Genomic DNA, 288,358 nt, shown 5'->3' with positions numbered 1-288,358 from the left:
AGGGAGGGAGACCACACAGTAATCTGGATGACAGACAATGGAGGCTTGCATCAGGCTGGTGACCATGGAGATGACCAGGCTGTATTTTGAAGGTAACTCAAACTAGATATCCTGTAATACTGGGTACAGGGTATGAGCGAAATAGAAGGGGTTTGTTGTTGTTGTTCTGAGCAATGGGAAAGATGGAGCTTCCAGAACTGAGATTGGGAGTCCATCACAGGAGTGGGTTTAATGGGTAAGATAAGGAGTTTAATTTTGAAAGTAAGTCTGAGACATCCAAGGAGATATATCAAGTACCTGGTTGTATATACCAATCTGAAGTTCAGAGAAATGATCCAGAATGGAAGGAAAAAGAGCTGTTGGTGTGCGGATGATATCTGAAGCAATGAGAAAGCATGAGATAACACAGGGAGTGAATGTAGACAGAAAACAGAGGCAGTCCAAGGACCGAGTTCTGAGAAACTCCAATATCAAGACACCAGGTTGATAAGCAGAAGTCAGCTGAGAGTAAGAAAGAGAGGCAGTGAGGCATCAGCAGAACCAGGAGAGTGTGTACGTCTTGGAAGCCAAGGGAAAAAAGTGTTTCAAGGAGGGGGTGATGAAGTGTATTATATGCTGCTAATAGGTGATGGACCTCAAAATGAGGGCTGATAATTGACTACTTGGTATAGCCCTGTGGATGTCAATGATAACCTTGATAAGAACAACTTTGAGGGAGATGTGAAGGTGAATGCTTGATTAGAGGTGATGGAGGAAAATGGGTGGAGAGCCTATTCACCAGGTGTCAGGAGTTGTGCAAGTTACAGAGCTTCAAATTTTATTCCCTCCATTTTCTTTCCTTCCTCCCTACTTTACTGCTTCCCTCTCTCCCTCCTTTCTGCCCTTCCTTCCTCTTTCCTTGATCTGTAAAGTGGGATAATAATATCTATTTCACAAGAATTTTACAATGTCTTGTGTGGAAAGCATGGTAGTATGTGGCATGTCCTTCGTAAAAGGTAGTTCCTTCCTGCCCTTTTAGGATTCTACGTCTTGTGCCCTCAGTGACTGGGATAAGATCTGCCCAAATAGGTGCCCATTAAATGCTCTCTGATGGAGATGAATTACGTCTACCGTTCTCCATCTGGTCCAGGTACCTGGTTATTTGTTTGGATCAAACAGGAATGCATTCTTGTTAAATGTAAGAATGGAATGCTGGAGGCCACTACTGGCTTTTCAGGAAAGAAGGCTTTTGGCTCGGAACGCCATGGAGCTTCTGACTGTAAATAAGAATTGCAATTCTGCTTGGAAATGGGGATAGAAGGTCTCAGAATAAGTGCACTCTGTCCAGGGCAGCCTCCTGAGGAAATGATTTCCGGAGCGGAGTGCCAAAGTGCTTTCGTAAATGACTCTGGCTCACCCCTTTCCCTATCTCCTGCCCTTGTATATGCAACATTTATACAAATAAACATTTGCAGGAGGCATTTGGGAGGAGGCCAAGGTGGAGCACCCAGCAAAAGAAACAGTAACACCAGAGAACTCAGAACTCCCAAGAAGAATATTCTTTTTCAGAGGAAGGAATTGAAGGACAAGGAAGGGTGGTGGGAGGAGAGGAATGTGCGAGCTTCAGAGCTCCAACTCTTCTCTTGGCTTCTCCTCTCATTCACCACCATGTACCTCACCCTCTTTTCCACTAGAATGCATGATCTTGAGGGAAAGGACCACTGTTTACTCATTGCTGGATTTGGCTTAGTTATCCAGAACGGCATGTTTAGCAAGCAACCACTTTGTGCCAGGAACTCTGCTCCTACAGCCACATCTATCGTGCGTTAGGTATCGCATAACTAAACAAGCATCCCTTCATCCTTAGACGTTAGTACTGCATTTGCTCCACTCAGGTTACCAAAAATGTCACCTCCTCATAGAAGTCCCTTCTTCCTCTTGCATGCTTCTCATCTCTTTGGATACCCCTCACTTGTAACTCTGTAATAGAAGCTCCCTGAACACAGAACCTCACTGCCTAGAACAGGGCCTGGCATATAGTAGATATTCAATTAATATGAATATATGATTAGTACTCATTTCATGGTCATCTTAGTCAAGTACTTCTGTCTGTCTCCTTTGCTAGACTGAATTTTTTGATGGAAGCGATGGTGTCATTTTCTTCTTGGTTTCTCCATTTTCTGGCACTTAGAAGGTACTCAGTAAATGTTAATGGGATAAACATACAACCAAAAGTCCCTCATTTTTTATGACTCTCTTTTAAATTATTCTCTACTTTATTAAATAAAATATGTAATTTTATTAAATAAATGTGTATTACATAAAATATGTAATAAAGCTGAAAACAGATGAAAAGAGACATATAAAACAAGGGAGGTATAACCATCATGTTCATTATTAGCAACAAATGCTTGCTGCTACATTCACCAATTCCAATGTGTTTATTAAGCACCTACTACGTGTTGACACCATGCAAGGCACGTAGAAAAGATGGAGATCAAAGCATATAGTCTTTACACTCAAAGTCAAAGGCTAGTGCCCAGATAAGGGTACCAGTGGGGATCATGGAAGAGTATAGTCCAAGTCAGACTGATGTCATCAGAGAAAAACTCCCAGAGGAAGGACCAGGAAAGCTAAAGAATAAGTTAAAATGCGCCATGTATTCAAGTGATAAGTGGCCTGGGATTGGGCAAGGGATAGAGAGTGAGGTGAGTAGGGTAGGGAGAAGTTTGCCAGGCAGAGGGAACAGTATTTATCACAGCCTATAAGGAACAGAGTGAAAGGACATTCAGGAAAGTGACAGAAGTTCAAAATGGCCAAAAAAGTAAATGGCCAGTGGCCAGGAGCGGCAGGAGGAGAGAGAGTGAGCACAAGGTTGAGGAAGGCATGTCAAGGAGGGTCGTGTATTTATGAACAGTTCAGACTTTCTTTTCTGAAACTGAATCCTATATTTTCTCACCTTTGATTTTCATAAACACACAGAGGCATGCAGAAGATAAGTAATCCACTGGAAAGCCTAGTGAACCGATGTCCAAAGAGCCTGTCAGATGAAAATCTCTGGTTGCCTGAAGACCTGGACCTAAATCCCAAATCTGCACACTCTTAAATCCAAATCACTGCACTGGCAATGGATATTAGGTAACCTCTCTCCTACCAATTACAATGAACTGGTAATGGATGTCTGGAGTCAGTGTTTATAGAAGGATTCTGTGGTTCCACCTGCCTCTATAGGAAAGACAGCTAGGCTAGATTCAAGCTGTCTGCCTTGGGGGGGTGAGGGGAGAATTCAATCCCACCTGTCACATATCTGGCATTTCCTGTAACCACATTGTGCAACTCCTCACTTACACCACGGAGACCTCTATTTCTTGGTGAATTCTTTCTAAATGATTATGATTCTTCATTTACCCCTTTTCCTTGTTTGAACATTTCCTTACCATGACACACATCAGAGGTTTTTCCTAGAAATCCAGAAAACTGCTAGCACGGGACAGTCTGACTGATGATTGTGAAATTCTCCAAATTCAAAAATGGTTCACTTGAGTCAGGCAAACCAGAAGGAACTCTTACTACTGCCTTCCTCCCATCCCCAGATTTGTGAACTGAAGGGAATTAAGATGATCCAAACACAAATGTCTTAACAGTGATTACCACCTCCAGATGTGTGTTTGTTCACTGCCATAGGAAGCATTTTAATTAAACAAGCCTTAAATTTTGCAAAATGTATGGAAGCTAAGATGGCAACCCTCCCACAGGGTTGGGATTTCCATGTAAGGTACTTCTCATATATTTCCTTATTTATCATTTTGATAGCACATTTCATTTAGTAAGTATTTATTAAATAAATGAAGGGATGAATTCATTGATGAAATAGATAAATAAATGATGGCAGAAATTAATGACTTTTATCTAGTTCTAATTAAGCTTCTTGAGGAAAGGACCCAAGAATTTTTCATCTTCATCCTTCCATGGAGCTTATCATAGTATCTGACACACAATGGTTTCTCAGTAAATGCAGATACTATGGACTATATTCCATAAGTACAGAATACATATATACGTGTGTATGCACACACACACTTTATAGAGCCCACCACAGCACATTCCTCAGTAAGAATGATCGAACAATGCATGTTCAGTGCATATTTTATACCATTTTCAGGATTCAGGTTTCTCCACAAGTGGTTCATGAACGATTTGTATCAGAATATAAAAATTAAGTAGGAATAATTCTTGGTCCCCATTCCAAGATCAGTCACGGGCATTTTTAACAAGTTCTTAAGAGGTTCTGGATGTACAACCATTAGAGAATCACTTTCTAAACCAAGAGCTACTTGAGAGCAGGACCTGGGTTTATGCATCTTTGATGCTCTCAAGCACAATGCAACTTAAGGCCCAGCACACAGTGGGCTTTACTTATTGAATGAAAGAGATTTCAGGGCAAGTTCTTACCAGATGTGATGACTGTCAAACTGGTGACATTTCAAATCAAGCTAATTGAAAAACAGATGATCCCACAAGGGTCAAATTGTGTACCACAGTTGTTTTCTCCAACATGCTTCTGGAAGTTAAGAGGAGTGCCTCAAGCTTTGTGGAACCGTGGGTTCCAACACGCCCTACTATCTGAGACTGGATTTAAGGCATGTGCTACTGGCGTTGTTAGTGCAAATGTCTGAACTCAGCAGTACTACCTAATAAACTGACTCTGATCAGACTCTTTGGAAACAGACTCTGGCAGAGATTTGCATGTCCACATGTTTATTAGAAAGTGCTTTGGGGAGATATACCTGTGGAGAGTGAAGGTGCTGGAACTGAGCAGAGAGAGGAATTGGGCTGCGAGGTAGTCACAACAGAGGCCTCAGCCGATCCCACTGGGGAGCTCTGGAGCTAGGATGACCCCTCAGAGTTGCTCCACATGAGGCAAGCGGGCCAGACCTTTGAACCCCACATGGAAGAAGCATTGTATGTGGGCTGACCCTGCAACCTTCCATGGAGGATGACTGGTAGCTGGAGAGCTGACAGTGACCGGCAATCTCAACGTCTGGGCACACGAGTCCTTTAGTACTAATGGAGGATATCTGTCTGGTACACTACCACATCCAACACACCAATTATCTATGACTAGCATCTCTAGAGAATACATAGTTTGAAGATGGTGTAGTGTGTTGCTAGCTAACTATAGGCTTTGGGGTCAGGAATAACAAATCTGATGTCTCTTCCTTTTACTAGCTGTATGACCTGCATAAGAAACTTTTTTTTTAATCTCAACATTATTCATTAAACAGTTTCTTTCTCATTAACTGGTGGTGCTCATTTTGTCATACACTGAATTTAGATTCCCTTTCTATATAAATTCATAAAGTCCTATGCCCATTTCTATCCATTTCTTTTTTTTTGAATTTTATTTTATTTTTTTAAATACAGCATTTTCTTATTAGTTAACTATTTTATACCTATCAGTGTATATGTATATACAATCTCCCAGTTCATCCCACCACCACCCCAACCCCCGCGGCTTTCCCCCTTCGGTGTCCATACGTTTGTTCTCTACATCTGTGTCTCTATTTCTGCCTTGCAAACCAGTTCATCTGTACCATTTTTTCAAACTTCAGGTTTTCCCTTGCAAAATGGTACATGACAATGCCTGGCTCCCGGGACGTAATATGTACAAAGCACCTCTGCCTCCTCACTCTTTCTCCTTAAAGGTTATTTAACATCAGTTTAACATTTATTCATTCGTCAAACATGTTGGTTGGTTGGACTCATTATGTACCTGTAAAATGAAAATGACTTGGGGGCAGGTATAGTTGCATCCCCTGAGCCTGTTCTCAAATTCAGTGACTTTAAAAAAAATACAATTTAAAAGCACAATAAAAACTAATTTACAGTCATAATGAAAACATAATGGTTTCACAAACATAATGAAAAGTAACTAAAGGAAACAATATAAAATAAACATGGATGGAGCTAGAGATCGTCATACTGAGTGAAGTAAGTTAGACAGAAAGTGACATATTGTACGATATTGTTTACATGTGGAATCTAAAGAAAAAAATGATACAGATGAACTTATTTACAAAACAGAAACAGACTCACAGACTTAGAGAACAAGCTTATGGTTACCAGAGGGAAGGGTCAGGGGGAGGGATAGTTAGGAAATAAAAATAAATAAATACATAAACAATTATTTCTTTGACAAATATTTGAGCGCCTACAGCCCGTGCCAAGCCTATCCTGTGTGCTTGGGATTCACTGGTGAACAAAGTAGATGAAGCTCTTCTCTCCTTCAGAGTACATCTTCTAAAAGGCATTTGTGTGTGCATTTATTTATTTGCTTAAATATTTATTTATTTTAAGCAAATAAATACATGCACATTCCTTTTATTTATTTATTTACACAGAGATAAACAGATAAACAGATAGGTAGACAGATAGATAGATAGATATACAGACAGATATGTTAGAAAGTTATAAGTGCTATGGGGAAAAACAAGGAAATTTTGAGGAAAGATGCATTTTAAAATAAGATGGTCAGGGTGAGCTTCACTGAGTAAATGAAAATGACCTTTCAATGAGAGCTGAGGACGGTGTGGGAGCCACTTAGTGGAAAATTATTTCAAAGAGAAATAATAACCAGTGCAAAGGCCCCGAGGCAGAAGCATGCTGGTCGTATCTGAGGAGCAACAAGGAGTCAGAATGTATGACACGTAGAAAAATAATCGAGGTGTGTCACCTTGACTGTCCCAGCCTTTGTACTGACCCACAGTGCAGGGCTTCCCCTGCCCAGCCAACCACTGAGCCTCTGCTCAGATGGAGAAGCCCTGTGCTATTTTATGTCCCTCTTCATTTTCCAACCCCCCACACAGAATGGCAAACTACACATACCATGGCATTTTATTCCAGCTATCCTCTTTCTCTATAGAAACCACAATAGTGAATTCAGTCTGGAAAAAATCACCGGCATAGAATAAGAAACATACACGCACACACACAAAATCTAGGTTACAAACAAACCTGGAACAGACATCCCAAACAAGCTTCCATGAGAAAGCTCAGGGCTAGGTCTTCTTATTTCAGCCTAGCAATGGCAGTCACCAAGAGAAACTGATCTCTTGTATTTCCACAACTTGAATGCTTCATCCTGGACTCGAATTTACAAAATAGGAAGAAAAAATAATAATCCGTGGTATAAATAATGCTGCCTCTCAGACTTCTTCCCCAATGATCTGGATTCTATTTGGACTGAAAATTTGGGTAGATATACTCACATAGAGCGGTTCCTGCTGTTTGAATTCACACATAAAGTTCAGCTTTAACATTTCGAACAGATTTAGTGATGGATCTAAGAATCTTGTATAGAGAAAACTGCACAAGATTAACATCTTAACGCTCATACCTTCTGAGACCTCATTTCTGAGTATTTATGAGGAAGGGAAATTCTGGATCCTCTCCCCATGTCCAGGAAGAGCTACATGATATCAGTCCTTCAGCCAGAGTTTCATCATTTAGATCTTTGCTGATCACTGTTTGGTGCATGTAACAGCATTCAATTCTCCTGAAAGGCTGGAATGGTGTTATCATATTTCTGATGAACCACTCAAAGCACATTTTTTTGCACTGATTTTTACCCAGTGTCTCTGACAATAGCTTTGAATCTGTCACCAAAGGACTGTGATTTTGGCCAAGGCACTTAAAATCTCTCGAATGCTTTTCTTATTGGCAATAAAAGAGGCCTGTACCTAGAACACAAAGACAAAGATGTGGTTCCTGGCTCTGCTACTTATTAATTCTGTGGCTTAAGGCAAGACATTTAAACTTTCTGTGCTGAAAGCTCCTCAGCTGAGTGAGCTACCTCACAAAGTATCATGGCACTAGATGAGCTCTGCAAAATAACTATGAAGTGATACTGAAATCAAAGAGGCATTAATATGTGTTGCCGGGGATCACTGAGGTCTGCTCTCTGCTGCAAAGTTCTACGACATCTAGAGAGGTCACTTACATCTTCCTAACCCATTAAAAAAAAGAAATTTGAAGGCACTCACATACACGTTTTCTTATTCTACTAATAGGATAGGTGTTTCCTCTTATAGGATTAACCCCTCTGAGGCCCAAATTTATGGTCTCATGGTGCTTGAATCATCATCCTGTTCTTCACTAAGACTATCAGTTTATGTTAATAATTAAGAATTCAGCCTCCAGGCCAGAAAGTTTCCAGACTTTTTCACTCACTAGCTGCAACCTTGGGCAAATTCCCTTCTTTCTCTAAGCCCAGATTCTGCAAAGTAGGAATAATAATAGTACTTTTTAATAGAATGTTGGTTAGATTTAATGAAATAATATATATGATTGTTTTAGCATGTTATCTGGCACATAGAAAGCGCTTAACATTGATTATTACTAATACTGCTGTTGTTAATTTTACAATATAACTATACACACACCCAACTGTATTTTTTAAGTTAGGTGCTGGAATCAGCCTGTCAAGGAAAATGGTTCTGTGGGTCATTAAGGTTGTAATTTCAACATGATTATGACATTGTTCATATATTTTGCTTGCAGATCACCTTTTTTTCTTTTTTTTTTAAAGAAAGTCATTTCAATGCATTATTCTGATCTGTATGTTAAAAAGAGGATTGGGGGTAGAGGATGACAGAGAACTGAACCAACAGGCTTAACTGAGAATCCACTGTAATTAAAGTGCTGGGCTAAGAATAGAATGGAGGTATTTGGACTCTAATCAATACATACTTAAAAGAAAGAGGATGTTCAAGTGGATGCTAAAAGAATTCTCTGCCAGCAACAATTCTACTACCATGCACATTACTCCCTCCAATCCTGCTAACAAAACACATAGAAACAACCAGAAACTTCTAGATCCAGCTTGCTTTTACTTGCTACTCCCAGTTCGCCATGCCCCCATTACTGCCTGATGACTTTTCCCCCAAAGTTTAAGAAAAAAAAAAGCTTGAGATTTACACAGGTACTTGGTGGTGACGCAGAACCTCATGGAATTTATAGGCTTACAGACTTCTGTTTGAATCTCAGCTCTGCCATTTACATTAGCTGTGTGACCTTGAGAAGATTCTTAACGTCTCTTAACATTTTTTCCTCTAATCTGCCATGATGATTAAAGGAGACAATTGGAATTATTGTCCTTTGATTCCCTACCAGACACCAGATGAGGTGAGAGATACAGGCATTTATACATGGAATCTAAATTTAGGAGCTACTGTGGGGTAAGATCTATCTCCACGAATCAACAGCAACACAAGGAATACAAGCATTAAATGGTTAGATTCAGAGCAGGATAGACGATCAGACACCAAATGAAAGTCTGGCCTCAGCCACTGAAAGTTCCGTTATCATTTTTCCTCCGTCTGTTTCAGTCCATATCCATAAAAGGAGGGGGCAATTAGAACCTATCCACAGGACAGGTGTGTGGAATAAATGAGAAATGGATGTAAATCACACTGCATTGTCTTGAGCATAATCAGTAATTAATAAATGACAGTTTAAAAATTATTGTTATTATAGCATCAGTAGTAGCAGTAGTATGATCATGGTTATCTGTTACTGAAGAGAGTGGGGCAGGAAAAGGTGCGCAAGTTTTCTAGATAATGAGAGCAACCTGAGCAAGTGTGTTTGGGCTGGAACCCAAGAGGTAATGTGGTGGGTGGGCACTGAATACACAGGTGAAGTGACAGCACTTTATAAAAGGGAGAATCAGAAAGTAAATCATGGGACTGGAGCCCACCTCTGGGGCCCACCCACTACCCCCTCCCCTACACCAATAAAGACAAACCAAAGATAGGAGAAGATTCTGATTCACCTCATGTAAGCCCTTTTCCCTCCATCCCTACAGATAAGACTTCAAGCTAATCGTCTCTCTGGAGTAGAAGTTCCAGTAACCAGAAAAGGATGGGGCGGGGAGGGTTCAAAGAAAGCATCCCTGAATACCCCTAGGAAGTTTCTACAGGTTTCTTTCTCCCTTGGTATGGGAACTGATGGTGTATAGGGTACAGCCTTCCTGTAAAACAACAGGGCAGAGTGGAATAGGATGCCAGAACATCAAAACAGAGCTCAGTAAGCTTGCTTGCTTGCTTGCTTCTTTATTTTAATTTACATTTTGGGAAACTGAGGCTCAGGAAGGGGGTAACTTGGGTGACATCTTACAGCCAGAAGGCAGTAAAGACTGTAGAGATGAGAACCCAGGGTGAGTGGCTCCAACCTGAAAGCTGTGTTCCCACATCACACAGCTGTTCCCTTCCACAGAGCATAATAATGCAGGCTTACGAAAGAATTAAGTGATGCCTTAGAAACTCAAGCCTCCTCAATTTAGAGACAGGGATTCTGAGCCCCATAGAGAAAAACTGACTTATCTCAGGTAGTCATGGATGGATGGCTGAATTAGAATTAGAAGTCAAGTCCCTGTACTCAGACAGTGTACTTTCTAGTGCCCACTCCCACACTTCTGCAGAAAGCCCATGGGCTGGAGTATCTTGGAAGAGGTCTCCTTCCTCAAGGTTTTCTGTGTATAGACCAGGAGTCAGCCCATGAAGGTTTTAAGCCCCCTGTCTATGGCTGGCCAGGCCCCAGGTTGGCTCCGTGTAGCTCTCAAGTAGCAATTCCCATGAAATATCTCACAAAAACGTAGTGGAAAGGAATGAGGTCTCTTATTAAATCTGTTTTAGGCTTGTTGCCTGCTGTCCTATCTTGGCCAGTTCAACATCTTCCTCAGTCTCTTGGCTCTAACACATAAGGTACAGGTGCTGAGCCTGGGGATCCAGAGGGCTCCAGAACACTGACCCCAGGGTGAACAATCACCCACGTGCTTTTTCCACCTAGAGCACACATCAGCTGAGTGTTCCTGGCCAGAGCTGCTGAGAGAGACGAGCCATTCAGCTCCTTGGCCAGGTAGTACTGAAAGAACCACAACAAACAGCAGCATCTGGAAACGTGTAATCAGAATTGGCACAATTGCAGGGGAAATGCAGTGTAGTATATTAAATTATTTCTGCAACTGTGGCTCTGTCTTTAAAAGGGAAAAAAATAATCACACACAATGTTTCATATTTCAATTTTAAAAGAGGGAGGCTCGGTTTTTAAAGTCAAATACATACTTCAGAGCAAGGCATGCATTTGGGTTTGTAATTCATTTTCATGTGCTTATTTATTTATTTATTTATGGTTAGCTGAGTTCCAAAAAGGATTTGAAGCAAAAGATTTGTAATTCTTTTCTTCTCCAAGTTTGGTCAGGCCAAAAGTTTTCTTTGAGAGGCTTATTGTTGTGCTGGAAATTGGGAGAACAGATAAAAGAAAAAGTGTGATCCTTGGCCTCAAGGTCTCAATCACATGAAATGAAGATGGAGTAATAATAAAAATAAAAATAATAATAATATAAAATCTTATGGTTTATCAAAATATTATCACATGCTGTAACTTAATTAAGTCTTTTCAAATGAAACTGTGAGCAAACAGAATTTTTTCTAGCTTATTCATGATTAAACTGATAGTAAGAGAGGAAAGATGGTCAAATCAGGTTCACCTGGCTGGTAGCCGGTAGAACCAAACCTGGAACCTCAGGACATCTGAATCTGAAATCAAGTCTTGATTGACCAGTATGGGCACTAAGAAAGAAGAGAGGAAGAAAGGCTGAACTAGTTTGGGAAGGCTTTATGAAAGAGATAACATATGCACTGGGTATGAAAGATGAGTAAGAAGAGTTTGGGATGGCCAAAAAGCACATGAAAAGATGCTCAACATCACTAATTATTAGAGAAATGCAAATCAAAACTACAATGAGGTATCCTCACACTGGTCAGAATGGCCATCATCAAAAAGTCAACAAACAATAAATGCTGGAGAGGGTGTGTAGAAAAGGGAACCCTCCTATACTGTTGGTGGGAATGTAAACTAGTACAGCCACCATACAGAACAGTATGGAGGTTCCTTAAGAAACTAAAAATAGAGCTACCATATGATCGAGCAAACCCACTCCTGGGCATATATCCAGAGAAAACCATAATTCGAAAGGATACGTGTACCCCAATGTTCGTTGCAGCACTGTTTACAATAGCCAGGACATGGAAGCAACCTAAATGTCCATCAACAGAAGAATGGATAAAGAAGATATGGTATGTATACACAATGGAATATTACTCAGCCATAAAAAAGAATGAAATAATGCCATTTGCAGCAACGTGGATGGACCTAGAGATTGTCAGAGTGAAGTCAGACAAAGACAAATATCACGTGATATAGCTTATATGTGGAATCTAAAAAAAAAGGGTACAAATGAACTTATATACAAAACAGAAATAGAGTTACAGATGCAGAAAACAAACTTATGGTTTCCAAGAATTAAGGGGGGAGGGATAAGTTGGGAGACTGTGATTGACATACACACACTACTACCTATAAAACAGATAACTAACAAGGACCTACTGTACAGCACAGGAAACTCTACTCAATACTCTGTAATGGCCTATATGCGAAAAGAATCTAAAACAGAATGGATATATGTATATGTGTAACTGATTCACTTTGCTGTACACCTGAAACTAACACAACATTTTAAATTAACTATAGTCCAATAAAATTTTTTTTAAAAAAGAGTTTGGGGGATTCCCTGGTGGCACAGTGGTTGAGAATCTGCCTGCCGATGCAGGAGACACGGGTTCGTGCCCCGGTCTGGGAAGATCCCACATGCCGCAGAGCGGCTAGGCCCGCGAGCCATGGCCGCTGAGCCTGTGCGTCCGGAGCCTGCGCTCCGCAGTGGGAGAGGCCACAACAGTGGCCCGTGTACCAAAAAAAAAAGAAAAAAAAAACAAGAGTTTGGTTTTAGTAGAATTGAGAAATACAAAGCAACGTAACGGAGGACTTCCTATCCCTTCACAAAACGTACTAACCCAGTTTATGCATATTCCATACCTACTGACACATGGGGAAGAATACCTCCTGAAACTCAGCCACTTGCCTTGCTTACTAGTCACAGAGGTCCTGCCGATGGCTCATAACATCCTTATGGTTACAGAGTCCAGCTATGACCTCTCCCCAGCTGAGAGCTTGGCTTTGGTCATAACCTCCATTGGGTCTGCCATAGTTAAGAGCCACAGGAGCTTAAGCTATGATAGGATCCACAAAGCCTTTGGCTCCATAGACAGGCTGGGTGGTCCAACCCAGAGGTAATGCCCACAGGAAAGGAATGCCCACTTTTATCAACGGAAGACAGAAGGTTGCAAGGCTGCCAGTAGATAAATGCTTTTTTTCCATTCTACCTTTGACAGGCTATTCTGAGATGCACTGGTTCCACGTGGAACCTCTCTGGAGAGGTCCTAAGTGACAAAGCAATGAGCTGCACTTTCATGAGAAGCTGTGACCAACCTGTTAACACACTACCCTGGAATAACTTGCCCTTGAAATACCTGCTTTGCTTGTTTCTAGAATATCAAACTCTCCTTGACCTTTCTTGTCCTTTTGATTCACATCTTCTCAGTCTGCTTTGCTAGGTTCTCCTCATTAGAACTTCTGAACATCGAAATGCCCAGGTTTCAGCCTTGGAGACTTTTCTCATCCAGACTCAATTATTTTTTTGGTGGCTGGGGGGGCTATTCCTATTGCTAATGAATCTCAAACATACTTCTCCAGTCCAGACCTGCTTTGTAGACTCCAGACTTGTGTATTCAGCCAACTGCCTGATCAGTATCTCCACATGGACATCCAATCAGCATCACAAACTTAACATGTCGAAAACCAAATTATCTGTCTTCTCCACATACACTCCACAAGCAAACACATCTCTCCTGCACTTTCCCCATCTCAGAAAATAACTTTTCCAACCTGCTGATACTGGAGTCATTTTTGACACTTTTCCCCCTCACCTTTTCTCCGCACCTCCATCCCCATTTCTAATCCATCAGCTAATACAGAATGAATTCACTTCTTTTACTTCTTCAGCTTTCATTCTGCAGAACAGTCCAAGGTGCCATTTTCTCTCGCTGAATTATTACAGTAGCTTCCTAGCTAGTCTCTTTGCTGCCACCCTGTCCCCCTATTTTCAACTCAGCAGACTGAGTGGTTCTTTTGGAACATAAATCATATGACATCTCTCCTTAGCTTAAAAAACATCTTAAATTTTCCATCCTACACAGAGCAGAAGCCAGTCCTCAAAATGACCTACAAAGCTCTCTTTGATCAGCCTCCCCAAGACTTCAATATCTTTTTCTTTTCTCTCTCCACAACAGTTCCTTTGGTCTCCTTGACTGTCCTCAAACATGGCCCCCTTGCTTTCATCTCAGGGCCTTTGCACTTGCCATTCCTCAGCTAGAGGAAATGTACCCTAGATATATGCCTGGCTCACTTTCCCACCTCCTCAGGGCTCTGCTCAAAGACCTCTTCTCAACAAGGCCCATCGTGACCACCCCACTTAACATTGCCATAGAATCCTTTTCCCCTTTCCCAGCTTTGTTTTTCTGTACAACGCTTCTCCGAACCGACATGCTACATATTTTACTTATTTCTGTGGTTTACTGTCTATATCCAACCCCTAATAGTAAGCATCACGAGTCTGGGGTCCCCCCTCCCTCTTATATTCCCAGCCCCGTAACAGGAAGGTGCTTGATAGACATTTGTGGAATAAGTGAGCACCTATTTACCCTGCATCCTCTGTGATTTTCTTCCCTTTGGGATCAGTTTCCCACCTGCTGAGGTCATGAGAAGCGTGTAGAAAAAGGCTTTGTGGTCATCACTTGCGGCTTAAAACCCAGGCAGAAGATGCATCTCTCATGTGTAGGAAAATACAGCACATCCTCTGCAACAACAACCATGACTCTCACCAAGGAGGGGAAAAGAGCATTAACATGGGCACAGCTTGCAGACTCACAGGGTATGCAAGGCCTCCCCAAGTAGCCACTATAGTGTGCTGGTTGCCATGAATCACAGAGTGCCATTTGTGCATGCAAAAGGAAAGGAGCAGTAGTTGGGAAAGGCTTTAATTCTTCATTTGAGCCAAGTCTTAATGTGGTATTTCAATAAGCAAAAATGAGATGGAAAGGGGGGCATTCCATGTGAGAAAAATAAATAAAAGGATTATTGCCCTGGGAAGAGGGGACCTGGCAGGGATGGATCTGGGAAGCCATGGTTGAGCAGCGGGCTTTTATTCAGGTTCTAAGGGCAGCGCTATGTGTGGGCCCCAGGATGAACAAAGGCCTCATAGAGCTGAGTACTGGGCAACAGGCTGTGGGAAGATCACAATCCAAAATTAAGCATCTATTGCCCCTGTCAGCATTCCAGAAGTCTCTTCACTCTGAGGAAAAAATAAATATAGGAAAAATATGTGTTTGAGGGAAGTGAACATTATGGCTATGTACCTGTGCTGGTTAGGGAAGACGGAAAAAAAAAAGCAAGCTTTATTATTATCATTATTATTATTATTACTAATATTTAAATGGCAATTCCTGGCTGTGTTGAGCAAAGGATTTTTGCATGAATGCCCTTCGATAATTATAGATACACATCTGGGCTTTCCTGCCTCACATTAGTTTATAGAGAATTGCACTTATAATTTACTGATCATTGCTCCCATCCCCTCACCCTTTAAAGTTTGGGAAAGTTAATGCAGTTTCCATAGGACAAACAATTAACCAAAAAATACACTGTGTGGCTCTGTTAGTGAATTGATGCACTAGCGGAAGCAGAGTACACACAGTTCATCAAAACACAACCTCTGCCCTCAACAGACAAAAGGATCTAGAACTAGAAGATCTGAATTTTGAACCTCAGCCCTGTTGATTTTTAGCTGTGTGAACATAGGCACCCTTCCTAATCTCAATTTGCCCTTCTGTAAAAATGCGGATCACACTAAGACAATTACTAGGAAGACTCAAAGATGAAAAAGTGCTTTGCAAATTGCTTATCTCAGTTTGTGTTCTTGTTGAGGTACTCCTTATGCTTCAGTTTTTCTGTCTCCTCCCAACTGTTCCCATTGAGAGAGACTGGATTAAATGGAGGCTCTGGTTTGAGTTCCCTCTGTCTTCCTCCCAAAAGCTACAGCAACCTGCAGTCCTCAAAGAAAGAAGAGGAGAAGATGAGGGAGGTGCCTAGAACCACATCTCCAGCTCTTCCTTCAGTGAAGACAGTGGATGTTTGCAGGCACATCCATTTGTGGAGATTGCAGGGATAAGACCTACATAATCCACATGCTATTTATACCTCCCCATCCTCTTCTTCAAGGACCAAACATAGTAACAACCTAATACGCCTTTGGGGGAAAATAAATATTTTCACGGGCTTGATACAGCTGTCTTTAAAAAAAATATTTAATTATAAAAATTCATAGATAAACAGATAAAAGATTGACGTCCATAACGTACAAAGAACAAGAAAAATTAATAAAAATAAGTCAATTAAAATGGGCAAAGGTTGCGAATAGCTAATTCACAAAAGAGAAAATCTTAACAGCCAATAACGGCCTAAAATTTAGGGAAATATACTCTACCTCACCAGTAATAAGGGAAAAGTAAAACAAAAACAGAAACAAACATCTATAACAACATCAAAACAGAACACTTTACGTTCATCAGCTCATCAAAAATCAAAACGTCTGACATATTCTTTTGATAATTCAATAGAGTCTAATCATCCTGAGTCCTATGTATTTTAGTCACTTAAAAAAAAAAACCTCGGAATCTTTTGTGGTAAAAGAGGTCAGGGGGCACTATGATTTTGTTTACATAAAGTTTTTCATTTACTTGCAAAGTCTTGCCCTTTACTTTGTAAATTATTCACTCCACAGCCAGCTCTGAGCACAGTCAAATTAAAAACTTTGCTGATCCCATGTTTGCTTACCAAAGGTTTCTTCCTTCCCCACCCTCAACCTCATCGATCACTCTGGATATCTGTAGGTTAGGAAAACCTAACCGGGGTGTTACCAGTTGCTATGGACTCTGAGGTTTGCCTATTCCATGCATTGAGACAAAAATGAAACTTTTCATTAATAATAATGGATTTTGTTCACATCACTTCAATTTTCCATGTTTTAAGGTACTTTTTAAAAGGACCACTTTCCCTGCATTAAGAGACACTGGGCTCGGTGACCTCTTAGATTTCTTGCAACTTTATGAGCCTATGACTCCATAACTTTCCAAATGCTCTTTTATTATTTTAAACATAGTATTTAATGAGAAGTTAGAGGACTTGGGGGGAGGATTGGCAGAGAGGGAGATAAGGGTGGAGAAGGTCAAGTGGTCCCAGTTGTGTGCTGGAATCCTGTAAAAGCAGCCTTGGGTCCCAGATGAAACCTATAGAGGGTTTAAATAGTAGCATGTGCTCTGCCAGAACACATATCTCAGTCTCCACATCAGGCCTGCAGCCTTGGGAGGTGGGGCCGTTGTCAAAACCCTAGATGCACATGTAGACGTTCTTCCAGAGTCCCCTGGGAATCTGTGCTACAGGATCAACCATCCTGTCCCAACATGGGACATCCCCTCAAAGTCCTGTCTCCCCAGTGTTAGAATGGGTACCACCTGCACAGCCATGCCGTGATACCATTCCCTGCTGCTTAGAAGAGGCTGCTGGGACACACATTTTGCTCCGTGCACATCTGGGGGTTGTGTCAGAGCCTTGGGAGGAAAGATCAAGCTCTTTGAAAACGGGATTATATTTGTGTCTGTTTCCCCAGCTTCCCAGAGAGTGGGGTAGGATGGAAACGGGGAGAGGGAGGACATGGCCAAAGCCAGAATTACTGGATGGGAGTCAGAAGAATTCCTTATTTCAGTGAAAAAAATGGGAATAACAAAAGGCTCATCACAATTCCTGGTACATAGTAATAGCTCAATAAATAGTAGTTGTTTAAAAATACCAAGTGGGGGCTTCCCTGGTGGCACAGTGGTTGAGAGTCCGCCTGCCGATGCAGGGGACACGGGTTCGTGCCCCGGTCCGGGAAGATCCCACATGCCGTGGAGCGGCTGGGCCCGTGGGCCATGGCCACTGAGCCTGCGCGTCCGGAGCCTGTGCTCCGCAGCGGGAGAGGCCGCAACAGTGAGAGGCCCGCGTCCCCAGGAAAAAAAAAAAAAAAAAAAAAACCAAGTGGTAGGTAACTCCATGAGGGCACGGCTGTACCTTACACATTATCCTTCCCACTGTTACAGGCACTTAATAACTATTTATTGAACAGCTAAATGAATAAACAAAAGAGTATGAATTCTGGACTTCTCTCTACCAATTAAGTCAACGTGAGACTTGGAGAAAGTAACTTTCTCTTCCTGGGACTCAGCTTCCTCCTCTGTATACTAAAGGAGGACATTATTGATCTCATGGCTCCAGACCACAGTCCCATCAAAATGCTCCCTGCCACACTAGTCCAAACAATTCAGTCCTGATTTCTTAGTCTCACTGACTTCTACATGTCCCTCTGTTATATTTTCCATTTTATTTCTCACTAGCCTCCTACAAGGCCAATCGATCTAATCACAACCTTCTAAATTTCCTATGCATTTCTTGCCCCTAGATCTTTGGCTCGCAGTATTTACCCTAAGGGCTTTCTTCTCTTTTCTTCACACAGCTGACTCTTTCTCATTATTCAAGTTCAGCATCAATCACTTTCTTCAGGGAATACCATTCACCACCCTCTCCCATCCTGCATACCTAGGGTGGGATAGAGACCCCTCTATATTGTGCTGGCAAAGATCCTGGAGCTCACCCCTACTTTGGCATGGTCCACTTTAATTGTGATTCTCTTTTTGTGTATTTCTTCCTTTTGAGACCAGTGACTATTTTATCCTCCTCTGTGTCCCCAAAGACTTCCCAGTGCCTTTATCATAACAGATGCTCAATAAAGTTTTCCTGAACTGAATTGTTATCTTCTACATGCCACTGGGAAGAAATTTCCAGTCATTATTTTAGAATGAGTTCACATGAATCTCCACAAGAATGAGTTATTTTTACAAAGTCTTGGAAGACAGTTATAAAATATAAAAGACTTCACACATTGTCCAGATAAAGAAACACATAGGGAATGTTTCAAAGTCTGGATGTTAAAAATAATCTATCATTCCATGGTAAGCCGAAATGATATTACAAAGAAATGTCAATGCATTAAAGTGGAAAGTCAATTATACTTGACATAAATGTGTCTTAAACACAAGCTCTGCCACTTAATTTAGGTCCCTGACTTCTCTTGGAGGCAGTACTATCCGGTAGAAATAATACTGATTTCGGCATGATGCAAATCTGGTTTCACTTCCTACATGCATCTTCGTGTAACTCTGTGAACACGTGAAATGTATTTATATTCTTTAAGCTCAGTTATCTCATCTATATCATGGCCTAATTAAATGTAACACATGGGGTGTTCTAATATTTTATGAAATCCTGTACAGAATTTAGCATAGTATACCTCATATGAAATTCATTTTGCTCCCCCCCCATTTTTTAAATTGATTTGTTTGTTTGCTTATTTATTTTTGGCTGCACTGAGTCTTCGTTGCTGCATGCAGACTTTCTCTAGTTGCGGCAAGCATGGGCTACTCCTTGTTGTGGTGCTCAGGCTTCTCATTGCGGTGGCTTCTGTTGTTGCGGTGCACAGGCTCTAGGTGCGTGGGCTTCAGTAGTTGTGGCACGTGGGCTCAGTAGTTGTGGCTTGCGGGCTCTAGAGCACAGGCTCAGTAGTTGTGGTTCACGGGCTTAGTTGCTCCGCAGCATGCGGGATTCCCCCCGGACCAGGGCTCAAACCCGGGTCCCCTGCACTGGCAGGTGGATTCTTAACCACTGCGCCACCAGAGAAGTCACCCGCTCTACCACCCGCCCCCCATTTATAAAATGAAGATCTTGGGGCAGAATGCATCTACGGCTTTAGCCATGTCTATGAAGATGGTATGCCCAATTACTGGCAATAGATGACATTCAATATACACCTGTTAATGAAAATGGTGGCACTGGTGGTGGTTGCAGAGGAGGAGGAGGGAGAGAACAATTAAATTGTTATAGAAAGATGAAAAAATGTAAGGATTTTTTTAAGGAACATAAAATGTGATATCCATGTTGCTGAGACAAAGCAAGTGCTATCACTGGGAAATATTTCTTAGTGTTTACAGCCCAGAGCAGCCCTAGTGGAGTTTGTCCGTACCAAAGGATACCATAAGAGGAAGCGGGATGAGGTTGCTTTCATCATGATTTACAAAGGTGGGTCAACATCTCTTAGCATGAAGTGCTCTATACTTCTGAATTTCTTGGAATTCCAAGGTGGTCATGGCTTTTCTTTCTGTGACCCAAGGCAGCATAATTGCAAGGGTCTCAACTAGATTTCCTGATTTAGGTTCAAAAGTCTGATTTTTTAAAAATAGCTCATGAAAGTTAAAAAGAGCCAAGACTTGACTTCAGGGAATTGTCCTTTAAAAAGTATTATTTCTGGGCTTCCCTGGTGGCGCAGTGGTTGAGAGTCCACCTGCCAATGCAGGGGACGCGGGTTCGTGCCCCGGTCCGGGAAGATCCCACATGCCGCGGAGCAGCTGGGCCCGTGAGCCATGGCCGCTGAGCCTGCGCGTCCGCAGCCTGTGCTCCGCAACGGGAGAGGCCACAGCAGTGAGAGGCCCGCATACCGCAAAAAAAAAAAAAAAGTATTATTTCTTTAGAAAGTGCCACATGTCTTGGTTTTCTCCATGTCATCACTGGCATGACCATTTTTGAAGGCTTAGTAATAAAACTCCTTTTAAACTTTAGTCTCAGTGATGAGGCTCCTTTAGGAGAGAACAGAAGGCTCCTTATTTAATTCTTAAACTGAAGAGCATGGGGAAGAAGTTTTGCTTGATATATGCTACAGAATCAGCTAATGGTGCAGCAAAAACTAGCCTTCAGAGGCAGTCAAGTCTGCTTGTGCACTGGTTTTTAGAATTGGGGAATATGTATGTCAACAATTTAGGACTTTGCTTTGCCTTGACTATTTGGTTTAATAATTTCATCAGCCATTTTCTTTGTCTGTTTGATCTCTTCTAATTCATTTTGTGTTTCTTTCACATGTTATGACATTAAAAACCAACATGTCAAAATGGACTATAGATGCCTTAGGCACAAATTTTTCTTTTTCAGTTTTTTTTCTTGTTTCTGATTATGTAAGGAACAAAGGCTTAATGGAGAAAATGTGAAAAATAAAGGGAAATTTAAGATAAATATAAAACATCCATATATCACCAACCACAAGCATGTGTACACACATGTACACACCCACCCCTGCTACACACCCACAATATTATAAGTATATGGGTCTATTTCTTCCTAGTTTTTATCCTGTGTTTTTTCCCTCTTTGCATACTGCTTGTATAATTTTATATTCAGATTTGTCTGCTTGCATTGTATTGGGGTTTTTTTCTAACCTCAGATGACGCATATAATTGAGTCAATATTACTCTTTATTTCATGGTAATTATCATTGATTCTTTCAAGGCTTCATACTTGTTTTATTTTACTTTATATTTTATGTTCCATTCATTTCCTCTCCTTCCTCCTATTCCCTTTCTTCCCCAAGGCATGCAGACTATTGTATTTGATGTTTCCTTAGATATAGAGTCAATCTTGAAAAATATTTTGTGTATACATTTTTCATTTACATAAATAAAATTATGAATTTCCTGTTTATTTTATTTTATTGTATTTCTTAATTTATTCAATGAATACTATGTTTTCAATAGCTAAAATCATTCCTCTAAGGGCATCTAATTTATTTCTTCTGACTGTAACTACTCCATCATGAGTACCCTCTCCTTTTTAATTTATCCAGTCTGCTGGTCTCTACTTGCCCACAACCACAGATATTTTATGAATAAGTTTGTCGTGTATGTGCCTTGACTGACCTGTGTATTGAGTAGCACTTTTGACCTCTTACATGTTAATTTTTGAGACTGTTCCCTGTGAAAAAATTCATATTCTTACTTGGATATAGGTTCTGCATATATCTTTTAGTTTACACATACTAAGTATATTTTTAATAACTTAAAAATATTTTTTCTTATTTTAAAAATCTACTTGATCTATTAGAGGAATATGTTAAAATCTCAGTCTACAAAGTATTCCCACATTTATTTCTCCATATAGTTCTGCTAGTGCTACTTTATTAATTTTGAGTCAATCTTAGGTGCACTTATGTTTAAAAATATTGTACCTGTTTGAAATGTTCTTTTAAGTAGCCTTTTCTTGAACTCTTATGTCCACTTTTATCTCAAATTATATTTATCTGTTATAAAACTGCTATCTCATCCTCCTGTGGTACCCATCTTCCTCATATGCATGTTTCTGTACCTTTGTGCACACTCTTTATATCCCTTTGTTTAAAAATTTTCCCTGAAAGATAACCAATTGGTGGATCTTGGCATAAGAAATATAATCAGAAAATCTCTGGATTTTAAGCAGTGAATTTAAACCACATACATTTAATCTATCATCATTATATTGATACACTGCCACTTACTTTTGCAACTTTATTTTGTACTTTTTATTTGCCATGTTTTCTTCTCCTTTCCATTTCCCCTTTCAAACTGTCCAATGCTGGATTTTGAAAGTTTTTTTTTTCCTTGTGGTTTTGAAAGTTACACATTTTGCTGTTTTTGAAAGTTACACATTCTATTGAAATTTTTCAGATAGTTAGAAGCAGTTTATTAAAATTTGTAATTATTTTGTTTTCATTTTCTCGTTCATTCTTAAGAATTTCAATGTGCATATCTTCCTTTGATCAAGACAAACACTTTTAGCCCATTCTCTTCTTCCTTGAGCTTGCCCTCTCCCTCACCAAATCATATTGAGTTTTAGTCTGAATTCCTATATATTTCCCTTTTTCTTCTATTTTTATATGTGAGAGATTTTTCACTAGAACTTTTTCTAAGGTAATTAATATTGTTCCCCAGTTATTCCTCAGATAAGTAATTATCTACTTGTTGTAATACTGCCTATAAAAGTGTCTTCCAAAAAAAAAGAAGTGTCCTCACAAAAAAGTGTCCTCAAAGATAGTATTTTTGCATTAAAATTCTGATCCTTCGTATGCCTAAGATTAAGTGTATTTTATTTCTGCATTTGAATTCGATATACAGATGCTTTTTTTAAAAAACACTTTGAAAATATTTCTCCACTCTCCTCTTGAATCTAGTAATACACACAGAATGTTGATTTCAACCTGATTTCCTATTCCCTTGTAAGTCATGTATTTTTATTCTAGAATTGGATAAAATTCTCTCTTCTTCTGAAGTTTTTATTTGTATTGTACTATAATTAGTTATTTCTTTGTTTCTCCTTTGTATTGATTTCTTTACCCACCTTATTTAGTACTCAGAATTTTCTATTTGAAACACTTCTTTAAAAAGTTGGATTTTTTTTCACAGAACTAGAACAAATAATCCTAAAATTTATATGGGACCACAGAAGACCCAGAGTTGCCAAAGCAATCCTGAGGAAAAAGAACAAAGCATGAGGCATAACGCTCCCAGACTTCCGACAATACTGTTAAGCTACAGTAATCAAAACAGCACGGTATTGGCACAAAAACAAACATGGATCAATGGAACAATATAGAAAGCCCAGAAATAAACCCACACACCTACAGTCAATTAATCTTCGACAAAAGAGGCAAGAACATACAACGCGGAGAAAAAAACACCTCTTCAGCAAGTGGTGTTGGGAAAGCTGGACAGCTGCGTGTAAATCACTGAAGTTAGAAAACACCCTCATACCATACACAAAAATAAACTCAAGATGGCTTAAAAGACTTAACTGTAAGACTTGACACCATAAAACTCCTAGAAGAGAACATAGGCAGGCCACTCTTTGATATAAATCACAGCAATATTTTTTTGGATCCAGCTCCTACCATAATGGAAATAAAAATAAACAATGTAACTTAATTAAACTTATAAGCTTCTGCATATTAAAGGAAACCATAAACAAAATGAAAAGACAACCTACAGAATGGGAGAAAATATTTGCAAATGATGTGACCATAAAGGGATTAATTTCCAAAATATACAAACAGCTCATACAGCTCAATATCAAAAACACAAACCACCCAAGCAAAAAATGGGTAGAAGACCTAAATAGAAATTTCTCCAAAGAAGGCATACAGATGGCCAACAGGCACATGAAAAGATGCTCAACATCACTAATTATTAGAGACATGAAAATCAAAACAATAATGAGGTATCACCTCACACCGGTCAGAATGGCCATCATCAACTCTACAAATAATAAATGCTGGAGACAGTGTGGAGAAAAGGGAACTCTCCTACACTGTTAGTGAGAATATAAATTGGTGCAGCCAATGTGGAAAACTGTATGAAGGTTCCTTAAAAAACTAAAGATAGAACTACCATATGATCCAGCAATCATACTACTGGGCATATATCTGGAAAAACTCTAACTGAAAAAGATACATGCACCCCAATGTTCATAGCAGCTCTATTTACAATAGCCAACACACACACACGCACACACACGCACAGGAATATTACTCAGCCATAAAAAAGAATGAAATAGGGCTTCACTGGTAGCACAGAGGTTAGGAATCCACCTGCCAATGCAGGGGACACGGGTTCAAGCCCTGGTCCAGGAAGATCCTACATGCCGCAGAGCACCTCAGCCCGAGCACCACAACTACTGAGCCTATGCTCTACAGCCCGCGAGCCACAACTACGGAGCCCACATGCCACAACTACTGAAGCCCGTATGCCTAGAACACGTGCTCCACAACAAGAGAAGCCACTGCAATGAGTAGCCTGTGCACCGCAACCAAGAGTAGCCCCCGCTCGCCATAACTAGAGAAGCCTGCGCGCGGCAACAAAGACCCAACGCAGCCAGAAATAAATAAATAAATGTTTTTTTAATGAAATAATGCCAATTTCTATGAACCTAGAAATTATCATACTAAGTGAGGTAAGACAAAGATAAATATCATATGATATCGCTTGTATGTGGGATCTAAAAAATGATACAAATGAACTTATTTACAAAACAGAAACATACTCATACACATAGAAAACAAACTCATGGCTACAAAAGGGGAAAGGTGGGGGAGAAATAAATTAGGTGTTTGGAATTAGCAGATATACACTACTGTATATAAAATAAACAGCAAGGTTCTACAGTATAGCACAAGGAACTATATTCAGTATCTTGCTGTAGACTATAATGGAAAAGAATCTGAATCACTTTGCTGCACACCAGAAACTAATACAACATTGTAAACAAACTGTACTTCGATAGAAAAAAAAAACGGGAGACATTCTCAATTGTTATTTCTTCAAATATGACATCCTCTCCATTTTCCTTCCTTCCTGGTACTCCTATTATGTGAAGATTAATACTCCTTTTTTTTCCTTCACATTTCTTCACTTAAAATAATATTTTTTCTCTTTTATAATTTCCTATGCCTTCTAGGAATTGTCTTTGATCTGATTTTCCATGAACTACTTTACTCTTCACTGCAACCATTCTGTCATTCACTCATTATGAGAATTCTATTTCAATTATTTTATTCTGCCCACCTGATATCTCAGTTTTTAAAAAGAATTTATTTTCTTGCTTTTGTTCCTAATAGACTTTCTTTTTACTCTGGGTATGGTATTTTACGCTCATGTCTATATTTCCAAGCAGCTCCAAGCCTCATGAAGGTAGAGGCCATGTCTTATTCACCCACTTCTATATCTCAGTGCCTGATAAACACAAGAAATTCAAACAATATATCCTAAATTAGCTAAATTTCTGACTGAAAGATAAATTGTATTCATTATGTAGCTTTTCAAATGTTTTGATGAATCTTTAGCATTTTCAAATCACATTTATTAATTAGTGGCAGTGTTCTAAAATTTATTCTACTAAAATTTTATCTGTTGATGAGTCTGTTGTACCTAGAATAGTGCCTGACATATAGTAGTGGCTCAAAAGATATTTTCTCAGTGATATATGAATGAACAAAAAATAATTCCATGAAATTGTTCCATGGTATACTAGGCTGAATGGTGGCCCTGAAAAGGATATGCCTACTTCCTCACCCCTGGAACCTGTGAATGTTACCTTATAAGGTTAAAAAAAAAAAAAAATGAATTCTAACTTATATCACAAAAGATGTAACTAAGTTAAGAACTGGGGAAGGAGGAGCTTGTCCTGGATTATCTTGGTGGGCCCTAAATCCAGTGACAAATATACGAGCGAGTCAGAGGGACATTCAACAGACACACACGCAGGAGGTGGCAACGGGACCAGGAAAAGCAGGATTGGAGTGATGCAGCCACACACCAAGGAATACAAACAGCCACCAGAAGCTGGAAGAATCTGGTAAAGAACAGATTCTCCCCTACAGGTTCCATAGGAAAGCTGGCTCTGCCGATACACTGATTTGGGACTTTTAGATACCAGAATTGTGTGAGAATCATTTTCTATTGTTATAAGCCACTAAGCCTGTGGCGATGTGCTGCAGCCACAGGACGCTAACAAGCATGCTGAAACGTTCGGGGAGTCCTTTATACAATGGTCCCTCTCCGCATCATTGTGAAATTTATAATACACGTTAACATACTTAAATATCTCTAAAGTCCTCTGAGTTTAAGTCAATGATTCCAAAACTTTTAAAAACCTGCAGTGCTTTCCTTCCCTCTTTCCTTATAACATTTACAGCCTGTGTGACGATGGTTTTGCAGAATTCACTCTGAAGAATACTGAATTAAATATTCTCTGCCCTAAGAATAGGTCAAAAATAGTTGCAAAGAAATGACATATTTTTTCTTATTCTTAAAACAACTGGTACACTGTTAGTGATAATCATTACTGTGGAATTCATGTTTTCAACAGCAAAATGGACTTTGTAAGGTAACATACATAAATTGGGACAAAATGAATTAATAATCTGAAAATTTTAGGTGAATTCCATTACTGCTACCTGAAATTTCACAAACATTAATAACATTCTCTATAGCATATAGGTCTGTACATTTCTTATACACTGCTCCAACCAACAAATACTTTTATTACTGCCATTTACCTAAAGACATCAGACTGTTACTCCAAAAAGCAGCTAACTGAAGAGTGCACTTAATCTACATATCCATTACAGTTCACAATAAATTAAGCAGGGATAAGTACTTAAGTAAGGACAAAAACTTCTAATCCCTATTCATTGCATTTTGGGAAGAAGGCATATTTTAAAGCCAGAAATGTAAAGGATGAAATGCAGCAGAGTGCTGTCAAGCATCTCTTAAATCAAAACAACCGCTTATTCATTCATTTAATATTTTTTGGACAAATCTTTGTTGAGATGCCCTTCTATACGACAGGCATTGTGCAAGGGCCTGGCTTCATAAACAAATAGTGGAAAATAATCTAAGAAAACATTGTCTACTTAATACCAAACATTAATGTTTGGGAAAACTGAGGTTTAGACATACAGAGAAACTTGCCAACAGTCACACAGTGAGTTAACAGAGTAACAGGCTTGAATTGTAATAATATCAATTTATTAATCCTACTGACATAACGCAGATATAATCAGTTTATGTTAAGGCTAAGAACAGATCTAAATGCTACCCTTGGTTTTTACCCAGTCATTTAAAATGTATTGATGCTTTTTTATTGTCCAGTAAATGGCTTATCTTGGTGAACGTCTATGTACACATGAAAAGAATGTGTTTTCTGCTGTTGTTGGGTGGAGTGCTCTGTAAACGCCAATTAGAATGATTGTTAATAGTGTTGTTTGAGTCAAAATCTCCGCATGGATTTGTATGTTTCTCTCTTCATTCCTATCAGTTGATCCCGTGCATATTAAAACTGTTATTTCGAGAATGCACATTTAGGATTGTTAAGTCTTCTAGGTGAACTGACTTGACTGCCTTTATTATGATGAAGTGCCCCTCTTTATCTTTAGAAATTTCCATTTTTCTACAGTCTATTTTGACCGATATTAGCATAGCCACCCCAGTTTTCTTTTAGTAAATGTTTGCTTTGTATATATTTTTATACTTTAACTTTTATAAATTTTACTTATACTTTTATGTTTTATACTTTTAGTTTTTAGCCTATATATATTTTTAAACTTAAAGTGGGTTACTTGTTAAATAAACTCACAGGACTGGTAGTCAGCAATTGGTTGGATCTTACTTGTTCTAATATGATGATCTCCAATTTTTTATTGGAGTGTTTTTATCTGTAGATCATTCATGTTTAATGTAACTATTGATATGTTTCGGTTTAAGTCTACCATGTTGGAATGTGTCTGATTTGTTCTTCACTCCTTTTTTTTTTTTTTCCTTTTCTGCCTTATCTTGGAGTAAATGAGTACTTTTTAGGATTACTTTTTGTCTCCAGTACTGGCTACATCATATCACTCATTTTATTTTCTCTAGTCCTCGCTCTAAGGTTTACTGTATGCCTCTACCTTATTACAGTCACCATCAAATAGTTATTATACCAAGGCACAGTCTCTAGTATCCTTTTCCCTTCTTTACCTGGCTAATTCCTAGCTTCCCTTAAAAACTCAGTTCAGGTATCACTTACTCCTTTCTCCTAAATATACTCATTTCTCCTCCTCTGTTTACCCAAATCTTCTTGTACTTGTACTCATAATTCTAGTTCCTTTGTTTACTGGACATAACCTTGGGTAAATACTCAATCTCTGCATAGTTGGTTCCTTTCACATCTTTAAAACAAGAACACACCCACCTTTTGGGGTCATTACATGTATTGAGGTCAATACAAGATATTCCACTTTAAATGTGTTAGCTATTATTATTATTATCCTATGTTGTTATAGACTCTGTTGCATGTATTGTAATTCTATTTACTGCTCTGTTTTCTACTTGATCTGGACTGCAGTTCTGTGACTTAATTTTGTTGTATCCTAGTACCAAAATGGGATGGGGTTCAGTAAATCTCACTTCGTAACTCAAGGAAAAGGTCTTCATTAGGAATCAAGAGATCCAGCCTTGTAACTGACCTGCCATGGGACCTTAGTCAAATCACTTCCCTTTCTAGGAATGTTTGGATTGGAAGATGGTTAAGGTCCCTTCTAATTATATGACACTATTAAATACATCAAACTATACAGGATGAGATGCTTTGGTGATTTCATATTTTTTTCAAAGCATTTATTCCAACTCCAGGGTCTGATGTCACCCAAGTACAGGCTTTCAGAAGTTTCCTGGTAAATCTGGGAACCCCACATGCTGAGTGGAGTGAACGTTACTTAAGCTAATAACTCTTAACAGTCTCAGTCCTAACTACTTACCAGTTCAAAACTTGGAAGTACCTTGTTCCTGCTGTTTCAGCAAAACCTGAGAGGACTGTTTATGATACAGGGTTTCAAAGTCACAGATAGAGAAACTGTCATCTGTATTTTTTACATGTAAAAGTGACCACAAATTGAGCTGACAGAATGAATAAAGCTCCACTTCTCAGTTATTTTGTGTCCCATCTCCAGCAACCTGACTTTGTTTGTTTGTTTAATTAAGAACTTCCCTGAACTAAAACTGTTGAGACATTGACAACTGCCGGCAGAAGGAGTATTTTCCAGTGACAGTGGAGCAAAAGATGCAGTTGCCCCTTGTGGAAAATTCCAAGAACTTGTGCCTGATATTTTGAATCAAGCAGACCTGACCAAGTTCTGCATGACTGAGATCTGTCACTCAGTGGTTGGGAAATTCATGATCATCTCTATGCCTCGGTTACCAGGTCTGTAAAGTGGAGATAATATCTACCTTGTATGATTGCTGGAAGAATTAAATAAAATATATTCAAAAGCTCTCGTCCAATTGTAAATTCCCGACAAACATAAATCACAGTTAACTGAGAGCGTCAAACTTCGATTTGCATATTTAGCATCTTTACAAACCACACAATTCCAGTTTTTACTCACGGGATATAGATTATATTGAAATAATGTAAATTTTGTTTAAACATTTTAGAGCTGACAGGGCTTTGGGAACATTTTTGTGAATGGAAATTTTCACTGTCCTGGAATGAAGACAAGCAGAGGGAATTAGGTTTATTCTAATTTTTTGCTCCACTGTGTTTTCTAGAACTTGAGGTGGGGAGGAGAGCTGTGTTGATTAAACACACACACACACACACACACAATTCCATCCTTCAATTTTATACAGTTGTCCTATTTCTCCTAAACATGAAGGGAAGAAAATCAAAGAAAGCTCTATGCCTTGGTTGTAAAGCAGAGACAGTCATCTCAATCCCATGTGGTGGTTGTGAGGAATAAATGAGCTGGGTTCATGGGACTAGAGCTCTGTCAACAATCACATTATGCACAACAGTGCATATGCTGTGGAGGCAGATATAGGGCGTGAAGACTCATCAAGGCTCGGAGGTAAAAACCCCGAGTTCACATCAGCCTCTGCTTCTCTGCCTGATCCTTCCTGCATGATCCAGGACCCACCTCTTACAGTCTCACAGTCTCAGTCCCTGTGGCTATAAACTGTGATATTCCCCCTTGCCTTGCAGGGAGTCATGAGGAGGAAGCAAAAAGATGAATATAACCTTGCTCTGCAACTGGCAGGATGTCCTGTAAACGTACGGTAAAGAGTGGGCTCTATGCTAATTACAAGAAAAGCAGAAGGCCCCCTGAAATTAGTTGGGGAATTATTCTCCCCTTTACTGAAGCCTTGAAGAGCCAACGGCAGGGCTCTGCCACCAAAGACACAGAGGCGGAGCCCATCACTAAGCAGCGGTTTTCACATCCTGTCTCCAGAGCACAGCGTTTCTCAGCCTGACGATCTCACAAGTGCAATCAGCCACGAAGAAGAAATAAGCATTGCTGCAAAGATGAGTTCCTCTGCAAGAAGAATCCAGCACTGTTGGTCCATCCTAGACTGAGGGCAAGCGCCATTCCCTCCCTGAGTCTCAGCCGTGTCAATTCACACAAAAGAAAGGGATAAATGAAACAAAATTTCTGCTCTGAGTCCTCAGCCATCCCTGACTTAAAAAGAGGAAAGGAGGCAAACAAAAGGAAGGATGTAACTAGCCTCTCCGCTGGGAATGCAGCGCTCTTTAATATTCATATGGGTGACATTCATTGGCAATAAATGCAGACACTCATTTTAATGAAATATTAGGAACAGAATAAGAACACCCAGAAACTTGACAATACAAATGATGTGCTAAGAACTCTGTGTCTGTTATATGGGCTATTTTCTGTCCCATCCACAGAAAATGACTTTAAACCTCTTGCCTTTTGTTTCTGTTTTCTGTGTTTATAGACACATGATACCTTTGTTTTGTACAATGAGCTCTTCAAAGACACAGCCCAGGTCTTCTTGACCTCCTTATTGCCCTGCTTAGCACAGGAAAGGCTACGAAGAACTTGCATGGGGGCTGCTATGGGGGGCCATACAGTTCTGGCCGCCACTCTTCAGAAAGGACACTGGGACACTGGAGTTAGATGGATTTGTGCCTGAAAACCATGTCATGTGAGCAACTAGTGAAAGAATGGAAAAGGCTCTAAACTAGGAGAAAGGAAGGTGGGGTAGGGATGACAGGCAGCATGAGAACTGGTCAGCAAAACTCCTTGTGGCTGGAGAGACCTAACCTAGAGGACAGGCAGAGGAAGGAAGGATTCTGCACCCATACCTTGTAAATGGACAACTGAAGTTAGCACCGTCTCCGAGCTTGGTGGGTTTTCGTACTATGGGATTTTTACATTTTGGATCAGAAAATCTGATCCGCTGTTGAACATCACTCTAAGAAATGCGGGGTCCCAAGTGAGGTCCTCTGGCTTATATGAGCATTAAAATATACAACAGCAACGAAGCTTCATCTGGGCACAGGATATGTTTTTTTTCACTTTTCCTCCTGAGAATCACTGAATTTTCCTCTGATGGAAGATAATTTTTCTAAAACAGCATGATGGCATTTCTTTCTCCCTCAAGTCCCAACCTCAGAGCTTTCCAAAGAATACACATTCCAGATCCAGTCGTCAGGGACCCCTCATTGGACAGCCAATGTTTTGGTACAAAGGAACCCAAACAGAAGCAATGGGGGAGAAGTTGCAATTGCTAACAAGTCTCATGAGGGGAGGGTGTTAGATATCTAGAACTATAGGATGTTAGGCTTTGAGTGCATTTTAGACACAGGGATCTGAGACCTAAAGAAAAATGACTTTCCCAAGGTGCCTCAGAGAGTGAGGGGATGAGGGGGCATTCCCCATGTAATATAACAGTAGTGATGTCACAAGTCCCATCCAGGGGAATGGGCTGTGCCACTGGACTTCAGAAGCCACTTGGCTTCTCCAAGAATCAGAAACAAAGCTGGACCCTGAATTCTGGGGAGGAACCAAAGACGGGGGAAGGAGGAAGGAACTTCAAACATCCCTGTTCAAACCCCACAGTTTCCCTAAGTCAGTGAGTGAGGTAACAGTAAATCCATGAAAGCTGAGCATCTACTCAGCACCAAGCTAACGGCCGGGCTCCCAGCAGAGGCACAGCCCAGCCTCCGGACCTGGTAGGGTCTCAATAACCACGTGTTAACTGAATAAATGGGAGATCAAGAGAAAAGTAATTTTTGCCCATTAACTCCAGAAATCTAGTCTGAAGATGAAAAAACTATAAAGAGGAAGGAACCTAACATGTATTAGGAATCATAAATCAATACTCTATAAACTGATTCCAGGATCTTGTATGTGGCAAGTAAAGTAGGTACAAAATCCCTGCCCTTGAGGCATTTACATTCTAATTTCTTTTACCCACTTGAATCAAGGAAATTATTCTTTAGAAAATCACATTGATATATTTCATACTTTGCTAAATTGAAGGGATATATTTCATTATCTGGGTACCTAACAATGGGTCATGCATTTTCCTGCCTGATTAGCACTTGAGAGACTTACATTCTACACTGTAACTCCCCAGGCAGGTTACACCTTGTCTCTGAGCCTCAGTGTGACCATCTGTAGAATGAGCAGATGGGGATATACGTCCTCTTAATTCCCAGGTGTGGAGTGACAGAGCCTCACCTGGGAGCGCGAAGGAGGTTTGCGGTATTTCACTTTAATCTGCAATGCCACCTTGTGGTTATCAACAAGGACGGCACTAGGGACAGGCAAGAGGCTGTGTGTCAGAAGATGACCAAGGGCAGGGAGCACTTACCCTTCCCTCCCCGTGAGACTGGATCCAATGAATGGGATACAGGAGTTTTCTTTCAAGTCCAAGTCCCAGAGCCCTTGGAAGCCTCGTCCAGCTTAGAAATACTAAGAGTGTCTTCTCATTACAGTTTGGGGCTGCCTAGAGGCTTGGAAAACATGTCTGCCCCCATCACTCCACACTTACATGTCCTTCCTTATGTCTGCAGGACAATGACAGATGGAATGAGGCCGGGGCAAGACACTGGAGACAAAGACGGAAAGGAGATGAGCCAGTTTTCCAGGCCAAACTCCTCTCACTCAGGCTATGGGGAAAGTATGTCATTGTTGTTTTCAGGGTCCAGGAGGTCTGAACATTTTCAAGCTTCTGATTCCATTTATTTCTTCTTATAACCACTTTTTTTTTTTCTCATGGATACATTATAAAATGGAATTGTTATATCCCAGGAAGGCCACATACCAAGTCCCTGGCCTCAGTCACATACCAGTCAACCCTAAATCTGTGATACCCTAGTTCCAAACACCATACTGCAGATTAGAATGTACTACATGTGAAACTCTCAGTCGAGTGAACTCAAGTACATCTGCATGTGGATAGCAAAGAGACTAGGCTTGGAGGAGGAGAGAGAGCCAGTTTGAAACTATCTGGTCCCTAAAAAAAACAAGATCTCTGAACGTTCATACTTCAGGATGGGAAGTGATATTGCACAACAAAACAACAACGATGATAACAAAAAAACAGTGAAGGAATCCTCACTCTGTGCTTGGCACCGAGCTAAGCGTTTAACATGCATTCTTTTACTTAATCCCCATATTACCATTATGAGGTAACTAGTTTTATTATTCTAATTTTTATAGCGGAAAAAAAAAAACAAGGTTTAGTAAGGAGAAAGTAACTTACAGTCTCCCAGCTTGGAAGTGGTGTCACCAGGATTTCAACCGCTGTCTCTTCTAACTCCAGCTCTTAAGCTCTGACAATACCCAGAAGAGCGTGAGGCAGGGAATACAAAGACTCCTGCTCTGGTTCTCACTCTATCACCTTGAGAGCTGGGACAATTACTCAACATCTCCAGCCTCTGGTTTCCTTAGATCTAGAAAAGAGATGACGCAACAGTAACAGATTAAAGGCAAGACTCTGGATCAGATCATGCTATCAAGTTCTTCCTAAAATCTAGCATCCAACGTGATACATTGGTGGGGATTGAGTAAACCAGCACCCTATGAGGGAATTCAGGTTACCAATTTGTTCTGTTTGTTCTGAAATCTGTTAAATATTTGAATTCGAAAAATTGACCCTCCATTTCATCCTGGCTCCCATCTCCCTGTACTGTCTTGTGCCAGGTCAGTTGCCTACCTGAACTTGGTGGACACGTGAGCCTGTGACGCCTGGTTTACGCCAAATTCAAGGTTTCATATGTTGGTCATCAGAGGGCAGGCCATCGTAGAGGATAACCTCACTGCCAAGCTGCCTCTAGTACTGTTTATTATTATTATTATTAATTATTATTAAGGGCATGTCTCAAACTCTGTTTTCTGCTCTGGGTAGCTTATGAGCAACTCAGGCTGAGTTTACAGTACTGCAGAAAATATTCTGACCTAGATTTCAGAAGACCTGAAATCTACTCGAAACTGTGTGATTCTGGGCAAACCTAGGAATCTCCCTGAGCTTCAACTTCCCCATTCATGGGAGGTGTAGAGTAAATCTTGCAATTTTCTCTGGCCCTGAAAAACTGATCCTTTCATTCTGATTGGTTAGGCACTAGCTGTCTACTCTCACTCTACATTTGGGTTGTATTTTTTAAATAACTAGGTCCCACATTTAGGCATTTAATTGACTCATGCATCTGTATTTTTTTTAAAGCTCCCCAGTAGATTCTGATGTGTAGCCAAGATTGAGAACCACAGCACTAAAGGGTGCATTTTCAAACAGTTTACCTTTCTCATACAGGACATAGAAAGGTTACAAATAAAACTGCCCAAAGTTAAAAAAAATTAAGTGATACGTTCAAAATCAAACCTAGGGCTGTCTAACTCCAAACCAAGGTTCTTTTCCATTATACCCACCATGGTATAGTACTTAAAGCACCCAATTTTTCCTTCGAACAAACACTTAAAATACTTTTAAAAATACTCAACTGTATAAACAATTTGAAGCTTGTAAAAATAGTTATGCTGTGGCTTTTCTTATTTTTCTAGCTCCCAGCAGAAATATAGATGATATTCTCTCAGTCAGTCTTTCTAATCCCTTAGGTTTCAGGACTTTATATCCATTTGCTAGACAGTCCTCAAAGTAAAGAGAGAGGCTACAACTAGGTGGATAGAGTGAAGGAAAGGCCTGCTGACTTCCAACAGTTAGCTGATTCTTACACACACACTGAAAACACAAGAGCACCTTTTAGATTTTCTAATCAATTAAAAAGTCCAGATTATCACCATCCAAGGAAAGAGGAATGGCTAAGAAGTCAGCTTCTGCCAACATCTGCAGCTCTCAGCCACTCTATTCCCAGCTCTGGGCTCCAAATCCATCCGTCAAGTCACACCAGCCCATTTGCAAGTGCTACCTGGCTTCACAAGAACACTTTTCTTCATCACATTTACTAAGTAATAGAAAATGAGTTATAGTCATTAGAGAATATAAAAATTATTTTCACTCAGGTGTCCAAATGAGCCTCTTTGGCTAGAACATGAAAAAGGAACCCTGGCTGACTTCTCTGTGTGCCCGACCACTGTGCCAGAAGCTAGGGCGTGCTGGGCAGTCCTTTCTAGAAGATTAGCTCAGCACTTAAGATAATTAAGCTTTACTCCTTAAGATTTCTTTGTTGAGCGTCAAATATATGTCTTGCCCTGTTCGAGAGAACGGTGTGACTTTGGACCAGGTACCTAATGTGTGTGCCTCTTTTTCCTCATCTTTGAGATGGGTATAATAATGTCTATCTCACAATGACGTGAGTGACAAATATTAAAGCTTTGTCAAATGTAAAACAACTTTTGCAAAGTATCTTTCACTTATTATACCTTTTCTGTCCCTAGAACTGTATTTTAGATGGAGTCATTTTTATGCAATGAACAATTGTGTATCTGATGCAATTCAAAGTTCCTAACTCACAAGGGGGCCTTAAATTTCCCCCTTGCCATTATGATCGATGTTTTGTTCTATATGGCCCTGATATAGGCATTAAACTTCTATTTTTTGATCTAATCCCTCAGAATCTTGGGCTCCTTTCTTCATCTCCTCATGTTAATTCTCAGTGCAACATTAATGAACCTTAGAGATATAAATCTTTCCAAGGAAGTGGTTTGTATTCACATGGAATTACAGATCTTAGACTTGGGTGACGCTTCAGAGTAACCTGGTCTAATTTTCCACCTACTCTGGAAGAAACTTGGATTATTTAGCTGGAGAGATAGTCCATTGGAACTATTTGCATATACTTCAAATTTTGATGTAGAAGAGACATCACACCCATTGTCTGAGATGAATGGATTAAAGACTAAGTGACAGACTGTAATCATTAGAACTCTGATATGTTGGCATGGGCTGTTTGGGAATTCATTGGGTCCTCTGTCTCTGCAAATACTTAAGTGAAAGTTATATTATTAAATTATGTTGGGCATGTTATATGCTGGGCTGAATTGATTCAGTTGTAACTCACAGCTTTCAATATACGTATCTTTGATTTTTCCTTCCAGATACACTTTCTGCTCTTCTCCACCCTTATGTGTACCCCGAGTGTCTTCTCTCTCTGGGACTCCTTTCCTTGTCTTCTAGCTTTAGGGTAGATTCATCCAGATTAGAGGGAGAAAGAAGCATGAAATCAGGGAATTGATTCCTCCCTGCTTACAGGCATGGGCTGGCTGTGTTCTCTGGATGACGGCCACAGCTCCTTTCTGACAGCCTTGCCCCTCTGTGTGGGCGTCTGAGTCTCAAGGACACCCGAAGTACTCTGTCCTCCCACCCCTTCAGTCTAGGTGTCATGCAGGCACCCTGCTGGCACTAGACCCAGAGGGCTGCACTAAAGCTTGGGATTTCCCTATACCCCATCCTCACCTCTGTCAAAAGTTTTTTTTTATCATATTCTCCTCAAATTACCCATCCTTCTTTCTACCGGGACTCTGATAAAGTACAATAAAAATAAAAGGGGAGAACATAGAATCTAAGACATAAGAAGACCTCAAAAGTTTTCCCTTTTCCTTTTAGCATTTTCTCTAAGCCCCATAGGTTACAAGTGAGACCCAGAGAAGAAAAGTGACACAGGAAATCCACGGCAGGGCCAGGATTAAGAATTTGTATTTCCTGACCTGAGATCAGATACGTCAAACCTCTCCCCCATGCCTCTCTGAATACTAAAGAAGAATCTGTTGAAAAGTAATCCATTTCTAACCTGGTAAATGCTACGTAGGCCGGGTCATCAAGGTTAACACCCTCTGTGATAAATCATGTTGATGGCATGCACCCTTTACATGACGTGATGAGAACAGCACTTCATCTCTGAGGTCTTCCTCTCCAAAGACCCAAACCCCAGTTTAACCATGAAAAAAATATGAGACAAATCCACATTGATGGACATTCTACAAAAGGCCTGACTAGTACGCCTCAAAACTGTCAAGGTCATCGAAAGCAAGGGAAGTCTGAGAAATTGTCACAGGACAGTCATCTAAAGAGACTTGCCAACTAAATGTGATGTGGTATCCTGAATGGAATTCTCAAACAGGAAAAGGATATTAAGGAAAACTGATGAACTCTACATATAGGGTGGCATTTAATTAATAATAATGTACCAATATTAGTTTCTTATTTGTGACAAATGAATCCTAGTACCAGAAGATGTTAATAACAGGAGAAAATGGGCAAATGACATGCAGGAGCTGTCTGTACCATCTTTGAAATTTTTATGTAAATCTAAAACTATTCTTTAAAAAAGTAAGTTACCACTGTTCTCTGAAATAGGACCTTGATGTCAAGTGCCTGAACACCTCCCCTCCCCATAAAAGACTATGCAGGAAAAAAGTCAATTCAAGGTTTAAGTAGGAAAAAATATTTTAGAGTACAAATTCTGAAAAAAATTCTATTTCAGAAGATATTATGAGACACAAAAGAATATAAAAACTCTTTCTAAAGCACAGATCTTCACAAACCATGGATCTAAAATAATGTCACAATTCGTTTTCACTGTTTGGTACTAGTATTATTTTTTTGTAAACTGAAGATAGAGAATTGGGGGGATGGCAGAGAAATAAAACATCTCCAAACCCAGATAACATATATGTCTGTACCTCAGCCTACGAAGGTCAAATATATTTTTATCCATATTTTGAATTCTCAGAATTTGGGGTTTGTATTCTTTAAGCCAAAACCTATCAACGCTAACCTTCTGGTGCTTGAAAGGAAAGACAAAAAAATTTTAATGTATATTTTTAAAAGAAAATATCAAATATCCTACAGAAAAATCACATTTTGTGAATTAAATCTAGGGATTCAGTTTTCCTTAAATTGCACCTGGGATTTAAAAAATCCAGGGAGAGTGTTTGGCCAAATGCATTTGGGATTATATAGAATCTGAAATGAAACCAACCCCAAATTCTTCAAGATGTAGATACACTTCTGAAACTAGTCTGAATTTCCTTATTTGCCTCTGGCATGAGAAGGTCTAAGAATCCTACAGTTCACCTGCTTGTCTGAGCAAGGAGCGGGGTTTCTATAAATCCAAAAGCATGGAAGAATGTTGGGAGGAGAAAAGACAAAGGATGGAGGGAGGAACTGTGAAGGAGAGGAGCAAAGAGGAGAGGAGAGAGACACAATAAAACTCTAATGCCTGGCTTGGCAATATGTTATTCAGGTATTTGATGAGTCCCTGATATGCCTCTAGGGTTCTGATAAAGGCTAGAGGCATGTTAAGGAGGGTGGCTATATAATCTATCTCTAAAGGAGGAGGCTTTTGAGAGTGAAAGAGAAAGCTACTCATAATTGCACTATGACAAAGATGTAAACCAAAACCTTCTGGAGAAAAGCAAGACATACAGACCCTCTAGGTGTAAGAAACAATATATTAGTATTTCTCAAAATGTGAAATAAAAGAGTGCCATTAAGTTTCAAAACACCACTTGGTCGTACTCATCACAGCACTAGCCTAGTGGTTATCAGAAAACCTTCTTCTTTTCCCTTTGATGAAATGCTTTTGACAGCTCATCCACGTTCCTCACGTAAACTTTGATGGTTTGTGCCATAATGTGTACGTCTCATATATGGTGCAGCATCTGGGCAAGCCACTTGCCTTGATGAGCTTCAGTTTCCTCTTCTATAAAATGGAACAATAAATGTCTCCTTCTCAGGGTGGCTCTGAGGACCAGTAGTAGTGTCTGTAAAGTTTTCGGCATATTAGGAGGCATGTCATAATTGAGAGTTCCCAAGGTTTTTGACAAAGTTGCCACCAAAATCAGTCTGTTCTTTTCATTCATTGATTCATTCATTCCTTCACTTATCCATTCATTCAATGAATATTTACTGGATACATTCTGTGTTTCAGGGACTACGGTAGATAATGGTGACAAAATGGTGAGTGGCACCATCACAGTTCGCCTGCTGGAGCTCATGCTGTAGACTTGCAAGTTAGTCACTCACTTCATAGGGCTATGAAAGAAAATTAGAGAGCTATGGGACTTTGTGTCAGAGGAGCCTGCCTTAGGCTATGAGAGAACTCTTCCTGGAGGTAAAGAAGACTAAACTAAGATCTGGAAGATAAGAAGGACTTATCTGGGTGAAGTGGGTACAAGGAGAGAGGGATTTCCCTGTCTATAGAACCACTTGGACAAAAGCATGGTAAGAGAGCTTTGTGTCCTCCACCACATTCAATCCTCTGCCTCTCTGAACCAGCTAACTGGTTATCCAGCAAATCTACCTTAGTAAAAGAGGATTAAGTCACAAAACTGTAGAATTCTAGAAATGAGAAATTCTGTGTTTCAGAAAGGGTATTATACTAAATGGCTATTTAAGTTCCTTGTAATCTTGGAAGGAATTAAAAGAAAAATGCAGTAGGTGAGAAAATTACATGATGGCCATGACGTTTTGAGGATTTCAGTCTAACAGTAAAGATGTTACTTCTGAGATGAAGGTAAGGGAGCGACTGCAGGTAGAGAGAATGACTTGGAAGCCACTGTGATACTGTGAGCATGAAAAGACAAAGGTTTCATCTAGTTCTATGACATTGGAAAGGAGAAGGGAACCACAATTAAAAATATCAAATATGGGGGGCTTCCCTGGTGGCACAGTGGTTGAGAATCTGCCTGCCAATGCAGGGGACACAGGTTCGAGTCCTGGTCTGGGAGGATCCCACATGCCACAGAGCAACTAGGCCCGTGAGCCACAACTACTGAGCCTGCATGTGCGGAGCCTGTGCTCCGCAACAAGAGAGTCCGCGACAGTGAGAGGCCCGCGCACCGCGATGAAGAGTGGTCCCCGCTCGCCACAACTAGAGAAAGCCCTCGCACAGAAACGAAGACCCAACACAGCGAAAAAAATAAATTAATTAATTAAAAAAAATCAAATATGAAGACAATACCATGCTATATACTGTCTAATAACCTTGAGTAGTAACTCTTTATCCTCACTGTAAAATGGAGATATTACTTATCTTGTATTTTTTTAAACATTTAACAAGATAACACAACATAATATGATTTAAAATAACCCCTGGCACATAGAAGTTACCTAAACATACTAGCAATTGCAATTTAATATTTTACATAGGACTTTACAGTTTTCAACATATTTACTCCATATAATGCAGCCCTTAATCGTCACTACCAAAACAGTATTAGGCCATTTTACAGGTGGGAAATATGAGACCCAGGTAATCAATAACTTACTTGTGCAGCCTTTAAATGTTATGACTAAGACCTATACGGTAGCCCCCCCTTATCCTCAGGAGCTTTATTTCAAGACCCCAGTGGATGCCTGAAACCATGAACAGTATCCTGTATATACTGTTATTACTGTTATATTACTGTTATCCTGTATATACTGTTATTTCCTATACACAAAACAAAGTTTAATTTATGAATTAGGAACAGAAATTAACAACCAGAACTAATAAAGACATAAAACAATTATAACGATATACTATGATAAAAGTTGTGTGAAGGTGGTCTCTCTCTCTCTCTCTCAAAATGTCTTACTGTGTTATATTAGTACTGACCCTGATGATGATGATGATGATGATGATGATGATGATGATGATGATGGTGGTGGTGATGGTGACGGTGATGGTGATAATGATGTGAGATGCCACATAATGTAAGAGTTCACCTGTCCTTTCACGTCTCAGGCTCTGGTGCCTCCTTTGCAGTTTTATGAATGAAGGTTCTGATTTCATCACAGCTGAAGACTTGGTTTGGATGGTATCCTCTCTCCTTAATTAACTTCAACATGGTGGCAGCAGCTTCTTCCTAGACACACATAGCTTCTCCAGTAATTTTTTAGGTTTCCAGTCTAAACCTATTTCTGAATCTATGTAACCATCCTTAAACGTCTGGTGCCACTTGTTTCAGGCACAACATGTTGCTGTCAATTGGGACTTGTTTTCCCTTTATGTTTTCCATCCACAAAATTGCACTCCTTTCCCATCTTAACTAAGCACTTATCATGCATTGTGGCCGTAACTTTTGTAGTTTGAGGTATGACAGCCAAACGATCACAAATTTATTTTTCCTTCTTCACACTTTCATTGATAGAAGATTCATTCTTACTGTAGGTCTTAGCAACCTCAGCATACGATTTTTTTCTTTCCTTATTAAGTCGAGAATTTTAATCCTTTCACTTAATGAAAGCACTTTACAACCTGTCTTTGGCATATTCAAATTGCCAGCATCATTACCCACGTGCTTCAGGGCCATTATTAAATGAAATAAGTGTTACTTGAGCACAAGCACTGCGCTACCTCACAGTTGATCTGATAACCTAGATGGCTACTAAGTGACTAATGGACAGGATACTCTGGATAAAGGGATACTCCGGATGGAGCAGGATGGCCCGATATTTCACCACACTACTCAGAACGGTGCAAAATTTAAAACTTATGAATTGTTTATTTCTGGAATTTTTCATGTAATGTTGTCAAATCACGGTTGATCATGGGTAACTGAAACCTCAGAAAGCAAAACCTCAGATTAGGGAGGACTACTGCAATTCCAAATCTTTTTTCCACTATGCCATTCTGCCTCCCCCAGCTCAGAGACGTGGGAGCTGAGAATTCTCAAGAATGCCACCACATTATTACATGTTCTCTGGGAACTACATTGAGTAGTTTTACAACTGAATGTATATCGAATTTAATTAATCTCATAATCTGCATTACAGTCAAATTTGATTCACATTCAATTCAAGGTTAGTTGAATTCTTGGATGAGCAACCTAGGAATACGATACAAAGGGCTGACCACTATCCAGATTTAGAACATTTCAATCACTCCAAAAATATCCCTTGTGTCTCTCTCTGTAGGCTTAACTTTTCTGGACATTTCATATAAATTGAACATACTATAGGTGGTCTTTTATGTCCAGCTGTTTTCACATAGCATATTTTTTTTTTTTTATAGTTTGACACTTTATGAAGTTAAATATACAACTGCCATATGACCCTCCAGTTCCACTCCTGGGCACTTACCCTAGAGAAATAAAAATTTTAAGTTCATACAAAAACCTGTGACATGAATAGTTACGGCAGCTCTATACAGTGAATGGATAAACAAATTGCTGCACATTCATACAGTGAAATACTACTCAGCAATAAAAGGAATGAACTTCATACATGCATCAACTTGGATGAATCTCCAAGGCATTACGCCAAGTGAAAACAAGCCAGTCTCCAACGTTAAACACTGTGGGACTCCTTCGCTGGTGGCACTCGCACTAAGACAAAACTCTGCTGACAGATCAGTGGTGGCCGGGCTAGAGGAGGGGGTGTGACTGTGAAGGGAGAGCCCAAGGGAGATATTCTGGGGTGATGAAGCTCTTCCCTATCCTGACTGTGATGGTGGTTACACAGATCTGTCTCTATGTGTATCAACGTCATTGAACTGCACATTAATAAAGGTCAATTTTACTGCATGTTAGATTGAAAATGCAATAAAAACAACGATGTCATCACACACTCACTAGAATGGCTAAAATTTAAAAACCTGTTTGGAGTCAGGTATTTGGATAACGTCCTTCAACTTAGGTTTGTGTAATGTTTTTCTCATACTCAGACTGAGATTACAGGTTTGGGGGAAGAACGTCCAGAGGTGAAGTGCACATTTCATCACATCTTATCAGGGAGTACATCAGGTCAACATGATCTGTCACTAGTAATGTTAACCTTGATCACCTGGCCAAGGGACTGTTGGCTTTTCCTGGGGAGGGCTCGGAACCTCTATCCCAGCTGGCTGGCGGGCAACAGAAGAGGTCCCCAGGGGGCTTCCCTGGTGGCGCGGTAGTTGAGAGTTCGCCTGCTGATGCAGGGGACACGGGTTCGTGCCCCGGTCCGGGAAGATCCCACATGCCGCGGAGCGTCTGGGCCTGTGAGCCATGGCCGCTGAGGCTGCGCGTCCAGAGCCTGTTGCTCTGACACAGCCAGAAAGCAGACAGACCAGAGCCAGTCAGGCCTCATCTCAGAGAATACTCCTGCGAAGCTCAGAAGTGGGGGCCCTTGCTGACACCTGCTCTGCTCACCCCTGCGCCCAGCTTCTGCTTTTGGGGGGGGGTTGAGGTTCCTGGCAAATCAAGGGCCTGCTGCCCCCCACTCTCCATCCTGCTCCGGGCAGCCAGAGCTGCTCCACAATCTAAATCACATCACCTCTCTCTCAGAATGACATCCTCCAACAGGTTCCCATGGCTCTTAGGATGAAATCCAAAGATGTGCAAGCCCTGCCTGGTCCGCTGCTGCCCCCCTCACGCCCTCCCTCACGCCTCCCCGACTCCAGCCACAGTGCTCTCCCTCCTGCTGCTGGAACACACAAGCCTCTCTGCCAGCTCAGGGCCTCTGCACTTGCTGCTCCCCAGCCTGCAGCTCTTTCATTTCCCGCAGATCTCCTCATGGCTAACTCATCCTGCAAATCTCAGCTCCAGCGGCCCCTCTGCAGAGAGCTTTCTCTTTTCCCACTTCTCCTAGGTGCCCCTCCTTCCTTCTAGTTATTCCCTTCATAGTCATTGGTCCACTCTGAAGTCACCTAGTTTATCTGGCTGTTGATCCTCCATCTCCCCTGTGAACTATGAGCTCCAGGAGAGCCACAGCCTTGTCTGCCTTGGTCACCACTTGTTCCCTGGGGGCTGAACACAGGGCCCAGCACACAGTAAGTTGCTAAATTAAAATATGTTCAGTGAATTAATCAATCCTGCCTTCGGCATGCCTGGAACCAATCAGAGGTTCAATCAGGAATATAGTATACTTGCAGCATAATGTTTCTGAAGTTATCTACTTGGTGGTATATATATCAATGGTGTGCTCCTTTTTATTGCTGAATAATATTCCATTATATAGATACATCACATTTTGTTTACTCATTCACCAGTTTATAGACATTTCCATTGTTTCCATGTCTGGGCTGTTATTAACAATGCTATTATGGGGCTTCCCTGGTGGCGCAGTGGTTAAGAATCCGCCTGCCAATACAGGGGACACGGGTTCAAGCCCTGGCCTGGGAAGATCCCACATGCCGCAGAGCAACTAAGCCCGTGCACCACAACTACTGAGCCTGAGCTCTAGAGCCCGCAAGCCACAACTACTGAGCCCACGTGCCACAACTACTGAAGCCTGCGCACCTAGAGCCCATGCTCCGCAACAAGAGAAGCCACGGCAATGAGAAGCCCGTGCACCGCAATGAAGAGTAGCCCCGGCTCACCGCAACTAGAGAAAGCCTATGCACAGCAACGAAGACCCAATGCAGTCAAAAGTAAATAAATAAAATAAATAAATTTATTAAAAAAAATAATGCTATTATGAATGTTCACATGCAAGTTTGTGTGACAGATGTTTATATTTCTTTTGGGTATTTGACCCAGAGTAGAATTGCTGGGTTGTCAGAGTAGAATCGCTGGGTCACACAGTAAGCTTATGTATAACTTCAGAAACTGCCATACTGGTTTACAAAGTGACTCTGCACCACTCGACATTACCAGCAATATAGGGAGATTTCCATTTTTCCACATCCTCACTGACATCTATTATTGTCTGTCTTTTTGATTACAGACATTGTAGTGGATATATAGTGGTATCTCATTATGATTTCCATTTATGTTTCCCTAATGACTAACAATGTTAAGCATATTTTCCTGTGCTTATTGGCCACTTGTTTATTTTATTTGATAAAACGTCTATTCAAATATTTTGCCCATTTTAATTGGATTGTTTGTCATCTTATTATTCAGTTCCATAAGTTCTTTATATATTCTGGAAAAAAGTCCTTTATCAGATATCAGATTGCAAATATTTTCCCCAAGTCCATAACTTGCATTTTCATTTTCATAATCTTTTCTTGCTGTAAAAATATTTTAATTTTCATGAAGTCTAATTTATTAATTTTATTTTATTTTATGGATCATGCTTTTGATGTCATATCTATGAACTTTTTACTCAATCCAAGGTCATGAAAATTTCTTCCTAGGTTTTCTTCTAGAACTTTTATAGTTTTAGCTCTTATATTTGTCTATCTATTTCAAGTTGTTTCTTGTGTGTGATATAAGAAAAGAGTTGAAATTTGTCATTTAGTGGTTAAAGTTATATACGTTTTTTTTCCCTCTTTTCTTGAGTCAGCTTAGTTTCATTGTGTTAGTCCTTTCAAGAATACAATTACATCGTTTCTTTGTTTTCATTTTCCTTATGTTTTGCTTTTATTTTCTTCTACACTTTTTCTTTTTCTCATTTTTTAAATTCATTGCTGTCTCATTTATTGTTTTCAGTTTTACTGAGGTATAATTAACAAAAACTGTATATATTTAAGGTATACAACTTGATGTTGTAATAGATGTATATACATCGTGAAATAATCACCACGATCATGCTAATTAACATATCCATCACCATACCTAATTACCACTTTCTTTCCTTTCCTTCCTTCCTTCCCTCCCTCCCTCCCTCCTTTCTTTCTTTTTTGTGGGAACAATTAATAACCACCCTCTAAGCAAATACAACATTGTATTGTTAACCATAGTTATCGTGGTATACATTAGCTCCACAGAACTTATTTGTAACTGAAAGTTTATATCTTCTGACCAACATCTCTCTTTCTCCCAACCCCTAGTCCCTGGGCAACCACCATTCTATTCTCTGCTTCTATTTTGACCATTTTAAATTCCATGTATAAGTGAGATCATGCAGTGTTTGTCTTTCTGTATCTGGCTCATTTCACTGTGCATGATGTCCTCTAGGGTCTTCCATGTTGTCATAAATGGCAGGAGTTCCTTCTATTGCATTTATTTATAATCTTCTTTTCTTAATGATGACTATAAAATTTCCCCTAATCACTGCTTTAGCCATATCACACAAGATTGAATAATGCATGTTACCATTGCGGTTTAGTTCTCAGTGTCCTGGTTTCCATTATGCTTTCTTAATTGATAATTAATTTTAGTTTCCTAAATGTATAAGAAGGACTTTGATTACCTTTTTGTTACTGATTTCTATTTTGCTTGCAGTGTGGTCACATAATATGATATCAGGTCTTTGGACTTGCTTAGAACTCTTGTGTGCACTAGTTTATGAAACATTCTTTAAGGACATGTCATATGCTTATTTATTCTTTTTATTTTCTTTGCTTGCCAGTTTCTGAGAGAAGTAAATTAAAATCTCCCACTATAATTATGAATGTATCATACTGTCATTATTATGTTAATTATTACTTTCTATATTTTAAAGTTCTGATGTTAAGGACATACATGTTCAAGAGTGTTATTCTGGGGGATTATCACTTTATTATTAACTAATGCACTTTTTAATCCCTAAAAAGCCTTTTTGCCTTAAAGCTCTTTCTGTGTAAAACTAATTTCCTTATTCCAGCTTTCTTTTGGCTCTATGTGCCTGTGTATCTCATTCTATCTTTTTATTACTGACATTTCTCTATTTTTTTGTATTTTACTTGAATTTCTTATATACAACATGTAGCTGTCATTTTTAAAAATCCAATCTGAGAATTTCTGTCCTTAATCGGGTAAAATAAATATTGTCACGTAAATGGTGATTACTGACTTTCTGAGTTCACGTCTGTTATTCTACTATGTGTTCTGTATGTAATATGTGTTTCCTTTGTTTTTCTTTTCTTGCTTCCTGCCTTCATTTGGGTTGATGAAATTTTGTTTATTCTCTTATTTCCTCTAATAGTTTTGAAGGTACGTGTGTGAAGGTACATATTCACTATATGTATACATAAACACTATCTATATGGCATTTCTATTTTTTGGCATTTACTTTTAAAATTTAAAATGCATATATAACAACAGTCTAAGGTTTATCAATGTCTTTAAACTGCCACTAAATGATTCAAAGAGCCTAGAATATTTCATCTTGTTCATATTATTACCCCAATCTTTCATGCTATTGTTTTGGAATAGTTTGTTTTCACCTTATTTCTAATTACCTCAATTAAGTTAATATTGTTTCTGTTTCTTTTTATTTAGATTTACTTACATATCAAGTAACTTCTTTATTCATTATTATTTTTTGCCATCTCTAATTCCTTCTCTATACAACTTGCAACTTTCTGAAATACAACCTTTAGCAACACTTGTTTGTGATGATTTGTAAGTCTTCAGTCTTTGCTGAAAATATATTCAATTTATTATCGATCTTGAGTAACTTTGAGGTCTTACAGAATCATTGTCTTAAAATTACTATCCTTTGGCATGTCGAATATATTATTTCATTCTAGTCTCTACTGTTGCTGCTAAGTCTACTGAACATCTAGTTTCTGTTTTTGAGATTATTTTTTTCGTTTGTTTGCTTTGTAAGACTTCTACTGTGCCTATGGTTTTTAAGTGTATGTTTATTTCAGCTTTTCCTCTTTAGGACTCACTGTATTTAACTTACATCTTATACCTCGCTCTGATTCTGAAAAATTTAGAGCTATTATCTCTTTACTTTTCACTTTTTTTCTTGCCATGGATTATCCGTCTTCTTTTTCTGGGATTTCTATTCGTTCATTCATCCTTTCAGCAAATATTTCTAGAGTACCTTCTATGTGCCACATATTATTTTAGGCTGTTAATAATATATTCCTAATATAAAATACTGAAACTTGTAATTTTCTGATCAATAACTCTTAACCTCTTTTTTCTTTACTTACATCTGCTTGTATCTGTGCTTCCATCTAGGTAACTTGGCCTTTTTTATCTTCCAGGTCTTTACTTCTTTCACTATGACTAATCTGTTTAACCCAGACATTGACTTTTTTAAAAATTTAAGATTATATAATTTTGTTTTATAATATCTATTTTTTAATTCTAATTATTCATTTTTGATAAGTTCTTGTTCTATTTTAATTTGCTTCCTTCTATGTTCTCTTTAATCATTTAAAATGTGTTTATTTGATAGCCTCTTTCTTATGTTCTGTAATTTCAGTGTCTTGGGGTATTAATTTTATGCTTTGTTGTTTCTGTTGATCTCCCATGTGGTAGATCATTTCCTCAAGTAATTTGTATTTTTGGATTATGTGTTTATTTTTCGTGGTGGTCTTTCCCCCACACTCTATCCCCTCTTTCAATGAGAGACACATGTCCTCTGGGTCCTGGAAGTGTCTTCACAGTGTGGTTTCTTTTATTTGTTTCTGCCAAAACCATGGGGTTTATGGTCTTAGAGTGTTTTTTGCATTATTTCCCTCCTTGTGATCCCTACTCCATGTGAATAACGTATATTCTGACCCAAAATCCATGCATGGCACATGCTAGATTTTTCAATTTCTCAATGTAGATGCATTTTTTTCCTCCATATGCACAGGCAGAAGATGAGTTCTCTTGCTACTTTATTGGACTTGTAGGAAGATTTTTGTCCCCTTATTACATGGATTCTACAATCTTTCAGAGCCCTGGCTTTATTTACAGCACATAAAGTTCCCAGTTTCCTGTAGTCATAACTCCATACTTCCTGTTTCTACAGAGAGTTCAATTCCTATCTTGTCTGTTACCTTTTTAAGCCACCATTGCATTAACTTGAAAGCATATGCATTTGGCTTAGATCTACCTCTTAATTCTTATACTTCAGAATTTACTTCTTTTGATCTTAGTTATTGATTAGCATATTACTGCTGTTGTTATAATTAATGCAGCATCTCTATGTGTGCAGAGTAACTGTGGGTCCCTGAAGGCTGAGCCCATGATATTGCAAGAGGGGGGAAGTCAGGCCAGAAGGGAAAAACAAAAACACACTAAAATTTTAGCACTCTCCTCACAGAGCCAGCTCTCCTGGCTCTTGGCTCAGTGTTGGTAATTCTACCATAGAATGAATGAATACCCACATGCCTTACTTACTTTATACTTCCTTCCCCGACAATTTACATTTACTGATGCTTTACATTTCTGCCTTTGTCACCACATTCCTTCCAATTATTTTTTTCAAATGAATGTTTCTTAAGCCGATGCTTTATAAAATTGCAGTGCATAATATTTCATCTTTAAAGCAGTGGTCACAGCTCTGCAGGGTGCTGTGTAATAATGTAATAGTCAGTAATATATACAGTACAATAAGAAATCCCCCAGCTCAGTTCCGGGATGGCATTTGAAAATCTAGGAGAATAAATTTCCAGAAGGCATAGACTATTTGATATGTAATCTTACAAAAAGAGAACTACACTGTCCAATGTAGTAGCCATTATTTGAACATTTAAAGCTACTAAGACTGAGGAACTCATTTTAAAATGGTAATTAATTTTAATTAATTTAAATAAGTTAACAATGGATGTTCAATTCAATTACTGAAAATGTTCAATAATGTTTCAAAGACAAAGTATTTTAAAAAGAATGCAAAATATGTGACATACTATTTTAGATATGAGTTAATAATATGTGTTATTAAAATAATTTTGTTTACTCATTACTTATTTTGCTTGTTTCTTTTTGCTTTTTTTTAATGTGGATACTAGAAAATGTAAAATGATATATGTAGTGTGCATTACACTTCTAATGGACAGAGTTGATGTAGAACACAGGCCACTTAGAGTTATTTTTATCTATCTATCTAAGTATCATCTATCTATCTATCCAACTATCAATCCACCTATTTCCTTGAGCACTCAAAGTTTAATACCAGGACTTGTAAAATCCTTGAATAAATCATACAATTTTTAATTGGTTTTATATTCCCAGTGTCTAACAATTATAATTGTTCATAATTGTCACCTTTTGAGCAGTTGCTATATTTTAGCCACTTTGCTTTACTATTTTCCCTAATTGTATGTATTCAAGTAGCATTGAACCTTTAAGATAGCCCACTGATATAGGAAACTTTAGTATATCTCAATTTTACATACAAGAAAATTAAGGCACATATGGAAAAAAATGCTTCGGTCATCATTTTTCTAGTCAGTGATAGAGCTCAGGTCTCCAACCCTGAATGATAATTTTCACCCAGGTGACAGATGCTCTTTAACACAGGTGTGGTCATCTGGGCTCTGCATGGGCATTTATGGGATGGGAGTTTATAATAACACACAGGGGCAGAAGTGAGAACAAGGAACAATGGGTCATCTGGACAAGTGTTTTCAATCAATAAGTGCCAACTGGGCTTCCCTGGTGGCGCAGTGGTTGAGAGTCCGCCTGCCGATGCAGGAGACACGGGTTCGTGCCCCGGTCTGGGAAGATCCCACATGCTGCAGAGCGGCTGGGCCCGTGAGCCATGGCCGCTGAGCCTGCTGCTCCGCAACGGGAGAGGCCACAACAGTGAGAGGCCCGCGTACCGCAAAAAAATAAAAATAAAAAAAAATAAGTGCCAATAAGTTAAACACTCAATATTGTTTTCTTTTTACTTTGAATCTTACATTTAGTGTTTGTGGCGACCTAGCTTGTGTCTAGAGAAGATGCTGGTCTTTCTAATAGATTGCTGCATCTTGGGGTTTGCTGTGATCAAGGAAAACAAAACAAAACAAAACAAAACAGCGACTTCCCTGGTGGTCCAGTGGTAAAGAATCCGCCTTCCAATGCTGGGGACGTGGGTTCAATCCCTGGTCGGGGAACTAAGATCCCACATGCCGCAGGGCAACTAAGCCCTTGCGCCACAACTACTGGGCCCATGCACCTCAACAAGGGAGCCCGCGTGCTGCAAACTACATAGTCCATGCGCTCTGGAGCCCACGTGCCACAACTAGAGAGAGAAAACCTGCACACCACAACGAAAGATCCCACATGCCTTAACAAAAGATCCCACATGCCGCAACTAAGACCCGACACAGCCCCCAAAAAAGAAGTTAATATGTTCCTGATACATAATATGCTAAAAATCTATGCTAAGTGCTGAGCATGCGTTATTTCATCTCATCTTGACCTAAGACTTGTGGTATTATTATCATCAGCTCCCTTTTATACACAAGAATATCGAAGCCCAGAGAAGTTCAGCAACATATTGAAGACTGTATTATTCCAGGTAGAAGCAGGGTATTAATCTAGTTTCATCTCCTTCCAGAACAGAAATTTTTCTGCTCTCTGATATAGTGAAGATGTACCAGATGCTCTCAAAATTCTGGGTGCAATGCATCTGAAACTTGTTTAACAGAGCGTACCCCAATGTTGAGTTAATAAATTGCATCTCCTAGAGGGGGATGCTGCTGATAAGTTGAGGTTCACCCTGTATTAATTTCCTACTAATGCTGTTATAAATTATTACAAACTTGGTAGCTTAAAACAACACACATTTAGTCTTTTACAGTTCTAGGATTCAGAAGTCTGAAATCAGTTTCACTGGGTCAAAACCAAGGTGACAGCATGGTTTTGCCACCTTGGGAAGTTCTCTGGGGAGAATCCATTTCCTTGGTTACTCCAACCTGTAAAGCTGCATTTCTGGGTTCATGACCCATTCCTCCAGCTTCAAAGCCAGCAGCATAGCATCTTTACATCTCTATTTCATCATCACATCACTTTCTCCTCTTCTGTCTCTGAGGTCAAATCTCCTTCTGCCTCCTTCTTATAGAACCACTGTGATTACCTTTAGAGCACACCTGGCTAATGTGGGATACTCTCTCCATCTCAAGATCCTGAACCACATGGATCAAATCCCTGTTACCATATGAAGTAACGTTCGTAGGTTTTGGGGGATAGGACATGGACATCTGGGGGAGCTGTTATCTAGCCTACTACATACACCTAAAAATAGTACCTATCTGTGCAAGCCCATGATTTCCAAAATAGTCATAAAAGTGAGCATAGAAGGATCTTTTAGACAAGGCTGGATTCTAAGTAGCTGTGCAGAAGTCCATCTATTACATGTCCAAAATATTGCTAAACATCTATGTAAAGTGAAGTTTCACAGGAGAACCAGAGATGTTGACAGCATTAAATCTGAATCTTATTGTTTCCTGTCAACTCTTAAAATATATATCCAAAGATGTTTCCATTTTGGCTGTCTTCATCATAAAACGTAAAAGTGTGCTACATCAGAGTGCACATGACATAAACCAATTAAAAAGAGAATGGATGAGACTAAAACCAATTAAAAAGTGTATGGATGATTTCATGTGACTATTTCATCTGCTTGGATATAGTCAGTGTAACTTTTGTTCTGGTGAGCAGCTTTTTAAGAAAAAAAACTATGAACCTATATAATGTGAAATTTCTTTAGAAGAGGAACTTCTGTACTTTTAACAGTAAACTTGTAGTAAGACGCTTACTGAAAAGATGTAGACTGATTTATAACACTTAAGATCTTGTCAGGCAAATAAGACATTATGCTAATTCAATCTTGCTTAAAGCATCTTGCTTCCATATAGGACTTCTACATGTTTCATGGTACAGTTATGCTATACCCAAATGATCCTCATAAATAACTTTGGTACAGGTAGAACAAATATTAGCCCAGTTTTGGGGAAAAAAAAAAAAAAGGCTACTGAGAGACAGAAAAATTCAGGTTAGTTTTCACCCAAGGTTTCTAGGCTAGTTACACCCAGAGCGAGAACAGAACACAGATCTTGCAGGTTCTAGTTCCTAGTTCTGTATGTGCTTTTTTACACTTTCCTCCTACTTAAGCCTTACTGATGTAACTTAATTTATCACATTTATCATTTTATCAAATTTTTATCAGAAAATTTATCATTTTCTCTAGTGTAATTTAAACATTCTGTTTACTTGTCTTAAAGGAATGGGAAGTTCTATTATTAAGGAGAAACAGAGACTCACAGAATTCAATGTATTCAACACAGATATTCACTTGGTCTTTTAATCAATAATATCTTCATATGTTCAGGGGATTCAACTCATTTAAGTCTTGGCTCAAATAGAACCTTCTCAGGAAATCTTATTCAATTTCTTTTCCATCAAACTTATAGTACTATACGCTATGTGGTTTTTGTGTGTGTGCATAAATAGGTTATATATGTATATATACATATACAGATACGTATAATTTATCTGTTGTCTGTGCCCCTATGCTAGAATGTAATCTCCATGAAGGCAGTGGTTTTTGTATCTTTAGTTTAATAATTTATTCCACTGTCTAGAATTGAACTTGATCCATAATAGGTACTCAATATAAATTTGTTTAAAAAATGAATTAACAAATTCAATTTCTTCTACAGATTCAATGCAATCCCTATCAAATTACCAATGGCATTTTTCACTGAACTAGAACAAAAAATCTTCAAATTTGTATGGAGACACAAAAGACCTCGAAAAGCCAAAACGTTCTTGAGAAAAAAAAATGGAGCTAGAGCAATCAGGCACCCAGACTTCAGGCTACGGTACAAAGCTACAGCCATCAAAACAGTATGGTACTGTCGCAAAAACAGAAATATAGATCACTGCAACAGGACAGAAAACCCAGAAATATACCCACTCACCTATGGTCAATTAATCTATGACAAAGGAGGCAAGACTATACAATGGAGAAAAGACAGTCTCTTCAGTAGTGGTGCTGGGAAAACTGGACAGCTACATGTAAAAAACTGAAATTAGAACATTCTTTTACATACACAAAAATACGCTCAAAATGGATTAAAGACCTAAAATTAAGACCAGATACTATAAAACTCTTAGAGCAAAGCATAGGCAGGACACTCTTTGACATAAATCGCAGCAATATCTTATTCAATCCACCTCTTACAGTAATGGAAACTTTTAAAAAATAAACAAATTGGGAGGGACCTAATTAAACTCAAAAGCTTTTGCACAGCAAAGGAAACCATAAACAAAATGATAAAACAACCCACAGAATGGGAGAAAATATTTGCATACAATGTGACTGACAAGGGATTAATTGCCAAAACTTACAAACAGCTCATGCAGCTCAATATCAAAACAACCCAAAAATCCCAATCAAAAAATGGGCAGAAGCCTAAATAGACGTTTCTCCAAAGAAGACATACAGATGGCCAAGAGGCACGTGAAAAGATGCTCAACATCGCTAATTATTAGAGAAATGCAGAAAAGCAAATCAAAACTACAATGAGCTATCACCTCACAGCAGTCCCAACAGCGATAATCAAAAAGTCAACAAGTAATAAATGCTGGAGAGGGTGTGGAGAAAAGAGAACCTTTCTACACTGTTGGTGGGAATGTAAATTGGTGCAGTCACTATGGAAAACAGTATGGAGGTTCCTTAAGAAACTAAAAATAGAGCTACCATATGATCCAGCAATCCTACCGCTGGGCATATACCCAGAGAAAAACATGGTTTGAAAAAAAAAATCTACAGTTAATGTGGATGAGAACTAACTGCTGATTGTTGAATAAAGTTATAGAATTGCAAAACACAAACAACAAAAAAAAGATACATGCACCCCAATGTTCATTGCAGCGCTGTTTACAATAGCCAAGATGTGGAAGCAACCTAAATGTCCATCAACAGAGGAATGGATAAAGAAAATGTGGTACGTATCTACAAAGGAACATTACTCAGCCATTAAAAAGAATGAAATAATGCCATTCCATGTTGCAGCAACATGGAACATGGATGGAGCTGGAGATTATCATACTAAGTGAAGTAAATCAGACAGTGAAACACAAACATCATATGTTATCACTTATATGTGGAATCTAAAAAAAATTATACAAATGAACTTATTTACAAAACAGAAACAGACTCTGATTTAGAGAATGAACTTATGGTTATCAGAGGGAAAGGTGGGGAGGGAAGGACAGATCGGGAGTCTGGGATTGATATGTACACACTGCTATATTTAAAATAGATAAACAACAAGGACCTACTGTATAGCACAGAGAATTCTGCTCAATACTCTCTAATAACCTAAATGGGAAAAGAATTTGAAAAGTAGAAACATGTACATGTATAACTGAATCACATTGCTGTACACCTGAAACTAACCCAACATTGTTAATCAACTACACTCCAATATAAAATAAAAACTTTTTTAAATAAAATAAATTCAAATTCTTATCCAAATAAATGAGTGTGCCTTTGATAGAAATAATAGTTATGCAAATTGTCTCTTAAATTTTAGAGTATTTTACCCTTAAATGACAATTTTCATATAATTTATTCCCACTATACAAATAAGAAAACTTTTGCTCATAGAAATGAAATGATGACTTCAGCATGGTCACTCGGTTACTCAATAGTTTGGATATTATGTATAATATTTATGATATATAATACATATGATATGGATATGGATATAATATACACAATAATACATTTAGATATGAATATAAATGGTCCCTCCTTCTCCAACTGTCCTTGATGAATGATTTAAAAAATTCACAGTTGTAGAAGGATCTTTTACCTCCTCTACATACAGGGCAGGATTCATTCTTTTATTGAAATTTAAGAGATAAAAGGTAATAGTAGTCTAGGGGGCTGGTTTGGATTGTATAAAATGGGTATTTCCATTAATATTTACCATGGAATAATAGGAACTTACAAACTGTCTTTGGATCCTTCTCACCTCCATCACCCCAGCTATGCTTCACTGTTTAGATTCTTTTGGGATAATTATTTGAAATAGAACAGAGATAATTCAGCCAATCCTCATCTTGACCCCACTCATACAGTTGAACTGAGACTCAACATCAGACACTAATTCTTATCTTCTCAGGAAGGACATCGTGAAATGCTCCATTTGCCAACAATGTCCACATTGATTAATCTCCACTCATGCTGTGGTTAGGTCTGGAGAAAAACATACAGCCATATTTGCATAATTGTTTGTAAACTGATCCTACTTCTCAGTGGGTGCATATTTACACCAAGGCTTCATTCAGCTGAGATTAATACTCCCCAGACTGACAGTAAAAGAACTGCAATTACCCATGTAGAGCAACCGTGTTCTTCAAGGGGCGACAAAAAGACCCAGCTCCTTCATTTGACTACATTTCAAGTAAAGGCCACTTTTGTGGAATCTTGTGGCTGATGAAGAGAAATGACAATTATTGAATTCCCAAGGATTCAATAAACTCATTTACATCCTTCAATAACCGAGCAAAAAAGCAAAGCAGGTGTTACGTGTCTTATTGTACTACCGAGGAAATTGCGGCTCAGAGAGGTCAAATAATTTGTCAACCTCACACAGCTACTATGTGTTGAACCAAGACTTGAGTGCAGATCAAACTCCAAAATATTTATACTACATCTCAATGCCAATCTGTTATTTTATTTTTTCCCTGCTAAATCCACGTATTCTTTTAAAGAAGGGAAGAGGGTCTGGAGGAATTAACATATGCAGTCTCTGCCTAAGAGTAAATATCCAGTAAACATAGCACTGAAAAGTTTTAAAAGAACTTCAGATTTTGGGGGTACATACAGTTATTAAGCATTCATGGTGCTTCTATGTATTTCCTACATCTCTCAATGCTGTTGGGAGTACTTGGGTTCCTCGGGATTAGAATACAAATAAACAAACTAAACAAAAACAAAGCACCAAAAAGGTGTTATTTTATCCAAGATATGCTATGCAAGGGAGAACGTAATTGACTGGAACTCGGCTACTGGTGTTCATGTTAATGTTCTAGAAATCTGCTAAGAATATTCTTCCTTTTGAGAGAATTCTGTGCTCAGATCATACTAAAGCCTGTAAATGAGAGAGAGAAATCTGTAAAGTTCTCATTCTCAAATCAAGCCTGGGAAATGGCTTCACCCAGTGAGCAGAAGCCAGTGAATATGATCGTGATGGAATCAGAGATGAAGAGAGGACCCACATGGATCCCTCTGACTGGATCATGAGTTACTGAATTCAACCATGAGAAGGAGTGATGAAAACCCAGACCACAGAAAAACTGTTATTGAATAGCTACTCTCTGTACCACCAATACCACTGGCGTCACCTGTAAACCACATCAACACCCTTCACTGCAACATTCACATCAAAAACCACGTAAACACAAGAAAGTAAGGCACATAAATGAGGTGAGTGAAAACTGCTGTAAAGAATATATAATAAGGTGATGTGGTAGTAATTTGGGGTGAGGTAAACATTACTTTAGCTAGGTTGGTCTTGGGCAAAGCTCTCTCAATAGGTGATACCTGGACTTGAATGATTATAAGGGGCTATCCAGGAAATTTTCTGGGAGAATTTTCTAATAGGGGGCTCGGCATGTACAAACTCCCTGAGTTCGGTATAAGCATAATGTATACGAGAAACAGAAATAAGGCCATTGTAACAAAGGGAGAGGATGAGAGTAGGCGAGTACTGAGACGGGTCATGGGAGACCTGGTAAGTCAAGGTGATGACTCATGTTTTATTCCAATTCCATTGGACTTCGTTGGAGGCATTTAAACACAGAAGATAGGACATGATTTACACTTTTTAAAAAGGTTTTCTGTTGAACAGAAACTGCAGTAAATTATTGCAAAGGGGTAAGGGAAGTCCCCATGACCAAGAGAAAAAAAATTATTTAGGAGACTTGATCTATCCTGGTGTGCCTGGCACATTTCCTCAACATTTCCATGGCTTTGCGCATTCCTTTTCACTGCTATATAATATTCTATTTTATAAGTATAACACGTTTTAGGGTTGATGGACACTTGGGATACTCCCAGTTTTATTATTACAAGTCATACTGATATGAACATCGCTGTGCGTATCTTTTGGTGCACATGTGCACTTGTGTCTGTTGGTACACACTTAGCAGTACAATTGCTGAATCATAGGGTATACGTATAATCAGCTGTAGGAGATACTGCCAAAGGATGTTCCAAAGTGATGTACAAAATCCCTTCATTTTTACAGATGACACAAGTGAGGTCCTTTGAGAGGAAGGACTTAGCAAACAAGAGTGAGCTGGGCCCCGGCTGCCAGCCTTCCAAAACTTAGTTCTGTTTCCAGCACAATGGCTCACTCCCCTTCCCTGTTCTGAACCATTCCAATAAAAACTTGCTCATTCATGTCTATCATTGGTCTTCTGCCTAAATGTTTTCCTTTCTCTTCTCTAAAAATTCAGGATAAAATTCTCTAAGTAATTAATTTAAAAACAACAAAACAAAACGAAAACAGTATAGCCATTTGTGGAAAGGCTCGCTAATGGAAAACCCAGACACTTATTGCCATAGGTCTTCAATGTACCTTTGAGTCAGCTGGGATTCCTTAGCAAGTTTTGTTATAAAGATGACTCATTGGCTTTTGACCACACTTGTCAATAATTATCATTGTATTAAAGAAGGAGTAGCGTCATGGTCCCCAAATCCTATTTCCCCGCCAGTCTCTTTTTTCTGGACACCATGATTTCTGTATTCACCTCAATGTGAGAGAAGCAGCCAATTCCACTCATTGCCATAGCAAGCCAAAACTTTTATCTCAGCACATTACAGTATAATAAACATATATAGTTCAAAGCCCTACAAAAAGGGACCAAACACAGTGGATAATTTCATTTCCCACTGTTTTATTGATTACAGAGAAAACAATTCAATGTACAAGATCCTAAGTGTGGGTGTGCATGTGCTTTCATTTTAGAAACTGTTCTAAGGGTTATTAACTATTAAAAATCCATAAAAATCACATTGATTTTTATGGACAAGTAGGTAGAAACAAGTTTTATGGGATCCCCATCCCTGCTCAAATGTCTGACATTTTCATTTTCGTTCTACTGAAAAGTCTACGTACTATTCTGTTTTTATTATAATCAAATGAAATCCTTGTCCAGTTGTTCCCTCTCTCTCTGAATCTCTTGATGTTCCCTTTGATCAGTAATGTCCCTTTTATATCCAAGATCCTCTAGAAGAGTGATTGTTACTTGGAAAAGTGGGTCTAACACTTAGCACATTTATTCAGTTGTTTCAGTCTTTCGTTCAACAAATAACTGTGGAGCACTTTCTATGTGCCAAACCTCTAGATGCATCGTTAGGCTAGATTCACATTTGTATGTGTGTGTAAGTTTGCTCTGAAGGAGAACATTGCCTAATGGAGGTCCACCTTTCTTTGTGATAGCACAGTGAGTAGCTTTGGAAATGTCCTCCACATGTGTTCGCTGTTTAGAAGACTGTATTAAGAAAATATTTTAGGCAACTTTCCAAGTCAGTGAGAACAAGGGCCAGACTCAGTGATGAGCATTATCTGCTAAGAGAAGTGAGTGGATGGAAGTATGTATTTGCAGCACTGGGTAACTGAATTCTTGCAAAGAAGGATTCAAAAGATCACAGCAGATGAAGAGAGAAAAGCCATGTGTGGGTAGTTTAGCAACCAGGGATCAGACTGCATGTGTCCAAGAATCCAGAAAAATCCTCAGCATGTGAAGATATTGGGTGGGTCTTGGAGGGATTTGGGACATGCTCACCATCACTGTCATTCCACTCCCATCCTATAACTCTCAAGGAAAAACTATCAGCAAACACTTTACTGAGTACAGCACATTGCAAAGCAGAACTGTGTCAGATTAAAGAAAAAGAGATCTGGATGTCTGTCTGTGAGACCTTGGGGAGGTCACACCTCCCCTCCCTGAAACCAGTTTTCCTAAAAGAGGGATTGGAACTTGATGAGCTCTAAAGATTCTGGAAGAAAGCTGCCTGCTTCTTTAATACAGTCTGCTAAATAATTGGAATGACGGCTTAAGACACACCTTGAGAGCAAGCAAACTTTCCTCTTTCCAAGAGATGATCTGTAGAAGTTCTCATGGGCCCCTTTTCCGGGGAGCGGTAGGCCCTGCTCAGCAGATGGACCCAGATTGCAGTCGGGGGTTGGTGAGTCATTTGCAACACACTTTAGTCATTCAGGTGCATTTGCATTGGACTCCACAGCTGGGAACGGGCCCCAGACTCAGAGTTTGTTTATTTCCATCGACGATGGATGTCCCAGAGCTTGTTGTGAAATAAGAAATTTATAAATTGTTATGTTCTTCTGCTGACAGCCTTCTCCCTTCTCCTGATGATCAGCAGCCTTTCAGACAGTCCCTTGTTCCATTCTAGACGAAGAAAATTTGTTGGACTGAACACTGACCAGGTTGTCCTGTCCTAAACTGGAAGCTTAATATCAACTATCTCGTTTTACCTTCAAAACAGCCCTGTTAGAAAGACATAATTATCCTCATCTTAGAGATGTAAGAATAGAGGCCGAGAAAGTGTAACAGGCCCGGAAAAGTTCCAGAGTGAGGAAGTGTGGAACTAAGATTCAAATCCAGAACTGTCTTTGCCAAACCAACGTTCTTTATCCTAGATTATATAGCTTTTGCCCTGGAAAAGATCACACATTCACACGTTATTTCATGTTGGTTCATTCTGGTTCTCATAATTACCTTCTGAAATTTAGAGGCAATACGAACTTACAACTGAAGGCTGGAGAAATTGCAATGAAAGTTAATATTCGCATTTCCTTTTCATTCTGTTTCTTTCTGTGGAGAGAAACCACTACTATTTATGTTTGTAACTTAGGGTCAAAAATACAGTAGGGCTTCAAAAATGTTTGTGGAACCGAACTAAATTAAATTTGCATCCAATAAGACGATTATTTTAGAGTTTCTCTTGGTGTCCATTATTGGGGTAATTTGATTTATGGTAATATACAGAAGCAAGGACATGCTTAGGCGATAATTCAAGGAATGTAGAAATAAAAGAAATACAAAGTAGTCATATCACAGTAACATAAAATTTTTAAAAAATCAGCAATCTCATAGTCCCCATTTTTTACAGGAAATAATTACTGAAATCTTGAGCTACTATGTGAAAATTACGTTCAACAGAAGACTTGCTCTCCAGGATCCTGAGGCTCATGACGTCTAGAATCCTTATCGGCGCTAAGAAATGACAACTTGTTCAAGCAACTATCTGCACTTACTCCCAGATAGTTAGATCTATGTATATACCGACCTGTCTACCTACCCTCCATCTACCTACTGTGGAAGGTGTTGACAATATTTTTCAGTCAAGGTATCTACAATGTTTTTAGCAGAGTCCCATGAATGGAGACAAAGAAAGAAAGAAAAGGACAGTTTGAGGACAGGCAGTACTAGAACAAGATTATATGTATTTGGAAACATGGAGTGTAACTTTGTGACAGGAAACTGCTACTGATGAGGCCCCTGAAGGGAAACAGATGTCTTCATGTCTCTGGCTCACATGACCTCAGAAGAAGTGAGCTCTGAGGCAAAGCATCAGCAATATTTGCATTCTGAAAAAATGCCAGCTCAGAGCAGTCTTAACGTCAAGTAGTGTTTGTCTACCATACTTTTTTTTAAAAATTATTTTAGCTATTCTAGGTCTTTTGCTTTTTCATTTGAATTCCAGAAACAGTTTGTTAATTTCTACAAAAATCCATGCTAGTGTTTTGTATACTGCATTGAATCTATAGGTCAAGTTTGGAAGAATTAACGTCCTAACGATATTGAGCTAAAAAAAATTGAGGGACACCCTCTGCATACGTTTAGAGAACTCTCTATGCAGCTAATTCTCTGTTACTTTGTAAATTCTAGCCACCTTGGTCTTCTGGGATTCTGAGCTCCATCTCAACTCAGAGAGTCTCTCTGGCTCAGACTGTGTTCCATTTTCTTGCTGCTACGTCTGGAAACTCTCTCAAGGCAGCAAGCTGTGATCATTACAGGGCTCACATTATTCGTCTGCTGTCTCTGAAGGACCACTGCCCTTCATTGCCTGATGTCTTCAAAACCACTGGTTCACGTTTTCTGCTTGCGTTTAGTTTCAGTGGAGTAAGGTAAATATGTTACTCCTTCCTGGTGGGAAACCAAAGTCACCTAATTACATTTGAATTAAATTTAATAAAATTGGATACAAATATTTATTGTTACACATGTATTTACCACCTCCAATATTGTCTATTCCTTTGTATAGAGGCAAATTTCCCCTTGGCATTATTTTCTGCTCAAAGGATTTTTTAAAGACATTCCTTCTAGAGGTAGTTGGCTAGAGATGAGTACGTTCAGCTTTTTGTTTGTATAATACTTCATTTTGCTTTAAATTTTTTAATATTTTTTCTGGTTATAAAATTCCAGATTGAAGATTGGCTTTTTTTTTTCATTCAATACTTAATAATGTTGATTTGTTGTGTTCAGAGCTCCACTTTTCCTGAGGAGTTGTCAGAGTTATACTCGTCTTTGACACTCTGTTTATAATGTGTTTTCTTTTTTCCCTCTGTTGCTCTTCAGATTTTTTTTTTTTTTTTAACACTGATTTAAGAAATTTGATGGTGATATGCTTTGGTGTCGTTTTCTTCATATTTCTTCCGCTAAGGGTTTGTTATGCTTCTCAGATACGTGGGTTTATAGTTTTCATCAAATGTGGATAATTTTCAGTCATTTCTTCAAATACTTTTTTTGTTCTCTCTCCTTGCCTTTGGGAACTCCAATTATACATATATAGCTCACTAGTCACTTGATTATGGTGGTATCTGCCATGTTTATGCATGCAAAGTAACTCCATTTGCAATTAGTAAGTAACATGTGGGGAGACCCTTTAAAACTATTCAAATGTTCTGTTTCTCATCATCCCTAACTATATAGTATCCACAGATGCATACAATAATTATCACTATAGTCTTGCCAAATAGTAATTTTCTATTTACATCATTCCTTTTACATTTATTAAGTGTAATTGTATGTGAAACACAGAATAATAACTCCCTCCCCCAAAGACATTTACATACTAAACCCCTGTGAATTATAATGTTACATGGCAAGGAAGAAATAAGAGTGTAGATGGAATTATAGTTGCTAATAAGGAGATTATCCTGAATTATCTAGGTGGTCCAGTGTAATCACATAGGTCCTTTAAGTGAGGAAGGAGGAGGCAGAAGAGTTAGTGTCAGAATGATGTGATGTGAGAAGGATTCTACTGGCCATTCCTGACTTTAATGACATTGTGGGGGGGATTGGTACTCCCCGCTAAGGATGCTGGAAGTCTGTAGAACATGGAAAAGGCAGGAAAACAGACTGTCCCACACCACAGAGCCTCCAGGAAGGAATGCACTCTTGTCAACAACTTGACTTTAGCCCACTGAAACCCATTTCAGATTTCTGACCTCCAGAATTATAAACTTTTAAATTTTAAAACAAATTTGTGTTTTTTAACCTTTTAAATTTGTGGCAATTTGTTACAGTCACAGCCACTATGGAGAACAGTATGGAGGTTCCTTAAGAAACTAGAGATAGAGCTACCATGTGATCTAGCAATCCCACTCCTGGGCTTATATCCAGAGAAAAACATGGTTTGAAAGGATACATGCACCCCAATGTTCATTGCAGCACTGTTTACAATAGCCAAGACATGAAAGCAACCTAAATGTCCATCAACAGATGAATGGACAAAGAAGATGTGGTATATATATATACAATGGAATATTACGCAGCCATTAAAATACTGAAATAATGCCATTTGTAGCAACATGGATGGACCTGGAGATTATCATAAAGAGTAAATCAGACAGAGAAATACAAGTATCATATTATATCGCTTATACGTGGAATCTTAAAAAAAATGATAAAATGAACTTATGTCCAAAACAGAAACAGACTCACAGACTTAGAGAATGAATTTACGGTTACCAGGGGGAAGGGTGGGCGGGGGGAGGATAGATTAGGAGTCTGGGATTGACGTATACATACTGCTGTATTTAAAACAGGTAACCAACAAGGACCTACTGTATAGCACAGGGAACTCTGCTCAATATTCTGTAATAACCTAAATGAGAAAAGAATTTGAAAAAGAATAGATACAAGTATACATATAACCGAATCACTCTGCTGTACCCTGAAACTAACAAAACACTGTTAACCAACTATATTCCAATATTAAAAAAAAAAAAAAATCTGAAAAAAAATTAACACTCAGAGGCCAACATATCTGCATGCTCTATCTGGCCTAAGGGTCCCCAGAATGTGACCACTATGTTAGACTGACATGGTTTAAAAATATTCCCTCCCCTCTGGACTCTTTTTGTATCAGTAGCTTAGTTATGCCTTATAGTTGAAAAAAGAAAAAGACAAGAAACAAAGTTATGAGAACAGGAAAGCTGGAAATTGGGGAGACTCAATGTTTCTTAGGTGTCTCTTGGCCAGAGACAGTGAAATTGTGTGTCTGACATGGACAATTCCATCACAAGAGGGCTGGGCCTGACAGGAAAAGGGATTGGTATCTGTCATGTATGTATATGGTTTCTATCTCTGTATGGGTTTAGACATCAATAAAGCATTTATAAGGACAGAAAAAAAGAAAACTAATGCATTCCTTCACCATAAGGAAGAGTGACCCCTTTCCTCCATTTATGTCTGGACTCATTCATTCATTCACTTGTTCATTTACTGTATTAGCATTGACTTATGGACATTTATTTTCTTTCATGGCTTATAATTCAATAATCTCATCTTCTATTTTGTTGCCCAAGTCATCCCAGATTTGGCCACTGGGAACTTCTTTAAATTGACCCTATGTCCTTTCTACAGCGCCATCACTTGATGGAGGTATGTTCTTCCCCTCTAGTTTTGCACCTTTTTAAAAAAAATTATTTATTTTTGGCTGTGTTGGGTCTTCACTGATGCACGAGGGCTTTCTCTAGTTGCAGCGAGCAGGGGCTACTCTTTGTTACGGTGCACGGGCCTCTCATTGCAGTGGCTTCTCCTTGTTGCGGAGCACGGGCTCTAGGCGCGCAGGCTTCAGTAGTTGCGGCACGTGGGCTCAGCAGCTGTGGTTCACGGACTTAGTTGCTCTGCAGCACGTGGGATCTTCCTAGACCAGGGCTCGAACGCATGTCCCCTGCATTGGCAGGCAGATTCTTAACCACTGCACCACTAGGGAAGTCCCTAGTTTTGCACTTTTAACCCAATGTTATACTGACTTCTGTGAATAAGATTTTAGATATTTAGTTGCTTTTCAGGATTACTGGTAAAATTGATATTGCCAGAAAAACAGTGTAGTCCACAAAAAGGAAAGATATCAAAAGCCATATAAATTCTCACATCTTTAAAAGCATGATTAAAGCTGTTCACAGTCATTTATCTCTAATGTTTGGAATTGACATAAAAGGTAACCATGAGTTCTTGAAATGTCCTTACTTCACAATTGGAATTGACATCTTGCACCCATAATTTTGTCTCATGATGCCCTCATGTCAATTTACTTATGTCTTTATTTATCCCAAAAGGAAATCAAAATACTGTACTGAATACTGTACTGAAAGTGAAAAACAGAATGGTTGTATGAGTCCAGAATGGTGTACGGGTATCGGTTGGTTGCTCTCATGACCGTGTGCCTGATGGGGGGGCTGCGGCTGCTCTCACTGCCCAATATCACGAGAGAGCATATTCCTAGACCAGGAAAAGTTCAAAATTTAAAATTCAAAGTACAGTTTCTACTGAATACATACCGCTTTCGCACCATCCTAAAGTCAACAAATCATGAGTGAAACCATTGTTAAGTCAGGGACAACCTGTATGTATTGACAGTTTATTGATGAGTTGACAAGGAGCTGAGATATTAAAGGTGACTAAAAATATTTTTTAAATTCATACAGTTCATTTCTATAATTAAAATGTATGTAAATGAGCATATGATATTTGATTTACAAATGGCTTTGCAGAAATACAGGTGTTCTGCAGAACAAGATTTACTTGCAAATGAGAGGAAAATATATACTAATACCTCATACGTATGGTGAATTGTAACTTTCGTAGCCTGCCTTCATCAGTTTTTATGCATTTAAGTAATAATGTATAGGTTATTAGCTTACAATTCTTTGACTATTCCTTTGAAAAAATAAGAAGCCCTCCAGATTTTCCAAAATTTTAGCTCAAAAATTTCACTCAGTAGGGTTTAGGTATTTAAATAAGAGGTGACATCATTGACCTAAAGAGAAATGTCCCAAAACAAAGCACTGGTACTTTCTTGGATAAGAAAATGAAAGACAGAGAGCAGGTCCTTTAAGAAACTAGAAAGAGTCAAAGAAACAAGACAGTCTTAGCCACCCTCTGAGGACAGGACAGCTCCCGCAGGCAAGCCCAAATTGGATGATGGCAAATTCAGTGTTTTTTACTCCACTACAGCTGAAGGGAGAGGGAGGAAAATATCATAGGATCCATGAGGAGAGAGCATTCAAGGTGGGTCTAAAAGGATAGGGAGGGTTCTCTGTGGCGAAGAATGGCAGGAGCTCGGCATGCCACGGAGAAAGTCAATCTGGAGCAAAAGCACAGATGGAAACTTGGGGCAGTTAATTCAGTCTGGCAAGAGTAATGTAAGAATAAAAATGATGGAAACCTGGAATTGTGGATTGAAGCTAGACTGTGACAGGTCTTGCGTGACACCCTCAGGGGGTGGGGGGTAGCATCACTGTTTGCCTTTCTGGTATCTGTGGCACCCTCTATTGCATCCACATGGTTTATGTTGCTTGGCAAAAGGGGTTTGTACTGGTTCCCCTAAACTAACAGAATACAGTAACCCCACATGCCTTCCTACAGTGTTCGACTCAGAGATGCCCTTAATCTCAAATCTAAGGCAATGAGTTTATGACATCTCTTCAGAGTCAGTGATTGCTTCCCAGGTGGGGCCACAGCTTAAGATGGAGCAACTGGAAGAAATCCTTGACTTGTGTGTGTCTCGTTCTAGCTGGATAGTGTGATGTGGATTTAAGATACCTGTGACTGCTTTAAACATGTTGCCAGCATAGAAGAAGCCAGCTAGAGAATAAGGCTGACATTTGGACAGGAACCAAGAGAGTAACCGAGAAACAGAGCTAAAGTCCTGATCAAACTGTGCCCAAAGCTCAAATCACCTCTGCGTTTTCCAGGTAAGTGAAGCAGTATATTCTCATTACCTTTTAATTTGATAGGTTTGTTACTGTTCCTTGCAGTGCAAGGTGTCCTGATAGACTTACTATTCAGAAAACAGAACATCTTTGAAGGTTTTCAAACATGAATATATAGTGATCAGTGTGATATTACAGGAAGAACATTCTGATATTTCAGTTGAAGCTGAATTGGAACAGGCAAGTTTGGAAGGAGAGAAGGGGGGTGGGGGGAAGTGGGGGAGAGGAAGAGGGAGAGTGTCAGAGAGAAAGAGAAAGTGAAAGAAAGAGCACATCGGGGATGATATCACACTAGTTTGGATGAGAGATGAATCCTAACTTAAGATATGGCAGTATGAATATGGAAATGCAGAGAAATTGAGACACATTACCAAAGTGAAATGGAAACATCTCTTCAATGCTGACAGCTAAGTGAGAAATATTATTTTACCCATAATTTACGCTCTGCTCATTTTCCCTCGTAAGTGGCAGAGCATGCTAACGTGAATTTCCAACTGAACTATGCACAGAAATTGTTCTTAGCATGGTCCTGACACGAAGTTAATAATACACAGGACTCCATTATTTTATATCACCCATTGTCCAGTTCCTGGGGCCCAACCATGGTGGGGTGTCAACCACAGGAGTGAGAAGGTAAGGAAAAGGAAAAGAAAAAGAAAGATGGAGAGGGAAGAAGAGAAGACAGGGGATCCAGGGTTGGCTAGCTTCCAGAAACACGTTGATCCCAAATTACCTGACTTGAGGGGACAACAACAGTAACCAAAAAACAGTGGAAAAGATAACGAAGGCATAGTGAAGATAATAATACATGATAATGATGGTAATCACAACACAACCTATTATTTGTCAAGATGTTACCAGGTGTCAGCCGGTGTGTACACAATGTCCATGTTCTAACTTCTTCAACCTTTACATCCACCCTATGAACTAATAATGACTAATAATGACAGTCAGTCGTAGAGAGGTTAAGCAATTTGCTCAAGATCAAACAGCTCTGATGACTTGGAGCTGGTGTTGAGCACAAGTATGTCTGACCATATGGTTGTAGAAGCCAGATTTTTAAAAGATACCATCTAGGTCCTTACCTCCCTAGTTGAATATCTCACCAAATGTTATTCCAGCTCCAACCTGGGACATTTTTCCTCCCTGGTGCTAGTCTCCTCCATCCATTCCTCTCTTTCCTCAGCTTGAATATCACTTCTCCTGGCATAATTTCCATGACTTCCTGGAACAAGACAGCACCCCCTTTTGTAGAGTTTCCTCCCCCCCACCCCCATGATGGTGGTAACTGCTGCAATGTCTGCTTTCTACGTCAGACTGTGGTCTCTGTGAGGGCAGAGACTTGCCTGTTTTGCTCACTGCTTGGCACACCATGAATATTCAATAATTGTGTTGAATGAATGAATGAGGTCAGAAGGGGGTGAGTTGAGGACGGAATGCTATATGTAATAAGGAATGTGTGTGTATGTTTGTGTGGGAAGCTTGTTTTCAAAACTAAGATCTGAACAATAGCAAGGATGTGCTTGGGTTGTTTTTTTTTTTTTTCTTCCAGCATCCTGGAGCCTGGCTGGGAGAAGGGGATTTCTGCATTGTGTGGTAAGGTACGTTTATCTTTATGATTCCCACATCTCCTTTCAAAAGGCTAGATTGAGCATGAAGATTTCAACTTCAAATGGTCTCCAAAGACATTGTTCGTGATGAGAGCAAGAATTTTCTCCACGAAAAGGGAGTGAATGAAAGCAAGACAAGAAATGGTCAAAGAGAGAACGGGCCAGACAACTCAGGCTCCTTCCACAGGCACTCAAGTAATTAAAATAAAAACAATTACTCATATACACATAGAACAGGTCAGCACATTTTTTCACAGAACAAGGGAAAAGGCACAACTCCTAAGAGGCAATGATATAAATATTTCAGCTGATAGTACGTCCAGGACCAAGAAGGTAAAATAAACTAGATTTAAACAAACAATTTGACACAGAACTGCAAAAAGGCATTGTGAAATTCTGCAAAATTGCAGATCCGATTTCTCTGGAATATACTTTGGCCTAGCAAAACCTTGACAATTATTCATGTTGGAGGACTAGGCAGAAATGCAGACAATGGGAAAACAAACACTCAATCATCAGGTTTCAGAATGCTGCAGTGTCCAGAAAATGCCTATGTTTGCCTCTTTTTCTCTGAAGTCTAGAACTGGCCTCCTGATCCCTATATCTCCCTGTATATATCTTGCCACTAACAACAAATATGGGTTCATGGGAGTGAGGCCAGAAGGACTCACTGGTTGCAATAAGCCTTCTGCCCTCCTATTGGTGAGAATAGAGTCTACACACTCTTGAACCGTATACTGAGTTTGCATTCTGATTTTCCTTGTTGAGAAGTTGCTATGTGCCAGGCCCACAGCCACTCAAAGTTTTAAAACATTTTTAATGAGACCCTGAGTTATGCAGGTGTATTTCTCTCTATCTACTGGTCAAACATTCAGCTCATACGTTGAAATTGCACATCTGATTCACGCCACTGCTTGCCATCCTTCTCTGACCTCCCACTGTCTCCAGGAGAAAGCACAGACTTCTGAGCCTACACAAGAAATTCTCATGCCTCTATCCCTGCTTAAGTCTTTAAGCTCATTTCTCAGAACTGTGTGGAGATTCTCAGCTGGCTGGATTGCTGTACACCTGTAGCATTATTGTGACTAATTTCCCACCAATCACACCAGCTCTAATACCTGCCTACCCCATTACCCATGTCCATCTAGCCAGTTCTGTCTAACCCTTTAGTCTGAGCTCAAGAATTATCTTTTCTCTGAAACCTTTTTCTCACTCTACAGGCAGACCTTGGAAGTCTTCTGTATACACCCAACTTGAGGTTGTTCAGACCTCCACTGATGGCCTAGGATACCATATCGTTCCTTTCTACTTACAAGTCAATTTCTTTCCCAAGGCTGTGCCTCCCAGGCAAAGGCTGTATATTATTCTTTACTGTGGTCCCAGGGCTCAGCATCCTGCTTAATGCAAAATCAGTGCTCAGCAAACAGTTGTTGACTTCAGAGGCTGAAAGTCCTGCTTTACTTTCCTGATAATTGCAACTTTTGTTCAGTTTTCAGTCATTCATTGAATAAATGTTTATTGAGTTTCTACCATGCCAGGTACAGAGGACATAATGGTAAATAAAAATAGGCAAGGGTCCTGTTTTTATGAAGTACACTGCCTGGAGGGGAAGACAGAAATTATTCCGATGACGCCAGTGATGAACACACGGCTACAAACACAGCCCTAAAGGAAAGGGTTATTACAGCACTGTGATTGGTGGATCAGTATAGGCTCCATGGAGCAAGTAATGATTGCACTTGGACAGAAGCAATGATTAGACATTAATAATTTGGCACAGGGGTGGGGAGAGGGAGATTATTTCAGAGAAAGGAAGTGGTGATTTCAGAAGTCCTGTAATGAGAGGAAGCATGGTACATTTGAAGGAACAGGTACCTGGAAAAGAAAGGTCTAGACCGGTAGTTCTCAACCAGGGGAATTTCCCCCAACCCCAGGGACATTAGGCAAGCTGGAGAAATTTTTAGTTGTCATAACTGGGAGCGAGTACTATCTACTGGGTACAGACCAGGGATGCTCCTAAGTATCCTACGGCAGCCCCAAAGAATTATCCAGTCTGACAAGTCAATAGTACCAACGCTGAGACACTCTAATGTAGGGGAATCTGATAGCAAATGAGGCTGAGGAGACGGACATGGGCAGAACATGAAAGTCTCTGCAGCCCATGTGAAATAGTTCGGTCATGAAGAATCACAGGGAGCTATTAAAGTATTAAGGGTAGAGAGATGGCATCACCTGGTTTCCCTTTCATTCAAATTACCCAGGCTTCAGTACGGGGACATGACAGATGTCTGTATGATCTTGGATCGGAGAGAAACAAGAATAAATGGGAGACAACAGTTAAGAGACTTTTGAGTATTCAGGCAGGATAAAATGTTTTGGACTAGCTTTCTCTCCCCTACTCCTGTTACCATCCATTCCAGTGTTGATGTTAAGCATCTTCCACTGCTCCTATACCTCATTATATCTTTATTTTTATTTCTTCTTTTTCATTCTCATCTTATCCACAAGAGTGATGTCTGGTTTGAAAGGCCACCATGCCTAAATAGATATTATAGAATATCTATCTTATAGCTGGAAAAAGATCTTTGAAGTCATATAAATTTTAGTCTGATGCTTAAAAACCTTGAATACTGACCCCCATAGCGAGCTTAACATTCCCCAAAGCAGCTCTGTCGCTGTGCAACTTAACACCGCATTCTTGCCAGTCAGTGGCTTACAGGAAGCAGAGGGAATGTCTTCACATGGCATGTAAGTGGTTCGGGAGACATCACCCAGGTACCTCTCCATTCTTCAACAATTCTCTTTGTGTTTCAACTCTGAGCACAAGCACTGACTTGTAGCTCTCTTAATATATCCTCCTGCTACACTGCTCTGCAGTTTGCATATGCTTTTCCTCTGCCAGGAATGCCCTCATTCTGCTAACCATGTCTGCGTGGTAAACCACAAAACATCCTCCACAGTGATACTCAGGCATGGCCTACTCTGAAGAGCTTCACCAGAAATCTTTTGTTAATTAACCCATAACACTGTTCCTTGTACCTATGTAACAAAGCAGAATGTGATTTCTTGAAAGCAGGACTATTTTTTTCCTTATTTATCTCTGGTTCTCAGTGCTCTTCACGTAGGCTCAGTCATCTGAGAGCAACTTTCAGGGCTGGCATAGATTTAAGAAAGTCTCCTTCCTCCTGCGTGCCTTCAGCCTAAGAAATCTCCCCCAATTCTGCCTCTTGTTCTTTGCTCCTGACCACGAGGACTGACCTGTTATTGCTATTAGGGTGGCAGCTGCCTCTCTTTGTCCCATGGAACTTCATGCTCTGGATGGTCACTACTCTCTGGAGGAAATGCCATCCAGGACTCAGGCTTCAGTTTCCCTTTGGTTTATCACCTGCTCCTGAGACCCCCGTAGAGGCCGAGCATCAACTGTCATTTGCCAAGGAGGGAAAAGTAGAGAAGAAGCTAGCGTAATCCTTAGGACAAAGTAGGTTATCTATACGTATCTGTAGACCTAGGCTAAAATCCCACTTACACTTTTTGAAAATGCATAGAATCCTGTGTGTTTCTGTATCCGGACATGATCTTGAGAAACCAGAACATCAAGGGTCATGTGATCATTACAGTTTACATTGTGGAGTTCTTGGGCAACAGGCTAAACAAACTCTGTGAATTCTGGAGAGACCCTTACCTCTCCTGGTTTCCATTTTGCTACCTGCAAAATGGAAAAGAGGGGCGTGTGTTCCTGGATTGTTTCTCCATGAGGTCTACTGAAAGAGTTACTGGGTGAGAGCTTCTAAGGATGCTCAAGCCACTGTGATCTAGTGAATCAGAATCTTCACAGGTGGGACTTAATCATTTATATTTGGAGAAACATCTCCAAGTCATGCTGGTGGTCAGCCCTGGCAGAAAGCCAGTAAGCAAGAGTATCTCCAGGGTTTCTGTGATGGGCACCTAAGAACAAAGTCCAAACAGTTCTAGAGCTGACGCATGAATAGAGCACTGAAAACATTCATATTGCAGGGCCACTGCTGTAAAATTCCACATCCAAAGGATGTAGAAGTGAGACTAACGCCTCAAATTTCTGCATACAGCTTGGATGATCTGTTAAAATTCTATCTTAATTGATTATCATTTCTTATTTGCTTCTCAGTCACCTAAATATTGTGCTGTTTCCCATAAGTTTCTCCAATTAAATTTTTTTTCCAGGGAATGCAAACATGCTAAAGAAGTAAAATATAGCAAAGAAAATGGGCAAAATGCAGCTGAAAAATTATTGAACTCAAACTCAGTTCAAATTCTGGATCCTGTGGTTACATGCCAAGTGTTTTGTGGAAAATCAATTTACCTCTATGGGCTTCAATTTTTCATCCGTAAACTGGAAGGATTACCATAGCTCACAGGTTCCTAACTAATATATGGGTTTCAAAGTATCAATGAATGTAGTGAATTTTTTACATGATTTTATGAATAGTGACGTGTGTGCTTGTCTCACTTCAGTTCTATCTGCAGGAGAAGGTTCATAGGTAAAGTTAATTAAAATTAGGGTCTCAGTGAAGACAGGAGTTATAGTATTGCTTATTCTATTATATTCTATAGTTACATTAAACTATTGGGTGCTAATTCAGAAAGATCTTGTACTCTGGATTTGATACATATTGTAGTTATGCAATGCACAATGATGGGAAGATTTCAAAGTTGTACAAAGTCATTTTGGGATATTAAATTATACAATTCAAACTAAAAGTCATCTTTGGTGCCTAAAATATTCTATATTTTTGTTCCTATCACTTTATATCACACCAACTATATTTTTGTCGAGTCTGCATAGCATTTGCTACAGTGACGATAACAGATCAGCATTAGCTCAGTAAAAGAATGAATACATGAAAACAAAAACACTTCTTTTGACAATAATCCCACATAAGCTGGGAACATCCCCAATTCTTGGAACAGCCTTAAAGATGGAGTGAGTCATGCCTTGTTAGCTCCTTTTAGGATGAAAGAATCCAAGGGTATTGAGAAAGACGGGCTCCAAGTCACACAGAACAGCCACACTGGAGCAGTTAGTTTCTGACCCCACAGCACCGTTAAGGCCAACAGATCAATGCCATTCTCTGCATCCTTCTCCATCACGCCAGTAATATCTCTCAGAAAGGAAAAATGTAACATCTTTTCAGGATTCATTGTGTCATAGGCAGAAGAAAAAACTAATTCATGAAAACGCCCTCCCCGTCCTTTCTTCTAGTCAGACTCTCTGGGATAGTCTAGTTCTCACTTTCTAGGTGAGACCCATCCACTGAACCTCTTTCAAGTTCAGTTTTTCTTACTTATAAGTGGGGGATGGCTGTAGCTACCTCTTATGTTGTTGGAAAGTTCACTTAGGGCAATGTAAAGTCTTTCTACAGATTGACCTCCAGCAATGGGTAGGGCACCTTCCACATAACAAGTCTGAGTAATTCTCGTCTGACTACATCCTTGTCCATCCTCAACGACCAGTTGCCTGTAGGAGCCAGTATCAACTCCAGAATGTTATAGAGAGGATATGCGAGAGCATGCACTCGTGCAATCCTAAAATTCCACACCAAACTGCCTCTTCTTCCCAATTCCCTCAATTTTGTTACCCTCCTAGAGACCTGCTTATCCTCACAGCCACGTCAACCCTTCCTTCTAACCTTCTCTTAGTACTTTCAGCTGTTTTTCTTCATTTCCTATGTGGCTTCCACATTCTCCATTGCACCTGAAGAAGTCCCCAGTTCATTGGTCATAGAATTTCTCAGGTCATTAGTCCCAGTTTGTGAACGGTTTCCCACCTAATCTGGTTTTGAGAACCCACAGTTACCTTATAGGAGGATGAGACCAAGTAGCTCTCATTAGATTCAAAAAGCTAGTAGGGAATAGAGGGGAAACACCAGAATTTCTCAGCTCTTCCAGGCCTGACCCCAGTGACTATCCAATCAAAGTACTTTCTGGCTGCATAACTGGAAACACTGTGAGTCATTTCTCCCTAAGGATTAATAGATATATGCTTAGAGTTGATCAACAGTAAAACCATCAGACCATATTATATTTTTAATAGTGAAATTCATAATGGATGAGTAATAATGAGTAAAAGGTCTTCTGCACCTTTCCAAGAAGCTGAAAATATTACTCTGCTCAAAAATACCAGAACGCATGATTTTTTTTAATACCTTAGTTGAACCTGACCCAATTTCTCTATTTTGATTCATTCTTTTCATTTTTTTAATCATTGTTCATTTATGTTCTCATTAAAAAAAATTGGAGGAAGGGGAGACATCTATTTAAACAGACAGTGTTTACAAATAATAAGACATAGTTTTTCTCCAAGGAGGACAGAATTAGTAGGTGCACACAAATAAGTATCAACAGTGATATATGTATAGTAAGAGACTGTGCATGATACAAAAATGATATTAATGAGTAGGTGGCCATTTCTTATGGCAGACAGTAAGGAAGGAGCTCCTAATTAGGTGATTTGACTGGTTTTTTGAAAATACAATAATCAAATGATGGGGGAAATTATGCTGGAGAAGCCACCTGAGACATCATTGTGAAACAAGGTGCGTTATGGAGTTTAGACTTGATCTTCTAGGGGACGGGAAGCTATTGGAAAATATTAAACAGGAAAGAAGCCATTCAGAATGTTCACTCTAACAACGAGTGGGGGACACAGATTAGTGGGAAGGATCTAAGAGGCTCCAAAAATAGTGTAGGAGTGGTAGCAATAGCTCAGGTTAGGGATGATGGGAGTCAGAACCAGGGAAATGGCAGTAGGTATAAAGAGAAGCTGGTGAAATTTAGGGAGTGACATTGATAGGATGTACTGATCAACATATTTGAGAGGTGAGGCAAGGTAAACAGAGGATGGATCCCACCCTTATGACTGAAATGTGGTTCTTAGATACAAGCATGGCTCACGATGCCCCATTAAGCTGTTTTTAGTATCTGACAACATTCCCCAACAGACAAAACAGTATCTTTTCTGAGCTGTAACTCCTTATCTTGTCTTGCTTTGGTCATTGGTGATCTTCCCAAAATAAAATTTTTTAAAAATTAATCTGTCCAGTTTACTTCCATCTGTAAATCACTTCTTTGCCACTCCTTTGCCCTCAGAATTAAGTCCAAGATCCTTAACGTGGATTACACGTTGCATGATTTGGTCTCTGCCTGTCTTCCCAGCCTCATTTACCCAGTATTTCCCCATTCCCAATCCCATCTCCCTGTACACTATGATCCAACCACTTCTGTATCATTGAAAATGCAGTTTCCTTTACCAGGAACCAACACACACACACACACACACACACACACACACACACACACACACACACACACACACACACACACACACACACACACACACACACACACACACACACACACACTTGCCTGGCAAACTCCTACTAATGTTCAAAGCACATCTGAAATGTCATGTCCTCTGTGCACCCTCCCCATCACTCCCACCTCTCAGACACTGAATTTCTTCCACATCTTCTATCCCTAGACCTTTTGCATCTACTCAGTTACAACACATGCTACTCTTATATCTGTGAAAAATATTCATGTAGCCAAACACTATGCCAGTGGCTAGGGATATATTGATGAATAGCACCATCTAAGTTGCTATCATCATAGAACTTACTCCTGCTGGGGGTCAGGACATCCTACCCCAAGATATGCCACAGTGGCATACTGACACCAGTTACAGCTGGTGTGGGGTGAAATGCTATTAAAAACAGCAACAACAACAATGCTCTGAACCTCTTCTTTGCCCCTGAAAGCAGGAAATAAATCTCCCATCTGAAGGTACCCTCCCTACACCAGGAGGATAGAAAGCATCCTTATCACCAGAGTTAGGGAATTCAAGGCTAAGAAAACTGTATAAACAAACTTTGTTACTTCTTCATTAGTTTGCAACCCTAAGCACAAAGCCCTGTGTTTTGTTAAATCTTCACAAATAATTGTTAAAATAATTTATATAAATAGCCTATTTTGGTCACTTTGGAGGTCCTATTTCTCTGACACCTCCATACACACAAATTAAATTTGTATTTTTCACCTGTTAACCTGTCTTGTGTCAATTTAATTAATCCAGCCAAAGAACCAAGAAGGGTAGAGGAGAAATCTTCCCCTCCTGACACTCCCTAGCAGTAAAGACAAATATTAAACAATTACTAGGGCTTCCCTGGTGGCGCAGTGGTTGGGAGTCCGCCTGCCGATGCAGGGGACGCGGGTTCGTGCCCCGGTCCGGGAAGATCCCACATGCTGCGGAGCGGCTGGGCCCGTGAGCCATGGCCGCTGAGCCTGCGCATCCGGAGCCTGTGCTCCGCAGCGGGAGAGGCCGCAGCGGTGAGAGGCCCGTGTACCGCAAAAAAAAAAAAAAAACAACAAAAACAAACAATTACTAGTTGTGTGGGTTATTAAGAAAAATACTTTGCACTTTGAGAGTATAGATTTGAGCTTAAACAAGCCAATTGTCATTTTTACTGGATTATAACATAATATATAATTATAATCATGGAGGAGGGAGTTAGGGTAAACATTCTTCTTTTGACATAGATCAATTGAAGGCTAAGAAAATACTAGAACTCAGGAACTACACTGCCACCACCAAGGTCATGATCAAGACCCACTCATTTAAGGCAAGGGGCGAGAGCCCTGTGAGGCTGTGATATGTTGATTCATAACTATATATATATATATATATATATATATATATACATATATATATATATATATATTTGGTCTTAGACCCTCTTATTGGCATAGAGCTCCTAAAACCCTTGGACTTTCCTGTGATTAGAGCCATAAAGATCTATTTTGTTATGTTAATAGGGTGACTTTCCAAAATCCCTTAGGTAACCTAAGGAAGGGGGCTGGCTTCCAGGGCAACAAACCACAAGGTTAGAGGGTTGGAAGTTTCAGTACCTCCCACCCCTCAATCTCTAAGCAGGGGAGCGGGGCTGGAGGTTGAATCAATCATCAATGTCCAATGAGTTAATCAATCATGCCTATGTAAGGCACACTCCATAAAAAAAACCAAAATGACAAGGTTCAGAGAGCATGGGGGTTGCAGAACACATACACACTGAGAGAGTGATGCACCCCAACTCCACAGCAACAGAAGCTCCTGCACTGGGGACCCTCCCAGACCTCACCCTATATATGTCTTCATCTGGCTGTTCATCTGTATCCTTTGTGATATCCCGTATTAAACTGGAAAGCGTAAGTGTTTCCCTGAGTTCTGTGAGCTGCTCTAGCAAATTAATCAAATGGAAACTCCCACCTATAGCCAACTGGTCAGAAGCACAGGTGATAAACTGGGCTTACGACGGGTGTCTGAAGTGTATGGGTGTCAGGGAAGGCAGTCTTGTGGGACTGAGCCCTTAATCTGTGGGATCTGAAGCCATCTCCAGATAAACAACGTCAGAACTGAATTAAATGGCAGGACACCAAGCCAGTGTTGCAGAGAATTGCTTGGTGTGGGGAAAAGTCTCCACACATTTGGTGGTGAGAAGTGTCAGAAGTGAAGTGTGTTATGTGAGTAGCAGAGACTCACAGGGAGTTAACACACAGCAGTAAGGAACTGGGCTTTCCCTAAATAGGAAGGAAAAACCTGAGCCCTAAAACTAGGTTGAAGTTTCTGGGCTGATTAATGTCTGATGCGAAGAAACAGAATCTTGATCCAAGTTTGGCCTGACTGACATCTAGAAGCTACTAAAAATATTGTCCCTGTTTATGAACTAAGAAACCTGTAGCTACAGAATGGACTCTCCAGTGCATTCTCTAGGTGGAGATCTGGGAAAGACAAAGCCAGAGGAAATAATTCAAAGCTTGAGAAGGAGTCACGGGTGCATTGCTTATCTCTGTTTGTGGCTCTAGCAGAGACGAAACTTGCACGAAGATATTGTGTGTGTGTGTTAAATGAATGAGGAAATGAATTAAAAGATATGAACAAATACATGAACTGGAGAATCAAAGGATGAGAAAACTGTGAAAAACAATACAAGTGAAAACATAAATGATCAAGTGATTGAGAGTCATGAATTAGTTAATGACTGACTTGATAAAACATAAGTTGATACAGGAATATGTGAATGAATACAAATGAATGAATACATATGGGTGAGGAAGGAGAAGTGAATATGAAAGTAAATGAATATGTGATTGACTAAAGGAAGAAACGTATTACACAAGAAATGTATTAAAATCAATTTTTCCACAAGAAAAAAAAAATCCTGCATTTTGTAGGAATTAGTGCTCAGAGAAAGGGTTCGATTTATCGGTCTGTATCAAAGTCATAAATTCTGAACTGTATTCTCCCCCGAAGAAGAGTTTAGTTCGGTGAAGGTCTGAGGTTTGACTCTTCTATATCTCCTGAGCTTGGGACTTGCGGGCTTCAATAAGATGGCCTTGATTTACTAGCAGAACCTCTTTTCCTACCCAGTCCTGCTGAAATGAGAAAAATGGCAGGAACTGTGGGCTGGGCGTCACCAGGTGAGACCAGGTGGGCTGCCTCCCATGAGGTATTAGACTCACAGACATTAACTAGCAAATGTACACAGGTGTGTTGTTTTAAGCCAAGAAATCCTTTTTTTTTTCTCATTGTGAAGAGTAATGTCTTATTCAAATGAATGCACACTCTTTTTTCTCTTCTCAAATTTTGCCGGAGATTGAGATCTAAACCAAGCACCTCAGTAGTCATCTGTATTGAGAAATAGTACTGCTGGGGAACTTCAGTTTTCTCGTGCAGAATAGTGACTATCAAATGTGGTCTTCAAGTCTTCCACTCTATTATCTCTCGGGATTTGTGATAAAAACACCCCTACTGAGTCACTATGTTTGGAAGTATAATCTTGAGTCCTACATTTGCAACTACTAATGTAGGCTGATCTCTTTGGCAAGTTTTAACTGGAAGATTTATATTGTTTATATTCTTAAGAACTGGTCCTCAGCTATGAGAGCTTGGAAGCCCCACTGCACAGAATTCTTTCAAAGGGAGGTCTGTTGGTCAATATGCTATCCTCCTTGAATGGCTTTTGAATGGATAACTTCTCCTCAGCAGATTCCTGTTGATTACAAAGCATCCTTTTGCCTCCCTCATACTTGCTCTGGCCTGAGAATCTTACTCTCCTGTTTTGGTAGATTTTGTTTTTGGCTTGTTTGCTTTATTTTGGGGATTTAAACATATGTGCTCTAATTTAATCTCCTCTTTCCAGTGTTTTAGTGGTTTTGCTAATAATTACATACATAATTTACACTAAGTCCCCAGTTAACACATATTTTCGTTCCCATGCTGAATAACGCAATGGACTTTAAAATACTTTCTCTTCCCACGCCTTCCCGATACATGTGTTATTGTTGTCCAGTATTTAAGCTGCATCTTGGATGGTTTTTATTTTTTCACCTCAACTTAGACACTATTACTGTTTTTCAGATACTCAGTGATTCTTTGGGTATGACCAAATGTTTGCTGTTTCTTTGCATCATGGACCTCATTACTGGGAATATGTTTTTCCATATGTACATCCTTTCCAAGTTTCTTTTATGAGAATTTATTCATAATCTATTCATTGTTTACATAAAATGTCTTTATTTTAGCCTGATTCTTAAAGGATGGTTTTGCTGACAATACAATCTAGCCAACCATTTGTTTTCAGCACTTTGAAAATATTTTCCCATTTTCTTCAATTACTCTAGCCCTAGTTGATTTCTATTTCTTGTCATTATAATTTAAGTGCCAGCATCCATAGATTTATTGAATTCAAAAAAAATTTTTGATTGAAAGCGTCTACCACATTGGAAAAAACTTAGGATTCTGTTACATAAACTCTGATCTGGTTTGCTTTCTCTATAAACTAGAGTTATTAATATATTTTTGATAGAGTTGTGAGAGTTAAATTAGGTGAGTTACTGTAAGTATAATAGTTCCTCCACAAATTATATTTATTATTAACAGAGAACATTGCATATTTCATTGTAATTATTTCATAGTGTCTCTGCAAGAGTGAGTTCATACAAGGTGTTTAATAAGCACTCAACGATGTAATGTTCAAGGAATCCCAAATTAGTACAAAAATATAAGCAATTTCAACTCTGAAGTGGCTGGACATTCCAGATGCTCCGACAAAGGGTAAGAGGACAGGCAAGAAGGATACATGTAATGCTCATTGCACTGTAAAACCTGGCCTATTTGAGTAAAGACATCTGTCAGCTTTTGGCTAACCTTTAGCATGAAAAATTACCCAGGAGTCCTCTCAAAAACACTACACAAATACATTAGGTTGTATTGCAAAAATTAAGTAAAATAAACAAGCTGGTGTTTTTTTGAGAGCTTTGTGTTTGCATAAATCACAACATGCCTTTATTGTTTTTAAATTTAGCAAGTATAACTCCCCTTGGCTTTGGAGGATAATGATGCAATGGTAGTGATTAATACCATAATTATGGCTTAAGTTTCTACAATTTCTTATCCCCTAAAGGTTTCAAAAATCTTGGCTTGCTATCATCTACAGATATTCTGACTACCACATACTTCAAAGATCTATAAAGCTAAAGAACAGCTGCTAATAACTGTGCTTTAATGGAGGCCAGAAACAGAAGAGTCAACTTTACCCAAACACAACTGGAGGCCAGAATTTTGGAGCCAGTATATAATTACCTTTGGACTCCTGGCCCAAGGCTCAAGTTTCAGAAAGAATAATTCTCTTATAAAACACGGAACCATGTATATTTAAGGGCTGGAAATAATGCCATTCCAATCCCTCCTCTCACAAATGGTGACACTGAGACTTCGTGAAGAAAACGGGCTTATAATAAATTAGTGGCAAAGCTGGGAGGTGGAGTCTAGGTAGTCTTATTGTTTTCCTGTTTAATTCTTGATTACTCTGGACTCCACTGAGAGCACCCTTCTTATTGACCCCTGCTCTTTGAAGGTCGGTGCAAGGGATTAGATAAGCCATTTAGTCGGTTCACACTGACAGGTGCTCGCAATATGTATCAGAAACAATACACATACTGAGAATCAGAGATGAATTGAACAGAGGCTCTGCCTTCAAGGATTGGAATAATAATAGTTGAAATGTACTATTTCAACTATTATTTTGAAATAGCACATTTCAAAAGGGCTTATTATATGCTGAGCAGCACTCTAACTGTATTACTTACACACACACGTATATGTATGTATCCATTCAATGTTCACAATTACCCTAAAAGGGTGACGCACATACTGAGTACTCAATGCATATTTTCAGAATAATACTGTAGTGTTTCAATTACACTTTTTATTTTGAGAGAACTGTAGATTCACACACGCTTGTAAGAAATAATGCAGGGGCTTCCCTGGTGGCGCAGTGGTTGAGAGTCCGCCTGCCGATGCAGGGAACACGGGCTCGTGCCCCGGTCTGGGAAGATCCCACATGCCGCGGAGCGGCTGGACCCGTGAGCCATGGCCGCTGAGCCTGCACGTCCGGAGCCTGTGCTCCGCAACGGGAGAGGCCTCAACAGTGAGAGGCCCGCGTACCGCGAAATTAATTAATTAATTTAAAAAATAACTAAAAATAAAGAAATAATGCAGATTGATCCCGTGTATTATTTACCTAGTCTCCCTCAATGGTACCATCTTGCAATATCACAACCATGAAACTGCATTGATACAATCCATCTATATTATTCAGATGTCCAAAGATTTATATGTATTCATTTTGTCACCAGCAAAGGCCATTCAAAATTCCCAGGGAAACAAAAATAGAATCCAGGCAATAAAATAAAGTCTAACCTTTTTTTTGCTTGCTTGTTTTCCGTTGTGCTCCATCTAGTTTCACTTGCTCATAAGATGCTGCAGGCAGACGCCTCCACCCGGCACTTCAGACCAGAGTTCCAAACGCTACACGCTGCCGCCGGACGCTGCCGCTTGGGCTGCTCGCAGACGCTGCGCGCGCAGAAACGCTGTACGCGGCACTGCAATTCAAGATGGCGTCAGTGGGCCGTGTGCAGAGACGTTGCACCCGGCACTGTGGTCTGCGGCGTGCGCAGCTAAGCTGCGCGGGACTGCAAGGGGAGAACTCCACCCCCTCCCCCGCTGATGAGACCTCCTACAAAGCTGATGACTATAAAGCAGCCCCACCTGCGTGCGCCCTGGCAGGGAGAGCGTGGACTCTACAGGGGGAGCTGGTAACAGCCTTCTTCAATCAACGAATCAAGATTTCCTTTTCTTCTGAACCAAACTCCAGCTCGTTCCGTTGGTGCGAGCACCACCTGGCAGGAGGACGCTTGTTGCGGGCCGACTGGAAAGGGTCAGTAACAATTTGTGTGTATTTAGATGTATGTAATTTTATCACATACATAGGTTTGCATATATACCACCACAGTCAAACAGCAATTTGATACTATGTGTTCCTTACAGTGTTCTTTTTTTTCCCATTATATTGTCCTTTAATAAACACGTCTACTTGCCTCCTCTACCATCTCCATCCCTAGTCCCTGGAAACCAGTAATCAATTCTTCATTTCCTTAAGTTTACCATTTGAGAATATTATATAAATGGAATCATACGGTATATAGACTTTTGGGATTCGTTTTTTGTTGTTGTTGCTTGTTTGTTTTTTATTTTGAGATTCATCTGAGTTGTATCAACAGTTACTTTTTTAAATTGCTGAGTCATATTCCATGGTATGGAGATGTACCACAGCTGTTACAAATATCCGTGTACAGTTGTTTTTTTTTTTAATGTGAACATAAGTTTTCATTCTCAGGGATAAATGCCCAAAGCTACAATTGCTGGGTCATATGGTTATTGCATGTTTAGTTTAATAAGAAACGGCCAAACTTTTTTCAGAGTGGCTGTGTCATTTCAGATTTTCACCGGCAACATCTGAGTGATCAGTTTCTCCACACCCTCACCAGCATACATTTATTATACTGGTTTTGATCATGTAACTGAGACACAGGATGGTCAAGTAACCCCAGTTATTCACTCAATAAATATTTGTTGAGCCAAATACCACTCTATGTGCTAAGGATACAGCAGCAAATAAAACAAAAACCTCTGTCCTTGTGAAACAGATATTCCAGTGAGAAAGACAAGCAATGTATAAAAGAAAGGCAAATAGTAAAAACCACAGAATGTTACACAGCAGCCAGCTCTAAGGACATTAACCAAGTAGGGAAAGGGGAATGGGACATTTTGGGTAGCCTTTAAATTTTAAAAAGGGTTTGCTGTGAAGGTAACATTTTAGTAAAGATGAGAGGAAGTGGGACTTCCCTGGTGGCACAGTGGTTAAGAATCCGCCTGCCAATGCAGGGGACATGGGTTCGAGCCCTGACCCGGGAAGATCCCACATGCCGCGGAGCAACTAAGCCTGTGTGCCACAACTACTGAGCCTGCGCTCTAGAGCCCACGAGCCACAACTACTGAAGACCATGCTCCCAGAGCTGGTGGTCTGCAACAAGAGAAGCCACCACAGTGAGAAGCCCATGCACCGCAAGGTAGAGCAGCCCCTGCTCGCTGCGGCAATGAAGACACAACTCAGCCAAAAATAAATAAATTTAATTTTTTAAATGTTAAAAAAAAAAAAAAAAGGTGAGAGGAAGTAAGGGGACCAGCCTCCTGGATATCTGAAGGAAGCACAGGAGGCTGGAGGAATAGCAAGTATAGTAGCCACCCCCCTAACTGCAGGAGATATGGTTCAAGACCCCCAGTGGAGGCCTGAAACCTTGGCTAGTAGCAAACCCTAAATATACTCTGTTTTCTCCTATACATACATACCTATGATAAAGTTTAATTTATAAATTAGGCACAATAAAAGATTAACAACAACAATTATAAAATAGAACAATTGTAACAATACACTCTGATAAAAGTTATGTGAATGTCTTTTTTGAAAATACTGTACTCACACTTCTGGTGATGATGTAAGATGATAAAAAGCCTGTGTGATGAGGTGAAGTTAGGTGAAGGATGTAGGGCTGCTGCTGACCTTCTGATGATATGTCAGGAGAATCATCTGCTTCAGGTGATTTCTTTTTTCTTCTTCACAATTTCACAGGTGGAAGGTTTGCTGTAATGGTAGATCTTAGCAACCTCAGCATACGATGCTTTTCTTTCCTTATTAAGTCAAGAACTTTCATCTTTTCACCTAATAGAAGCACTTTATGGCTTCTCTTTGGCATATCTGAATTTTCAGCATCACTCCTCTTGCACTTTAGGTCATCATTAAGTAAAATAAAGGTTACTTAAACAGAAGCACTGTGATACCACGATAGTCGATCTGATAACCAAGAGGGCTACTAACTAAGGGGCAGGATATGTTGAACAAAGGGAGGAGCCACGTCCCTGGTAGAACCTCGCGAGATTTCATCATGCCCCTCAGAATGGTGCACGATTTAAAACTTAATGTATTTTTTATTTCTGGAATTTTCGATTTAATGTTTTCAGACCATGGTTGACCATGGGTAACTGAAACCAAGGAAAGTGAAACTGTGGCTGAGGGGGGCTGCTGGTGGGGGGCTACTGTACACAGCCCCAGTGCTGGAGCCACCTTGGTGAGTATAAGGGACCTTAAGGAGTCTCTGGAGGCTGGAGCGAGGTAATACAATATGGGAGGTAACGGGTGGACAGATCATGTAGGGCCATGTTGGTCTGGGGACTGACTTTGCATTTCATTCTGAATGAGACTGAGAGTCACCAGTGAGTTCTGAGCACAGGAATGACTTCAAATGACTGTGTTTTTACAGGATCATGGTGCCGTCTTTACCCAAGATTCTATAACTAAGGAGCAGAAGAGGCTGCAACGCCTCAGGTTTTAGTAGTGAAGAAAAAATAGCATTTTATGACAAGACCACTTTGTAGGGGACACTGTGGAGATCTTATGAACAAACTGAAGGAGAGACAAGGAAGGGACCATCTCTACTTGGGAGGAGAGGACGCTTCCTTTGCCTCCCATCTGCCTGCTCATCAACTTCCAAGTGAGGAGCAGAAGCAGTCAGTGATCATTCCTACTCCTCTCTCTCTGCCCTTTTTCTACATCCCACTTCTCTCTGCTTCTCTTCTCTGTCCTCTTCTCTTCTATCCTTCCTCCAAGTCTTTTCTTTAAGGAAACAGGGTTTAGGGCAATATTTAAATCTATACTCTAAAGGAACATCTCTTCTTGCTTTTCTCCTTCTGATAACTTTATCAGAGGGTTTTATGTATGAACAAGTGGCTTCTCCCGCTGTCAACACTAGAGGCTCAGAGGATACCTCTTTTTTATTATTTTTTATTTTTTTAATTATTATTATTTTTTACATCTTTATTGGAGTATAATTGCTTTACCATGGTGTGTTAGTTTCTGCTCTATAACAAAGTGAATCAGTTATACATATACATATGTCCCCATATCTCTTCCCTCTTGCGTCTCCCTCCCTCCCACCCTCCCTATCCCACCCCTCCAGGCGGTCACAAAGCACCCAGCTGATCTCCCTGTGCTATGCGGCTGCTTCCCACCAGCTATCTGCCTTACGTTTGGTAGTGTATATATGTCCATGCCTCTCTCTCGCTTTGTCACAGCTTACCCTTCCCCCTCCCCATATCCTCAAGCCCATTCTCTAGTAGGTCTGTGTCTTTATTCCCATCTTACCCCTAGGTTCTTCATGACATTTTTTTTTTCTTAAATTCCATATATATGTGTTAGCATACGGTATTTCCTCTTTGAGCTTCATTTTTCTCCATTACAAAGACCCTTTTGCAACCTACTCAGAGACTACTGGACTGTGAAATGAATCAATTAATAATTAATAATCACTACCTCTCTGGGGGTGTAGTGAAGATCAAAGGAGATAGCACCTGTGAAAATGTTGCTAGATGATTACATGTAAAATTATAGCTTATCACTATTTTAATAATAATTTACTGTGCAGTAATTTCAAACTTACAGAAAAGTTACAAGAACAATATGAAGAAATCAGTATCCTTTTCCCATGGTGTTGTTTTGCTAGGGATGCTGTAACAAAGTACCACAGACTGGATGGCTTAAACAACAGAAGCTTACTGTCTCAATTCTGGAGAGACAAAAATCAAGTCTAAAATCTGAAATCAAGGTGTAGGCAGGGTAGATTCCTTCTGAGGGCTTGTGAAAAAAAGGATCTGTTCCAGTTCTCTCCCCTTGGCTTGTACATGGTGGTCTCATTATGTCTCTTTACCTTTCTTCCTTCTATGTGTCTGCGTCCAGATTTTCTCTTCTTATAAAGAGATCACTCATAGTGAACTAAGGCCCACCTTAATGACCTCCCTTTAATTTAATTACCTCTTTCAAGACCCTGTCTTGAAATAAGGTTATGTTCTGAGGTTCTGGGGGATAGGACATGTGAATTTGGAAAGAGGGAACATCATTCAACCCGTGGATTCTCTGCCTTTACTCTGTCCTCTCTTCTCTCCCCACACCCATGATCATTAGTCTTTTTCTGAACCATTTGAGAGGAATAGCTGATTTAACCCCCCCCCACACACACCCATGACTCCTTAATTCTCCAGTGTGTATTTCTCCCAAGCAAAGACACTCTTGCCTCACCACCAAACAGCCCTCCAAGTCAGAAAATCCACCTTGATGCAGGACTACCATCCAATCTACATACCCCATGCAAATTTCACCACTGTCTCAACAGTGTCCTATTTGTTCTTCTGGCCAAGGAACCTCTGCAGGAATATGTTGTTTTAGTTGATAGATCTCACCACTCTCCTGCAGTCTGGAACAGTTGCTTGGCCTTTCTCTGTCCTTTCTCTAACAGTTTTTAAGAGCACGATCTGTTCATTTTGTAGAGCAAACGTCAACCAGAGTCTCCCTGCTATTTCCTCATGAGCTAACACAGGCCACGCTTGCTTGTTAGAAACTCCACAGAAATTACGCTGTGTTCTTCTCAGTGACTCACATCAAGAGACACATGATGTTGACTCGTCCACCAATGGTCATGACAACCTCAGTCACCTGGTCATAGTGCTAACTGCCAGATTTCCCTACGGTGAAGTCACCATTTTTCCTTTGTAGTTGATGAGTCCTTGGTGGGTAGATATTCAGAAATTATCCTGGCATCTTGTTTTTTCCCAGAACCCCACCCACTGCCTGAGCATCCATTGATGACTTCTGCCTAAATCAACGCTGACCAGTGATGATCGCCAAGTCATGATTTTTCTATTTCCAGCATTCCTTCCATGTTTATTAGTTGGCATCTCATTCAAGGAAGAAATATCCCCACACCCTGCTTATTTATATTTTTATTTGTATCCAGTGTGGACTCATGAATTCCAATTAATTCAATGGGTTGTTATATGTTACTGTCACTGTTTATTTTGGTGCTTAAAACTCTGCCATCTTTGGTCGTTGGGAGCACCTTCCGACTCCAGTGTCTTTTTGACATGCTTCATATTCCTTGAGCTTTTCCTTACTTTATGGCAAAACAAGATAACCCATGCTCATCTCTTTCCCTTTTTTAGCTCTGGAAACAACTGTTTCTCTAAGGACCCATCATTCCTTCTTGTGGAGGAAGATCTTTAGAAGCCAGGATCATCTGGGTATTCCGTGTGCTCATCACTATTTTTCTGTCATTGCTCTAGGAACTCTCAAGGGACAGAGGTAGGAAAATATATATGTATGTATGTATCCGTATGCATGTATGCATATACATGCACATATATGTATACACATGTATACATATATGTTTAAACATGTATATATACATGTACAAGTTCATGGCAGTCTCTCTGGCTGTTCTTGAACATCCACAAATGTGTTGTCACTCCTTCCACCAGAGGGTAAGTTGATGTCCCCTTCACTTGAACTGGGTTAACCTGTGACTCATGTGTAATAAGATGATTATGGCAGAAATGATGCTACGTGATTTCTGAGGCCAGGTCAGAAAACGCTATGCAGCTTCTGCCTTGTTCACCAGAATCCTTCCATGGAAGCCCTGCGCTAGCATGCAAGAAGTTCAGCTACCCTGGGGATTCCAGATGATTCCAGCCCCCAGGTCAGGTCACCCCCAGCTGAGGCCCCAGACACCAGGGAGCAGGGTCATTCTGTGCCCTCTTATGCTTGCCTGGATTTCTGACCCACAGGATATGCAAACAGAAAAAGTGATTGTTTTATGCAACTAAATTTCAGGAAGGTCTGTCATATAGCAACAAATAACTAGAACAGCTTCCAATTCTAATACCTCAGAATTCTATCTAGATTTCTCCCTTTTTATGTTTCCAAATCATTTTCCAACTTTGAGAAAACTGGCTGTCATTATTCTCAAAATATTCACTCATTTGCTCAGTCATTTGACTTATTTGTTTAACGTAAGCAATCAGCCCAGCATCCTGGTTTCATCTTCACCCCTCCCCTGGCCACCAGGCATAGGCTGCCTTCGTGCACTCCCCCACTGCACACACACATGAGCGCTTCTGGGCAGCCAGGTGTACTGGTGCTGCCATGACTCCATCCCATCCCAACTCTACTTCCTCAGCCGCAGGGCGTGCTTTTGCCTCTGTGAAGAAAATGGAAGAGAAGAGGGAAAGAGGGGAGAAGGGAGAGACATTCTGTTTGTTATTTTTATTTTATTATAGCTGTAAGGAATCTCATGGTCTAGACTTAGGCAACAGTTGGCAAGTTACAGCTACACAGACATTGGTAGAGCTGTGGTATAGTCCACTGTGCTCCAGTATGTAAAGGACATTTAACTGTAAAACTCATCCTGACTGAATTTCACCATATATTTCCCTATCAGTGTTCTCTTCTCTCTGACCTTTAGCTCCTTACTTATCCAGGGGTCTGCTTTTCATTTTAGTTGCATCCTCTCTCATTTGAGCTGCCTTTCATTCTCACTTTTCAGTTTGCTAGGCTAGTTTCAAACTGAGGGCAGAGAAGGCTGGTAAGGAGAACGTAGTATATTCTCCTTGGATCACCCTCAGAAGTACCTGGACGAGACTCTACGAGGGACTGGGGATTGCACAACAGTGGCTGGGAATGAGCGCCAAAGGAATTCTTTTTATTACGCACAAAATGACCCTGTGTTTACACCCTAAAGAGAAGCTCATTTAATACATACGCACTTTGAAAAGGAGAGTGTTGTTTATCAAGTGTGTAATCTTTCTCTTCAGTGTGATAGAACCGAATTGGAACCCTGGTTTGCTGTTGTAGTCTCTTCCTTCTCTTAGCCTCAGGTTCTTTTTTGACAAAATATACTACTTCTTACCTTATAGAATTAGTACCTAGAAAATTACAGAAGTGTTCTTAGACTTTCTAGTGAGTTTCTTTACAAAGAAAGGGTCACTTGATGAAGCCATTCAATCATTAAGTGGTCATTAAACCATTTTTTTGGTCACTTGATCCCTGTAAGCTCTGTATTGTATGGACTCTTAGTTTGTGCTCATGTGTATTTCCCACTGAACGTTGAGACTAGAGATAATAGGTTCTATCTCCGACTCTAGAAAAAAGCCGAGTTCTCAGTGTTTGTCTTTGTATAAGACCCTTCCCACTTGAGGCCCTGAGCTTCCCATATTTGTATTAAGAGACTATGCTATCTTAGGTTCCCAAATCTGAATTCCTATTAGAAACGTCTGGTGAAATTTAAAAAACTACAGATTCCCCTGATGTCACGTAGACTTAATGAATCAGAATATGCACAGTTGGGGCCTGCTTGTTTGTTTTATTCAAAAGAGCTCTGACGTGATTCATGATGTAGCCACCCAGCTAAGCCCCGCTAGATGATCCAGAGAATCGTCTTAGAGAGACAGCATGACATGGTAACTGAGACCTCTGTGCAGGGAACAGGTGGGCATAGGTTCAAATATCAGCTCCCCCTGCCCCAAATACTTAGCTGGGTGACCTTGGGCAAGTCATTTAAGCATCTTCCAACCTTGTTTGTGAAACAGAGGTAGTAATACTATGATCCATGCATAATCTCTGGGTTAGCTAAGAGTCCCCCAACAAACATACACGCATGTAATACTTGAAATTGACCAAATTGCTTCCAACTCCCAAACTGGCCTGTGGAAGTCCAAGTCCTGCTCAAGGTTTATACGAATCCCTAGAAGATATTTTAGTTTCCCTTGATATGATGCTCTACTTACCTCTCCTCACTGCATTGACTGAAGCATCATTTTCTCCTTCAGTTTGCATTAACTGTAGCAACACAGTCACTCACATTTGCGTGCGTAAGTTTGGGAGACTTTACTCGAGCATTTGGGGGGCTTCCCTGGAAGGCTGTGCACAGACCTCTGTCATGAGGCTCTCGGCTTCTCCGTTTCTCTCTTTCTTTTGTTCCCACTCATCCCCTTCATCCTGCAAGGCCTAAAAGCAGGGCATTGGCCGCTTTTCTCAGGTTTTAATACCAAACATACCTATCTAAAGCCATTAAGTTTGCAGAAGAACAAAGCTCTTTCTATCTGACAGGCTTCGTCCTCCTTTGAACGTACTTGTGGTTTGGGGATGGCAAGCAGACACTCTTGGTTTGCTGTCTCTGCCTTTGTTTTAGTTCTTGCTCCACATGTAAAGCACTTAGCACAGTTCTGGCATCTGTGGTTCTCTGATCATGTGTGACACAGCTACACAGATGCAGCCCAGCCACTCTTGCCTTCTGGGGATGTTACTTCCTCTACACCCGCACAGGCAAGCCACATTTCTTTTTATTGGAAACCAGCTGGTATCAACTGCTTTCCTCAAATCCAATTTAGTATATAAATACAGGCATAGTTGGAGAATGATATCTGAGTACGAGGGGTTGAGAAGTCTAAAATCAGACTCTAAAACAGTGATTGCTAACATTAATTGATTGCCAATCAAGCACTTCCTGTATAATTTCTTTCATCCTTTCAAGTATCTCTGCTTTTTTTTTTTTTTTTTCCATAGAAGGAAACAGCCTCAAGGAGATAAGATGGCTGAGTGAGAATTTGAATTCAGAGCATGTTGCTACAAAACCTTGGCTTGTCCTACTGCATCAGATTCTCTTCTCAATAATTAATATAGAGGTCTGATCTTTGTTACATTGCAGAGGGGTTAACTGATCCTAAAAGAAGGGTTATCTACACACATAGAGATCTAATAATGAAATCATTGTAATTTAATGCTAATAGTTTATTTGTTCAACAGTTAAAGTGAACTTTATCTGTAACTTCATAGTGCATGCCCTGTCCAAAACATAGGCAATTGAAAAAAGAAAATAAAAAATGATTCAGTGTTTCCCTGTATCTTAGTGACTTTATAATAGAACTGATCAACTCTGTGTCTGCTTCTCAGAAAAATGGCAGGAAAAATATAGTTGGTTCACATATTTGAGGCCTTGTGACTCAAGGAGGTAGATATAAATATTTGTGGCAATTCCTACCTTAACAATTCTTAATATAAACTCATGAAGACTAGCATTGTGCTTAAATTTCTCACTTGTGATTCAATTTGGAAAAATAACATGTAGAGAGGGGAATAAAATGGATAAAATACATAGAAAATATATATCAGAAAGATTTCGGTCATAGATACAGAAAATATATATCAGAAAGATTTCGGTCATAGATACAACAGACACTTACATATTACTTTACAGCCTATAAAATACACAGTTATTAACTCATTCCCTCCCTATAATGACAGAAGTCTTATTATCATCACAGAATGGATGAATGGATCAGAGAACTTAGGCTCAGAAAACTGTGCAGTGTTGCTCAAAATGACACAGTTAGTAAAGGACATATCCAGGAATTAACCACGGAGTCTTTTGTCACTAAACTTTATATTCTCGCCATCATGTCATTTTAGAGTGAAGCAGATAAGTAAACAAGGGTAAGGTTTGGCTATAATCTATACAATTTTTCATAGGCCAAACCTCAGGCTAATCAATAGCAAAAAAAAAACCAAAACAATAGTTCAATCATTCATTCAATTACTATGTATTTAGTTCTCACAATGTGCCAGGCAAGTGGCAGGCATATCCAGGAATGCACAAGACACAAGGTCCCAAGCTGCATGGAGCTTGCAGACAAAAAGGGAAGGGAACAGTAAGTAAGCATAGGATCTGCCCATTTGCAGATGCATTAGAAAGAGTAGACAATTAATGTTTAGATCTGTGTTGATACAAGTTTCCCACTGTTTTTATCAGCAAATTCTGGGGTAAGAGGCAAGACACCTGGGCGCCTGGTAACCCCAAGGTGCCCTGAGCAAGAGTCTGTAGCAGTAGAGCAGACATCAGTGAAATGCAGCATCCAGCCTCCCCTCTCGCAGCCCGTGGTCTCTGTCGTCTCATGTCTGACAATGCACCTTTTGTTCAAACATACCAAAGATTGATTTACCCATGGTTTACCAGAGACTTGTGTAACAAAAACACCTGACACTTCACTGTTTCATTTACTTAGTTTTTAGTCAAAGAAAAATAAACATATTGGAAACTCTGCAGCCAATAGTCTTTAGAGACTTAGGGAAATCTACGTTCCCATTTCTAAAAACTTCAACATTTAATACAGATGAGGTTTTTTAGTTTCAAGGTTTTTTGTTGATTTACAATAATTTTACATTAGTTTCAGATGTACAGCATGGTGATTCAGCATTTTTACAGATTATACTCCTTCAAAAGTTATTATAAGATAATGGCTATAATTCCTTGTGCTGTATAATATATCCTTGTTGCTTACCTATTTTATACAGAGTAGTTTGTATCTCTTAATTTACCCCTAACTTGCCCCTCCCCTCTTCCTGCTCCCCTTTGGTAACCACTAGATTGTTTTCTATATCTATGAGTCTGTTTCTGTTTTATTATATACATTCATTTGTATTATTTTTTAGATTCCACATTTAAGTGATATCATACAGTATTTGTCTTTGACTTATTTCACTAAGCATAATATTCTCTAGGTACATCCACATTGCTGCAAATAGCAGAGTTTCATTATTTTTTATGGCTGAGTAATATTCCATTATATATATGCTTTATCCATTCTTCTGTTTATGGACACCTGGGTTGCTTCCATGTGTAAATCATGCTGCTGTGAACATTGGGATGCATGTATCTTTTCAAATTAGTTTTCTTGTTTTTTCTTGATATATACCCAGGAGTGGAATTGCTGGATCATATGGTAGTTCTATTTTTAGTTTTTTGAGGAAGTTCCATACAGTTTTCCAAAGTGGCTGCACAAATTTATCAAGTTTTTCTTTTAGTATGTTTTCTTTAATAAATGATTATGCATTAAAATACCTTTTAGGTATTTGATACATACAGAATAATATATGTAAGCTTTACATATGCTATAACGCATGAAAATATAATCAACAGTTTTGAACTCAGCATCCAATTCAAAGACAAGAACATGACCTTTGATTTATATCGACCAGTGTGTTCCTCCCCATCCATCTCACTGCTTTGTTATTTGTATGGAAATAAATTTTAAAAGTCAAAGAGTATTATCCAACTTTTAGCAAAAAGTAGCAATCCTTTGCCCCTTTTCATCACCGAGTCTTAGTTCCCTGATATTCACAATTTCAACACTTTCAAAATATTTCTTTGGGTGTTTGCTTCCATTTTTCTAAATTATGCAATATATATTTTTAGTCTTAATTTTAGACATTATCCATTGACTTAACTATGATGATCTGGCTACCGTTTTACAATGTGCTCCATGGCCCATCCTTTGTACCAACACATAAGCACACATGTTTTCCTTCCCTTAACTTTTCAAGATAGCTCTGTCACACTTTTAATTAAATAAACATTTCAGTGTTTATATTATTAGACTGTGTAAATATTTTCAAAACTGAGCCATGAAATACAGCATAATTATTTCCTTTCTTTGTATAAATTTTCCTCCCCTTGGGTTAAAAATTATCTTAATAATCCATTTGTTCAGGAACTTTTTTAAGCCTCCAAATATCCACCAGGAACAGTAAAATTTTTATTATTTTTGTTAAAACTCTCTGTATCTATATATCAGTCATCTGTATGTGTTGGTGTGTGTCTGTATATGTATGTATGTACGTATATAATGTATCTATTTTTTCTCCTTAGAGATCTCCCTCCTGGAGCCCACCATCCTAATACTAATTGCTCTCCAGGCTTTTCAAACAGCTCTTACATTAACTGTTCCCTTTAACATCATCCTAGGGACGCCTTTTGTCTCATCTTCAGTATAAAAGCTACTATTTTCTGAATCCCAGCCTCATCTTGTTTCCATTTTGGTGCCTGATTTTAATGGGGCACACGAGCTTCCTGTGTAAAGTTAATTTTTGAGCCCTTGCACATTTCAACCTGTCCTTATTTTACTTTTACATTTGAATGAGTCTAGAAAATCAGATGTTAGAAATTCTTTACCATTTTAAACACCTTGCTCCATTTTGAGAACTGTGAGGACATTTTGATCCCCAGTACTTTGTTTATGAACTTGAACCTGAAAATTCTAATGGTCTTCCCAACGTCCTCAGTGTTCCTGATCTTCACCATGTTGTGCCTTGATTTGTATTTGTATAAGTATTTCACATACGTAGATACACACACTTATTTCCTCCCCTCCACTACCTCTGGTCCTTCTTTCTGGAACCTCTGCTACTTATTTCTTGGATTTTAGAGATGATTTTCTAATATTATAACATTTTCCTCTCCTATTTTCCATATATTTATCTATTATCTCTACTTTGTGGGGTGTTTTCTCTACATTATTTTTCAATTCAATTTGAAAATATTTTTGAGGGGCAATTGTGATTTTAATTTCTAATAACATTTTTTGCTCAGAGCATTTTTTTATAGCATCATATCCTTGTTTTCTGAATATAATAATTTCTTTTACAAATATTAAGCCTCTGATTATAGTTTCACATTTTGAGTTTTACCTTTCTTTAGAGTCTGCCTACTAATGTCTGACAATACTTGACTATCCATTTATATTTAGGGAGAAAGAATAAAAATGGGTGGGGTTTGTTGATTTATTGGGTTGCCCTCTTTGTATGATGACCTAAAAATGACCCAGTTGTTTCCGTGGGATCCTTAAAAGTCATTATCTTCTGTTTATTCCTATGGAACAGTCAGTACCCCCAGAGAAGAACTCCCTTCAATCTCCTGTCTGCCTTTTAGTTGGCCAAAGAGGGTAGGGAGGGTGCGGTCACCATCAAGAATATTCACTAAATTCTCTTATTTTCAAAGTGGCATATCACGTCTACCCTCTCCCTTACTGGCCTTCTCCCTTTAAATCATCCCTCATTCTGCATCCTCACATGACAAAATGCCTCCTCCTAGAATCATGAAGGAACAGTTGCCTGGCTGCACAGGACATGCAAGAGCATCGTGGGCTCTAACTCCTTGTATAGATTCTTCATTAGTCTGGGCTTTTCGCCCTATACCTTCCAAGCTACCTAACACCTTCCATTTGTGAGCTTTTCCGGGGTTCTGTGATGCAAATCAGCTTTTTTTTTTTTTTAATTAATAACTCTTTTGAAAGGCACTTGGGTTTCAGGATTTTCCAGTTTGTTATGTCAGTTACTACTTCTTCACTTACTTTTCATCTTCCAAGAACTTGTTAATGCCTTTTTTCCAGGTCATCTTGTTTCTGATTAATTTCATTACTATCATTTTCTTGGTGATTCAGAAGGAAACATAGAAAAAACACATATGCTAAGTTAGCGTTTTAACTGAAAGTCTTCTGCTTTATGTTCATGTGATTAATTTGTATGATGCAAATTACATAAATACAGGTTATTTGAATATTATGACTATTGACAAAGATAATATAAATGTATTCTTTCCAGAATTGCAGGATGCAGTAGAAATCCTGGAACCATTTCCTTTGCTACTATTTCTTAGAACTACTCTATATAGGGATTTTCAGGTCTCATGTACTTTTTTTTTAACATCTTTATTGGAGTATAACTGCTTTACAATAGTGAGTTTCTGCTTTATAACAAAGTGAATCAGCTATACATATACATATATCCCCATATTTCCTCCCTCTTTCGTCTCCCTCCCACCCTCCCTATCCCACCCCTCTAGGTGGTCAAAAAGCAACTAGCAGATCTCCCTGTGCCGTGTGCCTGCTTCCCACTAGCTATCTATTTTACATTTGGTAGTCTATATATGTCCATGCCACTCTCTCAATTCGTCTCAGCTAACACTTCCCACTCCCCATGTCCTCAAGTCCATTCTCTATGTCTGCATCTTTATTCCTGTCCTGCCTTTGGGTTCTTCAGAACCATTTTTTTTTAATTTTTTTTTATAGATTCCATATATATGTGTTAGCATACTGTATTTGTTTTTCTCTTTCTGACATACTTCACTCTGTATGACAGTCTCTAGATCCACCCACCTCACTACAAATAACTCAATTTTGTTTCTTTTTATGGCTGAGTAATATTCCATTGTATATATGTGCCATATCTTCTTTATCCATTCATCTGTCAGTGGACCCTTAGGTTGCTTCCATGTCCTGGCTATTGTAAATAGTGCTGCAATGAACATTGTGGTACATGACTCTTTTTGAATTAAGGTTTTCTCAAGGTATATGCCCAGTAGTGGGATTGCTGGGTCATATGGTAGTTGTATTTTTAGTTTTTAAGGAACCTCCATACTGTTCTCCATAGTGGCTGTATCAATTTACATTCCCACTAACACTGCAAGAGGGTTCCCTTTTCTCCACACCCCATTCTGCATTTATTATTTGTAGATTTTTTGATGATAGCCATTCTGACTGGTGTGAGGTGATACCTCATTGTAACTTTGATTTGCATTTCTCTAATGATTAGTGATGTTGAGCATCCTTTCATGTGTTTGTTGGCAATCTATATATCTTCTTTGGAGAAATGTCTATTTAGGTCTTCTGCCCATTTTTGGATTGGGTTGTTTATTTTTGATATTGAGCTGCATGAGCTGCTTGTAAATTTTGGGGATGAATCCTTTGTCAGTTACTTCATTTGCAAATAATTTCTCCCATTCTGAGGGTTGTCTTTTTGTCTTGTTTATGGTTTCCTTTGCTGTGCAAAAGCTTTTAAGTTTCATTAGGTCCCATTTGTTCATTTTGTTTTTATTTCCGTTTCTCTAGGAGGTGGGTCAGAAAGGATCTTGCTGTGGTTTATGTCATACAGTGTTCTGCCTATATTTTCCTCTAAGAGTTTTACAGTATCTGGCATTACATTTAGGTCTTTAATCCATTTTGACTTTATTTTTGTGTGAGGTATTAGGGAGTGTTCTAATTTCATTCTTTTATGAGAAGCTGTCCAGTTTTCCCAGCACTACTTATTGAAGAGGCTGTCTTTTCTCCATTGTATATTCTTGCCTCCTTTATCAAAAATAAGGTGACTATATGTGCATGGGTTTATCTCTGGGCTTTCTATCCTGTTCCATTGATCTATATTTCTGTTTTTGTGCCAGTACCATATGTCTTGATTACTGTAGCTTTCTAGTATAGTCTGAAATCTGGGCGCCTGATTCCTCCAGCTCCAGTTTTCGTTCTCAAGATTGCTTTGGCTATTCGGGGTCTTTTGTGTTTCCATACAAATTGTGAAATTTTTTGTTCTAGTTCTTTGAAAAATGCCATTGGTAGTTTGATAGGGATTGCATTGAATCTGTAGATTGCTTTGGGTAGTATAGTCATTTTCACAATGTTGATTCTTCCAATCCAGGAACATGGTATATCTCTCCATCTGTTTGTATCATCTTTAATTTCTTTCATCAGTGTCTTACAGTTTTCCACATACAGGTCTTTTGTATCCTTAGGTAGGTTTATTCCTAGGTATTTTCTTCTTTTTGTTGCAATGGTAAATGGGAGTGTTTCCTTAATTTCTCTTTCAGATTTTTCATCATTAGTGTATAGGAATGCAAGAGATTTCTGTGCATTAATTTTGTATCCTGCAACTTTACCAAATTCCTTTATTAGCTCTAGTAGTTCTCTGACAGCATGTTTAGGATTCTCTATGTATAGTATCATGTCATCTGCAAACAGTGACAGCTTTACTTCTTCTTTTCTGATTTGGATTCCTTTTATTTCTTTTTCTTCTCTGATTGTTGTGGCTAAAACTTCCAAAACTATGTTGAATAGTAGTGGTGAGAGTGGACAACCTTGTCTTGTTCCTGATCTTACAGGAAATGGTTTCGGGTTTTCACCATTGAGAATGATGTTGGCTGTGGGTTTGATGTGGCCTTTATTATGTTGAGGTAAGTTCCCTCTATGCCTACTTTCTGGAGGGTTTTATCATAAATGGGTGTTGAATTTTGTCAAAAGCTTTTTCTGTACCTATTGAGATGATCATATGGTTTTTCTCTTTCAGTTTATTAATATGGTTTATCACAATGATTGATCTGGATATACTGAAGAATCCTTGCATTCCTGGGATAAACCCCACTTGATCATGGTGTATGATCCTTATAATGTGCTGTTCGATTCTGTTTGCTAGTATTTTGTTGAGGATTTTTGCATCTGTGTTCATCAGTGATATCGGCCTATAGTTTTCTTCCTTTGTGACATTTTTGTCTGGTTTTGGTATCAGGGTGATGGTGGCCTTATAGAATGAGTTTGGGAGTGTTCCGCCCTCTGCTATATTTTGAAAGAATTTGAGAAGGGTAGGTGCTGGCTCTTCTCTAAATGTTTGACAGAATTCGCCTGTGAAGCCATCTGGTCCTGGGGTTTGTTTGTTGGAAGATTTTTAATCACAGTCTCAATTTCAGTGCTTGTCATTGGTCTGTTTATATTTTCTGTTTCTTCCTGGTTAAGTCTCGGAAGGTTGTGGTTTTCTAAGAATTTGTCGATTTCTTCCATGTTTTCCATTTGATTGGCGTATAGTTGCTTGTAATAATCTCTTATGATCCTTTGTATTTCTGCAGTGTCAGTTGTTACTTCTCCTTTTTCATTTCTAATTCTATTGATTTGAGTCTTTTCCCTTTTTTTCTTGTTGAGTCTGGCTAATGGTTTATCAATTTTTTTTTTAATCTTCTCAGACAACCAGCTTTTAGTTTTATTGATCTTTGCTATCATTTCCTTCATTTCTTTTTCATTTATTTCTGAACTGATCTTTTTGATTTCTTTCCTTCTGCTAACTTTGGGGTTTCTCTGTTTTTCTTTCTCTCATTGCTCTAGGTGTAAGGTTAGTTTATTTATTTGAGATGTTTCCTGTTTTTTGAGGTAGGATTTCATTGATGTAAACTTCCCTTCTAGAGATGCTTTTGCTGCATCCCATGTTTTGGGTCATCGTGTTTTCATAGTCATTTGTTTCTAGGTATTTTTTGATTTCCTCTTTGATTTCTTCAGTGATCTCTTGGTTATTTAGTAGTGTACTGTTTAGCCTCCATGTGTCTCTACTTTTTACACATTTTTTCCTGTAATTGATATCTAGTCTCATAGTGTTGTGGTCAGAAAAGATACTTGATATGATTTCAATTTTCTTAAATTTACTGAGGCTTGATTTGTGACCCAAGATATGATCTATCCTGGAGAATGTTCCATGAGCCCTTGAGAAGAAAGTGTATTCTGTTGTTTTTGGGTGGAATGTCCTATAAATATCAATTAAGTCCACCTTGTTTAATATATCATTTAAAGCTTGCATTTCCTTATTTATTTTCATTTTGGATGATCTATCCGTTGGTGAAGGTGGGGTGTTAAAGTCCCCTACTATGATTGTGTTACTGTCAATTTCCCCTTTATGGCTGTTAGCATTTGCCTTATGCATTGAGGTGCTCCTATGTTGGGTGCATAAATATTTACAATTGTTACATCTTCTTGGATTGATCCCTTGATCATTATTATGTAGTGTCCTTCTTTTTCTCTTGTAATAGTCTTTGTTTTAAAGTCTATCTTGTCTGATATGAGAATTGCTACTCCAGCTTTCTTTTGATTTCCACTTTCATGGAATACCTTTTTCCATCCCCTTACTTTCAGTCTGTATGTGTCCCTAGGTCTGAAGTGGGTCTCTTGTAGACAGCATATGTACGGGTCTTCTTTTTGTACCATTCAGCCAGTCTATGTCTTTTGGTTGGAGCATTTAATCTATTTACATTCAAGATAATTATCAGTATGTATGTTCCTATTACCATTTTCTTAATTGTTTTGGGTTTGTTATTGTAGGTCTTTCCATCTCTTTTGTTTCCTGCCTAGAGAAGTTCTTTTAGCATTTGTTGTGAAGCTGGTTTGGTGGTGCTGAATTCTCTTTTAACTTTTGCTTGTATATAAAGGTTTTAATTTCTCCGTCTAATCTGAAGGAGATCCTTGCTGGGTAGAGTAACCTTGGTTGTAGGTTTTTCCCTTTCGTCTCTTTAAATATGTCCTGCCACTCCCTTCTGGCTTGCAGAGTTTCTGCTGAAAGATCAGCTGTTAACCTTATGGGGATTCCCTTGGATGTCATTTGCTGTTTTTCCCTTGGTGCTTTTAATACTTTTTCTTTGTATTTAATTTTTGATAGTTTGATTAATATGTGTCTTGGCGTGTTTCCCCCTGGATTTATCCTGTATGGACTCTCTGTGCTTCCTAGACTTGAATGACTATTTCTTTTCCTGTATTAGGGAAGTTTTCAACTATAATCTCTGCAAATATTTTCTCAGTCTCTTTCTTTTTCTCTTCTTCTTCTGGGACCCCTATAATTCGAATGTTGGTGCGTTTAATGTTGTCCCAGAGGTCTCTGAGACGGTCCTCAAGTCTTTTTATTCTTTTTTCTTTATTCTGCTCTGCGGTAGTTATTTCCACTACTTTATCTTCCAGGTCACTTATCCGTTCTTCTGCCTCAGTTATTCTGCTATTGATTCCTTCTAGAGAATTTTTACTTTCATTTATTGTGTTGTTCATAATTTTTTGTTTGCTCTTTAGTTCTTCTAGTTACTTGTTAAACGTTTCTTGTATTTTCTCCATTGTGTTTCCAAGATTTTGGATCATCTTTACTATCATTACTCTGAATTCTTTTTCAGGTAGACTGCCTATTTCCTCTTTATTTGTTAGGTCTGGTGCATTTTTATCTTGCTCCTTCATCTGCTGTGTGTTTCTCTGTCTTCTCATTTTGCTTATCTTACTGTGTTTGGGGTCTCCTTTTTGCAGGCTGCAGGTTTGCAGTTCCTGTTGTTTTTGGTGTCTGCCCCCAGTGGCTAAGGTTGGTTCAGTGCCTTTTGTAGGCTTCCTGGTGGCTTACTGGTGCCTGTGTTCTGGTGGATGAGGCTGGATGTTGTCTTTCTGGTGTGCAGGACTGCATCCAGTGGTGTGTTTTGGGGTGCCTGTTGACCTTATTATGAATTTAGGCAGCCTCTCTGCTGATGGGTGGGGTTGTGTTCCTGTCTTGCTAGTTGTTTGGCATAGTGTGTCCAGCACTGTAAGTTGCTCGTCATTGAGTGGAGCTGGGTCTTAGCAGTGAGATGGAGATCTCTGGGAGAGCGTTTGCCGTTTGATACTACATGGAGCTGGGAGGTCTCTGGTGGACCAACGTCCTGAACTCAGCTCTCCCACCTCAGAGGCACAGGCCTGACACCCGGTTGGAGCACCAAGACCCTGTCAGTCACATGGCTGCTAGCATGAGGCCCAGGGGCCTAGAGTGTCCCGGGCAGAATGCCACAAACCACCTCTTGCTGCATTCTGTGCCGCAGGGACCACTGCCTGGCTGACCATTGGTGGAGCCGGACCTCTAACCACCTGCAAGGTCTCATGTACTTTTTCAAAAACACATAACTCAAGCATATTGAAGAAGGAGCACGTGATTTGACAAAAATGCTTGTGAATGTTATGCCAGTGAAAGTTCAGGGATATGGGAGAATAAGTGGAAAGGAGACCTTAGGAACTACAGGAGGAGAGGCCTTTCTGAGGAGACGAATATTCATTGAGACATGGAGGTTGAGTAAGGACTGGTCAGGATAGCAGGGTTGAGCATGTGTGCACATGTGCGTTTACTGAAGGTGTTAGAAAATACTGGGGAATTAAAGGGCTTCAGCCAAAGGCTGACATACTTAGAGTAAATTTGAGATGCTAAGTACGGATGAAGAGCGAAGGGTAACATTGGAGGATCTTTTTAAAAAGAAGCCTGAAAAAATCAGATTTTAATTTTAGAAATGATTCTCTAACCGATTCATGGTTGCTAAGGAGGGAGGGGGTGGGGGAGGGATGGAGTGGGAGTTTGGGACTAGCAGATGCAAACTATTATATACAGGGTGGATAAACAACAAGGTCCTACTGTATAGCACAGAGAACTATATTCAATATCCTGTGATAAACCATAATGGAAAGAAAAATGAAAAAGAATACATATTATATATATATGTAACTGAATCACTTTGCTGTAGAGCAGAAATTAAGACACATTGTAAATCAACTGTATGTCAATAAAATAAATTAAAAAACAAGCAATAAAGAAATCAATTTGAATAATAATGATAGAAAAAGGAATATATGTCTAGCTTTAGAGTACAGAATGAACTACAGAGGGGCAAGAGTAGAGGTTAGAAGTTCAGATAGAAGGCTGCTGTTGATATCCAAGAAGAAGAGGATTGGGTCACAGTATGCTTATGGTGGGTTGGAAAGAAATGGATGAATTTTAGAAGTATTAGGTAGATGAATCAAAGGGACTTGTTGATGGATTAGATTTGAGATAAGACAGAGAAAAACTGAGCGTTACTATCCATTCATTCATTCATTCATTTGGCTTAGAAGCCTGAGTGCAAGTTCCTTTTGAAAGGGAACAGGTATGGTAAAGCATATTGAGATGGTAGATTATCAATAATTTCAATTTAGACATACCTGCAGGTCATTCAAGTTGAAATTTCATGTAAGAAATTGGATGTGCTTTGGAGCCAGGAGTTCTTCTAGACTGCATGTGGCTCTGAAATAATCAGCATAACAGTGAAATTGGATCCACAAGAGTAGATGAGATCATTCAAGAAGGGCATGACTACTGAGAAGGAATATGAGCCTGGAATTCATCTCTGAGGAAAACCAGCATTTAGAGGACAGCTAGAGGAAGAGAAATCTCTAGGGCAGTTTGAGACAAAGTCACTAGAGAAGTGGAAGGAAACCAAGTCACGTGAGTTGTCAACGTAGGAAAGAGAATAGCATGTTTCAAGAAGAAAAGGATGGTCAATTAATAAACTATTGAAAGGTGCCCAAAGATTCGGCAGCAGAGAGGTCACTGATGATCTTGTTGAAAGCGTTTGAGTGAAGAGGTGGGAGAAGCCTAATTGGAGAGGTTTGAAACGTGGCTGGGAAATGGAGATACGTAAACAGCTAGTGTAGACAAGATTTTCAAGAAGCTTGGCTAAGGAGAGAGAAGAAAAAACCGGAAGATAGAAGGGGAGGCAAGAGGGAGGAGAATCTAGTTGTTCTAGATTGTTTATAGGGAGAGAATTGAACATGTGTAAAATGTTGGAAAAAGCCAGTGGGGAGGAGGAGGTAGAGAATGCAACAGGGATGTGCATAAAGGAAGGGATCTGAAAAGTCAAGAAAGGACTGGGGGCTTCCCTGGTGGCGCAGTGGCTGAGAGTCCGCCTGCCGGTGCAGGGGACACGGGTTCGTGCCCCGGTCCGGGAAGATCCCACATGCCGCGGAGCGGCTGGGCCCGTGAGCCATGGCCGCTGAGCCTGCGCGTCCGGAGCCTGTGCTCCTCAACGGGAGAGGCCTCAGCAGAGGGAGGCCCGCGTACCGGAAAAAAAAAAAGAAAGGATTGGGCATATGTATCGTGTAGCACAGATACAGAAACTTTCTTTTCCTTTCCTTTCTTTCTTTCTTTGTTTTTGAGATGAACAAGGGAAGATGGATACATACAAAGCTAGATGTACAGGTCAAGTTGTGAACAGTGGAGGACATCTATTTCCAATGCTTTTAGGTAGATGGCTAAACGGAACTGAAATAATCTTCTGCAAGTGGGGTGGCAGAGAGAGTGTAGAAATTTTGAAATAATTACTGTGGAGAAAAGGAAATGAAAACGTAACTGAAATTGCCTTGAAGAGTGAAGGGTTAAATGGAAACAGATGATCATAATTTCATAATGACATCACATGTCTGTGTTGTAGAAAAATGTTGGCTTTGTAGCCACAAAGAGCTGGATTTGAATTCTGCTCAACAGCATGACAGTAAATTAATTAAAATTTCCTGAGTCTTCATTTTGTCATCTGTACAATGGGGTAATTTTATCTACTTTGCAGAACTGGGCATTGACAGCCGTTGGCACAGAATAGCTATTATTTTTATTAATACATTTTTTCTTTTGATGAGTATCCAAGATGTATTTTGTTCCAAGTTTAAAAAAACATATTCTCCAAAAATTACTAAGGACATTTACTTCTTTCCATATGATTATAAAAAGTAGCTCTGTCAGTGTTTTCCAATGTATGTTCTTCAGAGATATTAATTCCTTATGATGTTACTATTTACTGAGACAGACCACTTTTAGTGATCAAATGTGTTTGGGAAATGTTTCTTTACATTTACGTTACAGTAAAGAAATTGGTTTCTTTAATATGACTTAGTGTCTTTAACATACCCATGTGCATTATGAATGCTCACAAGAAACATATAATGTGTGACAGTACCCAAGGTTTACGATCAATATTCTCCTCTTGGAGGGGCAACACAAGGGACCAATGTTCTGTAGAAGTCTTCAGTAAAGATTCCTTCTGGCCAGAGACCTCTTTTAAGTTGATAGAGAAGATTATTAAAACCTAATTAATGGTAGAAAAGAGATACCTACAGCATTATTCACAATAATCAAGATACAGAAACAACTGAATTGTCTGCTGATAAGTGAAGGGATAAAGTAAATGTGAGATGAATATATTATTCATCCATAAAAAAGGAAGTCCTGGGACTTCCCAGGTGGTCCAGTGGGTAAGACTCTGCACTCCCACTGCAGGGGGCCTGGGTTCAATCCCTGGTCAGGGAACTAAGATCCCATAAGCTGCATGGCTGCATGGCATGACCAAAAAAAAAAAAAGAATAAGTTCTGGGGATCTAATGTACAGCATGGTGACTATAATTAATAATACTGTATTGGGCTTCCCTGGTGGCGCAGTGGTTGAGAGTCCGCCTGCCGATGCAGGGGACACGGGTTCGTGCCCCAGTCCGGGAAGATCCCACATGCCGCGGAGTGGCTGGGCCCGTGAGCCATGGCCCCTGAGCCTGCGCGTCCGGAGCCTGTGCTCCGCAATGGGAGAGGCCAAAACAGTGAGAGGCCCGTGTACAGCAAAAAAAAAATAAATAAATAAAAATAAAAAATAATACTGTATTGTATACTTGAAATTTGCTAAGAAAGTACATCTTTAGTGTTCCCATACCAAAAAAAGATAACTCTGTGAGGTGATGGGTATGTTAATTAGGTTGTGATAATCATTTCATAATGTATAGGTGCATCAAAACATCATGTTGTGTACCTTAAATACACATAATTTTTATTTGTCAATTTTACCTCAGTAAAGCTGCAGGGAAAATAAGTGGTAGCATGCTCATTCTTACCACGGAGAATCCCTGATGGGAATCATTAATTTCTAAATTTGTTTGCTGACATGTTTATTCTTTCTCGTTTGTCTCTCATGCATGCACTCAGAGGAGTACTGAAGCTGGCTTGTATTGCCCCACAAGAGACTATTGTTAAATTTTCAGGAATTTTGTGAGTCAGCTGATGTCCTGTTGATAGCTTGAAAACAACCATGGTGGGAGTATTTACACCACAGAAATTGGCAAACACGACAGATCCGAGCTTCCTTTTCAGAAAGCCCATTGTTGAGCGTTTACCCGCACACCACTGAAACTGAGTTCAGACAGTACAATATTAAAGTGAATCTGCACTCAAGGGCCTTCCTTTCTGGTGAGGAAAAATAAGAGATGGACCCAAATAAATATAAAACATGATGGAAAGTGATTCTTAACGCTTAAAACAAATAACATTGATGGAAACCTTGCTATGTGTTTGGCATTGTTGGAAGTGCTGTTTATGTATTTTCTATCAAATTCTCAAAATTAACTTGGTGAAGTAGCTGATGTTACTATCCTTGTGTCGTTAAATAAAGAAGGAGGCATAGAGAGCATAAATAATTTTTTAGTAGTTAGTAGGTGGCAGGGTGTCAGAATCTGGCCCCAAGCCACGGACATTATGTTTGATCACATCTTCCATGCACTTAGAGGTGGTCAGCTAAAGTACTGTGGGTATTCTGACGTGGGGAGAAGGGAGGACAGAGAGCTCGGGAACATGGCAGCCTTTTGAACATCCTTCCTTTGTGCTTGTAACGCATAGACACAGCCCCTTTTCCCCACCTGCACTCCCTGCACGAGTACAAAGGAGTGAGCTGAGGTGAGCCCTGTCATTAGAGGCCTAAACTCCAATTGTCCTTCTCTCTGGCCTGGAGCCAGATCCCCTGCTCTAGTCCGTGTCGTTTTTCTCTGAGGTATGCACAAAGTAGAGGTTACTTGTGTCACATCTGTTCCTGCTTTGTGGGTCCATTCGGAAAAGAGAAAAAAAAAAAATCACTGACTTTATTTTCCAAGAGGGACCCTTTAAGAAAGGCCGGATGCAGGGTGGCCAGGAGGGAAACCTGTGGACGTCCTTAAACGCGATCTTTTCAGCTTTAGCATTCATAAAGCGTACCTTGGCACGTGTGTTCAGACTCTAATGACTCCTCCGGACCCCTGTTCAGGTTTAGAATTTCAGAAACGTCACAATGTTACATTCCTTCTCCGCAGAGGAAATCGGACCACTATGTCTATATTACACACCCAGATGCAAAATCTTCACAGATAGGATTGGCTTTTCTATGGTTTTTCACCAGAACAGCTTCCCACTTTAAAGCAGCCTTGTATTTTTGAGTCCTGGTGCTTTCACTAAAAGGCTTTCTCCTGCTAAGAGCCTTTGTCTGAAATGATAGTGTTTTTTAGGGAGCCTTATTTCTTTGATTCTTCCATATCATATATTCTGTGTTTTAAAATACTCAAGGTACACAGCTGGATATGGTTATAGGCAAATTCTATGTCTGCGTGGCAATTCATATTTGAAAGTAAACTGAAAAAAATGTGGATAATTTTCAGGGCAGTGTGCGCATGACTCCTTGAAATGGGGCATCCTGTCTGGCTATAGGGCTGATTTCAGAAAAACTGGGTGTTCTTTTCCTCTTCTCTTATGGTGGATTTGTAGTGATTCAGTTAGTAAGTAGACTGGTAAAAACCTCATGGCTGTGTAGAGCAAGCGCCTTTATCCTTGCGGGGAACTGCTAAGCAAGGAGAGTCACGGTAAGACCTCTATTTTCATGAGCCCCCCTCTGATAGCTCTGTGGCGTTGGTGGGGAGACCCTGAAAGGAGAGATCAGAGAGAAGAGGAGGAAACAGGACATGGCTCACATTCATCACCAAATTAATTAGGAGTGAGGACAGGTCTTCCTTCCCGTCACTCTTGACTGCCCTACTTGAAACAATCTCTTGACTCTGAACTTTTGTGAAGGGGATGGAACATTCCTGCCTCATTGCCCTGGGTAGCTAATTCTCTTTTTTATGCACTCATCTCTTGTCTTCCCAACTATGTACTGGAAGTTCTTTGTGGGCAGGAAATATGCTTTGCAATTATACGTGTCCTCCTGTTTAGGCCAGTGCTTCCTACTCAAGAAGTACTTCTAAAGTTTGTATATATTTATTTTTGACAGATAAAAATTGTGTCTATTTAAGGTATACAATGTGATGCTTTGATATATGTGTACATGGTGAAATGATTACCACAATCAAACGAATTAACATAGCCCTCACTTCCCATAGTCAACATTTTTGGGGGTGGGCGATGGGAAGAACATTTGTGATTTACTGTCTGAGCAAATTTCAAGTATACATGGTTATCAACTGTAGTCACCAGGTTGCGCATTAGATCTACAGAATTTATTGATCTTATAACTGAAAGTTTGTACTCTCTGATCAATAGTTCCTCTCTCCCCTCACCCTCTAGGCTCTGGTAGCTACCATTCTACTCTCTGTTGTTACGAGTTTGACTTTTTTTCTTTTTAGATTCTACATTTAAGTGAGATCAATATTATTTGGTTAAACGATTACTGGTAATTCTCTCTCTGTCTCTTTCCCTTCCCCCTTTCCCACCCTGTGAACAGTCTACACAGAACATCCTTGATGATTTGATATCGGGATACCTCTCAGGTCTCCATTTCCATTTATTTGTTCAGACAGATGTACATGTTGGAGAGGAAATGTCTGAGTTTCCACTTCCACCTTTGAAACCTCTCTCATAGGACTCATGGCAAATCATTAACCGATTTGTTCCTCAGTGTTCTTGTCTCTTAAAGATAATTATTAAACTAAATATATGCTAAGAGCTTGGAACAGTGCCTGGCATGTATTAGGCATTTAATACATATAATTTTGTTTCCTTTCCCAAGTTTTTCTGCAACCTTGTGGTCAGTCCCATGCCAGCTACCTAATCACCTTTTGTCTTTTGGTAGCTCTCATCCTTGCTTTCTTGTAAGGAAACAAAATAAATAAATACAAAGCAATTGTAATTTCATTTTTAAAAAGACATGTTTGGTTTGGAAAGAATGATGTTTTGTTGTATTGTACCACCTGATTTTGACAGTTGACTAAAATACAGTGCCACGTCTTCATTTATTGAACCAGTCACTTAGACATGTTTGTGTCCTGCAGCAATTCGAAAACAAATTGATCTTCGCTAAGTGGGGTATGGTTTACCAAAAGAAGAGGGCATTTGGAAAGAGAGTTATGGAGTGCCATTCATCATGTATCCCTCAGTCAGAATAACCCAGAGAATGCCTGTATGGGTTCATTTATTGAGTACCCATTTATCGAACACCTTCAAGGCTCTAGACCAGGCAGTAGGTGCCACAGGTGACCTTAAGGTAAAAGACAGCATCTTTAATCCAAAGGTATCCATCCAGTAAGGAAGATAGATGCGCAAAAGTAAAATGACAATGCAGTGGAAGGGTTTTCTGCTGTGAACACAGGATGCTTTGGGAACACAGGATAGAAAACAAGACACAGAGGAGGTTTCCTAATGGGTGTGATGAGAATATGAATGGAGGAAATAAAAGCTCATGCAATGTCAGCACTGGGAGGACCCTTAGAGGTCATGTGGCCCAAACTTTCCTGCTGGAAACCAGGTAACCGAAGGCTAGAGAAATACCCAAGCTCTCGTGACACATTCCAGGAAGCTGGAATGAGAATCTTCTCAATTTACACGTAAGTCTGTGGGATGTGGGCACATGTTGCAGGTTGGGTTCTCTGGGGGCAGACACTGAGATGCAGTTTAGTATGCAATATGCTTATTTGGGATCGATACCTGTGAAAGGCAGAGGGAGGTACGGGATTGACCGAGGGAGAAGTTTCACAGCCACGCAGGCCTGGCCAGAAAGGAATTTGTCGGAGTGTCTCACGTTAGGCCAATGTGGTGAGATGTAGTACTGGCCTGGCTCAGTCCTGGATGCAGACTCTCTCAGAGAGGGTGCAGCCTCTGCGAGGCAATTCTCTGCAGCCAGGTGGGTCCAGGGTTGCTGGCAGGCGGAGGCTGTCTGCTGACTGCATCCCCGGTCCCTGGGTAGCATGACCTTCCTTAAGAGGGGACCCAGGGCAGCACATCTCCGTGCCTATCAGAACAGAACTGGATTCAACTAATACTAATATTTACTGAAAACTTACTATGTGCCAGACACTGTGTCCAGCCATTTTGTATACGTTATCTCATTCGAGCCTCCCAGCCACCTTCTGGGGGAAGTGTTATGATGTCATCTGTAAGTTCACAAATGTATGGGCCAGCTTCTTCATAGCCATGAAAATAATAGCAAAACCGCCTTTCAAGTGAGCATCCCAAGGAGTTTGGGGCATTTACTAGCATCATCTGTTTCTGAAGTCAGCAACAGACGTTGAAACAATCATTTATCTCAGCAGAGAGCTGAGACTGAATCAGGCTATGGTTTTGTTTAAGACAGACTATCGAATCTGAGTCAAAAGGGCCAATGTCCACGTCAGTTCCGTTTCCTCACCTGAAGAGCTTACGGTGATCACTGAGGGAGCAGACCATTTTTATCATGCAAACATAAGCTCCAACTTTGGGAAGATACCCCTAAAACTGGCCACCCTAATCCCTCCATCCAAATCAGAAACCTTGTCTAGAATGTTCTAGACAAGTGGCCTGAATGTTTCTGATGGGCTGGGCGTGCACAGCCTCACAGTGTAGCCCCTCCTGATCGGGGTTCTGCTGCTCTCTGCAGTCCCACAGAATCAAAGCAACTTCTCTCCCCTTTGGCTGTCTTTTTAGATAAGTGAGAGCAGCTTTCATACAAACTTCTTTCCCCCAAATTGCTAACCCTGGCTCTGGCACTAACTCTGACCTTGGTTCACTCACTCAACCCCTCTCAGGTTTCCTTCCTCATTCCTATGGTGGATATAAGTATATCAACCTAATAGGATTGTGGGCTTAAATGAAACACTGCCTATACATGGCAAGCACTCAATAAACAGGGGTCGTTATCATCAATATTATTAGTCTTACATTTATACTCATGGCAATCCTGACGCTGAATGAATTAGAGAGCACGATACTTTAATTCATATGAACACAGTACTTCAGTTACAAAGATCATTAATGTACATACATTTATTTCATTCGTGGATTTTTTTCTTCCAAGTGGAATGTGTGGTGGATCTAGCTATGGTGTCGCAGTCTCTGTGTACATCAGGTTGTTTATGAGGTTACAGGAACCCTCTGCATGCTATGGCTTTCTATTTGGCTGTTTAAATACATTGGATCATTTGAATTCACGTCCCCGTACTGTGTGGAAGGAAAATGAGACTTGGAGTGATGACCTCCTCCAAAATCACACGCATGCATGGGTCAGGGCCAGTACTTGAATTTAGCAGTGCTCTTTCTTATACACCAGGGACACTTCATAATGTACGGGTTGTGGCCTTCTTGGAAAATCTCATGGACACCCTCCCTGGAGGGAGGGGAACTTGAAATACATACACACACATGTTCATTTTTGTTTAATTGCAGGAGGTATATACACCCTAAAATGAAAATTCCTCACTCAAAGACACTATGGTTAATAGTCTTAGTAATTCTGAAATCAAGCTGGTAGGGAATCATTTCTATGAGCTGGCTCCTAGGTAGAGAGAGGAGAATTGGCAAAAAATAAAACAAAAGAAGACTAAATGGGTAGTGGATCCATTGTAAGGGAGTCAGTGAAACTTGTATGAAAATTTCACATCTCTTCTATATTAGGCGAGGCTAATATTCTTGGAATAAAGAATGAACTCATGGGCACTCAGAACAGAGCTCCTAATTTTAAAGCTAATGCATGTCCTATTAGGTGCATATGTCAGAACAATTCCGATTCATAACTCCATGAGGCCCAGAGCTGTCTGTCCCAGGGGACAGCAGAAATAGAAAAGAGAAAAAAAGATGTTTTGTGATGTCTTTGGCCAGGCCTAGACACATGGAAATATTTGTTTGTTTCATGTGACTCGCAGTTATTTGAACCATCTTATTCTCTCCATACAAACCTACTAGTATTACCTAAATCCAAGGCATCCTTTTTTCCTTTCTTAATTCTCAATTCTTATACGTCCTCCATATAAATCTTGCCGGAACTCAGGCCCTCTGACAGAGTTTGCATCTGCAGAACTGGTTAAAAGCCACGCCATCAAAACCCAGATTAACATAAGGTTTGGCATTGAGCCTAGGCATCTGCATTTATAATTAGTTGATTCATTGTTTCTGCGTCTCAGTCATGTTTGGGAACGTTCTCTGAGGTATGCCAGTTGGCTTCGCACAGTTCTCTAACCTAGAATATACTGTGCTAGTTGTTCACAGTAGCTCTTTTTCACCGTGAAAGCCTCAACACCACTATCTAGCCTTTCATGAGCTTCCACAAGAAGTCCTACTACAGCCAACATTTTTCATTTGTTAAATATTTTACTGAAGATTTATGAGGTTCTGAGAAAGAGTAATGTAGTATGGCAACAGCGTTTTACTTGAAATAAACCCATTAGACACATCTCCTCTCCTAAGAGTCCCCTCACCTCCAGCCCCATCTAGGTCACTCCCATCTCTTGATGCTAACTCTTCCTCCAAGCAGTGCCAATCTTGTCTCTGGTCTTTCTCTCACCTTAATTACATAGAGTAGACTCTTTTTTCCTTATGCTACCTGTCCAGGAACCAGAGATGACTTCCACTATAAAGGGCATCTTTAAAAAAGAAGGATCTCTCCTTCCAAAGCAGTTCGTATATCAATGGCCAAGAGGATAATAATCTCTGCAATTCATTATAGGACTATTGCAGTTATATCCTTCACCTGCCTCACACCTTCCATGACGCCACCATAACCTGAATGATTGATTCTTACCTACACCTGCATGTTACATTTATCTGGGGAGTTTAAAAAATACTGATGCCTGGGCTCCAATATAGACCATTAACTAAATTTCTGAAGATGAGCCACCAGCATAGATAGGTTTTAACTGTTCTCCAGGTGATTTTGATGTACAGCCAGGGTTCACAGCTACTAATTTTAAAACATTCCTGACACCTGCACTGGCCCTGAGTTCCTTTCATGATTCAGCCTCAACATTCATTCTTAGTTTTATGTCCTTCTTGTTGTTTTATCACATTCTATGTATCAGTCATAACGCTGGTAGGTCTCCTACTAGAAACAAACAAACATTGATCTTTCGAGTGTCAATTAGAATGCTTCCATCAAGTCTCTCCCGATTCCCTCTATGAGAAAACAATCTCCTCTTCTGACCCCTCCACCCCTTTCATTTTATTTATGCCACACTCATCACAAGCCTGTTCTATCTCATGTGAAAGTTTTCATATTCACGTGTCTTCCTCTCCATTAGCACACCAGCATTCTTTATTATAAGGCATTAAAATTAGCATCTGTTCTATTTTAGTTGCCATTTTAATAAAACCTGAATTTGAAGAATAGTCTTCTTAGTGGGAAATTCACACATCCATCGCACTACATTTACAACACGTAGCTTCCTGTGCCTTACAGGAGACAGCAAAATCAGGTGTAGAAATGGTGAAACCCAAAACAGGTGATTTCAAAATCGATAGAGATCTTTAAACTTTAGAGCTGAGAGGACCTTAAAGATCACTTACTTGGCTCACCTTATATAGATCAACACAACAAAGACCAGTGAGGGAAAGGAATTTGCTAAGCTCATGCAGGCAGTTAGTAGAGAGCTAGGATGAGACTCCAGGTGACCCTGGTAAGCACTACGGTGCTCTCTCTACGTTATCAGGTCCAATAATTTTCATTAAAAACTAGAGAACGGACTTGAGGATATGGGGAGGGGGAAGGGTGAGCTGTGACAAAGCTAGAGAGAGGCATGGACATATATACACTACCAAACGTAAGGTAGATAGCTAGTGGGAAGCAGCCGCATAGCACAGGGAGATCAGCTGGGTGCTTTGTGACCGCCTGGAGGGATGGAACAGGGAGGGTGGGAGGGAGGGAGACGCAAGAGGGAAGAGATATGGGAACATATGTATATGTATAACTGATTCACTTTGTTATAGAGCAGAAACTAACACACCATGGTAAAGCAATTATACTCCAATACAGATGTAAAAACAAAAAAAAAAAAACTAGACATAGGTACTTCATAGCCCAAGAAATTTTACTCTGAAGGCAACTAGATGACATCATACTCTGCCAGAGGGGGCTGAAGGAAAGTCAGTTTTGATACAGGGAACAGCCACAGGTTCTTTGTCCCTGTTAGAACCATCACCCAGCACCCCGATGCACTTTGCATAAAATCTTACTCTTGGTACAGCATAATTCATCACAAATACATCTGAATGCCTCAAATAAACATGAGTCAAAATTCCAGTTTAACCTGATGCTTTGAAACCTTTCCTCAGAACTCAGATGGGTTTTGATGTGTTGTGATCTAGGTGCATGATTTAGCATAAAGAAAATAAGATTAATTAGAGCCTCTATGTCCCAAGCATGACGCTAGATGATCTAAGGAAAGCCAAGATGTCTGTGTCATGGGACGTGCCATCTTGAAACTTCTCATGTGGTTTGGGGACCAACACAAATATTTAATTGCTCTAAAACAAGGCCAACTGACAAGTATAGGAATAAATTATCTGTGAATGTGCGATGAAGAAAAATCTTAGCTACTTAAAACAAAAATTACCTTCTCAAGAGAGCAGAATCTGACAGATGAGGGATGGTTCAGTTGTTCTGAGCATCTTACTGGTATAATTATACTAAAAAGGCCTGGAGCTGAGTTCAGGGATAAGAACTATGAAGACCCCAATCACTCCATTTTCCTAGAGAGCAACATTCTTACCTAGAACTCTTTTTTAAAAAATAAATAAATAAATAAAATTATTTAAAAAAAGGATCCCTGTGCATCAGCCAGAACCTATCCCACGTTCAAACTTGGTCCAACGGCCTGGGTGGGGCCTCATTCTGACCAATAGGCCCATCCTGTGCCTATTTTCTTTTTTTTTTTTAACATCTGTATTGGAGTATAATTGCTTTACAGTGGTGTGTTAGTTTCTGCTGTATAACAAAGTGAATCAGTTATATGTATACATATATCCCCATATCCCCTCCCTCCCACCCTCCCTATCCCACCCCTCTAGGTGGTCACAAAGCACCGAGCTGATCTCCCTGTGCTATGCAGCTGCTTCCCACTAGCTATCTATTTTACGTTTGGCAGTGTATATATGTCCATGCCACTCTCTCACTTCGTCCCAGCTTACCCTTCCCCCTCCCCGTGTCCTCAAGTCCATTCTCTACGTCTTCACAATTTCCTTCTTTGGGGAGTCTTATGAGAAGTCATAGAACCTGCGTTATTTTCTCTTTAAGTGTTTAATTGTCATATGAACCCAGAGAAGCAAAGTGGAGACATTAGTTCAGACCTTAAATAAAACAATAACATTTGAGAAGAGATTACTCTATGTTATAAATTCAATGCACCAAATTATTGCTTGAATTACCCTTTACCTCAAGGAATTTTTTCAGATGTATTAACCAGGTCTTACCAGGGGAGGGTTTTCTTTCTTACGTGCCATTTGCCCTTCTTGCTGCTTGTTGAGTTTATGAGGCATTATCTGTTATGATCTCTCAGTAAAAGCCTCTGCCTCATACACTGGGCTTTAGTCATGGCTGAAAGCACTATGGAAATTGGTTTTTTTTTTTTTCCTACCATTATCATTTATCTTTTCCTTTACTGCCCTAAAGAGGTGCTAACATGACTCTTAGCAGTGAAGGGCAGTTTTTCTTATCTGGGCCTGGGTTTTAGCATGCTAATGTAAGATATTAGAGTGATGCTAAATTATCCCATTTCTTTAAAAACTGACACATAAAAGGTATTTCACATGGCAGCACCAACCAAATCATATCTGACCCACCCCCACCTCCCCAGTGATATTTATGGAGAAACAGGGTTATTGTTGGCTGGTTGCAGAGAGGAAAGTGTCTTTGTCGTATAACTGATATCCCAGATCCTATAAACATCATGCTCTCTAGAGAGCTATGTTATAGATTCGAGTGAGCTCATGCTTTGTTCACAAATTTTAGGGACTTTGCAAGAGGATTTGGAGTTCTGGATATAAGGCAGTCTTCTGAACACCAAAGATTCAGGACTGGATGTTTGATTTCCTTTGTCTTTATAAATGCAAGCTCAAATGCCAAGATTTGAATCAGATATCTCTGAAGCCTACTTTTGACTCCTCGAAATGATATAGAACAGTGAATTTTGCATTGAAAACATCCATAGCCCAAGAAAGTTTACTCGAAAAGCAACTTGATGGCATCATCCTCTGCCATAGGTGGCTGAGAAAAAGTCAGTTTCGATACATGAAACAGCTGCAAGTTCTTCGTCCCTGTCGTAACCATCACCAAGCATCCTAACGCACTTTGCATGAAATTGTGCCATTGATACAGCCTAATTCATCACAAACACATCTGAATGCATCGAGTAAACATGAGTCTAAGCTCCAACTTAAGTCTATTGTGCATAAGAATCACCCAAAGAACTTATTGAAGTGCAGATTCTTGGACCCCTAACCAAAAAGATTCTGATTCAGTTGGTCTGGGGTGGGACCCAAGAATTTGTCTTTCTTGGAAGCCTCTGGGTGATGCGAGTGTGCCCATCCACATATGCAAATCACAGCATAGATTATTTAAGTTTGGTGACAAAATATAATTTGACCCTTCTTTCAAATACACATTATTTATTTTCTTAATCTCCACCAGATCTAGAATCCTTTTGCAAGGGCTAACTTTTTTTAGTTGCTTAAGTTAGTCAAGTGTATGGAAGCCTCTTAGATTTTGTACCTGTTTTATCTGTCTGGAACCTATTTATTTATCTGTTGATGTGGCTCATTTTTCAAGCCTTAGTTTAAAGGACATTTCTTATGAGGAGCCTTTCCTCACTTCTTTGTCGTGCTGAGTTCCCTTTACTGTGTTCCTGTAGCATCCTGGATTTTATCTATTACTCACTACTCTGTCGTGTTGTTTATTTAATTGTATGTCTAACCACTTAGATTGAAATCTTCATGAACTTCTAGACTTTTTCTAGCAAGCTCACTATTATGTCTTCAAAACCAAGCAATGGGATTAACACATGGTAGTTGCACTATAATTATTTGTTAATTGCCTGAAAGATCTCAAAATTCCACTTAAGGGATAGGAGAATAATTGATGAAGTTCTGGAAAAGAAATAGAACAATGACAGAGCCATACAACCCTTCAGAGGTTATCTGGTTCAACTGATCAGTTGCATTGCTGGGAAACTGAGACCCAGAGGAAAAAAATAGGACTGGTCGAATATGTTTCAACTAGGGCTCACTTCTTTCTTATCTCTTCTCACTAGCCAGAACTTTATAAAATTTGTACCTCCTTAAAGAGAAGACAAGAATTCTGTGTCCACACAGAAACTAAATTAAATCCAGGTGACAGAGAGGCTAAACACCTGTATTCTCCAGACTTCTCCACCTCAAGAGAGTATGAAGTGAGAGCACGTTGCTATTATGACCTGAAACTACCTAGCTTATCACTCCTTTGGACATGCAAGACCTCAGTTACCTTCCTTCCCCCCAAATCCCCATGTTATTTCTGAGTGTCATAGGTTGAGTGCCCCAAAAAGCAGACTAGCACTGGAGGCATGCAGGTGGTTTCTTGAGGAGTGCTTCAGGAACACCAGTAAAGGAGTGAGGGGAGCAGAACTGGATAGAGAGAGAAGTCAACTGCACCTTGGTAACATATGAGGAAGAAATGGAGCTCAGTTCTCTGGAAGTGGTCAGATATAGAGAGACAATCACCTCCCTTGGTATCACCTTCTATTTTTACTTATTTAACCAAATGTTCACAAGATTGTCCCAAATGACACTGCTTTGAAATAGATTCTTATAAATTAGTGAGGTTCTGGGAACAAAGGTGCCAAGGCTAAAATACATTGAATACTGTGTTGTAGGTCATACATGCATTGTCATTTATTCATCACCATAGATGTGTGGGGTTGATTCCATAAGATAGATATTAAATACCTCTAATTAGGTAAAGAAAATATTGAGGTTAACAAAGCCCATGAATTTTTCTAGAATCTCATGCATCCACCAAGTGGAGTAACTAAAAATTTGAATCTAGATATGTCTAATAGTACAAAAACCCATGGTTTTAACTGGAATCAGGGGCCAAAATGGTGAGGAGACCTGAAACCATGCTGTATAAGAAACAGAAAAATAACCAAGGAGTGGTTAACAAGGAGAGGTTCAGGCTTCTAAGAGAAGAGGAGTCATGATCAGCATTTTGAAGTCTTCGCAAGGCTGTCATCTGTGTAGAGAGATCTGTATTGAGAAGGACCAGGCCTGCAGCAAGGCAATTGGAGCTAATATTAGGATTGGCATCCTAATGATTGGAATTGTTGAAAAATGTGTCCGGGATGCCTGTGGGAGGAACAGTTACGTAATTATTAAGCCCTTGTTTTCATCACGGGCAACCTGACGGGGAACATATTATGGTCATCTGCTCAGTGAACTTATGGTTTGATAAGGGCCTCATTGCTGTAGACACTCTAGCTGGACACTATGTGGTGGCCCTGCTGGTAGAAGAACTAAGTATCCAGAGAGAGTAGTCAGTGTCAGCACTACCAAACTGTATTCTGCAAAGTCCAAGTGTTTCCCAGTCTGTCAGTAGGTGGCCGGAAGGAAAATGGCTCTGCAGTCAAATGAGTTTGGGAAACATTTAATTAAAATCAAATGCATGTCTTTTTTGCTAGATGCCTCAGAGCTTTGAACATGGGCATCATGGATCGCTAATATAGAAAGCACTGATTCATAAACTTACTTGATCAGGAAACCCCTTTCCCATGGAAACCTACTAATATCCAGTTGGGGTAACGCTGGTGAAGCGATGATCTCCGAAGTTCTGTCTCATCGTGAAATTCTGTAATTCCTCAAGCACTAAGTGAGTCAAGGAACTTAGAACTTAGTACTAATCTTGAAAGAAGTCACTGTGTTTTCTTAAACAATTTCCTTCCCCTTTCTGAGCCTCAGTATAGTGCCCCTGGCTGAAAAGAATTATTGCTGAGACTTTTCACCTCCAATATTTTGTGGTTTTATGGAGGCTTCAGGGCATCAAAGAGGAGTTTCACCTCGTTTACAGTTCTCCAGAGCCTGCCTTCATCTGACACTAGTGAGTTTCCAACCTGGTGGCTTTGAGTGAGTGTATATTGTTTTTTGGTTCCTGTTCTGCAGGAGAGCAGCTTGAGGATGGGAAGCCAAAAGGACCTCCCATTCTGAAGGTTTCCAAATTCGTTTTGCAGACCTCAGCGATTCAGAGGGTTTGAAGACACGGCAGAGATGTGCAGTTCTGCGGTTGACCCCTCTCAAACAGTACATAATTCTGAAAAACTTGGAGCTCCTCCATAAAGCCGTATTTCAGTTGCACATTTTAGGCATGAGATTTCAGCCAAAAGCCATAATATAACACTGCCGAGGATCTTTTTTTTTTCTTGCAAAAATATGCATTTGGACAAAACTTAGGAACCTAAAATGACAGGAATCGAATGTACCTTCTGTGTTAACCAAAGTGCTGCAGATCAAATGTCAAATCATAGAAATGTAGAGATTTCCTAGTCCAAAGTCCTATCTAAGACTTGAATCTTCCCTATATCTCTGTGAGGTCATTGCTTAGCTTACTGATCACACTTATTACGAAAATGTGCAATTTCTGAGGCTGACCTAACAAAATCATACTTCTTACCATTAGGGCAGCCTCTCTTCTCTTAAAGTATGTCTTCTGTTATACCCATCTGTATTCCCTGCTCAGCATTCTGAGGATACAAGGGAAGAAAATCTGCTCTCTACTCTCTAAATTGACATTGAAGGTGAAAACATGATATACCATCTCTAAAAAGAGTTGCACTCTTTCAACATAAACATAACCTGTTCCTTCATTGGAAGTAATGTGAACAACCAAAATAAAGCACAGTCTTTGCATTCAGAAAGTCCTGCAGTTCTAAAACCTAGTCTTCTACCTGCACACTAATGACTTTGAACTCTCTAGTGTCCATGAGCTCCAGTTTCTTCACTTTTAAATAATAACTACATCACAGGATTGTCACGAGGAATAAATGAGGGGAAGCACAAGAAGCCTTCTCCATGGTGAGCAATCTTCTTCTTTTCCCCACTCTGTATTAGCTCTTCTTCTCTTTTTTGCAAACCTGACGTGATATGATTTGACTTCATACCCTTTTATCATGCAGGGCTTCTGGCTGTCTCCCAGAAAGCCCAGGGTCTGGAGGGAAACATAATTCTAGGTAAATTGCAGAGCTAAAGTCTTACCTCCACGATTTTGGCCATCGCACTTCTATTAAAGGAAACTACTCTGTAACATTAAAACATGTCATTTCTCTTCAGACACTGTAATGCAGACCAAAGAAAGAAGACCTTGAATATTTTTCAATCCAATATTAATATTGGTAAGAGCGCACTGGAGGAAGTCAAAGCAGCCAGTGTGCTTGGACAATAACTGATCTCCTTAAGGATTATTTTATTATTATGCACTCAGTGTTTTGAAATGCCAGTATCTGCAGATGCAGTATGATTACACTGCCTTTTTCGTTTCAATTATTCTTTAAGAAGGGTGATCATTTTTCATTATGAAGGAAAAACTTGTATGGTCTGGACAAAGATAACGGAACAAAACAACAAAACATCATCTCTCTGTGAGGTCTGACGTCAGATTTAATCGTGCTGGAGCAATGCAGGTTCACTGAACTGGGATGCAGGGGCCTGCGTCTGGCCCTCTCTCTGCCTTGAGTTGACATGTGGCTTTGGGAAACCAAAGTTTAGCCTTTTGTGATCCTCCGTGTCTCTCATCTGATCATTAAGGGGTCGGACTAGGTGATGTTTAAAGACAATTTTACCTCTTCATTTCCAGTGTTTATAATAGGAAAGAACTGAATCAGAGGAGCTACACTCAATGGCCAATCCAAGGAGCTTCCCATATAAGGGAGCAGAAAACACCCATTCGATCCTAGAGAAGCACTGAAACTGCAGGTGGGGGCTGGGTGCCAGGGAGGCAAAACTTACCTGTTTTCTGTTTTTTCTTTTTTTTTTAACATCTTTATTGGAGTATAATTGCTTTACAATGGTGTGTTAGTTTCTGCTTTATAACAAAGTGAATCAGTTATACATATACATATGTTCCCATATCTCTTCCCTCTTGCGTCTCCCTCCCTCCCACCCTCCCTATCCCAAAAGTTACCTGTTTTTAATCTGAGAGAGGAAAAAGCAAATTGCCCAAGATCTTTGCAAAACAAATTACCTGCCAATCAAAAACCAGAACGTCTGCTCTTGCCTCCCAGGACAGCTGTCTCTGTTCTACCCCTTTGCCCTTGGAAACCACTTAGACATGGGCTCCTGCATTTCTCTTGTCTCATCTGTCTACACTTCTGCATCAATACGGAGTAAAGATGTAGAAAATTCAGGCATGACATTCATAATATGTCATCTTAAGGTGTTATGCTGAAACAGGAAACAATGCTTTGAAATTTAGTTCTTACCTTCGATAACTTTTGTATTTGAAAATGTACCCCCTCTCTTAAAATTATTCTAGAACAATATGAAAATTCTCTCCCAGAACAAACTTTTTTGAACTGTGTGATATAAACTGCAGATCTATACTTTGAACTTCTCTTAAAAAACCTGTTTGATTAAAACTATGAAACAGTGTTGTGTAATGGAAGAAAACATAGGCGTAAAGGGGATTCAGGATTTGACTGTTGACTCTGAAGGATAGGAGTTCTGTGACCTTGAAGAAAAATTTCATCCAAATAAGCCTATTTCCTTATGTAGTAAGGATATAAAAAGCCTCAGTTTCCTTATGTAAAGAGATAAAATTCCCTTGTCACAGAGTTGTTTTAAGGCTTAAATTAGATGGGATATTAAAATTCCTTGCAGGGTGCCTGGCATACACAGAATCTCAATAAATGCACAATAGGTATTGTAAGTGAGATTTGAACCAAAGCAAAATTGCATAAAACACTACTTCCCATGCCCTTCAGTGAGGCTTATTTAAACCATCTTTAGGTGGAGTTCCTAATCCCAAAGATGTATGTGAAAAAATGTTTCAATTACTTGAATATCACCAGTCTACAAATCAGATTCATCTATTCTTCCTACTTTAAAATTCTTTCATATGGTACACTTCAACTGCGTTATCAATTTTGTATTTCCTCTTTTTTTCACCCATAAAAAGAAAATTGTAAAAACTTCACAGCTCAATGACATTAGATGAATTCTTTAAATTCACAAAATTGACATTCACGGAGAGTTGGTAAGGGGATGGTAAGATCCAATTCATATCGCTCAGTCCTTGGGCCAACAGGGAATAGGAAAGAGAAATATTCCTGGTACCCCTAAGTGTAAGTGAGTCAAAGCTATGTCAGTATTTAAGCAAAGATTGGAACATAAGCTTGCAACAGTGCAGTTGAACTGGTGGGTGGTGGCTTGCAACTTTCCGAGTCATCTGCCCAATGAGTGGGTTTTTCAAAGCAAAACATTCACTGTTTCTTTCCCCTTTAATGCCTGAAAGTTGCAAAAGGGTGAAAAAATAATAAAAATAGAGCTCCAGCTCTGTGTCAGGCTCCAAGCCAGGTTTTTTACAATCACCATCTCATTAAATCACCACAAGTAATCAGTCAGTTAGACATTTTGTTGCCCATTTTACAGATGAGAAAATGGGAGCTCAGCAAAAGGAAAGTCACTTTTTTCAGAATCTCATAGCTTGAAAATGTAAGTCTGCCTTAAGCTTAAAATGTTTCTAGTAAGATTTGAAATCATAATTCTCGGTTTTCTTGACTGGAATCCTGTTATTGAAGGTTTCGAGCCACGGAGGCCTGTAATTAGAGACTGATTTTACTGTCCATTTTGCTATTTTGTTGTCTCACGTGCCACCATTACCACGTCCCTGCTGTTGCTAACCCTTGAACCTTCTTCATGTCTTTGCTTAAATGTCACCTTCTCAACAAGGCCTACGTTGTCCACCACATGAAACCTGTAACAATTTTGCCAGCTTGCACAGCCCACATACCCTGGCTACATTGTCTTGGTTTCCCACAGGTCTTTTCAGTGTCTAACAAGAAATACATTTTATCTTTTATATTTATTGCTCCTTGTGTCTTCTAGAATACCAGCAACAGAAGAGCAGAGACCCATGTCTACTTCTGTTCACCAGTGTTTTCCACTCATTTACAACAGTGCTGAAAACATAGAAAGAGCTCAGTAATATTTGTTGTATGAATTCCTAATTAAGCATGTCGTTCTATCCATTCTTATCGTAGGTGGCTTCTGAATCCTGCTCAACACACCCTGAGGGTTAACCGCTACCATTGGATCTGAGTTGTAATTTTAGCTAAAATATAAATATTGTACCTTTGTTTCCTTTATGTAAAGTGAAAATGGAGGTGGTACCATTGACCACACGCTGTCAGGAGGACTGAGTTAATGTACGTGAAGTACCTAGCACACCGCATGGTCTGTAGTGCCTGGCACTCAATTCTTTCTCACTGTTATTTTCTGGCTCTCATCTATCTGGCCTATAGCACATAAATCTACACAGTTCTAGCTAAAGCACATGTAAGAATCTGTATTACCGAGAGAGTCATCTTGATTTTCCAGACCTATTGCAACCCCTTTTAAAAAGCCTTTCATAATCTTTCAAGGCAGCATCATTTGTTTACGCATCTTGATGCCCATAGGGTCTAGTATCAATAAGACTTCATGTCTTGTTTCCTGTCATCATTAGCTGCTTTATCTACAAGACACAAATTCTTCCAGGACAGGATCTATGCCTTGTTACTTTCTTTACTTCAATTCCTCAGATGGCATCTGACATATAATACACATTTAGTACATACTTATTTTATGATTAACAGCGCTCTAGCATGTTGGTGCAGGACCTGAACATGGAAATTACTAAATTCAATCTCTATAGCACATAAAGAAATACTGAGGATCAGAGAAGGGAGATGAATTGAGGAAATCATCCAGCTAGTTTTTATCCAGATAAGCCTAGAGCCCAATTTTACAAACTTGACGTCGTTTCTGGTATAACATTTTCACTTTTTGTTAGATATGCTTTGACATAATTCATTAACTTGCTTTTCAGTTTTCTGAAGTTAACTTTGAGGACACACCTCCATTAAAAGTGAAGTTTGCATGAGTACTTTCTTTTGGAAACAAATTCCAACTGGATAATTCTGCCTGAGAGGATCAGAATAAATAGTACACAGGATTGACAATTTATAACATCTAGCCTGGGACTGAACTGACTAACCTGTGGGGAAGGCTGAGTCACTAAATCTATCCTAGAATCAAAGAATTTAGAGTTGATTATGTGTGCTTAAGAGGAGAGACACTGTCTTCTTTGAATCTGTTTCTCCCCCAGATTACAGCCAGAGTCTTACATGTACCAGACCCTCATTACAGGTTTGCTGCCTCGAAATGCATCTGGTAGACACTCCCATCCAGCGTGGGAATCTCTACTCCTTGCTTAATTGCCCAGTGTTCACCCGACTTCAGCTTTCATACATCCAGTTACACTACTGACTGCCTCCGAAGAGTCATTGTAGGGCTATTAGCTGCAGTGAATTGAACTGAGGAATGTCTCATGATAACTTTGACCTACTGGCCAGAGTTCTCTTGTCTGGACCACAGAGCACATCACTTCCCCCGCTCTTCTGATGACCATCTGATATTTGGAAATGGTGACCACTGGCTCCCCCCTAGCACTCCCACCGTGCACATACCAAAAGAAGTCATCTCTCCTCCAGGCAAAATGCCCTTCGGGCTTAGGCTATTTTCAATGGGTAGCAAACCAAAAATGTTTGGTCCCTTTCTTTTCTTTGATGGCAAAATCCCTTTGATTTACCATAAAAGATTGTTTTGGGGCTCCCAAAATGAAAGGGTGAGTTGACCAATAACAAGCATATCATTCACTGGTGTCTTTCAAAGACAATCTCATTCCACATCATTTAAGTGGTATGTGGGAAAGGAAAAGGAAAAGGAAATAGCATTTATGGAATGCCTGCTATGTGTTGGTCACATCACATTGATAGAGTCCTGGGGTCTTCACAACAATCCTTGGAAGTACATATTATTATACCTAATTTTATAGGTGAGAAAACTGAGACTCAGTGGTTTTAAGTAAACCAAACATCTAGAAAATGCTAGAGCTGGAATTTGAACCCAAGCCTGTAGAATTCCTCAGGTTGTTCTCCTGGCATTCTGCCCAGCTGTCTCCCGTCTCAGGGTCCACAACTGTGGTCAAAACTCTGCTTTTTTTTTTTTTACTTATTGTGAATACCTCCCACGAACCGTAAACAATGTGGTCTTCCAGTAAATCTAACGTAAATGTACTAAAAGGGTCACAGCTGGCCATGTTGAAAGATGCATCTTGCCCAGTGGTCTGTGTCTGAACATGGTCCCAAAGGGCAGGACCATGTGATCATTGATTCTGTGCAGAAGCATAAGGGAAACCCCCAAACTAAAATGCTTACTCAACATTTTAAACTGAGTTGTCTCATGCAGTCTTCCTCTCTATGAATGATGTGACCATTGTCTTGTCACTCATCTTCAGCTACACTTCTTCCACACATCTAAACCCTCACTATTAATTTTGCCTGGAAAAGACTTCTCATATTTGCAGTCTTCTCTTCATCTCTATTGCAATTGTCCTTATTAAAACTGCCCTCCTCATTCATTTATCCTTACTGCTGTAGTCCCTCCTCCTTGGTCAACCTAGCTACAGTCATATACACTCTAGTCCATCCTGCAAAGTGCATCAAGAGAGAGATTTCAGAAAGAGATCTGAGTGTGTCACCTCCCTCTTCAAAAATCTTCAGTATTGTTGGGGGAGAACAGTCATATTTCCTTTCTCAGGAGACTTCAGTAAAGTAACACTTTTTGTCATTTACCCTAATTTTACTTTCTCCTTCTCATACAGGAGAAATAAGTAAATCAACTTCTGGGTGATAGAGTTTGGCCTACATTTCTTGACTGGGTGAAAGACCATGAAGATTTAGAATTTGCTCTTTCTTCTCTTTCTGCCATGGACCAGGGTGACACTTAGGATCACTGTGACTGAGGATATTCTAAGGTAAGAATGTATACTTTGTAGATTAGAGTTGTCTCTTATCCTGTGAGTTTCAGTCAGCAAGGGTATGTTTTGCTGCAGTAACAAAAGACTCCCAAATCTCAGTGACTTAAAACTACTGATGGTTTATGTCCATGGCAGGTGAGCAATAGCATATCTTCATGTCATCATTCCAGGACCCAGACTGATGGATTAGCTTCTGTTTGCACCACTGTTGGTCATCAGGGCAGAAGGAAAGAAAACATAGATACAATGAACCTCTCATTGGCTCTAATATCTTCCTCTCAGATATATCACTCCTGTTTATCCCACTGGACAACCAAGTCTTTTGATCACACCTGAGTTAAAAAGAATGGGATGTTATATCCTGTCACAGTTGGGGTACCACAGAGACAAGCATGGAATATGAGTGAATAGTAACACAGAATACCACACCTGGAGCTCTCTCAAAATCTAGACTGGAGGGTTAATAGGAGAGCATTAGCAAGCCCATTTTGTCCCATACCTTCGCCAAGTCACCTAACAGTATTTAGTCATTAAAAAGAAAGCACTGGCATTTTGAGCTGTTGCTCAGAAAGGGGAAGTTATTTGCCTCATTCTGCAAAATTTGTGAACTTCAGAGTAACGATAAGAAGCTAAAGCTCTTTCCACTAAATAAGATTGTTTCTCAAGCTTCACTGCCCATGTCTGGCACAAAGTAGGTGGCTAGTACATGCCTGTAGAATTGAATCAAACTTATATGACCCACTGGTCAATCTCTCGCTGAAATGCATTTTTTTTTTTCCTGTTCAATAAACACACCTTCCACCTGTGTTTTATGGGCTAGGAAACTCCACCGCACGCTTAACACAGAACTTCCACAGTAAATAAATCCCCTGTGCTTCATCCAGCCAGTTCAGACACACATTTTGATTCCTATATTGGTGTCGTATCACCAGACCAAACAATAAATGAGAAACAGACAAATGTCTTAGGAACAGGAAAAGCCTCCACGTGCCACCCCTCATTCTTGGTTTAATGTTAATCCCAATTCCTTGCTTCTGGGCCAGAAATCTTCTCCCTCAATCCCCAATCCCTTCCCTCTCTGGAAGAAAGACTAGGTATTTGTTGAATTCATTTAGTGTGTTTTTCCTTCTCTTCAGTCGTCTTCCCTAGTAACATCTTCCATATGTCTGTGAGCCATTGTGTGGAAGATCTCTGCCCAGAGTCCTTATTTATTCTGAGCGGATTGGAATGGCAGCCGTAAGTCTGGTATTTCCCCACGTTTGACAGCTTCAATTACAGACTTTGGGTACATTTACCGTAATCCATTCATGTGGAATGGCTGTTGGTCCTCTCATAGTAGTTTGAAAATATAAATATTTACAAACCCCTAAGACAAAAGCTCTTACTGACAAGGTTTCTAAAGCGCAGCTCCAAGGACAGGAACCTTTCCACTTAAGAGTTTTCCACTGACAGAGTCTCAATTCTCCTGGGTCATGTGCACTCCATTTAATGCTAATGGAATCACAGTGAAATCACTGGAACTTATCTCTCTACGTGTCCAAAGAGGAAAGGGAACAGAGCACGAACATGGGGGACAGGTTTTCCCAGGAGGATACAGTTAGCTAGCTCCTTTAAGGCTAGCCAGAAATGAAGTCCCTGAAATTGAAGAGAGTGTCTGGTCCTATGGGAATTTCTCCTACTTGGTGCCTTCTCTGTTCCAGGCACACATACCATAATTTACTGATAACTCATAATCCATATCTTTGATGTAGAAATAAGGCTGTGAGAGATAAATGAGTTCATCCAGTGTCAACACCTAGCAAGTGGGGATTCCAGGGATTTGGTTGCAGACTTTGTCCTTTCAGATAAGACTGGAAGGAATAAGAGGGTATGATATGTAAGTTGTCTGAATGCAGAGGTAACAGGTAACACTGGAATAATCTACATTTCTGAACAAATTTCCCTTAGCTACAGTAGCCATGTTAGATCTCCTCTATTCATGCCAACTTCCTTTAGTTTATCAACATTTAACTCTCTCTATTCATCCTTTTTAAAGATCTCCATCTATATTAATTGTCACTTTGTTTCAGTTGTACATAAGGGAAATAAATAACAATACCTCAAAATAAGACAAAAGTTTAGCTCTCCTCTATTTTACAAATTTATTTATTTATTTTTGGCTGCATTGGGTCTTTGTTGCTGTGTGTGGGCTTTCTCTAGTTGCAGCGAGCGGGGGCTACTCTCCGTTGCAGTGCGCGGGCTTCTCGTTGTGGTGGCTTCTCTTGTTGTGGAGCATGGGCTCTAGGTGCACAGGCTTCAGTAGTTGTGGCACGTGGACTCAGTAGTTGTGGTTCGCAGGCTCTAGAGCACAGGCTCCGTAGTTGTGGCACACGGGCTTAGTTGCTCTTTCCAGACCAGGGCTCCAACCCATGACCCCTGCATTGGCAGGCGGATTCTTAACCACTGTGCCACCAGGGAAGCCCAGCTCGCCTCTATCTTAAAGTGAGTTGTGGGTTGGAGGTCTGAATTTGGTATGGCGGCTCTATTTATGTCAGAGAACAGGATCCTTTTACCTCTCCTCTCCGACATCGCTTGAGAACGCACCTCATTCCCATGGACCAAAGTGGCTGCTGCGTTGGCACACATCAAATCTTTGCTCCAAGCATCAGGAAGGAAAAGGAAGGGCACATAGCTTCTCATTTAAGAAGACTTCCTGGAACGACCTTCTACACACTACTTCAGCTTACATATCTTTAGCCAGAACTTTATCCCGTGGTGGCACCCAATTACACAAGAGAAAATTGGATGGGAAAGGTAATCTTACAGGTGGATGGCTATGTGCTCAGCTGACAGTTGTGGCTCAATGCTGCTGGGACTGGGACTATGAGAACCGGCCCAGTTGACAGACATCGGGACCAAAACTAGAAATCCTAGCGTTTGCTCTAGAATTTTTGTCCTGGCTAAAGGAAACTTTAGCAGAATGGTTATTGGGAGGCAAGTAAAAGTCTTTGGCTCATTGTATTTCATATCTCAAAGTACTCCTACAGGGAGGTGGAAAGACTGCTGCCTTCAACATCAAACAAACTTGGGTTTCATCCTATCTCTCTCCGGATAAATGGTTAGCCAGGGATACAGATATAATTGAACTATTGGGTTGGCCAAAAAGTTCGTTCCGCTTTTTCCATGATTCCAGATGAACTTTAGGCCGACCCAATACTTGAAGAATGGAGTCAGATATGAAACCTCTTTCCATCTTCACACAAATCCTATGACAGTACATGGTGGATAGTAAGACAGCAGCATTTATGTATGTATGTATGTACTGATATGTACGGGTGTGTATGTATGTATATATTTATATGTATACATATGTTGGTAATCTAAGTGAGTCAAAGGGCATAAATGGTACAGTGCGCTAGAGAGTTAGAGTTCAAGGTCCTAAAGAACCAAAATGTCAGTGCACAAGACTCCAAAGAAAGTGAAAATGCTGAAGCGAAGGCTGAGTCAGTGTTTGCCCTACTCTAGACCCAAGATGTTATCTTGAGGCAGAAGAAAATGAGCTTGCAGATAAGCCCTTCATCTAGGGAAGGTAGAAAAGAAAGTAGAGTCTTTAGGACTTTGTGTTTTTAAAGTGTTCGTGTGAAAACAAGGCACAGAAATGGCCCCATCTGGGAAAATGAACTAGGTGTCCAATCTCTAACCACGGAGGCCAAAGCCGGTCAAGGAGACCAGCTCTGAGTCCTGGCAACAGAAGGTCCTGAGGGTGCCGGACAGGATGGAGGTAGATGACAAACAATTGAGGAACTGAAGTTTGGCCACATCCTGGAGAATCTGTGGTCAGTGATAGATTAATCAGCCTTGGCCTCACAGAGTTGTAATTGGAGTCATTTCCCACAAATGTCGCCAAGAAAACTGTAAAAGAAAAGAAGAGGACAGAAAGGAAGAGAAACCAAAATCATTCAGTGGGGCCCCAGTAGATTCCAGTACCAGAGCAGACAGAACGAAAGCCCGTGGGATTTTAACACTTTTTCTACTTGGATTCTGGAGTCAGAGTTGGATTCATATCCTAGCGCCACTACTTGCTAACTGCAGACACTTGGATAGTCCTACCCTGTCTCTGATCCTTATTTTGGGGATATTTAAAAAAGAATACTTGCCTCATAGGGTGGTCGTGTGCATTCTATGATATGAGATATCTGAAAGATCTTTGCAAGCTGCAAAACACAATATTCACGTGAGCATCTAATGCAGAGTAGTTCTATCATATCCTTCCTTCTAATTCTGACGGCTCTGTAACCAATAACTTTCTATACCGTGTCTTCATTCTAATGTGGCCAGTTTATATTTTGCACTTTTGGTGGGTTCATAACACTAACAGATTCTTTTCAGTTAGTGTAAGTCAAATCATGATGCCTTATAGCTTAGCTCCTTGTCTGTTGAACCGCTTTTGTGGAACGGGCTTATGAATGTTGGTCAAGGTGAAAACCAGCTTTCACAAGGTGACAATGAGGCAAAAACTATAAATTCTAACAATTATTCTACACTGTCTGTCTTAGAGAAAAAGGACTTTAGGAGACTCTGCCAAACTTGACTATAAAATGCAACAGTATTTCTGCACATGACTGCACACCTTACCAGTAACAAAGAGTGAGAACTCAGAAATCCTAATGCTGATTACATTTGAGTTTGGAATCAATAGGCCTTCCCTATATTAGGGGAATATGATAATGTGTTAATGATTTTAAGGCATTAATTTGGTAATGAATGTGGTAAACAATTAAAAAGCATGCTAAACTTCAAAATGAAATTATAGATTGTATTTTAAAGTTGATATACCATTGAGTCAAAGTAACGTGTTTACGTTAAGTTCTTCTAATGATGTTCTTAAAGGTAACGTGGGTATATACCAAATCTAGTAATCTGCGATTTCTCTAATATTTAACCTCTCTTGTATGTCACCCAACTTTAGCTCAGAGAGAGAATGGTGACAATGTAATTTGAAGAAAGTATGGAATGGAAAGCTTTGAAATGGAGAGACTGGGCGCATGAGGAAAATAATATGCAAACTAAAAGATAAAAGTAATATTGGAGTTAAGTTTCAAGTCTAGGCTCTCTTATTAATTAGCTGCGTAACCTTGAGAAAGGTATATATCCTCTGTAAGTCTTAATTTTCTTATCCAAAAAATCGTATTCACAATACCCAGTTTTTAGTGCTATTAGGAAGAGTAAAAATGATAGGACATACCAAGAGCAGAGGGCCTCCCTTTGATTCTCTCCTCCGCCATATATTACCTGTGTGACCTCGGGAAAATTCTTCACATTTCTGTGCCTCAGTGTTTTCATTTATAAAATGGTAAAAATATTAACATCCAAATTATTTGAATGGTGTGAGTATTAAGCATGTTAATATATATTAATTCTTAGTGGCTGGTACCTATTAAGAGCTAAACAAATGATGGTAAATAATGTGTGTAATTCAGCACCCGGCATATATTAAGAGCACAGTCAACTGTAAGTATTATATTAATTCAAGGATATGTTTTCTTTTATAATCACAACACAAAATGGAAAAATTAAACCCATTTCATAGATGAAAGACTAAGGTTTAGCAACCGGAATCTATTGGAATCCCACAAATACCTGGGACCATAACCTAACATTTTTTAAATTCCAAAATTAATTATCACTCCATATAAAGTATTTCAGAAGTCAGGCAGACCCTCTGGTTTCTCTAAGAACATACTATTTCCATTAGAGCTTTCTCACCCCAAATTTCAAGTCCCAAATTGAAAAGGCAAGTTACTGCTAGAAACTGACAGTTTGGAATTCATTCCACTTGTCTGAGTTCTTAAGTTTCATATATATGTATGTGGAAGTTAAATATATTTTCTTGAATGTGATTTATGAGGACTTTCTGACAAGGTTCAAGTGGATCACTCATGGTGTACCCCTAGACTGCATGCCGTAATCTAAATACTGGAAGGAAAGTTTAGGAACGCAATTCCCCAAACATTCTCACCATCTGTGAAATCACAGTACCTCGTATTTGAAACATTGGCCTCAATGATTCAACTTGCCTGAGAATTGAAATTGACTAAAGTTATTATAAGTTTGTGGCTTATCTGGTTTACATTAAATACCCAAAGAGAAACGAATACATCTATGGCGTCAGTGGAAGAGAGAAAAATGGTGTCAGGCTCCAGGCCCAGGGGAGGTGGCTCGTCTCAAGGAAAGACTTAAGTAGAATTACTTCCTTTCCTTCTGGGGGACAGAGACAGAAGTCAAATGACTAGGCAGGGAATGAGAGCAAAGTAAGACAAATCTCAGCTTAAAACACTGGCTGACTTTCATGGCCTCTGTTTTGGACTACCTTGATTTAATGGTGTTTTGCATTGTCCACTATTATGAGGGTTTCTTTGCAGATTACGGCACTCTTGGGGCTACAAATTTCAGTAGATCCTTATTGCCAACCAAAACCTTAATGTGCCTTGCAAGGAATCTGTTTCAATATACTTCAAGTGGCAGGTAATAGCACACTCAAGTCAAACTGGTTTAAACCATTAAGGGGATTTATTGGCTCATGTAACACAAAAGTCCAGAAATAGCACTGCTCTCATGTGAAGCTTAATCCATTGACTCAAAAAAACGTTAGGACACAGTTTTTCTCTCTCTTCATTTTTCAGTCTTGTTTTCTCAGTGCCAGATTTATTTTTTAAATTTTTTAAAATTTATTTTTCCTCTGGTCCCAAGATGGCTGTCAGAAGTTCCCAGAGCTTCAGGTTTCCTTGTTCACATCCATTGGGAAGAAAAGAGCATGATCCTATAATACACATTGAAGAAAAAGAGGTTTTCTTACATAAAGCCAGTAGAAGAGTCTTTTTTTAAACTCCCTGATTGGTGACATCTCTGAATCAATCGTTTTGAAAAAGGGAATGGGATACCCTGATAGGTTTAATCTAAACAGGACCTACCCCCATCAACTGGGAGTGGAGCTAATCCCATGAAATTTTCTTTCTTTTTTTTTTTTAAATTTATTTATTTATTTTTGGTTGTGTTGGGTCTTTGTTGCTGCGTACGGGCTTTCTCTAGTTGCCGCGAGCAGGGGCTACTCTTCGTTGCAGTGTGCGGACTCTATTTCTAGTTTGACAAACACGGCTTGATCTTTCTTCTTCTGCTCCATTCTACTTTCCTCCTGTAATGCCCCTCTCGTCATGTTTTCAAAATCATATCCATCCTTTAAGGTTCTATTCAAACAGTGCCTCCTCCATGAAGCTCTTCCATATTATTCTCAGCTGGAGGGTCTCTCTCTATCATTCTTTTTCCAACAGCAATGTATATGTCTTGGCTTTCTGAGTCTGATAGCTTCCAACCTTGTATTCTACTGTACTGCATATGTGTCTCTTCTGCATGCTGCAAGTTCTCTGAGAAAGAAGATTGTGTCTCCCTTGTCATTGATTCCCCTTAGAGTACCAAGTACCTGCCCTGAATATTGTAGGGAAATAAGCCAATGGGTTTTGGAGGTCATTTTTCTGGTGACACACACTCTGTGCATTTGTAGTACTATCAATAACTGCACTCCTGCTTCTTTGAGAAGGTCTAAAGGTTTAGCATTCTGGCAATTTGCTTATCTAGTAGCCAGTTCTTCACACTTCATAGTGAGCTTGTCAGCTGACAGCAGAAAAGCAAAAACCAGGCAGATTAGCAAGGATTTATTTTTTACTTTGCAAACTCATCCCTAATACAACAGCCTTGGGACATAAGTCAGTGATTCATGGATCAGAATAAAGCAACATTTCCTTTATTTTTCATTCTTTTATTTTTCATAACATCACTCTATTTAGATGACATATACCTGAGAAGGAAAAAACAAAAAAAAAAGAGTATTGCATGTTTTCAGAAATGAATGCCAGGCTAAAAATCAAGATCCTCATACAAGAGGTAAATTGGAGTCATAGACAGGCTTAAGCTAACAAGTGACCTGATCACACTTGTGTTCACCTTGTTGAGAGCCCTGCCAGTTTTCTTACCACAGGGCAAAGGGTTCCTTTTCACTCTCAGATTGTACTAATCTTATCTTTAACTGTGTCATTCATAGATATCTCAAGAGTAGTACATTTAAAATAGAACAGTGGATTTTCCTTCAGAAATATGTCTCTCCCTCACATCTTTATCTCAACAAATGGCTCCACCATTCACCTTGTTTCTCAAACAAAAAACTTGGAGAGATATCCCTGCCTTTGGCTCTACATACAGATCCATGAGTGGTGTAAATTCTATCTCCACACATATCACTGAATGCATTCAGCTCTTCTCTTCCTCTCTCCCTCTCTCTCTCTCTCTCTCTCTCTCTCTCTCTCTCTCGCCTTGCTCATGGCTAATGTCTTAATCCAGAAGCCCAGGATGACTGTGATAGTCATCCCTTTGTGGTTTCCAGGTCCGTTGTTGTCCACCTTTAATCCATTGTCCACACACAGCAATAATCTGGCCCCAGACTCCTCCCAATTCCATCCTTTCCTCTCTTCCCCTCATTCAGCCAGCTCCTAAATCTTGTCCAGCTCTTTCCTCCTTCAGAGCCTCTGGAAATGCCATTCCCTTTACTTGAAATGTTCTTCCTTCCACCTGTTCATAAGGCTGCACTTTTTTCTCTTTTGGACCTTGGCTAAAATAGTTATCTCTGCAGAATGTCCTTTGCTTACTACCCAATCTAAGTGGTGAGCCCCTGTTAGTCTCAACTTTAATTCCATGTTCACAGTATTTATCACATATTTGATATGTGTACTTGTTTATTGACTTTATTATTTTTTTGTATGTTTCTCCCATCAGAATGTAAATTCACAAGGTAGGGATCGTGTCAACGTTGTTCCGCATTTTATCTCAGCCCCTAACACTGTTGCATGGTCAGGGCTGGATTGAATACCTACTGAATGAAAGGAATTTCTTTTAAGCTCTGCCCATCTATTGTATTTCATAGGACATTTATTGAGTCTAAGCTCCCCCTGAATATGAAAACAGTGGTAGTTTAAACTAATTTACTATCTAAATAACCAAAGTCTTTTTAAAAAAGGATTATTAAGAACTTGGTGAGATTTATGATTCCGTCACAACCAGGAAACATCCTTGGTGAAATTGATGAATGTATTTGAGGCATATCTTGAGAAACAGAAAGTTGGAATCTGTGAAAAATGACAGTCTGTACCTTTATATGGCAAACTAGATTTTGCCAAAGTCTCACAAACCTGCAGAGTCCTTGTGATCTGAGATATGCCCCTGCAGTTCACTCCGTGACACTGGACAGTGTTTTCCAGAGGATGAAAGCATAAGCTTCCAGCTGCTTTTCTAGGTCCTCTTCCTTCTAAACCTTTTCCCTAACAGGGGTTTGCCAAGGTCTAAGCCTACACCCCTTTTGCTTCTATTATAATTCTATGCTCTATTTCCATGGGAGAAATTACCCCCTTCTCATGCTTCCCAGTTATCAACTTTCAGTTGACAAATCCTAAACCCAAATTTCTAATTTCAGTCACAGCTTCTAATCAGGTCTATTTTCCCATCAGCCTGCAGCATGGATTCCTAATATTGTTCCACAGACTGGATTCAAATCTGAGCTTGACAAACCTAAATCCATCATACCCACCTCTAAGCCTCAGCTGTACAATTTGCTCCTTTCTCCCATCAATGTTTTCTTTGCACATGGCCTTGTATTTCCACCTTATTCATTCCTGCTGTCCATATACCAGCACGTGGACATGGGGAATGTTTCTCAACCTCATTTTACACAACTGTAAAGACTGTGCCCTGCACAACTCTAGAAGGTGCCATTATGCTGCAGTCTATGTGAAGGGTGCCCCCTGGAGTTGTATCTGGAAGTATTCCTGACTCTCCTACATTTTCCCTCTTCTGTGCCAAACGCAAGCCTCTCTACTCTACGGCCACCAAGAAAATGCTGTCCACAGGGTGCTTTGGCCAATGATGAGGAACTAGAAGTGTCAGAGTGTCAGGCCCATACCCTAAATTTTCTTTACTGGATTTAGTGAAACATTTGCCATGTCTTTCTCCTCATGTAGGTTGCTCCATTCTGAGAAGAATGTGCTTATGTAAAGGGTCGTCCATTTATCTCTTACTTCCTTGTATAATCCTCCTGTTGTGAGGGCATCAAGCTCAACAAAGAAATGTGAAGCCAAAGAGCAGTTATTTCCTGATGGCTCTGTCCAGATACTTGTGATGGTAGTTATGCAATCCTAAGACAGGGGTTCTCTATGCTGGGCACTTAGATAATATATTTACAGTAGTGATTGGCAGAAGGCTCTCACTCAGAGTCACCCAAGAAAGAAACTCAGAAACAACCTCTGTGACCTGTTGCCTAGCCCAGGACCTGGCATTTGTAGGGACCCTCCAAACGTATGCTAAATGAATGAGCTAGAATTACCTTTGCAATGGTGGGAATGTTCTTGTGTAATTATCCCAAATCGAGTGTAACTAAATAGAAGAAATCTGGCTGGGAGACTAACTAGATACATGACAATGGGCAAGTCCTATAATTTTTAAGGGCTTCAGGACTCTTTCATTACAATTTATACCCACTTAGATTTTACATACTTAGATTTGTGACTTTGCAGGATTGGGGTTTTATGAATCTATGTTACCAAAATATTTAAGGATATCTGTGGTAAAATATATATATATATATATATATATATATATATATATATATATATTTGAGCACTCATTACAACCAGTTTTTGAAATATTTTGCATATTACATAGTTTATTATCAATATATGCATATTAAACAAATTATTAAAAGAATGAATACAGAACGTCTTTTAAAGTTATTTTTTTTTTTTTTTTACATTTTTTATCCTCTTTACTATTCCTGGTAAAGATCCTGGCGCGTGATAAATAGCCAGTAACTTCATGAGTTAATGAATGAACCAATGACTAAAAATTGGATGTCCCGTGACTGGTCAGAGCTCTCTGACGCAGTATGTATAGCCTCCACAGAGCCTAAGATAGTCTTCGAGCCATTGTAGCTGTTCTGACTGTGTCGACAAAAGGGGAGATACGGCTGTAACTGGAACCTGATAGCTAACAGTTACTGCAATCACATACTAAATTAAGCTCTGAACTTCCTAAAGGTCAAAGCAGAAGGGTGCACAATGGATTAAATGGATCTCATTGTCTGCTCAAAAACCAACAGAAAAAATTCAGTGTGCGAGGTCATAAGGAGAGATCAAGCAAAGGAGTTCATACTGGGGCATTTCCAAGATCTCTTCCAGCAGGAACTTTCTAGGCTATCTGGCTTTATGGTTTAGAGTATGTCTGTATCTATAATGAGACCAACTTGAAGCAGCTCTGTGATTCAGGATATGTCATTTTAACTGCTACTCTCAGTTTTCCCAGACACACTCACCCCGGTTCCTTTAGAAGTTCTCAGGATTTTTCAGTGTTGGTCAACTCCCTGCCTGCATTCTAGTTATGCTCCCAAATGGGTCTCTTCTCATCCCATTTTTCTCCCCCTCACCAAATCTTTTCCTTCCTGGCTCCCCTGATTTCTCTCTCTCTCTCTCTTTTTTTAAAAAATTTATTTTATTTTATTTATTTTTGGCTGCGTTAGGTCTTCGTTGCTGTGTGCGGGTTTTTCTCTAGTTGCAGCGAGCGGGGGCTACTCTTCGTTGCGGTGCTCAGGCCTCTCATTGCGGTGGCTCCTCTTGTTGCGGAGCACAGGCTCTAGGCAAGTGGGCTTCAGTAGTTGTGGCACGTGGGCTCAGTAGTTGTGGCTCACAGGCTTAGTTGCTCCACGGCATGTGGAATCTTCCCAGACCAGAGCTCGAACCCGTGTCCCCTGCATTGGCAGGCGGATCCTTAACCACTGCGCCACCAGGGAAGCCCAGGCTCCCTTGATTTCTTTCTCCCTCCCCAACCTTTTCACCAACATCAGTTGAACACCAGCTATGCATAGGTTCCACATCAGGCAAAATGTCAGGCATATAAAGGTCAATAAGACATCCCTTCCCCCCCAAGGTGTTCCCCAGCCTTTCACACTTGCTGCTCAAATGTTTGTGCTTATAGGCTACACCTCCCAGATGTGAGCTGCATGAGAATAGGACAGTGGCTATGTGTTAACAACTGTATCTCCGTTACCCACATCAAACTCCTATTTATTGAACAAATAAATCTAAGCTGATGTCTTTATTAAAGGCTCTGAGAAGTCCTGTAAGAATGAAATCTATGTTTAGCCCAACTTATACCAAGTTTATTTGACCTCAGAAATGTATGTGTTCAGTATAACATCATGTTGGAACTTACAATCGTGGAAGAGATCATCAGAGTTAGTGAAGCAAACGATGGGAAGCTGATGGTGGACAGATATGAGGACAGAGAGCTCTGAACCAGATCAGAGCCATTCCAGAAGCTTCCCCCAACCCTATCAAGCTCAAATAAAGTCTTGTCAATAAATGTGGATTTTGGATTGAAATCAGTATTTTATTGTCACTAGATCCCAGCTGTCTTGTATCCTTCACAGTTCCTAGGACAATGCCCTTCTTAAAGTATTCCTAAAAATTGGCTGATTGTACCAAATTATGACCATAAACCAGTTTGGAAACTGTTCTAAACCATTTCCCAAGTTAATTACTAAACATGGATATTCAGTCAGTGTTTATATATCGGTATGGCGTTCTAAAATATACTATTATTCTGCTCTTATTTATGACTTTGCAAATAATGGGAAAAGCATACATCAACCATCCCCTTCATTTAGCACTGCTGTGCTTCCAAAATAAAAGGGCACTTTCCCTCACTGATCTCTGAGTTTATGGCTTAATGTTACTAGTTGAATACATAATTTATAGGGAGAAGACATCTGTGGAGGGTATAAGATATATCTATTTCAAGTTAAAGATCTTCACAGATTAAAAATGGCTTTTGTAACTTCTAACTTCATGTTATTTGTTTATTGTAATTGCTTTTCTGACTTTGGAAGAGGGGGATACTTAAAAAAGTATTCCAAATCTCAAGTCTGAAAGCCGATTCCAACAAGAGCCATTTTGGAGAAAGTTCACTGTAAAGTTAACTTTGAAAATGCCTTAGAAGAAAACTGTGTCCCATAAATGGCATTAACAGTGTTTGGGTTTATTAGCTCATGATCTCAGAAGGATTTTGGAATAAGAGCGCGCATTTTATTTCCAGTTTTGGAGAAAAAAATCATAGTCTACTAAGTATTTATTTTCCATTAGTACTTTCAGGTTTATAAACTGTTCTCATTTGATCCTCCCAGGAGCCTGAGTGGTTGGCACAGAAGTAAAAATAGCTACTGTTTAGCGGAGATTTACCTCATAGACACTCAAGCAACCCTAGGAGATAAATACTATTACTGCCATTTTACAGATGGGGAGAACGAGGAATGGGGAAGGGAAGCAACTTTCCTAACCCTAACCCTAACCCTAATCCCTAACCCTAACCCTAATCCTTAACCCTAACCCTAGCCCTAACCCTAACCCTAATCCCTAACCCTAACCCTAATCCCTAACCCTAACCCTAATGCTTAACCCTAACCCTAGCCTAACCCTAACCCTAATCCCTAACCCTAACCCTAATCCCTAACCCTAACCCTAATGCTTAACCCTAACCCTAGCCTAACCCTAACTCTAACAGCTAGTTTGGGTGACATGCTGAGGTACAAACCCAGGCAGTCTGGCCCCATAGGTTGTGTTCTTAACCAGTGCACCAGATTGTCTCCTGAAACCCCAGTGATGCTCATTCTTCACAGCTCGCATAAAGAAAGATGATATGTTGAAGCATGAACATGACAGAATGGCCTCTCGAGGGGCAAGGTGTAGTGTAGAGGACTCACCCCTAACAGTTCAGAGAACTTTGGGGCCTCTCAGCCTAGCCGAATGGCGCCTCCACTATGGACATAGCTCACCAAATTATGTATCATCTCAAAGAATCACTTTTTAGCGCTTCTCTGGTGGTGCAGTGGTTGGGAGTCCGCCTGCCGATGCAGGGGACGCGGGTTCGTGGCCCGGTCCGGGAAGATCCCACGTGCCGCGGAGCGGCTGGGCCCGTGAGCCATGGCCGCTGAGCCTGCGCGTCCGGAGCCTGTGCTCCGCAACGGGAGAGGCCACAACAGTGAGAGGCCCGCGTACAGGAAAAAAAAAAAAAATCACTTTTTAAGTGCAGGTGTGCCTAGAAGTGCCACCTGTGGGATTGACACATACACACTCCTCTGTATAAAGTAGATGACTAATAAGGACCTACTGTACAGCACAGGGAGCTCTACTCAATACTCTGTAATGGCCTGTATGGGAAAAGCATCTGTAAAAGAGTGGATACATGTATATGTATAACTGACTCACTTTGCCATACACCTGAAACTAACACAACATTGTAAATCAACTATACCCCAATAAAATTTTTCCAAAAAAGATATTCATCATAGCACTATTCATCATGGTTTAAAAAAAGAAACATCCTCCATGTCCAAAAATATAAAAATGGTTAAATGATTAAATATTTGAATACCACACACATAGAAAAAATAGACAGGAAATTAAAGCCTGGAATGACTTATGCAAGACCACCAAGCTGCTGGATGGAAGAGCTGGGCTTGGAAAGTCAGTCTGCAGATCTCCGAGTCTGGTGTACCCACCCCCATCCCTTTCTATGGCTTCCTCTTCCAACTTTCACCTAAGTCTGTACAGCTGTAAGTCCTCTCACTCTGCCCCTGGCTAGACTTGATCTCTGCCCAACTCCTAGTTTTCTCATCAGAACGATGAGGAGAATCAAGCCTACTCTGCTGAGTGGATTTTGAGAATTAATGATGTGGAAAGAAATATTGTAAAATAGTGCTATGAAAATGTACACAGAGCATCACTCCATTTTTCAGAATCACGGTGACATGCTGCGTTCCACAGAATTAGATTTTCCATGTTACTGAACTATTCATCAGATATAAAATAGATACAATCTCCCAACATTCTCTAAACTTTTTCACTTACAATCTTTCTGAACTATACCTATACATTCTTAAGAGGAATAGATACTAGAATGCACACTCCCTACCTTCAAGACGTTTGTAGTCAAGTAGAGGCAACTGCCTACACATGTAATCTCAGGCAGGTTACTAAGAGCATAACTGAAAGTAGGGGAGGGTTTCAGGAAACAGGTTATCACTTAACATGGGTATGAAAAATAGAATTTCAGCAGGCTGAAATGAGGCCGGAGAACATTCATTCCTGGTGGAAAGGCTATGTGGGCAAAGGCAGGGCAGTGAGAAATGTCAGGCGTGTTCAGGGAATAAATGTTCATTTAATGAGAAGACACTCAGGGTTGCTGTACTGTCCAGTGGAAATAAAGCCAAAAGCCAGACTTCAGAAGGCCTGGCATGATGAATTAACAGACATGGATCATTGCTCACAGGAAGGCATTGAGGACTGATATGTTTTGTCAAGCAGAGCACAGTAAAAACAGAGCAGGAAAAGCTCCACGGGAGGCAGTGGTCCATCCAGACTTGGGCAGGGAGACTGGGTACGTGAGATGACATGCAAATAAGTGTGGGCTAGATTCAAGCAACGGCAGTGGGCTTGGGAATGAGGGAAGAGGTGAATGGGTCTGACTTTCAGGACACTCCGAATGGATGAATAACCATATCCCTTACCTGGGAGAGGGGTCAATAAAAGGACTCGTGTGTGTGTGGGTGGGTGGGGGGGGTGTGTAAGGGAAAAAAGAGAGGGAGATAGCTTGCAGTTCATTTTGGCATAACTACCATTTCATGGGAAAGATCTGGATGCCTCACAGCCTCATCAATTATTCACCTGGTTTCTGGCAACCTTTCAAAACATCTTTTAGGTTTGTATATTATTTACTCCTTTGCCTTAATGAATCTCTCCTCCTCTGTTAACCCTACCTCAACCCTGAAATGAAACGAAACCGTAATTAATTTTATAATAAAGTCCAGGGAAACGTTCCTCATTTCCTGGAGGGCAGTGACTCTCAACTGCCTGAAGAAATGGAAAATGATTTTTACCATCCCAAGGAGAAGAAAAACAGCCATTTCCAATTAAGCTGTTTGCTTTCTGTGTTCAGAGGGCGGAGTGGACTGGTTTGGACCTCTTTCTATAACACAGAATTCAAATTATGGGACAAGGTAGAGGGCACAGAAAGGACGTGATACAAAATGACGAGTGACACAGGGGCGTAAATAAAGTGGCCAACACAGTGCCTGGCACAGTGTGTGTTGGTGTTTTTCTGTTTTTATCACCCAAAGATTCTGAATATGAATTGGTTGGTTCTGAGACACTGTGGAGGTCAGACAGATAATCCCGTTGAATTATAGGAACAACAAAATACTCCCTCAGGATTCTGGTAACAGATCTCATGATCACTTTTTTCTAACTTCAGGGACCTAGATACATGAGTGAAGTACCTTTTTTTTAATTATTATTCGGAAAAAAAAATTAGGCATACAATAATTTGAAAACATAGTACAAAATGTTCCTGTGTACTTTTCACCAGACTCTCCCAGATGTTAACATCTTACAGAACCTTGGTGCAATTATTAAAATTATGAAATTATGGATGCGACTCTATAAAATAGACTACAGACCTTACGTGAAGCTTTCCCCTCGTCCCATGGATGTCCTTTCTCAGGCCCAGGATTCAATCCTGTATTGCACGTTACTTTTAGTTGTCATGCCTCCTTAGTCTCCCCCGATCTGGGGCAATTCCACAGTTGTTGTTTTTTTTTAAATGATTGTGACACTTTGGAATAATACAGGATACAGGTCAATCAGTTGGTAGAAGGTCTGTTATCTACTGTTCTCTCATATTTAAATCCAGAAAATGCATTTCTCTTTATACCTTAACCCATTAATTTTCATTTCTGTTGAGGAACCTCGCCTGCAACAATTAGTGCCATGGTGTTTACTAAGTGATGATATCCAACTATGCTTCCTCATTTATTAACTGAGATTCTACTAAGGAAAGAGCTTTACTTTTCTTCCGTTTAGCAATTTATAACTATTAACTTAGATACAGATGATACTTTATGAAGTATTTTTGATGCATTATTTTACTGGGCACTGCATTATCTTGTGAGGTAGCTGGAAGAGACCCTGAGGCTCAGCAACTCGCATATTTGTCTTCCATCCCCACCAGAGACGATAGGTCCTGGAAAGCAGCGCACTGTGTCTTATTTATTCACCTCTCTGATGTCTAGCAGAGCTACCTGGTACAAATGGGGTAAAAAGGAAACATCGACTGGACGAGATAAAATGGTAAATCCAAGACAGATAGCCAGTCAGTGGGGAGGTCAGGAACCCTCAATGCATTCTGTGATTCAAGCAGTAAGCATTCAACAAGCATTGAACATCTACTGTATGCTTGGTACTGGGAACACAAAGATAAATAAGGAAATGGCTGTGTTCTCAAGGAATTCACCATCAGTAAAGGGAGATGAATAAACACGCAGTTAGGATGTGATGAGTATGCTATAGCACCGATAATTGTGCTATTCAGAATGTACTTTTGAGTAAATAATGCTTTTTGGGATATTGGAGTAACTAAGAGTGTAAGACAGATACCTTTTGGTACGAAACTCTTCCTTCCGTCCCTCTTCTCCCACTGTATTTCCCCTATTCTCACCTGTATAAGTCATTCTCAGTCTTTAGGTCTCACTTTAGATGTCGTTTCCTCCTTGAGGATGATCCTCATTCTGTTTGGGTTTGAGGATACTCATTTGGAGTTTGCTGTCATCCTGTATTTTCTACCCCCAAGTATTGTTTACACTGCCTAAGTGTTGGAGGTAAAAGGTTGCATGCATCCCTGTCTTCCTGGAACACTGTCTGGTGGAGAACACATAGACCACATTACTGATCCTCAGTTTTCCCGCTAAGACAGAATGGACTAGTCGTTAGGAGATCTCAAGTCAACTGGCTTGTTTGGAATCTGTACCCTGCTTCTCTCCAGCCTTATGATTTAGGACAACTTGCTCTAAGCTCTCTAAGCATCATTTTTCTTTTCTGGAATTTAAGAATAAAAATGATACTCCAGTGTTTGTGGTTAGAATTAATTTGAATATAATAATAAGTGTAAAGTGCTTATAAGTGTCTTACACTTAGAAAATGCCTGCTAGTTAAGAAAGCACCTATCATTATTCTGTCCTTTAACTAACTACTAGATTCTATAAATCACTGTGATGTCTCCTCTATCCCAACCACTCCACAAAACGGAAACCAGCAGGCAGGAAGAGCACTCCAAGAACTGCCCCTTTTGACCCATGAATCTTTCACCTGACTGCTCCCAATTTCACTTCTAGATTATGGCTCAGTGTCTATCTTCTACCCCTCCCCAGAAAGTTTGATTTCAATATTCTGTTTGTCATCTCTATTCCATTATCCTGGCCATGAGGCCAATGAAAATGTAGGCCCAATGACATTAGAGCATCCTTTGGATTTTGATAGCAAGTATCTATTCCAAAAGGAACACAAATTCCAATGCATACATCTCAGATCCCCAGAATATCAGAGTGGGAAGGAATCTTCCCAGAAGACCTTACTTTACAGATGGATAAAGCTGAGATCATAAACTTAGTAACATTACCGGGATTAGAACTAAATCTACCCTCTCCAAAGATTGAATTCTTTCCAACCCATAAATAGGTACATGAAAAAAAAAAAAAACAGATCACTGAACTTACCCATTTTAGACAAATTAGTCCAAATTCTCTTTTCATATGTAGATATGGAAATCTTTGGGAAATCTAAGCCAAGTTTGATGTCTCTTTTGGGACCTATCTCTGAGGATAGAGAAATGAAAGAAAATTTTGGAAATCCCAGTGCCATGGACTGAATTGTTTCTCCCTCCACCCTGCCAAAACTTATGTATTGAAGCCCTAACTCTCAGTGTGATTGTATTTGGAGATAAGGTCTTTTCGGAGGTTATTAAAATTAAATAAGGTCATAAGGGTGGAGCTCTAATCTGATGGGACTGTGGCCTTATAAGAAGAGGAGAAGAGCTTGTTCTCTCCCTCTTTCTTTCTTTCTCTGTGTATATGCTCTCACCAGAACTGATCATGCTGGCACCCTGATCTTGGGTTTCTAGCATCCAGAAGTATGAGAAAATAAATTTATGTTATTTGTCACCCAATCTAAGTTATTTTGTGATGACAACCCAAGTTATCTAAGACACCCAGGATTATATCCCATATGCAGTATGAGTACATTTTAAGTCTTTAACCAATATAACATATGGTTGACTTATTAGAGACTGGGAATAGGACATGAATTTGCAATGACTTTGTTTTTCCAATAAGTGCTCTTCAATTCTGCTAAAATTAGTATCAGTGAATTCCAAATGGTAATGCTAGGTGACAGGTGGAAGAAGGAAGGGGGGGACTCAGAAATGATGTTATATGGAGAGGGTTAGTGCTCGAAATAATCAGAACTGGGGAGACATGTGAGGTAATGACGGAGAGCCCTTCTTGTATTCCAGCAGCAAACGGGTATGTCTCTCTCCTCCTACCCTCCCACCGGTACAGAACTGCTCCCAGCGGGACACTGGGATTCCTCACTGTGGTCTAATTTTAAGTGAATCAAATGAGGTGGCACTCTGCCACATCCCTCTGGAAACTATTCAGAAATCGAGCAGATCTCATCCTTTGAAAATGTTCCCTGAATAATGGAAACATGAGGAAGAGGAATATACTAGAGACCCCGGATGCATCTTTCAACCACAGTGGAATGCAATATGCCAGACACACTTTTACAGTGGTCAGGATGGACGTGGGAAAGATTTTGGGGAATATAACAATAAGGTCTGCTGTCATCTTAAATCGCTTTCACTGCTAGATGCCCTCAAGGATTAAATGACACAGTGCCAGGCACACTGGGAGGGACTCAATCCCATTTCAATCCAAGACATGTAGATACTGTTACATGGCTGCTACCATCTAGGTAAGAGACTAGAGTTTTCTGCTTTTCATATAGATATTACACTGTGTTGGAAAGTTTCTAAGAGTTCATCTAGTTCTAAGTTGATTTGCTCATTTAAAAGATGGGAAAACTAAGCCCGAGTAGGAGTCTAGGGTAAATTCACACCAGTAGAGAGTGCCAGGACCCAGACAAGAATCCACTACATCTAACCTCCATTCAGCTCCTTCTTTACCAAATCTGTGCTGCTTCTTTCCCAAGGAAAAAAATCAAATAGTGCATTGATTCTTCAGGGTAAAGGTTTGCGTTTTGTTTTTATAAGCATATATTGAAGAGACCAAAACTTCAGTAGAAAATGTAAAGCTTTTAGATTTGAGATTTCATATTTCTATTAGACAAATTAGGGCAATATGTATGCTTCTCTCTTTCTGACATCACTGAGTTGGAGTAAGACTCTGGAGCTAGGAATCAGGCAGAAGTGCTCCTCTGATCCTAAACAAACGACTCACAGCATCATGGGAGTACCAGGTTGAAAAGCATTAGAAATGCCATCTTACCACCCACCCCGCACCCTCCATACACAGAGGGTAGTAATGTAATGACCTCTGAAGTGTCTGTCAAGTACCTGTCCCATTTTCTGAGGACCCATCATGTACTAAAACCATCATTTCAATGTTACTAATTTAATTCCAACAACACGTTATGAAGTAATTGTTACTTTCTATACTTTACAAGTGAGAAAATTGATTCTGAGAGAGATGAGATATTTTGTACAAAGTTCAGGGCAAGTTAGTTGTAGAACTGCTATTCAACCAGGCTTGCTTCACCCCCACCCCACCCCCCCACCCCGCCCAGGGGCACAGATTTTGGTATCAGTTAGAATTGAGTTTGGACCCTGAGTCTTTGCTTTGAAACTGTATAGCCCTGGCCTCACAACCTGTCTCTTCATCTGGAAGAAAAGAAAGAAAGAAAGAGAGAGAGAGAGAGAGAGACACGGAGAGAGAAGGAGAGGGAGAGGGAGAGAGAGAGGGAGAGAGAGAAAGAAAGAGAGAATGAGAAAGAAAAGAAAGAAAGAAAAAAAGGAAGGAAGGAAGGAAGAGAGAGGGAGGGAGGGAGGAGGAAGGAAGGAAGGAAAATAGTACCAAACTCTGAAGGAATTCATGAGAATTGAGTTTGTCTTTGTGAAGTGCTTTACATGGTACTTAATATGATAAGTGCTCAGTAAACCTTAGGTGTTATTAGTAGTATTATACCAACCTATTTTTCTGGGCCATGGTTTGCCCGTTTATGAATGAACATATCTGGACTAGAAGTCTCCAGAGTTCTTCCAGCTCTGATAATCTGTGGCTGTACGCTCAACTGTCAAGTAACTGTGTTGATACAGCTCTCAAGCCTATGTGTAAAGCAGTGATGTACATGGTTTGTTCAGCCTTCAGCCTTCTTTCACTTTGGAAACTCATGATAGGAGAAGCTCTTTTTATCTTTTTTTTTTTATAAAACCCCCCATGGCAACATAGACAAAATCCACCATTATGCTGCCTCAAAATCAGCCCAAGCATTAGGAAAACAAACAGAGGCTTTTGGGTGTTCGACTAATCAAGATTTCTGCCACTCCTGTCTTGGTGGGATAGGTATTCCTAATCAGACTGAGTGACCGACAGTTCACGTCTGTTCAGTGGGTGAGAAGAGAGAGCTCCATCTGGTGCATTCATTCATTCACCGCCAAGAAGAGAATCCCAGTCAAAAGTAAAAGCAATTCTGCCTCTAGTTGTACCTAATCACCCAGCAGCAGAAAGGCACGTGACGGAGGCGTCTGCCCAGTGTCCAAAAGCAGAGCAGATGTTTCCAATTGCTCCCTCCTTTGTAATTCTACCCTGGAAATAAAAATGTAAAACCTTGAAAATAGTAAGAATACATGAGCCTCACAAAGGGACAAACACAGCAGAAGATGAACAGCATGGGATAAGAGAGTGGCTGCACTGAGAGTCAACCCATGGGAGCATTTAGAAATTATTTTTCCAATCAGATCTGCACCCAGGGACACAATTGCCCCTCTGAATACCTTTCACTTGAGAGGAAAGTATGACAGATCCTATTAAATGCATTTTCTTTTAATGGAAAATAAACTGGATTTCTTTATGAGCCAACACTTGTCTGAGAAGCTCTGATATTCTAACAGATTTGGTTTGCAAGAAGAAAATATCGATTAATCCTAGATATTATATGGGTTTAGCAATAGTGCTTTAGTAGAGTTCTGAAAGATTTCTGAAGATAACTTGGAATCAGTGTCACCAAATGTAAGAGCTAGAAAGAATCTGAAAATTTGAGTGATCAATGAAACATACCCATTTTACGGACGGAGAAGCTAAGACATGAAGAAGTTAACTTGCCTGAGATTAGAGAATGAGTCAAAGACGAAATACTACACATACCATCAAATTTAGGCAAACCTGAAACATGTGGGTAGATAATCATATTTACTTGTCTCATATAGTTGAGTACATTAATTTGAACTGTTATTAAAACCACTTCAATTCCAACTTTCAGGCTTATATGATCAGTACAACAAGGAAAGAGAATGCTAATTCATGATTGTAACGCCATCTTCTACTTACTTCACCCTTGCTCTGGCATAATATTAAAAAAACAGCCTAAAATGAGTCTTATGCCAGGTAGGAATGAGCACCTTTGAAAAAAATGCCAACAGGGAAAAGTAAAACATTAAATAAATAAAATGTTTACATTTGCTTCTTGAAAAGAGGCGATCTGTGTCCTCACATAGTAATGAACTGCAATTTAAAAATTGCAACACATGTAGCTGATACTATATTCTTCCTTATTTTCAGCCAGAGTTGGTCTCTCTGGAGCTGTACTTCTTGGTCATTGTTGGGCCTTCAGTGACCTCTAGAAGCAAGTCCCATTCAACAACTGCCCTTCAGGTATTGAAGACCAGAGATCATGTGCTCCGTAAGTCTTCTTCTTTCCAAACCACCACCCAGTTCTTTCCACTTGGAAATCCTCTGCAGTAGTTGGTGCTGTGGTGGTTCATTTTATGTGTGAACTTGGTTAGGCTATGGTACCCATTTGTTTGGTCAACACCAATCTGGATGTGAATGCCTGGGAGGATATATTTTAGATGTGATTAACATTTAAATCACTAGACTGTCAATAAAGTAAATTATTCTCCATCGTGTGGGTGGGCCTCATGCAATCACTTGAAGGCCTTAAGAGCAAAGACTGAGGTTCTCCAAAAGTGGAAGGAACTCTCAAGACTAGAAGATAGAAATTCTGCCTGAGTTTCCAGCTTGCAACCCTGCAGAACTTGACTGCAGTATCCACATCAGCTCTTAGCTGAATTTTCAGCCTGTCAGCTTGCCCTAAGGATTTCAGACCCAGAGGGCTGCACATTCACATAAGCCAATTCCTTAATAACTTGCTCTCTTTCTCCCTAGATCTTTTCATAATCATAATTCTAGCTTGTTGCTCATATTGTGGATAAGACAATGTTAGAAATGGCATTAGCTTGAAAGAAGAATGGAGGGTGTTTCATTTCCCTCTGGTGATGGACATGGCAAAAATAAAAAGCCTCCGCATGTATAGGGATTAAGTTACATTATAATGTAATAAATATAAATATTATATTTAATATTATAAACTATTCTCACAAATGTGTTCTCAGGCGAGCTAGACACTGATTCTATTTTGCAGATGACAAATGAAGGTCTGGGGATATAAAATGATTTACCCAAGACCTCTAAGCTCATGAGTGGTAGAACTCCAAGTCTGATACTCTCCCTGCCACCCCTTTCCACGTCTTCCTCTCAATAAGTAGACAGAGGAGCTACAGAGGCGATTCTTCTGGGGCTACGATGCACACGCATGGGAATCTGACCCACTGCAACCAGGAAAGGCAAAAGGAAAGGCCTCTGCCAAGGTCAGACCATGCGTGGCCTGAGGTTATTATTCACCATTCCAGCCTCAAGAACTCTGCGAGATCAACGAGAGCATACACTGGGAAATAAAAGAGGCATGAGAAAATTTTACAAATTGGCTAGTTTTTGTTTCCTGTTGGCTTTTCCTGAACATTCTTGGCACCAGATGAGAGGAATGTGGTAAAACGTCCCTGTGAGATGCTATCCATTTAGAGACAGGGGAGCAGTGAAATACCCTAGCCCTTGATGCCCTAAGGGCTCGTCTGCACTTCCTGAGGTTTTCCTGGTAACCAATGTGGTCGACCTTTTGTCATATCGAATAGGTTTTAGAGAATCTCAAGGCATCAAGGTTATGGCACTATCTATATTTCTGCTGCTGGCTCTGATTTGGAAATGTCAGTAAAGGAGGTTGGCTCCATGCTTACTAAAGACAGTGTGCAAGCTCAATCTTGTCTTACCCTAACTGGCAGAACTGCCCATCATAATACGCATTTCACAGGGTTAGAGTTAGTAACAAGAAGTCACATTGTACCCTGTTTTAAAGAAAACAAGTGTCCAGACCCTGAACCTGGAAGACAGACTCAATAAGGGAGTTAACCCTCACATTTGAGAAGGATTCTCATGTTATGATGTAATAGCAGCAGCTGTGATTTATTGAGCACCTACTATGGGCCATGTATTTTTATAGACATTATTTACAATTCTCAATTCTCATAACAACCCTGGAAGGCATGTAGCAGAAAATTGATACTTGGTGAAAGGAAGTACGTTGCTGAAGATCACATAGCTAGAAAATAGCTAACCCAGGCAGGCTTGTCTGGTAGATGTTTCTGCTACTACACTGAAGGATTTCTCTCCAGATCATATAAAAAACATATTATTTTGCAAGGGAGAAATCTCTTTCTCTCTCTTTCTCTCTCTCTTACACACACAGACACACGCAAAATACACACATGCACAGAAATTCTTCCTATAGAATGTAAATGAAATCCTGATAAAAACAGCCATTTTCTCAAACAAAGTGTATTCATCTTTCAGGACCTAGAAAGTGGCTACAGTTATGTTTGGTGTTCAATTGATATTTGTGAAATTAAAAATGCACCATTTATTACAGTTGACCCAAAGCATTTCATCTAAGACCTTTTCTCTCTACCACCCCATCAGATATATTTCTAAAAGAAAAGTCACTAAGTCTTTCAACAGGCATGCACAGAGCACGTATTCTCGTGGGAGACGTAGTTCTAGAAACTGGGATACAGATTTATAGGAGAGAGAATGCTAGCTTCTAGAGAGGCAGCTGTCTTCTAGGACAGACAGGCTTGTAGACAGATCATATCCAAGAGTGTCATTAGTCCTAGGCACGTGCACATGGGGCCGGGAGAGCATTGTGGAGGTCTATATTGATAGCTGTAGAAAGATATGAAAACCCAAACTGCTTCAGTGCTTGGCCAAATGTAGCGTTTTCTTGTTCTCATGCTTATTCTCATACAAAGAGGCCTTTAATTATGTGTGATTCTAGGTTTTCCTCTTAGAACCATAGGACCATGGGAGTTGGCAAATTTGTAGATCATCTTAAAATAGATATCTGGCTTGGGCCATAGAATGGGCTAGAGAATTGGAAAGCCCTACTGCTATACAATACTTGGAAACCCTAGATGTTATATGAGAGTTCCTTTTAAATACACAGCTGAATTCACAAGAAAATAGAAATTTATAAGCGCACACACACACACACACACACACACACACACACACACACACACACACACGAAGAAGCAATTGAGATCCAGAAAATAAGCAAGTAAATGGCTGCTGTAGCTGTCCTAGGAAGGTGGGGGAAATACGGAGGGTTGTTCCTGGGGTCTTGGTGATACAAGGATCAGAAGAGGAGAATTTGGGCATGCTCATGCGTAGGAGTTGAAATTCAGATCTCTGCAATAAGCCAGGCCTCTCAAAATTCTACAGCTCAATTAAAGGTGAACTGAACTTGAATTTTCCCTCCTGAGCAAAGGTATCTTTCATGGCAGTCTATCCCAGCAGAGCCTGGGAAGTTACTACCCAGTCTAAAGTATGCTGTGATCTCCTTTTAGTGTAACTACCTCTACGTGTTCTGTGTCACTTTCCATCAAAGAAAGTTTCTCTCTCTTTTCCTTGGCTCTCAGTTGAAAAAATATAATGAGCAATTTCATGATGATATGAAGTGCTTTTTGATAAACTTGTCCAAATGCTCATTAGAAGGGTTTGTTCCAGTTTACATGCTCTTCCTCTGCGTATGACAAAGCCCTTTGCTGTCGCTCCTTACTAACTTCTGGGTGTGCTACAAAAAGTAATCTTTGCCAATCTGATAGAATAACATCTTTTAAAATTCAAGGTGCGTGTAGTTGTTTTCTTGTGAAGTCAAACACCCCTTCATGTGTGTTTCAGCTGTGTCACTTGTGAATTATTGTTACATGTCTGTGTCAATTTCCATTTATCAGCAATTTTCCATTGCTTTTTTGTTTGTTGTTGATAATTATACTTAATATTTACACAGCATTCATGTCAGTGTCAAGCGCCGTTTTCAATGCTTGACTTGCTATTATTCATTTAATCCTTACAATAAATCCTATAGGATAGGTACTGTTGTCCCCATTGGTACAGAGGACAACTTGGAACATTTCATATAAATGATACCATACAATACGTGTTTTTTATGACTGTATTCTTTCACTTAGCAAAATATTTTTATATTACTTTCTCAGCATGAAGCTTAATGGACAATGCTATTATATAAATTAAATCTTCAAACCCACATGATGCTCACATCCGTATTTATGGAGTCTGGGGTTGTTACCAATTCTAGTTTCTTGTACCTAGTGGGAAGGCTATTGTTTAGCCAAGCCTCCAAGATGGGAGGCACTTAGAGGGCATAAAGCCCCATGAAAATGGAAAAGGGGTAAAACCCTCATTCTAAGCAGTGGTATCATTCATAGCAGTTTGTTCTTGTGGGTAGTTTGGGGACTGGGAAGTTAAACCCTGGTCTAGGATGTACTGTGTTATCCCTTTCTTTAAGTAAATATCTTTGTATGTTTCTGGGGCTTTTTAAAATTTATTTATTTATTTTTGGCTGTGTTGGGTCTTTGTTGCTGCGCGTGGGCCTTCTCTAGTTGCGGCGAGCGGGAGCTACTCTTCATCGCGGTGCGTGGGCTTCTCATTGCGGTGGCTTCTCTTGTTGCAGAGCATGGGCTCTAGGAGCGCAGGCTTCAGTAGTTGTGGCACGCAGGCTCAGTAGTTGTGGCTCATGGGCTTAGCTGCTCTGCGGCATGTGGGATCTTCCCGGACCAGGGATCAAACCCATGTCCCCTGCATTGGCAGGCAGGTTCTTAACCACTACACCACCAGGGAAGTCCCTCTGTGTTATTTTTCATTAAGATATCTTTACATTCTCTGGGTCCATTGGTGTCTTTCCTATATGTGTGACAAGCCCAATGTGAGAATATGAAATATTTTGATGATCTAATTAGCAGATTAATCTGATAGTCATGACAACCCTTATCCAACAATTGGTGAATACCCATTTGTTCACCATTCATTTCTTTGTTAGATATTTATTTAGCCCCTTCTACTATTAGTCAATCTTGTAGGAGTATGGGCTATGTGATTGAGTAAAATCAAGATCCCTGGCCCAAGAAACTTAAGTTCCAGTGGAAGGAACTTACTTTTTCTTTCCAATTTCATGTGGAACAATTAAACAAATTGAAGTTGTAGAACCTAGCTGACCAATTTAAAGATAGGAACATAAAATAGAAACGTGAAATGTCATACCCAGAACCACAGAGTGCACCACCCAGATCTTCTTATGTCTGTCTTACCTCTGGCCACTGCCCAGCACAAGCAGAGAGTCAAAAGTACCTGGGAGTTCATAACCTTCTCGGGCGGCTCTTACCAGTGACAGACAGGGATGACAGTGTGAAAATCCAGCTCCTTTGCCTTGAGCGAGGACAAACTGAGGAGGAATATGCTCCAGAGCTCCCTGTGGGATTAGGCTGAGATGGGGACTCGCTTGACATCTCACCCTTGCTTGATTTCTTCCCATCCCTCTCCTACTTCTCCCTTATCATTCTCTCCTGGGAGCATGTCCTTAATAAATAACACATGCATGAATCCTCATTCCAAGCATTGCTTTTGGGAAAGCTAACCTAAGACATAGCATTAGTAAATGGTGGAGCCAGAATTTCTGTATCTGATTTCTGTATCAGAATTTCATACAGTCTCCATACAGAGAGAAGTAAGTCAGAAAGAGAAAAACAAATACCACATGCTAACACATATATATGGAATCTATCAAAAAAAAAAAGGTCATGAAGAACCTAGGGGCAGGATGGGAATAAAGACACAGACCTACTAGTGAATGGATTTGAGGACATGGGAAGGGGGAAGGGTGAGCTGGACAAAGTGAGAGAGTGACATGGACATATATATACTACCAAACGTAAAATCAATAGCTAGCGGGAAGCAGCCGCATAGCACAGGGAGATCAGCTCTGTGCTTTGTGACCAGCTAGAGGGGTGGGATAGGGAGGGTGGGAGGGAGGGAGACACAAGAGGGACGAGATATGGGGATATATGTATACGTATAGCTGATTCACTTTGTTATAAAGCAGAAACTAACACACCATGGTAAAACAATTATACTCCAATAAAGATGTTAAAACATTAATTAATTTAAAAAATAAATTAAAAAAATTTTTCATACAGTCCCTTTTATACCACAGAGGGGAGGAAAATAAGAGTTAGATAGTTTCATGTTTTTTGCTTAAGGCCGTGTATCTTGTAAGGGACACAAATCTAGTATTCAAAAACCCAGTGATGTCAGCTGTACCCCATTGCCTTTTAAAACCTATTAGACTTCGAAAACAAACTTACGGTTACCAAAGGGAAACATGTTGGGGTGGGGGGGAGGGATAAATTAAGAGTTTGGGATTAACAAATACACACTACTGTATATAAAATAGATAATCAACAAGGACCTATTGTATAGCACCGGGAACTATACTCAATATTATGTAATAACCTGTATGGGAAAAGAATCTGAAAAAGAATGGATATATGTATATATATAAATGAATCGCTTTGCTGTACACCTGAGATGAACACAACATTTTAAATGAACTCTACTGTAAAATAAAATTTAAAAAGAAACTTATCAGAGGGAAGTAAATTTATATCAGTGAGCTGCAGAGATTTCTCACAGTCTCCCAATCAGAATTATGTTTATACTGAGTCTCAGTTTCTCCATCTATAGCATTAGGACATTGCTGTTTACTTCAATATATTTGTTTATTTAATCAAGTGGAATAACACATGGAAAGTGCTCGGTATAGATCTTAATACACAGCTAGATGCTCAGAGTATGTGTCCTTCACTGAAGAGCCAGGGTAAAGAAAAATTAAGCAAATAAGGGCTCCAGTGATCAAAATTGTTTTAACCAACCGCAGGATTTTCTTGAAGCAAAGCTGCTATTTCCGGAAAAGTACTGAAAATAACAAATAATCCTGTCAGTTCCCCACACAAAATGGACTGCATCAATGTCTCTATGGACGTGATGGGTAAATAAAGGAGCTCATATGTTCAGAAGATTTCTTAATAAACCTCAGCCCCTTCCCAAAGAAGAAAAGCCACGGGAAGACAGGCCTGCCACGTTCAAACTGCTGTGACCCCGCCAGCCCTTCCTAACTGCTAACTAGGCAATTCTCAGGAGCCCAGGAAGGAAATCCAGAAGTATATAAACATGAAATGAACCAAGCGTGCAATCGATTTTCTGTTCTCTTTTCTCCCCTTCTGTTTTGTTTTGATGTGTGTGTGTGTATGTGTGTGATATTTATTTATTTTTATCATCATCAGGACATTAGTACTCAGAGGGAGGAAAATGCCTCTTGAATGAGATGTTTGTAGGGAAAATTACAAGGGAGAGGATGCTGACTTTGACCGAGCAATGCCCTCTGAGGATTGGGGTGGATCAGAATGGCTTCTCATGTTTTTTCTGCTCCCCTAATGGAAGTAAAATAACAAGATGAAATAGAGGGGATGGAACAGTTAGCAGGAGGATAAATACCAAGGAAGCGATGTAAACACAGCCCCCAATTTCCCCAGCGAGTAAGAGAATGAGGAATGTTTTATTTATCTCTCTTTGCAATCTCTAAGGCAGAATATGGTGCTGCCTTCCTTTGGGAATATCCTCTATAAATAATCAAAGAATTGCAGGACCGGGGTTTGAATGAAGTGAAAGGAACCCAAGAGACTGAAAATTTCTCCAGATTCCAGATCTTCCTGTAACTCTTCTAGGAAGCGTCTCTTGATCCTCCCAAGCAGTGAAAGAACAGAAAGAAGAAGCCCTTTAAAATCGAGGTGCTTGAGTTGTCATTGACTGGGTCCACTCCCCTTGTTATTTTAGGTTACAAAAATTGTTGCCAGCTGTAGCTAAGACGCATATTAAGCTTGCCCTGAACTTTCAAGTGCGTATGTAGCGTGGGTTCTAGAATTAAACCACCCAGTTTAAACACTGCATTTATTACTTATTAAGTGTGTTACCTTGAGAAAGTTACTTAACTTCCCCAAGCTTCGGCTTCCTTATCTGTAAAAACTGGAGTGAAACTCATAATAATTCCTATTTAATAGGATTAACATGGTAATTTACATGAAATTCTTAGCACAATGCCTAGAATGTATTAAGAGCTCCATAAAGCCTAGAGATTAGTCTCGTCGTTATTGTTGCTGTTTAAGTCATTAAAAAAAAATAGAAGTAGAATCTATATTCATGTCTCCCATCTTCAAATTCACCCTTCTTTTTTTCACTGCTCTGTCATTTCTAATCTCTTGATTAAGATTTTATATTTTTTCAGCAAATTTCACTGTTCCAGTGTATAACACCTGGCGATCTATCTATCAATCTATTATATATATATATCCATGAAGCAATTACGTAATAGGTTGCCTGTAGAACTTCTTAGACCAGGCCTCAGCTCATACAGATCCAACATGCTTTAATAAATGTTAACCAGATAAACATGGACCTGTTTCATCCGCATAAAGAATACAGATGCATTTGTCTTGGCAAACGGAGTCAAACATCTCTGACAAAGTGTTCGCTGAATATGCATTGAAATGATGAGACTGTATTTTTGGAGGGAAGACTTGATCTTCTTTTAGAAAGTGCAGGGCTAAAATGATAAAGGAAGGGCTTCCCTGGTGGCGCAGTGGTTGAGAGTCCTCCTGCTGATGCAGGGGACGTGGGTTCATGCCCCGGTCCAGGAAGATCCCACATGCCGCGGAACGGATGGGCCCGTGAGCCATGGCCGCTGAGCCTGCGCGTCTGGAGCCTGTGCTCCGGAATGGGAGAGGCCGCAGCAGTGAGAGACCCACGTACCGCAAAAAATAAAAAATAAAAAATAAAATAAAATGATAAGGGAAGACTTGTGGCCTTTGTACTGGGACTTAAAGAACATGTGGACCTTAGATGAAGGAAGAAACAAAGAAGGGCATTCCAGATGGGCCAGCCACATAAGCAGAGGTGTAGAGGACTAGCGGAACTTGCCCATAAGAATATTCTTTAATCTTTAGGCTTCCGTTTAAAAGTCATTCAGTCAGAAATGCTTTCCTCCATGCCTCCGTTAAATAGTGTTCACCTTTTATTTTCCCCTCTCCTAGCATCTTAGAGTTTTCCTTTAAAGCACGTTATTACTATTTAAAACTGAATATATATCCACGTATGTTGAGAAGAGTACAGTGGAGTTTACATGTTTTCAGTTAACAGCAGTCTCCTTCGTTTGCTTTATGAGGGTAAAAATCAGGCGTTTTTTTTTTTTTTTTTTTGCGGTACGCGGGCCTCTCACTGTTGTGCCCTCACCCGTTGCAGAGCACAGGCTCCGGACGCGCGGGCTCAGCGGCCATGGTTCACGGGCCCAGCCGCTCCATCTTCCCAGACCAGGGCACGAACCCGTGTCCCCTGCATTGGCAGGCGGACTCTCAACCACTGCGCCACCAGGGAAGCCCCAGGCCTATTTTTATGTATAGTTGACCTTGGTACCTAGCACCATGACTACGTGACCCATTGTAAGTGCTATTAGACATTTCTTTCCTGAATGAATAAATGAGTGAATGTATTAATGGGACAATCAGGAGACTCACCTGCATAGAGGGAGATGTCGTGGTATAGAGAAATTGAAATGGATGAGGAGAAAAACAGATCACTCTGCCACTGCCCCCGACAAGGGCCGTAAATAAATCCCTACTCTGCTCTGAGTCTCCAGGGTCTTTTATGTAAAGTCAGAGTTGGAGCCTAAGCCAGTGCATGGGTTGTTCTAGGTTTTTATGTTTCTCTAATTCTTTACTTAGAAGTGTTGCATTTTACTAGCTAGTACTCATTGGCAAGAACACAGATATGATAGTGCTTTCTAATATGCAGAGAAAGGGCAGTGGAGGGTTTCTTTCTTTCTCCATTATACAAGGATCCATTGAGCATCTGCTGTGTACAAGGTCTCAGGGGAGGCAGAGTTGACTAAAACATGGCCCCTGACTTTGGCTAGCAGAGACAGAGAGTGAAAGAGCAGGAAAAGCATAAGGACGAAAAAGGACAAGAAGAAAGAGGTAGTGGAAGAGAAGAAGAAGAATGAGGACGAGAGCAAGAAAAAGGCATTTTACTGAGCATATGGTGCCACGTCTTGTACCCATCTTATCCCGTGTTACAAATGTTGAAACAGATAAACTGTGCAGCTGCTGATGGCCTGGCTTTATACCAAATCTGACTGCTCATGGCCTTGACATTGGGGCCTGGACACCCCCCTGCCTGGTGAAAACACAAGCAAGTAAAGAGGCAGCTACAGTGACTTGATGAGAACCTTGACCAAGAGCTGTATTGTTTGTGTTTTCAGTCGGAGACCAAAGCCCTGCTCTCTTATTCCTCTGGGCTCTCCCCCTCAATGCCTCAGCGTGCTCACCCTTCCCCTGCACTTGCCCATAAGGAAAAGAAAAGAAGAACTTCTCACGGCCAACTGCAGGGACAAAGACTTTTTCCCCCGAAAAAGGACAGAAAGAGAGGAAGCTTGCGGAGGCCTGGGCCAGAGACAGGGTGGGGAGATGGCAGGACAGGATCCGAATGAAGCCTGAAGCGTTTTGGCTTCACTCCGCAATTCTCCCTTTTCTTCTGCAGCTTTTAAATTTCATTCACTATTTCAGTGGGATGTGGGGATTGAATTGAAGTTGCAGTAATAGAGGTGCCGGAGGCAAACTAACTGTAACTTTTCAGCTTCCAAGGAAGGCAATTACCCTAATCTGGTCTGCCATCCCAGCTTCTCCATCAGTGGAAATTCACTGGGTTCAGAGAGTGTTCTTGGAGAGGAGAAAAGACACACTGCTTTGTGTAACTCCACTATGCCTCAAATTCCCCTTTTTCCCATTCATTTGATTTCCCATAGGTTTATCAAGCATCTACCATGCTTCATACAACTTACATTCATTGAGTCCTTGCTAGGTGCTTAGTCAACAGCATTCGATACATAGTTTCATTTCATCTGAGCCATCACCCACAAGGAATGTGTGATCATAATCCTTATCTGTCCCAGAGAGCGAAGTAACCTCCTCAAGGTCACAGCTATTAAGAAGAGGAGCCAGTATGTGAACTTAGGTTTCCAACTTCACAGCCTGTTCTCTTAATGTGTTAGTATTATACAGTCTCTCAACCATAAGCCCTGTGTGTTCATTACCATTCTGTCATTTTGATAAATCTTGAAACCAAGGCACGGAGAGCTGGAACGAGTTGCTGCAGGTTACACAGCTTGAAGGTGGTGTGCCAGAGACAGGAGGTGAATTCTAGACCGTCCAATCTCAGTGTTCATGTGTCCCCATCACGCCACACTCCACGTGGAAGGTGCTGTGTCAGGGCTAAGGGTGTCCAGGGAGGTTTGTATTTAAAAAAAAAAACATCCTGACTGGCACGTGCAGCACCGCCCAGCGCAAGAAGCTTGGACCCTGGGAAGCCAGGCCTTCTCGTCTCCACACCGGGGCAGGGCTGCAAGTTTCTCTTTTCTGATTTCTCCCCACTACCAGCATGCCCCCATGTGTTCTTTTCGGTCTGATTTTCACTGTGGGAAAAGAAGATGAAAAGGTGTGACTTGACTCAAACGCTGCATTCCCCTAGGGATCACCCAAGCGTTTTTGGAGACTTGCATTTCCGTGATTTCAAGAACTACGCTTTTAAGGGCTCTGAAGTACAAATTAGATGGTCAGGTATGGACCTTCCTTCTTCAACATTGTTAGCAAATCAACATTTGACTTTTAGGGAGGTTACTTTCTCTTTCTGGGTTTCAGTTTCTGAGAACCATTAGGTGAGGGGATTGGATCACATTTGAGCAATGTTCCTCAACGTTCTGGTAGGCACCGGAATCACCTGGTGTGTGTGTGTGTGTGTTTGCGTGTGTGTGTTTTCAGTGTAGATTCCTGCAGCCCCAATTCAGGCTTACTGATCAGAATTTCTAGGACTGAAGTATAAAAATCTGCATTTGAAATAAGCAGCCCAAGTGAGGCCCACTGAAGTTGACATAAGGACTTAAGAGTCATAGAACCTCATTAATCAATGAAAAGGAAGAAGGAAGAAAAGGAGGAAGGGATCAAGGAAGGGAGGGAGGGAAGGAGGGAGAGTGAGAAGGCAAAGGAAGTTAAATTCGTAGAAAATCTTTTCCTGTTGCACCTATGGAGAGATAAATGGTAAGGTAGATGGTTGGTGGAGAAGAAGCAAGTAGATAGCTATGAACTGGTGGAATTTTAAGTGTGTGTGCATATATACTGATAGAGAAAGTGGATGTGTGTATATACATATACGTACATGTAGTTCTTAGCGTGGTGTCCAAAGCGTAGGAGAGGCAAAGTAAACCCTGTGGATTTGGCCACTTGATTGGTGTTTCTCAATGACGATGTACTTGGAGCCTCCACGTCCAATTGCCCTCCACCCTCAGACCCGTTTTCAGGACTGTTTACATAATTTGTGGGGCCCACCCAGTGCAAAATGAAAATGCATGGCTCCTTGTTCAGAAATGGTTAAGAATTTCGGGCTTCCCTGGTGGCGCAGTGGTTGAGAGTCCGCCTGACGATGCAGGGGCCACGGGTTTGTGCCCCGGTCCGGGAGGATCCCACATGCCGCGGAGCGGCTGGGCCCGTGAGCCATGGCCGCTGAGCCTGCGCGTCCGGAGCCTGTGCTCCGCAACGGGAGAGGCCACAACAGTGAGAGGCCCGCGTACTGCAAAAAAAAACAAAACAAACAAAAAAAGAATTTCAAGCCGACTGTAGCTTGAAATTCTTAGCTCTGCACTTAGCTCTGCACTAAGCATGGGCCCTCCTAAGCCAGGGCGCTCACTGCCCAGGTTGCATATCCCAGAAGCCAGCCCTAGCCCTGTTAGGATCAATCATGTCTCATAGCATTTGATGATAACAGTAACAAAGATGCCATTGAGACCATTTTTTTTGTCTTTTGTTGTATAGAACTCTACCCCTTCTTTTAGATTATTAATTACTTGAGAATAGAGAGGGTTTGCTGTAGTAGTTGCAGACCCAGAACACAATGTAGAGCTTCACATCACAGCTTCTAAATAGGGCTTTGCTAGCTTGAGTCACAGCAACAAGGGGATGGGAAGAATGGCAGTGTGCAGGGCGATTTGAGCTGGTTTCTAAAAAGTCTTAAATGCTAGGTCTGTGTGTCTAGATTGTATCCAATGGTCGATAGAGGTCCGTTAAGGATTATTGTCTTGGTTTTGTTTACATGGCTTGAATAGCGTGTAGACACTTTTATTTTTCTGTTTTTCTCCAATGACTAATGATATTGTGATTTATAATAAGAAATATATATTTGGTCTTCATCCCCGCCCCCTACTTTCTGGCACAGAGTTCCTAGAACCCTTGGAATTTCCTAATAGATCGGAGTGATCAAGGTATATTTTGTTATGTTACTAAGGTGACTTCTGACCACACCTAAGGGTGGGGCTGACTGCCCTGAGAACTGGCCAGGAGATAAGAGGGTTGGAACTTTCTATCCCATTCCCTGACCTCCCGGGAAGGGAGAGGGGTTAGAGATTGTGCTCAATTGCCAGGGGCAAATGATTTAATCAATCATGCCTCTGTATTGAAGCCTCCATAAAAATCCAGTGGACTGGGTACCAAGGGCTTCCAGTAGACTGGGTTCCGAGGTTGGTGAACAAGTGGAGATTTGGGGACGGAGGCGTACTCTGAGAGCGCAGGGAAGCTTGTGTCCTTGCCCTATGCGTCACTTTCGTCTGGCTATTCTTGAGTTATATTCTTTTATAATAAACTGGTAATCCAGTAAGTGAAGAGTTTCTCTGAATTTTGTGAGCCACACTAGCAAATTAATAGAACCCCAGGAGGGGTCTTGGGAGCCAGTCAGTCAGAAGTGCAAGTAACAGCCTGGACTTGCAACTGACTTTGACGTCCAAGGAGAACATCATGGGAATGTACAACCTGTAGCCAGTTGCTCAGAAATGTGAGGAATAACCTGGGCTTGCAACAGACGTCTGAAGGGAGTGCGGGGCAGTCTTGTGGGACTGAGCCATCAACCTGTGACTCTGATGCCATCTCCAGGTAGACAGTGTCAGAATCTAATTGAATTATATAGGACACCCAGCTGGTGCTGGAGCATTGCTTGAATGTGTAGGGAACCCTGTCCTCCACACATCAGAAATCAAGTCCAGGAACCCAGGAAAAAACCTCTGATCTCTTTATATATATAAACGTTTAAATTGCGTGCATTATTTTTTTTCCTCTGATATAACTGATATATAGTTAATTGAACAAAATATAGAACATAGATCAACTATAAAGAAGAGTATAAAAATCACCCATAATCTCACATGAGAACTGTTAATGTTTTAGATTACTTTCTTAAAAAAATAGTAAATACATACACTATTGTATCAGACTCACTCCCGAGATTTATTAACGTCCATTAAGTTAATAAGCCCCTGCTGCTATTAATCCTGGACTATGTAACACAGTGTCGGCCAAATAAGAAGCAGCTGGATCCCAAGTCTACTTTGTAATGTAGAGTGTCCTCCCTTGTGACTTTTTTTTTTTAAGCTCTGGTTTTTTTTTTTCTTTTGGCGGTCTTATTTCCCCGACCAGGGATTGAGCCCGAGCCCTTGGCAGTGAAAGCGCCAAGTCCTAACCACTGGACCACCAGGGAATTCCCTCCATTGTGACTTTTAAAAATCACTTATGTAGCACTCTCCATGAGCCAGCCCTGCCCTCAGTATTTTGAAAATAGTAGCTCATTTAACACTAGTAACAATTGCATGAGGCAGGTACTATTACTTTATAGATGAAGAAACTGAGGGCTGACTGGGCTTAAGTAACTCACCCAAGTTCATACTTTAAAGCTCTCATATTTGTTACCATTTTCCATTTTCTCTATCTATGGCATCCTGTTAAGGCTAGTGTGGTAGGCAGAATACTAGAAACCCATCGAAGATGTCCACGTCTTAATCCCCAATACCTATGAACACATTACCTTACATGGCAAAATGGACCAGAAGTAATAAAAGGATCCTGAGATGGGAAGTCCACCCTGGATTACCTGGGTGAGTCCCATGAAATCATGAGTCTTTATAAGAAGGAGGCAAGAGTGTCAAAGTTAGAGAAAACACGTGATGCCAGAAGCAGATGTTGGATGATATGGGACCGTGAGCCCAGGAATGTAGACAGACTCTAGAAACTATTGTAGGCAAGAAGACAGATTCCCTCCTACAGCCTCCAGAAGGAATCAGCTCTGGTGACACCTTGATTTTAGCCTTGTAAGACCCTTTTTTCAGATTTCTGACCTCCAGAACAATAAGATAATAAGTCCGTGCTGTTTTAAGTCACTATGTTGGTGGTAATTCGTTAAAGCAGCAAAAGGAAACTAACAGAGGCGGCGCCTAGAATTTATACCCTATGTCTTTGAGTTGTAGGCAGGGCCCCTAAGTGACATTCACAGGTGCTACATAAATCATATTTTATTTTATTTTATTTTATTTTTTTAAATTACCACTGACAGCTCTATGAAGCCACTTATTATTTTATTTTATTGATATTTTATTTTATATTTTTTTGGCCGCACCACATGGCTTGTGGGATCTTCGTTCCCTGACCAGGGATTGAACCCGGGACCTCAGCAGTGAAAGCGCAGAGTCCTAACCACTGGACCACCAGGGAATTCCCCATAAGTCATATTTTAAATGAGATCTCAACAATATCCACCACTCCTCCACCTCATCTGGTTCTATAAGGACAGATATAGACGATAGATGGATCAATAGATAAAGTATATAGATACACACATATACACACCATATGCACATATATACATACATTCAAGTTTATATGTTTATCTGTCTTTCCATTTATTATTACTTGAGAATTTACTCATCTCATTAAACATTATGTACCAAGACGTTTCCTTATGTCTTTAAGTCTCAGCAGGTGCTCCAAAGGCCCAGATTATCAGTTATTGATGTCAGATAGGGTAAGAGCTGTGGAACTGGCTTTGCCACTTGGTTTATCCTCCAGGTGTGGGTACAGAAGAGATGCTAGAGGATTGATTGAGATGGAGGAGGCTTTAGAAAATCATTTGAATGTCCTGGACTTTGGTGAATATGGAGACAGGAATTTGATTAATTCCTGAAAGGGCCTAACAGGGAGAGACTTGCTGAGGAGTCTTTGGCAACTGGGTCAGGGGCTGGGGTGTCTATGGAGTCCCACTTCCTAGATGGAGGAAGGGCTGTCTGTCCCTGGGGCAGACAAGGGAATAAGCCTCCAGATGTCCTGAAAGGGACTTTATTCAAAGACCTCCTGCAGCGTGAGGAGACCCAACAGAGGTGGTCTGTGTGGGGTGAAGGTTTGGGTTGCAGGACTGAAGTGTGATCGGAAATATTCAGCCGTTGGAATCAGAGATCAACAAACGGGAGGGTCCTAGAGTGGGAGAATGCCTAATAACTCGCAAAGCACCTCACAAAGGAAAGAACCAGTCTTTGAACACCTGCCACCTTTAGTCCAATGTCAGCTTTAAATTGTACTGGTCAACAAGGTTGCCTCTATCCCTATATACCGTGTGAAAATTTTATAAAAGACATACCCTCCTTTTGGAGGCAGCACAGAACCAGGTGATAAAACAAGATGATAATTTATAAAAATGTTTCCTTCCCTTAGATGGATGCAGCTCCACACCAGAGTACTTGGTACGTGTAGCTTCCCAAGCAGAGTGAGCTACATTCCATGTTCCATTGGCTGGGGACCCTTGTGCAGTATGCAACCTACACAACTGTATATGGCAGCCCTGGTGGCCAAGTAAGACATTCTTTGCCTCTTTGTTCTGTCACATCACCCTAGCGCTCTCCATTCCAGGAGAAGTCATAGGAGTCATAATAAGTGGGGGAAGTGGAATAGAAGAACGTGATGGGGAAATGGGGAAGAGGAAGATGACAAGTCTCTTTACTTTTCCCTGCATTTTCCAATTTTGTGGACCAAAGCTTGGGAAAGGGAACAAATTTTTAATTGGCTGAGATTGGCTTTAGTTCCACAATGAGCTGGGAAACAAGATTATTTATTAATACCTGAGAAGGACCAGAGAAACTATAGAATCCCCCTAGATACAAACCAAGAGTATGAGAAAAATCAGTCTATAGCGTAAGTTAAAGAGGTAATGATAAGAAGAATTACTTTCTACTTGTATCTACAGATCAGTACATTCAATAAAGCAGTTACAAATATTGTAAAAACAGATCCTTTTAAATATATTATGAAGAGCTATCAGAAACTATAATGTGTTAATGGCTAGGTCTCCAGGTCTCTTGTTCCCACTTCAGCCACTGCAGGTCCCCTATTATCAGTTTTATTTCCTGCATTGCACTTAAATGAAGATTTTCACAGTTGAAAGTATTTGAACATCATTAGCTTAAGACAGAGGTCCCCAACCTTTTTGGCACCAGGGACCGGTTTTGTGGAAGACAGTTTTTCCACGGATGACGGGAGCCTGGGGGCGGGGTATGGTTCAGGAGGTAATGCGAGGGATGGGTAGCAATGGGGAGCCGCCGATGAAGCGTCGCTCAGTTGCCCGCCACTCACCTCCTGCTGTGCGGCCCGGTTCCTAACAGGACCGGTACCGGTCCGCGGCCTGGGGGTAGGGGACCCCCAACGTAAGACATAATATTTTAACAGCTGCATATGATTAAATATGCCTTTTATTGTAGTTGACTATATACATATTTAACAATCCCTGCTGGACAGTAAGATTCTTTTAAGAGTAGAGATTTTATTTTATTTATCTTTGTGTTTGCAAGTGACTAGAACATAGGAGATCTCTATACGCTCATGGAATGATTGAACAGTTCTGCTCTGACCTGCCCCATTGGAGTTACAAACACAATGACAATTTATTTTTTGTCTTTAGGTGGTGAAAAAATTTCAGCTTGGTAAGAAGATGGGCTAGATTTTAATCCTTATATTTAATTACATGAAAATAGAGTTTTGATCCATATTGTCTCTAGATATTGGATTTGGTCACACAAAGGCAAGCAGCCTAGGCGACGATAACGCATAACGACTCCAAGTGCCTCCCAGTACTAAGTGTCACTTGTAGCAGGAAATTGGTGATTTTCGGTTGACATGAAGTGGAAAATTATTTCATGTGAATTGATGCTGGATGGCTCCATTTTTACTAAGCGCATGCAAAATGGCTCGGTGTGCAGGAAGCATTTAACGCTAAGTGAGCTGACATCGATTGGGCTGTAGGGCAGAGGTTCGTAGAAGAATGTGGAAACTGAAAATGACAAGGAAGACCAAAGTTGTCACATCAGATGAATCCAGCATGCCTGCCTTTCAGCCTCTAATTCCTGTGGGATGCCCCGGTAGAAGGGAATGAAGAGGCTCAGCCTCCAGGCTGGTTGTGGAATGTTGTAGAAAGCAGGTGTGGAATTTCATTCTTGTAATTACCCTCCCTCCAAATTCTCATGCCATTGTGTAATCTGGCTTGGGGTTTGCCACTAACCCACTGTATGACCTTGTCCAATTGCTCCTCCTCTCTGGGCATGTTTTCTCATCTGTGCAATATAGGAACTCAAATTGGCCCTTTCAGTGAATTTTTTTTTATGTAAACCCTGTGCTAAGTGCTCAAGAAACAGCTTATTAAATGCTCCCCAAATCCCTGCTACATGGGTCCTATCCTTTTCATTTTATAGGTGAGAAAATTGTGGCTCAGAGGTGTAAACTGATTTGTTCAATGTCAAGTGGCTAGTGCGTGGAGGAATAAGCTTCTAAATCCATGTGTGCCTTATCTTACAGACTGTATTCATCCCAAAACATCATTCTACCCTTAGGATTGACCAAAACTCAGACTTGAGCTGCATGCATTTTTTTTTCACAGTGGAAGGAACTTGAAGTTACGAATCTCACTCCTGGGTTCAGATTTACACTTTATTTATTGATCATGGACAAGGCATGCTGATCTTCTGAGCCTCGGTTTTCTCAGCTGTGATAGGCAGAATAATGTCCCCCAAAGATGTCTGGCCCCTAATTCCCAGAGCCCATGAATACATTCCAAGGTAACACGGCAAAAGAGACTTTATGGGATTAAGGTTAAAGATCTTGAGATGGGGAGGTTATTCTAGATGAGTCCTTAGGAATAAAGGAGAAAAACAGAAGAGTAAGCAAGAGAGATACAGTGTGAGCGAGCTTTGACACGCTGTAGTGGTTTCTGAGATGTGGAGTCTAAGAGAGTCCCCAGCAAGGAGACAGAGATCTGAGTGCCATAACCACATGAGACTGAATCGATTTCCCCCTAGACTGTCCAAAAAGGGACACAGGCTTTCAACACCTTGATTTTAGTCCTGTGAGACTCATACCAGACTTCCAACGTGTAGACTGTAAGGTAATAGATTTGAGTTGTTTTAAGCCACTCAGGTTATAGTAACTTGTTACAGCAGCAGTGGAAAAGTGATGCATCACCTCTAAAGTGAAAATATCAAGCGAGACCATATCAGAGTCTTCTAGTTTACTAGGGCAAGCATGAGAGCAGGAGTGAGAATGAGAGCCGATGAACTCAGGAGTGAGAGACAGAGACAGAGAGGGCAGAGAGAGCAAGAACTCTGCTTATGGAGGAGGAGACTTGTGGGAACATCCTGAGATAATAAAACCTAAGGGAACATGGGGCCAGAGGGTTCCTGAATGCTTGTGTTGTAGGAACACTTTCAGCTGGGCAGAGTCTAAAAGAAGGACATCATGGCTTATTTTTGGAACTGAATTGAAACAAAAAAGTTCAGAAATAAACTCAAAATCCCTTCCCAAAGACAAATTAAATGTGACAAGTAAGCTCTAAATTGCTTTTAATCTATCCTACTCTCCCAGGTAGTGACACTGAAGTCTGAACTGAATTACGCTGGATGAAGTTGCCAGACGTGGGAAAAGACAAACACTAATGAATTTAATGTTATTTTAAAAAATTAGGGAAGTTTTCTCTGGTTTGAGGAAAAGTGAAATAAACTGTAAGCTCTATCGTTATCCTTAGCTATAATCCTTTAGTTATTTTTTTAATTGAAATTAGTTAATTTACAATGTTGTGCTAGTTTCTGGTGTACAGCAAAGTGATTCAGTTATACATACGTATATTCTTTTTCATATTCTCTTCCATTATGGTTTATCACAGGATATTGAATATAGTTCCCTGTGCTGTAATGTAGGACCTTGTTGTTTATCCATTCTACATATAATAGTTTGCATCTGATAATCCCAAACTCCCATTCCAGCCCTCCTCTAACCCCGTCCCCCTTGGCAACCACAAGTCTGTTCTCTATGTTTGTGTCTGTTTCTGTTTCATAGATAAGTTCATTTGTGTCATATTTTAGATTCCACATGCAAGTGATATCATATTGTATTTTTCTTTTTCTTTCTGACTTACGTCACTTAGTATGATAATCTCTAGTTGCATCCGTGTTACTGCAAATGGCATTATTTCACTCATTTTTAAGGCTGAGTAGTATTCCATTGTATACATATACCACATCTTCTTTATCCATTCTTTTTTTTTGCGGTACGCGGGCCTCTCACTGTTGTGGCCTCTCCTATTGCGGAGCACAGGCTCCGGACGTGCAGGCTCAGCGGCCATGGCTCACGGGCCCAGCCGCTCCGCAGCATGTGGGATCTTCCCGGACTGGGGCACGAACCCGTGTCCCCTGCATCGGCAGGCGGACTCTCAACCGCTGCGCCACCAGGGAAGCCCTCCATTCATCTTTTGATGGACATTTAGGTTGCCTCCATGTCTTGGCTATTGTAAATAGTGCTGCTATGAACATAGGGGTGCAGGTATCTTTTCGAATTACAGTTTTGTCTGGAGATATTCCCAGTAGTGAGATTGCTGGATCATATGGCAACTCTGTTTTTAGTTTTTTGAGGAACATCCATACCGTTTTCCGTAGTGGCTGCACCATTTTACATTCCCACCACTTAGCTGTAATGCTTTATTGGCTTTGAACCCAACTGTCCAGGGACCTAGGATGGCTAGTGGATGTTTCTAGAGAGAAGGTACTGTTGCTGTAACAAAGAGTGTTTTGCAGTGGTCTAAGCTCATGCCCAGAGAACCTAGTAGACCTTGGCCTGGCCTCTTCACCTCCCTGCCTTTTCTCACTCAGTCCCCTTTGCATTTACACCCCTTGTCCATATTCTCAATCATTGGCAAAGTCCTACTCATCCTTCAAGAATCAGTTCAAATGGTACCTGTCTCTGAGGTTTATCAAGTATCATCTAAATGCTTATCACTCCTGAATTTTATCTCTAGCCCAGACCGCTTTGGGAGTCAAATCCATATTCTCAATATTCTTTTTGATATCTGTACTTGGAAGTTGCAAAATGACCATGTCTAAAATACTGACTCTCATTTCACTTCCAACATATTCTACTCCCAATCTCTGCCATTTTAGTAAATGGGAACAAAACCAACTCAATTGTTAAAGCCAAAATCCTTGAATCATTCTTCATTCCATCTTTTTCTTCACTAGCCACAATCAATCTATTGGTAAGTTTTAATAATTCCCCATTCATTATTTACTCCAAATTACCTGCATTTCTAATGCCATCACCATAGCCCAATCCAATAACATTTCTTATCTGAACTATAGGCATACCTTGGAGATATTGTGGGTTCAGTTTGAGACCAGGGTAATAAGTGAGCCGTATGAATTTTTTGGTTTCCCAGTGCATTTAAAAGTTATCTTTACATTGTACTATAGTCTATTAAGTGTGCAATAGCATTATGTCTAAAAATTAATGTACATGCCTTGATTAAAAAATATCTTATTGCTAAAAAATGCGAACCATCATCTAAGCCTTCAGGGAGTCGTAATATTTTTGCAATAATAAAAGATTATGTTACTTTGCAGTAACATCAAAGATCACTGATCACAGATAACTGTAACAAATATAATAATAATGAAAAAGTTTGAAATATTGCAAGAATTACCAAAAATGTGACACAGAGACATAAAGCGAGCAAACGCTGTTGGAAAAATGGCACTCGTAGAATTGTTTGATGTAGGGATGCCACAGATTTTCAGCTTGTAAAAAGCACAGTATCTTAATTTATTACTGCAAAGCTCAGTAAAGTGAAGCACAATAAAATGAGGTATGCCTGTATTTCGGCGGTCCCCAATATTTTTGGCACCAGGGACCGGTTTTGTGGAAGACAGTTTTTCCACGGATGGGGTCAGGAGGGAGATGGTTCAGGCGGCAATGCAAGCGATGGGGAGCGACGGGGAGCGGCAGATGAAGCTTTGCTGGCTCGCCTGCCACTCAGCTCCCGCTGTGCAGCCCGGTTCCTAGCAGGCACCGGTCTGAGGCATGGGGGTTGGGGAGCCCTGCTGTATCTGATTAGTCTCCTACCTACCTCTTCTGCTTCCTCTAATGTCCTCTATGATCCATTGTCTACACAGAAGCCAGAGAGATCTCATAAAATATTAATCAGGTTATTTCACTCTTCTGCATAAAATCTTCCCTTGAATGAATGAACTAACCAAGCAAAATTAAGTGATTCCTCCTCTGTTTCTTCTACAGAACTTTCTGTTTGTTGTTCATCTAGCGTTTGTGTAGAAAGCTGACACTTTGCAATCCCCTTGCAATTTCCTTTCCAATTGTATATCCCTTAGCCCCTATACTAAGACTTTCTAAGTTGATAGATCTAGCTTAGTGAAAACAAGACTCAGGTGGGGAGGGTTTATAGTATGGATAAGGAATCCAACCAAATTGGTGTAAAATGAAATGCACAGGGTCAAACAGAAAGGTAGCAGCTATACTAGGACTGGAATCTGAGCCTCCTGACTCCCAGTCCAGTGCTCTGCCCACCACACCTCACTAATCCCTGGTCAAAAAGGCATCAGTCAACAGAGTCTTCACCTTAGTGAGTGACATCATGCCTTAGTTCTAAGAGGGCCACATGTCATCTCCTTCACCAAGCTCCCAATTCTGTGCCAGTTTCCATTCCAATTAGACACTGTCTGGAAAACATGAAGGGGTGGAATGTTTTCGCACAAGCCCAGAACTCCAAGTTTGTCAAGGAGAATGTGTCCAGAGCACTTAGGTTTTCTGGAAAACACACATAGGTGCTCAAAAGTGTGTGTTTTCAAGGAAAAGGATGGAGGTTTTGGAAGTTGGTTTAGTACAATGGAAGTTTTTGCAAAAAATATGTGGAAGATGATAATCTATGAAGTATCAGAATGAGCTCCAGAGAGAAATCTTTCTTACAAGACCTTTGGTAATAAAAGAGCACTAATTTCAGGTATTTCTTAATAATAGCACGATGACATTTCCAACCATGGGGAAACCTGTTACTGAGGTTCTGACAGGATGCTTGCCAATGCCTGATATAAGTCAACTTGACATGAGGCTATCTTTCTGTTGTTCCACAGTTGTGGAGTCTTACAGAATGGATTGGGTGTAAAAAGAATGAATAAAGAGAGGATTCAAGGAACTTAAAGTAGCAGGAAAAATCATACTCCTGTGGTATGTGTTGTTAAAAGATAAACTGAGTTACATCACAATTTTTAAGAGTATATTTGAGCAAAAATCAATTCGAATCAAACCAGAAATGGTTGGAACAATTTTATAGAGAAAAGGCAGAAGCAAAGTAAGGCAATTATCAGTTGACTCTAGCTAGAACCTAGTTGGCTGTTTGTGATTGGTTGTCCTTAGTGTTTTGATTTCTTAACCTTGAGGCATTTACATGTTTAGATTTTGGTTTGCTTACGTATGTCACCTAGGCGTTAAGCCACATCAATCTAATGGCCTCCTTGTTTTTTTGTTTTTTGTTTTAAACAGTTACTTCTTTTTCTTTTAATTAATTAATTAATTAATTTTTGCCTGTGTTGGGTCCTCATTTCTGTGCAAGAGCTTTCTCCAGTTGTGGCAAGCGGGGGCCACTCTTCATCGCGGTGCGCGGGCCTCTCACTATTGCGGCCTCTCCTGTTGCGGAGCACAGGCAGCAGATGCACAGGCTCAGCAATTATGGCTCACGGGCCCAGCTGCTCCACGGCATGTGGGATCCTCCCAGACCAGGGATCGAACCCGTGTCCCCTGCATTAGCAGGCAGACTCTCAACCACTGCGCCACCATGGAAGCCCCCAGCCTCCTTGTTTAATTAATTTAACCATCCTGTCCTTTTGGTCATCCTCTTATACAAGAGAGATTGACCAACAATTTGGTATTAGTGCCACTCTCAGTCACCATCAGAGTTGAGTTGCTGGCATCTCATGGTGAACTTCATAGGTTATGATGTCAGATCTCTGGAAGAATTTTTGCTGTTATTCTCATTGTTCATCTTGTTTCTGTTTCTCCAAGCACAGTGAGACCATCTGATATACTGGTGTGGCTGTGATCATGAATTTAATACCCTTGAGAGAACATAGCACACCAGGGAGACTACAGTGGTAACTCTTAGCAGGGTAATACCTCAAGACTGAAGTATATTCTTTAGGCAGGGCCCCCAATAACCAAATCGGTTGGTACCAAATAAATAAAGAATGTACCTGAAGTCACATCAACCTGTTTTACCTGAGTAAGTTGTTAATTTCTTGTATTTGCTACAATACCACAGGTGCTGATCCAGTTACAGCAGAAAGTATTTGCTACGCCTCATACGCTTCCTTGTTCAGCCAGTAAGTAAACTAAAGCAATTCTGTTATCTAAAACCACCTCAGCCAGAAAAGTTAGGGACTTTTGTTGTACAGCAATGGCCTCAGCAGTAGATTCAACAATAGTTGTTGCATTAACAGAGAGAAAAAGCAAGTAGCAAAGAGGCAAAGGGAATAAAGCTTTCATACTGGAGATGAAGATCTTGACCCATGATCCTAGGAGAGCTGTCCACCACAAGATGCTGTCTTTGGGGAAAGAACCTCCTTAGTCAATCTTAATTTTAGATCTCCAGTGGCTGTTCTAAGAGTCTAGAGGAGCCCTTGTGAATTGGGGGATGTGTACCCAAGTGTAAAATCTCTGAAGTTTGGCTTCTATCTGGGTAGTGAGAAGGACTTGGTACAATCCCTTCCAAGGAGATTCAAAGGCAGCCGTCCCTTTTAGTGATTCCGTATCAGAGAATTTGGGGGAGATTGGAAACATTAGTTTGGAGAGTTGTAGCTAGATGTTTGAGGAAACTAGAAGGTTTCAGGATTCAGTTTGGTTTGCAGATCTGTAACAAAGCCTCAAAGGCAATGAACACGACTATAATCTAATATCCATAAGGTTGTGTTATAACTTTCTGTTAAAACAGTCACTCTCATTTCTATCAAAAATAATCACGGGGCTTCCCTGGTGGCGCAGTGGTTGAGAGTCTGCCTGCCGATGCAGGGGACACAGGTTCGTGCCCTGGTCCGGGAAGATCCCACAGGCCGCGGAGCCTGCGCGTCCAGAGCCTGTGCTCCGCAACGGGAGAGGGCCACAACAGTGAGAGGCCCGCGTACCGCAAAAAAAATAATAAATAAATAAAATAATAATAAATCACAGTAAGACTAATTTGTTTGCAAAATAAGTCTAGTGCCATTAAACTTGGCCTGATTTTTTACATAAGTGAAGCAAGAATAGTGATTATTCATACAGGTCCTTTTAAAATCTGCTTTGCTGGAATTTTTCATAAGGAATTTTAAATTAATAGATTTTAAAAGTCACTGCAGGCTAAGAAGCCACGACAAGAGCCACCATCAGAATTTGCCTGGAATACCTATATATTTGGGTAAATTTCTCTCTTCTTGTGTTTCCCAGGATATCCTGAAGTTCCCAGGCATGCCAGGAAGTGACCTTCCTTATTCACCTGGTAAGGCTACTGAGAACCATGTAAGCAAGACACCAGGCCAGTCTTTGCAAGGCGCTTCTATTGGCTTTATAAAGTCAGTCTTAGCTCCTTAAGACTGTCTGGTCACATATGATTGTATGCATATTCTCGAATGTGACATTCCAGTCAAAGCCTTGTTAATATAACCATGTTTCCAATTGTGTCCTGTTATAAGGAGAACAGATTCTTATTGAACTTATGTGAATAACTATATTGCCATGAAAATAAGACTACTCAACAAGTTTCTGAATTCTAGAAGGATCAGTTAGGGAGAAAAAGTAAATGTTTCAATTCTATTTATAGAGATATACTTTACAAAATTATTGTAAGTCATAGATAGCTTAAGAGAAAAAGCTTTCCTTAAATCTGGAAAAATAAAACATTAAGGAACCAGCAATGTTTCAAGAAAAGGTTGTGCAAAAAATGATAATCATTCTCATAAATGTATTCAATCCCATATTTTTAATTCTTATTCTGCTTGAATCCAGTTTTTTCATTATTTCTAGAAATTACTAGGCAGTTCAGTGTTTGTTTTTTTTTTAGTTCAGTTTTTATGATCTTAAAATTGTCAGCAACCTATATTCTAGAGTACCTGTCAGAGTCCTTTCCATGAATCTCTCTGAAGATGAAGCACCTTTGCAAAAGTATCAGAGTAAAACGATAACTGTCTATAAATGACAAAAAAAACTTTCAGGGACTTCCCTGGCAGTCCAGTGGTTAAGAATCTGAGCTTCCAATGCAGGGGGCACAGTTTCAATCCCTGGTTGGGGAACTAAGATCCCACATGCTGCAGGCTGTGGCAATAAATAAATAAATTAATTAATTAGTTAATTAAATAAAAGACTTTTAAAAATGGTCGTGGTTAAAGATCTGATGAGAGTTCTTTTGATAAGAAAATGTACTTATTTTCATGACATATGATAATTTAAGATAATAATAGGACAATGAGAGTATTGACAGATTTCTAGAAACTTGAAACAATTTCTGGAATACCTATATTAGTAACATACATTTATGCACATATAACCCAAGAAAGTTAATCATCACTTCTTATTTAACAGTGCTTCCCATGTAATTTAATGTTCCAAATAAACCTAATTATTTTAACATCTCTCTTTTATAAGGGGAGAGACAAAACCTTTGAGATTTTCCAGGAGGTCTCTGGGAAATCTCAAAAGTTCTTTTGAGGTTAAAAAAAAAAATCTCTGTTTAGAATTTGATTTGGGAAAGTTGTCAAATGTCAAAAGGTTTGAACAATTGACTAAGTAACATCTCAGATAATTATGAAATGATATTTAACTATGACAACAGAAGATGTTAAAGACAAATAACAGAAGGTTACACAGCTGTGAATAAAACTTACCTCTTCTAATATTGAGAAGACTGGGCTTTCTTAAGTAATCAAACACCTGATGATGACAACATGAAGCACAATATATTATTTTGATAAGACACAAAATCTTTGCTTTCTGGGTAGATTACCCAAAAGGTAAATACAAAAACAAAAACAAAAAAAAAAACCTTTCATAATCTCTTATCAAGAGAAGACCAACAGTCCAAAGGCACGTTGTCATTTTAACGGAGAGAAAATCAAATTCTGATTTTTGCACCAGTATACTTTTGATAGTAAAACTCATTCTTCAAAAACTTAAATAAATCCATTCCAATTTTAGTCAGCTTGAGCCCACAAACAAACAAACAAACCAAAAAAAAAAAAAAAACCCTCCTTTTTCACAAATCTTCTACAGCTTTTTTTCTCCATTCAGGTTTTGTCCTGTGTTTTTTCTCTCTCTCTCATTCTGGAACAGCTGGTCATTCTAGTTTCCCCACCTACTTTTCATACATGGTTGTTTCCTTTCACCCTTATTATTTCTACATCACTTTAATTCATTTACATATATTGATTAGAATTCTTAACCATTAGAATCCTTTATTCCTAGTGAAAACTAAGAAGTAAGCAATTGTGGACTATCTGCTACACTAGCATTCTGTGGATTGGCAAATTATGAATATATTTCACGATTTCTAGAAGTATATTCTTCCTCATAGTAAATTTTTCAATGTGGCACAAAACATTTTTACTAATAGATCCAAATATCTTAAGTTTCTAGGTAAAAGGAAACCTAAAGTGGCTAAAACTATTTTCACTAATTAATGTCTCAGTTTTTTATCTTATTTGGAAGTAATCTAGATATTCAGTGAATACTCATTATTTAACTTATCTCAGTATAACTTTAGAGTTTTAAGTTACCAAAAATATTTTGGAAAATAGTTTTAAGTAGACACACCATAAAGGCATAACCAAACCACACCATACAATCCAGCCATATTTAGCCACAAGTGAGGTACAACCCATATTTCTGTTTGGCAATACTTTGGGGGCCAACACCATGACAGTTGCCAAGCCAAGCTCTCAGGACACAAAATGAGACAAACAAGAAGGCAGTAGCTGTCCTTGAAAATAAAAGGATATATAACTAATGTAGTTTTTGGTTTTGTTTTGTTTGTTTTTTGTTTTCTTTCTTCTTTTTCTTCTTTTCTTTTTTTTCCCCTGCCAATGTGAAATTCTCCCCTCCTCTCTCAACCAGGCTTTGGTAAGAATTCTTTTCCAACTTCTGCCAAGTTTTCCAGGATGCCATCTGCAGGCTCCAGGGCAAGTGGGGTATCCCAGTGGATGTCATCCTGGTCACCAGAAACTATAGAGGAAGCAACATACTTCTTCCCTACCCTTTATAGTGAGTGCCTAGCTGAGACACCTTTTTCTCTAGGGCACCTTGTAAATGGGTAAGCTTATCTAAGACTATTAAAAGTTCTTCTCGGGCTTCCCTGACGGTGCAGTGGTTGAGAGTCCGCCTGCCGATGCAGGGGACACGGGTTCGTGCCCCGGTTGGGGAATATCCCACATGCCGCAGAGTGGCTGGGCCCGTGAGCCATGGCTACTGAGCCTGCGCATCTGGAGCCTGTGCTCTGCAACGGGGGAGGCCACAGCAGTGAGAGGCCAGCGTACTGCAAAAAAAAAAAAAAGTTCTTCTCTGTGGCCACTGTAATTTGAGTATCTTTGGTAAGGATAACCCATTTAAGTTTAGCCTTAAAACAAGATTTTATTCACCTGAACCTTCACACTGGACCCAGTCGAATTTAATTCAGATCCGGTCCAGTTTCTAAGTTTGACCCAGTCTAACCCCAGACCCAGCCAGGTTTCTAAGTTGGAACCACTCCGACCGCCGGCCTGGTCTGGTTTTTAAGTTGGACCCAGTCTAACTCCAGTGGTTTCTGGACTCTGTCCAGAAAAAAAAAATAATAAAAGCACAAATAAAGTCTAAAAGTTCATGATGATAAGCTATGGAGCTAGGATTCAGGATCTGAGAGGAACTTGCCCACCACCTCCAGAGGTGTCAAGGAAGCAGTGAGTTCAAGGAGCTCAGCAGGTACCTACGCCTTGTTGCTCATTGCTCCTGGGGCCTCTTCGGAGTCTCTTTTGTTTCCTTCTTCCATCACTAGGACTGTTAAAAGATAAACTGATGCACATTAAAATTTTCAGAGTTTATTGGAGCAAAAGGCAAGTCAAATTGGGCAGGTCCAAATCAGAAGTAGTTAGGAACGCTCCACCAACAGGAGCTGGGGAGAGACATTTATAGAGAAAAGGCAGAAGTGAAGTAAAGGAATTTTTTTTTCATTTTTTTTTTTTTTTTTGCGGTACGCGGGCCTCTCACTGTTGTGGCCTCTCCCGTTGCGGAGCACAGGCTCTGGACGCGCAGGCTCAGTGGCCATGGCTCACGGGCCCAGCCGCTCCGCGGCATGTGGGATCTTCCCGGACCGGGGCACGAACCCATGTCCCCTGCATCGGCAAGCGGACTCTCAACCACTGCGCCACCAGGGAAGCCCAGTGAAGGAATTATTGATTGACTATAGCTTAGAATCTAGTTGGCTATTTGTAATTGAGGGCCTTAGCATTTTATTTCATAAACTTAAGGCATTTACAGGCTTAGATTTTGCTTTGCTTACATAGACTGTCACAGCATTAGAGCCAATTCAGTCTAAGTAATCAAGTCCTTGTTTACTTGATTTAACAGTGACCACACTTCAGCCAGATGGAGAATCATAAAACTTTGGACTAGAAACTCAGCAACAGTCCTCAAGTTCTGCTCCTATATACTGCAAGCAAGTGACTCAAATTCTCTGAGCCTCTGATCCCCCACTTTTAAAATGAGGAACTCAAACTATGCCAGAACTCCACAGAGCACATCCCTCAGGACATCACTTTTCAAGATGCGTAAGTACAGAATCTGTGGTAAAATGAGTTTGGTAGCTATAATAACACACATAACACTATATGCTTCATGATACGTATTAACAGTCAAAATCCCTGATAAATCCTTGAGCAGTGAAACTCGTTTTTTCCATGGAACCACTTAAAAGCATCCTATAGAAGAAACAAAGTCCTATAGAATTCTTTGGGAAATGCTGGATGAAGTATTTTCAAATATTTCTTTGGGATTTAATCTGTGTCACTGTGAAGAGTACACGTGCTTTATGACTTGAGGTGCCAGATATTTAGCTTACATTCAGCATTGGCACTTTCCCAGGAGTTTTTCTTTATTAACCTGACTTTCCACTCTTAGCTAACTGTACCATATATTCGCTTCTTTTACATGTATTAATCAGGACCCCTTTAGTCTCTAGTTACAGAAACCTAATTAAACCTATTTAAAAATCTCAAGTGGGATTATAATCTGTCATCTCTTTGACATGGGCACAGAGGTAGAACAATATGTAAATTTCTGGGCAAATACATAAATTGTGCCAAAGGTTGAAAATATTTCAAACAGGTCTGGACATTCATCCATTTGTCCACTTAGTCATTTGGAAAATACTAACAGAATTAAAATAAATACATTTTGTATTTAGAATGGCTTGGTTCAAACTCCGACTCTGGGATGTATAAACAGCTTGATTTTGAGTAAATCAGTTATTTGATCTGATCGCAACATCATTTTCCTGAAAGTGAGGATGGTCATACTTACTTTATAGAATTGCAATAAAGATGAAATGAGATCATATTTGTAAGGTACTGGTGCAAAGACAGGAACAAGTGAAATAGTTTGAACTTATCTTACATGAGGAGGAAGTTGGATGCAAAGATGGAAAAGTTGCTTCCTTTATCCTTGAGTACCATATACACTTCGGGTAGGAGAGAACCCAAATCACTATGATGCTTAGCAGAGAGAGCCAGATAAATGGAAGATTTAGGTTGCAGGAGGGCTAATTTCACTTTCTGCAGAAAGAGAGAAATGAGTGCCATGATAGTTAGACGTAGGGAGTGCATGTAAATTGCGGCTTGCTTTACCTGTGGAAGGATGGTCAATAGTGAGCCATCACTATGACGTGTTTAAGGTGTGTCAAACAGTGAAAGTTAAACCTCAAACGTGGAACAGGGATTAAAAGACCGAGAATCTTTTAATTGAATTGAGGTGGAGTCAGCAAATGGACCTAATATTTGTCACTATTATACCTTCTGCTGCTTTGACAGACCTTACTATCAAATCACAGTGTTCTTTTTTATTGATCCAAGATGTAGCCTCCAGATCTTCAATGACTTCAGTATCAAATGAATGTGATATCTTAGAAGAAATATACCTTTTTAAAGCCTTTTATTTTAGATAAATATGGAGATGGTAAGTTACGTTTCCATTTGGTTACCAACTTCAATTAAATGGTAGTGGCTACATCACATTGTAGAGGATTCTGGAGTTTTTCTCAGGCTTTCAAGAAAGAGAATCATTAGCCTGCTCTAGTGTATTTTCAGAGGTCCTGGGAAAGCATTTTTGTACTCAGATTTGTCTCTCACAAAGCTTAACATCAAATGATTCATTTATTCAAAATGACACGGACAGTGCTAACTCAATAAACTGAAAATTCTATTCAACTTAGTAAGAGCAACCGTAGGAATAATCATGAGATGCCATGAGGGAAACAGAGCGATATCACAACAAGTTTACAGAAAGAGAATGTGTCACAGGATGCTTCAAAGGGAGTAACAGATGAACTGAGCCTTAGAGAAGGAGAAGGGGGAGAGGTTTACGAGATGAGAGGCATAGTATTCTAGACAGAGGGATTGTCTGAGCAAAGACCAGAAGCCAGAAATACCACAATGTATGAGAGATGGCAGGAAAAGCCCGTTGTGCTAGCTCATAAAGGAGTGGTAGAAATAAAGCTACAAGTAAGCCAGGGCTCGCGTCAAAAAGGTCTTGAATGTCATGCTAAGTGTTGTTTGTACCATTCCATAAAGATGGGAATGATGTAAATAATTAAGGACAGAAGTGACATGATCAGAACTGTGTTAGGAAAAAGATATCACTATGTACAACACACACCAAAGCACCGATTAGAGGGAATAATGGATCTGGAAACAGCAGTCTGGGCTTCTAATTCCTGTTTTGGGACTAAATTATTGCATGGCATTGGGAGGACAGGTTTTCCTTTCTGGATCTCAGTCTCCTCCAATGGAAAATGATTGAGCTGGGCAAGGTGATTTCACTGGGCTCTTACACATGTAATATTTTATACCAATCCTTTGGTAACTGGCTTATTTAATTATATGTTCCTCAATTGCATCATTTAAATAATAGAATCATCTCTGGGTTTTCTCCCATGTACAAAGAAAGTTCATGCTATAAACAAGGTTAAAATCATTCTGAAGAAGGAGAAAAGCAAAGATGGCAAGTTATCAGTTTGTTTTCTAAATAAATAGCTAGCTCATAGAAAATGGGGAAACTTCAGGTTTAACACGACAAAGAGAGAGTGAGAAAAGAACTGTGTCCCCTTTTTCTCAATTTTGAGGTCTGGACCCTCAGAGTCTCAAGAAATTTTATAGACCCCTAGTCCTATGGTTTTTAGTTTCTCTTCCACCATAAACTGGTGGAAAGATAGTTCTTTTATCTCCCCCAGTCAGAGAAATCCCAGTTTTATATACATTTTGAGTACTGAATCTCTCTCCTTCCATCCTTCCTTCCTTCTTGTTGTCTCCTACGTGGAATATTCCCTTTTTCGCTCTGTGTTATTTTAATAGAACTGGCAAGCATGCAGCCTTGTCTCTTTAACAACAGAGATATGCCATTTCATTGGAATCTCTCAAAATGAGAGAGATAGGGAGTAGGGGTGGGAGGCAGAACTGTTCTCCCTCCCTCTCTCTTCTAGGACCATCTTGCTACCACACGTTGAAGGTCTGGCTGAGAATGAAGCCAAGCAGTTACAGGTACATGAGAGGTGGAGTGATGGATCTCTGATGACAGCTTTTGATCCCATATCTGACATGTTTTACTTTTTTTTTCTCCTGTTTTACTTCCAAGTTTGTTTGAATTCCATTTCTGCCACTTGTAATGCAAAAAGGTTTGAGAAGTATTTATGTTTGAGGATTTCATGTATGACTTTACTTAAGGAAACATTTTTTCCACTCTTTTTCTCTGACAAAGTATAAATTTGGGAACCACTGATCTCATGCAATGTCACTGCTTACGGAGGAGGTAACTGAAGAAAAATACAATATCATTTTCCCAATGTTACACAGCAAATACATGGCAGAGCTGGTACCAGAAGGCAAGGTCCATATTTGTTTTATCCCCCATGGCATTCGGAGCTGCTTGTCTCACTGATGTACCTGATAACATGCATAATTCTACCACCCATCTCTACCAAACATCATTGTGACTTACCAAATATTGAGAAATATTTCCACTGTCCAATAGGGAAATATTTGAGGAGGAACATTTATCCATCCCAACAGAGATCAAGCAAAGACTTCTCACATTAGCCGCACACAGAGTTGTGTTTAGCAATAGAGGAGGAAAACGTGCCCAAATCAACCAGACAGTGTGGAAATGACCTTGCAGGACTCTTGGAAGCCCTTATCCCCAACAGGGGCAGCACTACTCGGACAGTTAGTGGTTGTATCATCGTGGTACTGGAGCACCACCTCCTGGCTGTGTTAGAGGTTTCGTTTGCCTTTCTTAGTCAAAGAAGGTCCAATACTTACTAGCAATTTACGACCTTAGAGCTAGAAGGCCCTTTAGGAATGACCTAGTCTGTTATTTCTCTTTTATGGGTGAGGAGACAGACTCAGAGAGGAAAAGTACCCTTCCCATGACCATAAGAGTCAATGGAGAGCAGCCATAGCCTGAGAATCCAAATGTATTGACTCCCTTCCTAGTACCTCATTCTGTGGTTATAAAAATTGAGGATGATTAAGTTTAAGAAACTAAAGCTAGTCCTGGGGTGGTGGTAAAAGTATGTGGGGGCAGCTTGTAAAATTGAGAGGTTAGTTGGACAATTGGATCAGAAACAAAAAAACAGTTGGGAATCTATGTAGAAGGAATGGTAGGCATTCTCTTTAGGACACCATCCCAATTCATTATAAACCAGCTTCAAATGTTTCCCAGTCTCACATTACTTCACTCAAGATTTAAATCCCAAGGAGATGAAGACTGATTGGCCTAGCTTGATACACTTGCCAACACATGACAAGAAAGTATGAGCCTCTGACTGATGGTTCCTTTAAGACATTTTAGGAAATACCTCTATAGGGAGAAGTATGTTCCCAAAGGAAAATCGAGTGATATTCCCAAAAGAAGGGAGAAGGGAGACAAAAACAACAGATGTCCACTGCAGGAACAAAGCCAAGGATATGACTCAGGCATTTCCAAAGTAGAGTCACGAAGCATCTACTCATAGGCCGCAGCGTGTGTTCACATTGGGAGAGCTCCCTATGCATCGCGGATGCCTTAGCTCCAAAGCATGGAAAGCCATTAACTGCGCACCTCTAAGAATCTGATGTACTTCTTCCTCAGTATTGTTTGCTCCATTGATCTCCAAATAAGGGCTGTTTCACTTTCAACTACAGTCAATGCTTGAACAACTCGGGGAATAGGGGCACCAACCCTCTGCACAGCTGAAAATCCGCATATAAATTTACAGTTGGCCTTCCCTATCCACAGTTCTGCATCTGTGGATTCAACCAACCGCTGATTGTGTAGTACTGTCGTACATTTTTGTTATATATGTAGACCTACACAATTCACATCCATGTTGTTCAAGGGTCAACTGTATTTTAGGACCTGGGGACCAGGTATTATATATGACCATTTAATTAATACCTGTGCTGTGGTACTAATAGAAAATGTGAAGGGCTTAATGGAAACGCTCCAAAACCACAGTATTTTTTTTTGTCTCCTCCTCCAAAAGAGGGATTTATTTACTATGTCTAAGACCCCGTTAGGTCAGGGCTTCCCTGCTTTGGCACTGTTGACATCAGGGGCTGGATAATTGTTTATTTTGAGAGGCTGCTCTGTCCCTCTCAGGACATATAGCAGTATCCCTTGCCTCGACCCACCAGATGCCAGTAGCAACCCCTCAGTCGTGACAGCTTAAAATGTCTCTAAACTTTAGCAGTTGTCCCCTGGCAGCGGGGGGCGGTGGGAATGGGAAGGAGTTTAGTCCTAGTTGATAACTACTGCTCTATATGTTTGGAGATGATCCCAGGGATTCAGGAAATCGATTTAATTTCTACCTCAGAGGGAGCATTTTATCAGTCAGTACCATTCAATAATGGTAGAATGTGTCCTTGAGAGGAGAGAGTTCACTCCATGTCTTGGGATATTAAGCAGAAACTGGGTAAATACTAGTTAGAAATGCAATAGGGAAAAGAGGGATGTCAGGTAGGTGGGTTTTCTGTTTGGTTTCATTAATTCCTATAAATGAAAAAACTCAGAATCAGTCATGAGGTCATTTTACTTCTGTTCGTTCAGTAGATATGTTCAGTTCTTTTGATTATAAAGAGCCAAATGAGACCCAGTTTAACTCCAGGTAAGCAATTCATGCGTACAGGAAATGGGGGGAAAATGTCATTAAAAATCAAGGTATTTTATAGGGCTTAATACTCCCTCCATCAGTCTCTTGCCTTCAGGGAGCTCAGCGTCAGTCGGTGATGTCTTTCTGACCTTTTGGGCTATTGTTCTCTTTCCGCCAGCTGGCTACCTTTGCTTACATACAATTATTACTTCCTTAAGAGTTGAATTTGTCCATGACTCATTAAGGCAGCTCCAAACTCTTTCTCTAATTAGTAATCTCAGGGATTTAGCTCCTCTCTTAAATTTTTCTTCTTTCAGTAATTCCAAGTGCTATTTCTGAAGGAAAAAAAAAGAATTTAAAAAGTTCAGTTCATGATTTGCACTAGGCAGCTACATAGAAAATTGGTCTGTGTATGGATTGATGGTTGTATTTGTCACTGTTTCTTTGGTTACAAGTAACAGAAAACCCTGATTCAATTGACTTAAACAACAAGGTAATTTTACCATCTAATCATATGAAGTCCTGCAGTAGGGCTTCTCCTGAGTCCTTTAATTCAGTACCTCTTTGAAGACCTAAGGATCTGGATTCTTTACTTCGGTCTGCTTTGCTGTTCTTGGCATGCTGGGTGTGTTCTACGGCTACCTCCCCCTCATGATCTTTGTTGTAGCCAATCTAAGCATCTCAACCAAACGTGGCTACATCCTGTATAAGAAGACACTAAGTTTTGCTTTTTAAGAATGAAGAAACTTTTCCCAGAAGTTCATCAGGAGACTTTCCCACATCGACTTCACATTTCATTTACTGGAATTATGACACATGCCATGCCTAAGTGAAATGCTGGCAAAGAGAATGAGATTACTATGATTGGCTTAGGTTTTACTTCTGAGCAGGAGATATAGTCAACTTTCCTAAATGATTGGTACTTGTACAAACATCAGATTGTGTTACCAAGGGAAAAAAAGGTGGAGTTGGATGTTGGTGGTAATTATGTCTGATTCAGCCAGCTTTGGACTGAGTAGCCACTTCCTGTCCTTTCTTCTACAACCAGGCAAGATGAGATGCCATGGTACATCCTTGCTGTCCAGCTAACCTATGGATGTGTCTACCCTTGGGTCTGGTACCCACCATAAATCTAGTAAATTGTGGTCAAGGGTTCACATGGTAGAAAAGGCAGCTTTCTCTGTGGCAGAAACTGTGAATGGGGCACTTTTCTTCAGATGGGACTTGAGGAGTTGTTAGAACCATGATCCTGTGCCCAGTACAAAATGTTCTCTCCCACTCATTTTCTGTATGTCCTCATCTTTCTCATTTATTCAATTATTTGTTTATTAAGCCTGTGTTGAGTACCTACTATGCCAAGCCCTTTGGACACAGAGATGAATAAAACATAGGGCAGAAGTAAAGCAGTCCATGGTCTTGGTGTGGATACAGAAGCGTAAGGGGAGATTTACAAAGGCACCTTAGGGTGCTAGTGCAGAAGTACGTCAAAGTGCGCATACAAAATTAAAGAGGACCAACTTTTACACAGAAGAAGAGCCCAGGTAATAGAGCAGGAGGAAGGCAAAGGTACCAGGACTCCTTAATTCAAGGAATTCTTAATGGGCGTTGCAGTGATTAGTAATAGCTTAATGTAGCTAAGTACACCAGAAATGTGCAAATCCAGCTAGGATGTTAGCAGTGAACTGACAAACAGTGGCAGTTCTGGAAAAAATAATGAGTTGGTTTATAAAAGATGGTCTTTTTTTTTTTTTTTTGCTTCAGTTATGAAGCATCATGAATTTTCATATCTATTAGCAGAATTCATCTTTGATTCAACCCTATGAGTACTACAACAGAGCTATCTTTATCCCCATTTAAGGTGGTTCTAGAAATGAGATTAATCCCCATCTAATCTAAAATGTGTGCAAGGTAACATAACACAAATGAACACATGAACATGGACTTGAACCCAAGACCTCTGGTTTCCATATCTACTCTTTGTTCTATAACACATGCTGCTTAAAGCACTGTGTTTCTTGCTTGATAGAAGCAAGGTTAGAGGTTATTAAGTGGAACTAATTGTGACACACAAGGCCTGTCCAGTTAGTATCAATATTTTAAAAGTTTGATAATTATAAAATCAATGCAGATTGACTTCTTTCAGAAACACATGCGTTGGGTCAAACTAAACTAAGCATCCTAGGTAGAAATCATCGGGGTCCTGCTATACTCAATAGATAAAAATAATCTGTAACTAGCTTGTCATATCTGTATGTATAAATTGTGTTTTACAGATATTGGGAGAAAGTTTGCTCTCTTAAAGAGGTTAAATATTGCTGCCTGCCATCCTGTGTACACTGTTAATTTGCTTTCCAAATCCTTTTAGCCAGATAAAGCAAAGGTAAACTTCAGAATAGGCCCTGTACAGATTATCACCAATTCTAAATTAATGAGCCTTTTGCTTTATCTGAGTTGCAGAAAGACTAAACAAATGTGCTGGAATCATATGTTTTCTTTCCAGCTGAAGGGCTATCTTCCCTTTTTAGCACTATTTCCTCTCTCAGGAAATTCAAGGGGTCCACTGGTTTAAAAAGTCCAGTGTTTCAGTATGAAATGGACAGCTAGTCCCACCCACTGACTTTCTTTCTTCTACCTCCTGACTTTCTTTGTGCCACCCAGTAGGCGAGGAAGCCTCACTTATTGATTTAATCTAATTGTTCCATTTTCAAATTCGTATTAGACATCATCAAGCACTAATGTAACTGCGTGTGAGGTCTTCTTTTCTCTACATTTGTATGATGAGAGGAAAAGCTCTTCTCAGTGGAAGTGACGTCCTACACAGTTTAACTAAAATAGCAATAATTTATTGTGTTCCCTAGCCCATCATCTGGCCCAGTTGAGACCAGCTAAATCCCATTTGTATTGTTCTTTACCTTCATTTGTGCTGGGACATTGGACCCACTTTTTCCAATTTAGGAACTTTGTAATGGAAAACACTGGATCCAGACAGATCCTGCTTTGATCCCAGCTCTGCACCCTCAGACACGTTACTTCCCATCATTAGACTCAATTTTGCCATATGTAAAATGAGAGTATTCTGTGTGATTAAGATCTCTTCAACATATTTTACTTCCCCTTCACTAAATTTTTGTCAAAGTAGTATTAATTGTCCACATAATCACAACTACTCAGATATTGTTCAGGCATTTCCCAGAGCACTTTAGAAAATACCAGCAGAAATGGTTATCTGCTAAACCCTAGGCCACAGGCATAGAACCCAGGTTATGGTATTCTTTTGCAAAATGTCTCATGATATCCACAGTATAGAAAGCAAACATTGGTTCTGTGGCAGAAAGCAGAATAAACCCTTCTACAGGGGTACAGCAAAGTGATTCGGTTATACATATACATATATTCATTCCAAAAGCAAATTCTTAAAACCAATCAACCACCCAGCCAACCACCAGCACTGCCAGCAACAACAGAAAACACATCGCTTCAATCACCACCTGTTGCAAAGGACTTTAACTCCATAGACCCGGGCCGGATTGCTCTCCTGGGCTTCAGTCTTGTGTGCTTGGTGCCTCTCAAATATTTCTACCTGAATATCCCACAAGTACTCCTAACCAAAATGCTCAAAACTGAACCAATTTCTATTCAAACCTCCTCCATTATCCATGGTGACTTAATGAATGACAGAAACAAGACAAACATGTGGGGATTTATTCTTGAGTCCTCTTTCTGTTGCACCTTTTACAAAGAATTATTTCCCAAGTCTTTACACTCCTAACACCTAACATTCTCATATATTTTTATTTTTCTTCCATCTCTAGTATATATATTACCACCATCATCTTTGCAACTGGCTTCTTAATGGTGCCACTCTGTTGATCAGTGAGTTCTCCCTATGGCAGCCTCAGATGTGAATGGGATTTTGTTACTTCTCTGCTTAAACCTTCTCAGCGGTTCCAACTGCCTTTTAGATTAAATCCAACTCATTTACATGGCTTTCAGGTCTTGATGAAATCGAGACCTAATCTCTAATTCAGTGTTCTCAAACCTGGCTACACCTTAAAATCACCTGGAAATGTTTGAAAAATATAATAAATAGATACATGCCTCCCCTCCTATGCACAAAAATGATGATTTAGTTGGTTGGGATGAAGTCTCTCATCAGTAGTTATCAAAAAACTCTTCCCTGGTGATTCTGCTGTGCAACCAGGATTGAAACCACTTCTTGAGATCCAACCTCCTCACAGCAATTTCAGTTTCCAGACACACTAAGTGTTCCTTTGTCTCTGCATATTCTTTCTCCCAGAACCCACCTTTCATCTGACTTACTCCTTCTCATGGCTGGACCTCAGATGGAAACATTATACAATGAATATTTATTTATTTATTTATTTACAAATGCAGACAGGCAGGCAGGTAGGCAAGCTTGGCAGTATGGAGAGAAATAGGGAAGTGTGTTAGAATAAAAATGACCTGGACTTGAACCCCCATTCTGTCAGACATTAAGTGTATTAGGAACATTACTTAAACATACTGAAGGTTGGGTTCGTTGTTTGTAGAACAGAGAGAGTACTATCTGTTACATAGTTTCTATGGTGATTAACTTTGATAGAATATGTACATTTCACAAAATAGGGACTGGAAGACAACTTTGCTAAAGAGCAGTGGCTTTGGAATCATCCAGTGCACATAATCAAGTCTTAAGTCATATGCCTAATAATAGCAGTATCACCTATTTTAAGCAAGTTGCCTAAACTCTCTCAGCCTCAGTATCTATAACCTCAGTTTAGAGATACCATTATTCAAACATAAAGTTCATAACAAGGATTCAGATATTAGTGGAAAATATTTAAAATACGTAATAATGTTCTCATGGTCTTTGGTATATATGTATTATACATCATTAGAAAGTTAAAAAAGAATGTACACGTTTTAGATATTATCATGATTATAATGGAATCCATTATTGTCACTATTATATCCTTATTTGCATAATTTACCCCCACTTTTTTAATACCTATGTCATTTTACCATAAGAACCTATAAACTATCAGTTACTTGTTTTATGTGAAGCTTTCCACTATAAAGGGAAGTATTTATCCAGCAACTAGTGTTTTTTCGTTGTTGTTTTTTTTTTTATTCAAGTAAAATTGCTTTACAATGTTTTGTTAGTTTCTGCTGTACAAAGAAGTAAATCAGCTATATGTATATCTCTATCCCTTCCCTCTTGGACCTCCTTCCCACACCCCCATCCCACCCATCTAGGTCATCACAGAGCCCCGAACTGAGCTCCCTGTGCTATACAGCAGGTTCCCACTAGCTATCTATTTTACACATGGTAGGGTATTTATGTCAAACTTAATCTCCCAATTTGTCCCACCACTAGTGTTTTAACTTGGTATCAATGGACACTCCAGGCAAACATTCTGATGATCAATGCTAGGTTCTGTATCAGACTTCTTATGAAGTCTCTTCTTTTTTCTTTTTATCTGACTACTCAGGCTGACTATTAGAGACATCTGAAACATCAATCAGATATTAATACAATCCAGAGATCATGTTGGCTCATAAAATATGTCATTCTTAAAATTACGCAATGTTAAAAAGATACTTGTATATTGGTTCTGATGTCACATGTTATGAAATTCGCTGGTTTTCTGGTTGTGAAGTAATGCATTGGTCATGCCCTTGACGCATAACAAGTGGTCTTATTTTTCTGGCTTTACAGTTTTTAGAAACTATAAATACACTCAATATGTGTACCTTTTTTTTTTTTAACCAGAATATGGGAGGCAAATGGAGATGTTTAGGTGTTTATTACAAGATAGTACTTCAAGATGGAGAGTTACACCTTAGATGAAAGGTGTGCTTAGCCAATTTGTAAATGACAGTTTTCTTTGGAAGATGTAGAGAAAATGGTTAGCCATCAGAGTTAATATCCAGAGAAACAGGAATGGAGTGAGACAAGGATAAATCTGATTCTAACAGAATAATATTTAGCAGAAATGAATTTGAATTCTTGCTGTCAAGTACAAATAAGTGATTCCACAAGAACTGTTTGAGAAGTTGTCTCTAAGCAGGAACCACTGATAGAGAAAGCTATGATTAGTTGACACAATCTCAACAAATCAACGTACCATGTACCACCAAAAGAACGGGTCACAGACATTTATTGTGCACTCTGTTGGATTATTACCAACACTTTATTTAGTCCTCAGAGCAACCATTTGAGACAAGTTTTATTTTCTCCATCTTACAGTTGGACAACTGAAGTCTTCAAAAGAGAAAAAATATTTACAAGCTTACAGAATAAGTGGAAAATTCAGAAATAAAAATCCAGTTAAACCTGATCCTTAAATGCTTTCATTCTACTTGGTTTCCTTCTCCTGACAGTCTGATATCCACTTCTAGCAAAGATGGAGTACTAGAGGCACTAAAACAACAACAAACAGACAAAATACATGAGATCATGGTTTTCAAGACACTGGACATTAGGCCAAAAAAATTAGATGAGTCTTATAATTGCCTCAGTTTACTGTCTTGAGAAGTTCTCTGGGTCATAGCACAATGAGAGGAAACACAGACAAAGCCCAGTGAACTCTCTGAATTGAGATAATAGACTGGTGAATCCAGAGAGATCAAAGTGATTAGTGTTCATGGAACAGAATATTGATGAAGAGAGAGCAGTACCTGGAGAGAAATTCACAGACATGCAGAGGATCCTTGTCTAGTATTTAATTGACTACTGAACAGTGCTTTCATGTAAAGAAACTATTGAAAACTGGGAGAAAACAACCAAAAAATTTAGAAGGAACAGTACTAGATATTCATTCAGGACCAGAAATAGTGCATTTTCCTATCAGCCAGAATAGAAAATCTTGTGATCCATGGGACATTAGGTAGAAAACAAAAAAGCGTGTTGCCACAGTAGTGGGAAATAATTACATCTAGACTGAAGATTGTTCTTATCTCAATCAACAAATCTTAAAAGCAAGACATAGGAGGATCATAATATTTCCAACTAACTTAACTGTATCTCAGAAAATAGCTAAATAATATTTACAAGTATATAAATATAACCAGCCCCCAATAAGGTAATATTTACAATGTTCAGAATCCAGGATAAAACTACCGAGCATAAAATGAAAGAGAGGGACTTCCCTGGTGGCACAGTGGTTAAGAATCCGCCTTCCAATGCAGGGGACATGGGTTCGAGCCCTGGTCTGAGAAGATCCCACATGCCACGTGTGCCACAGCTAAGCCCGTGTGTCACAACTACTGAGCCCACATGCCACAACCACTGAAGCTCGTGCAGCTAGAGCCCATGCTCTGCAACAAGAGAAGCAACCGCAATGAGAACCCCATGCACCGCAACGAAGAGTAGCCCCAGCTTGCTGCAACTAGAGAAAGCCCGTAAGCAGCAACAAACACCCAATGCAGACAAAAATTAATTAATTAATTAATTTAATTTTTAAAAAATGGAAGTGAAAAATATGGCTCATAATGAGGAGAAAAATCAATCACCTGAAACCAGTCCAAAACTGACACAGATTTTAAAAGTAGCAGGCAAAGACACTAAAACAGTCAGAAGTCATGCAAGAAGACAGGAAAGCAACATCTTTAAAGTAGTGAAATTATAACTTTTTGTGTGTGTGTGTGTGGCCTCTCACTGTTGTGGCCTCTCCCGTTGTGGAGCACAGGCTCCGGACGCGCAGGCTCAGCGGCCATGGCTCACGGGCCCAGCTGCTCCGCGGCATGTGGGATCTTCCCGGACCGGGGCACGAACCCGTGTCCCCTGCATCAGCAGGCGGACTCTCAACCACTGCGCCACCAGGGAAGCCCAAAAGTTATAATTTTTAAAAATTATGTCAACCCAGAGCCTAGAGTTTTATGCAGAGTGAAAATATCTTTGTAAAACAAAGGAAAAATAGACATTTTCAGGGATAGAAAAGCTGAAACAACTCACCACCGCTAGACACGAGTTAAAAGAAACGTCAAAGGAATTCCTTTAGGCGGTAGGACAATACCAGAAGGAAATATGGATCAACACAAAGGAATGAAGGACACTGGAAATGGCAGCTATGTGGGTAAATATATGAGTTTTTCTTACTATTGAATATTTAAAGCATTTTAAATGATCATTCATTTTTTAAACAAAAATAATAATAATATAATAATGGGATTTATGACATGTAAAAGTAAAATGTATGCCAACAATAAATAAAATTCAGAAGCAGAAAAGTGATACAATATCACTTGAAGGTAGACTGATATGTTAAAATATATATTATACATCCTAAAATAGCAAATAAAGTATTATAATTTATAAGTCAATAAAGGAAATAAATACAATCATAAAATATTCAGTTAATTCCAAATAAAGGCAGGGGATAAAAAAGGGAGCAAAGAACAGATGTGACAAACAGAAAACAAATAGCAATTTAATTAGCAATGATCAATTTAATACTAATATCAATTACAATTTTAATATAAATGATCAAAATACCCTCATTAAAAGTCAAAGATTATAAAACAGATGAGAAATCCTATAAGAAACACAATTTATTAAATATAAAAAGACAAATAGGTTAAAATTTGGTAGATGGAAAATGACATACCATGCTAACACTAATTAAAAGAAAGCGAAAGTGACTATATCGATATCAGGATAAGTAGATTTCAGAGTAAAGAATAGTACAAGGGATAAAGAAAGTCATTCCATACAAGGGGGGGGGGGGGGTTCATCAAAAGAACATAATAATCCTAAACCTAATAACAGATCTTCAATATACACAAAGCAAAAATCAAAAGTAATGCCATAAAAAGTAGACAAAAAAGGCAAACAAAAACCAAAGCAAACAATAAAAACAAAAGAAGCAAACAAACAAAAAAACAACCAAACACAAAACCAAAACAAACAATAAAAACACAACTAACAAAAAGAAAAGGAAAAAAAACCATAAAACAAAAACAACAACAAAAAATACAGGAAAGAAGCAATAAATAAATTAATTAATTAAATTAAATAAATAAAATAAAGATAAAAATTTTTAAATGTTTTTAAATTTTTAATAAAAATAAATTAAATAAAACAACAAGAACAAATTCCCTGGGACTTCCACTACCAGTGTCTTTGCCCCCATGGTGAGCTACAGCAAACCCCCATCTTCCCAGAAGACCCTCCAAACCTCTAGGGAAGTCTCTGAACCCATTGTGGACACTGTGGGGGAAGCTCAGACTCTCACCTGGCCCAACCCCTACATTTACACGCCCACAAAGTCCACAGCTGCTACAGCTAGACACATCTCAGTTGCGGGAGCACTCACTGTCCATTTAGATGTTCTGCAGGTGCTGAGTTTACCAAGCCAGTTGTGGGGATTTAACCCATGGCTTGTGCAGCTGCAGGGAGAGATTTCAGTTCTTCTTCCTTAGTTGCACAGCCCTTGGGGCTTAGCTTTGGTCTCAGCCCCACCTCTGCGTGTGGGCCACCCTTAGGTGTCTGCTCCCCTGGGCATATATCTGGAGAAAACCATAATTCAAAAAGATACATGAACCCCAGTGTTCATTGCAGCACTATTTACAATAGCCAGGACATGGAAGCAACCTAAATATCCATCAACGGAGAAATGGATAAAGAAGATGTGGTATGTATATACAATGGAATATTACTCAGCCATAAAAAAAGAACAAAATAATGCCATTTGTAGCAACATGGATGGAGCTAGAGATTCTCATACTAAGTGCAGTAAGTCAGACAAAGACAAATATCATATGATACTGCTTATATGTGGAACCTAAGAAAGGGTACAAATGAACTTATCTACAAAACAGAAATAGAGTTACAGATGTAGAAAACAAACTTATGGTTACCGGGGGTAAGTGGGGGAGGCATAAATTGGAAGATTGGGATTGACATAAACACATGACTCTATATAATATAGATAACTAATAAGGACCTACTGTATAGCACAGGTAATGGTCTATATGGGAAAAAAATCTAAAAAAGAGTGGATATATGTATAACAGATTCACTTTGCTGTACACCTGAAACTAACACAATGTTGTAAGTCAACTATACTCTAATAAAAAAATTTTTAAAAGTAGACAAATCCACAATTATACTTAAAGATATCAACACTCACCTCTCAATAATTAATGGAAGTAGTTGACAGAAAACAGGAACAGATAGAAAAGATTTGAGCAAAACTATCAACCCACTTGACTTAACTGACTTTTACAGTACACTCAACAACAGAATGATAAACATTCAAGTGCACAAAATTTTTTACCTAGGTGGAATACATTCTGGGCCATGAAATAAGTCTCAATAAATCTTAAAAGATTAAATTTATACAAAGTATTGGAATTAAATTAGAAAGATCTCCAGAAAATCCAAAGACATTTGGTAAATAAATAACTCACTTCTAAATAACCATAGAAGAAAGAAAATTAAAAGGTAAATTGGAAAAATTTTGAGCTAAATAAAAATAAAAACACAGTATATCAAAATATGTGAGTTACTTCTAATGCAGGTTTTCAAGGGAGATTTATGGCACTAATACCTTAATTAGAGAAGAAGAAAGATCTCAATACCATGACATCATTTCCAGTGTTAAAAACTAGAAAAAGAAGACTATATTGAAGCTAAAGTAAGTTGGAGAAAGGACATACTAAAAAATCAGCACAGAAATCAATAAATTAGAAAACAGAAAAATAATAGAGATAAATCATTGAATCAACTATCTACTTCTTTTAGAATATCAATAAAATTGGTTAATAACTAGTAAGACTGTTTGAGAGATAGAGCTAGAAATAGAGAGACAGATGGAGACAAAGAGACAGTGAGATAGAGAGAGAGAGGACACACATCATTTGTGAATGAGAAAATTGACATCATTATAGAGTCTACTGATTTTAAAAGGTCAATAAGGAAATATTATAGCAACTTTATGCTAACAAATTCAACAATTAAATGAAATGGAAAAATTCCCTGAAAGACAGAAAATTCCAAAGTTCATTCAAGAAGAAAAAAGGAAATAATCCATATCCATTAAATAAATTGACTTTGTAGTTAAACATCCCACAGGGAAATCCCCAGTCCCCAGTGGTTTCACTGATGATTCTACCAAACATTTATGGGAACAATAATTGCCATTCTACATGACCTCTTCCAGAAAATTGTAGAGGAGGGACTGTTGCCCAACTCATTCTATGAGGCAAACACTATTCTTATCCAAAACCCAAAAAAGGACATTACAAATAAAAGGAAAACTGCATTCCAGTATCCCTGATGAATATAAATGCAAAATTCTAAATAAATGTTTAGTAAATCAAACAAACAATATGTGACAAAGACAATGCACAATAACCAAGTGAAGTTTATCCCAGGAATGTCAGGTTAGTTTAACATTTGAAAATAAACTAATATAATTTTTCATATTAACAGACTAAAGGAATAAAAAATGTGATCATATCAATACATGCAGAAAAAGCATTTGACACAATCAAACATCTATTCCTAATTAAACAAAAGAAAACAAAAACAAACCTCTAAGCAAACTAAAAATAGAAGGTAACTTCCCAACCTGATAACAAATAAATAAAACAAACAACCCTGAAGCTAATATCATACTTAATGGTGAAAGACTGAATGGTTTCTCCTAAGATCTCAAATAAGATAACAATGGTTACTCTTATCCTTATTTTTTTACATTGTAGTGGAGGTTGTATGTAGCAAGTGAAATAAGACAAGAAAAAGAAAATAAGAACTCCTAGATTAAAAGGTGAAAATAAACTGCTTAATCCACAGATGACATGATCTTTTAAGTAGAAAATTCAACAAAATCTACACACCCCCATATTTCTTTCCTTTTAAAAATTTATTTATTTTTTATTTATTTATTTTTGGCTGCATTGGGTCTTTGTTGCTGCATGCGGGCTTTCTCTAGTTGTGGTGAGTGGGAGCTACTCTTCGTTGCAGTGTGCAGGCTTCTCATTGCGGTGGCTTCTCTTGTTGCAGAGCATGGGCTCTAAGCACACGGGCTTCAGTAGTTGTGGCTCACGGGTTCTAGAGCACAGGTTCAGTAGTTGTGGCGCATGGCCTTAGTTACTCCGTGGCATGTGGGCTCCTCCCGGACCAGGGCTTGAACCTGTGTCCACTACATTGGCAGACGGATTCTTAGCCACTGCACCACCAGGGAAAACCCCCCCTCCTATATTTTTTTAAAACCTGAACTTAATAAATTAGATTGGCAAAGTTGTAAGATACAAGAAAAAGGTTAAAAAAATTATGTGTGTGTGTGTGTGTGTGTGTGTGTGTGTGTGTGTTTGCAACAAACCAGAATTCAAATTAAAGAAATACTACCATTTACAATACCATTTAAATATGAAATACTTAGGAATGAATCTGACAAAAGACCTGTATGCTGCCACTTCCACAACATTGCTGAGAAAATTAAATAAGAACTAAATAAATATAGAAATATATTGTGTTCTGGGTCAAAAACTCAATGTTATTAAAATGTCAGTGCTCCCAAATTGATCTGTAGATTCAATGCCATCCCAATAAAAGTTCTAGCAAACATTTTAATAGAAAAATATTTTATAGAAAATATATTTAAATTTATATAAAATTGACAAAGAGGAATTAATTTACTTTGTCATAAAGATTCAACTTATGGTTTGGCATTTAAAAGATGTTTTCTTAGAATTTAATATTTAAATGACAAACTTATTAAGAGCAATAAATTGACACTTGAAGACAGATTTAAATTCATTAAAAGGCATAACTTTGTCACAGTTGCTGATGACATGTTAGACTTCTTTGAGGCGTTCAAGTTCATATCAGAGGAGACAAGTATTATAAAATATTACAAATGGAATCTAGGTGATGGTTATATTGGTATTGAATTAAAAACTCTTTAAATTTATTATATTTTATCCTGTTTTATTCTTAATTTGGTATTTGTATTACTCAGGGTTATCCAGAAAAACAGAACAAATAGGATAGATAGATAGATAGATAGATAGATAGATTTACTATAAGGAATTAACTCATGCAGTTATGGAGGCTGGTAAGTCCTAAGATGTACAGGATAAGTCAGCAAGTTTGAGACCCATGAGAGCCAATGGTTTAGTTCCAGTCTGAATATCAAGGTCTAAAAACCAGGTAAGCCAGTAGTATAGTTTTAGTCAGAAGGGCAGCAGGCTTGAGACTCAGGAAAAGACAATGTTTCAGTTTTAATCTGAAGACACAAAAAAGCAGATGCCCTAGTTTGAAGAGTATCAGGTAGGAAAAGAGCTGATACCCCAGTTCAAAAGCTATCAGGCAAGAAGAATTCTCTCTTATTGGGGAGGATCAGCCTTCTTATTTTATTCATGCCTTCAACTGATTGGATGAGACCCACCCATATTAGGGAGGGCAATCTGCTTCACTCAGTCTACAGATTTAAATGTTAATCTCATCAAAAATGCTCTCAGTGGGCTTCCCTGGTGGCACAGTGTTTGGGAATCTGCCTGCCAGTGCAGGGGAGACGGGTTCGAGGCCTGGTCCAGGAAGATCCCACATGCCGTGGAGCGACTAAACCTGTGCGCCACAACTACTGAGCCCATGTGCCACAACTACTGAAGCCTGCATGCCTAGAGCCTGTGCTCCGCAACAGGAGAGGCCACTGCAATGAGAAGCCTGCGCACCGCAACAAAGAGTAGCCCCTGCTCGCCGCAAATAGAGAAAGCCCGCGTGCAGCAATGAGGACCCAGTGCAGCCAAAAATAAATAAATAAATAAATTTTAAAATGCCCTCACAATAATGTTTAAGAAAATATCTGGGCACCCCATGGCCCAGTCAAGTTGACTCATGAAATTAATCATCACAGGACTATTAAAGAGACCACCATGGCAGTGCCAGGATGCTCTTAAGATGTCATATTTGAGCAGAAACCTGAATGCCCTGAAGAAATGAGCCGTGAGACTCTTATGTGGAAAGAGACTTCCATTCAGTTAGAAAGGAAACAACAGTTCCAATGACTGTGAGTCAGAGAGTCCTTAATATGCTTTAGGAATAGCAAGAAGACTGGAGTAGCTTGTATGGGAATGAGTACTGAAAACGGTGATAAAAGAAGTCAGATATAGCCAGGGGTCAGATCATGAATGGCCTTGTAGGACATCAAAAACACATGGATTATATTCTATTTCTGAAAAGTCGGCACTAGAAGATTATGAGCAGAGAAGTGACATGAAGTGCTTTGAGAAAAGACATAAGGGTAAGAGACAAGAACAAAAGCAGGGAGCTCCCTTGAGAGCCTGTTTCTATAATTTAGTTTCATTTCCTTGAAAGGAAAGTGCAGAATACACCCTGCTAGTTTGCAGCAAGCGTCCCAGTTTGAATGAGGCTCACCACATGGACAGCCCAGTGTCCCGTGTACACCTTCCTTCAGGATTCTCCCCTGAAACATGGAAGTTGACATATGTCAGGGTCATTGACTGTCCTGATCTCAGAGGGCAGATGCTAACTGCCCTCAGGAATTCTTTTGCAACATCAGAAGCTGTAGGCTCATTAGACTCAAAGCATGTGAACCACCACCACAAGTCAACTTTGATTTAGAGCAAAGGAGCTGGCATTGCTTGAAGGTGAGGTCACTGGAATCGGAGCCTTGATGAAGTTTCTCAGAAAGAAAACATTGTGCTGTGTTTGTGTCTCCCTCACATTCCTCCTTCCCTCTTGCCTCGCTTCCCACCACATGTGGGTTGGCTGTTCCCAAGGCCCCAGGGATTGAAGGAAAGTTATTGAGTTTGGAGCATATCAAAGCATCTACACAAAACCAGGGAGAAGCCCCCTTAACCTGGGCACAGTTTTCCAAGGAAAAATACTCCCATGTTTAATGGAAGAAAGAGACTGAAAGAGGTGGCAACTTCAGCCTGTTACAGAAAACAACCCTTGGTGTGTACTCATGGCATTAACTACATAATAAGGAGGCTAATTCTCCAGCTGTGAGTCAGAGTCTGGCTGATGTAAAGTGATGGAGGGAAAAGCTCCTGGGAGTTTATACACAGGGAGATTTTCCAGGACTCTTTGTCTTATTGACAAAGGCTGGGACCGCAGTTTCAAGATACCTGTGTTTCAGGATCCAGCGGAGTGACGTAAGCCTGGAATGGTCCCTTTCTTCCTCTGGCTTCAGTTTTCTCTTCTGTAAAATAGGGGTCGCAATAGTATTTCTTCTGTAGGGTTAAAGTGAGGACCAGAATGGGAGAGTGCTTTGTAAACTGCGAAGTCGTTGCCAGTGTCAAGTTTGCTTTACTCTCATTCCGTTCAACTAATATGTGTCTGTATTTATTTTCAAGACTCACTCTGTGTATGGCCCTGTTCTAAGTCTGGAGACTGAACCACAGTGAAGTACCCAGTCGAGACAGAAACTTAAAATGGTTTTGTTTGCTTATAAAGGTGAAAATAGTGGTCATTTGAAAGGTGTAAACAGTTTCCCTGGTTCCCTTGGCCTCACCTTAGGAGGCAGTTACTCATTATCCAGCCACACTCCTTCCTCCTCCAGTCTTTCCATCTCAGAAGGTGCTTTCACATGACACCTACCCAATTGCTCAAGTCAAAATTATAGGAGTCATCTTTGATTTCTCTTTCGTTTACCTCTTCCACATCTAGTCTATCACTGAGTCCTACTTCCCTCACCTGCAGAAAATATCCTGAAATCTCTCCTCCCTGGCCAACTCTACTGCTACCATTCAGACACAAGCCATACTCATCTCTCACCCTGCCTATCATGATGGCTTTCCAACTGCTTTCTCTGTTTCCACTATTATCATCTACCATATCTTTTCTCCAAAGCAGTCAAAAGGATCTTTTAAATATACCATGCCATTTTCTTGCTTAAAAGCATCAAATTGGGCTTCCCTGGTGGCGCAGTGGTTGAGAGTCCGCCTGCCGATGCAGGGGACACGGGTTCGTGCCCCGCTCCGAGAGGATACCACATGCCGCGGAGCGGCTGGGCCCGTGAGCCATGGCTGCTGAGCCTGCGCATCCGGAGCCTGTGCTCCGCAACGGGAGAGGCCACAACAGAGGCCCAAGTACTGCAAAAAAAAAAAAAAAAAAAGCATCAAATTATCTGGATTTCAAGTTCCTTAACATGGCTTACTCATGCCCTGCAGGACTGGGCTCTGTCTCTAGTCAGAGCTCAGCTCATCCTCCACATTTTCACTCTGCTCTAGTCAGAGCAGCATTCATTCTGTTCCTTAAGAGCTGATTATTCCCACCTCAGGGCATTTCCCTAGCTGTTTCCTTTGCCTGAAAGCTTTGAGCCCAGATCTTTGCATGGCCGCCTCCTCTTCTTAGTCAAGTCTCAGTCAAACATCTTGACCTCAGAAATGCTTCTCTGACCACCCAGTCTAAGGACTAGCAGCCTAGTCACTTTCTCCCTATGCTTTTATCTTCCTGGCATTCATCATTATCTGCAAGTGTGCTGTTTATCTGTTTACATCTTTGTTATCTGTTTTCCACCTATACCAGAAACTCCATGAAAACGGGAATCTTTCTTATTTATCTACTTCCATACTCTACCTGGTTGCCAGTCTCACCTTGACACAGGCATGGAATAGCATCTAGTACAAAAGAACCTCCCAATCAGTCTATTTAGAGTGGATGAAGTAGACCCTTTTATACTGAGAAAATCACTTTATAGCCCCTTTTAGGTATCAACATAAAACAAAAACTCCAAAACTCTCTCCTAGTTATTCAAGATGATGTCAATTGAACACCACCACCCACCTAATGTAAATTCCTCAGACTTAGATGACAAGTTGATAAGCGCACGTATACATACATAATATTCATATGTATTTTAAATAAAATCAGGCTTCAGAAAGTTACTTCCCTGGAAAAAATATTCTCCTAAATCATAGAGTGTTCTTGTGGAATTATGAGCAGCTGCGTATAGGAGAAGCAGAGTAGATAAAAAGGAATTATAAGTAAGGGGTGTGTAGATCTGATACATTCATCATATTGATCTAGTGGGAAGCTTGTTAGAGAGAGAGAGAGAGGACAGAACGGAACTCAGCAGTAGCGAGAACATAGACTGAATTACCCTCACCTGATATTATTTACTAGTGCATAGAAAAGTACCAGACAATGAAGACTGTCTACTCTAGCTCAAGGGGCCATAATGCATACCCGCTTGTGGGCGAATGTGAAGTTTTCCCTGAAGAGAATGTATAATCCCCTTTGTCAGTCATCCAGGGTGCGATCTAATCCTGTGGCAGAAGATAAGGACCGGGTCAAGAACACTTTAGAAACTAGGAGGGAAAAGTGCCCACTTTTATACGGAGGCAGGCTTCATTAGACTTGACTGTGATGGGGAGATGCTTAGCAACCCCCGGCAACTGGGATGTGATGGGTGAGGGGGGCATGCCGGGAACTGGTTCCTGCGTAAGGCTGAGAGCTAGGCAAGCATGACTACGTAAGGGACCATCAAGTTGTACTTGACCAGTGGGTTTTGAATGAAAACACTTCTGGGAGCAATTATATGTTACACTCTGTGTCCTATGTCCATTTTGTTATCCTCAGCATCTAAGAGTGTTTCCTCATCCTTGGTCAGAGCAGGAGGTAGAAATGAACCTAGCCCAGTGAGGACAGCTGTGCCCAGTGGAATGGCAGTCTAGTGAGGTTCAAGGCAACCTACAAATTTAGATAATATCACAACCAGATGGTGTGGAAGAAGGAAGGATTTCCCTCCGCCTGTACGTATCAGAGTGTAACCTGCAAAGGTCTCTTAAACAGCCAAGAAACACTAGGTGGGGTGGTATACCACCTTGGGGGTTTAGACTGGTTGGAGTACATGCTACAGTAATTGGGGTATAAAAAGAAGTGTTGCTAATTTTGGAGTCAAAGGCTGCTTGTCCAGAGGTAAACAGCTCACAGAGAGATGAGAGGACACAGAGGGACCTTCGGGGAGCTCACCGTTGGCTAAGTAGTCTCAGTCTCTCAGAACCCTCACAATCCTTCCTGTGTCCCTCCAGGAGCGAAGTACAGTAGCTGGAAAATAGCTGAGTCCTTCCTAGAGCCTAGCAGAACTCCACATGGAAAGGGGCTTCTGGAAACTCTCCCTAATCCCAGGGAAACATGTTCTTTAGTCTGGAGGGGAAGACCAAGTAAGTCACATCCCAGAGGAGGTCAGTTGCCAGACGTGTGTTTAGGCTTGTGTTGCTGGTGGGCTCAGCTCCATGGGTGTGGGACCAGTGCGGCCACACAGACCCTGCACTCGGAAGGACCACACAATCTGGGTTTAATGCTCCCCAGTCACTGTCTTGAAATCCTTAATTTTTTGTTTGGATTTGTATCGCGTAAGTGAAGTCTGATGGGACAATAGATCATGCACCAGGGACTTGGGAGCCTGAGCTCCAAGCAGGCTTCCCCCTCCCAGCGCTGTCCTTTACCTTCCAGGTAGTGATGGGCAGGGTGAGGCCCGTGTTCCACTGTTGCCCGCTACCTCCTGCGGGGTCCTGAGTCCAGGATGTTTGGGGGTCAAGCACACAGGCTCCATGGTGAATCTGGGAGGGGCATGGCAGCAGCATTCCCTGCCCCAGGTTGGCAGCGTCTCTGCCCCTTCTGCAGGTGAGTCAGTGGTGGGGGTGAGCCTCTCACCCACCCATGATCCAGATACCAAGTGTGACCCAGTGTGGAGGTTGCAGTTCTTTGATGGCTGCACACCCCCGGGTGTTGGAGCAGGGGACCCTGGGAAGGGAAGGTTGCATCTCAGCGTCCAGCCAGGGCATGCTACGTCAGGCTGGAGGAGCCTGCCAACAGCCAGGTGAATACAGAAATGTGTGGCCTGGGGCCCTGTGCACCCAGGAAGGTCTGCACTCACACTGTGAGTGTCCTCCTGCCAGAGGGAGTGCAGCATTCAGTAGCAAACAAAAAACATCCTGACAGCCTGGGAGAGAGACTGTGGAAGAAAGGAAGCTATGTTTTTGTACCTTTAATGGCACTTTTGTCCTGATTTTGAACAAGAAGCCCCACAAATTATATAGCCAGCCCTGGTTGCATGCATAGTTTTTTGACTGTCCAGATCATCTCTGCATTCCTATCCCCAGACTTTACCTGCCCAAGAAGGCAGGGAGACCATTTCTCAAAGGCAGTGATGGGGTTCAGAAGAGTGGTGGGGGAGCAGTTGGCAGTTGGGGGTTGGAGGATCTCAGCTGAAAGTCTGAAAAGATAAGAGCTGTCCCCAAAGTTTCACTTTAGCCTGCTCACTGCACTTTCCAGAAGCGGATAGGAGGGGCGCCTAACTAAAGTCTATCCCTAAAAACAAACCTTCCAAACTATGTGAAGTCAAGACGGTGGCTAAAGGTTTCCTTTCCTGTTGGACTGTAGGAATTTTGGGGTGTTTTCCCACCCAGTTATTCCCAATGCAATCTAAAATGTTATACTTGTAAAACTCCAGAATGTCAGAAAAAGGGAAGAAATCAAAGGTTTTCTAGTTCAACTCATATGATTTACAAGTGGGGAGAGTAAATTTCTGCACCACTAAGTGAGACAAAACTGTTCAAAGTTGTTAGAATTAATGGGTGAGTAGCAGAATTTAGATAAAGAACTTCTGAGACCTAGTCCAGGGCACTTTCTGCTAAATCTGAGTTATTTCTTTCTCCCTTTGGAGTGGCTTTTATTTCATGAATATTAGATGTGCCAAAGCCAGCATTTATTTAAAAAAATTGTTACCATGTATTGAGTGGCTCGTGGCTGGCAGGCACTCATTATTCATGGTTTCTTTTAAGGTCACAACAATCTTGTAAAGATATTAGCATGGCAACATTTTACAAGTGAGGATGTGATTTCTCCAAAGAGTAGAAGTTGCATAGTTAGTGTATAAGCTGGGATTCAAATCCAGGCTAGTAGAACTCTGAGAGCATTGTAGTAGGTTGAATGGAACCCAAAGGATAAGTCCACTTGGAACTTGTGAATGTGACCGTATTTGGGAAGAGAGTCTTTGCCGATGTAATTAAGCTAAGGATCTTGAGATGAGATCATTCTGGGTTACTGGTGAATCCTAAATCCAATGATAACTGTCCGGATAGAGACACAGACACACAGAGGAGAAGGTGGTGTGAAGGTGAAGGCAGAGATTGGAGTGATGTGGGTACAAGGCGAGGAGTGTGAGGTTGCTGGCAGCCACCTGAAGCTAGGGGAAAAGCCTGGAACAGATTCGTCCTCAGACCCTCCAGAAGGATCCAACGCTGCCAACACATTGACTTCAGACTCCTGGCCTCCAGATCTATAGAGGATAAATTTCTGTTGGTTTAGACCACCAAGTTTGTCATAATTTGTTTCAGCAGTCCTAGGAAATGACTACACCTGTGCTTTTTTTTTTTTTTTTTTACATCTTATAGTTTCTTCTATATACTTTTCTTTCTTTAGCTTACTTCCTAGTCTCAAGTAGTCCCTCAACAGGAAGATTCTCTAGGTACCGGTTAGAAAAAGAATTCAAAGAAAACAGTTGATAACTGATGGCTATTTTGCAAGCCTTATCTGGATCCGTTGATTCAATGACACAAGCAAGAGTTCTTAAAATAAACTTCCTTGGAAAAATTAGGGGGAGCACCTACAGCGAATTTTAAACCATCGTTCCAGTTGCTTTTTGTAAAACAAGACACAGGGCACTGAAATGATTCACAAATCATGTGATTTTTAATATGGATGATACCGTGCAGAACTTCTTTGTTTACCAGGACCTTTCTTTCACTTGCATGATCTCATTTTGTTCCCATGCGAAGCCTGTATTTCTCATATTATTTTATTCATGAGAAGACAGTAGTTCAGTGAGTTATCTGCCCAGGATACCATAGCTAATATGTGTCAGAACAGAGACCTAAGCCCAGCTTACTTGCTAAAATGCTTTTACCACTATGAAATAAAAGAGTCACTGGCCTTTATGGTACAACCCTTGTTTTAGTGGTGGAGAAGTGACTTGTGTGTTGAACTCTTAGTAGAAGCAGAAGAGAGATCAAAAGACAGCTGAAAGGATTACACACCAGGCTCTTGCTTTTCTTATTTGGTCTGATGCAAAGCATTTTCTGGATAAAGAAAGATGACTGTGTGAGGCATTGTGGAATTTTAAATTGGGATTAAAGTCATAAAACACCCAGATGTTTTGGAGCAAAGCCTCTGAACACGCTAGAGAATGTACAATGATGACCACAGCTCAGCCACATTTGAGAGGCAGATTTGAAGAGGACCCTCACTTTTCTAGTTTGTTCCAATGGCCAGATTTGGGGTAAAAACTCAAATGGGAGTGGGGGTACACTTTAAAAATTTGTAATATTTATAACGTCTTCTATTCATTTTATGTCTTTGAATCCCTATAGCCCTGAGACATAGAAAGTATTGTCATCATTTTTTAGATGGGGGAAACTAAGAGGGGGCCAGTGACTTACCCAAAGTGACACAGCAAGAAAGATTTAGTGAGACTGGGATTCTAACCCAGATTTACGTACCCCCCTTTCCATCAGACTTTGTAATAAAATTGTACTGTAGAGGTGAATTTGATTCCTGCCAATGGACCAGAAGTTTTACAATGTGTCATCTGCAGTGTTGGAGCTCAGTGCCCCCAAGGAGCTCTGAGTCAAGTTGGGAAAAGGAAGAAGAAAAAAGAAGCCTAATACAGCACCTAAATGACAACTACCATTCTGAATACTTACAATTTCAAAAGGCCATACTTGAGTGTTTACAATGAGCTCTCCACAATTAAACACTTATTGTGTACCATCTAGGGTGCCAATTAGAAATAAGCAAGTTCTGACTAATAGTCATTAAAACAATACGGGTATTTATTAATTGATTTATTAAGAAGTCTGGTAGTTGACAATTCCAGGGCTGGTTTTGTGGCTTAGTGATACCATCAAGGACCCAGGATTTCAGGACTTCCCTGGTGGCGCAGTGGTTAAGAATCCGCCTGCCAATACAGGAGACACGGGTTTGATCCCTGGTCCGGGAAGATCCCACATGCTGCGGAGCAGCTAAGCCTGTGTGCCACAACTACTGAACCTGTGCTCTAGAGCCCGCGAGCCACAACTCCTGAGCCCACATGCCACAATTACTGAAGCCCACGTGCCTAGAGACTGTGCTCCACAACAAGAGAAGCCAGTGCAATGAGAAGCCTACACACCACAACGAAGAGTAGCCCCTGCTCGCCACAACTAGAGAAAGCCTGTGCACAGCAATGAAGACCCAACGCAGGCAAAAATAAATAAATAAAAATTAATTAATTAATTTTAAAAAGAAAATGAGGACCCAGGATTTTATCTATGTGCTTGCTATCTCATGATTTTAAAATGGTTTCTGTAACACCAGGCCTCAAATGCTCACACTAGTGTCCTAAGGCGGGAGAAAGGGTTCTGTAAAAGGCTCTGTCTTTTTATCAGAGACTTAACTCTGTGTCTGGCATTGTGTTTATCTCAGTTAATTTTCACACACACACATGCAAATAACATTGAAAAAGTTAGAATATTGTCTACACCTTACAGATAAGGCAATCTAAGGATTATTTAATTTGCCCAAGATATGGGCCAGAATTAAAACTCAGGTCTAAAATATTCCAAAGGGTGGGCCTGTAACCACCGGAGAGCTATAAAACCACTTTGCTGAAAGCTATAATCCTTCCACGGTGAAATCCAGGCAGCCGTCACGTATTTGTAGCCCTGTGACATAGCAGGTGAAACTACTTTCCCCCTTCATTTAACAGATGAGGGCCCTGCAGCCAAGAAGACAGGGAGTCCTCCCGGTTCATCCCACCCTAGACTCCAGCTCAGGTCTCCTGCTCGGCTGTGTAGAAACTTCTCTCTTTATCCCTCCTCAACTTAATTCTATTTCAGTCTAGGAAAGGACAAGACTAAGACGAGCATACACTTTAAATATTCCAGGGGGCCGGTGAGGTGATAGAGGTGCAGTGGGATGCATTGCTGTCATATCTCAGGCAAGGCTAAAATACCAAGAATTTTCCTCCTTTTCCCAAAAAAACATGCCATGAAAGGAACCACTTCAGGATGCTGTTGTCTTGCTATGCAGGAGTCGGGAGTGGGGGGGTGGGAGGGAAGAAAAAAGAAAAGAAAGTAAAAGAGCCTAGAATGTCTTTCAATGTTTACCAGCAGCAGAACTCCACCACTCTCTCCCTTTTAACCACTGCTTACAGCAGAGACTGTTTATCAGTTACCTTGGCTTCTTTCATAAAGACCTTGACTCCTCTGGCTGGACAAGGGCAGATGAGCCAGAACGGTGTGCTTACGTTTGCCCTTCCTCTCATGTGTCTTCATTTCATTTTCATTTTTTCTTGTTCTTGGCTATGCTGTTGTCACTTTCTCTGCACCAGATTTTAATACCTTCAAGACTCATGATTGCTTTGTTTTGATAGTAATATTCAATTAGCATAGGGCCCTAGGGGCCCTCTCCAAAGTCCTGTCTTTCTTGATACCTCATCAAATGTAATTTAGGAATTGGGGTGGGTGATGGGGTAGAAGCTAATAAAGAATTATACCACCATAATGGAAAACTTAAGCCAATCATATTTTCACATAAGTTCTGAAAATTTTGAACTATAGGGAGATTGTAGCAGGCATATTGGGTTCTTAAATCAGCCTAATTTGCCAGACAAATTAGATAATTAACAGAGATCTTCTTAAAGGGTTATTAGCAAAGTTAGAGCTGAACATGTAACAATTACAATACATGTTTTCCTCATAAAACAGCCAACATGATGACTAGTAATTAACCTAGGAACTGACAGAGCATTATTTCTTCTGTTCCTTTCCCAAATGGAATTGTGCCACAATGACAAGGAAAGCCCAAGAGATGTTGATTTGTTCATATAATATATTACTTTCATATATTTATTATTTATGCCAAACCTTTGTCCAAAAACATCTATCTGGCACTCCAATGTTAATAACATCAGTATCAAGAAATCTTATTTATTTCTCATAATCTGTGGTGAGATGATTCCAAGTAATGTCTCCTAGTTGTAGAGATAATATGTCTAGATGTTTTTTCTTAGAACAGGAGGTATAGATAATATTTTTATTAAACAGAAAGTAACTAGTGTTGAGCACATACACTGTGCCAGGCATGGGACTAAGTGACTTCTAATTATCTCATTTAATTCTTCCAAAAACCTTATGAGGTAGTTTTTATGAATCCCATTTTGTGGAGAACTCTGAAGCTTAGAGAAGGAAAATGATTGGAATCAGATTTAGCTGATTTGCAAGGCTGTGTTCTTTCTTCTACGTCACAGTGCATATGCACACACACAAACACACGTATGTGTCGATTTGTATTTGTGCTGAAATTCTTCTGATTTGACATAAGGTAGAATATGATGAGCGATCCACTTAGTTGCGTTCTTCCAGAATCACACATCCAGAAGTCGCCACACACAGGCCACACCATGTTAATTTGTGATCCTTCCAAAATACCTAAATGTGTTGGTGAGACACATAAGTTGTCCCTTTTTCCCTAATAAAATGTCAAGTTTTTTTACCCAAGTTTACAAAGGGAGTCCCATAGTGCAGTAGCTAATGAAGCATGTCTCAAGATGGCTTTGCCCTAATGAGACAGATTTTAGGGACCATTCTCAATGTAGATTAGGTACTGCCAGAGCTGAGGATATCACCAAATTCTTGTTACAAAACAAAACTTTTATATTCGGGGTTTATATTTCCATCCCCAGGTATAGACAGACCAAACATTCCCAGTATATACTCTCTTTCTGAGGGAGTTTACAAGTAACCATTGTATATATTTAAGGTGTACATAATGGTCTGACATATATATGCATAGTGAAATGCTTACTACAGTCAAGCTAATGAACATATCTCCCCACTTAGTTACCCCTTTTTCCCCTTTCTTATGCACAGAGCATCTGAAATACACTCTCTTAGAAAATCTCCAATATTAAGTTTATTATTATCTATAGTCATCATGCTGTATATTAAATATTTATACTTATTCATCCTACACAGCAGCAAATTTGTACTCTTTGACCAATATCTCCCTATTTCCCCCAACTCTCTGTCGTTGGTAACCACCGTTCTACTCTCTGCTTCTATGTATTTGACTTTTTATGTTCTACGTATAAGTGAGATCATGCAGTTTTTTCTTTCTTTGTCTGGCTTATTTCAGTTAGCATAATGTCCTCCAGATTCATCTATGTTGTCACAAATCGCAGGATTTCCTTCTTTCTACAGCCTGAATAATATCCTATTCTAGCTAGCTAGCTACCCAGATACAAATATTGCATTTTCTTTATCCATTCATCTGTGAAGGTACACTTAGATTGTTTCCGTATCTCGGCTACTGTGAATAATGCTACAATTAAAATGGAAGTGCAGATATTTCTTCAATATAGTGATTTTATTTCCTTTGGATATATACCCAGAAGTGGGATTGCCGGATCATATGGTAGTTCTATTTTTAAGTTTTTGAGGAACCCTATACTTTTTCTTTTATTTATTTTAATTTATTTTTATTTTTTTCCCTATATTTTCATAATGGTTGTACCAATTTATATTCCTGCCAACAGTGTACAAGAGTTCTCTTTTCTCCACATCCTCACCAACACTTGTTATCCTTTGTCTCTTTGACAATCATCAGCCTAACAGGTATCTCATTGTCATTTTGATTTGCGTTTCCCTGATGGTTAGTGAGCATCTTTTCATATACCTATCGGCCATTTGTATGTATTCTTTGGAAAAATATCTATTCAAGACTTTGCCCCCTTTTTTTGTTGTTGTTTGGTTTTATAGATTTATTTTCACAGGGCAAAAACACTTAAGACGATTTAAGTACACGTCTAAACAGAATTACTCTGTCAGAGTCAGCAATGATGTAGAAATGCGTTCTCACTTCCAGACACGTGCCAGCATCTTCTGAGTTGTTCTCTCAGTGAAGAAAAGGGGTCTGAAACCCACAGCCAACATCATCTCGATGGTGAAAAACTGAAAGCATCTCCTCTAAGATCAGGGACAAGACAAGGTTGTCCACTCTTGCCACTATTATTCAACATAGTTTTGGAAATTCTAGCCACAGCAATCAGAGAAGAAAAAGAAGTAAAAGGAATCCAAATTGGAAAAGAAGAAGTAAAGCTATCACTGTTTGCAGATGACATGATACTATACATAGAGAATCCTAAAGATGCTACCAGAAAACTACTAGAGCTAATCAATGAATTTGGTAAAGTTGCAGGATACAAAATTAATGCACAGAAATCTCTTGCATTCCTATACACTAATGATGAAAACTCTGAAAGAGAAATTAAGGAAACACTCCCATTTACCATTTCAACAAAAAGAACAAAATACCTAGGAATAAACCTAACTATGAGACCCTGATGAAAGAAAGTAAAGATGATACAAACAGATGGAGAGATATACCGTGTTCTTGGATTGGAAGAAGGAACATTGTAAAAATGACTATACCACCCAAAGCAATCTACAGATTCAATGCAATCCCTATCAAGCTACCAATGGTATTCTTCATAGAACTATAACAAAAAATTTCACAATTTGTATGGAAACGCAAAAGACCCCAAATAGCCAAAGCAATCTTGAGAACAAAAAACGGAGCTGGAGGAATCAGGCTCCCTGACTTCAGACTATACTACAAAGCTACAGGAATCAAGACAGTATGGTACTGGCACAAAAACAGAAATATAGATCAATGGAACAGGATAGACAGCCCAGGGATAAACCCACACACATATGGTCACCTTATCTTTGATAAAGGAGGCAAGAATATGCAATGGAGAAAAGACAGCCTCTTCAATAAGTGGTGCTGGCAAAAGTGCACAGCTACATGTAAAAGAATGAAATTAGAACACTCCCTAACACCATACACAAAAATAAACTCAAAATGTATTAAAGACCTACATATAAGGCCAGACACTATAAAACTCTTAGAGGAAAGCATAGGCCGAACACCCTATGACATCAATCACAGCAAGATCCTTTTTGACCCACCTCCTAGAGTAATGGAAATAAAATTAAACAAATGGGACCTAATAAAAATCAAAACCTTTTGCACAGCAAATGAAACCATAAACAATATGAAAAGACAACCCTCAGAATGGCAGAAAATGTTTGCAAATGAAGCATCTGACAAAGGATTAATCTCCAAAATTTACTAGCAGCTCATGCAGCTCAATATCAAAGAAACAAACAACCCAATCCAAAAATGGGCAGAAGACTTAAATAGACATTTTTCCAAAGAAGATATACAGATTGCCAACAAACATATGAAAGGATGCTCAACGTCACTAATCATTAGAGAAATGTAAATCAAAACTGCAAAGAGGTATCACCTCACACCAGTCAGAATGGCCATCATCAAAAAATCTACAGTAAATGCTGGAGAGGGTGTGGAGAAAAGGGAACCCTCTTGCACTGTTGCTGGGAATGTAAATTGATACAGCCACTATGGAAAACAGTATGGCGGTTCCTTAAAAAACTAAAAGTAGAACTACCATATGACCTAGCAATCCCACTACTGGGCATAAACCCTGAGAAAACCATAATTCAAAAAAAGTAATGTACCACAATGTTCATTGCAGCTCTATTTACAATAGCAAGAACATGGAAGCAACCTAAGGGTCCACTGACAGATGAATGGATAAAGAAGATCCATATATACAATGGAATATTACTGAGCCATAAAAAGAAACGAAATTGAGTTATTTGTAGTGAGGTGGATGGACCTAGAGTCTGTCATACAGAGTGAAGTAAGTCAGAAAGAGAAAAACAAATACCATATGCTAACACATATATATGGAATTACAAAAAATTTTTTTAAATGGTTCTGAAGAACCTAGGGGCAGGACAGGAATAAAGATGCAGACATAGAGAATGGACTTGAGGACACGGGGAGGGGGAAGGGTAAACTGGGACAAAGTGAGAGAGTGGCATGGACATATATATACTACCAAATGTAAAATAGATAGCTGGTGGGAAGCAGCCGCATAGCACAGGGAGATCAGCTCGGTGCTTGGTGACCACCTAGAGGGGTGGGATAGGGAGGGTGGGAGGGAGACACAAGAGGGAGGAGATATGGGGATATATGTATATGTATAGCTGATTCACTCTGTTATAAAGCAGAAACTAACACACCATTGTAAAGCAGTTATACTCCAATAAAGATGTTAAAAAAAAGGGGGGGTCTGATATTTTATTCATATGCATCCTTCTTATCTGCAATGTAATCTACAATTTCTTGTGGGCACATTAACTTCTCTGCATCTACATCAAGAATTTCAAACCCCAATTCATGTTCCATGGCCATTATAATCCCCACTCAGTCCAAACTGTCTAAGCCCAGATCTTTCATAAAATGGGAATTTACTGAGAGCCTTTCTGGGTCAATCTTGTCATAGAGTTTCAAGACGTAAAGGACAGGGTCCTTGATCCCCTCTAATGTCAAAGGAGTGCCTCACTATACTGGGGGCACAGCTGTGTAACTCCAACTGGAAACTGCACAAGCAGTGAGGCCAACTGTGGAGCCCCAGGCCTCCTCTGGGCCCCCGTGGGGAAAAGGGTAGTGCTGAGTGGCTGGGCCATGGCCAGCATGAGCAGCCTGGGCAGCAGCACAAAGGCCGCAGGCAGTCGGTGGACACAGGCGCAAAGGACAGTAGCTGCCATGGCTATGCCGACCCAGGATGCCCACTTTTTAATTGTGTTGTTTTTTGCTATTGAGTTGTATGAGTTTCTTATATATTTTGAATATTAATCCCTTTTCAGATATACGGTTTGCAAATATTTTCTCCCAATCATCATTGCCTTTTCATTTATTGATTTTTTTTTCCTTTTCTGTGCAGAACCTTTTTAGTTTGATAGAGTCCCATTTGTTTATTTTTCCTTTTGTTATGTAAGCATTTGATGTCATATCCAGAAAATCATTGCCAAGACCCGTATAAGGAGCTTTTACCCTATGTTTTCTTCTAGAAGTTTTATGATTCCAGGTCTTATATTTTCTTTAATCCATTTTGAGTTGGTTTTTGTTCATGGTGTAAGATAAGGGGCCAATTTCATTCTTCTGCACATGTGTATACACTTTGCTCAGCACTATTTATTGAAGGCTATCCTTTTGTCATTGTATACTTTTGGTACCTTTGTTGAAAATTAGTTGACTGTATATGCACAGGTTTATGTCTGGGCTCTTGATTCTGTTCCATTGGTCTATGTGTCTGTTTTTATGACAGTACCATACTATTTTGATTACTATAACTCAGTAACGTAATTTGAAATCAGGAAGTGTGATGCTTCCAACTCTGTTCTTCTTTCACAAGATTAATTTGGCTATTTGGAGCCTTCTATGGTTCTATATAAATTTTAGAATTTTTTTTTTTATTTCTGTGAAAGATGCAATTGGAATTATGGTAGTAATCACATTGAATCTTTATATCTCTTTGGGTAGTATAAATTTTTTAACAATATTAATCCTTCCAGTACATGAAAGTGGGATATCTTTCCATTTATTTGTGACTTCGTCAATTTCTTTCCTCAGTGTTTATAGTTTTCAGTGTACATATCTTTCACCTCCTTGATTAAATTTATTCCTAAGTCTATTATTCTTTTTGATGCTGTTGTTAATTTTAGCATGATGTGTCTCATTGTATCGTCTAGTTGTGAATCCCTCTAAATAACATGGAGAAGAAATGATAAAGAATGACTTGAATCTTATCCATTTTCTTAGGTTGCCTTTATAATTCTTCCTCCAGGAACCCTTCCATCTGCAAGCTGGATATGATTTCTTTTTCCTCTGAGTTCTGTTTTGTTAAGAGCAGTGTTGCTCTAACGTTCATGTGCCTTTGAATTACCTGGAAAATGTGTTAAAATGCAGCAGATCTAGGGTGGGATCTCTGATTCTCCATTGCTATAAAGCTCCCAGGTGATGCTGATATTGCTGGTCCATAAACCACCCACTGGGTATAGCAAGAGTTTTTGGAGCACTGGCCACTTCTTGCCTGTATTGCAATTACTTGTTTGTGCGTCTGACTTCCTCAGTTGGATTGTAGTAATTTTATTGATGATCTGATTGTAGTTTCTACAGTTACTTCTCAAGAATTTCTCTAACCAATCTAAACAGACGTACAGTGACTCTCTATCACCTAAGCTTGTTTTAATCGCCTAACAGGACTTATCCCCTTTGTTTGTCTACTCCCTTTATTATAAAGTAAGAGCGTGATCCTTTCAGCTGGAACACAAGCATATTACCTGGCATAGAGTCAGTACTTGGTAAATATGGCTTATGGAAGTGATGAGCAAACTTTTTTTTTCTTACTTCCAAGTTCATCTCCCTTATATATAATGGCAGATACAACCACAATGGAGTAACTGTGATGGCTTTCTGTATTAAAGTTCATCATTTTCTGTAATTCATAGGCACTATAGGAAGGCAGTTAGACTGAATTGAAGGTTGCTAACAAGACAGTTTTAAACAAAAAGCCTTTGTGTATCAGTGTGAGTGTGTGTAAGTATAAAATATATATAATATAAAAATATAAAATAAATAATACATGTTTTCCTTTTCCCAGTTGGGTCCCTATTCCACCTTCCCACCTGTGATTTTTTTTTGAGATTCTTGATTAGAATCAGGTAAAGAACAATCTCTTTCCGGGGCAGCAAAAACCCAGTATTGATTTTTCTTTATTGACCAATCATACATTGCAGTATAAATATTTATGATGGTGGCACATAATAAAAAAATAAGTTAAATACCACAGAGGAAAATGAAATGTAAATGGGAAAGGATTTCTCGTGGGTAATACATCACTTTATAATCTTACGTTACTCTGAGAAGCACCCAAAGGCTTTCTAGGATCAATGCTCAGATTACAAGACCTCCATCATCACAAACAGACATTTGCAATTTGGTCTCGTGTCCTCTTGGGGATCACTCACATCAGGTTTATTTGGCGATTTAGCAAGTGAAATACAATATATATGCAAAACGCTTCTAAAGTGGCCAGGTGTTTAAATGGAACTCTTCTAATATCTTGGAGCATTTTTGTAGATTCCCCCAAATGTCAGAGTTGAAAGGAGCCATGGAGATGATTATTCCAAGCCTCTCATTTTATGGTGAGAGGAACTGAGGTGCAGAGAAGAAAAAAGCTGGCCTCAGGTCGCACAGCATGCTGCTAGATGAACAAGAATTTCACGCAGCTCCTACTTCAGCTGTTTCTCCCGATCGTGTCTCCTCCATTAATTCTGGAGAAGGAAGGTTTGGGGAAGGTAGGCAGGGATGCAGTAGGAGTCGAGTGTGGGCAGGTCAGCTTAAATACTCAGCCAGACAGTTTTAAAATCTCAAAGGACACAGCAAGCAGCAGCTCATTCTCTTCTGGAATTATTACTGACTTGGTTAGAATTTATGGAGACAACCATTTGTTTTGACATCAGTTTCTCTTTTATTTACCTCAGAAGGATGGTGACTGATACTGAAAGGTTTTGAGGTCAAAAAGGTCCTTAAGTGTTAGTGACAAAGATCTTTAAGGAAAGGTGAATCCTCCCCAACACCCTCTTCCCCATTCTTCAGTCTCCTTGAGGCAAGTAGTTTCCATTTTTGTAGACACAGATCATTTTTTGATAATTCAGAATGCTGGAAGATGGGAAACCCCAATAAATAGCATGGACAGAATTAGAGATAATTAACATACAATGTGTGTGTGTGTGTTTGAATGTGAACAATATTAGTAAAATAAAATTTATTTTGTACAGCTAAAAATAAACTATGCATTTATCTTCTATACTACAATTTATAGGAAAGAGAAAAAGAGCATAGGATTTTCAGTCTGTACCTTTGCCCTTCTTATTAACCTTCAGTCTCTTCACAGTGATTGTAGTAGGAGGTGTACAATGTCTCTCTTTGTCATTAACCACCCAGGCACACTTACTGAATAGGACTCCCAAACTGCAAATGGGTATGAAAAGACCTCAGTGAGAGAACACTAAGGATCAGACATACATCTAGACTGGGTAGATATTTCAACCTCCTTATTCAAAACTGCTGTATTTGTCCTCAGATAGAAATGCCTTTTCAGTGAAGTATATGTGTGTGTGTGTGTGTGTGTGTGTGTGTGTGTATATATATATATATATATATATATACACACACACACACACACACATATATGTATGTATATGTATGTTTTTTGGTTTTTGTTTTAAGGAAAGGACAGGAGGAGGTAACAGCTGCTTTCATGCATTGAAAATGCAGCTATTCAGAGTAACTTGAGTATTCATACCAGATCAGCGATCCGATGCAGTTTGAGATTTGACAGAATTCCCTCAATAGCTCTAAAACCAAAGTCCGGATGATGAGAAGGGTACCTGATGTTTGAATTGCCTCTGCAACTACATTTTTTAGCTCTTTCAAATTGCTGCTTGCTAATATTTACAGTTCTCTGCAGCCATAATGTACCACCACGGGATTTGGGAGGAGATCAAAGAAGCAGGAAAGAAATTGCTATTCCCAAATTCTTACCAGTAAAAGATCGGTGCATGTCAAGTAGCTTTTAATGTCCACAAACCCAGTTCGGTATATACACAAGGCCATCTCCATTAGCAAAGCCTACACTTTCTTCATCTAAAATCTGTTTAACTCCAAAGAGGAAAGAAACTCTGCTGTGAATCTTAATAGTTCTAGACATTAGCCTTCAAAGGAACTTCTTAACTTTTCAAGTCCTTTTCACATTGGTTACAAGATACAAGTGTGCCTTTTGTTAAGAAAACTTGCTCTACATAAACCCCTACTTTTACTTAAATAATTGAGGTAGGTGCAGGAAAATAGAATATCTCAAAGGAAGGATTCTTCACTTCTGAAATAAGTCTTGACAAGGTGCAGAACAGCATGTATAGCACATGTTACCTCTTATCTAAGATCCACATATGCACATACATAAAAATAGAAGAATAAGCAAATTAAAGCAGTTATCTATAGGGAGGAGGAGGGAGACAGGTAAAGGTTAAAATAAAATCTAACTTTGTCTGAATATATCTCATTTTGTAAACAGGACTTTGGAGCCATGTAAATATTTTAAATATTTTTTTTTAAATCAGAAATAAAAATGGCAATCCATAAAAATCAAATAACAATCCACCAAAAAGTAAAATGTAACAAATGGATCTGTGTGTTAAGTCAGTGACTTAGCTACACATGGAAGACTCATTTTAATTGACTATAAATAGGATAATGTGGTAACATATACCAAGGAGAACATGAACTGCCGAAACAGTCTTGCTTGCAACAATGATATTGATAGTAATAATATTGGCCTCCTTATTCCCATACTATTATCTTATAGTTGTATAAAGCAAGTAAGTATTTTAAAATCAATATTTTTTCAGCAGATGAGATAAAAATTTAAAATCAAGATGTTAACCAAACCACAAATTGTCTACATGTGGTTGGAAATAGAAAAATATTTTCTCTTAAAAATATATATATTTCCTAGCTCTGTCCACTGAAAATTCTGAGAAGCAATGTCCGATCCATAATGACTAGCAGTGACGATCACTGTTAGTTCCCAGATGGGTGTTGTTTCAAAATGCGATTTCCCACCAAAAAAAGAAAAAGTGTACCTTGGAGAAATAATTAATTCCCCAGGTCTCGGGTCAGGAACATGAGAGGAGCCTGGGACATCTTATCACACTAGATGGGTAGGATGGGGGTGGGTGGGAGGGAGGTCCAAGATGGAGGGGATAGAGGTATACATAGAGCTGATTCACTTCATTGTAAAGCAAAAACTAACACAACATTGTAAAGCAATTATACTCCAATTAAAAAAAAAAAAGTAGGTCTATCAATGAATGACATTGGATCAAAAGGACTCATGAGCTGCCATTGGCCAAAAATAGAACATTTGGGCCACAAAGAGAATAATAAATGAAATAGATTTAAACATATAAAATATTTTATAATCCATGAGCTCATAAAGATATTTTTAAACAAAAATCCCAAACTCATTTATTGCCTTTATAAGTGTCAGCTGACTCTGAAAACTGTTAAACATGGGGAAAGAATCAAGCATTAATGTATCTTTCCTATAAGAACTGTACCTCACGTATCCAAATAATGTGAAAAGAAAAGCTTTCTTTATAGACCATGTACAGCTATTAAACACAGGAGTAAAAAGAAATCAACGTTTTAGCCCCTTTCATGAAATGATGAACGATCATCAGTGGATTCTCAAACCTTAGGTAAAAAGCTGATAAGGAAGTTTAAAATAGTTGGATCCAGCTGAAAACACCTGAATGTACTGATCACTCTTAACATCACTGGAAGAGACATTATCAGACATTAATTTTCTTCTGATGTGATGCAACAGAAACTATAGAATACCTCCATAAAGTCTTCTTGCCTAAGAATTAAAGTAAAACTTATTAGTTCATAGAAAATACAGGACCAGAGTAAAATATGAAGCAAGAGTGCAGTCTAAAAATCCAGAATAAGGAAAATGCTGTGGGAGCAAAGTGCGAGTTTCTTCAACAAATAAGTTATACACAGGCTCCCACGTATGGGCACACACGTACACACAGAGGGATGGGGAAACTGTAAATTAAAATAAAGTCAAGAAACATATTAATTGTTTTAGGTATTGTTTGGATCTTGCTTTGAAAAAATATGGTAAAATGATATTTATTAAACAGGGAAATTTGAACATTGTGTATTTGGTAATGTTAAGGGGAAAATTGGTGTAATCTTAGTATCATGGTTATATTTTTAAAAACAGTTCTTAACTTTAGACATACATAAGTATTTTTGTGTGAGATATATAGTATATTAGCAAGATTCTAAAACTTGTTAAAGCTGAGAACTCTTTATACTAATCTTTCAATTTGTGTATATATTTGACTATTTCCATGATAAAAAGTTTTTAAAATGCGAAAATAAGACTTAACACAGATTCTTTAAAATATTAAACTACTTTAGGATATTAGTACATTTTTGAAAGCAAATGAGAGAAACCCACTCAAACTAGTTTAACGGGGGGGGGGAGGGGAAGGAAATATATGTGTTTATATTCCTGAAAATTCCACAGATGGAGCTGTCTCAGAAACTCTGAAGATTCAAATGTCTAGATGTTCCATTTCTTCCCCTTCTCTCTCCCCATCTCCCTCTTCCCCTCCCGCAGTATCTCCATCCCTCCTATGCAGCTCATCCCCTTTCTCTCCTCTAGACTCCACCTCGTACAAGTATTACACAATCCTAGTTCAGCCACCCCTGGAAAAAAAGAGAGGAGCTCTCTCCCAGTGAAGGTCTTACTGGTTTCTGGTACAGAAAGTTGAGTTGACTTGATCACACTCCCCAGTCACGGCTCAATCGCCTCTAGTCCATTTAAGGACCCTCACTAGTTTACTTTATCCTAATTTATCTCTCTTTCATCCCTAATCCCTACTAGCATTTATGTCCCCTGATCCTCAGCAAAAATACTGATTCAAAGTTTTAGTTATGTATCCTTTTGTCTATGAGTAACTTTATAAAATACTTATTGTGGTTTTGAATGCATATATACATGGCTGTATATCTCATCTGAAACTAATCTTTTTGCCTTTAAAACTATATATTTTTAAAAAGTAACTAATTTTATTGGGGTCTGTTTACATACGGTAAAACACACAGATCTTAAGCATATAGTTAAATAAGTTTGACAAATGTATATTTCCATGTAATGGACACGCTGATCAAAATATAGAACATTTCCATCTCCCCAGAAAGTTTCCTTCTGTCCCTTTATAGTAAATCCCCAGTTAGATGCAACCACTGTTCTGATTTCTATCACCAAAAATTATTTTGCATGTTCAGTGAACTTCATAAGCATGGAATCATAAAGTATGTACCCTCTTCTGTCTGGCTTTTTTTATTCAACTTACTATCTGTGAGATCCATCCAAGTTTTGGCATATATTAGTACTTTTAAAATTATTTTACTGCCAACTCATATTCCACAATAAGGATATAACAATATGTTTTAAAGATAAGTATGTGTGTATCTAGTCATTTGCTTCTCGCTGCTTCACAGTATTCTGCAATATGCATCTTCCATATTTGACTCATCCAGTCCCCTGGTCATGAGCTCTTAGGTTGTCTTCCATAAACTGCTAGCCCAAATAATGCTGTGACAAACAACCTTGAGTGTATTCCCTTTGAGAGCTGTGTGATAGTTCTCTGGAGCTTATAAGCATCCTTAATTTCATTAAGAACTGTTGCACTGTAGAATGCTCACATCAGTTTACATTCCCTTCATCAGTGTTCACAGGCACCGTTTCCCAATATGATGGCCGTGTATAGCATCACAGTAAGGTAAGTAATGTTAACCAGCTTTCAATATTTAGAGCAGCGCTTTCCAATAGAAAGTTTTGTGATGATGGAAATAGTCTGTATCTTCATTGTCCAAAACAGTAGCTCCTAGCTACACGTGGTTATTGAGCCCTTGAAATGTGGCTAGTGTGACTGAGGAACTTCATTTTCAACTTTATGAAATTGTAATTAATTTAAATGTAAATTAAATAGCCACATGTGGCTAGTGGGTACCATATTGAACAGTGCAGATTTAGAGTCAACCAGGATGATGAGATTGGACTCAGTTTCTGAGTCTAGTTGGAAGTCCCTGGAAAGAGATTCAAGGGAATGACATGGTACAATTTGTGTCTTAGAAAGATCATTCCAGCTGTGGGAAGGCATAGGTGGAACGGGGTTCAATAGAAGTCAGGAAATATTGGTTGGGATGATAGTATAGTGACCTTAGCTTAAAAAGATGGTGGCTTATGTAAGAGCAGTGGAGACTGAGAGAACAGAGAGAATCAAGAGCTTAGGTGGAAGCACTGACCAGACTTGGAAACTGACTTGAAATAGTAGATCCAAAAAAAAAAAAAAAGGAATAAGCAGCAAATTTCAAGTTCCTTGCATACACAATAAGATACATGGCTGTACATAGTTTCTGATGAAGAAGGTCCCAGAAAATTCACATAGAAAATCACCCATCAGCCAGGAGTGGTGAGGGAAATTTAGTCAAGGTCCTTTGAGTCGTGGGAAGATTGCGTGGAGCCAGATTGTCTCCGGGTCTGGAACCCCATCTGTTACTGCTCTGGTTTCACCAAGGCTCATGCCCAAGGTCACCTGGATCCATCCCGTACCGTCTTTTGCTCAGTCATAGGCTGACAGAGTTCAGCGCAAGAGGAATGAAACGACCTGGAGAAATCTGTAAATATCTGGAAGCTCTGAGGTTGACACAGAAGGAAAAGTCTTGGAACTGATATGCATCCATTGTTTAATGTTGCAGGCAATTAGAGATCACAGGAGCAGCTGCTATGGTTAAACTGTTAAAAACTCCAAAGTAAGTGAAACAGAACATATGGGATAGGTTTTATCTCCAAAATACTGCTTTGAGGATAATATTGACATAATTTGCCTATCACATTTTCCCCCTTTGAAATGATTTGTATAACATTTCCTAGAAATAGGCTCCATATGTGTGTTAGCAATTGGTGGAAGAAACTCAAGCTCATTGAAGGAGAGCCAGCTACGAGAGGAGTCATGAATCTACCACTGGAGCCAGGCAGCGTTTCTCTTCCTGGAAAAGGTAGATTGTCAACAGAAAGTCAGTAAAGGGAAAAGGAGCTAGGAAATGGACAGTCAACGAGTCCTTTCTGTGTGCTAACCACTGTATGATAATACTTCCTAGGTATTTATTAACAGCTCCATTTTGTAGATCTGAAAACAGAGACTTAAACAGAGGAGGCAGTTTGCTCAAAGTCAGACAGATAGAGAGCGCCAGATCTGGAATCCAGACCCGCCTTATTTGACTAAAAAATAAACTTTAGACAAAAGATCTGCCTCTGGATTTGGACAAGCGTAGTGATTCCCAAAGTATTATCTCTGGACTCGGAGCATAGACCTCACCTGAGAATATTCTATGAATACGAATCAGTTCGGACCTACTGAATCAAAAATGCTGAGGGTGAAGCCCAGAAATCTGTTTGAACAAGCCCTCTGGGTAATTCTGATGCCCACTACTGCTTTGGAATCACCGGATAAGTTGGTATTTAATCAATTATACGAGAGGCAGTTACTCAGGAAGGTTACAGTCTGAGGAGGATGTATCTGGGAGGATACAAAGAAATATACAAACACATGTTTTCTTCACAAAGAGTAATTTTAAAACTTTTGGGGAAATATACATTACTGAAACAACTCAGTTTAGTGGAAAGTATGCTAGGTAATTTTGAAAACTTGTTTCCAGTCCCAGATCTGATACTAATATGCAGGTTGGCTTTGGACAAATCATTTAACTGCTATGTATTGCCTTTTAATCCCAATTAAAATGATAATAGTGGTGGTGGTAATGGTACATTTTCAAGGCCCTTAAGCATTTATAATGCCTTTATTTTAGAGGTAGGCAGGACAGTGATTAGCCAAAAATGAAAGGTGTTTACTTAGAAAATCTCCAATATTCCTTACAGCTTGACTTTCTAGTAGACTTCTCATATTAGTACACCGAAAATATACAGAATAATAGATGGCTAAGTCAATGGTTCTCAAACATGACTGCACTTCAGAATCACCAAGGAGCTTAACAGAAAGTAAAAAACATCCAGGCCTCTCTCCCCAGAGCAATACAGTCTGCTCACATCCCTTATATGTGGCATATAGGGAGAGAAAGAGGTGATTAATGGCCTTTGGGTAATTCTAGCATGCTTCTAAAGTTGAGAATTATGGCTCTAAGTATTCAGTAAATCTAAATGAAGGAGAAGTCCAGGTGGTCAACAGTAATTTGGGTCTAGCCACCCATTTTCAGTGACTGTCCATCATCTATGGGGAAAATCTAGTTTACTTAGCCTGGAATTAAAAGTCTTCTATGCTTTACTTCCTGAGTACATTTCCTGCTTCTGTTCCATTAATCACTTCCATAAACCTTTGCTTTAGCCAAATTAGACTACTTGCTCTTCTCCAGCTATTCCTAGATTACACATCCTCTCTAGCTTTAATAGTTTTATTTCCTATGCCTGCTTTCATCTATTGAAAGAATATCCTTCCTCCACAGCACAATTCCAAGTGTTGTATCCTTCATAAAGCCTTCCTTGTGTCGTCAACTGGTGAGCATCTCCCCTTCCTCTGATGGCATGTCCCATTCTGGACACTGTATCTTTTTAGAATGTTGTCGACTGCACAGGTATAAACCAGCACTATCCTGAACAAACTGTAATACATATTCACCTTAGTCCTAAAGGGAAAAATCAAAATACCAGACTCTTGAATCACAAGCATTATTTTGCATTTGAGTTACTTTTCAAATAGGCAACTCCATGTATGGTGCTCTAGGGCAGGGCACAGAGGGATTTGTGTGTTTAACGATGGATGATCATTTCTTTAAAGCAAGAACAATTGAAAAAAACATAGAATATTGTCGACTGCAGAACAGAATGCCTTGTCTCAAATAGTTTCAATCATAAAGACGATGCACCTCAATCCTGAGTTAGGACAGCTGCAGGTCAGTTCATCGAATAGCTCAACAATATCATAAAAGACACAGGCCCTTTCCACCTTCCGCATCTTCCATCCTAGCTCTAGTTCCCTTGGTAAATCTCAAACAGCCACCACAGTTCTGTCACTTACAGACATAACTATGTCCAGTGGGTGAAAAGAGCTTTTGTTGACATTGGTTTCTTTTTAAGAACAAGGGAACCTTTCCAAGAATCTGACCATCAGACTTTTTCTCATGTTTCACTGGCCAACATTATGTCACATGCTCATTCCTAAACCATTCACTGGCAAGGGGAGTGCAGTTTCTGGGACTGGCTCATTGAAGCACATGTTTAGTAGAAGGATTTCCTGAAGAAAACTGGACTGCTCTTAGAAAGGAGGAGTCATGGGTGTTGATGAATGGTGCTTGACTAAGCTGCTAATCCTTCTCTGGAGCAAGTAAGCCCTTTCAATGTATATTACAGTTATCTGTTCCCATGTTTAATCTCCTATTAAACTTAAGTCTCCTTGAGGACAGGTTTTTGTTTTATGTTTAAAGGCATGAGCTTTGGAGTCAGACAAACCTGGGTTGAAATTAATGTGACAAACTCATTCCAGTTTGCCCCAGACTTTCCTGATTTTAGCATCCAAAGTCACATATCCAGAGAAACTCCTTAATCCCAGGTAAACCACGACAGTTGGTCACCCTAGCTGAAATCTCATCTCTACCATGTACTAGCTGCACAATCTGGAAGTCACTTATTCAATCCCTCCACGTTCCGTTCAGGAAGTACTCCCTGAATGCCCACCATGTGCCACGCACTGTTTCAGAAAGTCCGCCTTGTTTTTCTGACCACCTTGGCACTAACTCTCTGATTTCCCGCAATCGTGCTAAGGTTGCCCCGCGATTGCCTCGTGTGTGACCCTCTCTCTGCACTGCATCACTCAGAGATGATGTCAGAGGAAGCCTGGCCATCTGACGAATGGGGCTTGGGAAATCCCCAGCAGTTTTCAGACACTGTTTCTGGCTTGAAAAACAAAAACACCCGCAAAACAGCCAAGGGTCCCAATCTACTCAGGGAACATGCTGTCCTCTCCTGTTTGCAGGGCCATTTCTTGGACAAGCAGTGGCTCTGTTTGCTGGACTTTTGGCCCCGTGCAGTCACTGTGAGGCAAGGCACATCTCACACAAACAGGCCAGTGAAATGAGGTAATTGCGGCTTTCGATGAATGCTATTTCTGTCTCCTGGGCTATGCTGGCTGGGATGTGAAGAGCGAGAGCTAGTCTATCAGACATGTTACAGCTCTCCTCACAGAGTGGAGATAGATAACCCAGGAGTGGGAAAGCCGCCTCCTGTTCCTCCTCCTAATGATGAGTGAATACTGCACACATGCACCATTTTCAAACAAGACCTGCTCCATGTTGGAAATCCCTTCCAAACGCCAGAACTTTTCCATTTGGGCATCGAGTCTGTCCTTAAATGTGATTTAATAGAGCTGTACTGAACATACCATGTGCCAAGCATGTTATAGATGCCATCCATTTCCTCTTCACAAGGACCCTCAGAAACAGATACAATTAGTATTCGAGCTGTAGAGAGAAGCAAAGTATGACTCAGAATGATGAGGCCCCCTGTCACAGCACTAGCATGTGCAAGGCCAGCGTGAGCACATAAGTCTACTCTTTCCATAGCTAGAGCTGTTCCACTGCACCACTGTTAATTTTAGCCATTTGAGTTGGATTTTTGTCCCCTGAAATGTATTTCATCCTTTCATGCTACTTCGAAATGGGAAATAGAATAACAAGATGTCTTTCTGACACTTTTCACGGCCACATTCTGTACCAAAGTACAGTGACAACTTCGACTGCTTGACCTAGAACCCAATTTTTTCACATTCAATTGTTTGTTCGTTTGGGCTGTGTTTTTTTGTTTTGTTTTTGTTCCTTTTATCTTCACTCAGGTATTCAGTTTCCCGCCACTTGTTGAGGTTGTTGATGGATCTACTTCTCAGAGTCCCTTACCACCATTCCTCATTGAATGTTTAGTTTTGGATGTTTTAATAAATCAACCAAAGAGTGACACAGAAGTAAGTTGTTATATAAAGTGTAAATAAGCTCTCCTCTGGAACCCAAGGGACTATTTTATGGTTAAAAGATGGAGACTTGGTTTAGTAGGCACTTTTGGTTATCTAGAGAAAGATGCTTCTGGTTAAGACTATTTGGTGAAACTATTATTCAACATAGTTTTGGAAGTTTTAGCCATGGCAATTGCAGAAGAAAAAGAAATAAAAGGAATCCAAATCGGAAAAGAAGTAATACTGTCACTGTTTGCAGATGACATACATAGAAAATCCTAAAGTTGCCACCAGAAAACGACTAGAGCTAATCAATGAATTTGGTAAAGTAGCAGGATACAAAATTAATACACAGAAGTCTCTTGCATTCCTATATACTAACAGCAAAAATTCAGAAAGAGAAATTAAGGAAACACTCCCATTTACCACTGCAACAAAAAGAATAAAATACCTAGGAATAAACCTACCTAAGGAGACAAAAGACCTGTATGCAGGAAACTATAAGACACTGATGAAAGAAATTAAAGATGATACAAACAGATGGAGAAATATACCATGTTCTTGGATTGGAAGAACCAACATTGTGAAAATGACTATACTGCCCAAGGCAATCTACAGATTCAATGTAATCTGTCAAATTACCAGTGGTATTTTTCACAGAGCTACAACAAGAAATTTTACAGTTTGTATGGAAACACAAAAGACCCTGAATAGCCGAAGCAATCTTGAGAAAGAAAAACAGAGCTGGAGGAATCAGGCTCCCTGACTTCAGACTGTACTACAAAGCTACAGTAATCAAGACAGTATGGTACTCGCACAAAAACAGAAATATAGATCAATGGAACAGCATAGAAAGTCCAGAGATAAACCCACACACATATGGTCACCTTATCTCTGACAAAGGAGGCAAGAGTATACAATGGAGAAAAGACAGCCTCTTCAATAAGTGGTGCTGGGGAGACTGGACAACTACATGTAAAAGAATGAAATTAGAACACTCCCTAACACCATACACAAAAATAAACTCAAAATGGATTAAAGACCTAAAAGTAAGGCCAGACACTATAAAACTCTTAGAGGAAAACATAGGCAGAACACTCTAGGACATAAATCACAGCAAGATCCTTTTTGACCCACCTCCTAGAGTAATGGAAATAAAAACAAAAATAAACAAATGGGGCCTAATGAAACTTAAAAGCCTTTGCACAGCAAAGGAAACCATAAACAAGAGGAAAAGACAACCCTCAGAATGGGAGAAAATATTTGCAAATTAAGCAACTGACAAAGGATTAATCTCCAAAATATACAAGCAGCTCATGCAGCTCAATATCAAAGAAACAAACAACCCAATCCAAAAATGGGCAGAAGACCTAATTAGACATTTCTCCAAAGAAGATGTGCAGATTGCCAAAAAACACATGAAAAGATGCTCGACATCACTAATCATGAGAGAAATGCAAATGAAAACCACAATGAGGTATCACCTCACACCAGTCAGAATGGCCATCATCAAAAACTCTGCAAACAATAAATGCTGGAGAGGGTGTGGAGAAAAGGGAACCCTCTTGCACTGTTGGTGGGAATGTAAATTAATATAGCCACTATGGAGAACAGTATGGAGATTCCTTAAAAAACTAAAAATAGAACTACCATATGACCCAGCAATCCCACTACTGGGCATATACCCTGAGAAAACCATAATTCAAAAAGATAAATGTACTCTAGTGTTCATTGCAGCACTATTTACAGGACATGGAAGCAACCTAAATGTCCATCAATAGATGAATGGATAAAGATGACGCACATATATACAATGGAATATTACTCAGCCATAAAAAGAAATGAAATTGAGTTATTTGTAGTGAGGTGAATGGACCTAGAGTCTGTCATACAGAGTGAAGTTAAGTCAGAAGGAGAAAAACAAATACTGTATGCTAACGCATATATTATGGAATCTAAAAAAACGGTACTGATGAACCTAGTGGCAGGGCAGGAATAAAGACGCAGACATAGAGAATGGACTTGAGGACACAGTGAGGGAAGGGGAAGCTGGGCCGAAGTGAGAGAGTAGCACTGACATATATACACTGCCAAATATAAAATAGACAGCTAGTGGGAAGCAGCTGCATAGCACAGGGAGATCAACTCAATGCTTTGTGACCACCTAGAGCGGTGGGATAGGGAGGGTGGGAGGGAGGTGCTAGAGGGAGGGGATATGGGGATATATGTGTACATACAGGTGATTCACTTTGTTATACAGGAGAAACTAACAACATTGTAAAGCAATTACACTCCAGTAAAGTTTTGAAAAAGAAGAACGTTTGATGAAGAATGGGCTTTTTGGAATCAGCATGCTAGAGCCAACTCCATCATATTCTAACTGAGAGAACTTTGGCATCCATCTAGCCTTCCAAGATTTAGTTTCCTTATCAGAAATATGGCAAATATGTATGTGATTTTTGCACATATAACAAGATATGATGTATGAGGAAGAATTCAACAAAATGTCTGATGCCTTGTGCAAGCTCTGTCTATGACAGCTATGCCTTATTATTGAGAATTGCTATTTATATCTTTATGTCAGCTACTCAGAGCCTTTCATTGCCTATCCATAGGTCATGCACTGTGTTAGAAATTGTTATTTTTGAATAAGTGAGATATTGTGCTTATAAATGTATGTGCATGTTCATAGCACCATTTCCATAAAGACATCCCATGCTCTTTCTCGTCCAAGGAGAGGTGGAGATGGCCATTGTGCCATCAGTTATGGTATCTGGATGACTTGAGTTCAAGCTTCAAGCTTCAGACATGCTCAGGATTCAGTCTCTAATCCTTTGCCACGTTGCTCTTTTCCCCTCACTTCTCTTCTCTCTTCTATTCCTCAGCTTCACTGATTTTCCAATAGTGAGCAATTTATGAATCTCTTTTATTTCCTGACTTTTTCTAACCATGTCCTCAGGGTCTCACCTTCCACTGTGAGGAGTTAATCAGGGTACTTTAATAGACAAACATTTCCCACCCCAGGAGGGATTTTCTTGCCAACTGTTTGGTTAATGTATATATTTCTTCCCTCTACAATTAGAAGGATGTACATAATTCAAGAGGTTACTAGGTTACTAACTACCTGAGCCACATTAAGAGGCAGGTGGGGAAGTTAGAGAGGGCTTCACTAAGCATATATTATTTGAGCTATTTGAGCTGAACCTTGAAGGATGAGATAACCAGGTAGTCAGCCCTAGGTCACTGCTCCCCTCAGGGCTATTTCAGGCCGCAATGAGATAGACCCAATTAGGTGAGCTCCCAGCATGCTCAGAGGGAACATTCACCACCAGCAAGGACCATTAGAGTTAATAGAAGTTGCAGACTCAGTGAAGGGCTCATGAAGGGTGAGGAAGGGACGTGCTCCTGGATGTTTGCCCTGAGTTGGAAAACAGTGTTGTGTGTTCATTAAAACAACATCAAAACAAAAGATCCTCTGGGAAGTCCTGGTAACCAAGGTCATCAGTATTAAGAAAGCAGAGCCCTAGTCCCTGGGCAGATGTTCTGTCGTGAAAAAGCCTCATTTAGAAGTATTGATGAATTGATCTATATCGGGATTTTTTTGTCTGTTTTTTTTAATGTTTAAAACACTGGTGGTATGTTTACATAATTGGAAGGAGGAGGCGGGAAATGGAAGGAAAGCCACATGATTCTCTTGGAAAGTGCTTTTGGATGAGCAAAACAAGGGCAAAACCTTGGCATGGAGGGTTTCGGGAGTTTTGCTCATAGAAGCACCAGACTAGGAGAAGGTTTTATATTTGGAGAGGATATCAAAGTAAATCTCAAGAGGTATAGCAGCTAAGGATGGACATATTCCTGTAAGTCTGGCATTGTATCCATGTCAGCCAAACAGCAGACGCTCTGCCTCCTCAGATCCAGATTCCCTCTTACCCACCCAGTCACCCACACTTGTAAACGTCTGTATCATCTTCAACTCCCCTCATCCCTCCCCACTGTCACTCTAATCTCCTAGTTCTTTATCTCTCGTAAATACGTCTTTATTCCGTTGAATTCACTCTCCCTAATGCTATTACCCTGACACAAGTCACATTTATATTTTTGCTTTATTGCCCTGGTCATACCTTAAAGTTTGACTTGCATCCAAAGGATTCAAGCATCTTGTTAAATTGCAGATTCTGATTCAGTAGCTCTGGGATGAGGATTATGCATTTCTAAGAAACTCCCAAGTGATGTCTATGCTGTTGGTCGGAGAACTGCACTTAGAGTAGTGAGGTACTAGGGGCAGGACCAGGTCTTGAACCCTCCATAGCCCATGTTCCTGCACTACCCCAGGCAACCTTCTAAAGGGTTTGGGGAGTAGACTTTTCTAGGGGACCCCAGAAGATGAAACAAGAGCTGCTGGATGGAATTAAAGCAAAATCTTGATAACTGGAAGATGATTCTGACATCAAGAGCTGATGGACGATAATATAGACTGTATTATGAGATGAGTACCCTTCATTATAAATATTCAAGCAAAGACCAAGGAGTATTTTCTAACATTTTACCAAGAACATTTCAAACATAAAAGTAGCAGGGATAGCACATGCCTCTGTCCTGGATTCTAAAATTAGCATCTTACTGTACTTGCTTTATCCCATAACCATTCATCCATTCATCCCTTTGTTTACCTGACAGTGCAGTGTTGTTTTTTCTGCATTTCAGATTAAGTCGCAGACATCGATACACTTCCCTCTAAATATGTTAGCCTACATTCCTTTACTGAAGTTCAGTATTTGTTTCTTTGTCTGTGGGGTGAAATTCACATGCAGTGGGTGCGCAAATCTAAAGTGTACCATTTGATGAGGTTTGACAAATGCATATACCTGTGTGACCCAAACACCTATCAAGATATAAAACAGTACCATCACACCAAAAAGATTTTTCATACCACTCCACAGTCAATCCTCACTTCTATCACCCTAAATGCAACCATTCTTCCAAATTGTTTTCACCACAGTTTAATTTTGCCTCTTCTAAGTTTTCACATCAGTGAGATTATAAAGTTCTCTTTTGTGTGAAGCTTCTTTCACAATAAATTTTTGAGTTTCACCTGCGTCATTACATGTATCTGTAATTTGTTCTTTCTCTTTTTTGCTGTTTTTAAAAATTTGAGATATATATAATATACCAAAACTTACCCTTTTAAAGCGTACAAATGAGTGGTTTTTAGTGCGTTATGCAACCGTCACCACTCTCTAATTCCAGAACATTTTCATTGCCACCAAAAGAAATCCTGCACACATCAACCATTACACCCAGTCCCCCTTTCCACCCCAGACTCTGGCAACTTTTATTCTACTTTACGTCTCTATGGATTTGCCTGTTCTAGACATTTCATATAGTACTCTATTGTATGCACTTATCACAGTTTATTTTTCCATTATCCTGTTGACATAAACCTGGGCTGTTTCCAGTTTTGAGCTGTTTGGAATAAAGCTTTTATGAATATTCATGTAAAAGGTGTTTTGTGGACATATGTTTTCATTTTCTTGGGACAGTGCCTATGATTAGGATTCCTGGGGGACAGTATTAGGTGTATGTTTAGTTCTATAAGAAACTGCAACAAATATTTCCAAAGTGGTCCTACCATTTTATATTTCCATGAACATTGTATGAACATTCCAGTTGCTCTACATGCTCAGCCACCTGGTGTTGTCATTTTTTTAAAAATTTGGGCTATTCTGGTGGGTCCAGCAATATTTAACAGGAATATAGTAGCAAGGATCCCCGTAGAATGAGGAGCTTGGACAAGAAGAATGTCTCCACAGAGCTCAGAGCTCCTGGGGATCCAATCCAGGTTACATGCATCCCTGTATTAGCTTTATATTGCTACCATAAAAAAATCTACCATGTACATAGTGAATTAAAACAGCACATATCTATTATCTCACTGTCCTCTAGGCCAGGAATCTGGGTAGACTCAGCTGTTTCTCTGTCTCAGTTCTCACAAGGCTGAAATCAAGTTGCCAGCTGGCTTGGGCTCGTATCAGGAGCCTACAAGGGAGAATTCATTTAGGTTGTCGGCAGAGTCCAGCTCCTTGAGGTTTTAGAGCTAACGTTCATATTTCCTTCCTGGCTGTCAGCTGGAGGCCACCTTTAGTTCTTCAGGGCCTCTTTTTAGCCCTCCCACCTGGCCCCCTCCTTCACAGAAACTAGTCTCATACTTGCAATCTCTCTGACTTACCCTTCTGCCACAACTCTTCTGCTTCTAACTGGAGAAAGTTCTCTGCTTTGAAGAGCCCATGTCATTAAGGCCAACCTGGGTAAATCAGGATAATCTTTCTATCTTAAAATCTGTAACCTTAATCACATCTACAAAGTCTCTTTTGCCATGTAAGGTAACATATTCACATGATGCAGGGATTAGGGCACGGACTTCTTTGGGGAGATGTTACTCTTCTACCACAGCTCCTCTAGGTGACTAATGCCCAGACCTCTGGTAGATGAAGAGGTTGGAGTTTGGGGTTTCACTTCCCACAATCTGTTCCTGTTTCCCCCCCATCAACATTTTGTCAACTCTGATTAAGTGCTTCTGGCATTTTATGTGACCCAATCAAGAACAATTTAATATGAGCTATTTCAATTTCACTTGGTAGTTATGAGAGTGCTACTTCATAAGATTGTTATAAGAATTCAATGGGTTAATCAATGCAAGTAAATGCATATGGGATAGTGCCTGCCACAAAGGAACTGCTCTATAAGCAGGAACTGTCACCCCAACTCTGCTAAGGAAACTTCATATGGGCAAGTCAAGTTGCCATTCCTCCCCAAGCCTTCCTTTGCATCACCACCCTTTTCCCTTTTCCCCTCTGCTCTCTGAGCTGAGACACAGACCTCTACATGCTGTATCAGTGAGGTCCCTTGCCCGTTGATGTTCACTTGGATTTGGCCACTGGGAAGAACAGATAAGAGATTGAAGGGAAGGAGATGACTGAGACTGGGATTTTATTCTTCTGCTCCTTGTCAAGTCACATATGAGCAGTGGCTAGTCCTTCATCTAAAGCCCACAGCCCCTTTAAGAGGTCATCTCCTACAACAGTAGTCTGCTCTCTCTAGACTCCAGTAACACTGTTCCCTCTACTTGTCCCATCAGGCCTAAGGGTGCTAGTAGCTCCCCACTATTGCTAGCCTTGTGGTGCTGCACCATCTCTTGCTGGTTTCTCTGACCCTGCTCATGCCTTCATAAATCATCTCTTCATTAACCACTCCTGCATTATCCCTCTTATGTGTGCCAAGCTGATCCTGCCTGGAAAAAAATCGAGATGTATTGGATCATTTCTGTGGACCTTATCTATTTAGAATGTTGTAATTCCTTGGTTCTCAGAATGCATGAACTCTTTACAATTTGAAATTTATTGAGTGGTTAGTTTTGGTAGAAATGTTGAAGAACACAAAGAAGTAAAGACACATCAAGAGTCTTTGAGATTCTTGCTCTTTCAATAATTCTTTCAAAAATATTTAATTGTGAACATGCCAAGGAGAGATAAATGTCTTAGCCAGCTCTTAAGTCTTCTGATCACCTCCTTTGAAACAACCAATTTCCTTTTCCTCTGAAATATTATGTCAAAGAAAAAGAGACATATGATGAATATTTATATCCACCAGGTGCTTTAAACACATCTCTTCAACAATTCTTCCAGGAGCCCATAAGAGAAGGGATCACATCCTTTAATCAGATGAGGAAATTGAGGCTCATAGAGATAAAATAACTTATTTTTCCAAATTCATAATGCTAGTGAGAATTCAGATTCAGCTCTCTTTTCCTCAGTTCTGCAGCCTTTCCTTTAACTAGGTTGTCTTTAAGTCCTCCGCTATTAGGAGGAGGATTCAGTGACCCTTGCCTTAAAATCATTGTTGATGTGCAAACTCTGCAAGGGACCATGCACACGGATGCAGTTAAGATGGTTTGAATAAATGAATGAATGATTGAAGCAATCAACGGATGAATGAGCAAACAAATTTTTGCAGGGGAGTTTCACTTTCGTAAAGAAGTCAGAAGCAGACACAGATTGATACAAAAGGTGGCCAAAGCCAGGGGCTAGGATATTGGCTGGAACTCCTGGGTGGGAGTGTCTCTAGGAAGAGGAGGTACTTGATGTAAGCCGGGTTCCACAAGCCTCCACTGCTGCCCTTTGAGCTCTTTCCTACTGCCAGGCACAGAATGGTCCCGTGGAGGGGAATTACCCATGTTTTAGCCTTCTTCAGGATTACGTCTGTTGTTAGGTGGATCGACGAGTATTATGCATGTTGTTATATGGCTATGGAGAGAATGCCTGGACAAAGCACTGTTCTCACCTAGAATGATAGCATAGAGGAACAAAATCTGACTTCACCCCAGGAACGCAAGGAGTTTCCCAAAGGTAATAGTTCTCCCTTTCTGGGTAATGGCCATATTAAGAACATGCATTATGTTTTCCATAGCTTATAATATTTAAGCTTCATAAGCGCTGTATGAAGCACGTATTATTTTTTTAAAACATCTTTATTGTAGTATAATTGCTTTACAATGGTGTCTTAGTATCTGCTTTATAACAAAGTGAATCGGCTATACATATACATATATCTCCATATTTCCTCCCTCTTGCAACTCCCTCCCATCCTCCTGGCTCAACCCTCTAGGTGGTCACAAAGCACCAAGCTGATCTCCCTGTGCTATTCAGCGGCTTCCCACTAGCTATCTATTTTACATTTGGTAGTGTATATATGTCCATGCCACACTCTCATTTCGTCTGAACTTACACTTCCCTCTCCCCATGTCCTCAAGTCCATTCTCTACATCTGCATCCTTAAATATATATGTTAGCATATATATATATATATGTGTGTGTGTGTGTGTGTGTGTGTGTGTGTGTGTGTGTTAGCATACGGTATTTTTTTTTCCCTTTCTGACTTATTTCACTCTGTATGACAGTCTCGAGGTCCATCCACCTCACTACAAACAACTCAATTTCGTTTCTTTTTATGGCTGAGTAATATTCCATTGTATATATGTGCCACATCTTCTTTGTCCATTCATCTGTCAATGTACATTTAGGGTGCTTCCCTGTCCTGACTATTGTAAATAGAGCTGGAATGATATTGTGGTACATGACTTTTTTTTTTTTGCGGTACGCGGGCCTCTCACTGCTGTGGCCTCTCCCGCTGCGGAGCACAGCTCCAGACGCGCAGGCTCAGAGGCCATGGCTCACGGGCCCAGCCGCTCCACAGCACGTGGGATCCTCCCAGACCGGGGCACGAACCCGCGTCCCCTGCATCAGCAGGTGGACGCTCAACCACTGCGCCACCAGGGAAGCCCACATGACTCTTTTTGAATTGTGGTTTTCTCAGGGTTTATGCCCAGTAGTGGGATGCTGGGTCATCTGGTAGTTCTATTTTTAGTTTTTTTAAGGAACCTCCATACTGTTCTCCAGAGTGGCTGTATCAAATTACATCCCCACCAACAGTGCAAGAGGGTTCCCTTTTCTCCACACCCTCTCCGTCATTTATTTTTTGTAGATTTTTTGATGATGGCCATTCTGACTGGTGTGAGGTGATACCTCTTTGCAGTTTTGATTTGCATTTCTCTAATGATTAGTGATGTTGAGCATCCTTTCATGTGTTTATTGGCCATCTGTATATCTTCTTTGAAGAGATGTCTATTTAAGTCTTCTGCCTATTTTTGGATTGGGTTGTTTGTTTTCTTGATATTGAGCTGCACTAGCTGCTAGTAAATTTTGGAGTTTAGTCCTTTGTCAGATGCTTCATTTGCAAATATTTTCGCCCATTCTAAGGGTTGTCTTTTCCTCTTGTTTATGGTTTCATTTGCTGTGCAAAAGCTTTTAAGTTTCATTAGGCCCCATGTGTTTATTTTTGTTTTTATTTCCATTTCTCTAGGAGGTGGGTCAAAAAGGATCTTGCTGTGATTTATGCCACAGAGTGTTCTGCCTATGTTTTTCTCTAAGAGTTTAATAGTGTCTGCCCTTACATTTAGGTCTTTAATCCAATTTGAGTTTATTTTTGTGTATAGTATTAGGGAGTGTTCTAATTTCATTCTTCTACATGTAGCTGTCCAGTTGTCCCAACACCACTTATTGACGAGGCTGTCTTTTCTCCATTGCTTATTCTTGCCTCCTTTATCAAAAATAAGATGACCATATGTGCATGGGTTTATCTCTGGGCTTTCTATCCTGTTCCATTGATCTATATTTCTTTTCCTGGTGCCAGTACCGTACTGTCATGATAACTGTAGCTTTGTAGTATAGTCTGAAGTCAGGGAGCCTGATTCCTCCAGCTCCGTTTTTTGTTCTCAAGATTGCTTTGGCTATTTGGGGTCTTTTGTGTTTCCATACAAATTGTGAAATTTTTTGTTCTAGTTCTGTGAACAATGCCATTGGTAGTTTGATAAGCATTGCACTGAATCTGTAGATTGCTTTGGGTAATATAGTCATTTTCACAATGTTGATTCTTCCAATCCAAGAACATTGGATATCTCTCCATCCGTTTGTATCATCTTTACTTTCTTTCATCAGTGTCTTAGAGTTTTCTGCATACATGTCTTTTGTCTCCTTAGGTAGGTTTATTCCTAGGTATTTTATTCTTTTTGTTGCAGTGGTAAGTGGAAGTGTTTCCTTAATTTCTCTTTCAGAGTTTTCATCATTAGTGTATAGGAATGCAAGAGATTTCTGTGCATTAATTTTGTATCCTGCAACTTTACCAAATTCATTGATTAGCTCTAGTAGTTTTCTGGTAGCATCTTTAGGATTCTCTGTGTATAGAATCATGTCATCTGCATACAGTTATAGCTTTACTTCTTCTTTTCCAATTTGGATTCCTTTTACTTCTTTTTTTTCTCTGATTGCTGTGGCCAAAATTTCCAAAACTATGTTGAATAATAATGGTAAGAGTGGACAACTTTGTCTTGTTCCTGATCTTAGAGAAAATGGTTTCAGTTTTTCACCATTGAGAATGATGTTGGCTGTGGGTTTGTCATATATGGCCTTTATTATGTTGAAGTAAGTTCCCTCTATGCCTACTTTCTGCATGATTTTTATCATAAATGGGTGTTGAATTTTGTCAAAAGCTTTTTCTGCATCTTTTGAGTTGATCATATAGTTTTTCTCCTTCAATTTGTCAATATGGTTCATCACATTGATTGATTTGCGTATATTGAGGAATCCTTGCATTCCTGGGATAAACCCCACTTGATCATGGTGTATGATCCTTTTAGTGTGCTCTTGGATTCTGTTTGTTAGTATTTTGTTGAGGACTTTTACATCTATGTTCATCAGTGATATCGGCCTGTAGTTTTCTTTCTTTGTTACATCTTTGTCTGGTTCGGGTATCAAGGTGATGGTGGTCTTGTAGAATGAGTTTGGGAGTGTTCCTCCCTCTGCTATATTTTGGAGGAATTTGAGAAGGATAGGTGTTAGCTCTTCTCTAAATGTTTCATAGAATTCGCCTGTTAAGCCATCTGGTCCTGGGCTTTTGTTTGTTGGAAGATTTTTAATCACAGTCTCAATTTCAGTGCTTGGGATTGGTCTGTTTATATTTTCTATTTCCTCCTGGTTCAGTCTCGGAATGTTGTGCTTTTCTAAGAATTTGTCCATTTCTTCCAGGCTGTCCATTTTATTGGCATATAGTTGCTTGTAGTAATCTCTCATGATCCTTTGTATTTCTGCAGTGTCAGTTGTTCCTTCTCCTTTTTCATTTCTAATTCTATTGATTTGAGTCTTCTCCCTTTTTTTCTTAATGAGTCTGGCTAATGGTTTATGAATTTTGTTTATTTCCTCAAAGAACCAGCTTTTAGTTGTATTGATCTTTGCTATCATTTCCTTCATTTCTTTTTCATTTAATTCTGATCTGATCTTTTTGATTTCTTTCCTTCTGCTAACTTTGGGGTTTCTTTGTTCTTCTTTCTCTAGTTGCCTTAGGTGCAAGGTTAGGTTGTTTATTTGAGTTGTTTCTTGTTTCATGAGGTAGGATTGTATTGCTATAATTTTCCATCTTAGAACTGCTTTAGCTGCATTCCATAGGATTTGGGTTGTCGTGTTTTCATTGTCATTTGTTTCTAGGTGTTTTTCATTGTCATTTGTTTCTAGGTGTTTTTTTATTTCCTCTTTGATTTCTTCAATGATCACTTCGTTATTAAGTAGTGTATTGTTTAGCCTCCATGTGTTTGTATTTTTTACAGATCTTTTCCTGTAATTGATATCTAGTCTCATAGCATTATGATCAGAGAAGATACTTGATATGCTTTCAATTTTCTTAAATTTACCAAGGCTTGATTTGTGACCCAAGATATGGTCTATCCTGGAGAATTTTCCATGAGTAGTTGGGAAGAAAGTGTATGCTGTTGTTTTTGAATGGTATATCCTATAAATATCAAGTCCATCTTGTTTAATGTGTCATTTAATGCTTGTGTTTCCTTATTTATTTTCATTTTGGATGATCTGTCCATTGGTGAAAGTGGGGTGTTAAAATCCCCTACTATGATTGTGTCACTGTCGATTTCCCCTTTTATGGCTGTTAGTATTTGCCTTATGTATTGAGGTGCTCCTATGTAGGGTGCATAAATATTCACGATTGTTATATCTTCTTCTTGGATCGATCCCTTGATCATTATGTAGTGTCCTTCTTTGTATCTTGTAATAGTCTTTATTTTAAAGTCTATTTTGTCTGATATTAGAATTGCTACTCCAGCTTCCTTTTGATTTCCATTTCCATGGAATACCTTTTTCCATCCCCTCACTTTCAGTCTGTATGTGTCCCTAGGTCGGAAATGGGTCTCTTGCAGACAGCATATATATGGGTCTTGTTTTTGTATCCATTCAGCCAGCCTATGTCTTTTGGTTGGAGCATTTAACCCATTTACATTTAAGGTAATTATCGATATATATTTTCCTATTACCATTTTCTTAATTTTTGGGGTTTTTTTATTGTAGGCCTTTTCCTTCTCTTGTGTTTCCTGCCTAGAGAAGTTTCTTTAGCATTTGTTATAAAGCTGATTTGGTGGTGCTGAATTCTCTTAGCTTTTGCTTGTCTGTAAGATTTTAATTTCTCTGTCTAATCTGAATGAGATCCTTGCTGGGTAATCTTCATTGTAGGTTTTTCCCTTTCATAACTTTAAACATGTCTTGCCACTCCCTTCTAGCTTGCAGAGTTTTTGCTGAAAGATTAGCTGTTAAGCTTATGGGGATTCCCTTCTATGTTATTTGTTGCTTTTCCCTTGCTGCTTTTAATATTTTTTCTTTGTATTTACTTTTTGACAGTTTGATTAACATGCGCCTTGGTTTGTTTCTCCATTTATCCTGTATGGGACTCTCTGTGCTTCCTGGACTTGATTGCATATTTCCTTTCCCATATTAGGGAAGTTTTCAACTATAATCCCTTCAAATATTTTCTCAGTCCCTTTCTTTTTCTCTTCTTCTCTGGGACCCCTATAATTCGAATGTTGGTGCATTTAATGTTGCCCCACAGGTCTCTGAGACTGTCCTCAATTCTTTTCATTCTTTTTTCTTTATTCTGCTCTGCAGTAGTTATTTCCACTATTTTATTTTCCAGGTCACTTATCCATTCTTCTGCCTCAGTTATTCTGCTATTGATTCCTTCTAAAGAGTTTTTAATTTCATATATTGTGTTGTTCATCATTGCTTGTTTGCTCTTTAATTCTTCTAGGTCATTTTTGAACATTTCTTGTATTTTCTCCGTTCTATTTCCAAGATTTTGGATCATCTTTACTGTCATTACTCTGAATTCCTTTTCAGGTAGACTGACTAGTTCCTCTTCATTTGTTAGGTCTGTTGGGTTTTTACCTTGCTCCTTCATCTGCTGTGTGTTTCTCTGTCTTCTCATTTTGCTTAACTTACAGTGCTTGTGGTCTCCTTTTCGCAGGCTGCAGGTTCGTAGTTTCTGTTTTTTTTGGTGTCTGCCCCCAGTGGCTAAGGTTGGTTTCAGTGGGTTGTGTAGGCTTCCTGGTAGAGAGGACTAGTGTCTGTGTTCTGGTGGATGAGGCTGGATCTTGTCTTTCTAGTGGGCGGGACCACGTCTGGTGGTACGTTTTGGGGTGTCTGTTACCTTATTATGATTTTAGGCAACCATTCTGCTAATGAGTGGGGTTGTGTTCCTGTCTTGATAGTTGTCTGGCATAGGGTGTCCAGCACTGTAGCTTGCTGGTTGTTGAGTGGAGCTGGGTCTTAGCGTTGAGATGGAGATCTCTGGGAGAACTTTCACTGTTTGTTATTACGTGGAGCCAGGAAGTCTCTGGTGGACCAATGTCCTGAACTCAGCTCTCCCACCTGAGAGGCATGACACCAAACTGGAGCACCAATACCGTGTCAGCCACACGGCTCTGAAGAAAAGGGTGAAATGAAAGAAAGAAAGGGGGGGAGGGAGGGAGGGAGGGAGGGAGGAAGGAAAGAAGAAAGGAGGAAAGAAAGGAAGGAAGGAAATAAAAAGAAATGAAGTTATTAAAATAACAAAAAATTATTAAAAGTAAAAAAAATTAAAAAGCTATTGAAAAAAAAGAAAGAAAGAAGAGAGCAACCAAACCAAAAAACAAAAACACCAGTGATAACAAGCGCTCAAGACTATATTTAAAAAAGTCAAAAACGGACAGACAGAATCCTAGGACAAGTGGTAAAAGCAAAGCTATAAAGACAAAATCACACAAAGAAGCATACACATACACACTCACAAAAAGAGAAAAAGGAAAAAAACATACATATCTTTTGGGAAGTCTGAGGTCTTCTGCCAGCATTCAGTAGGTGTTCTTTAGGAGTTGTTCCACTTGTAGATGTATTTCTGATGTATTTGTTGGGAGGAAGGTGATGTCCACATCTTACTCCTCTGCCGTCTTGAAGGTCCTCTGAAGCAGGTATTATTAAACCCACTTACAGATTGAAAACCTGAGACTCAAATGTTCACATGATTTAGGGTCACAGAATGGATAAGTAGCTGAGATCGTACTGAAAAGCAGACCTGTCTGACTTCAAATGGCTTTTCTCTTTACCCTCAAAATACCACAACAGTACTGGTTATTTGGATCTGCTTAGTGTTCTAGTACAAGCTTATGTTCTGCCAGGCCCTTTGGCAATTCTTACGGAACTTAATTCCTTTTCCAGACAAATAACGCTTTGATGACTGGTTATCTAAAATGTGATTCCTCACTGTCTTCTGTCTCATTATTTTAGTTCCAATTTATATTTTATTTCTCTGAATTCCAGAAGTGCATCTAACTAGCATAGTGTATTAGCCAGAGCTCTGCATTTTAAGTTAGAAAATAGGGGCCATAGTCCCAACCTGCAATTTACCTGTGTAACCTTGAGTGAATAATTTCAATGATCTGAGTATCAGTTCAATCACCCACCAGGTGGGGGTAATTTTCCCTGTCCAACTTAGTTCAAGGGACTTTGGGGAATCAGATTAGATAATGGATGTGAAAGTAGTTTGTAAACTATAAAATACAATGAAGATGGTGTAGGTTTTGTGTGTGTGTGTGTGTGTGTGTGTGTGTGTGTGTGTGTGTGTTTTCTCTCTCCATCTCCCATCTGTCCTATGAATTAGGTAGGACAAATACGCTTACCTTCTTTGCATATTTCTTCCTTCCTTCTTTCCTTCCCTTGCATTTTCCTCCCTGTCTACCTCCTTCCTTCCTTCTCTCTATTTTTTCAATGAACCGATTTTTATGTCTTACCATGAACTTGGCACTATGACACAGCACACAAGGCCAGTTAAGGCATAACTCCGTCATAAAGCAGCCTCAAACTGGGCACAAGGAGTAGACAGATATGTGACGGAACCAAGGCAGGAAAAGTGGAATAACTGAAGAGACCAGCCAAAACCCTCAGTTTCAAATTCCAAGATAGTGTTCTCTCTGTCTATTTATATGATTCTTCTGGGGAAAGTACCACTTCTAAGCCAGTGTTTCCAAGAGCAGAATCTGGTTTAAAGAAAAAAGAGACCACTGAGAGTCCACTGAACATGTATACATGCAGAACATCATGCTATCTTTTCATGTTCCCCCAAGTACCTTTATTCCGTACATTGGAACAAAAGGTCTAGAAACATGCTTCGTCCTAGATCATAGAACTAGAAAACGGCATAGCTCTGTTCCCACTCCAGGCCAGTTGAACTTCAAATGTGTCAAGGCAGAGGTGTCTTTAAGCAATATAGAAGTTAAGTGAAAGCAACAGTCTAGATTTTATAAGCTAGCAGAGTCTATCCTTCATAGTGTTAGGGCCTCTAGCCTTTTATATTTGCTCCATTAACACAGCCTGTGATAACTGTTAATATGGCCATTTTAGCCAATGTTTCCCTTCTTTGGAGCTATTCCATTTGGTGCCTGTCTGGGGATGCAATTACTTGGACCTGTCCATGAAACTGTCTAAAGCCTCCTCTTCAATTTGAACAGAAACTCACTCCAGTTCAAAGGAGCAGCCTATGGAAAATTCCTGACACTGTATGTTCTCGTAATTTTTGAAACACTGTAAATATTTGAGTCAGTAGATCTTAATCCATAAACACAGCTGTACTTAAAAAACCCTGATGGGGAGTTATTATAATTTAAACAGTTGGGTAACAAAACAAATCAATGTTAATCATTTTCGTTTCCTAAGGACAATGGACTCAGAATTCTCATAAAAATGACATGATGAGCTTTGCAGTTGCATCCACAAATAAACTTACAAATGCTAAGATAAACCATTCTCAACTTTTTAAGAACATTATAAAAAGAAAGTGGGGTAAGGGAGGGCCAGGAAAAAGAAGAAAAACAAAAAAATTTGAGCAAGCCCGAGACTCTCATAGCCATATTTCACATGAGGCCTCTAAGATAAACAGTAAGGGAGAAAACCCTCTCTGGGCTTGTCGTTTCTCAGTCGAAATTACGTTATGAATTACCATTGTTCAGGGATTATTCTTGTTCTATGAGAGCTACCTTTGGCTCTCTTGACAGACTTCCTCTTTGCTGCAATTTACAGAAAGCACTCAGAATAACCAATTCATTCCCAGGAGGTATATTGGGTTGATATGTGTCAAGCATCATGGTAGGCACTGGGGCTGATGTTAGGAATCAGATATAGCCCCTCCCCTCAAGGGGATCATATTATCAAGTCAGAGACAAAAAATTGTCACAAACGAATTTTTTAATACATTAATAAACCCATGTTTTGCATGAGAAAGGAAAAAAAATGGAGTACAAAGACTTTGGAAGACATTTCCAGCTGGAAATGGGTGCTGTTTGGGGATGAGGCTGGATAACCATTGAGCTCTTCATGGAAGAAGAAACATTTGAGCTGAACGTGTGAATAAGCATAGTTTGGAGATGAGGGCAGGGAGGAACTCAGCCAGAGGGAGCGTTTGTTCAAAAGAGCAGTACCAGCAGACAAAGACAATAGGTTGGCTCAAGTTTAGGGAAGGTAAAGGAGACAAGCACCTGGTAATGTTGACAAGGGCAAAGCATTAACAGTTTTGAAGGGCCTGGGATTTCAGGCTTGGGAGTTGAGTTTGTAACCTCTTCTATAGTTGAATGGGAAGCATAACCTAATGTTGGTAAAAACTTGACCAGCACTGGGATATAAAAAGATTCATCTGGGAAAGTATAGCAATAGATTGAGATAGAAAGAACCAGAAGTGGAGAGACCCAGGGAAAGGTTCTGAGACCTTGGATCATGACAATAGCAAATAGATGGAGAGGAGAACAACTGATGGGCGAGGTATTTGTAGGGTAAAATCGGAATGATTTGCTGAGAGACTGTATAAGGGGAAAGCCAGGTTTTATAGACCAAATAGAGACAAAAGGTTTCAACTGGAAGAGAATGTTAGGATTAGAACATTTAGTATTTGAATTCATGCCAAAGCAGTATTGGGGTTCCAAGTTATTCTTTTTCTACATATAAGTAGTAAGACATCTTTCTCTGGGGTTTTAATGAATGTCCTTTCTCTTCCTTGTACTCTCCTCATTTCCTACGGGACTGGGTAGCACAGATGTCATGAAAGGATTCACAGTGGACGAACAGTCTAGTGTATTCTCTCACTTGCTTTGTTTCCTGTGACCACCTTAGCTGATCTGAGAACATATGGATAAGGTCTTCCTGTCCTTACGTTACAGAAGACAAAACAGAGGTGCACAATAAACACCCGAGTGACTAGACTTGGGCCACGAATTTAGAGGCACAGTGAGGATTAAGCATTGATATGAGTGGTGGAGATGGAAGGGGATTGGAGATGAGCAGTTGGACATAAACGGGACCAGAGGGGAAGAGGCCTAGACCAGTAAGACAGTTTGGGTTCTTGTTCCAGTATTATCACCAAGTAGCTAAGTGACAGTTGAGTTGCTCCAGCTTTCTGAATCTCAGCTTTCTGACATCAATACGCTTTGTAAAAGAGACCAAGGAATATATATATGTAATTCCTAGCAATATTGTTTAATTCTGACATTCTGCCTGGGATCTTCTGGTGTGTATACCTTACCTAACAATTTAGAATAATTTTTCCCTTAGATGATAGTATCAATGATTATCTGAATTTAAAAGCATGGAAGGGAGGCAAAGGTTAAGAACTTTTACTCAATACCCTAGGACTAGGCACTTTTCCATGTACTGCTTCATGCAGTTATCATAATGCCCCATTAAACAAATGAGAAAACTGAGGCCCGGGTATGTGAAGTTCCCATTTCACATAATACCTCTCTTACAGTAGAGGAGTCTGAGGGGTGAACAGAGAGCAACACTTCAGTGGATTCTTCTGGGTCAGTTGCCTCCTCACACAGCACATTGAATTTTGCATTTATTAAGAGACTACTGTAGGCAAAGCTCTACTCAGCAGTGGACCCGTAAACACATGCACAGCTCTAGACTAGAGTCTAGCATCCTTCACCTCACTTACAAGGCCTTGCACAATCTAGACACTGCTTAGCTGTCCTGCCTCAACTCTCACCACTCCCCCCCACACCCTGATACTCCCTACAACTTCAGCTGAAGTTTCTCCAATGTTCTCTTGCATTTGTGGGGTTTGCTCATTGATTTTTTGCTCTTCCTGGAACAAATTTTGCTCTTTTCAGCTGGCTGAAATCTATTCATCCTTCATCTCTCAGTCAAAATGTGACTACACAGAAAAAGCCATCCTAACTCTCCTACCCAGATTAGGTCCGCAAGTAAAATTTTCTTTGTGCTTCTCTTTCACAATGCTTGGGACACTCGAATTTTTGTAATTGTGTATTATTTTTTGAATTCCTCTTCTGACTATAATCTCATTAAAGGCAGCAAACCACCCTTCACCTCCCTCCTTCCCTCCTTCCCCTCCTCCTTCTCCTTCTTCCTCTTCTCCTCCTCCTTCCTCTCTTCCCCCTCCCCTCCGCCTCCCCTTCCCTCCCCCTTTTCTTCCTCCTTCTTCTCCTCCTTCTTCTCCTTCTTCTCCTCCTTCTTCTCCTTCTTCTTCTTCTCCTTCTTCTTCTCCTTCTTCTTCTCCTTCTCCTTCTCCTTCTCCTTCTCCTTCTCCTTCTCCTTCCTCCTCCTCCTCCTCCTCCTCCTCCTCTCTCCCTCCCTCTCTGTATGTGTATATATACATATATATGTGTGTGCATAGTAGAGTCACAAAAATATTTATTGACTCTCTGAATGACAAATTCAATGTGTAGTGCAAAACGTGACCAAGGCCAAAATACCGAGGCAGAGTTTTGCTGGGTTCTGGCCCGATGAGGAACCAGTAAACTTTCCTGGAAAATATGTTGAAGTTGGATGGAGAAACACGGGCCAGAAAGCAATAAGCACAGCTGATCCAACTATTAATAACTGCAACATTCAATAAGATTAAAAATCAATCTGAGGCCTTGTGTGTAGATTCTTGTTTCCTTCATTCCATGTACATTCTAGAACTAAGTTCTAGCCTTCTGTTTGGTGCTCTTTCTACTACCTCCTACATCCATGAATACGCTAATCGGAATATAGAAATGAGGGATCACTACAGTGTAGACCAGGTGTCCACAGAGAATCTAGAGTTGGCAATTAAGTCATGACTTTGCCTCAACTGGGATTTCAGTGTCCAGAGGAATGAGCACATTAGAAAGGCTGAGTGCAGACGGTGCCTTGCATAGCCCAGAATTTACAAAAGGAGGAGGAGTAGGATGTTGACAGCATTTCCTAACCTGCCCAGCAGAATATCTCTGAGACCTAGCCAGAGGCTCTGTGTCCAAGCCAATTCCTGGAGGCCCCAGTTCTAAACTCTTTTCAACTTGTGGCAGCTTTGCTCCTTCCTCCTGTAGACCTGGCTGTGCCTCACCTGAGGAAGAAAACCATTCAGAAACTACAAATCATTTCATCCCTCAAATATGCAACTAATCCATGTCACTCAAGGCCAAGCCTTTTCCTACCACTGAGATTAAAGAGGGCTCTCCAAACCCATCCCTGCCCTCTGGCGCTGACATCCTTTATTCCTCTGCTTCATTGCCTCTCCATCTGTGTAAGTCACATTGGAAGACATCACCTCTTCTCCCTCGTCGTGGACTCAGGATTCTCTTTTGGCTGCCAAGCTGTGATCTGGGGCACTAAGTGATGCCTCCATGTTCATTCTGAGATAGCACATTAGATTCATGCAGTGTTAATGGGGTGAATTAAAGTGAATAAAAAATTATTTATTGTCAAGTTTAGTTTTGGGATTTGGGGAAGAAGAAAAATTACTCTTATACCTTTTAAGTCTTTTTCTGGGGTTCTATACTCATTTTCTTTTGGTCTGTTATTTGGTCCAATACATGCATGTCTGAGATGCTTTAAAAAATTATACAATGGGAAAAATCCAAAGATAATATCAGATAATAACAGAAGGGAAAGTGGGTCTGTATAGCACAGTGAACATAGTCCTGGTTTAAGAGTCAAAGCAAGATATGGGCCATTCCCTACCTCTCTTGTCCTCAGTCTTTTCCCACCTGTAAAATAAGAAAGTTAAATATGAGACAATATGAGAGTTGAATTAGCAGACATCTAAATTCACTCAGTACTTATATTCAATATTTCTATTTTTTCCAGCATTTACCAGTTGAGTAATCTTAAACAATTGCTTAGTTTCTTCATGTCTCAGCACAAAGGTATATATAAAGAGTGATAAATGAATTAACATATGTGAGATGCTTAGGACCCTTTTGACACTCAGTAAAAGTTAGTTCTTGGTGGTTTAGTAGTGTGGTGGTTACCAGTACTGATGGTGATGGTGGTAGTGAGGTGATGGTTGTCTAGTCCTGGTGTTGGTTTGATGGTACTGGTGGTAGCAGTCATAATGGTAGTGCAAAGTTATTGGTGGTGTTGATGGTGATTGTGGTAGTGTTAAACTTTGTGTGGTAGTAGTGGCTAGGCAATGGTGGTAATGATGAGGTAATAATGAGAGTGGTGATGGTGTTATCCTCTAAAAGGAGAGAAAAACTCAACAAAGATGGATTTAACCTCCATCAAAGTTCACAATTCTGTTGGCTCTGCCACAAGATTGCAACTCAAATAGAATAGTTAAGGCTATTCCATAAGACCTCCTTCTCTCTATTCCAGAAAAAAAAAATGTAAAATAGGTCTTCAAAGAGTTGTGAAAATAATTGAGGGTCCTTTGAATCAATGGGTAGCTACTGAAGGTTCCACAGATTTCAACCAGCTCTGAGTTGGGGTGTTAACATATCTTCCAGATTAAGGACATTCTAAGCGAAAGCAACAGCACGTGCAAAAACAGAAAAGATGAAATGCTGTAGCACGTTATAGGAAAGGTGAGGAACTCAGGGGATGGGAGCACAAAACAGGTGGAGAAGCAGTAGATGGAACTGAAGAAGTTGCTTGTGGCCAAATCATGGATGGTCTTACAAACAAGCTAAAAAACACCAGTTCTCTGTTTGAGAGCAAGCAGGAGCCTTTGTAGGGGGGTAATCTGATCTTCACATTTTCAGAACACTATTTAAGCTGCAGTGTGGAAAACGGGTTCATTGGTGGGGGGGTGAGGACTGGAAAGACAAAGACCAAAATGTCATCATGGTTAAAATGAGAAGTAGTGCATTCCAAACTGGGAAGAGACCCTGAGGGGAGATTTGAGAGACATTTTGGAGCTGAAACTAACAGACTTTGGAAACAAGGGATGAAGTTGGAAGAGGGTGTAGGAAATAAGAGAAAAAGAGAACCAAAGAAATCGTAGCTATTTCTATTTTAGGCATCTGCTGCAATTAAAAGAAAGTTGAGGAACACTGTGATGTAAGAGATCTGGCAGCAAACCTACAGGAGCTCCAAGTGGCCAAAGCTGAACAACTTGAGCAACAAAATAGAAAACGATAGTATTGGATTATAATCCATAGGCGAAAATACATATCCATGAGTTTACGAGGATATAAAGATATTTGATTAGATAGATGGACAGGAGTGAATGGACAGCCCTCCCTTACAACAGAATTCACATTAATGTAAGTAGAAGGAAAGGGAGATTGAAAGTCAGTGGTGAGGAAGCAGCATAGCACTTGTTGCACACAAGTTTTACTAATGGATGCTAACCAGCGAGTGAAAGTTTGAGGAGAAAGAGGAGATATATAGTCTCAAAGTACGTCCTCTGAGATATTTGCTTCCTGCAGGGGCGGGGATGGGAAGGATAACAACTTTATAGTGAAGCAACCCAGCAGAAGCCACCTTTTGCGAGTGATCAAGGTTACTTCACCAGTAGTAAGGCACGTAGATATCATCAGCCGGGTGATATGGTGCACTAAGAAAGCAACAGCATCACTTCTGTTATAGTCTGGCCCCAGATGCGGAGCCTCAGTCCAGTCGTGTGAAAACTCTAGGCAAACACAAAGCGAGGGACAGTCCCTCCGTTCATCAGTCATGAAATTACTGACTGATACCTTCCAAAGGTGTCAAAGTCGTGAAAAAGACTAAAGAACTGTTATAGACTGTAGGAGACTAAGAAGTAACAACTAACTGTAACATGGGAACCTGATAGGATTCTGGAACAGAAAAAGCACATAAGTGGACAAACTGGTGAAACTTCAGTAAAGCCTTTAGTGAATGGTGTTGTACCTATGTTCATTTTCTGGTTCTGACTGTTGCACTCTAACTATATAAGATGTTACTCTCGGGCGAATTTGAGTAAAGGATATATGGAATAAAGACGAAGACGTAGAGAATGGACTTGAGGACACGAGGAGGGGGAAGGGTAAGCTGGGACGAAGTGAGAGAGTGGCACGGACGTATATACACTACCCAACGTAAAATAGATAGCTAGCGGGAAGCAGCCGCATAGCACAGGGAGGTCAGCTCGGTGCTCTGTGACTACCTAGAGGGGTGGGATAGGGAGGGTGGGAGGGAGGGAGATGCAAGAGGGAAGAGATATGGGGATATATGTATATGTATAGCTGATTCACTTTGTTATAAAGCAGAAACTAACACACCATTGTAAAGCAGTTATACTCCCATAAAGAAGTTAAAAAAAAAAAGATACATGGAAACTCTGTGATCTATTTTTGCCATTTTTTCGTAAGTTTAAAAGTAGTTCAAAATAAAAAGGGTTTTGTTGGTTTTTTTTTTTTTTTTTTTTTTTTTTTTTTTTTTGGTTGGTTTGTTTTTAAGATATCTGACAGCAAACTGGCTGTTTATTCTGCATCGTTTTCTTGAAGACAAGGGTCCTGGTTCCAGTTCTTGCTCTTCTGTTCTCTTCTTCTCTGCATGATTTAGGGCACGTCACTACCCGTTTCTGGTCCTCCTTTTCCCCATCTTTATAATGGGATGATGCTATTTACCTCTGCACGAGTAGCGGGCTGGCTCAGGAGGTCCACAGAGGTACTTCACTGAACTTAGGAATCTATGCAGTACTGTTCAGTTTGAGGTAATATTGAATTCAAGTCTAGATCCTTCTCACTGGCTAGGACTCCTCACTTACTGTGAGGACTTGGGCAATTTATTTAATCACTGATTGATTAATTTTCCCTAATCTTTAGAAGGAAGCTAATAACAGTACTTAATCCATAGAGTTTCCCTGAGGAGATAACAAATAGGGAGTGCTGAGCCCAGTGTTTTGTACATGGAGAATGCTTAAAATAGCAATTATTAATATTTTCCAAATGGTATGCCCCTAAAAGAAGTTAAAGGAACAGAGTACAGAATCACACTTATGCGCAGAGACTCAAATGGTCATTTTGTTCAATTCCGTTTGAAGAAAGCAGCTTGCCTGTAGTTAGTCACTGTTGACCAAGTGAGGTTTCGGGCGGAGGGGAGTTAGGAGTTTACGCGATAATCAGATTGGCTGCAGGAGCTGCTCGTATTTTCTTCTCCTAGGCTCTTTGCCGTCATCGCCCTCATCCCTCCCTGGCACACCCTGACATTATACATTTTGGGTAGAAAACAACCTCAGACAAGGTACTGTGCCCAAACGTGGTTAAGGAGTTAAATTTAGAACAGACGGACAGCCTGACTTCATTTGAGTCCTGAGTTTCAAGTCTCACATCCAAACCACAGAGGTTCTCTATGCATTCCCGAAATCAAGGGGTGGGGGAAGACGAGCGTTGAGAAACTCCTACCTGGCACGTCTGTTCTCCTCCTGCAAGCGGTGGTCCCTAGGGGCCCAGGAGCTGAGCTCACCACCCTTCACGGGTGCTGGCCCTCAGGTCCACAGAGCAGCCCTGGGGTGGATCAGTGGCTCGGTGGTCAGGTTTCTACACCAAAGCATGAAGGCCAGACTGGCGGCAAGGCTAGAGACAGCTGCCCTTCCAGCCTCTAAGTGGGTTGGAACTTGCTGCTCCCCATGCCCAGGGCCACTGCCCGAGTCCAGCTCACAGCATCCCTCTGCAGAGCCTCTTTGCAGACCTCCCAGTGTCCAGTTTCTCTCTCTTCCCTCTGAATCCCACCAGTGACAGTGCCAAGAAGTGGTTTTGGGAGAGCCCCCAGGATACCTCATCACTCATTCGAGCCCAGCCTCCCAAATCATTTCCAAATCAACAGTCTACATAAATCCAGCTCATCAGCTGAGCGTGTGCCCCGTAGAAATACGTACGTCACCGCTGTTCTTCAGTTCACCATGCAAACCTGATCTGACGCTCTGGTCCCCACCGCCTTCAGGATACAGCCCTGTTTCTGTAACCTGAGGTCTAAGGCTCTACGGATTGCCCAGTCTCTTTTCTCGCTGAGGCCCACCCCACTCCGTAGACACATGCCCAGTACCCCAACAGTATGGAATTATTTTATTTCTCAACGTAACTTGCTGTCTTGCTTCCACCCTGTGTATGTGCTGAGCCCTCCTCCTAGAATGCCCTTCCCCAGTTTATGACTATACTCATGGCCCAGGGTTCAAAATCTGTACACAGAGTCCATTCTTAAAAGATATCGGGGAGTTCTTAGAAACCAACTGGTCTACAACATGCAACTCACAAGTACTTTCATCCGGAGGTGGTGCTAATCGTTTCACATGCATTAGCTCACTCAGTACTCACACAAATCCTGCAGAGAACTTGCAGGGTCATGTTGTTCCCATGTTATAGCTAGAATAAGTGGATTTGAGTGAGGTTAAGTAACTTGCCAAAGGGCATACATCTAGAAAGGAAGGGCTTAGGATTTAAACTAAGCACCAGAGCCTTTGTATGCTGTTATCCAATGCCCACAATGACTCAGATCAGTGCCATATTTGCCCCCTCATTTACAGTTGGGGCAACTGAATCCAAGAAAAGGAAATGTTTTTCTCAGGGATGGACAGTGAGCTTACGAAGAGAAAGAGTAAACCGTATGTCTCCCACTTCCCAACCTATATATAGACTTCTCACTAGACAGTTTCTTGGAGGAGAGGACGTCAACAAGTGACTCACCGGGCATTGCCTTTACACTACCATTATTTGTGTAGCTGGGTGCCCCATGCAGTAGAGAACTTGAAAGGAAGAAATGCAGTCATCTGATATCTGTGTAGAGTTCATGCTGTGGATACCTAATGAAGGCATTCCTATGGAAGGGGCCACATCTCAAGAGTTACAATGAAAGAGCACGATCCAACTTCATTTCGCTGAGCTTCCAGCCCTTACCTACCAAACGGAAGACGAATGGCCTCTTCCAGGTTGCTATGAGGATTCAGTGAGATACCGCACATAAAGCCCTTAGCATGAAGCCACACAACACACTCAACGAAAGTAGCTACCAGCCCATGGGGTGCCGTCCTTCCAAGGCCTGGGCCTAAGTAGTCATGGAAAAAAGACAAAATAGAAAATGTCTAAACTGATGAAACCTTAAAGACTTTTTGTTCTGAATTCTTCCTTTCACAAGAGCAAAACTGAGGCTGTAAGAGAAAAAGGTAGAATAGGTCTAAGTCTACAGGTAAGTGGTGGCAGAACTCCAAGGCCTGGAAACCTGGTCTTCTGACCCTGGGCCCGTAAGCTTTCTAGCAGAGCATCTTGCATCTAAGTGCTCCCAGCCAGCACAGTCCTAAGTGGCCAGGGAGAAACATAACTGCTTCCAGTCCTGGTCTTTTCTCTGAACCTGAGAAAATGAACCTGAATGTGAAACTTAAGAAAAGTTTCCAGCAGATACTGCTGCCTGCAAAGTATATATATATAGGAAGATAAAATATGTGTGTGTGTGTGTGTGTGTGTGTGTGAGTGTGTGTGCACGCGCATGCGTGTGTGCATGTGTGTGTGCGTGTTGTGTGTGTGTGTGTGTGTGTGTGTGTGTGTAGAGAGAAAATGATGGCAGGAAGCTGACGTGCATCTGTGTAAAGTTGGCACGAATTCATAGGAAGCCCTGAAAATAGAAGTCTTTGTCACGTACTCCACTGAGTGTGTTACAAGCACCTCCATTGTTAATTCAGAAAGTTCTGGCCCTTGGTCTTGTCCCTTTCACATGCCAAGGCTCATCTGCATGACGGCCCCTTGTGTGCGCTTTCCAGAAGGCAGGATTTAGGGGCACCGACCTGATTTCTTTCTTCTCCTCTTCCTTCCTCGTTCTTTCTCCACCCCGTCCACATAATCCATCCTGTCCCTCCTCTCCCTATGGCCTCCACCCCTCCCTCCTTGTCTTTCTTTTGGTCCAGAAAGATTCAAAGTCCGGCCTTATCTTTCTTTCTGGGTGATTACCCAAGGACATGCCTTGCAAGCAGCAAATGAAGTGGTGGTGCCTTGATGCCTTCATTGTTTTGTTTAGACTTTTGAATAGTAGCTATATTCATTCAACAAGCATTTATTGAGTCTCTACTATGCCCCAGGCACAGCACACATTGCTTGGGATATAAGAAAGGATATGATTGTCTCACCATTAATGTTTAAGATCTAGGTGGGAAAATTCTCTATGCTATATTCACGGATTTATTCATTTTAAATGTTGATTATTGCCCATTCAAAGGTTAAGACAAGTGATAGGCACTGTAAATAGATGACTAATGTATGTTTCCAAAGAGCTCACAACGCAGGAGAAAGGGATCAAACCATCTCCTCTAGGGGGTTCAGTTTGTTAAAAGCCCACGGTGAGAAAAATCACAAGAATATTTGCCCCCTCTCCGATGGGGAAATCATCTGTGGTACCTCGTGAATCTCAGGAGGATTCCTGAGACAACGTAGCACTGGTTAGGCTGTGAAGAGCGTTCTGGGCTATTTGAGCCAGGATTAAAAGTTTTCTTTTATTTCTTCTTGTATCAAGTGGAGATAATAAAGCAGACATGCTCTGTTTAACTCCCGAGATGAGAGTAGGGATCCAGAAGGACCCACCTGGGGTCCTGAGAGGGCAGCAAACTTGGAATCAGAGTGTCTGAAGTGTATCTTCTCTCTCTTCTTGGGTTATCTTGGCTTAACTCCCCTGGACCGCGGTCCTCTCAACTACAATGATAGCACCAACGTTAGCTCCATTGACAAAGCCATTCTGTAGCATCCTGTGCCCTGCTGGACACTGTATGTGCACTGTCTTTTTTTAATCCACATGGCAACTCCCTAAGACGTTTACGAAATAACTCCATTTAGTAGATGAAGATCTTGGATCTTTGATGAAATTGGATAAATTACCTGCCCCAAACTATCCAGCAACTAAGAGGTAGAACTGAGATTAAATATGTAAATAGGGCTTCCCTGGTGGCACAGTGGTTGAGCGTCCGCCTGCCGATGCAGGGGACGCGGGTTCGTGCCCCGGTCCGGGAAGATCCCACATGCCGCGGAGCGGCTGGGCCCGTGAGCCATGGCCGCTGAGCCTGCGCGTCTGGAGCCTGTGCTCCGCAACGGGAGAGGCCACGACAGTGAGAGGCCCGCGTGCCGCAAAAAAAAAAAAAAAAAAAAAAAAATGTAAATACATTGGTGGACCTATATGAACTCTTCAATACATTTCTGTCATTAGCAAAATATCATGCTTAATAATCCACGTGACACAAGATGCATTGAGTAAAAGAGCTAAGATTAATAAAAGCCAACTTGTATATATTCTCTTTATGAAAATACACAAACACATTTTAAAGTTTTTTTTTTAGCATTGTTAAAAGTGAAAATTACTGCATCATCGTAAGAAGTATATAATCAAAGCTGTAAAAAGAAAAAATACTCTTTTCCCACCCCCTCGCTCCTCCCTTCTTCCCCAGCACCCTGGAAGTAGCCAGCCTTCACAGCCTGGTGTTTGTCTTTATTTTTTAACAGTTAACATTTCTTGCTCACATAAGTCACCACTTAAGAACTCCTAAAAGTCACAACCTGTCAGGGAAGATTCAAGTTACAGTCTGTGAATGAACTGGTCATCGGCCAAGAAAGTAAGATGTAAATCATTCATGAAAAACAAGAGATGACCTACAAAACCGGGGCCTAATTTGTCTGCACTGGAGCCTGCTAAGAATCCTTCGTACTCTTTCCAGCAGGAAATGTAATGTGGCCATTACCAGATGGAGTGGCCTGGCTTGAGGGCAGTCTATAAGGATCGTGTACAGGGAGGTCTCGTGTCTATAGGATATTTTAGGAGCGCTCACGCTCGCTTCCTTGAATCAAACTGCGCAACTCTCCCTAGAGCTGATGACCACAGTGATAGTTGTAGGACAGACTCCTTATTGCCTCCTATACCCCAGTGTCTGCTACGATTTATTAAAATAACTAGTTTCGACTTCAGCTCCCTTTCTTGGCCACTTCCTGTCTTTTTCTAAGGGGTTTATTAATATCAAGTTATATGTCACTGTTTTTATACCATGCCAGTTGATTTCCAGGTAGATTCCAGGAGCTACCATACTTTCTTGGAATGAGTTATAAACCTGTTAGCATCACCAAACCTGAGAAAGTGTCTTCAGTTGCAATCAGTTTCCCACCAGGGTGGTAGAGAGCTCTCAAAGAGTTAATGGGCCCCATTCCTGATGGGGCAATCAGGAGCCTGTTTGATCCCACTTCTAATCACTTCCTAAGTCGCCATCCCATCACATAGACAAATGAATGTGTTGGGGCCTGAAGTTTGCCGCAGAGGGCAAGTGAGTCATAGACAAACTTCCTCTCTGAAAGGTTCATTGAGAGAGCCAATTAGCCAGGGAGGAGGTGCTGTTCTGCATGCTCTAATTACCCGGGGATGCGAGGGGTCAGATCAGAAGCCTGACCCCCACAAGTAACCACACAAAACTTCTCAATAGACTTCTTGAGGCGGGAAAACTTAAAAGCAGGCCTCACGTCTGCCTCAGCAGCCCTTTCTCAAGAATCCAACAAAGGTTGAAGCCTCGGACAATGGCCTACGTCCTCCCATGGACAACCTCAGGGACAAAGGGGGAATGCAATTTGCCAAGATCCAAGGAGCCGAAGCTGCCGCCTGTTCTGAGGGAGGGTGGGGAAAGTGTGGCAATTTCTAAAACCTGATTTTTTCCCTTGGTCCAAAAAGGGGACCTTTTGATCTCCAAAAACAGGTGGGGTAAGGAATACCACGAACAAAACCACAAACATTTCCAAATGGAAAACAAAACAAATTTATTAGCTTGCCCTATCTATCTATCATCTATCTATCTATCTACCTATTTTTACCAAGACATTTAATCCTGGATCTTCAAAACTTATTTTAAAAAAAAGAAAGAAAGAAAAGAATTATCACAATTCTGCAAAACTTAGGTTGGAGCTCCCTAAAATGCACCTCTACTACCTGGTTATACCTCCTTTTGGTAGTCGACTTGGTTTGTACATTTGATAATCCAAGGTGGTCAGTTAGAAAAGACAGCATTCTCAAATACAACAACCAACTGAGACGTACACTGGACTTCCAGGGTAAGATGAAAGCTTAGAGCAATCTAGCCAAACCCTCTCATCCTTAAGGCCTTAAAGTCTGAGACAAGAAACGTGGACTCACTTGTCCAGTGTCCAAAAGCAAGTCGGTCGCCGATAAGAAGTATGTTGTGGAATACACACATACACACACACACACACACACACACACACACACACACGGCCCTAAAAATATATACAAAGATCTTAGTTTTATAAGTCTGGAACGTATTTGTTGGTTGACTTCCCTCCGTTGAGTTCTTACTGGAGAATGTTCCAGGGTTTAATTTCAGGATTGGAAAAGAGAGCAATCCATCTGGGGGAAAGTTAGATGGTTTTGAAGTGGACAAAGAAAGTAAGATCGATGAGCATCTTTTGAAGCCCCCAAGTCAGGAACCTGGGGGTAAGGTTGACAGAGCAAAAGTGGCAAGTCAAAATATTTGAGGTCACTCTGATATATTTCCAAGCAGAAGATGAGATAGGGCTGGCGGGCTAGAGTGTATCAAAGAGAGATTGACAGCCAGAACAGCCTTTGCCTCCAACCCCTTGCCTTGTGCCTCAGTTTCCTCATGTGTAAAATGGACCAAGGATACTAGATGATTTCTAAGGGTGCTCCTGTTCAATCCGGTTTAGCTTTTAGGAAATAATTCAGAGTTCTACTCAACACCGGCCGTTTAGGAAGCTAAATTGAGGTAATTCTGGATAGTGTACAACCTATCCCCTCCTTTACACTCCCTCTGAGTAGAGGGCTCTCCTCACCCACGTGAATCTGACCAACATCACGACCACCTCTTCCCTGACTCTACAGCCCACCTCTCAAGATGAGGATGCATCCAGAGATAAGAGAGAATAAGGAGGCTTTATGCAAATAGGCAAGGGGCCAGAGTAAGAAGTGAGGAGGAGATGGTGTAACTGGAGGAAGGACAAAAGGAGAAAAGTGGGATTTTATTTATGAATGTTACCCTCATTCGTCTTGACTATGGTCCCAGGAGCACATGGTGGAGTCCTGAAGTGTCACCTTCATGACCATGGGGTCAAAACACATGTCCGCGTACGATTCAGGGAGAGAATGGCATTGTATTCTTCTCCCTCTCCTCTCCTCCTCTGCCTTAGCATTACTCTAATATTTTATTTACTTATTTGTTTATTTGTTTAAAAGAGGCAGCATGCTGCAATAATGATGATGTTGACAGCTTTAATATTTACAGTCTTTCGTGTGCTAATTTGTTGCTAAGGACTGTTCCCTCGGGGTAAAACCATCCGAAGCACCATACGCACCTTCTTTTATCGATGAAGAAGTAAAGGCTCCCCGGGTTGAGTAACTCATCCAAGGGAACTTAGCAAACAAGCAGCAGAGCCAGTAATGTTGAAAGGAGTTTAGACTCTAAATCTCAAAGGCCTGTTGGAGCCACTGGTTCTCTGCAACTGGCTAGCTGTGTGAACATGGGTTTGTTATTTAAACTGTGGCAGTCTCACTTAATGTCCTTGCCTGGACAGCAGAGAATAGCTCCCTCTCAGGACGTAGGTAAATATGAATAAAGATACTAGCATGTGTTTGGCACATAGCTGGTGTTGATAGACATTAGCTCCTCCTTTCTCTTTGCCCTTCACTCTCTAAAATCTGATTTTAAAATGATTGGTTCTTCTACACTTTTGATCCTGCAATTCTATAATCGGAACACTTTCCTGGTGCTGAATCCACACCCAAGAAGCCTCAATTTCCCCAAACCTCTGTCTCTACTAAACTCAGACAATACACACTGTTTCCAGTCGTTGAAAAGGATATGGCTTTGGAGTAATAAGAGGGAAAATATATCGTGAGTAATATTAACAAGAACTCTCCGTAAAAATTGGCCCATAGCTTCTAAAATTCTTGTGGTTCATCTTCTAAATGGAAACTTGGTCCCCCTATGGTGGATGGCAACATTTTAGGGCTCACCTTCTACAAGTCACTAAAGATTATTGATGGAAAAAATTATAAGATATCATTTCAGCCGAGGATAGAGACACTTAAATTTCCCCAAAGAACATCAAGAAGCAATATAATATCAGCAGGACATCAAAGACCTCGTAATTCCTATTTGTGAGTGGAGAGAGGTTTCCAAGTGTCTATTAATTCAGTATTTTCTGAACTGAGTGGCAAGGCAGCATGCGTTGCCACCATCCGTCTGAGAGCCTTTTATCTCAGCTGGCTTTTGAGAGAAATACATCCTGCCCTGAAAAATTGAGTAACAGATTAGAACCCTTTTCAACATCTCTGTTTCTTTTTCTAACATCCCTGATTTTTTTTTTTTTTTCTTCCTGCTGCTGTTGTTAGAAAGAGAAGTAATTGGTGGTTCGGATCTTGGTTGTGAGATATTTAGTGCCTGTCTCCTTTGGAACCCAAAGCTTCGCTTGCTCTCTATGAAGTAGATGCCTAGAATTTCCGATCGAGAAGAGGAATGAGTGACTGGTCTGATTCCCACCCAGGCTCTCTTTTTGCAGGTTAGATGATGACATAAAGAAATTAGCTCTATGGGCAGTTTTAGAACTCAGGTTTTCTGACTCCCAGCCCAATGTCTTTTCTGTATACTGCTCTGTTTTCTTGGAGACTAAATTATTTAGCTTAGTATTCGAGAGCCTACAGCCAGTTTATAGGAAAGTTACTCTCACTACTCTATAACTTGTGAATTCCGTCCACCAGAGCTCTGACTCGTTTTCTCATGGGCAACTTGTTACGCCTTATCTGATATGAATGGGGGCAAGAGTAGACTCAGTTAATCAAGAGGGCTCATTTTTATGGAGAGGATCTAATTGATATGACTCATGATATGTTTTATTTATCAATATGTCCAAGGCCATATCCCTATTGGTGACTGGACATAGTGTGAAAAGGGGAAGTTGGTCCTGATTACAATGGGTTCCTGCGACATTTCCATTGCTTTAGTTCTGGCTCAGATTAGTAAATGCCTGGACTTGTTCTAGAATGCTGCACCTCTGTCTCCCATCCTTCATCCGATCATTCACTAGCTAACGTTATGGGTTCACGAGGTATGCTGGTATCCAAATTCTCCCCTCCTTCTCTCCATGGTTCCCCGACAATTGGAGCAGTCAAAGGAATAATAACTCAATCATGGAGAAAGTGCGTCTTTAGTAATGGTTCAACAAGTGATCCACTGAGGTTGCATGGGTACAGAATTTGCCTCAACACAAGAAAAAAACTTTTACTTTATAGTTAGTACTCAAAATTGGAAAGGAGAGCCACCTGGCGAAGTAGAGGGCTCCAAATAAGTGGAAGCATTCACGTAGAGACTGGATAACCCACCACTTCAGTGGGAAGGAGAAGGGGCTGTTAGGGTGTTAAGAGCTCACTCTCTGAAGTCAGACGGAAGAGGCTTTAAATCTGCCGCATCCCAACCTTGAGACGTTGTGTTACCCATCCTGTGCTAGCATCACCTGGGAGTTTGTTAGAAATGAAGAACCTTGGGCCCCGCTCCAGACGCAGAGTTCGAATCGAGATTTTAACAAGGTCTTCAGGCCATCCACACGCATGCTGGAGTTTGAGAAGCACTGACCTAGGTTTTCTAAACCTTGGCTTGGTTATTTATTTGTTTAAAAAGTGAAAATAATACCTACCTCTCAGGTGTGCTTCAACAGTAAATCAGATCATGTTATGGAAGGTTTCAGCAGAGTGCCTAACAGTTAATAGATTGCAGGGCTATTATTAGTCTCTCTACAGACGAATCCAACACTGAGTTGGAAGTTGAGCTAAAGTACTTCTATAGTCTCTTTATTACTCTAAGACCACATGATTCTATAGTTTTATTTCACATATTTTGACATTTTGGGGTCAAATCATTACTCCAACTCCCACACCAAGAATATAAATATATTTGGAAAAATCATGGTACGTCTGTTAGGCAGATGTTCTTCCTGTCCCCCACCACACACACCCACGTTGTAAAGAGACTGCATTGAACATGCTTGACAGCAGCCATTGCACTTCACTCATCCATACATATGGGTTTGGTGGGGAGTGGAAACATTGCATTCCATCAATTTTACTTAGTCTGGGAACCAGAGATCCTCCTTTCTTGCTGCTACTGAGTGATCCTATACTGTCTTCAATCTATCATTCTCCAGTTGAAATTTACATTTGTCATGCTTAATGCAAAAGCATTGTATTCAGCGCCATGGAAGAAAGAGAAATTTAAGCACACAGTTGATCTCAAAGGGTCCGCAGGATCATAAACCTGATGACTTCACTCCTCTGCTTAAAGCCCATTAATGATTTGCTGCCGCTCTAAAAGTTCCAGCATCTTAATGGGACCTACAAATCCCTACATGATGTGACTCCTGCCTACTTTTCCAGGTTTAGTGCATGCCCCCTTTCCTCTTGTATCAGTTCTCTATTGCTGTACGGCAAATTACCCCAAAGTTTAATGCCTTAAAACAGTAAGTATTTATTATCTCACACTGTTTCTCTCACAGCTCAGCTGGGGAGCTCTGGCTCAGGATATTGTGAAGTTGTAGTCAAGATGTCATCTGGGGTTGCAGTTATCTAAAGGCTGGACTGGAACTGGAGGATCTTCTCCAACGGAGCTGACTCATATGGCTGGCAAGGGAAGGCTCATTGTTGGCAGAAGGTCTTGGTTCTTCCTTATGCGGTCCTCTCCATAGGACTACTTGAGTGTCTCCATGACATAGCAGTTGGCATTCCCCAAGACTGAGCGATCCAAGGAAGGGCATGGTACAAACTGTAATGTCCTTTTGACCTGGCCTTGAATTTCACACACTATCATTTTCAAAATATCTTAGTGATTACACAGATTCACCCTATTTAATGCAGGAGGAAACTACACAAGAGTATAAATAAATACCAGGAGACTAGAATCACCAAAGATCATTTTGGGGCCTGGCTACCACACCTCTCCAAGTATTTCAGTAGGTCAGTTCACATTGAGGTCTCAGAAACTCTATGCAGAGTTTCCTCTGCTGAGATCTAGTTTAACCCTTTCTCATCCTTCATTGCATATGGTTGATAAACAGTTGATATATTTTGGCGGAACATAGGATTCAAATAGAAAAATGCTTTCTCAAGGCCCCTCTTTAAGTTATGGGCTTTGATATTCTCCATCCATGAGATGCAGATGCTTCCAATTATAGTTGCACATCTCAGATCTGTTTGATACAATCATCTGAGCTAGGATTTCCTGGATTTTTGTGTCACCTCAGCTCTGGACATCTGAGTGTCTGAGCCTTCCCCAGGGGCAGGGACCGGGATGCTGTATGGCCTCTGTCACCCTCCATTGTGATGTGGGCTCCAGCAGCTCCAGCCTCCAGCTCGCTCAGGGACCACAAGCTGATAGATGCTCTGACTGCTACAGCAGTCTCTGGAGGTGTCAGATGACGCTAACTGGAAATGTTGGAGAATTAACTTCTTTGGAGAACATTATGACCGGTGAGATACAGCACAAGTAAAGGCTAAACAGATAAATTGCTTTTCCTTCCTCTTCCCTCAACCTTGAATTGTTCTGATAAATAGTGATTCTATATGCCTCTGCAGAGACAACCTCCATGAGCTAGCCCTCAGTTGGACGTTCTTGTGAAGCTGTGGATAACTCAATAATTCATCCTCTTGTCCTTGCTTTGTTTTTGTCTCTGCCTCACTTCCTTCCCTCCATCCCTCCTTTGTGGTGGAAGTTGCAAGAAAGTGTTAGAACGTAAGCATTGCCTCAGTCTCTCGTGTTTGAAGGAAAGAGGCTTTTCAGGGACGCAACTAAATGTAACTCTAAAGAAAGTCTAAGGAAAATAGAGGAAGTTGCAACATTGTGAAGAAAGTAGAGAGTGAAGGGGCAGACCCTGGAAAAGTAGCAGAGTGAGCCCTGGAAGAGTTTCTATCCATAAAAACGAGAGTTAACTGCAAAAGACCTTATACTTTGCATGGAAAGCAATGAAAGAGAAAGGACCAAGCCCTATTTTGTCCACAGGGCCTCTGCAATCAACCATGGTGACAGTGCCTGAAAGGCTCACATCATTAGTAAAACTTAGCTAGGAAACCGGGATGTCCTTCCTTGATTTGTTAGAAACTCACTGTATGACCTTGGGATATGCAACCTTCTGACTCTTCCCTATGATTTTCTCCATTTAAAAAAACAAAAATACAGATTCGGATAAATCCGCAATGTTTCCTCATAGTCTAAATTTTCTCTCCTGATATATTTTAAAGCCTCCAAATGCTCATGATTAACATCTGCATGGCCAGGCTTTAGATGTGTTTCAACGAATAACACAGAGACAGTGAGTAATTTCTTCTTCAGAGCATAATGGCTTCTTCAACAGGGTCAAATGCATAGCACTGCTTTCCATCCTGGTGTGCCATTCAGGAACACCCAAGGAAATAAAAGTACGAAGGGGTCCTACGTGGAGACCTAATTTCATTCCCTTTTAAAATTCAACAGGAACACGCTTCAGAGGCAGGACACTGGGAACCTGAGCCAGCGACTGACAAATTTAAACTAGCCTATCCGTTCCACCACAGCCAAACACATGCATGGAGTCATCCTGCTGCCTTTCCTCCCTCTTTCTTTCTCTCTTTCTTCCTTTCTTTCTTTCCTCCTTCCTTCCTTCCTCCCTCCCTCCCTCTCTCTCTCTCTTTCTTTTTTCTTTCTTCCTTCATTCCTTCTTTCCTTCCTCTTTCTTTCTTTCTTTCTTTCTTTCTCTCTCTCTCTCCCCCTTTCTTTCTCTCTCTCTCCCTTTGTTTCTTTTGTTCTTTCTTTCTTTCTTCTTTCCTCTTCTTTTCTTCTCCAAAATACAGAGATTATCAATGGAATGGAAAATAGTGGACATTTAGTATTGCCTCTGAAAAAATTGGTCAAGTGAATGCATATTATTGGTTTCCATGATTACTGGAGCATCCCGTCCCTCAAAACGCACTAAAAAACTTACTGAGATGCTAACTGCCACTGATCCAGGGTAAATGGAATTCATTTTTCTGGCCTTTTATCCTTGAGTGTCCTTAGAGTTGTCAGGACAGCTGAAAGAGCCAAGGATAGGGAATCCACAGACCTGGGCTCCAGTTCTGTGGCTCTGTTACTGAGTGAGTGGTCTTAGGCCCATCTTTCACCCCCGACCTCCTTTTTCTTCGTAAAGAAATGGGAAACTTCACAACAGTCTTCAAATGCAATACCAGGCTTGTTGGCAGAGGTGTTCCTTGTGGGACTCTGCAGTCCTCCCCGGAGTGCTGAAAGCTATTTTAGTTATGTTAAAACTTCTAACTAAGTAAACACTGGTGGAAGCATATGATGGGGGAGTGAAGTACTGATCCATGCGTTTGCTCTTCCAGGCACAGTGACTGCTAGTTTATTTGCATTTCCCTTTGTGGGGTAGGGGGCTTTCTGAGGGATTGGCGAGAGTGAGTCTTGTTAGTGGGACCCACATTTCTTTCACCTTTCCAGGAAAAACAGAAAAAGCAAGAACCACAAAACTTCTTGGGAACGTCTCTCTTCTTCCAAGAGAGGCAAGGACGATGTGGGGTGCAGACTCAGAGTGTCCTCAAGTAAACAGCTAGAGAAGAAGACAGTGGAGAGATCATGCAGACAAGATGAAACCAAAAAAGCTTCTTCGTAGATGATGTGTAGACAGCCCAACTACATTTCATTATATTATATCATAAATTATATGCGATACTGTATCCATCGACTGGAGCAGAAAAAATTCCGATCATTCCTGCAATGTGGCCTCTCGGTTATTTCTTTCCTCCATGCAACAGTTGACTCAGAGAAATAAGATTTAGGTTTTGGGGTTTTTTGTTTTGTTCTTTTTTGTTTTTTAATTTTATTACAGTGGAGTTGATTTACTATGTTGTGTTAGTTTCAGGTGTACAGCAAAGTGATTCAGTTATACATATATCTATTCTTTTTCAAATTCTTTTCCTATGTAGGTTATACAGAATATTGAGCAGAGTTCCCTGTGCTGTACTGTATAGGGAACTGTATAATCCTTGTTGTGCAGTAGGCCCTTGTTGGTTATCTACTTGAAATATAGTAGTGTGTACATGTCAGTCTGAATATCAGGCCCTTCACTCTGAGTGGAGGACCTCAGACAGGTTACTGTACCTCTCAAGCATTCACCAAGGATCTACAATGTGCAGACTGCTTCTAGAACCTACAGTGTGCATGACAGCTTCTAGAGCCTTTGAAACTAAGGGTGAATAAGACACAGACTCTGCACTCAGAAAGGAAGCAGAGGAAAAAAATGCAAAAATAAAACGAGTGAAATAAGGGCAACACTAGAGGGAAACACAAAATACTATGAAAACCTAGTAGAGACAACTTGGAAATACATTCAAGGAAGACCTCCTGGAAGAGGTAGTGTGGAAGCTGAAAACACACCAATGTTAGCCAGACAAGAAGTGGGAAACACAGATGAGTGAGGCATGGGTAGAAGTGAGACATTTCAATCTGCTTGAAACAGTCACATCGCTTGGGATGAGCTGTAAAATGGGCTAATATGGGAATCTAATAAAAAATGAGACTAAAATAGAATAACTACTACCAATTTTCAGATCACAAATAATCAACTATATGAATTTTCCCTCTAGGCCCATGAAACCAAAGAAAGTTTCAGTGTCCAGGAGGGAGAAAGGGCTGCGATCAGACTTTCATATTACAAAGAACACTCAGTCTGTTGTGTAAAATGGGCTGGGGAGGGGGGACCAAACTCAATATACAGAGGTTGGTGAGGAGGCTGGCAATGATGGCAGCTTAGGTTGGGTTGGAAACAGTGGAGGAATCTTTTTGAGATTATAAGAAGGAAGAATTTATACAAGATGGTAACTTATTGGATGTGGGGGCTGCAGAGAGAAAAAAATAGGGGGTCTCTCTCTTGGGTGAATGGATGAATAGCAGGGGCTTCCCACTGAACCAGTACCAGGAGAAACTAAGAAGGGAAAAGAGGGAGGGATGAGAGGTCATAAGGCCAGTTATGGATATGCTGAGTTTGAAAGGCCCATGGGTTATCATGGTAGTGATGTCAAGTAAGTAGATGGATATGTCCCAAACTAAAACTGAAAGCAACACAAAATAGAAAACAACCAGGAGAAAATATTCGGGGAATCATCAGCTCGTAGCTGTTCTTGGATCTCAGCTTTAGTAAATGGGGAAAATACGATTTACCTATTTACCTCATGAAATTGAAGCGCAGAGCGAGTGAGGTAGTGACTCTGAAGTTCGTTGGTAAACTCTATGGTGCTGTACAACTGCAAGGTGTTTCTTATTAACTGTAGAGCCCTGGGACATAACTTCATTAGATTCATTACATCATCTCTACCAACAGCACTATTTTCATATATGACCCTTGGCTAAAAGAAGCTCTTTAGAACTTGGTCTGGGTTTGCAAATAGAATCAGAGGGAAGGAACTGGGTCAGAAGGAAAGGAAGGATAAAAAAGAAGGCAAAACCAGAAGACACATATAAGAAGACACAGAGCACTTGGTACCCCAAGCATTTGCTGGCTACCTTCATAGGCATTTGCTTAACTGTCCAAGAGGTCCTGATGAACGGAATGAACATTGCTGCCTGATTTGTTGCCCAAATAGATTCCCTTCTCCCATCCTTACCAGAAGAAAATCTAAGTTATCTGGACCCGTTACATACCGTCTCTTATTTCCCTACTCAGTTAGGTGGCGCAGGACCCTTCTGGATTTTGCCTGGGGACAACAGCCGTGGCCTCCAGCATCACTACCACCCTAGAACGGAGCGAGACTGCTCAATAAACACCTTTCCTCTGCACGCTCATAACATTCTGATGAGAAGGAGGGGGTGACTCAGCCATAGACTAAGAGATGAATAAGTATCGCCAGCTCCACTCAATTACGGGACCAGAGGGAAAGGCAGTGTTTGCAAAAGTCAAAACAGATTTTCAAAACCGTTTCTCTTCCAGCCTCTGAAAAACCTGCTCATTCAATTCCATTTCTGTTGATGCCTTTGGCTTCTGAGACAAGGCCTTTCTCTGGCGGCCCAGAGCTCTGACAATCCCCCAAATGTCAGGGGCTTGGAGAGCTCCTTGGGGTAAGGTGTCCAAAAGGACAAGGCTCCCAAGCCTCAGACTCTGTGCTGAGCTCCAGCGTTTCCGAAACTCCGGGCTCCTGCGGAGACACTGAGTTGTAAATGTGAACTGTTGGAACTCCTGGACCACAGCCTCCTGGGTGATCTGACAGACTGAGCTCCTTCTTTGCCGCCTCGTAGTGATTAATTACAACCAGCCAGCCAGGTTTCATGGGCCCCCACTTCCACAGCAGCCACAATTGACTTAACTTGGCCATTTGGAACAAAAGACCCAGCTCAGGCCCTCAGTGCCCTTCACTAGCCCACCACAAAAAGGAGGATTTATTATAGAAAAGGAATTCCCATCCTCTCCTCTCTTCAATTCACAGTAAATAAGGAGAGATGGGTTAAGGCTGGAAGTGGGATGGACAGGGCCATTTGGTCCAGGCCATGGTTGTAGGTGATGGTTTGTCACAAGACCTTTCATCTGGCACCCCTATTGGAACAGTGGCAATTCCCTACACGTGTATGTATTACCCATCTTTTCGGTTATTTTTGCTGAAACTCTTCCCTTTGCCTGGAGGGGTCCCCCCTCCAAATACATCTGCGACATCACCTCTTTCACCTGCAGCCTCAATATCATCAGAAGATCTTCCTCCTCTGTGCTCCCAAAGCATCCTCTGCCTATCCTAATCTTGACCCTCACCACTTATCACATTAGCTGACCATTATCTCTTTGCTTCTCTCCTTGACATTAAAGCTCAGTTCATGCTTGCTTATTTGAATAAACTTGGCTCATTTTAAGAATGGACCTTTTTTTTTCTGTAATCATAAAATAGGTAACTTGAGTAACCCTTCAGCGTTTACAAAGCACATTTACAAATATTTCTACATGTGCGCATAAGGGCACTTTTATAGGACAGGTGGGGCTAGCCCCATTTAATAGATACAGAGACCAAGTTTCTGAATAAACTTATACGACAAGCACATGACAGAATGGTAATATAAACACAGTGTATCTGGCTCTAACTGCAGAGACCTTCCTTCAAGGGCTGCTGAGAAGCACTCTTAAAGGGCAAATGATTGTAGCAGTTTTTGTGTTTGTTTTGGGTGTCTACTAGGCACTAGGCACTATGCTAGGTATGGAGGAGCAAAGATTAGTTAGTCAACTTGAATAAGACTCATAGTTGAGTAAAATTAATGAAACAAAACTCATTCACCTATTCAACTCGCCTCTCCTGAGAACCTGCAGCGTTTGAGGCATCAGGCTATGTGCCCATTCTAAGAGCGTTTATGCTGTTGTGAGAGAATGTGAAGGAAATCCTGGCACAGCCCAAGGGAGGTCATACGGATTCTACATTTGTATAAGTCTGAATTTCATGTATGAACATGTATATTTATTTGTAATCAGGGAAAGCAAGTTAGAGGGGGAAGAAGAACAAGCTAGGACATATTGCTCACCTTTATCTGTTTATACATCTGTCTTTCACCATTAGCTTATCGTCTTTAATCTATAAACCAAAAGAGCAATACAGACAAAGCAATGCAGGATTTCAGAAGAGGGCGAGTGTCCATCTGTCTGGAGAATCAGTGAAATCCTCATTTTATTTGTGCCATAGTTCCATCTATGAGCAGGTGTTTCCAGGAGGAATTTTTCTTTTTTAAAATTTAAATAGAGGAAAAGGCAGAGCGGTGAAACGAATGTTTTTTATTTGTGCTTTGTTTTCTTTCTCTTTTAGTTTGTTTGTTTTCCTGTCGGACATCTCAGCATATTCAACGAGCACGTGTGTCTTGAAATAATGAGTAAAGGATGGGGAGAATATTTAGGATTTCTCAAAAAATTATTATTCTGAAAATTAGCATTGAGACTAGTGTTCCCAGGAAAGCACGTCGATACATATTGTCCTTTTGGACTCTTAATATCTCTCTAGCTTCACCTGTGGAATGTCGATAACTACTCAGGTGAGTCTGGGCAAGGATGAGAGAAGAAGGGGATGTCTAGAAGGTACTTTGGCAACACAACAGTTAAGCAAAGGCAGGTCAACTGCACCTGAACATTGTTTCCCCTATGGAAACAGTAACAACCCCACTTGATAGAAAAAACAGAAAAGTTTCATCTTATTTGCAGCTAGGAAACCTTCCTTGGAAGGTTGATGCATAAACTGGGATTTGAGAATCATCTTCTCAATTCCCATCAGGCTCCAACAGTGGAGATACTGTGACGATGTCTTCGTGGACACAAGATCACTTCGTGGAACTATAGTCTCTCTCCATTTTTGAACCATCAGGAGCCACCTGTTGTCTGGAAATAGCATGATATTTGGAGTCAGTTTCTCCATCCAACAAATGGGGATAATAATGTGTTCTGCAGGGTAGGTGTGAGGATTATGTGGGCTAATTCATGAAAAGAATCTAACAATGCTAGATACATTATAGGAACTCAGTAACAGAAGCCCTTATTAGCTGCTACTTCCATAAGAAGTTGAAACTCCTTTCCCTGTTTGTAAGATGAAGCACCATCTTCTGACAGGACAGAGCAATACAATTTAAAAGCCCCTGCAGAGAAGGAAAGTCCAGCATTCATCTTCAGTAATTAATACATGCCCTGGGGGATGCTTGGATTGGAGATGGGAGGGCGGGGAACTGTTTTTCCTTTTTGATCTAGTGTCTTTTTTATCCCAAGCTATTCTGAATGTCATGGAGAGTTAATGAAGACGTGTTGTACACCCACTGCAAATGCAGGAAAAGAGAAAGTACAACCGATTCTGCCACTGTCTGAGTAGATTAAACCCTCAGTTACACTGGAAGTGCAGGGGAAGAAATGAGAGCCGTGTTAGGAGACGGATGGGGATGATGCTGGTTACAAAGGCAGAAAGGACAGAGGGCAATCCTCTTCCATCTTTCCACATTCCTCCTGTTACTTTTTCTTCCTACTTCAACTCCCCCGCCTCCGCTGGCTAGAGTCAAGGAGTGGGCACATGGTGTCTGTGCGTCCTCTAGCATCAGATCATAAAACCAGCATAATTCAGTCTTACTAGTGGGTACAGTGATGATCTCTGGGCTTTTCTTATCTAGCAGGCTTGCCATGGATAACCTAAAGAAAGAAAAGCAATACCTGTTCCATCAGTAGCTCTTGCTGCTCAAGGGCAGGCGTCAAATAACAGATGTGCAATCCTTCAGATTAGCAGCCATTCACAACACTTGAGATATCCAACTGGGAACAATCTCCCAGTGTTGGGATAAACCAGATGATCTAATGCCTGAGGACTCCCCCCACGACTGCCACCCACCTCTCATGTATATGATGCATCTGAGAAATGGTTGACTATGTTCTCCCCAAAAGGCTGGGTAGGGCGCTCCTTCTTTCATGAGACAGCAGTTTGGAGGGACCCCAAGGGGGCAGCTAAGGAGGTTAAGAAACTCTGCAAAATTGTTTGGAATCCTCTAGAGAAATGTTTCCTGCATAAATCTTAGCAATTATGACTCTCTCTTAAAGAAAGAAACAAAGACTGAAAAAAGAATTAAAAAAAAAAAAAGGGAAACAAACCCTAGAGTGATTTCTACAGTGTGGCTTATAAAGCAAGCTCTTTTCAGGGGAACAAAGTGATCTCCATTTATAGGGAATTTTTAGTTCCCCGCTGTTCTTCTAGAAAGGATCTGGTATACTTCAGATGAGTTGAATCATTAAAAGTGATGGCTCTGCTTCATCCCAAAGCAATCCCCAAATAGAACACTACAGTTACATCAGACAAGGAAATTCTCTCCAGAAAAGGAAAGGGTGCATAGTTATAATCTAGTGCTTTTCTGCACAGGTTCAAGAGTCAGACAGTACTGAGTTCAAATTCTGGCTCTTCCCTCATGCAACTTACTTAACCTCTCTGAGCCTCAGCTCCCTCCTTTGTCAAATGATGATGATGATAATAATAAATGACCCCTCCCTTGTGAGATTATTATCATGAGATAATTATATGTGTTATTATCTTTGAGGGAACTGTAATCATTAATTTGCTGTATGTATATTGGCATACACTATCTGGTGTTTTACTGCTCCAGTTCTACATGGTAACAACAGTGTAGGATGTGATCTCTGTGTCAATTGCATTGAACTGTTTCTGTCATCTTGCGATGCATTTGACCCCCCTCATAAAAAGCAGATTTCATAAAATCAACTCTCATACTTAAGATCCCAGAGACAGTAAGCTGCAGAGGAAGGAATCAAACCCAGGTCCATCTAAATCTAAACTCTTTACCATTTTCACTTGCCAGTGCTGTCTTGAACTGGGAATGTATTCATTCATTCATTCAAAAAATTTTATTGAGCGAATCTGGGGATACAGATAAAATAAATAAAAATATTTAAAAAGCTAAAGTCCTATGTGAATGTAAGGTTATAATTAGGGGTTGAAAGCATGTCTGTTCTTCCTGGTACTGTGAATCAGAAACATAACCAAAATCCACATCCCCTGATACCTTGTCTTATGGCATAAAAAGAAAAAACCTGCATTATAACCCACTGCTGATATAATCCATCTCAAAACCATTGGCTCTTCAACAAAGTGTGGCCTGTTGGGTTAATTGTATCACAGCAATGGGGACAGCAGTCAGGAAAGCCAAACCTCCTATTCACATGACCGCTTGGGAGTCAGGTAGACCTATGTTTATGCTCTGCTCCTTAGCGAAGTTATGTAACTTTTTGTAGCTCTATTTCCTCATTGGTAATGTTTAATAAACAGGATGCCATATGCAATTCTGTAAGCATCTTAGCAGGTAAGTGCTTAACTAATGAACCGTATTTTTATACTTTGGGCATAGTGGCTTTCCAGTGGCTGAACATCTCAGAGACACTCCAGGACTGAACCAAGGGGTCTAAATTGAAGTAAACATAAGTTTAGCCAAAAATGTTCGCGGAGTATTTGGAGTCCCATCAAAATGTCTTCATAATAGGACAGAGTTTTCTACACATGAAAGATTTTTCATCAATTTTAATATAAATTCCTTCATTTTATAGGTCACAAAACAAAGGCCAATAGAGAGGTGATTTGGCCAAGATCACATAGGGAATTGTAGGAAGAATAGGAACTTGAATACAAGTGTCCCAAATGCTAGTTTGAATTTTTTTTCCCTCATAGTGAGTTGCATTTTTTCCTTCCAAGTATACTTCCTGTATAGTCTTCAAAATAAAGGAGGGTTAAGAGAGGTACAATTTAATATTCCAACTTTAGGGATTAAAGATTTCTTCTAGCATGTAGTGCTGCTTGGCTAAGAAGTATCACCAGTCTTTGTGGATCTGTATTAATCAAAAAAGATGCCTTGGGCTTCCCTGGTGGCACAGTGGTTAAGAATCCGCCTGCCAATGCAGGGGACATGGGTTCGAGCCCTGGTCCGGGAAGATCCCACATGCTGCGGAGCAACTAAGCCTGTGTGCCACAACTACTGAGCCTGCGTTCTGGAGCCCGCGAGCCACAACTACTGAAGCCTGCGCACCTAAAGCCTGTGCCCCCTAACAAGAGAAGCCACCGCAATGAGAAGCCTGCGCACCGCCACAAAGGATAGCCCCTGCTCACCGCAACTAGAGAAAGCCCGCGTGCAGCAACGAAGACCCAACACAGCCAAAAATAAATAAATAAATAATAAATTAATTAATTAATTAATTTGAAAAAAGATGCCTTTATGACATATTCTTACAATAAATTTGAAGTAATACAGAAACATCCCCTAGGTTTGTTTTGTTCCTATTTTATCCTAGCAACAATTAACACATTAGTTAAGAGAATAGACTTTGGAGCCAGACAGATAAGGATTAAATTCTGTCTCCTCTATGTGACCTTGATTAGGTTATTACATTTCTGAACTTCCATCTTTAAAATAGAGATGATTAAGATACAAAATTCTTAAGGTTTATAGAAATATAAAATTAAATACCATTTGTACTTCATAACAAAAAGCTTGGCTAGTAATAAACCCTCATTGAACTGTAATTATTGTTGTTGCTGTCGCTGTTATATTATATTCTTTTCTTGGGAAATCAATAATTCATGGCTCCCCGGTAGGGGCTCGGCACAGAAATAAGGTAATATTGATTCCTTTTGAATGGACATGAGGAAACCTGGTTCCTTCTATGTCATACTTATAACATTGTGTGATTGGATCAACATATTCCTTCTCTGGCGCCAAGTTGTCCATACTTCAGATAGAGCATTTTCTATTGCATGGGACAAAAACCTGCTCTCAAGCTGTCTTAAACTAAATGTGGATGAAACCTCCATGGGTAAGCTCTCCTTTAGGCTCAGTTGGATCCAGGACTCAAAATATGTCAAGAAATCCGTTTTTCTCCCCTGCTGAAACCTATTCTTCTCAATGTTGGCTTCACTCCCAAATTCCACGTGGGGGCAGTATGGTTGACATCAGCTCCAGAGCTAAATGCCCTCAGCTTCAATTTCAGTGAAAAGAGAGCACTTTTCTTTCCTAAACAGATCCAACAAAAGAACTCGGCCTGATTCGCATAGGCACAGATTGGCTCACGTGTTCGTCTTGAGCCAATCCTTGTGGACAGGAGGAGGTAACGCCGTGTTTAGCTTAAGCTTGGGTCACATGCCATTGCCGAAATGGAGGTGAGATGGCCCTGTTCATGTAACCAACAGTCGAGAAATGGACCCTGTATTAGTTTCTAGTGCTGTATAAGGAATTACCACAAATGTAACAGCTCAAACAACACAATTTTATTATCTCACAGTTTCAGTATGTCAGAAGTCTGGGCAATGCATAAATACATTCTCTGCTCAGTCTCACCAGGCTGAAATCAAGGTGTCAGTCAGCCTGGGCTGTGGTCTCACCTGAGACCCACAGTACTTTTCCAAGTTCACGTGGTTGTTGGTAGAATTCAATTCCTTTTGGCTGTGTGACCAAAGTCCCTATTCTCTTGCTGGCTTTTTGCCAGGGACCTCTCTCAGCTCTTAGAGGCCACCCTCAAGTCCTTGCCTCATGGCCTGAACCTCACAATATGTCAGTTTTCTTTGTCCTCAAGTCAGCAAGAGTGTCCCTCTGACACTTCTTTTAAATGACGTTTTTTTAAATGACTCATCTGATTAGACCAGGTAATCCAGGATAATCTCCTTTTTGATCAACTCAAGGTTGACTGATTGCTAATCTGTTTATGAGAGTGATATACCATTATATTCCATTGGTTCTGTTACACATAGAATGTACACAGGAGCAGGAATCTTAGGGGCCATCTTCAAATTCTGTCTACTGCAAACCAACCAAAGGAAAATGGGAGTCTAGTTAAAAAGAGGATATTAAACGTTGGGCGACCAGGAAAACAAAATCCCCCACTTCCCTTCAGAAAAGCAAAAGCTCTGAGTTTGGCCCAGATTATCTCTAACATTGCTTCCAATTCAAATCATGCTTAATTTTTTGAAATCAAACAGAATCTAAATATTTCCAATGCAGTTGGGGGAGTTAACAGTAACTTTGTATGAAAGTCACTAGAAATAGAGGGCAAATTCTTTAGAAATGTCATCTTACTGAGCGTTTCCTCAGCAATTTCTGCAATCCTCCCCCTTTGGGGGGCATCTCTTGCCCACCTCATTAATATTTTCTGACTTGCTGTTGACAATCCATTTTTTATAAGACTGGAAGGACACGATCTAATCTAAGACCCAAGGGGGTGGAAGCAGCCTTCCTAGAATATGGCCCTGACCCAGCAAGCGAGTCACCTTCTCCAAATTCTTAGAGCTTGAGCTATGGTTTATCTCTATCCCCTTGTTTTTGGCAGTGGAAAAGGAGGATGTGGTTAGGATCACAGAGGCATTACTCAGAGCCAATTTGGTCCAGAGGAAAGAAATAAGACTGAGATCTATTCCTGCATGGCTCCATTTCTGTCTGCAAAAGATTCCCAGAGGACTGCCTTTAGGACCTTGGCCTTAGTTAGGAGCTGACTGACCAGCAGGGTTTGAACACAGATCTCCCAGTCCTGGCCCTTCCCCATGAGTAAGTGGAAAAGAAGACGTGGGAGAGAAAACAACCTCTTCCTTGGGAACAAAGCTCACTACAATGTCTCAGGTTCACTGTGCTGAAGTTTTACAAGTGATGGAGCATCTGCTATGAGTCGAAGCAGCATCTGCATCCTCTATATCCTGACTGTATATAGTGGAGGACTATAGCTCTGTCGTGGAGGAGCTAACAGTCTACTGGCTGAAATTCATAAGTGTGTTTGGATAATTCCAGCAAAATGTGAAATGTTATGATAGAGGGAAATGCGAGGCATAGAACGAAATGGAAACCAAGGCAGAGGAATCAGGGAAGGCTTCCTGAGAAAGGTAGTGCCTCAGTTGAGCTTAAGGAATAGAATTATGTTAGCTAGGTGAAGGATAAAGGTCAGAAAGGTATTCTGAGATGAGCAAACAGCATAAGAAAAGGGTGTGATCTGTAAAGCATCCAAGTGCAGTCAGAGGAAAATCTAAGTAGATGGATAGCATTGGGATATGAACTTGGTTATGGTGGGAGAGAGGTGAACGGGTGGAGAGAGCTTTATAAACAGGTGAGTGTGGGAAGACCAGTGGAAACAAGTCCTGAAGAGTCTTACGTGCTACATTAAAGAGCTCAGTCTTTGTCCTCTGGATGACAGAGAATCCCTGACAGGTTGTGAGCTGAGGTGATATTTGTTTGTTGTGAATTCCTCTGTCTGTGGTGTATGGAACACATTTAATGTGTGTTCCGTGTGAAGCCGTGTGATCCTGGGCTACACAGTTGGGGACATAAAGCTCTTCGTTCTTGGCTGTTGCAGTGGTTCAGATGAGACATGGTAAGAGCACTGAGAGTGGAGAAAAAGAAATAGGCTTAAGAAATATTTAGGGCATAATATCTGCAAGATTGATGATGGATTGGCTGTGGTGTCTGATGGAGAGAAGGGCATCAAGAACGATGCCCAAACTGACTTGCTATAATGTTTCCTTTTGTGTGTGTGTGACTCAGATTAAATTCCACCAGCGCTTGTTGAGCACCTATTATGTTCCCAGCCTGTTTTAAACCCTTAAGCATACATTATCCCATTTTACTTCCCAACAAACAACTCTATGGGACAACAGATAAGGTAATGGAATCTTGAAGAGAGCACCAACTTGTTGACAATTAGCTAGTAGCAGAGGTAGAAGTAGTTTGTATTTGTTTCATGGAATAGATGGACTTTGCTTGAGGCCTAGACCATTGAAATGGGATTGTATAAACTCAAAATGCATACTTAGATTTATTCCAAAGAGAAGCATAGAGGAATGAAGATGATAGCTTTTATAGACCACTGGCTTTGTGTCACCAACCCGAGTAGTTAAGGTTAGAGACCTCCGGACCACTGCTTTTCCACCTTATCAGCACATTGGAATTGCCTAAGTAGCTGTAAAAAACACTGCTACCTGTGCTCAGTCCAAAAGACTCTGATTGAGTTGTTTGGGGGTACAGCCTGGGCATCAGGACATTTAACATCTGCAGGTGATTATCATTTATAGCCAAGACTGAGAATCATACAGCCATGCTGCAAAACAAGCAGCAGATGATCTTCTCTGCTGAACTCTGTCCCCCGACCCTTCTTCTGCCTTAGGTTGTCTGACTCTCACGTGAGAATCTTTCCCAGCATAGCCATCTCCCTCTGCTGCAGCCTCCCCGCTGCTGGTGGTCCCATGTTCTTGACACAGATATATCTGCTACCTAATTGCCTGCTTATTTCTCAAGTGGTTGTCCCCAGCAGATGTTCCCATGTGGGAATGTGAAGGCCAGCATCTGTACACAAACAGCTGATTGCATCACTGTTCTGCTTTTGATCTAGTCCTGATGGGGCACCACCCAGGCCATGGATGACCCTCAAACACTGACCTGAGCATGAATTTTCTGGTTCTCTTTTTTCATCCCAAATCCTTTCTTTCAATCCTTCCTGGTTTTAGAAGTTCTGCACGTGTATTCTTGGATCTCTTTCTCCCTCTGCTTTCCCCTCCTTCCTCTTCTTGCTATTGCTATTGGTGTTTCTCTTTGAATAACACTACTTGACAGGAAGCTCAGTGTCTTCATGGTACAAACATGCTAACTAGGACCCAGAGAAGAAGAGGAAATTGGTCAGGGTCAGGATACAGCCATTCAGGGACAGAGCTGAGTTTTAGTTCTCTTATCTCTTACCTTCCTTCATTATCATGTACTCACTACTATACTCAGACGCACAGAAATATCATAGGTTCGATGGCTAGTTCTAAAACCTCCTAGCTGTGTGACTTTCAACAAGTTACTTCCCCTCAACTTGCAAGAGAGTAATCAGCTATGACTCTCAGCATCATTTAAAATTCATCATCAGTGAATTTTTAAAATAGTGTTCACGAAGTACAGAGCACCATGTTCAAAGAGTTGTTTAGAAAGCAGGGACTTCCCTGGTGGCACAGTGGTTAAGAATCCGCCTGCCAATGCAAGGGACACGGGTTTGAGCCCTGGTCCGGGAAGATCCCACATGCTGCAGAGCAACTAAGCCCACGCACCACAACTACTGAGCCTGAGCTCTAGAGCCTGTGAGCCACAACTGCTGAGCCCACGTGCCACAACTACTGAAGCCCGCGTGCCTAGAGCCCGTACTCCGCGAGAAGAGAAGCCACCGCAACGAGAAGCCCGCGCACCACAACTAAGAGTAGCCCCTGCTCGCCACTAGAGAAGGCCCATGCGCAGCAACAAAGACGCAACACAGCCAAAAATAAATGAATAAATAAAAAGGTATGCAAACATGATAGAAAGTGGATTATGATGATTAAGGGCACAAGCATACGCGTTAGATATTTCCAAGTTTTAATCCCTGTTACTGCTACTCATTAGCAGAGTTTCTCTGATCAAGCTACTTTGTTTCTTTAAGTCTCCATTTCTTCATTTAAAAAGTAAATAAGTAATGTTAACCTTACATGGTTATAATAACATTGAGTGCTTATTACATAGCCTGGTACATAGTGAGCATTATGGATAACATTGAATATTAGGGATGATGATGAGAAAGAAGGAAAAGAGAAAAGAAAAGAACAAGACAACAACATTTTCTATCATTTAGAAAGAGCATGAGGAGTGAGGACACCTAATTTTTAATCTTAGCTCTGAGACTAACTTGCTTAGTGATTGCTGATAAACTCCTTTTTGTAGCTATGCTTCAAGGGTCTTACTGAGGAAGACTAGATGGTCTTTGAGGATTCTTGCATACTGTGATCTTCTGTATCTCAACAGAGTTCTCTGCTTATCCCTCAATTCTCTCATCAGCCAAAGGATGTGACATGCCAGGGTCCTTCTGGTTTCATAAAATCATCTGCCTTTGATATCCCCTTCCTTGTCTTCCTAGCCTTTGTGGCATGACCTCATTCCCACTGCCTTTGAGTCTGTACAGAAGGAGGCAGCCTTGCCCTCTCCCAAGACCCCTTCCTTAGATGTAGGGAGAAGGACCCAGGAATCCAGCCTTGAAGACGAACCACTAAATGCTTTCAGAGATAAGCCATGAGCTCCTGAGAAGGCAGAGCTGTCAAGTGGAAACACTGACAGCAGCCTTGGTTCCAGCCACGTAAATAGTATTACTGCAAAAACATATATTTAGCATCTATGACATCAGCTTGATTTACCTTGATTAACAGAGCAATTTGCTGTACATTTTTCCAAATGCTGTAATCAATTAGAACTCAAAATAGATTAGAAAACCCTCTATGGTGTGGCCACAGTCCAAAAAGGGCTAATGCATTGTAAAATATATGTATATATCCTTTTCCAACCATGCAGTGGATAAGGATTTGTGTCCTGGAGAAACTCAGAGTGGTTCAGGTTTGTACAGTTGGGCACCAGGTACTTTTTCCTACAGCCATTACGAAAGGCAAATCAGGGGAAAAGGATCTTTGTGAATGTTACTCCAGTTTTGTGTAGCTTCCTGGCATCTCCCTACTTACCGACTCTCCCCCGCCTAAACCCACAACATGTTTATAAAAGACCCAACTGGTTAGAGACCCTTGTAGAAACAGGACAGATTCTAACCCTTTAGAATGGCACTGACAGCACTTTAAAATCTGGACCCGTATTACTCTTTCAAATTTATCTCTTCCTATGTCCCTATGCATATACTTTATCCTCCTCGGAGTTCCCCCCAAACATATGCTACACTTCCTCACAACTCTGTATTTGCTCTTACAGTTGTCTCTGCTTGTATTAGAATGGAGAGTTAGTGTTTACTGAGTATTTATTGTAGACGAGGCACTGTGGTAAATGTTCACCTTACATTATTGCCCTTAATCCTCTTAACCATCCCTTAAGACCCAAGACTTAAAATACTTGCTTGAAGGTATACTCACGTCGGTGGCGATACTAACATCAAACCCAGGTCTGATGCCAAAGCTCTCGGTCTTTCTGCCTCTCTTACTTATCATTCCTTCGTCTTTCACTCTTTGATTTCTTCTCACTTCTTCCCTATATCTCAAACTCTCGAAGTACTCTTGTGTCTAGGAGGAAAGTTATTTCTTAGACTTAGTGACAGTTAGATGTTAGGGGCTGAATGTATAGCCCATTCAGAGATTAAATGAATCCATGTCCAATCTACTCATTCTACGATAAGTGTTTGAGTTGCTACTGTAGGAAAAATACTCTTCTATGTCCTATACATGGCACAGTGGGATAGAGTGTTGTTTAAGGAATGCACATGATAAAGTGCTGATTGACAAATGACTTAGGATTAAATTCTAGATCTTCTACTAATCAACTATATAATTTTGGGTCTCTCAGAATATACACTTCATGGTTAATGAATAGGAATAATGTTTTATACACGCACATTGCCATCAATATCAGTTGAACTGGTATGAAGATAGGAAAGTGCTTCATCAAGAGTTGTTTACCTGGCACCTGGGTATAAGGAGCTTATGATCTAGGAACTCGTACTTTAAACTGCATGTAAAACTACACAATAAGCTACAAAGCAGCGTAATAGCCTGTTAATTTTGAGCAAGAATTAGAGGAGAACTGACTGTAACATCATTTAGATGACTGTGTGGTTCTTCATGACTTCCCAGGACTTTGCCAAATGCCTGAGCCGTAACTGGCCCTCAGAACACGCGTCCCGAATGAATAAATACTGTTGCTGTTGCAGAAGACCCAGACTGGGAAGTAGGAGCCCTGGGCTCTGACCCCAGCTGTACTCCTCCTAGACATTAGTAAGTAAATTCAACCACTTGTGGCCTCAGTTTCTTTATCTTTAAAAAGAGAATATTAAACCCCTGACTTCATAAGATTGTTATGTGGAGCAAATAAAACTGTCCACATGGAAGTGACTTGTAAACTACGAAGAAATGTATATGTTCAAGGGGATGAACAGGGCTGACTCGCATTCTTAACGGAACACATAGACATGTGAGTGCTGTGCTTTGAGGCTCTCAGGGGATTCCCAGCCAAAAGTCTGCAGTTCAAAGTCCAGGGGTTTATCCCATTTTTACAAATGACCGTTCATCTTCTTGACCTGACGCTTAGCAAATGAACCACATAATCCTCCAATCTACTGCTTAGCATATTCTTGGCAGAAAGGACAGTAGAAACCAATGAATCTACCACCCTCCCCCACGCCAACACTCACCACTGTCTTGAGGAGTCTGACCTGCAGAGGGCAGGGACTTATCTTCCCCTCTTCCCTAGCACCTGGCACAATGCTTCACGCATTGTATAATCATTAACTGTCTGTTGAATAAGTGAATGAAAAAATAAATGATTTGTTCCAGATATCTGCACTACCTATCATAGTACCTGATCCGTAATACGTGCTGATGTGTTTATCCAATGAGTGGATGAATAAATGGTCATCCGGCAAATTGGTAGTAACTCTGGGACTCAGACTTCTTACCTTGCAATCCGTTTCCCAAGACATCACAAGTTAGTGTTCATCCTGGCTTACGTTTGTTACTAATTGATTTACGTTTGTTCATTTTGCCTCTGTATCTACAGTTCCAAATTATTAGAAGAAGCAAGGGACCGTGTTTTCTGCTACTGTTTCTCTTGGAACATGGGGCTTGGAATTGGTCATCCAGTAGGTAATCAATAAATACATCTTCATCATTTGAACCTGGACAAATTAAAGAAGCTATTTGGACTGTGACTTCTGAGGAAGAGACCGGGTAGGAAGTGCTTTGTGTGGTCTGATAATGTATTTATTTATGAGACTAAATGTTTATCTAAGCCTCCAGAAGATCTCTGACTTCATTTTGGTGTCTGTGTGCATTTGTGTTATTTTCCATGGTCACAACAGCCCCATCCTTCTGGGGTCCAGCTGGGCTACGGAGTAATAAACAATTTTTATAAATTGGCTCACTCCATGACAAGAAGTGGGAGCAACCCAAAACCTTTAAAAAAAATTCTTCTCTGAGTCATGAATGCACCAGCATCCAGCTAGTTCAAGTAGGGTTCAAGTAAGCACTCTAACTTCATGAAAGCTATTTATGACCAACACAATAAAACCTCTCTACCCATTCAGGCACTGGGCATTTGAGATGTAGTTGTTTTCCTTTCGGTCTGTTCTTTGACAGCATTCAACAACAGCGGGTTACTTTGACAACTTCAACACCCAGTGCAGGGTATGAGCAAGTCTCCCCTTTTGTTTCGTTCGTCTATCCCTTTGCTATTTGCTAATACAAATCAATGATCATGCTTCATTCTGAATAGCTGAACTGAGTAAGTTCAAAACCACCATCGAAAATATCTTACAGGATGTTTCTTAGAAGCCAAATCACTTTCCAAGGTTCATCACATCTCATTGCTTATGACGTTTCCTTTGGAAAGAATACCACATAGTTCAGAAAATCACTATCCTGACATAGTTGAGTCGCAACTGGTAGGCCATTCATTTACCAACCTGCTTATTGTACGGGCACCGACTACATCAACCCGGGCCAATAGATAGGGTGAGAGGTAAAAGCTATGGTCTGTGCCCTCCAGGAGCTCATGTCCTGGCATGACAACCGAACCCTGAGTATCCATTTCAATGGCACTAGTTAGACGGTACTCACTGACACCAAAGAGGACATATGGTGCTCTGGAAGCTCAGAGGAAATGGTGGCCACGTGTAGAGGTGGAAAGGAGGAAAGAGATGGAACTAGAAGGCTTCATGGGGCAGGAAACCCTTGAGCTGGATCAGAAGTGTGTATGCCCTACTCATCAGTTGTAAGTGAGGGAGGGAGGTGGGAGCATTGCCCAGTCAGAGGAAAGCATGGTCTCCACCAGTTCCCTGTGCCTTCTTGTTTCACTGAAGTCCCATGGCACAAAGCAGCTGCCCTTGCTGGGCCACTCTTGCAAAAATAATAGTAACCAAAATTGCTGTGTGCCAGGTATCATTTGAAGTATTTCACCCTCACTAGCTACTCACCACAAAGGCATATGAGGAAGGTATTATCCCTATTGTTGTGGATGTGGAAACTGGAGAAGAGATAAAATATGAACCATGTGTCCAACATTGCAGAGTTAGTCAGCGGAGCAGTTGGGCTCCATCCCAGTTGTCTTCTACTCCTTAACCCACCTTCTTAAAGATCGTGCTCACCACCTCCTTGGGCAGAAGGCTTCAATATTCCACGGCAGAAAGGAGGTAAAGAGAGCTTGTGGAAGCACCTGGGGAGAAGTCCCCTTGGATCACCCCCAGGGTCATACATTTGCTCTGTAGCTGTGCTTGGATGAGACAGAACTCCCAGTCCCCACCATCTGAGCCCAAGATCAAAGGAGAGTGCAGACACTCACATCTGTCACGTGCTTATTCTACCCCAGGTGGCACTGTGGTGTTTTACTTCACTCTCTCAGGTTATCCTTACAAGAAGCCTTTAGACCACTGAGTTTTTTCCTTCCATTTGTGGATGAGAAATCTCAAGTCTTGTGTAGTTTCAGGATTTGCTCCATTTCCCACAGCCAGTCCCTACGCGGGCCAGGATTCACAAGTAAGATATTTCCGTCCGAAGTCCATTTTCTTTTTACTCCCTTCCTCTGGAGACTATAAAGTGTCCTAGAGCTGTGGCATAATGATCATGGTGAAAAAGGAAAATAAAAAGGGCAGGGAGGAAGAAGGAGGAAAGGAAGATACAGATGGAGGCAGGGCAGGAGTGAGAGAACAGGTAACGGGAATGCGCCTACACTCAACGAACTTACTGTAGAGGAGCTCCAGATAGTGAAGAAGACTCACTAAGACGGGACACAGATGTAGACATTCAGGGGACTTGTTCTGAACTGGATTTTGAACAAGGACCATCGCATGAGAGTGAATAAAGTTTTCAGTGTTGTGAGATGCCAAATTGGGCCAAATTGGACACAGGAGGGAAGGCTGCATGACTAACCTGGAGTAGCAATGGTGGTGGTGATTACATAGCAATTTGCTGAAATACCCTCAGCATGACTACATAGTCCTCTTACCCTGAACGTCCACCCCCTTTGTTTATTGAATTCAATGATGAATGAAAGGTTCAGTCTTTTTTTCCATCAGCCTAGGGGGTTTATTAGCCAAATAACAATTGCCCTCACCTCAAGTTATGTTTTCATTGTATTTGTTACGTGTCTTCTGGGCTCCGGCTTCCTTGGAATGAAGTTTGCATCTCTGCAAGATCCGTTAAATCCCTTTACTCTGCAGACAGCAAGCAGCTCAGAAACATTAAAAAAAAAAAAAGAAAAAAAAAGTCTTGAATCTGTAACACATTTCCCTGCCTCCTTCCTTCCTTTTCCTCTCCTCTCTAACCCCTCCCCTAGAGAACGCCAGAGAAATAAAAATAAAGTCGTAATTAAGAAAAGGACTAAGAATAAATTCCATGCATTTAAGCAGAGTTCCATCTCTGGACCCAGGAGGATTGGTGCATAGCTGTGGTTGTGCAAGAGGGAGCGCTCAGGGAACTCATGCTGTGCTTTCAACACAAATACAGCTCATAAGGAATAGTTTATCACTTCCACCATCTCTTTAATTCTGCAGAGCAAAGGCAAGACCTCAAGAAGGGCTCCGATACCACCACCACTGCCACTGGGGTCTCCCATTTCTGGAGTCCCTCTGGCCCCAATAGCTCAGAGCAATTCACAAACATTTACTGACGGGTCCCCATGACCCATCCCCCAAGTGAGCACTTTAATATCCCCTTCTGCAGAGGGCAAAATGGTAACATGAAGAAGTTCAAGAAGGCTCTTGGCTGCCTGCCATGCAGAGAAAACGAAATAGTGGCTGGACTCTGAAAGAAAAGCATCGCCAGGTGCACAGTGGATTATTCAAGAAATGTGGTGAAAAGAGCAATGGACTGGGAGTCAGGAGACTGGGCTCTGATCCCAGCTCTGTCACTCACTCACTGGGGGACCTTGCCTAAGTCACCTCCCCGCTATGGGCCTCAGTCTCCCCAGCTATAGAAGGAGAGGTTGAGCTAGAAGACCTGAAAGCCCCTTCTCTCTCTGAAAATGATGGAGCTCTACATCCTCGGAGCCAGGGCACTAGGCAGACTTTCTTATCACAATAGGCAACGCCTAAACCACACAATATTCATTCCTGCTGGAAGGATTCCTCTGTGCCTTTCCAAATTCAACCCTCCATTCAAGGCCTGGTTCCACCTATCCTCCTGTTGCTGGTGGTCCTTGATTTGTTGCTGCCCATAGGAATTCTGCCATCTTTAGAACTCTTGATTACTTCCTTTTCCCCATAGAAGGAGCTCAATAAATATTTACTTAATTACCAGATTCTGTGTAGCTTAATCTTTAATTCATCTGCCCTCATCTGACCGGTGAGGCAGTAAGGATCTTGAGCTCAGGATAAAGAGAATGCTTGTTAAACCGTAAATGTCTCAAAAGCTCTTAAAGCTTAACTATCTATTAATAGGTGCCTTTTCATACCCATCTGGATTTTAAAACCCTGATGATACATGTGCAGGGAGGCGGTTTTTAATGGGTAGGTCTAATTCAATGCAGTGTAATTCAATTTGGCAATTAATTATTGATCATCTACTCTTTGCCAAAAACTCAACTAGCATCCGGAGTTACAAAGATTTCTAAGATTTAGTTCTTGTCCTTGGGGATATTCTGCTCCATGGGGGAATCAGGCAAAGAGAAAGACAACCATGATACATTGAAGTGAGTAAATAGCAGAAGTGTGTACAAGACAAATAGAGGCTACGAGACAAATGAAAAACAAAAGGGCTAATTACAGCTCAGACTCCTTAGGCCCTAAAGTAAAAAAGTTATGACATAAAGATTTCAACTCTGATGAGATTTCACAGCACAAAGGTTTTTTTTGGTTTGGTTGGTTTTTTTTGAATTTTATTTTATTAATTTTTTTATACAGCAGGTTCTTATTAGTTATCCATTTTATACATTTTTGTGTATCTATGTCAATCCCAATGATATTTTATTTGGTGATTAGGCATATGGGTGGGGGGAAGCAGCTGCATCTGTGGAAAACTTATATGAGACCTTGTTTTAAAGGATAACGCAGTTGGCATGAACATAGTTTCCAAACTAATGGATACCAAGGTGAAGACTGGCTTTCATGAAAAATAGGTCATCTGAGATAATCCCATGGTATCACATTTAGGAATACTTCTCCTTCCTGGCTTGGTTTCCTTACATATAAAGAGGGTGGTTAGATGAGATAATCCCAGTCATCCGTTCCAGCTCTGGTGCTCTGCGCATGGGACACAGACATGTCTCCTCTGTTGGCTCCTACAGCCTGTACTATTGGGCTGATGGAGGATGGGACAGAGGCAGAGAGGAAGGGAGGGAAGGAGAATGGGAGTTTCCCTCCAGGGACTCTGAATTCTGGGGAGAGGTGAAATTCAGAGACAATAAGAAGAGTAAAGGAATAGCAGTAGAGGAACTGTCATTGTAAATGACAGGATGTCATACAGGCTTTGAATCTCATGCAGTGACAGGTATACGATACTGATCGTCAGAAGTCTTGGGTTTGAGTTCTAGCATTTTAATTGAGTAGCTTGGAGACTTTTAGGATTTCCCTTACTCTCTTGAGCTCAATTTCTCCTCTGTAAGATGGAATAAATACGCTGTCAATTCAGGTGTGTTAAATACAATAATTGAGAGAGCTGTGCTTTGTAAACTACGCAAGATGATATATAGAGGTTGGTTATCGTTGCTATGTTATTGTTATGGTTATTATATAAAGGAGTACAATGCCTTAAACAAATGATGGTATCATAGACATTTGTAACAGGCTACGAGGGGAAGAATTTGGGGTAAGGGAGTCATCTAACCTCCTGGGATAGCCTGCCCTATCCTCGTATCAGCTGTGAGCCTACCCATATTCCGTGTCTCATTCCATAGAGCAGTAAGCAAAAGCCATGAAGTCCTGATGGGCTCTCCTGGGCCCATCGATCTATACACTCCACGAAAAAGCTGCTAATAATTCCCAACTCACCCTGGAGCCGAGACACACATAGCACTGTGATGGCTCAGGGCTATTGAGGGGCCTCAGCGAGTGAATTTATAGAGGGTTGGTCCGCATTTTTAAGCAAGATAACTAAGCCTCCAGAGTTCACCCTGAATATTTTTTAAAAATCTTTACAAGTAAATGAGTCTCACAAGCTGGGATTTATGTAGAGATTTAGATCTGTTCATGCAGAAGGTAAATTTTTAATTCACACAGAAGATGGAAACCAAAGTGAACCAAAGCTAGGGTATCGGCACCATCTAGTGGGTGTATGTAGCCAGTGCACACACTGCAGGAGAAAAAGGTGAGCAAAGGAAAAGTGTACTCTTTCAGCTTTGGGGAGGTTCTGCAGTGGTAACAGCCCCTATAAGTAGGAACATTAGGCGGTAGCTCTGGTAGTCAGCATAGGTCAACAGGTCTATACCACAGCTAACGGCATCACGAGGCATTAGACTAAGGACACGATCCTGTCAGAAAACAGACGCTGTCCACTTTGAGACTCTGTGCCTCTGGGCAGGTAACTTAAGCTCTCTAACCTTCAGTTTCTTGGCCCGTAAAATGGGAATGATAATGTCTGATTTAGAAGGTTGATAATGAGATTGTATTATAGCATTAATCTGTAGGCATTTGGAAAAGAGTCTGATATGGAAAATAATAATCAGTTTGGTATCTACCCACTTGATGCTACTTCACATCCCTTGTCATCTTTAGATCTCAACACAAGTAGCCATCAATACCTTAGTTTTCCAAATAAGAAACTGAAGTTCAGTATGAGTTGATGACAAGTCCAAGGTCACATAGCCTATAGGTGGCAGAACACCTATAGGCTGTGTTCTGTGTACATACCAAATTTGAGCACAAACTTGATATGTTCCAAACTCTTGTTGATTCCACTGTACCATTTAGTAGACACACAAAGTTTGCTTTTGCTCCCTCTCTCTGTTTTTCCTTAAGATGAATATTTAGTCACTGTCATGTATTTGGCTTTGTGCATGCATTATTTTATTCAACTGAAATGTAGGTATCCTCACTTTCTCTGTACAGATGGAGAAGCTGAAGCACAGAGAGACCAAATAATGGAACAGACATCAGCAATGAGTGAGAGAGCTGGGATTCGGACTTGCTCATTGCAGACCTAATGCTTCAATCCACCCTCAAGTGACTCATTCACTCATCATTCATCTCTAATTGTGAAGTATGGTTCTGTTCATATTTATATCCCCAAAGATACTTGTTTATTTAAAGACATCTGCATTTATTAAGGTCCCTGGTTCATCTAATTGTGATCTGTTTTCCTGCCCACAGGGGAGTGAGGGTGAGCTTTCATGTACAAAGTCCCCTACAGCTCAGAGAAGCATGAACTGCCTCGTGAGGATGGAGTTCTCACTGGCTGGATGGAGAGGAGGTCAGTTCTGAGTCCACTGAGAAGCTGTTGCTCTATGGTTAGCTTTAAACATGGAGACTGAAGGGCCTTACAAAGACAGCTACTGGGAATGGTTAGGAAAAGAAACACAGAAGCCCCTCGTTTCTTTTAGTCACTGTACTATGTGCCTAGAGGGACCCAGAGACACAGAGAGCCCGAAACCAGTTTGCTCAAAGTCAGAGAAAGAGCTTGACAAAAATCAGCTTCCATTTCTCCAAAATCCTGATGCAACTACTCATTTGCTCAAACCCTTGAAGCCTCATCCAGAGGGATTAAATGTATCCGTGTTGTAAAGGGACTGCTCTGTCTTGTGGTTGCTGCCCTCTAGTGGTCATATTGCCTTCAAGCAAGAAGATGCTTTACAATGGCATCTCAGAATTAAGAATCGCAACATAAAAAAGTAGAATGCTGTTTCACAAGGACCTGTCTGGAGGATGATAACAACAGCAACAATAACACAAAATACTGGGAGTTACTTGTGTTCTGGTCTTTGCAACAGTGTGTTGTCTGAAATATACATTAGATGAAAACTTTTTTTAATTAAATTTTTCTAATCTAAGATTTGCGTGTGCATGCACGCACACACACAGACACACAGACAACACATGCTCCTTGAAACACAGTCTGAGAAGTCCTGATCTAGTGCTCTTTTTGCTGTACTAAAACATTCATTTCCATTTTAAGATGAGACCATTGACTCACAGAAGGACAGTCATCATGCAGTGGTCCAATGTAGTGATTATACAATGACAATGTCTTCTGGAAGTATGTATCCAGACAGAGGCTTCATCAGCCTGTGCACCTGCGTGAGCTGTGCTCAGCAGACACCCATGGCAACCCATGACGGACTGCAGTGAGAATAAGAAATCAACTCTAAGTCATTGAGAGCTCTGGGTAATTCACTACTATAGGAGAACCTTGCCTATCCTGAGGTCACATCTTCCACTTGCCAGCTTCTGTCGAGCTCCCCTCTGGGTTAAGGGGTGCTGGGGGCAAGAAGACTGGCCATTTCTCATGCCTGCTGGACTTCGCAGTCTCCAGGTCTAGTAGAAAATTGCAGCTTTTTTTCTCTCTCTCTCGAGGGTAATTTCCCT

General features: G+C 40.3%; 1 long non-coding RNA gene and 1 pseudogene across 2 annotated transcripts; one reads left to right on the top strand and one right to left on the bottom strand.

Moving 5' to 3' along the window:
• The first annotated feature begins 149,152 nt into the window (after nt 1–149,152).
• LOC141278907 (uncharacterized) lies at nt 149,153–286,974 on the top strand. Of its 2 annotated transcripts, XR_012332309.1 has the most exons (8): nt 149,153–149,187; nt 149,362–149,482; nt 173,593–173,653; nt 174,750–174,801; nt 178,893–179,092; nt 279,486–279,626; nt 280,408–280,577; nt 286,886–286,974. It is a non-coding gene; the product is annotated as an uncharacterized lncRNA (long non-coding RNA). The 2 variants fall into 2 exon arrangements; XR_012332310.1 differs by lacking the exons at nt 149,153–149,187; nt 149,362–149,482 and adding an exon at nt 165,687–165,806.
• Nucleotides 212,855–213,324, bottom strand: LOC101335981 (acyl carrier protein, mitochondrial pseudogene; annotated as a pseudogene).
• Nucleotides 286,975–288,358: the final 1,384 nt, after the last annotated feature.

The sequence above is a fragment of the Tursiops truncatus genome, chromosome 6 (assembly GCF_011762595.2).
Source record: "Tursiops truncatus isolate mTurTru1 chromosome 6, mTurTru1.mat.Y, whole genome shotgun sequence".
NCBI lineage: Eukaryota > Metazoa > Chordata > Mammalia > Artiodactyla > Delphinidae > Tursiops > Tursiops truncatus.
This window is presented reverse-complemented; position numbering and strand designations above follow the sequence as displayed.